At 43.8% G+C, this 288,358-nt stretch overlaps 4 protein-coding genes and 2 non-coding genes across 6 annotated transcripts in view; 4 read left to right on the top strand and 2 right to left on the bottom strand.

Annotated features, from left to right (window-relative positions):
* Positions 1 to 84,694, top strand: part of PIK3AP1 (phosphoinositide-3-kinase adaptor protein 1) — a 97,125-nt gene extending 12,431 nt beyond the window's left edge. The window contains exons 3-17 of the mRNA XM_054581295.1: positions 37,489 to 37,625; positions 40,063 to 40,207; positions 41,898 to 42,040; positions 42,159 to 42,291; positions 44,281 to 44,477; positions 47,193 to 47,382; positions 57,508 to 57,603; positions 59,742 to 59,936; positions 62,471 to 62,536; positions 64,513 to 64,718; positions 66,072 to 66,144; positions 71,460 to 71,615; positions 75,849 to 75,919; positions 77,471 to 77,589; positions 83,168 to 84,694. Of these exons, the coding sequence (XP_054437270.1) occupies positions 37,489 to 37,625; positions 40,063 to 40,207; positions 41,898 to 42,040; positions 42,159 to 42,291; positions 44,281 to 44,477; positions 47,193 to 47,382; positions 57,508 to 57,603; positions 59,742 to 59,936; positions 62,471 to 62,536; positions 64,513 to 64,718; positions 66,072 to 66,144; positions 71,460 to 71,615; positions 75,849 to 75,919; positions 77,471 to 77,589; positions 83,168 to 83,225 (1,985 nt within the window). The 3' untranslated portion in view covers positions 83,226 to 84,694. The remainder of the gene's footprint in view (positions 1 to 37,488; positions 37,626 to 40,062; positions 40,208 to 41,897; positions 42,041 to 42,158; positions 42,292 to 44,280; positions 44,478 to 47,192; positions 47,383 to 57,507; positions 57,604 to 59,741; positions 59,937 to 62,470; positions 62,537 to 64,512; positions 64,719 to 66,071; positions 66,145 to 71,459; positions 71,616 to 75,848; positions 75,920 to 77,470; positions 77,590 to 83,167) is intronic.
* Positions 9,122 to 9,226, bottom strand: LOC129077385 (small nucleolar RNA SNORA65). Its single transcript, XR_008529842.1, has one exon. It is a non-coding gene; the product is annotated as a small nucleolar RNA SNORA65 (small nucleolar RNA).
* A 5,836-nt stretch (positions 84,695 to 90,530) lies between the features above and the next one.
* On the top strand, positions 90,531 to 156,485 carry TM9SF3 (transmembrane 9 superfamily member 3). Its single transcript, XM_054581294.1, has 15 exons — positions 90,531 to 90,798; positions 100,345 to 100,540; positions 109,790 to 109,912; positions 113,501 to 113,661; positions 115,409 to 115,486; positions 120,070 to 120,201; positions 121,475 to 121,641; positions 124,753 to 124,847; positions 127,873 to 128,003; positions 138,053 to 138,192; positions 141,048 to 141,116; positions 144,055 to 144,201; positions 144,741 to 144,824; positions 144,952 to 145,028; positions 152,378 to 156,485. The coding sequence occupies exons 1-15, from the start codon at positions 90,703 to 90,705 to the stop codon at positions 152,443 to 152,445; spliced, it is 1,764 nt and encodes a 587-aa protein (XP_054437269.1). The 5' UTR covers positions 90,531 to 90,702; the 3' UTR covers positions 152,446 to 156,485.
* Positions 156,486 to 161,080: 4,595 nt separating this feature from the next.
* TLL2 (tolloid like 2) lies at positions 161,081 to 280,525 on the top strand. Its single transcript, XM_054581704.1, has 21 exons — positions 161,081 to 161,258; positions 189,083 to 189,193; positions 216,153 to 216,230; positions 230,714 to 230,869; positions 232,805 to 232,922; positions 235,435 to 235,613; positions 236,572 to 236,677; positions 244,411 to 244,535; positions 246,905 to 247,020; positions 252,146 to 252,248; positions 258,980 to 259,096; positions 260,121 to 260,266; positions 260,757 to 260,952; positions 267,610 to 267,735; positions 268,447 to 268,607; positions 269,221 to 269,401; positions 270,718 to 270,843; positions 272,894 to 273,021; positions 276,108 to 276,321; positions 278,589 to 278,839; positions 280,391 to 280,525. Exons 1-21 carry the CDS (start codon positions 161,081 to 161,083, stop codon positions 280,523 to 280,525), a joined length of 3,051 nt encoding a protein of 1,016 aa, XP_054437679.1.
* LOC129077384 (small nucleolar RNA SNORA65) lies at positions 172,917 to 173,046 on the bottom strand. Its single transcript, XR_008529841.1, has one exon. It is a non-coding gene; the product is annotated as a small nucleolar RNA SNORA65 (small nucleolar RNA).
* Positions 280,526 to 288,079: 7,554 nt separating the features above from the next.
* OPALIN (oligodendrocytic myelin paranodal and inner loop protein) overlaps positions 288,080 to 288,358 on the top strand; it is a 12,554-nt gene continuing 12,275 nt past the window's right edge. Inside the window, exon 1 of the mRNA XM_054581703.1 lies at positions 288,080 to 288,196. Within this exon, the coding sequence (XP_054437678.1) occupies positions 288,194 to 288,196 (3 nt within the window). The 5' untranslated portion in view covers positions 288,080 to 288,193. The remainder of the gene's footprint in view (positions 288,197 to 288,358) is intronic.

The following is a 288,358-nucleotide window of genomic DNA, read 5'->3' as shown; positions in this document are numbered from 1 at the left end:
GTTCCATGCCTGCTGCCCTGTCCTGGTGTTCTGGTTGGATGAGCCAGCAGCAGCTCGGGCCCTATGGGCTGTTACGATGCAGGTCACGGGGCACCGGTCCCATGGGTTCAGAGCTTGCCCATGGCACAACTCGCTTCCACGTCACAGGCAGCAGCCTTCAGAGAGGGGAAGAGAGTCAGAGCCTCACAGCAAAGGGGAAGTCACTGCACCCTCCTTGCTGTCCTTGGTGAGGTGGCCTTGCTGATGGTAAGCCATTGACTTCTGGGGCTTCTGTGGGGCCTTGCAAAGAGTAACGAAAGAATCTGACTGTGGGCTGCTTGAAATGGACTATTTTTGTCCTACTGTCCCCTTGCCTCATGGCTGTGGGTGGTTGGGTCTGCTTTTTCTCTCCTGTGGGTTAGCCAGCAGTCGGCTCCTCAAGGCTCCTCCTTAAGCACACCCTGCTGAAGGATGCTTTCTTTCTGCAGCCTTCTCTTTCGAAGTGATCTTTAACTTGGGGAAGGAGATGCTCAACTGAGATGGTGAGATCTACCTTGGTGTCACTAAAAAGCTACAGCCCTATTCAAGTCTGTCCAAGTGTCCCTTGGATTTCCCTTGCCAGGTACCCTGAGTGCCTTGTAGAATAAGATACCTCCATTCTCCTAGCTGTGCCTGGAACAGTTAAGGACAAGTGCCCATGGTAGACTTTTGTGCCCATGGAACTTTTCCACTGAAGCCTGAGGGTCCCCTGGGATTATCCGTTTTCCATAAGGCTGTGAGCCCCAGGTGGTGTAGTGAAACTGGCCACCCTGCCGCTTCGTCAGCCTTCTCCTTTCAGGTTGTTAGTTTTTCTGAGGCCCCTCAAAGAAAGTATCTGCAATGCAGTGAAAAGGGTGTGATGAATGCTGAAGTTTCCCCGAGTGTGAGAATCTCAGGTTTGCACCTGTCCTGATCTAAACTTTCTAACATGTGCCAGAATGGAAATATCAGCTATTGGAATTTAATTGGTTAGTTTCTTACTCTGTTGTTTCAGTATTTTCTGCATCTTGCAGAACCTGAGGTACTGGTTCAGTAGGTCTCCTGGTTGCTAGAAGAGAATACTTTAGAACTTTGAAGGGACTGGACATCTGTTTTCCCATTTCAGAGCCCTTTTATGAACGTTATTTCATTTGGTCCATGCAGTTTTTCTAAAATGCAGAAATTATCTCCAATTTAAAGATGAGGAAAGCAAGGCTTAGCCAGATTCAATGGCTTGTCCAAGGTCACACAGCTGTGTTTATGTTAGAGCTAGAATCAGGGTCAGGGCCTCCTGCCTTGCGGCCTGAAGCTGAGTTATTGCCTTATCTAGATACCACAGACAGCCTTTAGTCTGGTACATATTTACTGGGCATTGACTATTCTCAAGGGCTTGTACTAGGTGCTGGGATAGGTCAGGGAAAGACAGATAGTCACTGCCATAATAATATCTACAGTTCAGACCACTGCTATTCCAAAAATGTGTAATGTGAGTTATAGATGAAATTTAAAGTTTTCTGGTAGCTGTAGTAAAAAGAGAGAGAGAGAGAAGAAAGAAACAGATGCATTAATTTTAAAAATATGGTTTACTTAACCCAATATATCTAAAATATTCTCATATCAACATCTAATCAATAAAAATTATTAATGAGATATTTTACATCCTTTAAAAAATACTAAGTCTTTGAAATCTGATGTATATTGTACCCTTAGAAAACACGTTTCAAATGTTCAGTAGTCACGTGTGGCCATGTTAGTGTAGATCAAGAAGGATGCTTACTTTTCAGAGAATTGGGGCCATACCAGTTAGTATATTAAATGCCATATGTAAAAATATGCCTATCCTGGTTTCTCCATTCATTCATTTGAATGGTCAGTCAGTCATTCAGAAAGTACTGAATGAGCTTCTGCCAGGTGCTGGTCGGTAGGTAACACCTCTTTTTCTTTCCTTTTCTCACTCATCTCTCCTCTTTCCTGTTTTTCATCTTTATTCTTCCCCTTCCTTTGCTCCTCTCAATATTTTGTCAGCTGTTTAGCTGTCTTCCCAAGCTCCATGAATACTGGGTCAGTTAAGACAATATTAGCTTTGATTAACAACAGGGTTTCTTTCTGTCCTTGAAATGACCAGTGTATCATCTAAACTAGCGAGTGAGCTCCTTGCAACCTATGTGAAGACAGAATCTAATCAGGATGCTCATCACACACACACACACACACACACACACACACACACACACACACACACAGAGCTTTTTAAAATTATGTGTGTAACTTTTTTCCTGAAAGAATACACAAGAAATTGCTGGTAGTGGTTGCTTTTGGAGGAATGAAGGACATTTTAAACTTTTTGTTTTAGACATTTCTCCGTTGTTTTAATTTTTCTACTGTGTTCATGCTTTACTTTCAGTTAGGAATTTTAAAAGAGAAAGATGATAGGGTTGTGGGGATTTTATGGATCTAGAGGAAGGAGTTGGGCTTGTACCCAGCTAATCCGAATAGGCCAGGCTTCTCTGTGTAAGGCTCCTTGGCCTCTTTCTCAGCCTCATGAGGCTGCTCTTCTGGGTAAGGGGAAGCGGCGTGATGTTGGTATGTGTTATTGCTGTGCTGTCTGTACCGTCACCAACTGGTGTGGGCTAGTGACTCCAAGGAAGGGATAGCTATTGATGTTTGAGTCATATTTTTACTCTTGTTAGATCAAATTTGGATTGATGTCTTCTTGGGTTACTATAATCTTTATGATAAAAAGTAAGAGAATGTGGGTGTGTATTTCATGGGCTCTGACACTGACTGGTTTCGCCACCTTGGGCAAGTCGTGGAGCCACCCTCACTCTGTTCTTCTCCTTTTTAAAATGTTGGGAGGAGTACGAGTTAACATCTCAAACCTCTACAGCTGTGAAATTTCATGATTTTAATTACGTGTGATTTTTTTATCTCTTTGCATTGCTGGGTTTCAATCTGATAGCTTTCAAAATCCCATCAAGATATAGTGTATTATTTCAGCTAATGAGTTATCTTTACACAGAAAAATTTTAAGCAGGACCTTAAATGACACAATAATAGTTTTCTGTTTATGTACATTAGCCCGAAATCAGTCTTAGGAGAATATAACATGTTGCCACTATCTGTATGAGAATGAAAGAATGTGTGTATTTAACATTTTTCCTATACTGTTCGTTATGGTCTACATGTAGATTTATGGGTTCATAGGAAGGTATCAGGGACAGGGGAAATGGGGGCAAATATGCATGACAAAATGGGTCTGTTAATTTTCCCATGTTACAGGATGTTTTGACAGCTTTTTCAGTTTGTTTCCAGTGCCATTCACATGACTGAGAGTATGTCTGAAATGGCCAAGGAAATAGGATGATTTATGCTGTGAATGACTTTTTGTTGGCCAATTGGACAAACTACTGAAACCACAGAAGACTTGTCATATGGACTTCTGCTCATATGGATATGAGCAGAATACTTCCTAATTTAGACAAATTTGGTAAAATTGAAACAGAAACAGTGGTCAGCTGTTTTTCTAAGACAGAAAATGGACAAAATCAAAAATTGAAAAACTGTCTTTTCTGTGGGGAAAAAACTTTTGGGGACTATTTCATTTTCACTGTGTTTATGTTTTTAAAGAAAGTGCTGGTCTCTACTGACAATAATTACGTGTGGTAGGTGCCTAGTAAATGGCAGATGGGTGGATGAATTTATGGGTAGGTGTACCCATGGATTGTTGTCCATTTTCCTTACACTTGAGCTTATTTTGAATGTCCCAGTTGGAGAAAGATAAATTTTTCCCATGAGCATCCTCCTTAGGGACCTGTGCTGCAGGTGCCATTTGGATCCTCGCCTGTTTCCATGGAGCAGGTTTGTCTTGTGGTCACATAGTCAAGATATGACTAAACAGAAACTCTTCAAGGTAGTTCAGAGCAAGACAGGGTCTATAGGGTGCACCTTTTTTTACTGTCTCCATACATAAAATATACCAGATAGGACTGCCTGTCCCACAAAAGAATCAGTTATGCCATTATCGAAGGTAGTTAAGAGTCAGACTTGTTAGCTTCATGGGATAGGGGGTTGAGGGGGCAGGGGGGCATGCATGTGAGTCTATTAGGAGCCAAGGCTAGACTGGGTGTGTCCTATTTGAAGGAGAGCATTGAACTGAAGAAATCTGTAGAGTTCAAAGGAGACCTCTAGAATTGGCTTAGTCAGTTCAGGAATTCCTTGGTACCTTTTTGTTCTGGGTTTATGCTTTCTGCATATGTGCTTCTTCCCTATGACTCTTATAAGGTTAGATCCATACTAAGTTCTTATTGAAAAGAATGCTGGTTGAACATACATGTTTTGTCTGCCAAGTTGCCAGTTTCACAAACAGACCGCTGGCTCTCTCTCCAACATCTGATAACACAGGAAACAGAGGGGAGGCTGATGATGAAATGAAAATGCTCTACTTCTAAATTGGACGAAAATAGGTTTCCTATTACATATACAGCTAATGTTTGAAGCTGTAGCTATAGTTAAAGCTTGCAAATAGAATACTAGCATTAGCTGTTGACTCATTTTTTTTTTTCTGAAGCATGGAAAATGTGGGAAGCCATTTCTGTGGCAGGATGTGGCATTTAGCATTCCAAACAGAGTCAACCTGTTACTCATTCTGAAACAGATTCCCCCTTTCATTTTATAAAACCTTCTCAATATGATTTCTCAAAGGCTTGCTCTGTTGCCAGAGATGGTCTCTGACTGTGACTATGGATTTGTGTGTCAAACATTTTCCAGGAAGATGTAATGCTGAGATAATCATATGGTGATTTCGCAGCCTAAATGTTTATTTTTATTTTGTAGTCACTTAGAATTCAGAGTCCCATAGGTTATAAAAGTCCTTCAACACCCCTCCTTTCCATGGTCCGGGGCGTTCATGTGAATAAAATTTGGGAGTGCTCTGGAAACCATCTAGTTTTAGAGCCTCTAATGGGAGAACAGAGACAGGAGCCAACAACAAGGTAGAAATACAGAATATTAACATTTGAAAAGAAACCTCAGGATCATCTAGCCCAACCCCTTTAGTTTGAAATGAACAAAGTAGGACCCAGATGGGTTAGAGGATCTGCCCAATGTTACACAGTTAGTGGCTGAGATGAAACTGTTAATTTATATTTATATTTAACAAATATTTATTGAGCTTATAGAGTGCCTATCACAGGAGTGGCACTCTACAAGGTCCTGGGAAGACTTGATGAAAAAGTCACACTCAGGTCCTGCTCTTGGCAAGTTTATGTGTCCTGGAGGGAGGGGGCCAATAAATAGCCAGTTGTCCTATTAATCATTTAACGAGTTCCTAGTGCTCTGAAACAGAAGTTAGGGGCCTTTCTTTGAATAATAAAAGGAACCTGAGATAGCCTGAGGGCCCCTCACATAGTTCCTTACAGCGTCCATTAAGGAAAGAATGAGTCTCCTGAGCACCCATCTTGGGAAAGAGAAGAATAGGCATGGTGTGTAGTTATGGCAGATGTTATGCACACGATTGTCCAATGGTAACATGGAACCCAGGTTAACCATGGCTTTCAGGCAGGTCAGCCATTTTCTCAAAGTAGTAATTTGGACTGTCTAAAATTTTAGAGTACTTTTATTTAAGCATTCAATTTTAAAATGAACATTATTCTTCTTCCCTGAAGTTTGTAGACAGCAGTGCTATAGAAGTGTGTATATTATTAATACAGTCCCACAGTTTGAAAGTTTTGCTTTCTAGTTCATCTAAGTGTAAGGTGGTTAGAACGATGGGCTAAAGATAAGTTAAAATTAATAAGGATTAATAAAAATCCTGCTCAGGATCCAAAAAAAAAAAAAATTATCAAACTGTAGTACAAGAACAGGATAAAGGGATATATAGTTTAAGAGCAGCATTTGTAAGAAGGTCAGGTAGGTTTTGTTGAAGGCAGTTAAACGTGGTCAACAGAGCAAAGTCACCTCCAAAAAAAGCAAATGCCCCATCAAGGTTTATGAACAGAAGTACTGGTGTCAGAGAAGAGGGTCCCCCTATACCCTGCTTTGGTCAGCTCACATGAAGTGTTCACTATTTCAGTGGGAGCCACATATAGATATCCATCCATCCATCCATCCATCCATCCACTCATTCATTCATCTACTCATCCACTGAGTTACTTATTTTTATTTATTGTCCCTTCAAAAGAATATAAGCCTCAGGAGAGTGGTGGTTTTTTTTCCTGCTGTGTCCCCATTGCCTGGGACAGAGCGTCACACACAGTGGCCGTCAGTAAAGTACTGAATGGCTGAAATGAATGTGGGAATTTTAAATTCTGTCAGATGATAAATGTTTGAAGGAAATAAGCCTTGTTGTGGGAAAAGAAGTTCGACTGGAATCATGGAAACTGTCTTCCATGTGTCAAAGGCCTGTCACGTGGCAAAGCAGAGGGGTCGGGCTTTTCTGAGGGAAAAGATCGATGGACAAAAGTTGCAACAATGGCAACAACTCAGGTTTAGGATGCCCTCCTAATCCAAAGACATACAGATCCTGGGAAACAATTTATTGGGGCTTTATTTTGAAAAATAAAACTAAAAATTAAAAAAGTAAATTTATTTGATCATATTAACAGTTTTGATCATAATTTAAGCTGTATGCTATTTTTTAAAGGATTTTATTTATTTATATTTAGAGAGAGAGGAAGGGAGGGAGAAAGAAAGAAAGAGAAACATCGATGTGAGAGACATCCTCTGACATGCACTCTGATTAGGGACCAAATCCACAACCCAGGCGTGTGCCCTGACTGGGAATCAAACGGGCGAAATTTCGTTTTGCAGAACAATGCCCAACCCGCTGAGCCACACTGGCCAGGGCTGTACGCTATTTCTTAAATCTCACAGAAACTGAACCAACTGTTGCTTGATTTTATGCAAAAAAGGTTGAGTCCATTTTTTAACACAATTTTACGATTGCACAAGATAACAGTCCTTAGCTCACATTTGACTTTTAAAAAATGGCTGTGCCCTGACTGGTGTGACTCAGTGGGTTGGGCATTATCCCACAAACCAAAACATTGCTGGTCTGATTCCCAGTCAGGGCATATGCCTGGGTTGTAGGTCAGGCCCCCAGCTCGGGGCGTGTGAGAGGCAACCCATCAATGTGTCTCTTGCACTTCGATGTTTCTCTCTCTCTTTCACTTCTTCTCTCTTTAAAAATAAATAAATGCAACTTTAAAAATGGCTGTATTGAAATATATTTCACAATGCATTTGACTTTTACAGTTTTCAAGGCCGCCTCTCAATCATTATGCATTCCTATCAGTGGCTTCTGACTTTTGGGTAGCATCTCTTTGAACGCTTTCCTGTTTGGTTGGTAACCTTTCCCCAGACTGGCTTAACTTGTGAGTCAAACATTTTCCAACATCATTTTCATCAACTTCATAAAATCGTGCTTCTTTTGCAAAATCTGGAATTACACTGCATTTATAAATTGCATTAAATTGCATTGCATTTATAGTTTATTGTGGAGAAATCCTAAATCTGGGAGAGAACAAGCAATAAAAATGTGACTTGATGGATGAGAATATAGACTAAGATTAAGCAAGCAGAGATATTTAAGTGGGGACCAATTTTGAAAATGAGCATTTTGTTAGTAAATACTTGGATGTTATAAAAAATTTAACTTCCTTATGTTACCATAACTATGGAGACCTCAAATAGAAGTACTCAGAAAATGACAAGGCTGCCAGAGTTGGAAGCTGCTGACGTGGGTTCAGAGCCCCAAATTTCCCTCCCTGAAGCCAAGAACTGAGGCAGTGAATACCGAGCACACCTGTAACGCGGTGCACTTGGTAGACTCGTTGGGAGGCTTTGTCACTGATGATGGGATCTTGAGTCAAAACCATCTCAGGAGACTGGAACACTGACACAGCCCAACATATAACATTTAACAAGGCTAAGTGTTTATTTGCAAGTAGGATCCAAACCTCATTCCCCCCACTCCCCTCACCCCCCTCCACTGCAGAACAAAACAAACTGAACTATACAATCATGGGACAGCAAAGGCAAAGTCCTGGCTTCCAACGTTTGTGAGAAAAAGAGCTGGGAGTGTGAGGTGACCACGTGCTCAATGTGAATCAGCAAACTGGCACGACTGCTCTAAGGTGAAGCCTTGAAATGCCTTTCTGAACAATGGCTAGACTGGAAGAAGTAACAGCCCTTTTTGTGTTATACATGGACTCCAGTTACCCATCTGGAGTAGCTGTTGGCAGGAGATCAGGGGAGCGGAGAGTTAGGTGGAGAAGTTGGGGGTAGGGATGGATAAGTCAGAACTATCTTCATTTGAGACCTGCTTAGAAAGGTGAGTGTATTACCCTAGACTTGTTTGTTTGTAAGGAGAGAACCCCAGCTTGGGCAAAAGGGGGATTAACCAAACTCTGGGAAGGGCAGGAGTGTAGTTGGTCCTCAGAGATAATCTGGAACCAAGGACTTGAACTTCACAAGATTACCTCCCCACATGTCTCTTTTGTGTTTCTCTGCATGTGGGTGTCATTCTCTTGTAAGTCATCTCCAGGAAAGAGAATTACAGCCCCTAGGAGCTTTACCTCCTTCCAAGTCCAGCTCCCGAGAGGAACTAATACTTGTACCCTCTGGTCTACTTAGTTAAACGTGGGTAAGCTGCCTAACTCTGGGCTAGTTGACTGCGGCCAGGGGATGCAGGGACTATGAATGGCCCGTGGTGATGGCCTCAGGTGTGAGATTTCTAAAAACTGGGCATCGTCCACTCAAACCACTTGGTGAGAGTGAGAATCAAGAACTTTCCCAAAGGGGGACTGCGGTTCTGTTCTTGTCAAAGAGCTGCCACAGTGAGGGGCCTGGAAACATGTCTGTGCCTGAGGAAGAGAAAAGTAGAAGAAATCGTAGAATCATGGAATTTTGGGCTAGAGTGAAACTGAGGCTCAGCCTTGTCAAGTGATGTGCCCAAGGATACCCAGCTGGTTTGAGACAAAAGCTCAGGCCTCTGACTCTGAATTCAGTTTTATCCCCTGTACTTTTGTCTTCCTAAAGAAGAAAACGCCAAGGAAAGCCACGATAATTACCTTCAAACATTTGAAGGGCGCTTTTTGGTTTTTTTTGTTTTGTTTTTTTCTTGTTAAGCTGTTCCCACGCTTTCGGCACAGAGTTATCCCCAGGAAGAACAACCCTGTTTCCTAAGCTGGGGTTTAGTATCGGCTCACCACTGGGTTGCACGAGTGAGGGGCTCTTATGGAAAAAAGAATAGTGTTGTTTGGCAATGCTCCAGAGGGCAGATTCGGATTCATGGACAGTGGCAACTGACAAACATAATTCTACTAGTTTTAAGGAGGAAGTTAACATAACAACTGGAATGGCTTAACAGTGGAAAGGCTGCCTCAGCAGCTGGTGGCCAGAGTCTGGGTCAGTGAAAGCCTTCAGTTAAAGTTGGATAAACATCAAGAAGGGATCCCTAAAATCTCTTCCCGCTCAGAGGCACTGCAGCATAAAAACCTGAATGTTGTTGCTTTTCACTGTTTGCCTTCAATCTCTACCAGTTGTAGGATGTTTGCAGAGCTAAACGCTGTGCTAACCGTTTTATAATGAACGCCTCATTTAATCTTAACCTGTAAGATGAATACTGTTATTATCTCTGTTTTGCAGAGGAGACACAGACTCAGTAAGTTACCTTCCCAATGGCTCATGGGAACTTCAGGTTTGCTCCCAAGCCTCTAATCTTAACTACTGCCTTCACTGGCTTCTCAAAAATTATTTTTCCAGTCCTGAGATAAAAGGGCCAAATATCTCTATCAGGTGTTCTCAAAGTATGAGCCTCACAATGTCTCTCTCAAAACCACATATTTTTGGTTTTGATGAAGAACCAAATATGGGGACCTCATATTTTTGTAAATATTCATGTTTCCCATGACTATATAAATGCTACCTTTTCTTTTGTTCCCCTGTAGTCATGTTCCTGGGCTCTCCCAGGTGCTTAGTGAACCAGACTTCTCTGTGGCGTGGACGGGGTACACGTATTTTTTAACAAGGAGCCTGGGCGATTCCGATGGACACTAAGGTTTTAGAGCTGGTCGAGTGCTTTCATGGGAGGATTAGAGGGAAGATCAGATCCTAAAAAGCCTCTTATTTATCTGAGCGGTTTATACTGTTCTGAAGGCCATGGGGAGATACGAAAGAGCAGAAAGTCAGGGTTGACATGATCAGAATTGATTTTCAGTAAGTCCAGCCTGGTTGCTATGTAGGCAGGGCTGGACAGCGGAGATGCAGGAGGCTACTGCATCTCCCAGGGGAGAGGTGAGGGGGGCCTGAGCTCAACAGAGGCCGTGAAAATGGAGAGGAGGAGACACTTAGGAGAGATGAAGGGCCAGCAGAACCAGCAGGACTTGGTGCTAGACTGTGGGGTGGAGAAAGAGGAAGTAGCCTAGTGGGTGAGTTCAGACCCTAAGAGTAAGAGACGCCTCCCGTGGGACTGGCATGCATATAGAATTCAGAAAACAAGAAGGCACCTTCAACAGGGTGGGCAGTTGAAAACTTCATGGAGGAGACAGCACTGAAGTCGAGGGTTGGATTTAAGAGGCATTGGTGCAAAGGGGCAGGGATGATGTCCCAGGATGAGGGAGCTCCATGGACTAGGCAGAGGAATAGGAAAGCACAGGATGCATTTGAATTGGGGCTAAGAAGTGGTTGGGGAGGGACAATGAGGAAAAAAATTATAAAGATCAGCTCGAGTCAGGGGGAGAAGGACCTTCATCAGGATAAAGAGCTTTTCCCCAGTGAGTACTAGATTTAGCAGAGTGATGACTTCGTAAGTTATATAAATGCCTAAACTCTATGTTGTGCACCTGAAATGAAGATAATATTGGATATCAACTGTAACTGAGAAATTGAAAAAAAAATTTAAAGTGCTCTGGCCCTCTTATCTCAGAGGGCTTTTTGTTGGCTGGTGCAGGATTATGACTAAAATGACTTCTGGAGAGATTGTTTCAGCCCAGCAAGAGGGCTGACCCTAGTTTGTGAGGCAGCCTTTCCCCTAAAGCCAGTTGGACATAGAGCGAAGTACATATATAGATCCTACTTATATGAGAAATAGAACTCATTGCGCACAGATTTGCTGATCAAATGTTGTAGTAAATTTCCACAGGCTAGTGTATTTTGTGGAGATAGCATCAAGTGCTAAGTTCCTCCGACATATCATTGCCCTTTGATTCTTATCTCCAACACCCCTTTACTCTCGGTCCTTATTTACCATAGAGATCTTCGGCAGTGTGTTTGCACAAGGCTTCCTCCTATCTGCTCTGTGGTGTGTGTGGGAAATGGTTGACTGGAATGACAGAATTCTGACGTCCAGTGTTGCCTATTGAATAAACAGTGGAAATTCCAAGGGGTGTTTGGGTGGCTTGGGGTTGGTTGCTTGTTCCTAGATCTGCAATAGCCTGTTGGCACATGAACATATAGAGTGCTGGTCAGGGCATTAAATAGTTCTGGCCAAGCAGCCATGCCGTGCTGGGGGGGCAGAGGGGGCATAGCCTGAAAGCTATTGGCGCTTTTCTGGACACTTGTGAAATGCCTTTATGGTCCTAAGAAGCTGGGGAGAAGCCCTGTCTTTTTTGTCTTTATTCTTGACCCCACTGCCCAAGTCCCTCTTCTTTAGAGGGTTTCCCCTCTCTCTGGAGTCCTATGGAATTCATTTGCTGGACATCCAGAAGTAACAGGCATTTATCTAATCACTTTCTGAATTTGGCGTTGGTTCCCCCTAGAGTGGAAATTCCTTAGGAAGAGGGCCCTTGTGTTATTATTATTCCGTAGGGTTCTCCATTGTGCCTAGGATGGTGTGGGCACACACAGATTTTAGTAAATGCTATTTGCTTGGTTGGCTGTTTGACTGAAGTCTTGGAGCACAGATATCATTGCTACTTTTCTACCGAAGCAGCTTTATAACAGAGTGGTTAAATTACTCTCTCGGTAGGATCACAGCCATTATCTGTCACAATCGTGCATTGACTACCTACATCCTGAATTGTTGAGGAAAAAAAATGCTCTCAGAACACTCCTGATCTAAATAAGGAATCAAATGCAATTTCATATTTGCTTCAGGTGATCCTGCTGCCCTCCCGTTAACATATATTTATTAAACACCCACTCAGTGAATTTAGTGAGGACTTGGTGCTATATTGGATGCTGCAGAGGCATTACTGATTCTGTAGAAACAAGCACTTAAGAATCTTCAGGCGCTAAGCTGGCATGTGGGTATTGGTCTGTTAATGGCCGTTTTTAGCAGCTGGGACTTACCACCCACCGGGGAGATGGGAGCATGTTTCAGCCTTACCATTTTCCCCAGGGCCTGCTCTGTGTTGTCAGAACTAGCTCCCCAGCTTCCTACTGCTGCATCAGCTCAGCCCTTGAGCACAGAAAAGGAAGTTAAAAGCGCCCTGGATATGAAGGAAATCAGCTGGCCAAGGCAGGAAGTCTAAGATTTGGAGTCAAGTGGGCCAAAGTTCTAGTCTGGCTTGGTAACCAGTTCTGGGCTTTGGGGCAAGACTCTCCAACACTCCATTCCATTTTCTGTAAAGTGAGGTGAAAATGCCCACCTCGTGGGGCCGCCAGAAGTGTAACTGACTCCAGCCTCCCCCGGACTCGTCTCTGCTCTTTTGTCAGCGTCTGTCTGCTGGGTTTACTCTCCCCTTTCTATTCTCATGGCTACTGCTTTGGTGTTAAGCCCTGATAGTTTCTTGCTACAGAAACTGTATCTTTTATGGTAATCTTTTATTTTTTAAGTTTTAGAAATCTCTTAAAATTATAAAAGCAATAAATGCTCATTATAAAATTTTTCTAACCATTGGAAATGTATAGAGGAAAGAGGAAAAATATTCATCCACTTCCCCAAATCTATATTCTCTCCTGTAGTGGTAAACTACCATTAACAGCTTGGTGTGTATCTTTCCAGACCATTTTAATGAAATATAAAAACATGCACATGGGCGTTTTTCACTATAAACAGAGTCATTGTGTACCTGTTATTCTGCAACTTCATTTTTTTAAAAATTAATTGATCTTTTTCTGTGAATTTATAACATATACATATATGGGGACTTTTTAAATAGACTATTGCATACCTTTTATTATGCAGCTTGCTTTTTATCTTAGCTCATCGACATCTGCCTTCTAATTAGTCTTCTCATCTCATGCCTCTCCAGCCCTTCCTTCACCAAACAGCTGGAATGATTTTCCTAAAACCCAAATGGGGAACCATAGACCATAGGATAGTTCAAAGCTCTCTACCATCTGGGGCCTGCTCACTTTGGCAATTTTATTGGAATATTTATATATATATTTTTTAGCAGCAGAAGCTTTTTGTCTTCTGCACAAAACCTGTGTACACCCCCAATGTATTAAACAGGTCACCATGGAGCTCCTGGGGTTTGCGTGTACATATGTGGGGCCTCTAGACCTCAGCCAGCTCAGGTACCCTCTGCTGTCACCGAAGCCCAATTCTCTATCTTGTTGCATTTTTCTGCCTTAGGGCATATTGGTCCTTCTTGAGATCTGCCTCAAAAAGTCAGAGATACAACAAACCTTCTCAATTTCCCTTTATTCATTATGGGACTGCAACCCAGTGCTTTGAAAAAAAACCCATTGGAAACTTTTTGTTAGCCCTCTTTCCTGGAAGAAAATGAATTTCAGAAGTTTTTGTTGGCAGTCCTCTCTCAGACACGGAGATTTGGAGAGCTTTTTCTTGTCCCTTCTCTGTCTTTTTTCATGGTGAACATATTAAGCATTCTCCTATTTTTGACCCTTTCTCTTTGCTTTGGAGTTTTTATGTTTAGATCTCCTGACCCAGAGACAGTGAGGTCCTTGAGAACTGAAGCAGGAAGACCAATAAGAAGATAGCCGTCCATGAACTAAGATAAAAAGCAAGCTGCAAAACAAAACATATCCAGCTGGGTTGTCCATGTATCTAGCTCACTGCCTGGTACATAGTAAATGCTCAATAAAATTTTCATTCCTGGAATGTGCGTCAATATGACACTTCTCTGTGAGACGAGTGCAAGGAGACGCAGTTACTCCCATTGTAGGAGATATGAATTGAAGCACATCATTTTTTCCAAATCTAGCTTTGGAAGGCACACCAGGGACCAGAGGCGGGTAAGGATGGTCAGCATCCTTTCTCGCTGAACTACATACAACCTTGCCGCCTCTACTCTGACCTTCATGGACCTGAACAGAATTGGGGGGTGCTCCCTCTTTGCTTAATTCACACCGGTAATAGGTTTGTGCATCTTGAGCTTGATGAACCCTGGAATGACCACCCAAAAACCATGGGGGATCATTTTAGATTCTGTATCAGCCATCTAAGAAACTCTGAAAAAAACCGAGACCTCAATAATTCACAAGCTGAATTGTGTGGCTTTGTAGATGTACTTATTTATATTTTTCAAAAGCAGTAACCTTAGAGTCCTAAGACAATAAAAATAACATTCTTTGCTTCCTTTGATCACAAAAGGCCACACATCTGCATCATTAACCAGGAGGCTGTGTTTGGGAGATTGCACCCTTCCTACTAATCTTTAAAAAAGAAAAAACAAATGAAAAGCCAAGAACTCCAGTGTTGGTTGCATGCATTGATTGGTGAGACTTTATCTCTTATAAAAGGACTTGAATCTTATCCTCAGCTTGTCTTCTTAATTGGCAACATCACATATTTGTCGGGGGTGTCACCTCAAATGCTCCAATCTCTGATTTCTGTCATATTTAGGTTTTCTATTTTGTTACGCTTCTCAGTGCATTTTTTTTTTCTAATATGGAATGTGTTTGGTTGTCTCTTTTTCAGACAGTTGGAAGTTACCCATTCCGCCTTAAATTCTGCCAGTTGTGCCTTTCAAAAGTTTTTCTTAAGATTGCTGACATAGGCTCATTGGTCTTTGAATGTATTGGGATTTTCTTTTTCATTATCACTGCACACTTTCTCCCCAGTAACTCAGTGGCATGTGTTTCCCCACCCCTCTCCGGCAGGGCCCGGGCTCCTCCTTCTATGGTCTGAGGTAGTGGGACACATTGTAGAGTGCAGCTGGCCTGCTCTCATGTCAAACTACATCGATGGATCGACGCATCTGTTTGCGTTGAGCTGGGATTGGGCCTCAGCAATGGTCTCACTTAGGGTTCTAGGCATCCACCCCATTCCACTGGTGTTGGCGCTTGACATAAAACCAGTACTCTCTTTCTGGTCTAACACTTTCCCCACATATGTTATTTCACTTGATATGTAAAATTTCTAGGCATATAAGATATTTTGGCAACTATTTGGAAATACACCCCTGTCCACTGCCCCCCTCCCTACCCCATCTTGCCTACTAGTCACGTTAATGGTCTTGAATGGAAAAGAATGACTGAGAACCTTACAAATCTCTTTTTCATTGCCTTTTGCAACACCTGATTGTTAGGAGAATTTAGGGGAGTCTTCTTTACCATTTGGGATGAAGTGTAGCCATAAGTCCTAAGTGGCAGAGTTACACTAGGAGCAAATCAGGACATTTTCAGAAATCTCGAAGTGAGTGTCCTCTGGTGAGGTCTACAGGGTCTCGGTGATAAAAGTGAACTATGAGCCATCAGTCTAGTTTCTGATGTTCAGATCAAGGTGTGCTTTATCATACACACACACACACACACACACACACACACACACACACACACACATACATATATACATACACACACGCAAACCTGAGTGTTCATTCAGGGAAAATGTGTTAGGGTTTCTGTGGCATTTTGGTATAAAACACCTGCCATACAATGGAATTGGGAAGCTAAAGATCTTGAGGTCTTGAGAGTCTCCCTCATCTTTATGAGATGCAGCTCTCAGCATATGGTAGCACCCAATGCTCAGTAAATATTTGACAAATGAATAAATGAATGATTAGAGTATTGCTACATTATTATTTGACTTTAAATAAACAAGATCAAATTGTTTGGCTTATGAAAAGTGACTTCATTTCATTATCTCAATTTTCACTACAACGGAATTGCCCAATTTTTGGGACTAAGTAGCAAGGGCCTGAGATATATGAAAGTAATGAGATGGCTGCAAATGTCCTTTTTGGAATTAAAATTTTCTGCCTGGGTCAGGGTCATCATTTTGGGGCATCTTTCAAGAGATCGTCGTCAGACTTAGGAGCAAGGCCTTGTTTTGAGTTTAACAATTTCTAGCATAAGAACCAACCCTTGAGATTTCAGCAGTGTCTGACCACCCACTCAGTGGAGGGAGAAACTGTACAGTACTAAGTGTATAGAAACCATTTCAAATGTCTGTTTTTAGAACCTTGTTACATTCTGTTTAAATGTAGATTTTCAAAATGGATTTTTAATGGTTATCTTCTGAATAGCTAGGATTTTCAACTGAAGAAAAAGGCTGCTCTTTTAAAAAAATAGATTATGTCAGAGGGGAAGAAGTTGTATCTAATTCTGTGTGATGGTTGCTATGGCAAAGATTGAATGTAAATTTTAGTTTATATAAAATCCTGCTAAGCGTTTGATTAGAGACCAGAGGCAAAGCTTGGCGTCAGTTGTTAAAATGGCTAAAAAGCATCTGTTAATGAGCCACCCCCCAAAAAGAATGGGGTCACAGAGCTCTCTCTCCACCCAGGTATCATGTTATCACAGACTAATTTCATAATGGTGACCAAGGCAACACAAAGCAGAGCAGGGAGTGAAAAATGGTGCTTCTCTTCTCCCTTGAAAATTGTTTATTTGAGGAAATTGAAGATGACAAAGCTTCCTCCAGAGGAGGCAGGCCTTGCCCAGGTGAACCCCAGGTGCTGTATCATCAGCTTTAAGTAAGCATTTGGTGTGAGAAAGGAGATTTCAGGCATCTGGTATAGGAGCTGGGCTGAATGGCCTTTAAAGACCCTCCAGCGGCGATTTCCCATCTTCTGAGCACTTTCTCAGGCCAGCAGGAAGGAAAAACAAACCAACCAACCCTGGCAGAGGGGATAACATCAAGTTACCCTAAAGCTTCAGGTATCAGAATTGTAAATCCACCTGGAGAGCAGGCTTTTTACCTCTTTAACGAATCCATTTAATCTAAGAAGGAACAGTTAAGGATCAGTGAGTAACTGAGCTAACTGTGAAAGAACAGGTGTTTATCTCAATCCTACTCTTCAGTGCTGCCTACCTAAATCATATTTTATATGATATGATATGATATGATAAATCATATATATATATATATATATATAGTGAGTGTGTGTGTGTTTTTAAAAGAGGATAAGATTGAGACAGCATACCAATTGCTTTCTATTCATCATGTCTACAAGAATATGGGTCTTCAAGTCCAGGCAAAATGCCAAGCCATCAGTGCCCACCTGGCTAATTGCAGACCAAAGTAATGAAGACGGGCACAGTCAATCAATGCAGTGAACACTCAGAGTATTTATCAGTGTCTCAATTCCAGTTGTCACTACCAGTGTCCTAAGTGAAATTGGGAAGTAACTGAATTTGGTAACCTTTGAGCTCTTTTTCATTCAACCTTTTCCATTATGATTCACTGCTCAGCAGTCTCCTGATTCAGCACCTTCATGTCCAAAGTCAACCACTCTGACTATGGAAACACCCAGTAGAACCCTCTTTTTGCTCCATTAGATTTGCCCCAGTTCCCAGAATGATTTTTCTCTTCAATACTCTCCCAAACTTAGTCAAAATCCCGTCTCCAGAGAGGATGATCTCAGCATAACACAAAAAGGTAATTGGATTAATCATTATTCCTTAATGGTTGTCCTTAAAGGATTGCTTAGTGGAGTGCAAGAGGCTCATCAGATTTCCTGTCCAGTTTTTCCTGACTTTGAGGCAAATACAAAAGTCAGATTTTGAATTAGTTTGGGACAGATTATGTTGAAATCCTAATCCCTAGTACCTCAGAATATGAGTGTATTTGGAGATAAGGTCTTTTAAGAGGTAACTAAGGTTAAATTGAGGTCATTAGGACAAGCCCGAATCCAATATGACTGGTGTCCTTATAAGAAGAGATTATGACCTAGACGTGTGTGTGCACAGGGGAAAGACCATTTCAAGATACAGCAAGAAGGCAGCCAGACATCTGCAAACCAAGGAAAGACACCTAAGAAGAGACCAAACTTGCCAACATGTTGATCTTGGACTTCTAGTCTCCAGAACTATGATAAAATAGATTTCTGTTGTTTAAGCCATCGAGTCTGTGTTTTTTAGTTTTGGCAGCCCTGGCAAACTAATACAGATTTATAAGTGGACAACATTTGTAGGTAGCTGGGCAGTTATTACACTGAGTGGCAGAAGCATTATTTACAATTATCTTGATCTAGTTCAGTTTGGATGACCCTAAGTTCTGCTTCTAGGTTCATAAAATCAATTTAACTAGAACAGCATGGCAGAAATCCCCCGTGGTGTTAACTTGTGAAAATAAATGGCAGGTTATAGGTGACTACTTGATCGGTAAGGAACCAACAGGATGATGTTGCCACTGAAAGCATTACAATATTAAGCTACATTAATAAAAGTACAGCTCTCCAGTCTCGGGATATTGTAATTTCACTGCATTCTACCAATTAATGGTGTTTCATTTTGGGTACCACCCTTTTAGTAGAAAACTGACCAACTAGCATATGTCCACAGAAGGACAACTGGGATGTTTGGAAACATGGTGTATGAGCTGTTCTGTGGGAAGGGTGGTGGCTGTGTTCTGAGCGGCGGGGTTAGGGAGAACTGCGTTTCAGGTGGAGCTTCCTGGGAGGCAGGCATGCTGGACATTGCGGTGGAAGTTCCAACATTCTTCCCACGCTGGATGGATAACAGAGCCAATGAATGCATGATCCCCCTGGTGACAGGCATTGTGCACATAACATAAGTGGGGACAGTCAGAGTGAAGGGAAGAGTTTATATTCCATGATTGGGGGATATCTTTTGTTTTTTACCCTAGACCTTGTTTTGTGTCTAAAGCGAACCTGCAGGTTGCTACGACTGATCTGAGAATGAAACTCATGCTGAAAATGATTGAATAGGGCAGCGGTTTTCAGCCTTTTCATCTCAGGGCTCCCATAAACTAATTACTACAATTCTGCAGCACACTAAAAAATGGTTTTTGCTGATCTAACCAAAAAAAAGGTATAATTTTGATTGATTTACCAAAAAATAATAATAATAGTAATTATCTATCCTTTTTGCTCCAAAGTGACTTTAAAAAATTAGGTGCCTGTACATATATATAAGGATTTCCGATACCAAGAATTAACCAATCAGACACAACCGTATTATGTGATGTGACCACTGAGATGTCCTTCTATTATTATGACCTATATATTTATGGTTCAATGTAGGGCATTCACACCAGATAGCCATTGTGTTGGCTGTTGTCTTTTTGTTTTTTTTTAACAATATAAGGGAAAAGAGGTCAGTGCCCCTGAGTATACAGTCAGGTACTGCATGTTTTAAAAATTCTTATAGCACACAGGTTGAAAATCACGGGAATAGAGAAATGGAAAGAACCTGGGGCCTTGATGATGTCATTGAACTCTTATATTAGCCAACCCCCAAATCTACCAAACTGTTGTACTTTCTGTTCTGAGGGACAAATGTCTTTATTGTTAGGTTGGGACTTCCTCTACTTGCAGAAGAACCATGTGAACAGACTCTACTGGGTTGGGCAGAAGATAAACATGCACTTTCACAGAGAATTCCAAACGTCCATCAGTGGGGCAGACCCTTTCAGGAAGGGAGCTTTGGTTACTCTAAGTGTTCGAATAGAGGTTGACTATGATTTTTAAAAATCCCGTCGTGAGTGGAATTTTGGTCTAAATGATTAAGTGTCTTTCAAGCCCTGATGACCTAACAGTCAAAAATAATTTCTTCTTAGGTGTAAGTGACCATGAAGCTGAACCTTTCTCCAGGACATTTGCATTATCCCCTGTGTGATAACTCAGCTGAAGCTTTTATTAGTAGAATGTGGAGGTGGGGGAGGTTTCTGTGCCTGAGAGCCTTCCAGGTGCTCTTGCCCACTTCATACCAGTGAGCCGCTCTGCTCTCCCCACACAGGGGTCCGTGCCCAGCACTCCCACATTTGGAAGGTTGCTGAACCCTGACCAAAGGGGAACTCAACCATGTTGTGACTGTTGGATTTGAAAAACACAACAAAGGGACTGCAATATCACAGCGAGGAAAAGTGCAAAAGAGCAGGGTCCTGTGGACTGTGGGTGTTCACAGGAGGAGCACAGGTGCCGAGGGGGGTGGCAGACAGGTTGAAAGGTTGCAAGGATGACGGGGAAGCGGTTTCCCACCTGTGCGAACTCATGCTCCCTTTTGACAAATGTCCGCATCCATGGTTCATTTTATAAAAATAATAGTTTAAAAAATTTCAAAACACAAAATTATATCAGAATATTGACTAAGCTTTAAAAGCTACACAATTTCTCCAGTCTAATTTATCACTCTGGCAGGGTGTTCGCAAGCATTCCCACCTCCCCCTCTGAGACGATGTGAATCACTGGAATAGATTTTTTTCTTGATTATTCTGATCCCAGTGTTGATTAGGCTTCTAGTGGTTCCTGTAATTAATATAAAATAACAGTGAAGACAATATTTTGCCCTTGTGCTCTGGACTCTGAACCAGAAAGTATGTTCTCACACTGCGTATCTCCTGCTTCTAGCAGCCAAACGGGGCTTGTTGGGGGAGAAACGTTTTCAGAAGGTCAAAGGCCTCCATTTTTGTGTTTAGTGGTGTGTCACTCATGGAGTGGCAGTGCTAGACAGGGTCTATAAAATCAAATACTATACACAGAGGAAGACAACTGGGAACAGAGAAGTGACTCACCTGGGGTCCAGTGGTTAATGGATCGTTGACCTGTGTAGGTAGGAGTATGACAATCAGTGCTCAGTTTAATCTCAGGGTATCATTTTTTGTAAGAATTTGGATTTTCAAGGAAACAACATCTCACCGATTATTTTTAATTAATGAGAAGGATAAGTGCAAATAAGACGCAAAGGTGGTGTCAAGAGGCTGATTACTTTTAAATATTTTGTATGTGTGTAAGTGGGGCAGGTGACCCAACCAGCATTTGTCTCTGGTGATGAGAATTCTCTGTTGCAGACACTGGGCATGTCTGGTGTCAGGTTAGCCCAGTACTTCCCTGCTTCTGGCTGGGAGGACTGATGGGAAAAAACAAGCCGTATTCAGGGATGGGCTCAGTGTTCATGTTGGAGGCCGATAAGCAAGTGGCCAGCCTGTTCTGCTTTGTGGATTTACTTCCACTTCAGAGAGTGACCCTCTTGTCCCTCAGATGGGAAAGCCTGGTTCAGCTTAGTTGGGAGGGTTCAACTAGTTCCTGTATTTTCTGCCTTCTGCTTTCCAACTTCAGGCTGAAACAAAGCAGCTCAAGGGTTGGATTCCGGTGCCAACATGGAAACTTAAAACTCTCTGGAAAAGTCCCTATAAAGTGGAGAATGTCATTCTAGAAGTATAGTTTGATCAGCTTTCTTAAGCTGTTAATTATTAAACAAAATCAATATTTTTAGTTTAATTTTTACTCTTTTCAGTTAGAAAAACTGAAGGTCATTTCTTCAAAGACATCAACAACAACAACAAAAAACCCCACCGGAAATTCTAATGCGTATTTTTGGTGACTCTCTGGGAAGTGGAGGTTCCAGAAATGGCCTCTGAGGTGACAGAGGAAGAGGTAACAGTGTGGCTTCCAGTTTGTCAGGGGGTTCCTTTCCTTTCCTTGTAGGTTCTCAGTTGTTACTGTAACCAAGGCACGAGAGCCAGCAAGGTGGGGAGAGGCCTGAGCCAGCTGACCTGAGGCCATGAAAGCTGTAGTTTCCTCAGGTCACAGCCAGGCTAACAAGAGGACAACTCTGTGACTCCAGTCAGATATACTGGTCAGAAGCCAGCAATAGCCAGGCAATGGCCACTACCAGAACATTGGCCAAGGTTTTAAAAAAAAAAAATTAAAGTCGCAGAGACAAAGCAAGCAAAATTCCAAAACAGGTGCTCAGAACGTGTGCAGTGTAGCAAAGAGCCCGGCAATGAGCCTCTTTTGGGGGAAGGGTTTCCTGACCACACTCTCCTTGGAAGGCAGGCTGCTGCCAGTGGGCAGACTGAGGGCATGGCAGACACAGCGCCGCAAATGGAAGAAAGGAGAGCGGTTTGTGGCTGTAGATGGATTCTGACACAGCACAACCCACCTTGGCCTCCCCTCCAGGAAACAGGCAAACTAGGAAAGCCCCCGTGCCCTTGTATTTGTAGACAAACTGGTTTGGTTGTTTGAATTGTGATACTGCCAAACCATGGGTCCAGGTTTATGATCCATGCCCTTGGGGTGGACTTACAAAACTCAAATACCCGTTTGCAACAGCTGAGGCTGCTCCCATGTCCTGATCGCTAACAGAAGCACTTTGTTATTCATCATAATGGTCAGGGATATGGCAACTGCCTTTTAGAAAGCACTTATAATGTGTTAGAGAGTGTTTGACAATAACAGTTCTGAGAGGTTGGAATTATAATATCCACTTCACAAATAAGGAAAATGAAGCTTTGAGAGGTTGAGTAACTTGGCTAAGGTAACCAGCTAGTAAGAGCCAAGATCCAACCTCCATTGCCTGTACCCCGAATCCCTTGCTGTTAAGGATAACCCTGTAGGATGCAGCCATGAGAATGTGGCTGGCAGACCCCTGGCTGCTGGGAGTGGAGCTGTCCCAGAGCCCCAGGGCTGTGCTCTGAAACCATCACAGCATTTGACTGAGGCCAGCTTCCCACAGGCTGCTCCCATCCGATGGCTGAACACAGCAGGGGCACTGGAACAGCCTGGTTCCTGGAAGACACTGGTCTCCCAAGTGTCAGCTTCAGCTCAAGGATTCTCTGACAGACTTACAGAACTTATCCGAGACAGCTCAGTGCTCTGGGCCCCTACCACCCACCTTTCCTCCCCACCTTCTTCATTTGGACCCAGACCATTTGATGGGTCTCCCAGCCTCCCTCCCCATTTCTGCCTCACACAGTTTTCCTAATAAAAACCTTGCACGTTTAATCCCATTTTAATGTTTGCTACTCAGAAGAATTGGACGAACGCAGTGTGCCATGGCAAGTTTTCAGGGCGGCTGAGTTCAGCCTGCTAGTGTGAATTGGGAAGTTACTTTCCAGTTTCTCTCCAGATTCCACACTAAAATCTTCCAGGCGTGAAGCCTTGCTGTGGTCCTCCCTTGTGTTGTACCTTCTCCTATTACTAAGTTAGCGGGCTGGTCTTATCTCATCCATCATTCATCTATTCATGCAAGAAGCATTTATTGACTTCTCACTATGTTCTAGGCCCTGGGGATCCAAAGATGAATGTGAGGGAATCTGCCCTCAGGGAAATCACAGTCTGGTGAAAGAACAATTTGGTCAAGAGATAAATAACACTAATTGCTAATGACTCTTCAATGGTCATTATGACTTCCTCTCTGCCTGGTACTCTTTTAAAAAAGCGTTTTACAAGAAATCAACTCATTTTATACTTATAACTACCGTATGAGGTAGGTGCTATTCTAGAACAGGCCAGGCTGCCGGTTCTAAGAGGATACGACCATGCCCAGGGACTGCAGGCTTCCACTGTAAACTCTGAGACCAAAGCCGCTTCGTACCCACTTTAAAAATCCCCATTGGCTACCACAGTGAGAACAATCTCGCTGGGTCACCTGGTGGGTACAGAACACCCATTATATTGTGGGGAATCACAGCTCACTGCTCCTACATGGAGGTGGCTGGATCTCAGCTATTTCCTGTCTCCTTGGCCACCTGGAACATCCCTGAACCACCTTTGATGGTCTAGCTCTGGAATGCCGGTGCAGAGGTGCGCACCTGCCCCTTTCTATGTGGAGGGTCATTTTGTAGAACTGTCCATTTGGTAAATGAATAATAAAAATAACTAATACTTAATTTTGTCTAATACTTTTCAGTTTTCAAAGGGCTTCTATGCATTTAACAATTATTTCCAACAAGCTTGTAGCAGGCCAGGCAGGAATAAATATTCTCATTTTATTTATGAAAAAAAATTTTTTATCCTCACCCGAGGATGTGCTTATTGATTTTTAGAGAGAGAGGGAGAGAAACATCAATGTGAGTGAGAAACACCAGTTGGCTGCCTCCTGCATGCGCAGCCCAGGTATGTACCCTGACTGGGAATCAGACCTGTGACCTTTCGGTTAATGGGATGATGCCCCAACGAACTCAGCCACACTGGTCAGGGTAATATTCTCATTTTAAAGGAGAGAGCACTGAAGCTTAGAAGTCATGATTACTGAGTAAATGGTAGATGTGGGTCTTAAGTTCATGCCTTTTGTAACTTTGTTGAGTGCATTGTTCCAGAACCTCTCAGGAGCTGCATTTCTGTTGCTAGGAAATATTATACAATATCTTCAGAGCCTTGCCTTTAGTGTCAATAACTCAGTTTTTAATTACTGGGGGTAATCGGCATCCCAGGGTTAAAGGAGTTTTTATTTTGGCCCTTAATCGTTTAAGCAGAATTTGGAGTGCCATCTTATTGTTTTGTATTTCTTTAAGCCCATTACCTAGGAGGATCATACCCCTACCCCATCTTGGCCATACTGTGAAGTCAGATACAGCCTTAGGGGGGAGGAGTGAGAGAAAGTTACCCTTCCTATAATAAAAATGGAAAGTGAAACTGACCAGTCCAATTTCGTAGTTTCAGCTGGTAGAAGGCTAACGGCCAGCTGAGCAAGAAAATACCCACTCAGCCTTTCCTGGAAGTTTGAGGGTTGAGTGGTAGAGACAAAAGAAGGGAGATTTCTTCACAGTATCCGAAGCTCGGTTCTATTATCAGTAGTTACCTTTGACCTCTCAGCCCTTGGCTGTGTGAAAATGAACCGCATTTTCGTGGCCTTCGCTACACAAAGCCCATTTGTCTGTCCTGACAGAAGTAAATCCAGATGCCAGTGTCTGTTTAGATTAGAATTGATTCCTGAACCAGGAAACTAAGGAGAGGCTGTTTAAAGACTTGTTATTAATGGCCTCATTACAAGTCTGTGCCACGCCATTTGAACGAAATTTACATAGAGAGAGGAAACACATTTATAAGTGTCGGAAAGAGATGAAGAAAGAGGAAGCCTTCACCGGCGCTGTGGTATCTACAGCTTTATTAGCAACACTGGGGTTTCCTGATCGATGAAACAGGGGCCTGTGGGCCTCCAGCCCCGAGAGTCCTAGTTCCTCCCCAGTGGTGGCCTTTGGAATGCAGGTATGGATAGTGCTTCTTAAGGGTCTTGACAGCCTTGGCCAGTGAAGCTGTGCTCGGTTAGAGCGGTCCCGGAGATGCTGGGCCCCGGAGAGAGATGGGTTTCTGTGGAACCCATGTCCCATGGTGGGGCCGCAGACTTTTCCTGCACTCCTCCCCAGATTTATCTCAGAGGCTGGTTGAGGGAACTTCCGTCTGTGGCCAGGAAGCTGCCCACCCAGGAGAATTATTTCTCCACAGGGGTCATGTTTCCTGAGATCAGCTCTTCCTTCAGTCTGGGAACAGGTGAGAAGATAGGAACTTTGAGATCTAAATGTGGTTCTATCATTAAATCGGCAGGTAATGACGTAGGGCTCATCAGTTTGCGTTCTGAGCTTCCAGTTTTCCCCATAAAAAGGATAGTCATGCCTGTCCCATTTGCCTGGGGACACTGAAAGGAACAGATGAGAACAAATTAAAAAATTCTGAGACAGTGGGTGGTGTGAGAACTCCCCATAGCCCTTAGCTTCTTGAAAGAAGATGGCTCTAGAACTCAGGAGAGGGTTGGGGCTCTGCGGCCACGGCTGGGAGGGTACGAGGGCTGAAGGCAGATTTTATCACTGGTGGACAACCGCACATTGGCGGTCATAGCCGCCTCAGCCGTGGGACTATTTTTATTCAAGCTGAAGAGCAAGTAGGGTGAGTTGGGGAGGGGAAGGGAAGAACAGTCATCCTTTGCTTTAAAACAAAACTAACACTTTGACTAGTTCATTTACAGCAACTAGGCAGTAGCTGGATAAAGGTCTTAGAGGCCCGAGGTCTGCTCTCCTCCTGCCTTGCTCCCTTATCTTGAGCTTTAAGTGTCTTGAGGAAGGTCATGGGAATTACCTGGCGAATAAGGAAAAATAGCTCCTTGCATACATGAGCAGGGCAAGGCGGGTAGATTCTTGATCCAGAATCCTCTACCCAGCACTGCAAACCCACTGATGTGTGGTACAGCTGGGAAGCCTCAGGAATCTGCAGCTGGCATGGACCATCCAGATGGCAAAGCAGGTTGGATGTGACAGGTGAGCCAGCCTGTATTAGGAAGGGAAGTCGGCATGGCCTTGTGGGAGCAGTGGATTCAGTTTTCCTCCTCCTTTCTATTCCTTTCTTCTTGTTTCTAGGAAGGCAGAGTGGCCACCATGAGTTTATCTAAAGTCTGAGTTGGGGATATGTTCACAGGACTCTCTCTGCCTTACCTTTCTGGCATCATGAGGATGATGATGATGAAGGTGACAAGGACAATGATCAACGTCACTTTAATGAACTCACACTAATGCAACTAAATAATCGCCACCTCCTTCCTCCCCTGGCTTTAATGCCTGTAAGAGTGTGGTGGGTAAGCTGCTGGCATTCTATTGGCCCTATTAACATCGTTCGGAGTGGTGACTGTATGTGACTTTGGGGGTAGCTGGTGGCTTGCAGGTTGGGTATACTTGTCATTGTGTTGGGAGCTTTTTAAATGAAAGGAGTAAGTTGCGAGGGAAATTCAACACCCATTAACCAAGGTGAGTGAACAAAGAAGAAGAAAGACCTATGGGTGATGACTAAAATGAGAAAGCAGTCTTGATGTTTGCCAGGAAACTGGCAGGAGGGGGTGGTTATTGAAACTCAAGATCTGAGTCCCACCATTGCAAGCCTCTTGCCTCCCGGCCTCGGTCCTACATGCATTTGTAATAGAGCAAATGCCCCTTCATTGGAATCTGCACTTTGGATGTGTGGGGACAAGGTCAGGTCTGAGGTCTCCCTTTGTGCTTCTAAAGACACAGCAATAGCCATGAGACTGATTTTCTTAGCTACAAGCTGGTGTAGACAAGATATATAGAAGGAGAAATGTTTAATCTACTTCAGCATTTTGTGGACCATGCTCGTGATACACTTTTGGACGTCAGGTTGGTTATAGCTTCGTGTTTGCTCATGAGAGCGGATAGAGCAGGATGTTGGCTTGGTAACACTTTGTTAGCCACTAGCTTACATTACTTTAGATATTCAAAGACACTGCTTGCCCAGAGTGTGATGGCTGGTCAGCTGCTCCCCTTCTCAATTCTGACCCAGATTTATAAAAGAGCTGATGTGTTTTCTGTTTGTCTGGAATTATTTCAAAAACAAGCAAAGAAAATTCTTCAACCTTTAAAAAATAAAACTACCTTTGAATCTATATTTTATAGAATTTCCTGTCCTCATGAATACTCTTTGCTGACAGGTCTTCAATAAAAAGTCCAAACTCCCTGAATGGTATTCAGGGTTCTCTCTGATACCGAGGCTCCCCTGCCTGTCTTAACCGCCACCCCAATATAGAAGGCGCCCCCACGTTGCCTCCGCCAGCCCAAGCCTATCATTTGCTCTCATGTCCCTGTGCCTTAATCATGCCTTTACCTCCACCAGCAAAGCTTCCTGACCCCCTGTCAGCATTCTCTGTGCCGTTCAAGATCCTACTTGTCACTTTTGTGGGTATGTCCTTCTTTCTTTGATTTCCTAGTGGCCATAAACTGTGTTTTATAAATCTCTGCTTATTTCCCATAATGTTGTATTTTAAAGTTATTTCTGTCCTTACTTGTTTCTGGAAGTTGGAAAGAAGTTATTTCTCTCTTGTGTGGTCCCCCCAAGTTAGGGAGACCAGAAATTTCCTTACCCTAACATCACTCAGGGGGCCTAGGCTATTTGTTACTTATTGATAGGCAATAAATATTTGTTGAAGAAATATAAAGAAATATACAAGAAATAAAGAAATAAATCTAAAGAAGTAGGTTGGGTGGAGGTGGAAGAGTGCATGGGGGAGGTAAATGGTGAAGGAAAAAAAGAATAAAACAAGAAAAGAAATGAATTATGAATTATTTTATTAATTTGAATGAAAAATATACCTTTTTCACAAAAGGGTAACCTCATCACCCAAATGCTGTTTGACTTAATTAAAGTAAGTTAACTTGCCTTCCTGGTCCTTGAGGAAGTCTTTCTTGGTTTCTCAAAACTTCTATGCCAGTACTTTCTAAACACTTAAAATATAACTCACTTCATAATAGTGATATTTATGGTCTCACCATACAGGTTAGTGCTTGCAGGGAAGGTATCACATAGTTCTCAGTTTTTAAATTTATTTTATTTTTCTTATCCTCCCCCAAGGACATTTTCATTTGTTTTTTAAGAGAGAGAGGAAGGGAGAAAGAAAAACATTGATGCCAGAGAAGCATCAATTGGTTGCCTTCGCACACACCTAGACTGGGAATCCACGCTGGGACCACAACCTAGGTATGTGCCCTAACTGGGAATCGAACCTGCAACCTTTCGGTTATAGCACAACGCTCCAGCGACTGAGACGCTCTGGACAGGGTTATAGCTCTCAGTTTTTTTAAGTGGAGCCTCATCTTCCTAGTTCATTTGTAAGCTCCATAAGGCCAAGTCTGAAGTGGACACACTCTTGGGATCCCTGGTGGATCCATTTCATTCAGTAGACACTTGCTAGGTGATAAGGAAGCTCAGGTTTCAGCACTTTGTATGTTGGGCTTTGAGAAAGTTGTTTTGTGATTTCATCCTTGTAGCTCAGGTAAATAGTGAGAACCAATAGATGAGAAAGTTTATCCTGAGCAGATCAGCCTTTGAAAGTTCCTCAGACCTCAGACCTCTCTATATTCCTGTCCCATCTGTTAAATGTTAAATTTGGGTCCCGGACCCAGGATGCAAATGAAGAGGGAACACAGCCCCTCTCTTCTGTGGACCCCGCTGCCTAGGTTGCTTGTCAGCTCATTTCTAAATTCTGCCAATACACCTTGAGTCTTCTTTACTCTCTCTATTGTCAGCCGCACTGGAAATCCTGGACACAAATTGATGATCCCCTCCTGCTTCATTCCAGCCCAGAGACTCGCATGTTTTCCTGTCTGGTCCCAATGACTGTTTCTGTTTCATGCCATTTTTGGTTCAGTTGGTGAAAAATTCTTAGTTCTCAGTTGAAATTTATCTCCTTAATTTTCTTTGTTCATTTTCTTCTTCCTTGGCATCCAAAACTCAGAGAATATAAATCAACATGTTTATGATACAGGCCTTCTTCCCCCTTTCCACCTTCACTTTACCTCATTTCTAAAAATCTAATCAATGTAGCTTATCAAAATGAAGCAGTATTGCATAAGTCAGCTTTTCTCAAACTTTAGTCATATGAAAATCATCGACATGGTTTTTGGCTTATTTTTTTAAACAGCTTTATTGAAATACAATTTATATGCCATGCAATTTACCTGTTTAAAGTATACAGTTCAATGGATTTGGGGCGGAGTGTATTACATTATCAATTTTTTTAATTGTGGGAAAAATATACATAATATTTGCTATTTCATCCAATTTTCAGTATACTACTCAGTGACATTAATTACATTCACACTGTTGCGCAGCCGTCACCACTATCTATTTTTAGATTTTTTCCATTATACTATTTATAATATTTCCTTTAAGTCAACTCATTTTTTATTGAAATAAATTTATTTTAAAAGGAAACTTTGCCACTATAAATGAAAGACCAGCATCTCCTGACATAAAAAGAAGGTAGCTATAAAAATAAAACAACAAAAACCAAACAGCGTTACTGTAATTTGTATTAGATACTCAGGCCTGCAGAAGCCTGTGGGCTTGCTGGCCTCATTCTCTCTGTGGGGCAGAGGGAGGTACGCATGTTAAAGAGGTGTTAAAGGCACCCTCCTCAAATGGAGCCTTTTTCTTGATATAAGTGGGATTAAAAGAAACGAAAGGGGACTGCTTTCTCACATTGTGGCTCAGTGTCACTGAATGTTTGCTGTACACTTTCGAATCATTTCCTGTACCACGAGGGTACATGGCTCACGGTGTGGGAAACGCTGTCAGAGTGCATGAGAGCATGGATTTGGGGATGAAATTTCTATGCAGCATGTACTGTATGACTTGGATAACTTACCTAAATTTCTGTGCCATAGTTTTCTCATATGTGAAATGGGCAGAATTACTAGTCTCTTAGTTGTAATTACATGGAATCATATATGTTAAGGATTTTGCGTTGGCTAAACAAAGGGCAATTATGGTTGTTTTTAAGAAGGTTGTTTTTACTCTTCCCAAAGCTTAACATTACCTTAAAAGAGAAGTTAGCTTGTGTGCCCTGGAAAAAACTCTCCAAAATCAGCACACGTCATTCTCTTGTTCTCCTTACCCTACGCCTCCCACAGGCTGTCAAAATACCATAGTCTCGACTGTGGGTCCGAGACAGGAAGCACTGTAGTCTGACAAGTGAATTGAAAAGTAAGAGATTGCAGCCTTGGGTCAGAGGCCCCTCCAGCATTCAGGACTCTGGCTGGACCAGCTGGCATTCAGTGTCTCTTGACTTAAACTGTGTTGTTGGAATGTGCCTGCTGCCCTGGCGGCGGGTCGCAGTATTCCTAACCAAGGTAGCATTGCTTAGAATGAGGCAGCACCACCAGGCGTTGGTAAGTGAAACCCACATGTCTCAAGAGCTGCCGTCATAACCCCAGATCAGGAATAGCAAGTGACGCTGCTTCCTGCCCTGGACCACAGACACCAAGGGGACTGATCACAGACATGTGGGGCAAGTTCCTGCTCTGCCCCTTGCATGCTTGGTACATAACCTCAGCCAGGCTACTTCAATCCTCTGTTTCCACCTATGAAGTGGGAATAGGATGTTGATTTCTATATCACAGGGATAGATAGGGATAGTTGTGTGGATTAAATGAGATTAAGACCATTAAGCAGTCATCACAATATTCAATAAATGGTAGCTTTTATTGTTATCATTATTAGTAATAATAAGGAGTTTGTCAGCAGCCCTCTTATCTAGTATTCTGGCTTCATGTGGCTTGTTGCGAATGCAAGTGCATACATATACTCATTTTCTTTAAAATTCATAGTTTTTTTAGACCCAAATAATGTGGACTGCGGTGTAGGTGAATAGAAAATATCTTTTAGTTGTTGACAGATTATTATGATGTTGTTTAATATGTATAAACATATTCAACTTCTTATGCTTATTGTTCTTTCCCAACTCTGAAAGCAAAACAAACAAGATACAAATACAGGTATAAAATAAAAGGCAAACTGGTTACGTTCGTGTCATAGACAATGCTGGCTTATTGAAGCAGCATCGTGAACGTGGCACAAGGCTGTAGTGCTCACACATTTGGTTGGGTGGAGGGCTTGTGTTTTGGGGACTTGACTCTCCCCTGCAACATTGCTCCATGTGAAGTAGTGTGCGGGGAAAGCCTAATTCACTTGTCACAAATGCCTTATCCAGATACCCTGCTGCCCGCCTCTTCTTTCCTCATTAGCCCCTGACACTCAGCGTCGCATGGCCTTAGCTGCAAAATGGTTGCAAACACACACAGGCACCTCAGTCCTGGGGCAGGACCCAATTGTAACAGAATATCTTTCCATTTGCATCCCATTTTACAGGTATTCTTATCGAAACGAAAAACCCAAGCACAGATTCTCATAAGGGCTCTATCTGAGGACTTTCAGCCAGTTTGAGAAACATTGACTCACATCCTGCCTGGATCCCCCAAGTATCTGCACCAGGCTCCAATGTTAAACACAATATGAAAAAAAGAAATAGGCAAGAGCAAGGACCTGGATGAGAGCACAATAGCAGTTAAGAACTAAAATTGTCACTAAGGGGCTTGACAGCAAGGGCAAAAGGTGAAACACACCATGTGAGCTTGTTCTTATTGTGAAGAGAAAGCAGGCACGTTCTCTGAAGAGACAAACTTTTCCTGCCATTGAATTTTGGGGTCCTCTATAGATAAGACTTTGGAGAGCCAAATGCACAAAGAAAGTCTTTTTCTATAATTCCTCCACGATATCTCTAGATCTCATTAAAGCCAAGGATATATTGTTAAATTTAAAGCAGTGAGGATAGTATTGGTGTCTTAATAATACTTGATATTGGGGAGAATCCTTGGGGTTTTCAGAGGGCCTTCACTCAAACATTTACTTTTTGAGTCTCAGGAGAGCAAAGGTGACATTATCTTCAAGGGGCCTAGGGGCCGAAAGGGGTCTCCATGTTTGCGTAAGAAAGTTTGGGGCCACCTCACTCTGTCAGGTGGGTTTCACTAGTGCTTATGTCTGGGCTGGCATTTCCTTTGGAGGAAACTTTGAATCCCCTGAAGTGGTTGGACCCTGGCCGAGTGTGCAGTGCGCTGTGGAAGAGGCCAAGGTGGCGGGGAGGAGCAGAAGTTATGGTGTTGTCAATCAGCGCCACCAGAATCACCCCGCAGGGTTGGAGTGGCATTCTGCCTGGCTTCCTGAAATGAATGAGCTGCTGGTTACTATCTAAGGGGACTTAAAGAATAGACCTGCTGCAAGGAAGTGTTTATAGGGCCCATCTGAGCTCTGGGGACTATCTGCCAAGGGCTGCACTACTAGGAGCAATCTCATTCATGCCAGGCTGGTGAAATAATTAGCCAACATTCAGTTAGTACTTTTCTCCTCACCCCACCCTCATTATCAAAGTGCTTTCTCACTGGGGGAAATATGAAAATGCATGAAAGTTTGGAAGGAAGGAAGAAGAGAGTGAGGGCCGGAAGGGCCATGCACAATCCAACCGCACATTTTCTTCTGACCTTTTAAAATGCAAGTTTTCTTCATATGATTGAGATCCTACACTCTAAGATGTATGATTTTATATCCTGGTTTTTTGCTTCACATTAATGTCATAAGCTTTTACCTAAACCTCTTGGAAAATAATATTTTTAATATTTTTTCATCAGGTTATTTTCTGATTTTCATTGATGCAAAAAATGAGTTAGCAGACATCTTGGTTCATTATCTTTATCTATATTTTGAACATTTATTCTCCTCCTTAAGAGAGATTTTTAGAAGTAGAATTATCTAGCCAAAACTATGAACATTTTATAAACTTTCTCTTTCTCAGTATATGGACACATGGCGTTCCAGAATGGTCGTACGAGTTTACACTTTCCTCAGCATCAAATGAGAGTATCTGTCCTACCTCACCTTCAAACATTTACTTATTTGGAAAGGTTAAATGACAATGTTATTTACTTGTAATTCCATGGTGATTGGTGATAATGAATGATATATGTATATTTTCTTTGATGGGGAGGTATTTGTATTTCTTCCTTTGTGAATTATCTACTTACGGGCTTTGGGTGTTTTTAAAGAGATTTTTATGACCCCTTAATATATAGAAAGGAGATTAGCCCCTTGGCATATTTATTTCAAATTTTATCCCGTTTCTGATTTGCCATTGGATTTTCTGGTAACAATTTTACTGAGATATAATTTATATAACATAGAATTTACCCTTTTAAAGTATACAGTTCAATGATTTCTCTTTTTTGTATAGTCACAGGCTTGTGCAACTATTGCCACAATTATGTGTAGAATATTTTCATCACCTCAAAAAGAAACTCCATATCCTTTAGCTTTCATTCCCGGACCTTGCCCCACCCCACTCAAGTTCCTCAGTCCTGACAACCACTAATCTACTTTCTGTCTCTATAGATTTGCCTGTTCTAGACGTATCATATATTTGGGATCACATAATGTGTGTTTTTTGTGGTTGGCTTCCTTCACTCAGCATAGTGTTTACAGTGTTCACCTATGTTATTGCATGTATCAATATTTTGTAGCATGTATCAAAGTTCCTTTTTATGGCTGAATAGTAAATTTCATCAGTTGATGGACATTTGGGTTGTGTCCACCTTTTTGCTACTATGTTTAATGTTTCTATAAGCACTACAATTTAGTTTCTATGTTAAGTTTTTGTTTATTGAAATTTTAAATTCATGTCATCAACTCTATTGCTTGTTTGGATTATATTTCTTCCTTTGTTTAAGATTAACAAATCTTTCCCCAAACCAATGATAAAAGTTTCATCTACATTTTCATCTTTTTAATTTTTAAAATGCTTTATTTTATTTTTATTTTAATCTATAATTCACCTCAATTTAATTTTGGAGTTTGTGAGATTTACAAAGGATCTAAATAGTCCCCCCACCTCCTCCACCCCCAGCCCATGTAGCTAAATTTCTCCAGCACCGTCTGCTGAGTCATCCTTCTCAGCAAACATTTCCTTTATTCTGTGCTAATTTTTAACACTTTCTTTATCACATACTGTTTTTATGAGAATGAAGCTTAGTTTGTGGGCTATCCATTATATTTAACTGCTCTATTTAACTTTTTATGACTTTCATATATAATAGGACTACCTTTGATTGTTTTTTAAACTTTAGTTGGAGACATAATACCTATATAAATAGAATTTCCTTGGGTAGCAAAATTGAATATTATAAAGAAGAACATGGTTGCAATGACAATTTAAAAAGCAACGGAAGGAAGATTGTGTAGCTCTATTTGAAAATTGAAGAAGGTTTTTTTATATGATTATGGATTTAGTCAGGTTTTCTATGTATTTTGAAACAATTTTGGTAATTTATATTTATCTATAAAAATTGTATTGAAATCTTCAAAATTCTTAGCATAGAGTTTTCACATCAGTATGTTCCTAAAAATTCTTCATATCTGCCATTATCATCTTTTTCTCATTTGGCTTATTGATGTTTTCTCTATTCTTTAATTAATTTTATTTACTAGAGCTTTGACTCTTTGGTCAGCAGAAAAATGGGTCAGCAATTTGGAAGAAATGAAGAGGTTTTTCTTTTTTGAAGCAATGGTAGATTGTACTGTGGGTCTATCCCAAGGAAATTATGCCTGTATAATGAATTATAATATGTAGATCAAAACTATGAACACTAAAATGACAACAAACTCACAGCTATCAATAACTGAACCTAAAAAACAAAAACAAAAACAAACTGAGCCAACAACTAGAACAGAATCAGAATCATAGAGATGGAGACCACATGGAAGGTCATCAGCGGGGAGGAGCAGGGGTAAGAATGGGGGGAAAGGTACAGGGAATAAGAAGCATGATTGTTAGGCACAAAATAGACAGGGGGAGGTTAAGAATAGTACAGGAAATGGAGAAGCCAAAGAACTTATATGTGCAACCCATGGACAGGAACTAAGGGGGTTGGGGGATGCTGGGAGGGTGCAGGGCAGAGGGGGATAAAGGGGAGAGAAAAGTGGGACAACTGGAATAGCATAATCAATAAAATATACTTAAAAGTAAATAATAAATTAGAACATGTAATTGACAAGAGAATGTGTTAATGATTCTGGACCAATAAATAGTTTTGGGCAGCTGTTTTACAGTTTTAGAGTAACTTATTGAATGCTTTAAGTCAATGGGGTTATTTTCTCATTCAGGAAGAATCTCAGAAATGAAAAGTGGGAAGTTCAGGCATCTAATAATAAAAAATTGAAGCTTGATGTAATGGTATGTAATTATTAAGAAGGAGGATATTCATTATCCCTGATCTTTTGGCTCTTTCATTCATAGGCTCCATGGTAGGTGGGAGTCACTTGTGTAGCATGTATAGCTCAGTCCTTGGGGATGGACCCTAAGTGTTTTCAAAGTAACCGATCAAAAAGAGAAGGGTGTGGGAAAGAGCAGATCCAGCAGAGAAAATGGCAGCCCTCAGTTACCTTGGCTTGGAGAACAGGGAGGTGGGAGAGGACTGCATTTAACCTTTGCAGGGAGCCGTTAGCACTGAGTGAGGGGAGTCAGTAGGAATGGAAAGGAAAGGACAGATGTAGGAGAACAATGGCTCTGATGTCTAGAGTAAAAACAACACTACCCTCCTTGGAACTCCCAGAGTCCTTTGCCCCGTCTGTTAGCACTAAATTCTGCCTGGATCCTTGTTGCACAAATAAGATCAGAGTCCTGGATTCGCTCAGCCTGGCCTCCTGGAATAATGCATCTTGGGGGAAAACACAGAGGGGGAGGAGCAGCAGGACTGCGTGTCTCAGTGCCCATCACACTCTGGGGTCGTGAGTAGACATCTGTCAACACAGATGTCAACTCTAGGACAGGAATTGGAAGCCTCAGCCCCTCCCCCAGCCTAAGCAGGTCTTGCGGGTCCTTGCCTAGGACCTTGTCCCTAGCTCTCCTCCCTGCCACCTCAGCCTGAATTCAAGATTGTGGGAGCACAGCCTCTCTGCTGGCATGAACTGGAGTCTGGGGTGTAAGCCTGTGGTTACACCTTTCTGTGGTGACATATCGGTGGCCTGATGCACCAGCCATTCTAGCATTCTACGAGGACTGCTCACCATGAGCTCTGTGGAAGCCAGCTCCTTTCCTGGGAGGCCACCGTGTAGGAATCAGCCAAAGGAACCCTGACCTCTCACCCAGCCACCGTTTTAGAGTGTGGGTGCTATGAAAGCAGGATTCATGTCTGATTCATCCTTAGATCCTCTCAGTACCTAACATACTTGGCTGGCTCTATAAGTGGTTTAGGAATGCAGAAGAGCAAGGCCAAGAAAGAGTAGTGAACCTTCCCTCTCCTCTTAACAATTCTTGACCATTTGTCTCTCTTTGAGGATCTGATTAAATCTTTGAACTACCTCCAGAAAAGTATAGGCAAACACACACACACGCACACACAGAATCTTGCACACAGGTAGCCTGTCAATGGATGGATCCTGGCTAAGAGCCCCCAGCCTTACAGTTCTGGCAGGTTCCACTTACACCCTCTCAGCATCATCTCCTGTGTGCCATGACCCACGCACTCTGCTCACCTGGTCTGAATCTGTGCATGCTCTAATCTTTCCACAATAGAGGTGTTGGCTGTGGTACTGATCTGGAACCTGGTTACACTGACCTAAGATTTGTTGAAAATGATTGCTTTTCACTGTTGCTCTGGAGGGGGTACATTGGCTGGCCATGACCTTGAGGAATCATGGCTCCCAGGACAGCGCAGGTTTAACTTGATGTTCGAAAGATGACTTTTAAGTGGACAGACCATTCTTGACACTACCTAAAAAGAAGGCACCTCCTTTCCTCACAACCACCAAAGCCAGCCTGGCAGGAAGGCCAGAGGTAAGGCTTCCAGAAGCCTGTTGGCTGAGACTAGACATGCCCACCTCAGACAGCAGCCTGCCTCAGCCTTTCCTCTCCACCCTCACCCTTTTACTGTCACCCTACCCTGTGGCCTACGTGGTGGATGACTCTCCTCCCATTAGGTCCTCTTTCATGATTTCCTGAGTCACTCCCGTCAGTTTGTATTTGTTTAACATTCAGAGCCATTTCCGATTTGGTAATATTTGGGGTTTTCATGGTGTGGAACGTACCCATCAGTTCTCCTTCCTTCTGTCCCATTCAACAGTGTTTTCTGTTTCATAGATTCTGGCTGCGACTCAGTCACTGACACTGAGACTGAGGACGAGAAGGTCCTGCCCTCCTCGAAGCAGCAGAGCCTGCCGCTGGAGACTTCACCTGGGAACCTGATGGTGGTGCAGCCAGACCGCATTCGCTGTGGGGTAGGCCCTTCGGGGGCGGGTGGATGGATGCCAGAGCACGGGCTCTCAGGCTTCTCAGGAGATGCGTTTGTCGGGGCGAAGGGAGTCGGGTTCTCCAGTTGCGCCTCAGTGTAATCCCAGCCTTCCTGTGGCGTCTCCCCTGTCTAGGAGCTGCCCTGGGAACCCCAGCGTCTGGGTCTTGGGCACACCTCACTTCTTTTAGTCAAAGAGAGACGAGCCCAGGAATGTGTGCCATCCATGTAAGACTTTTCATTGGATCCAAAACTTAGAACATGTGGGAGATCAGCAGACACGAGCATTACTGTTCACTTGTGCCTCCCATGGAGTTAGAGGCACAGCTCGGTTCCTGCCGGCATCAACACTGTGCTGGGAGGAAGGAGACGTGAGGCGTTATGAAAGCTTGCTTTTCTGTCCACTGGCCACCGGCATGGCCCAATGAGTGCTATGGAGCTTGATGGCTTAAACTTGCGGGCCAGTATTGCTTGCTAAAGGGGTAAGAGTAATGCCTAAGCATAATAATAGTATCATTTTTCAGTGGTGAGACTTAAGTTAACAGGCAACTTGCATAAGAGGGCTTCTGTCATTTGAATTCTACCATAGTATTCATAGTTTCCCGTAATCTCTCCTTTCCTAATGAACAATGGGAGATATTAGTTCAGAGCAGCAAAATGCTTCCGTGTGGATACAAGCCCTTGGGTAAGTTCGCCACTCCGGGCTCCTTGAGACAAGAGGGCGGGAGAGCTGTGACAATGGGAATCACTAGTTTCTTTGACCTTGTGAGTGGTTTTCCGTGCAGCCTGAGGCCACAAGGCAAGGACTGTCTCCATGAGGGTTACACACTGCTGATTGGGGTTGGAGTGAACCCAAACGTGTTTGTTTTGGACGGCTCAGTGTTTTAAAAATTAGGCATGAGGATCTGTGTTTCCAACTCTCTTTGAATCAGAATCTGGTAATGCCAAGCCTGAGATGGTGGCTGGGCTGAGCAGCCTTTTAGAGGGAGCATGCATCTCCCAGTTCACTCCATACGCCTTCCTGCTTCTCATCCTGAGATCAGGCTGAGGGGGTGCCTTTCGGTGGCAGGGTTGGAACTAATGAACGATGCCCTTCACGGGCCTCGCTGATTCTCCAGGCTTTTGTTCCTTTTCCCATCCTGGATCCCATTAACCCAGGCTACTCCGCGTCATCTCCTTTAGATCTCTGGGTCCTGGGGCAGCTGGGCTGGGATTGGGTCCTGACTGCCAATAGAGGAGACACACTCATTCTGTCTGGCTCCCCATGCTCCCTGCTGGAAGGAGCAGGCCGGACAGGACTCGGCCTGCAGCACGAGTCAGGTTAACCACAAACACATTGACATTCAGCCTCAGCAGCCCCCAGGAGCCAGGACCTCGCCCCTCCCTCACCTGTTGTGAAATCACAGCCCTTGTCCTGAAGGGCGCTACGAGGACTTTATAGCACAATCTTAGGATGAACATGTGGGGATTAGCTTTGGCCAGATATATCACCTTTTCTTGTTTTTTGAGGAGGCCTATATCCTTACCAGTTCAGTGCCTTGGAGGAGCATTCCCCAGCCCAGTAACACAAGACATTTCCATTTGGCTGGCTTGGCAAGAGATCTTAAAGCAAGACAAAATAGCTACATAGGTTGCTTGGTGCCTTTGTAAAGTTAACCCTCCAGAAAGTTATTTTTGTCCTTCTGAGAATAGCATTCAGCTACAGAACAAGAGGGCTTCTCTAGGCTGGTGCCTCTTACACTGTAAGGTGTGTGGGTCGCCCTGGGCCTTGGTAAAATGCAGATTCTGGTTCAGTGGGTCCCGGTAAGGCCTGAGTGTCTGCAGTTCTAACAAGCTTCCAGGGGTGTGGTGATTGCTGGGGGGAGGGGGTATAAGGGGACTAAATGGTAATGGAAAAGAATACACTAAAGATTAAATTTAAAACAAACAAACAAACAAGCTTTCAGGGGAAGCCGATGCTGCTGGTCCCTTGGCCTCACTCTGGGTAGCAGGACTAGTCCAGAACTGTGCTTCTCCAAATATCTGTGGCAAAGAGCTTTTTAAAATTTTATTTTTTACTTTCCAATTCTGCCATGGACTGATGCTTTTATCAAATACAATAAAAAAGAAATGCTATAAAAGTGAAATAAGACATAAAATATAAGACCTAGTTTTAAAAATTATTACCATTAGGTTCAACATATATAAGATTATTCCATCAAATTATTATAAAGGTTTATTAAATGTTTACTCTTGGTTTTTGTAACTTGTATCATTGGGACCTGCAGCAAAGAGTGGCTGCCCCTCCCTGGACTGCAGACCCCACCCTGTTCTAGAACAGCTTCCCTAAATAAGGCTGGGGCTAAGGGAGCCGGAGACCCTCTGGCTCAGCACCCTAGGAGGGGACCCAGGAGGAGGAGGGGATGATGACTGGTCTCCCATTCCAGGTAGAAACCACGGTCTACGTCATTGTAAGATGTAAGCTGGATGAGAGGGTCACGACAGAAGCAGAATTTTTTCCAGAGGATTCTCCCTCAATAAGGGTGGAAGCCAAGCTGGAGAATGAGTACACCGTGTCCGTGAAGGCTCCCAGTAAGTAGCCCCAGGTACCTCCAGAAGTTAGGCGGCATGTTAAGGAAGAGGCCCCCTCTTGCTTTCGTTTACTTGTCCTGCCTTTACGCAGCAATGAGCAAAGTGACAGCCATGATCTGCATTTGGAAAAGGAATGGCGGAAACATCTCTGCGTGATGGGGGACAATGGCTATATTAAAATTTTTATCATTATAAAGTTAATATATTAAAAAAATTTTGGAAAATAGAGAAAAGTCAACAGACTACCATTCAATTTTTGGGGACTTTGTTCACAATTTTTTAAAACATAGTTGTTTCAATATTCTCTATTACCTGATATTCTGTTTCTCTTTATGTAATCTAATATTTATTCTCTCTCCATACCTATACCTCCATGCTATTACATGGGCTTTGTAACTTTTCATTTTATAACACATCTTTTTTTTTCTTTTTTTATAACACATTTTTTCTGTTACAAAAGTAATGTATGTTCAGTACAGAAAACTTAATGAATAGAATAACCATAGAGGAAAGTAAGTAGAAAATTACTGATGTGCCCACCCCACGGGAAATCACTAAGTTTCTGTATTTTTCCACATCTGTGTACATGGCTTTGTACTGTCTCATAGCCCACTTTCATTGCCTAGAAAATACCTGGGAGTGTTTTCTCACATTAATAAATATTCTTTTACAACATTATGCTTAAAGGTTGCAAGGCAATCCATTGTGTAGATGTGCCATAGTTCATAAAACCAGTTCCTTGTGCTGGACTTGTATCTTATGACTATAATTTTTAAAGTTGCATCATACCCAGTTGAAAAGAAGTCTCATCTTTTAATATTTCATTTCCTTGTTGCATACTTATGTAATTTCTGATTTCTTATTGTCTTCTTATTTTAAATCATAATATATTGAACATCCTTATGCTAGCAGGGTATTTTTTTCCTTTTGTATTTAGGATTATTTCTTCAAGATGGAATCCCTGAAACAATGGGTATTTTTCAGGATCCTGGAAAATAATGCCTAATTGCTGTCTGAAATATTGCTATTGTCAAGTTTATTTGCTATTCCATCACCAACACTAGGTGTTAGCATTTTAAATATTTTTGCAAATGTGATGTTTTAAAAAGTAACCCATTGTTTAATTTGCATTTCTTTGATTACTAGTGAGGTTGAATGTTTTTCCATGTTCTCTACTTGTCGCATTTCCTCTTTTGTGAATCGAATCTTTGTGGTTGGTGTATTTTTAATTTTTTCTTTTCCCCTCAAAACCCCTTCCTGTGGTGCAGAAGAGAGCATGCAGGGAGAGCTCATAGTAATAACAGCAGAGCAGTGAATCAATTCTACTGGCCAGATGTGGTGGAAGTATGGAGTTCCACCTGCCAGGATCCCTCCCACCTTCTGGCAACCACTGGCCTGTAAAAAGTGTTTTAAATTCAACTCTCCTTCCTGTTTATGGCAGCCCTGGGCCTAGAGTCCCAAATAAAACATGAAAATTATTCAAAAATTAAATTTCAGACCCAATGAGAACAACTGCTGTGACTCAGAGCTCTGCCATATCCTGCTTAGTCTGCTCGTCTTCTGCTTTCGCCCTTTCCCTCACTTCCCCATCCCCAACGCACTTCCAAGATCTTTCTTCCAGCCCTCAATTAATTTCTTCACCCTTAAGATGAACCTATAAGCACTTTTCTCTGGACACTTGTTCTTCCAGACCTTTCCTCTGGGAATGTTTTTCTGAAGATATATTCTGGGGATTTAGTGGTGTGCGAAACCGTTGTCAGCTATTACACCGACATGGAAGAAATTGGGAATTTATTGTCCAATGCTGCGAATCCTGTGGAGTTCATGTGTCAGGTAAGGATGTTGAAAGGAAACCTGCTTTTTCTGGGTGTGTCATTTCTGCTCATGGTTGATCTGCTGAGTGGGAGATAGCTTGGTTTTAAAGCCTGACTGTCTTCACTTTTGTCTTCAGGCCTTTAAAATTGTGCCCTACAACACAGAGACCCTTGATAAACTGCTAACTGAGTCCCTGAAGAACAACATCCCTGCAAGTGGACTGCACCTCTTTGGAATCAACCAGCTGGAAGAAGAAGACATGATGACAAGTAAGTCAGCCGTGCAACCTCAGGAAACCATCCGGGGGTTGATTCCAGGTTCCTGCTTCAGCGTCCACTCAACCTGGTCACCCTGCTCCTGGTTCCTGTTCTACAGCCCTTCCTTTGAGGAAGATTCATTCTTCACGGGCTGGCCAGCGATTTTTCTCAATTGTCAATCTGAATATCTCACCCATTACTAAAAACCCTTTGTAAAGTCCAAACTCCTTAATCTGTTTGCAGAGCTCTTCCCAAAGGCCCCTGCAGTGTTTCAGCTCTCATCTCTCTCCACTCTCTCCCTTGGCTTTTGTGCTTTGCTCTGCAGAAGGTATGAACTCCTTTCATCTAATGAAAATTCCAGCCTACCTCTTGCCACCTTGACTCTTGGGAGTCCGGTTTTGCCTGCCTTTCTTGGTTGCCATTTGCCTGGCTAACTCCTCTTTGCCCCTCTGCGGCACTTCCCCTGGAAGACCTTCTCAACCTTCAGTAGGTTCCACCTGAGTGCTGTGGGCTCCCCTAACATGTTGGGGATCCGCTGCCCTTGGGCTCCTCAGCCTTGTCTGTCTTCCTTGCTAGCTCAGTGACGGCTGAGACTGTAGCTGCGTGGTCACTGTAGGTTTGAAACAGATATTTGTTTGATGAGAGGGGAGCAGACCTGTGTGTACATGCAACATGGCTGGAACTGGGAGAACCACTTGCGTGGGGATGGTGCCAGGCATGCTGGACAGGATGCCTGTTATGGTGCTTCCGTGGACACAACTCTTCCTTTGTGCTGTAGTTGCACTGCATGGTGGGACCCGCTTCCCTATCCCCTCTGCCTGTGTTCCAGCCTCCATAGCCTAAGAGAACCATAGGGTGAGGTTATATTAATTCATGTCCTTCTCCTGGGGCCAGTCGCCTGTTGCCTCTCCCCATTTTCCTGCCATGGAATGTTCTTGTGTCACTTCTTGCAGGTGTTATTATTCCTTATTCTTAAACTTGGGGCTCAGGAGGGAGTATGTCATAGCCTTACAATGTGGGATCCTAGGGATATTTTCAGACCCTTATTCCCAAGGAGCTAGGTTTGTCTTATTAAAAAGCGTGGGGTGTGTGTGTGTGTGTGTGTGTGTGTGTGTGTGTACATATATATATAATGTTTACATAGAAACATATACATACATGTATTTATTTTTCTATATTATATATATCACTGTTGAGTTTAGAAATCAACTTTTAGGAAAACAAGACAAAAAATATTTATTGCCCAACAGTACAACAACCACGTCTATTTCCTTGGTCGAATTTAACTTGCTGTATTCAGATGTTAGTAGGTAGAGGAGGTCATGGGGATCCAGTGATTCTCAAGGGTACTTTGTCTTTCGCGAATTAGAGGTTAATGTACCTCCTAGGGTTCACATACATTAATAAAAACATTAAAGCCTGTTTTAAACAAGGAACTTGCTGAATACCATCATATTAATCCTCCCAGATCCCTTTGAGATTGTCTAAAAACACTTTCTGGTTCAAAACTAAGACCTGGGGAAAGGCTAAGTAACATACTCAGGATTACCTGACATACTTTATGAAATTGGGAATAAGAGTTATGAAGATGGACTTCTTTCTTTTAATTAGCACAAAGCAATTGCTTTAAAGGGCATTGAAATTTGCAGAGAAGGTCAGAACATGTTGTACTTCGTGGTTGCTATTTAAGTCTTTAGAAAACCAGCACATTTTTGAATTAGTGTTATTTCTCAGGAATCTCTGGTCCTTTTAGAGAAAGAAGGTAGGATATTAATGATTAGATTTTCTAATTATTTAACATATCCTTTCTTCTGTCACCGGAGGGCATCATTTTCACTGATGCCCTGAAGGAAGCTGGCAGAGGCTGGGGCAGCTGACCGAGAGGTGGTGATTGAGTGCCTGCTGGATGCCGTGCGAGGCTTGCAGCTTCGTCTTCCTGGACAAGGCTGCCCTCTGCCTTCACTGTTATCTGTCCATTAAGTTTTCCTTGCAATTTTTCAGATCAGAGAAGTGAAGAGCTGCCCACCTTGTTGCATTTTGCTGCAAAGTATGGACTGAAGAACCTTACTGCCTTGCTGCTTACCTGCCCGGGAGCCCTACAGGCATACAGCGTGGCCAACAAGCACGGCCACTACCCCAACACCATCGCCGAGAAGCATGGCTTCAGGGACCTGCGGCAGTTCATCGATGAGTATGTGGTAAGGCCAAGGTGGGAGAGGCCCCAGGGCTGGAAATGAACTTTGTGGTCCTAGGGTGGGTTTTTCACCAAAGACGTGGGCGGATTTCATCTCTAGCACATCCTTGTTTGCCTCTTCCAGAGGAGCCTGTATGTGTGTGCTAGGGAAATGAGCCCTGGAGTCACATGTACCTAGATCCCAGTTCCTGTACTAACACTTGTCAACCACATGACTTTGAATAGATCGTGTATCCTCTCTCTCAGTTTCCTAATATACAGAAGGCAGATAATAAGTTCTTTTAGGACTATCCCACCTTTTAGGACTATCAAAAGATCCATAGGTTCTTCTGAGGATAAAAGGAAACAATGTAGGTAACACACTGAGGTCCATCTGCAAAGAATTTAAGGAGGTGTTTCTGGAAGGAATCTGCTGCAGGTTTGATGCTGATCCCCTGCACACCGCGCTCCACCCCCTCCTCCCCCACCATCACCTCCCCACCTACTTCCAATACTTCCAAGGTACCTCAGCGGGATGCTCCCAGCTGCCTCGCCGGCCATCAGGCCCAGGTGAACCATGTTAGGATTGGTTCCTCCCTTAGCAGAGAACGCCAGAAAGCTCTGCACCTGAGGTTTCAGGGAGCCCAACTGTGAAGTCCTACCTGTGGACATCCTGTCCCTTTAAGAGACTGCCTGTCTTAAGGTAGATATCACCTGCGCATCTATAGATATGCCCAGTTTATCGGCTCATCTGGTTTTGGACCCCACACCTTGTTTCATCACAACTTCTGATCCTTCTTTGGGTGCGCTCTCACCCCCGGCTAGGCTTTATTTCATGCCCCAGTATTGCTTCCATTGCCTGAGAGGCAGCTATTCTTCCGGGCTCTACCCATTTCTGGTTTTCCTCCATCTTCACGATTTACAGGGGGGACATGGGAATAGCTCGGCATCTGGAATGGGGCAGTGACCTCAAAAGGAGCAATAAATGCAATCCTGTCTGCTCTCCACCTCCAGACAGGAGTGAGCCTCACACTGGCCCAGCAACTTAACTCTCTGCTCCATGTTTGACCCACGGTTGCATATAGAGGGGGCCTTCCCAAAGTTCAGGGGTGGTTAAGGATATTGAATGAGTAAAATAGTTTGAGTGCCTGTTTTGGGCATCGCTGACATAAATGAGGCAAAAGGTACTCACAGTCTGGGAGTATTTACTCAGCTTTACTTTGAAGTCACAAATGTATAAAATACAATGTTTCAATTCCATGGCAGTAGTTTTTATTAAGGACAATATTGTGTTCATAGCAACCACTACTATCTATTGAATTTATTTGCCTGGCAAATGCATGATCTCATTTAATCCTCACCACAATCCTTTGAAGTTGATGGCATTGTTTTTTCCCTTTAACAAATGAGGAGAAAGGCTTAGAAAGGCAGAGTAACTGTGCCTTGAGTCTCATGCTAGTAAGGGTGGACATGGGATTTGAATCTAGTTTGCTGCTAAAGCCAGGGCTTGTTATCCTACTCACTGTATGTAACTGGGAGGTTTAAAGATGCACTTCCAGCTTGCTCTGAAGTTAATTTGGCTCACATTTCTCATACCATCTTTGTTCCCTGACTGTAATCCCCTTCCACCAGTGCATCTTTAGCACTGTCCCTACGTGTTGTTGAGGACCTCTGATCCCATCTCCTCTTTCCACCACATCAAAACCAAATGCCAGACCTCCCGTCTCCAACACGTCACCACCACCTGGTCTGCTCCTTGGGTCTCATAAGGAAACCAGCATGAGTGTCGATAGCAGATTAGCTCTCTTGGGGAACTGATGGTGAAAATGAGTATTTTGTGTGGGTTGATGATGAAATAAGGATTTTGAAACACCAAAGTGTCTTACCAGGAAAGTTGTGCAGAGGTTTCAGAGAAGCCAGCTCTCTGGCTTCACAATCACCAGGATAAAGAGTGGCAGAGGGCAGCTGGCCTGACTTCAGGGCACTTCATCCAAGGTGGTCTCCCTTCTTGGGCACACAGGCTACAAAGCTGGGGGGGCACTCTGGAGAAGCATACCGCCAGGACTCTGCAGCAGCTCGCTGTAAGGGACAGGGACTCGCGAATGAGATTCCTAGGGACCTCTGGCTACGCGCAAGTGCAAGCACACCTTAGCCACAGCCCCGTTGACCCTATTTGAATTTCCATGTGGCTAGTCCTAAGGGTTACGCCCTTGTGTGTCATTTGTTCATTTGAGGGTCTACTAGTGTGGAGTGGAATGGTCAGAAGCCAGGTTTCCAGGCCCTTTGTATGAGGGAAGGTGTTGGATTTTTCTGAGCTTTGGCTTTCTCATCTGTGAACTAGGGGGATAGTGTATCTTTCTCAAGCAGCGGTAAAAAGAATGACGTATAATGTATAGTCAAATACCTAGCGTTGTACCTGACACATAATAGGTGCTCATGAGAAAGTTGTAAATTTGTATCACCTGGTCATTGGACATTTAAGAAGTGTCTCCTGGGTGCGTGACTCTGTGCTTAGTACTGGAGGAAGAAACAAAGATTAAAACACAAAACACGAAACAAGCAAAAAAAAAAAAAAATAGAGTTGCAGCCTGGCCTCAAGGAGCTTTCAGTCTAGTGGGAGACAGAGAGGTGCATATACAGTGGCCACCCTGACCCATGACCTGTGGGAACCTTTCCTTTGCGGGTCACCAGCCCACTCAAGGTGTCTCAGCGTGCCTATGGGTCCCATGCTCTCTTTCAGGAAACTGTGGACATGCTGAAGAGTCACATTAAAGAGGAACTGATGCAAGGGGAGGAGGCTGACGCTGTGTATGAGTCCATGGCCCACCTTTCCACAGACCTGCTCATGAAATGCTCGCTTAACCCCGGCTGCGACGAGGATCTGTACGAGTCCATGGCTGCCTTCGTCCCGGCTGCTACTGAAGACCTCTGTAAGTAGCACAGCCCACTTCTGCTCCCATTGTTCTGCTGACAAACAGCTTTCTTCATCCCGATGGTGGGGGGTGGAGGGGGAAGTCCCTGCCTACCACCATATTACCCCAGAGAGATGAAGATCCTGTTTTACACAAAGTTAGAGTTGTCATCGTGTTGAGACAAGCAGAATTCTTCTCCAGACTTCCTCTGCTGTGACTGCTGTGTGACTGGAAGTTTAAGCAAGGGCCTGGAAGTCAGAGCTAATGCAGGCATTGCCTTGTGATCCAAGAAGTGGGGTCAGTGGTTTTCACCCCTGTCAGTGCCCACGGGTCCTTTTTATAGCAAACAATTTGCAATGAACGCCCCCGTTACTGCCCTGACGTGAGCTTCCTCTAGAATGTAACCTACATACATGTGAAATTTTTAGAAATCAAATGTACACCTTAATTGAAATATAAAAGAGAACTATAAATATAAAATAGAACTAATGTAAAAAAGGAGAGGAAATTTCAGCCATACCTGCACATGAGGATGTAATGAAATAGATACAGACACCTGTGCTTAGAATCACTGCCAATGTCACGGCCTCAAATGCCGACCAACACGTCTCTTGTATCGGGGCCTCCGGTGCTGCCAGCAGCGTTGGCCTTAGAACCTGAATTTTCCTAAATGGTGAATGATTCTTCACATTCTTCTCTCCATTGTCATAATAATTAAACTCCTAGAAAATTCAGTGTGTATTAATACCATCAAAAACACAAGTCGTATTTATATATACAGTAGTTTGGTTTCAGGACTTAGAAAATTATAAGCAGGTTTTTTAGGGTAACCTTTTATTCGCTTAATATAGAATAAACTTATTTTCAAAATATGTCTCCAGGACATGATTTTTTTGGTAAACTGCTTAACAAATTTGGCCCATTTTTTGGTTATATGATTTGTTTTCCTCCCATAGTAAAAGTAATACACCCTTTCAAAAACTGGAAACAAAATAGAAATATATAAATGAGTTGTTACTAAAAGTCCATATGACTTCAGCCAACCAACCAGTATAGCACGCATAATAGTTTGGTGTATATTTGGTGTATATTTGTCCATCTTTTTCCATATTTTCCCTTGTGCCTTCTAATATTAAACAAAAATACACACACACACACACACACACATACACAAACACACATATGTATAAATATGTATCATAAACAGCTTTTAACCTATCCGTATGTCTGGGGAAATTTTAAAAGCCATGAGAAACATGAAACACTTCCTTGTGTGGGGCTGTCCCGCACATTGCAAGGTGTCTAGTATCTTTCTTCCTTGCTCTGCTAAATGCCAGTAGTATCCCTCCTCTTAGGTGACAACCCGCAACACTCTCAGGGATTTTTCCAAACCCCCTCTAGAGGGCAGTGCCGCTCCCCTTGAGAACCGCTGGTCTAAGTCCTGTAGATTCCAGCGCACATGCCAGGGTTGAAGCAGGAGGACCCGGCTGCCAGCACGCTCGGGGCCCTCTTGGTTCGTTACCACTGTGTGCTCTCCAGTGCTAAGCACTCCGAAACACTGCCTAAGATTTAGCTCTCCCTCCCTGTGGTCTATTTAATAGATTTAACTAAGATAAGACCAAATACCCGTCAATGTAAGAACTTTATTGATCACACATTTTCTGAATGGGCTAGATTGAGTACTACCAGCCTGCAGCCTGGGAAGAAGAAAAGAGGATCAGGGGCCCCACAGGGAGGTGGGCCTGGTTTTCCTATGCGTCACCGGGAAAGCAAGCACCAAGAGGGAGCCTTGGAACAGGAGGGTGGGTGGTAAGGGGGCCAGAGGCAGACTGTAACACTGGGAAACCTTTGGCCCTGCCAACCCAGCCCCTGGAAGGTGTGGTTCACTGGTTGTTAGGTGCTTGCGAGTCAGATACTGGCTGCTCCTCTGAGGGAGCGGGAGAAAGAGGGAAAGGGCGGTAGAAGCTTCCTCCCAGCACCTCCCTGGGAGGACTGGCAAGCGCTCTTCCCAAAATAGCTGTGACCTGGCAGGGAGGTGAGGAGAGAGAGTGTCATCCCCACTGTCCAAACCCTCTCTCCCACCAAATCCTTAAAGCAACGGTGCAAAGATGCTTTTATTAACCTGTAGCTTACAAACGAGGGAACTGATGCACTGGAGGTTACACACATTTCCCAAAGTCTCACAGTTAGTAGGTGATACAGCTCAGATTTGAACCCAGGTCTCTCTGTCTCTAGGACCATATTCTTTATTCTGTGCTAGAAATTTCCATATAACACCACGAATTTTAGTGGTTTCTCTCAGAAAACCCATCTAGTTGCTGCCGCCCTGCTTGCTCTTTCTGCGGTCCAGACCTTAGCTCACGTAACAGCCTCTGGCGCCCCTGCCCATGCACATCCAACCAGCTCTGTTACCCAGCGAGCATTTCTGGAGCAGCTATTTCTATCTCCAGGGCAGTGGGGAGACAAGGAGGGGCCAAGGCACAGTCTTTTCCAATCTGGGACAGAGACTGCCTCACCAAAGAGCATTTGGGGAACAAGTGCTACCCACTTGGGAAGCCAGAGACCATGCACCATCACGCTGCCCTGTGTCCTTACTGTGAGACACTTGAGCAACGAGAGAATCCCCCACTTCACTGGCGGTTTAGTGTGGACGGAAACACTTCACACCTGTTAGCCCCCAGAGCTCCGCCATGGGAAATCCCCCCACCACATGAGTCGGAGCTATGGGGATGCTAAGGGCAGCCACCCCGTTACTCCTCGCTGCGGGAACAGTGAGTCTCTCCAGCGCTTCCCAAGGTGGCAGAGTGCCACGCAGCCAGCCTGGTTTGTGCCCTGTTGGCAATCTGTACAGTTACCTAGGGTCAGGGTGATTCTGGTTGCCATAGAACTAGAAGGAGGCCACTAATGGGCAGGCTGTAGAATTAGGTGGCTTTGGGGATGGGGACAGGAAACGCACTGCAGTTTTTATTTGCCTGATCATATAAACTCTGGATTTTATGATTCTCGACGTGATTTGGTTTGTGTTCTGTCTCTGCGGTTTAATCTTCAGAATGACCACTTACCCACCGGCCCACAGGAAGTAGCAACTTATAGCCTGGAGAGGAACCATTCATTTCACGACCAGTGACTCTCTAGGGGAGAAGGTAGTTTAGTTCATAAACAAGGAGGACAAGCTGATAAATATAAGATCCACATTTTCCGTATGATCAAACACGTTTAATAACTCAAAACATCTGTTAGCTGTCAAGTCCACAGTTTTCGTCTCAGTTGTCTCACCTGACTGTCCTTGGGCTTGGTGAGTAGACTTATCTTCATTTTACTGGGGAGAAAATGAAGGCTCCGAGATTTAGTAACTTACTTATGTCCCATTGAAGGAGAACTGGGTCAGGAATCTGGGTCTGCAGACTCCCAGGGGACAAATCTGTCTGTTCCCCTTCTGGGATAGAGGACCCTTCTGGCCTGTCCTCCTGGGGTCTGCATTTGCCAGCTCCGGCGCAGACACTTAGACAGCAGCTATTTCTAAATGTCGAAATAGTCGAGTTTTATCAGTGCCACCTTTGTTAGCATTCAGCCCCAGGGACTGAAAATAACATAGTACGGAATATAGTGTTCACTTGCTCATTCATTCACTTGCTCTCAGGGCAAACAGGGAGTGCAGGCTTCAGGCCAGCTCCTTACCACTCACTGCTTAAATCTGCCTCTTCTGGCGTGAGTTTTGGAAAACAGTGAAAAGGCCCTCCTCTCCAAGGGGAATCCAAAACAGCCACTAAGTAGGAAGGTTGTCAGGGAAACTCACACTGTTGAACGAAGGGGGGCTGAGGAGCAAGGCTGGATTCTGACCCTGAGACTTTATGATTTCACGCCAGTCTTTCCTTCCCCCTAAACATGTGTCGCTGCATGCCCGCGCCCACGCACAAACACACGCGCACACATGCGCACACAAAAGCATATGCACACACAAGCATACACACATCCCCTTCCCACTCAGGGTCTTTGGTTTAGATATGCTGCCACCAGGTGGCAACTACATGTCTCTGTTATTAAACCTTTAACTTTGCTCCCAGGTCCCTCCAGAATCTTTTGTTCAAGATCCCACAGATTTAAATCATCAATGTCCTCAACTTACTCTATAAGAAATAAATGTCTTTATTAAGGTCAAGCTTATGAAAACCCTAAACAGAAATCAAGGCATACATCTCTTTGGGTGTTTCTACTATCTCTTGATTTTTTTTTTTTTAAACATTTAGTTCTTTTGCTTCTGTCCTTGCCTTCAGAGGGTGATAACGTGGTCCTGGTGACCCTTTGACTTAGGTAACATGTTTTGTGTAGAAAGTCTCACCCAATGGCTACTTCCCTGAGGCTCTGCCTCGCGAGTCATTTCTGGAAGGTCCGTGTCCCAGAAATTTACTTGTGGTAATTTGCTTGTGGATTCAGCTTTGCTTAAATATATCAGAGGCTTGTCTTCCTTCCAAAGGAGAAAGGAGCAAAGGGTGAAACATGTAAGATCTCCCTGCTAGAAGCTGTCAACGCACAGAAGCCAGTCTAACCCATCCCCGAGGCTGTTCTGCTTCATGTGACTCCTGCCTTGAACTAACTTTCTTCCTCCCTCCCTCCCTCCCTTCCTTCCTTTCACCTTGAACTTTTCTTTTGCACCCTTGCTCCCTCCACCCAGTTCTGTGGCTCAAATTTGTGTGTGGCAGAGAGCTGACTTAGCCCTTAACAACCTCCTTGGTAACCAGCACCTTTGTAACAGATCATCTCCAGCAGTATTTTCTTTACCTGAGCTCTCTGATTACAGCCCCACTCTGTGAGCTGGGGCCCCTCGGCGCTGGCAGCAGAGTTGAGCACAGTAAAGGACTTCGCAGCCCAGCCATGTCAGGTCTGAGCCCAGCTGAAGGAGCATTTATAAGCAAAATTATTAAGTGACTGATGTGCTTCTGGAACATGCCGCCTTCTCTGTCTGCACCCTTTTATCTCAGGAGCCTTCTTTCCTGCAGCCACCGAGGCTCTGTCATCCTCCTGCTTCCCATCTTGGGAAGACTCTGGCTAGTAGGCCAAGGAACGCTTTATGGGCAGTGGGGTTGGGTGCAAGGCATGAAGTTTTACCAGCAAGGAACCCACTCTGTTCCTGTCCCTGTCCAGGGTTGAAACTGACCCAGGGGGGCAACGCGAGGCTCAGGACACTCCCTGACTTCTATTGCTTTTTGAGCCCCCAAATGTACAAAGAATTGTGTTGGGGACATAGGCACCTGGAAGCAACTGGATTGAATGTTTTAAAGTTAATATGATAAAATCTCCACCACCAGCAGTGAACTTGCTCCCCTCTGGACCTGCATAGCTATGGGTCTTGCTTCCTCGGGGCGCTGCATGCAAATCACTGTGCGCTCAGCTTGTGTGCACGCTTCCCCGGTCATCTGCTCCTACCTCGTGAGGAAGCAGGTATTATCCACAGTGCCATACACAATGGGTGCTCAGTTGTTTCTTAAATTTGAGAGTACCAGAAAATAAGAAGTAATCCTAGACTTTGTGGTGTGGAATAGTTTGTAGATGTTCCGGTGCAAAGACTTCACTTTCCTGATGGGTGGTGGTGAGACATCTGTGAGATGTCCCCGAGTGTGGGACATCTCAGGGTGGTACCACCTCCTCCGCCGCTCCAGGGGGCCTTCTCTTTCATGTCTGTGTATTCGCTTGTGCTGTTCCTGCTGTCTGAGTTGCCCTTCTCTTTTCTCAGCTTGGGAGGTGCCCAGATTCCTTCACAAAACCCAAACACCTCCATATGTGTGTATTCGTCTGTTTACTCCTCACTAGTTCATGCATTCACACATTCATTCGTTCCACAGCATTTATCAAACCCCTCCTGTGTGTAAGTCCCCGGCCAGGTGATGAGGAGTCAGGGTACAAGTCACATGACCCCTGCCTTCTAGAGCTTCCCTTGCAAGGGGAGAGCTGGATATGAAACAAAAATACCACATAACTAAATCTATAACTACAAACCATGACCGTGCCCTGGAGAAAAAGGACACAGCTCCCCAAGAGGCTCGCTGTGGAGGTAGAGAATGAGGGTGTGACTTCACAAGTCAGAGCGCCCACTGTACCCCACCATGAACTCGCTCCCTAGGCTATCCTGTGCAGCAGAGTCTATGCGCTTGCCAGGAGTGCTCTATTGAAGCGCTTGTCTGCTTAGAAGTCCATAAAACTTAACTTGTTGCTTCTCGTAAGCCTCTCATTCTTAGCCCCTTCTTTTTCATTGCCAATCACTCCTCGGCCCCTCTAATTTCAGACTGCCATTCTTCTCCCTCTCTTTGTCTCTGTTTCTCTCCTACTCCACCGCCGCCCCCTTTTTCTTTCTGTATGTGTGTGACTCTCTCCCTCCCTGTCTGTCTCCTTCCCATTACTTCTCCACTCGGGTATGGGAAGGTTGTTGGATTTTCTCACGGATGTGGTCAATCAAAGCATCTATTCCACCTCGGTGCACGTGGAACCAATCAGGTTTCAGGTTACCTTCAAAGGTGTGATCATGCTGCTCCTGGCTCTGAGGCTCTCTTTTGGCCACTAAAATACTTAGTGGGGGAAAAAAATTCTTTTGGCCTGCTTTCAGGGTTTGAGAATGTTTCTAGAAGAATAGTCTCTCAGTATCCGGCATTTTACTGTATTATGTACTCAGATTAGGTTTTATATTAAATTAACAACACGTAATCTGGATGGAGTTTCTACTTCAGCTAAGTAATCTAGATTTATGTCCCATGAGGAGTATCATATGGACTTCTTTGCAAATTCATTATTGCTCTTGACTGATCCCCTAAGTGCGTGCCTGCCCACACTTAGTGCCCGCTGCTTCTCCTCTGTTCAAGCTTTTTTCTTCCCAGGAAAGGGTTATTTCTGATTGACCCCCTAAATAGAGTATAGTATAACTCTGCAGCTGCCTCTTCCCAGAGGAGACTGTGCCCCTGGAGTCTCTTTGTATTTTTTTCCCCTCTGCTGAAATAAAAGAACTTTGCACTTTCTCCTTAGGCCAGTAGTGGGTTTCAGTGCATTTCAGTTTATTTTTAATGGACAAGTGGTGAGGTTAGGTACTTGGAATCTGAAGTACAAACCCTGAACATCCAGGAACACAGGAATTTATTGTTCTGCTTTCCTTTACAAAATGTCCTTTGTCCCTTCACCTCTGGAACTTTCTGTGTTTTGGTCACTCATGTGTTACTCACTGTGTGCCTGGGTCGTACGTGCATGTGGGGTTGTCAAATTTAGAGTTTGAGAAGGTCTTATCGTTCATTCACTCCAACAACTGGGTGTTTTTAGTTTTATTATTATACAAATGTAGTATCTGCTACTACTAGGACTTACTGGCTGAGATAGGTGCAGCAACAGTGTTTTAAAAATAATTTCAGCCCTGGCTGGGTGGCTCGATTTGTTGGAGCGTCATCCTGTGCACCAAAAGGTCGCAGGTTCGACCCTCGGGTGATGTGCATACGGGAAACAACTGATTGATGTTTTTCTCTCACATCAATATTAGTCTCTCTTGCTCTCTTTCTCTGTCTCTCCCACCCTCCCTTCCTTCCTCTCCCTCTCAAATCAATAAACATATCTTTGGGTGAAGATTTTAAAAATTTTTTAAAAATACTTTCATGTCAGTTAGCTAGTATCCAGTGCCTGGAGAGCTGTGCTGAGGAGAATTCTGAGGCCAGAAACAATGCTGTGATTGATTAGTAATGTTTACCTTGAGTATTGAATAGGGACAAGGAGGCCAATGTACATGTTTGCTGTTCTTGGTCTACTTCAAATGTATTTGTGTTCAGTTCGGTATAAAAACAGTCATTTTGTTTAAAATATAAATGGGAATAAAATCACTTTTAGGTAACTCCATTTAAGGCAGCGCACACCGAGGGACTCAGCAGAGGCCAGCGTCTACATCAGGCCAGGGCCGCTGAGTCCTGTGTGAACACAGCGGTCTTGCTTGCATTGCGTATGCCCCAGTCCCTGAGTCCTACTCCCAGGCTGACCGTGCCAATATTTGGTCCCATGTGTGGCAAGTAGAATAACGTCCCTGAATCTGTGAACATGCTAGATTAGATGGCAAGAGGGAATTAAAGTTACATGTGGAGCCCTGGCTGGTGCGGCTCACTTGATGGGAGCATCATCCGGTAAACTAAAAGGTTGCTGGTTCGATACTCACTCAGGGCAAATACTGAGGTTGTGGGTTCAGTCTGTGGTCGGGGAGTGTACGGGAGGCAACCAATCGATGCTTCTCTCTCACATTGATGTGTCTCTCCCCCCTACCCTTTATCTCCCTCTAAAAGCAATGAAAAAATGTCCCTGGGTGAGGATAAAAATAAAAAATGAAATTGCAGGTGGAACTGAGTTTGCTAATCAGCTGGCCTTAAGATAAAGGGAATATCCTGGATATTCCCCTTGGGCCCAGTGTAATGACAAGGGTCTTTAAAAGTAAAAGAAATGAGAGATGGCACTATGAGAGAGACTTGGATCAGCTAAGCTTTCCGCCCAGCACTGCTGGCTTTAAAGATGGAGGAAGAAGGTCTGGTGCCAAGGAAGGAAGGCAGCTTCTAGAAGCTGGAAAGGCCAAGGAGACAGATGCTAGCATTCCTAGAAAAAAAGTGTAGCCTGGCCAAAACCTTGATTTTAGCCCAGTGAGTCTCATTTCAGACTTCTGAACTACAGAACTGTAAAATAACATATATATGATGTTGTTTTAAGCAACTGTGTTTGTAGTAATTTGTTAAAGCAGCAAGAAACCAATATACTATCTAGGTCATCTCAATATAACGATCATGATAACCACGAATATTTAGTGCGTAGCGCTGTTGCTCAGCATTTTATAGGCATTGTCTCAATTGGCACATGTAGCCTTCCTATGAGGTAGGTACTATTATTTATCCCCACTTTACAGATGGAGACATAGAAGCTCAGTGGTATCAAGTAACTTGCCCAGGGACGCAGAGGAATAAGAGTCAGAGCTGGGGCTTGAACCTAGGTCTCTAGGACACTGAATCTTCCTCATTCACAATCTTCAGGCCCTTTCCTGGACCACAGGACTCAAAAGGCATTTGCACTTGAAAGAATGGGCTTAATTGTAAAATACATAACCATGGCATTGTTTTAATAATAAAAAAATAAAATAAAAATGAAATCAGGACCAACAAAGAGTAGATAAATTGTGGTTTATTTAAACAATGGAACATTATGCAACAGTTGGAAAGAATGTATTAGAGCCACTTCTATCAACATAGTACCACCTCAAAATCATAATAATACCATCTTAAAAACATAACAAAAACTTGATTTTTAGGTCAGGCATGTAATTGGTTATTTATAAGACAGAAGCACATTGACCTTTGGCTTTTACTGGTAAGTATAAACCCATGGAGACCAAAACTGTGCATGAAAACCATTCAATTCCCACAGCAGATTCGACTCCAACCCAAGTAACCAATGGTGCCCTGTTACTTTATGACTCTTAAGTATGTGTTTTTTTTTTTTTTATGACATTGAAATACGTGTTTTGGGAGCAAAATTTCAGCCTTGTGTTAAAAGTAGAGCTTTGATATTATCAAGAGATTGTACTCACTCTGTCATATCCCACAATTACTGGGGACTTCACTTGCTCAATCAAAATATGTAGTTTGAAGTTGAATAGTATACTTAAAGAAAAAAATGTTTTGAATTTAATTATTATACACTTACTTACTACTTTTTCCTTACTACTTTGTTTCCTTACTACTTTGCTCTTTGGGGACCAGTTAAATACAATCTAGTGAATTTGTATGAGGAATTCTTTTCAACTCTTTATATCACATTTCCCAAGAATACAAATTCATCAGATTGTATACTCTCCAACTTCAAACTACTTTCATACCTTTTGATTCCTGAAGTTCAGGAAAGGGCCTGAAGGTTGTGAATGTTGCTTTCCCTTATACTCCACACTTACTTTATGTTCTTAGTGAATGGGTAGATGGGTGGACAAACAGATAGATGGATAGGTGGATGGGTGGTTGAATGGATGGATGAATTCTTGAATTGCCTGGTTTAAGATCTCTTGATTTGCTAAACTTTATTTAGCCCCCTGAAAAATCTCCCTGCTTGTATGGAAAAACAACTTTTAACCTCTTAGTCTCCTTTTCCTTCTAGATGTCGAAATGCTTCAGGCCAGTACATCTAACCCAATGTCTGGACAAGGTTTCTCTCAGGCCACTAAGGACTCTATGATCCGCAAGTTTTTAGAAGGTAAGTTACAGCTGTGAAGCAAAAGAGAGAAACAGAAACTAATGTAAGACATTGCCTGGTTCCATCTGAAGGCTGCTTTGCTCAGGGAGAGGGCTGCCACGTACATGACGTTTGGGTGACTGAAGGCACTCATTCCCACGAGCTCCCCCAGCAGCCTGTTACAGGGGGGCCAGAAGCTCCCACCACTGCAGCCATTCATTTGGGTAAACAAGTTGCCTTTGGCAAGGCCTTTTTTTAAATGCACATGTTAATTTTTACTTAACCAAAATTCATGGGGTATCTACTATGAGCAAAGCACTATTGTGGATGTTGGACTGGGAGACATAAAGAAAAATAAAACCTGCCTTGGCTGGTGTGGCTCAATGGATTGAGCTTCGGCCTGCGAACCAAAGGGTTGCTGGTTCAATTCCCAGTCAGAGCACGTGCCTGGGTTGTGGGCCAGGTCTCCAGTAGGGAGTGTGCAAAAGGCAACTACACATTGCTGTTTCTCTCCCTCTCCTTCTCCCTCCCTTTCCCTCTCTCTCAAAAGAAATAAATACAATCTTTTAAAAAAAATAAGATCTGATTAGTGCTTCAAGAAACTTTACTTTCTGGTGAAGGAGGAGACTATAGGGGAATATACACCACTATTATTAAGTCAAGGCTGTGTTGCATAGTGGCTAAGGATACAGACTCAATTCCTCCTTCAGTTACCTGAAAAACCTTGGGCAAGTTACTTAACTCCTCTGGGTCTCTTCTCCCAGTTATAAACTGAGATGAATGTTGTGAGAATTAAATGAGTTATTGTACATTAGGCCGCAGAGCAGGGCCAGGCATAGAACAAGTAATAAAGGTTTATAATTATTGATGTTGTTCTTCTCATCATTACTGGAAGTGTCAAAGGTAGAAGGCATTAAATTATATGAATAATTCTTTAACTCTATTCAACCATTTTATAACTTATGGTGGAGTCTATTGAGCAAAGAGGTACAGAAAGGGGGATGCTGCAGAGATACAGAAAGAGGATAGGACTAAGGATGTGAAAAGTAGTTTTGATAGTAAAGAGCAGAGAAAAGGCGTAAGCAGTAGTAGACAAATCACAGGGAAACCAAGAGCAGTCTCCCTGCAGCACAGAGGATGCAATGAAAAACTCCTAGTAAATACTGGCTTAGAAATCCCATAGAAAGAAGATCCAAGCTTTATTCTTCCCTGTATCTCAGGCAGGAATTTAATAAAGATTTGTTGGCTGAATGGTGCTAGGGAGAAGCAGGACGGTAGAGGAAAACACCTACTAGGTGTATGCACTGAGCTGGGCGCCTTCCCTTGGCTTCCTCATTTTTGCCCTCACAGTGCTCCTGTGAGCTCTCCGAGGGGAATCAGGCTCGCAGAGGTTGCATAACATGTTCAAGACCCCACAGCTCTCCTGCCTAAAAGGTGGGTCTTCTGAGATTCCCAAAGCCAAGAAAACATTGTGTTTGGATCCCAGCACAGAGCACTTCAGCATGTCACCAGGAAGGAAACAGAGAAAATCTGAGGGCTGCGGGAGTCCAGGGACAGAGGGTGGGAGGCAAGCCTCAGCCCTCAATCTTTTGGTCAGTGGGGCACAGAGTGGTGGCAAAGCTTGCAAGGGAAGCAGTTGAGCGTGTTGGTTAGGAATACAAGCTCTGGAACCAGCTTTCCTGGGCCCCAGTCTGGCTCTGAGTGACTCCTAGAAAGTTATATAAGTCCTCAAGGCCCTAGTTTCTTTATTTGCAAAAGGAGAAAAATGATTGTAGTTACTCCACAGCATTGTTATGCAATCAAAGGAAGTAATGTGGGTAATACACTTGGAACAGCACTGGGCACAGAGGAAGCCCTCAGGAAGGGTTTGCTGTAGTCCTTTTGATGCTGAAGACGAGGGTGCTGCTGTTGGTGGTGGTGAGGACTCCAGGCCGCTCTCACAGGGCTGCCCAGGCTCAGGGGTTGGTTCCAAGTGTCCCTGGGCTTTCTAATAGGATGAATAACTGAATCTCAGCCGTAAAATTGAGATGATAGAGCCTAACAGTCACTTCCTTTTGCTGCATTGATGGGGGCAAATGAAGGTGACCTCCATGTTTTCTCAGTTGCTTTGCATGGGGTTCTCAGCCACTGCTTTCAGTCACCTTTTACCATGTTTCTAGGCAACAGCACGGGAATGGCCGGTTTGGAGAGGGAGCCGTACCATCATGATCCGGAAGATGTTTATCATACAGTGGATGATGATGAGGGCTTTTCCATGGACCTGGCCAACAGGCCCCCCGTCCCAGTGCCCAGGCCAGAGGCCAGTGCTTCTGGCGCTCACCAGTTGCCCGACAATGAACCGTACATTTCCAAAGGCAAGTGTGGCAGGGAATGATGCCTGTGGGGTACTCAGGGCTTCTCAGCGGGAATTCCCTGGTTCCTTCAGCTTCTGAAGCATCATCACTGAGAATGGTCTCAGTGGTCTCCAGCCAGCCCCAAGGGACAGGATCAGAGGTTGGGGCAGATTCAGGAACTAGACAAGGGGCAATGATTAAACCCAGCTGTCACCTTCCTGAAGGCATTCATATACAGTATGAAGGTGGGGGCATGCAAGATTTCCCTCTACTCCACATTACAAGAATCCTGCTAAATTTTTATCTCCTGAAACTTTTCTTCCTGTTATTTTTATTAATTTTTAATAGCTAACACACATTGAAATACGCCAAGTGCTCTATCCAGAACATGTTGTTTAATCTTTACAATAATCTATTAGGTAAGGACCATTACCATCCCCATTTTACAGATGAGGAAAATGGAGGCTCATAGAGGTCTCTTGATTACCATTGGCAGAGCCAGGGTTTGCACACAGAGAGACTGTCTTCACAGATTTTCAGCCATAATGTTAGGCTGTCTACCTATCTACATTAATAAAAATTGCTGAGGATTGAATTTTGACTTCTTCATAATGGTCCCTGTAACATCAGATATTGATAGCATTGTCAGTTTCACTGACTTGATTGTATTAATGTGATTACAAGTACAAGAATGACCAGATCTATGCACCTGATCTTCTGTTTTTAATAGAGTAAGCAGAATGTGGAAGGTGTGGTGAAAGGACATCATATAGTGGAGGAGGTAGCCCCCCACCAGAGGTCATTGTGCTGGGTTAGTCAGATAAAGTACAGGATGCCCAGTTAAGTATGAATTTTAGACAAGCAGCAAATAATTTTCATTGTAAGAATGTCCCAAGTACTGCACTCTTTTTTTTGTCTTTGGTTTTGGTTTGTTAATCTGGCCACCCTAAACTGGGTAGAAATGCCGCTGAGAGATACTCGGCATTGCCAAGCTCTGTCAGTGCTTCTGGTTTGCCATCCCATTGGGAAACACCATCTTTGGCATGTACAGTGGTACCCTTCCCACATCCTCCTAGCTCTTTACGTTTCTGTGCCCACTGGCTGGACCCTGCCTGTTAGGACCTGTGGCTCTTCGCTTGAGGGCTTTCTTTGGCAGCCACAGCCTCCTTTGACCCCGTGCAGGACAGGCTGGAAGGGTTGGGAGGTTACCACCCCTAGACATATCCCTCAACCAATGACTGATGGGGGTTGGTGGATGAGTACCCCAGTTTACTCGCTTCTCTCCTGGGAGAACTCCAAGATGCGTCCTCAACATTGTTTTCCAGACCCGTCCCCTGCCCCTGCCAGCTTACACACCATGGTAAGGCAGTTGGGACAGGTGATTCCTAAAGAGCCCTGATGGACTTGCTGAGAAACTGTGGGGATGCAAAGGAAAGGTGAGAGGCAGGAGATGACAAAAAGGACCGTGGCTTGGAAGCCCCAAAAGCTGGGTTCATGTCCTAGCTTTTGCATTTTCTAGCTATGCAGCATAGAACATTGGGTAAGTCATTGCATCTTCTTTAGGTTTCTCATCTATAAAATGGGAATCATAATAATATATGTGTGCTTTGATACTGGTATCATAGTAATATATAATAATACTCTCCCATAGCCTTATTGTGACAGTCCGCTGAAATACATGGAGAACTACTTTATAAACTCTAAAGCACTGTACTGACAAAACTGGTGTTAACTAGCATGCCAAGGTATTGCTGTCCTATTGGCTTAGGTATGAATAATGATAGTCAAAGCTACAATCAAGAGCTTACACATGCCAGACCCTTTTCTAGGTAACTTCCGCTTATTAACTCATGTTATCCCCACAACAACTCAATGAGGAAGCAACTATTCTCAGCCTCATTATACAGTTAGGAAAACTGAGCCCAGGAGAGGCCACACCTCTTGCTCATATGTGGCAGAGCTGGAGTTGGAATCCAGGGAGCCTTGTGCGGATCCCAGGGAGCTTTAACCACTCTTCAGTCCTGCTGCTCACTGGGCATTTGTCACTTCTCAATTTTCCCTGTTAGCCTTTATGTGTCTGCCACTCACGAGTGACTTTATTTAAATTCCTTTGGAGCTGTGCACACATTGTACCTGTTCCACCACTCTGAGTTCTGTCTTCTGGCACTTGTTAACATGTTAAGTGGCACTTCCTTTGATTTTCAAGCTCTAAGGTGCTCCACAGATAGCTTCAGGCATTCGGGGACCCAGGACACATCATTGTTCACGTCACCCTTCTGTTTAATGGTCTAAAAAATGCCCATCCCATCCTCTAGCTGGCTTTGTCTTTCTGGGTTTGAGACCTTGTCTGTCTGTCCTCGTCTTATGATCCCTGGAGCTTCTACTCATTAGTTGCTCCTATGAGAGGTTGCATACAGTGGTCTAAAGTGTGACGTCATTATGATTATTATTTTTGTTTAAGGTTTTGGTAATTTGGGGTATATGTATAGGATATTTTAAAAATTATCAGAAAGCTATCTGATTTGGCTTTTACCTAAAATACTCTTATCTCACAGTTTTTGCAGAAAAAAGCCAAGAGCGGCCTGAGAATTTCTACGTTTCCTCTGATAGCTTCAAGAAAGGTAAACCCCATGTCCTTGGCTTCCTTTTGTGTGACCTGAACGTCCAGGTAGTAGAAGTGTTCCTGTTTCAGTGATTTCCAGGTGTCACAACAACTCCTTAGTTAGCATCGAACAGCAGAGAGGTCCAAGAGATTCCTTGGGTGGAGCCGTCCGAGACCCCTGTCCTGACAGGAAAGGAAAAGGAGACGAGATTGGGGTGCTCACAGATATTGTACAAATTGATCATACCAAGGATATTAATACCCTAGAAAATGTCTGTAACCACAGACAGAAGTGCAGTCTGAACACTGAGCAGGATGAAGTGGGTGGCCCAGCACCCAGCCTTTCCCCAGTGACGCAGTTCCACAAGGCTACCTACGTCCCCTCGCTTTTCTTCCTAAACTGTATGTTAATTCAACTCTTATTTAAAAGACACTTTGCTTGCCTTTGGATAACATTTTTCTTTTATTTCCAAAAGACTTTTTAAGGCAGTTTGAGGAGATAAGTGCCCTTTTCTTCTTGATTAATTTCCTTGTGCTAAACAGAGGCATTCAGTATCATCCCACCGATGATTCTTTTGGAAAAAAAGAGTAATAACATCATCTAAGGATTGGAAGGCCTCCCTAAAGACTTTGGTTGTAGACTGCAGTTGTTTGGCTTTTACATCTTGTTTTCACCCTGCACTTCATCTCCCAATACACTCCAAGATGGCAGACCTGGGGGGGAAGCATGCATGTGTGTGCAGACAGAGTGAATAGTTGGGAAAACTGGTAGATAAACTTCTCTGAGGCTTTTTCAATACCCAGTGGGCAAGCCACCTCTCTTTTTCCTCCTTTCCACCTCCCTGAATTGTAATGCCCAGATCGGGTCCTCTTGGCGAAGCATAGAATCAAGGAGAGCCCTGCATGATTTTGAGCAGTAAAATGTCAAGTTGCCTTCCTGTGCTTCAGGGTCCCATCAGCCCTGCAAGTAGCTTGTTCCCCACAGAATTTAGTGGAGTCACAGCCTAGGGAGAGGGAAGGCTTGGCTTCCTAATTCCCTCAAATCTTCAAAGCAGAGAACTATGAATTTATAATGTGGAGGAGAGCTTGGCACAACCCAAGGAGAGGCAGTTGGAACCCAGCACGTAATTTATACCTGGTGACATTGGACCTGGGTCATAATTCCATGGGCATTCTAGTCTCCTTGGGCATTTCATGTTGCTCTCTTGAGATAATTCTCAAAATTTCATATTGCTGGGTCTCAACATGAAATGCCCAAGGAAACCAGAATGTCCGTGGAATTATGACCTAGACCCAAGGTCACCAGGTATAAATTAGGTGCTGGGTCCCCACTGGCTCTCCTTGGGTCATGCCAAGCTCTCCATCATTGTGCTCCATGCTGTTCGGAGGCAGGGAGGGTGGGGAGAGCTGGGAGTGTGGGAGAAGCACCCTGGTGAGACTTTCCTGTATAGTCTCTTCTGGGGGTGGATTTCAGTCAAAAGCAGGGGTTCTCAACTGGGGGTGATTTCTCACCTCCCCCAAAACCCGATCATTTGGCAATGTCTCAGACCTCTTTGGTTATCACAACTGAGGAAGGGGGTGTTATTGGCATCTAGTGGGCAGGAGCCAGGGACGATGCTAAATATCCTGTAGTGCACAAAGCAGTCCCCCAAGAGCAAAGAATTATCCAGACATAAATGTCAATAGTCCCAGGTTGAGAGATGCTGGCCTAAAGACCTCTCTATTGTTCAGGCTTGAGGGATTTTACTTACTCATCAGCAGATTTCAGACCTCCCTAAAATGTTGTCGCCTTGTCTATTGTAATGTAATAGGCTTTGAGATTATTAGCTGTTTCCCTCTCTCTGATTCCATATCATCTGCCCCTGTCCTTGGTTCCCGTGTAATTGTTCTTTTGAGACACGTCCTCTTGAGCCCACGACCAGCCTTGTTAACCCCACTCATCCAGTCGGCTCCCCGTGGAGGAGCTGTCAAGATGAGTTTTGCCATTTTTTCCAGGGCCTCCCGTCAGACCGTGGAGAGACAGGCCCCAGTCAAGTATATATGACCCTTTTGCTGGGATGAAAACGCCAGGCCAGAGGCAGCTTATTACTCTCCAGGAGCAGGTGAAGCTGGGCATTGTCAACGTGGACGAAGCCGTGCTCCACTTCAAAGAGTGGCAGCTCAACCAGAAGAAGCGGTCTGAATCTTTTCGCTTTCAGCAGGTAACTGGCTTGGGATGGATTTGTTCCATGTCTGTTTCTTCTAGACTGGAGGGGAGAGCTGGGTCCACAGCTGTTTTCTGTATGGCCGTAACTGAGCACCTGTGGCTGGGACTGTGACCATTTATTTGAATGTCATTGTGAGTAAGTGTGCATGTGTATCTGTCACCTGTAGTCTGTAACCACCATGGCTCCCTGGCTGAGAACTGGATGACTTTTCTGGTTGTCACGAGGCTGGAGATCAAGAACAAAGACTCAACTGTAAACCCAAATTCTGCGGCTGTAAACCTTTGCTTTCTAGCTCTTTTCTTTTCAGAGTCCCTCTCTGTGCTCCTAATGGCAAGACTCCCACAGAACTATCACACTTCAGAACTCAGAGAGAACTTGGAAAACTCCCAACAAATATGATTAAATGAACAAACCAAGTCACTGATATAAAACCACCCAACTTCAAAAACATACTCATACACACACACTGCTTCCAGTGTTTCCCCACTGCTTCCTGGACCAGGCTCAGTCTCTTGGCTACAGTCACAACCCAACCAACCTTTCCGGTCTGGGTTCTCTCATGTGAACTTTCTGCATGTCTGGATGTGAGTTCCTGGGGCATTTTCCCTAGAACGCACAGACACTTCACTTCTAGGTGGTTGTTGTTTATTGATTAAAATAGCAACAAAGGTCAACCCTCACATGTCTACTCAACATTTATCAAATGACTATAATAGACCAGACTCCAGGATTATGGGCAGATATAGGACCTGGTCTCTTGCCCTTCAGGGGTTCAGAGTACCTCTGAAGGTCACACACACTTACACGCGCGCACATACACACAGAGAGAGAGAGAGAGAGAGCATAGCCCAGTGCCAGATGGCATGGGCAGTCACTAAGGGCTGGAGCAGTGTGGGGAGGCTTTAGGGAGAAGGTGAGCCTTAACCCAGGCCTGCAACAGACTTATGGACTGCAATCAATGTCCTTCAAGATCAGGGAAATCGTGAGAGAACAGTCTCAGAGGCAGGAAAGTGCAAGGAGTGTTTTGTGAGCAGGTAACAGACTAGCTTGGTTAAGGAGCATACAAGGAGAGGGGCAGTAGGTTATGAGGCTGGGAAGGAACTGGGAATGAGTGGGGAGGGGAGACACTTGGTTGTGGACAAGGCATCTCTCTCCTCTTCAGGCACAACTTCCAAAAATGCTTAGATTTCCCTGGGAGTCAAATGCACTCAGCCTCGTTTGCATGTTGGAGATGTTATTGCATTTTGATGTGCCTCACAAACAGCATAAAAAACAGAAAAAGAAACTCTAATGCCCGGAGGGTATAATTCTTATGCATACTTTAAAAACAAACTAATTTCTTTCCAGGAAAATCTTAAACGGCTAAGAGATAGCATCACCCGAAGACAGAGAGAGAAGCAAAAAACAGGAAAGCAGACAGGTATGTGGCTTCCTGGGGGTGCTGCATTGTGAAGGACTTGGCTGTAATCTGGTGCCCTTGACTCTCCTTTCTGCTGGGGCCTGAGTGTGCAGACGGCTTGTCTAGCACCTGTCGCCTTGTTTACATATCTGGGTCCCCCACTAGACTGTGAGTTCCTTTTGGGCCACAGCTCTGTCTTGTTAATTCTGCGTGTCTTGTACCTGGAGCATAAGACATGTCAGCAAGTGAGTGAATGAATGGCTTGAACTCTGCATCCCCCTACTCTCCCACTCAAAGAGGATGGCAATGCTTTTCCCCCAGGCACTAACTCTCCCCTGGGCATTTAGGAAGACAGGTTTTTTGAGAGAGAAAGGAGAAAATCCTCTGTGCCGAGTATCTGTTTTGATTCAAGCAGAGAATTGTGCCATCGGCATCCACGCCACACACTGCTTCAGAAGCCTAGGACCTAGGCCTAGCAGGGCTCCTGCCATGAGTCATGGGGGTTCAATAGCAGGGCCATGAATTCCAGTTGTACCCCTCTGTCTCCCTTGACCCATCCACTCTCAGCTGCTACCCACGTGGCACCATCACCCCTAAGCAAGGAGTGGGCGTTTGCTCACACTGCATTTTCCCAATAAGAAGCTGTGGCATAGTGGGTCTCTATGGTTTACACTGGCCAGCCTTACACCAAGAGAAGCTGGCAAAAAAAAAAAAAAAAAGGCTTTCTGATCTGGAATGGAACATCACTACATAAAGAGTTAAGTCTGCGTATAAGTTCCGTAGTCTGTCTTCAGCTTCTGTCAACAGCCCAACTTCCCATGAACTTGGTCAGGCTGGTAACACCCCGCTCTGCAAACAGGGCATCTTCCTGCCACGCGTCCCTTGCTCATGCCCCTCCCTTCTCACCTGTATGAAAACGGCTGGACTACAAGACCCAGCCTGGCAGCCTGTTCCCAGTGGAGCCTTCCCGGACTACTCCAGGCCATTGTATCCCTCCCTCATTTGAGCATCTGTACAACTGTTATCTTTCCATTCATCTGATACTTCTTTCTTTTTTGCTGCCTCTGATCGCTGGTACTTCATTCCTTCATTCAAACCATCAGCTATTCCCACACACCGCTTAAGCCTGCTCATTTCCGACACCCTCCCACACCGCATCTGCGGCCAGCCTGCCGTCACCTTTTCCTGGATTGATGCAGGAGCCTCTTCAATCATCTCCTCATGTCTACAAACTAAAATCTCCAAACTACAGTCACAGACCTTTAAAAAATAAACAGTCAGATCATGCCACTCCCTTGCCCAAAACCCTCCAGGGGCTCTTGTCCCACTCAGAGGAAAATCATACTCCTCACTGCGGCCTACGAGGTCCTACCTGGTCTGACCTCTGAGCTCATCCCCCACTTTTCCCTTCACCCTGTGCTCTCTCGTCATAATGGACTCTTTTTGTTGCTCTATCAAGCCAAGAGCATTCTCCCCAGGGCCTTTGCACTTGCGGCCCCCACTCTGCCTCTTTTCCCACATCTTTACTGGCTGGCTCCTTTCACCCTTCAGTGCTTGGCTGTAAGTTCCCCCCTTCTTCAGAGAAGCCTCCTCCAGAGTAGCCTTCTATGCCACTGCTCACTCTCTCTTTTCACACATCACAGACTGGAATTATCCCATGTTCCTGTTCTCATGATTATTCCCGCCCCCTCCCCAGCGCCACCTCCTCACCTATTGAAAGCTCTGTAAGGGTTAGAACTTGTCTGTTTTGTCTCAGCTGAATCCCATGCGTGTAGCACAGTACATTGATGGGGCTCAAGAAATCTTTGTGGGAATGGTTGATGTCGGTAAAATGTTTGATGGCATCATTTATTCATTCCACAAATGTTTATTAAGCACCAGGCACTCTGCCAAATACAGAGATCCCTAAGATGCAATCTTCGCCATCTGGTTGTTTATGAGTTAGTCTTTTATTTGTGAAGGTCCAGTTTCCCCAACTAGAGCCTGTCCCACAATACCTAGCACAGTGCTTTGTGTATAGTAATAGCCTAGTGAATATTAATGATTTCAATTGTGTGGGAGAAGAGGGTAAAGAGGCAGCAGGTCAGAGAGAGCATCCTTAGATGTTTGCTTCAGTGACTAGATTTTAAATGTAGGCCATTAGTCAAGATCACACCTGTCTGCCCTCTTGGTTGAGAGGAAGAGAAAAAAGAAAAAATGGAAAATCAGGTTCAAGATCTGCAAGTCATCCTTGGATTGGACGATAAAGCTGTAGGTAGTAAAAGGACGGAGGTGCTCTTTAAAACTGGAGCACATGGACCTAAAGAAAGAAGCCTTAATTAAATAAAACATTCAAGCTTTTAAATATAGGCAGCTTCCCGAAAGCTGCAATTTGGTGAGGCACGTGGTGATGCAGGAGGGATAAGAGGGCTGGGCATTTAGACACCAGCTCCCGGGTCTTTGGTTGAGCCTGCTGGGGAGGGGTGCATGCTGGCTTGCAGACAAGACCTCAGCAGTTCAGGAGGGTCTGGACCCTGTACCAGACGTCATGGCCCAAGGGATTCAGAGCATCTGCCAAAGAGAAGGCATTATATATCGTTGAGTAAATATGATCTATTAGTAAGCTCCATAAAACTTAATTTTATATATATATAATATATATATATGTATGTATGTATGTATTTAGTGACATACTAACTTGTAATTGCCTAGTCTGGGCGCTTTCACGCTGGGGTGCAGCAGAGCTGCTGTGCGTATACTTGTGGGAGTAGGGGGTGGGAACGGGGGATGAGATGGGGCATGGGGGAGCAGATCAGGATTGGGACAGGGTTTGAGGCCATTTATTGAGTGCCAACCATCACAGCTCCTTTAAAAGAATCTGCTTTCTACACTGAGCTTCTGTTTTCACTAGAGGAAAGAATTCTGCTTCACAAAAAAAAAAAAAAACAATTGAAAACCGTTGGCACAGGATAACATTGATCTATAGGAAAATTAGAGTTGACGGATGACATTTCTGTTTAAAGGACATTTTCAAGAAATGGAACTCACTGTGACACAAGGACTGCCTCTGTTCATTCAGAAACCTCCTTTGCCTTAAAAAGAAAAACAATGATTCTGTAATTTGGGCTAGCACACTGAGGATAATTAAAAAATAAGACTCTGTTCATAGTGACTTGCCTGTCTTTCTTCAGGGGCAGGGAGCCGCTGTGCTCTCACTGGGACGGCGCAGAGTGGCGAAGGTGTAGGAGCTCGGAGGGGGGCTGGCGGGGCTCCTGCCTTGCTGGACATGTCGGCCCCACAGAGGAGACAATCAACATTTGTGTTCTGGGTGTGTCTGTGGCCGGTCTGAGGCAGGGCAAAGAGCGGCAGGCTGGGCCCCAGGAAACCTCATTCCTGATCCCCCGCTTTGTCACTGAATAACTTTATAATCCAGGACACTTCCCTGAGCCACTCTGTGCCTCAGTTTCCTCATCCATGGTTACACCTGACTTAGCTTACTTAATGGAAAAATAGTGAACTTCAAAGGAGACATAACAACACATATGAACACACTTTGGGAAAAGCCCTATACAACCCAATAACAATAACTATTATTCCTGGAATTGTTCCTTTATTGAAAGACTATCAAGCTTTTGTAGACATTAAGACGGGCTCTACTTGATTTTTTTGAACGTCTAACTCCCTTCATACTTTACTTTTATTCCTCCTAGAACAGGTTGAGAGTAGAATATTGCCTCACTGAAGTGAATGAAACAGACAGGAACCTCTCTTTACAAAGCTGTTATTTAAAAAAACGTGCTAGGTCAAAGCTGAGGGATAAAAAGGTATAGCAGCCTCTGGGGCTCTAAGAACCTATGGGCTCACACCCATGTGTGGGTCCACCCTGCCTGTGTAGTTCCAAGAATGGGTGGATACGTCCGCCCCTCCGTTGTGACCGAGAGAGCCCAAGGACATGAAAAACACCAGTGTTACACAGGGACCTGGAGAGCTGGTTTAGTACTAGGACCCTATGCTGCACTCGGAACCAGAGTCTCTGGAATGAGGAGAGCTTGTGCCTGCACAAGCCAGCGATGTGCCCTTTTATTATTCTCTGGGCAGAATGTTTACCATATGCCAGGTCTACCTGTTTTCACCCCTGCTTTTTCCCACTCTTCTAGCTTTTATGTCTACCCTTATTGGCAGACTTCTGTCTTCCATTAGCAGACCTACCTCTGCCCCTGGCCTCCCTGAACTTCCTGCAATGCCCATTTCATAGAGGAGGGGGTGGGGGAGGAAGTGGTACCTCGGAGATAAGGGCCACAGATACCAGAGCTCACACTCTTCCCAGAGGCCCTGCCTCGGGGCAGCTGCGGGGAGCTCACCTGGCTTGCGCACTTTCCTGGGGAGGAAGCTGGTATGCCACCCACAGATGCTTTATTCTGCTCTTGTGGCAGGATTTTTCAGGGCATAGAACCCAGGGGTGGAAATCTAGGAAGGAACAAAGAACAACTGCTGGGCAAGGCTAAGTCAACAAAGAGATTGACTTAGTGCTTTGCAGGGCAAAGAGATAACCTATCTTTCTGAATCTGTGGGGTCTAAATCCACCCATCAGTTTCGCTCATCAGAAAATCTTTCACAGGCCCCATAGACCTCCTTTCATGACTCTGTGGGTCATTGTTGTCAGTCGTGGCCCACCCACCCCCCATCTATCATTTATTAAGGGACTGAGAGGGAGTGTGAGTGGTGGTGAAGAGCCTGGACTTCGAAGCCTGGTTTGAATCCCAGCTGTGCCACTTATCAGCTATACGATGAAGGCGTGCTACGGCACTTCTCTGTGCCTTAGTTTCTGCTGGGAACAGTGACAGTAGTATTTCTTTCACGATGTTGGGTGGTTTCAGGGAGGTAAAAATATGGCTGCTCTTAGCATTCTGCCTGATTCTCCAGATAACCTGTGATGAGGATCAATGATGCTCACATCCCCTCCTCAGAAAGAGAAGTAATTCAGAGAGGTTGCCTGAATGCCTCCCGTCCCACAGCTGGGGTGTGGCAGCTGGAGCCCCAAACCTTTCCCACCCCTACATTCTGTCCACTCCCTGGTAGGGAAGCATTTCTCTGCTCTTTCTGACATCCTCCATCCCTCCCCTTTGTCCCTCAACAATTGTGCCACAGGATTCTGTGGCGTTTCGGTGCTGAATGGTTAGGGCCCCCTTCCTTTTCCCCCTCCTCTTTCCCTCCTCTTTTCCCTATCCCCACCCCTCTGCTGCCCTCGCCCTCCTCCAGGTTCAGGTGAAGGAGGCAGGCGGAGAGGGAGCAGCGAAGCAGTTTAGTAAATGGCAGTCTAGTGCCTTGAAGCTTATCCCTTTTTCCTCTAATTCCAGCCCTGGAGATCACCGTCCCCATTCGGCACTCACAGCACCTGCCTGGGAAAGTAGAGTTTGGAGTCTATGAGAGCGGCCCCAGGAAAAGCGTCTTCCCCCCAAGGACTGAGCTAAGACGAGGAGACTGGAAGACAGACAGTACCTCCAGCACAGCAAGTGAGCAGGCTGACGGGGGTGGGGTCTGCGGCGCGGTCATAGCGGGACTCCAGCTGGCTGGAGCCTTTGGGCCTTGGAAACACGCTGTTGGGAGTCCAGCACATCTCAGTTGGAGCCTGATTTGGGTTTGGGAGGTGTTAGAAATGGGGAACATCTAACCTGTGAGTTTTGCCTTACTTCAGAGACCAAAGATCCATTACACAAATATCCCCTGAAGCCAGATCACGTGATAATTACTATTCTATCCCCTTAATAAGTAGAAAAACCTAGTAACAATACTGGTTAACATTTATTGAGCATTTACTACATGCTAAGTGTCTCCTATGGATCCTCTGCTTTAATTATCACAGTGACTCTATGGGAGGAGACTGGAGACTTAAGTGCCTTGCCCTCGTTAAATGGCCCATGAGTGGTAGAGCTGGGCTTTGAACTCAGGCAGACTGGATCCAGGGCCAAGACTTTAACGATTATTCTTTTTGCTTCCTCAGCTGTGTTAAGGAGAGGGAAAGGGCACAAAGTCAGAAACCTTAGAAAACAATGGACTCAAATTTGAGAATTTCAACAATATAGGTTGAGGATTTAATTAGGAAATGTCTTCCTTTTGGCTTGAAAGCTTGAATGGGAGTCTGATTGCAACAGACAATACACGCTGATGTGCCGGCAGGAGCTGGGGACTTTGTTTCCGCATCCAAGGCGGTGTTAGCTGACTCCACCACTCAAGGAGGCTGAGTTTCCTCTCTTTCATACATTTTAGTGTTATCAGAACAGCTCAGAGTGCTGTAAAAGAGCAAGAGACAAGCTGTATTTCAGGGCTTGTCTCCTTAAATGTCAGGCTTTGGATGTTGGAACAGGATTGTCAGACAATGGATGTTGGAACAGGGAGGGCATCAAACCCCAGGATTCTTAGTCTTGTCTGCATCACAAACCCCTCTGAGAATCCGATACATGCTCTGGATGAAAAAATGCTCATACGCATGTGTGGATACAGGTGCGCACACACACACTTTCGCCCATCCATGGGCTTAGGCCAAGAACCTCTGATCTAGTTTCCCTCCTCACTTTACAGGTAGAGTATTTGTAACCCAGAAAGGGAAAGAGTTTTTGCCTAAGGTCACACAGCCAGTGACTGGCAAAATGGGAGTAGAATTCAGCTGCTCTCAGGTTAATATTCCAGCCACTATTACCTGCTAAAACAGACCCAAAACATGTGACATGACCAGATGGAAGTCTAGACGGGACAGGAGAAAGCCTCCCCTCACATTATGGGGGTGACAATGTATATCTTAAAATTGCCTTGAGGCCATTTAGAGAGTTCTGATATGTTCAAAAATGGAAGAGATTTTTCCAGGGATCCCGAGTGACGGAGGAGGCAAGGGACGCGTGGCCCATCTCTCAGACACTTTGGTGGAGGAGAGGAGTGGCATGCACCCTCTCAGGGTGTGGGCAGTGCGTTCCAGAGGGGTCAGGGAGCAGAAACTTAAGGCAAAGGCAAAGTCCTCATTTTAGATCCGGATTGATTTCAAAGGCTTTATGCCTTTGAGTTAGCTTGGGGTGAACACTGAATGGAAAACGTAAACTGTGTTTCTCACCTTGTGCAGTAATTTGTTGCCTAGGAATGCCTAGCTCATCTGGTTAGATAATGTTATTAAATGACAGACCAATGGATTTTACCCCGCCCTGTGGCTGTAGACTGCATCTGTTATACAGTTTTAGTTATCAGTTGCTGTCCAAGAAACCACCCCAAACGTAGAAGCTTGAAGCCACCATTCATTTATGCCTGATTGTTAACTAATTGGGGATTGTTCTTTTTCGCTCCCTGTGGGTTAGCTGGAGTCACTCAAGATACCGTGTTCAGCAATAAGCTTGGCTTGAGCTGGAATATCTGAGGCGGCCTCACATACTTTAGGGCCCCTCCACATATGGCCTCTATCAGTAGCCTAAACTTCTTATATAGCAACCAGATCCATAAATGGAACATTCAAGGACAAGCCCCAATGTACAAGTGCTTATCGAGCAAGGAGGGAGAGTCAGGATGGCCCAGCTCTGATACGCCGCTGCCTTTGTACCCTCAAAGTCACGCCCTGTAAACAGCACTATTTCTATTATAATGTAGCTATCATCTCTGGGGAACCACAGAAAAACAGTTGTAAGGTTAAATCTGGTTATAACTAAAATTTTAAGCTCCAGACTATTAATGTTATTTGAGAGAACAGAAGTTTTATTACAGAAAGACTTGACTTTTTCCTAGATTGTGTGATCCAGGTTTCTTAAGGATCATATATTTGGTCATTTTCTTTTGTCATTCATTCTTCCACCAAATGTTGAGGACCACCCTGTGCATACTAAGCTAGACTGTATACTGGAGACATAATGATGAAGAAGAAATGAGTCCTGTCTTCCGCATGATAGCAATGGAGGAGAGAAAGTACAAGAACAGCACGAGTTAGATGCTTGTCTGATCCTTCTTCCCGGGTGACAGAAGCCTGATAAGGGTTGGGCATTGCCCTTTTCCCCACTGGCAAGGGTGAAGATGAGCGAGGCTCAGGTCTCCAGCAGCTGTGCAGCCCGGAAGGGATGCAAGTGGTCAGCCGGCAGAGGGGAGAGGGCCAGGGCAGCTGGTCCAGGGAGCCAAGGTTCAATGCTAAACACCGAGGGGGTAAAGATTTAAGAACACCAACGGTAGGGACAATAAGAGCTGGGGGTGTGAATTTCCAGGGCCCTGGAGCCAGTGCCTGGACAGCTTTTTGCTCCCTCCTAGTGGGTAACCTCCAGCAAAAGGCTGGTTCATTGTGAGGAAGTGGGATGAACAACGACCAATGGCATGGGAGGCTTGGTCCCACAGAGGGGCAGCCCATGGGCGGGACGGCTTATTTCCACCTGGAGGAACCCAGAAAGGTTTCGATAGCATTTGACATGAGGATTGGAGACTGAGGAGGTTTTAGACTTGTGGATAGGGGTGGGCTGGGGGACATTCTGGCACAGTGAACAGTATTCTATGCAGGTAACTGAATAGGAAGGGACAGGATCACATGCTTCTAATAAACAAACTCTGAATCAATCCCCTGGTTTCTAGAAATATTTTGACATATTATTTTAACTTTTAAAATCTGCCCTGAGAAATAATCCAGAATTAAAATCTTCATGTTCTCTATTTAAGTGAACATCTAAATTAATTAAGTCAAAGTTGATACCATATTGAAATCAAAACTAAGACTCTACCTATCAACTAATTTGATGAGGAGCTGTTTACGTGGAAATTTAGCAAACCTGAGACTTGGCATAGTGTTAGTGGCAATATTGGTGAATTGAAGTTAAAATAAAATGTCCTTGTGTTGTTTGATTAACTGCTATCCCTTCCTCTTCTTGCTAGATCACCGTGTGCTGGAGCTTGTGCTAATACTGCATATGCTGTCCAGTGTGGTAGTCACTGGCCACACATGGCTGTTTAAATTTAAGTTAATTAAAAATAAGGAAAAGGGAAAATTTAGTTCCTCGGTTGCACTAGCCATATTTCATACTAGCTCCCATATTGGACAGCATACAATAGAACATTTCCAGAAAGTTCCATTGGATAGTGCTTCTTTAATGATATAAGTGATAAATCCCCAATTCAAAAGCCTTGAGCACCTAAACACACAAATACAGTTTGTACCGTGAACATAAATTATACTTTTAAATTTGTGCTTTGTATTTTGTTTTGTGTTGAACTGGCCCCTTATTAGAAGGTGTATGTATATGTATGATACATGCACATATTTGATATAATTTCTAAATAAGTAAAAAACTTCAGCCTCAAAATTTGTTTGCAGCTTTTACAAGACTGACGGACTCCCTACTGTGTTAATGAGGCACCTTGTTTGCAGCTCTTAGAAATAGCCCCTGAACAAGTGAAAAATAGAGTGTCTCCTCTTACTTGTCAAATCAGAGCACTAATGGCAGATAGAATTTTCATAGGGGTTGAAAGATCATGTTTTTAAAGCACACACTGTGTTGGATGTCCTCAGTAAACAGTAGCTGTAAAGCAACATGTATAATAAAAAGGTGAACCATTTTGTTTTATACTAAAAGAAAAACTGATCTCTAATAAAATGGTGTAAGATGGCAGCATTTTGAAGACTCCCAGATTCACAGCTTATGAGTTGTTTCTATTGGTAAAAATAAGCGCTAGAGTTGTGCATTGTATTTTGGCCTGAGAGCATCTATGGCCTTGCTGATTTTGTTTGTACCCTTCAGGCAGCACGAGTAACCGGTCCAGCACCCGGAGCCTCCTCAGTGTGAGCAGCGGGATGGAGGGGGACAATGAGGTGAGAGCTGGGACCCTGGCCCCATCTGTCTTGTCCTAGAGGTCATTTCATTGCTTGAAACAGAAATCTGGGTGAAAGAAGCCAAGCACAAAGGGTCAGATATTGTAGGATTCCATTTATATGAAGTGTCCAGAATCGCCCTGGCTGGTGTAGCTAATTGGATTGAGTGCTGGCCTATGAACTGAAAGGTCGCCGGTTCCATTCCCAGTCAGGGCACATGCCTGGGTTGCAGGCTGGTTCCCCACTTGGGGGCGTGCAAGAGGCAACTGATCGATGTATCTCTCGTACATCAATGTTTCTCTCCCTCTAAAAATAAATAAGTAAAATTTAAAAAGAAAAGAAATGTCCAGAATAGGCAGATCCATGGAGACAGAAAGCAAATTGGTGGTTGCCAGGGGCAGGGTAGGGAGAAGAAGAAATAAGGAGAACTGGCTCAATGGGCACAGTATTTTGTTTTGGGGTGATGAAAATGACTTGGAAATAGAGGAAGTTGGTGGTTGCACAATATTGTGAATGTACTAAGTGCCACTGAGCTGTCAGCTTTATAATGGTTAAATTTATATTATATCAATTTCATCTCAATAAAAAGAGGAAGGGAGAGAGGGAGGAAAGAAATGTAGGAGGGAGGAATAGAAATTCACTCAGGCTAGTTAAGCCAAAGGGGTCTCTATGAGAAGGAGCTGGATGAGTCTCAGGGAATCTGGGGACAGTGATCACAGTTTGGGGCCTGGATCAGGAGCGGCAAAACATGCCAGAGCCGATGCCCCTGGTCTGTGTTTCTTGGGGCCACAGGCTCTTTCGTCTGTGCTTCTCTGTGCATATCTGCTCTCTGTTCTCAAAGTTCCCTGGCCTTTTCTGCTTCTCCATATGTATCATGTCCCCCGAGAGCCACAAGGCCTCCCAGTAGAGAGTAGCAGGCTGCCTTGGGCTGAGGCCCAATTTGGGTTATGGTTCTATCCTGACCCGGGAACCAGGGGCGGGGAGGAATGGGAGGAGTCACATGGGCGGGGATCACCCAGGAGACTCTCTGAGAAAGCGACCTAGGGGTGGGCTGCCCCTTCAGTGCACACCTTGTATTGCCCTATGACTGACGACTACTCAAGGTTCTGTTGTCCCCAAAAGGTACTTCTGTTTAAAAATAAAATTTCCCCAGCTCTATCTGGTTATATAGAGCAGTGCTTCTCAAATCTGAATATGCATCAGAATTACCTCAGATCCTGTTAAAATGCAGGTTCCGATTGAGCAGGCATGAGGAGGAACCTGAGACCCTGTATTTTTCACAAGCTCCCAAGTGACACTGACCTTGATCGCCCACAGACCATGCTTTGAGTAGCAAGGACCATGAATGGTAACGTGGGCCTGACTGTCTCCTTCGCAGCTGTGGGAGCCGATGGAAGGCTGCCCTGGTTTTGCTTGGCTGATGATCAGTTTGTGAATAAAACCTTCAGGCACAGCCTGAGGAGGTTCAAGGGGCTTTTGGGACGGTGGTACCTGTCTGTGCTGGTTGCTCAATGTAATTTGCACCTTTCCTTCTCATGTGTTTTGCTGTAGGATAATGAAGTCCCTGAGGTTACCAGAAGTCGGAGTCCAGGCCCCCTGCAAGTGGACGCAGCACCACCCCCGCCCACTGAGAGGCCCCCCAGGGTGCCTCCCCGAGCTGCCTCACAAAGGTAATGTTGCAGCTGATAGGAAAGTTTTTCCTTCCTCTTTAAATTTCAGCCGAGAGTAGGATTTGGGGACATCTAAGATGACGTAAGAATGAGTGCAGCGCTAACTGGAATACCTGCTTTTGACATACTTTGGTGTGGACTCTTAATTCATTTAAGTGACGCTTTATTCAGTTGCACACCCTTTTAATGGCAAATGAAATATTTCATCAGCTCCACCCCTTCCAACGATTTCCAAGGCATGCCAAGACAAAGACATACGGCCCAAATGAAAGAACAGATCAAAGCTCCAAAAATAGAACTAAGAGATGAGCAGATAGCCAGTGTATCAGATGCACAGTTCAGAACTCTGGTCATCTGGATGCTCACTGAATTGGTTGAGTATGATTGCAAAATGGAGGGAAAAGCAAAGGCTATGCAAAGTAAAATAAATAAAAATATACAGGGAATCTACAGTAAAGGGAAGGAAACCGGGACTCAAATCAATGATTTGGAACGGAAGGAAGAGATAAACATTCAACCAGAACAGAATGAAGAAACAGAATTCAAAAGAAATGAGGAGAGGCTTAGGAACCTCTGGGACAACTTTAAATGCTCCAACCTCCAAATCACAGGCAAGCCAGAAGGAGGAGAGGAAGAGTAAGAAATTGAAAACTTATTTGAAAAAATAATGAAGGAGAACCTCCCCAATCTGGCCAAAGAAATAGACTTCCAGGAGATGCAGGAAGCCTGAGAGTCCCAAAGAGGTTGGACCCAAGGAAGCACACACCAAGGCACAGTGTAATTAAGTTACCTAAGATTAAAGATAAGGAGAGAATCTTAAAAGCAACAAGAGAAAAAGAGACAGCTTCCTACAAAGGAGTTCCCATATGACTAGCAGCTTATTTCTCCAAAGAAACCTGGCAGGCAAGAAGGGGCTGGCAAGAAGTTGTCGAAGTCATGAAAAACAAGGACCTACATCCAAGATCACTCTATCCAGCAAAGCTGTCATTTAGAATGGAAGGGCAGATAAAGTGCTTCCCAGATAAGGTCAAGTTAAAGGAGTTCATCACCGAGCCCTTGTTATATGCAAGTGTTAAAGGGACTTACCTAAGAAAAAGAAGATCAAAAACTATGGACAGTAAAACAGAGGGGAGAGGGAGGGAAAAGAATAGGGGAAAAGGTACAGGGAATAAGCAGCATAAATAGTTGGTACAAAATAGACAGGGGGAGGTTAAGAATAGTATAGGGGGAAAAAGAAAAAATATTTCATCAACGAAATCCATTGACAAACATCAACTTTTCGGAATAATTTTTATCTATATGGTTAAAATCTGGATCCCTACTAATTCCCGTGGCTGTATTATGGGGACAATGCCTTGGGAACCAGGAGACAAGAGGGAATTGGGAATGAAAAATAAGGTGAGAGGCAGCATGGTACGGTGGTGAGTGAGGAACATGGCTCTGGACCCACCCTGCCTGGGGACAAGTCTCTGGCAGGCACTTGTGAACTTGGATATTTAACATTCACACTTAACTCCGCTCAGCTGAGTTTAACTCCACTCCAGCCTTCCTCGCAGCCCCCACATCCAGCGTGTCTCCAGGCCCCGTTCATTCGGCTGCCCTTTCAGCTCTCGCGGGCACCCCTCCTCGCCATCTGCCAGTACCCAAGTTCACCCGCACAGGCCCACGGTCCCTCCTCCACGCCGCAACGAGAGTGCACTTTCTAGAACAGAAATATCTGCTGATGTCACTTCCTGAAATAAAAGCTTTCAAATTTAATTTGGTATTTTGTAGCATGCTCTGGCTCCAACTAGCCTCAGGTCCTATACCTCCCCTGTCTGTACCAGTGCTCCGCCCCTTAAGAATTCCCGGGGAGCTGTGCCAGCTTATACTGTGTCTTTGCTCAATCTGTTCCTTTTGCCTGATATACTGTCTTCCGACTCCCTTCCAACTCCCTCTCTTTCGAAAACTCCTACTCAACCTTTAGGACTCAGTCCAAATATCACCTTCTCTGTGAAGCCTTCCCTAATGTTCTTAGATGAAACTTTTGATTCCCCAGACACCTTGATTATAATCCATTCCACATTGCAGTCCTTGCTTACATATCTGTCTCCTCAAGTGGATGGTGTACCTCAAAAGAATAGAAACTGTTTTTGATTAAAAAAAAAAATGTTTTTTTTGCTACTATCCCCCGTGCTTAGCACAGTAACTGGACCCTATTAGAAATTTAACAAATATTTCTATTTACCATGTAAATGCATGAATGGCTGGATTGATACTGCTTGGTTTGGACTCCCTACCTACTAAACAGTTAGCTATCAAGTCATCTACCAAGTGCAGGTGGGTTATAGTTTAGGAAAGAAGCTTCGCTCTCCCTCCTGTTGTAAGTTCCCAGGGAAGGCGTGTGATAGCAAAAACAGGAGCAGATGCACTCTGTCTTTGCATAGCATTCCTATTCCTCCTAGTCTCTGAGGGTGGGCCCCTAGCAATGCCACCCTCTTCATAGGTAAGGCCCTGCCAGTTTAGAAAAAAAGCCAATTCTTGCCAAGCCATTGCTTCTTTGTTTTTGAACTTATTTTACCACTTACTAGTGATTTGCCTATCCCTTTAACAATCTATGTGCTCCCCTTTAAGGCGAAGCCTATGTGTCAGATAATCAGAACAGGCTTCTGGAAGCCTCCTGCAGTACCAGGGTCAACCCTTCAGCTGCTGACTGATAAAAGAGGTCTGTGTGTTTCTAGGAGGGGCTGGAGTGGTCAGGAGTGAGAGGACTCGGGACTGAGGCTATTTACTAATTAATAGAGAAGCTTAATAAGACTTTTTTTTTTTTTAACCAATGTTACGACCATGCAAAAGCATACCAGCTAAAAAACAGTTCTGTTTAAAAAGACTTAACCAACAGCAGATTGCTGGGTCCTTGAACTAAACTTATCATTAGCAAGACGTCACACTCAGCAGGGAGGAGAAAGCAACCAGGATGCAGGTGTCTCTGAACAATTGTGTCTCCAGCTCCTGCTCCCCAGCACCCTGCAGAGGTTATCTCCCCTCAGGTTGCCCTTTGGTTCTGTTATATTACCCTTTACTCCCGTGGTTCTGAGATGTCTATAATCACAAATCCATGTCCCTGAGATGGGACTTCCAATCCTTAGCTGGGGTTGTTCATTAGAGTGAAATTTAGAGACGGTGTGTTTGTAGACCCACCTCAGCTGCAGCGTGGGGCAGCAGAGGGAGGAAGAGGGGCCAGGAGGGGATCATCATGATCTTTGTGGTGGAAGACAAAATGTATGGCTCGTGGGGCATATGTAGGAAAAAGATCTAAGAATAGATCTTTAAGTATATTGATGAAATCACTAGCTTTACTTCTTGAGTGCCTGCTCTGAGCCAGAAACTGTGCTGTCTGCTTCCCAACAGTCATCTTCAAGCCTCACAAAATGTAGGTGTCATTGCCTCCATTTGGTGGGTTCAGAGAAGTGGAACTTGTCCTTCAGACATGTGCATAAATGTCTCTACTGAATATTCCCATAGGTTATGACTTCCCTGGCCAAAACACCGGTACAGTTTGCCGATATTCTCTATTGTCTGTCTCATCCATTATATTCTCAGTATTCTGAGGGTGGCATCTATGCCCATTTTACTTGCTGTTATTTCATCCCACATCCAGGAGTAGCCGGATAGTAGATAAATGTTTGTTTTTTTATTATAGGAAGGAAGGGAGGAAGGGAGGGAGGGAGGGAGGGAGGGAGGGAGGAAGGAAGGAAGGAAGGAAGGAAGGAAGGAAGGAAGGAAGGAAGGAAGGAAGTTGTATCATCTGACTGACCTCTGACTTTCTCCTATAAGGCTACAGGGCAGACTGGGGAGATGGAAGGAGACTGTCCATTTGTTTTCTCTGGATAAGGAGACAGCCACATAAAGCCATATCTTCCCAGGGGCCACAGCAGGACCTCCTGAGGATTCTTGTGGTTATTCTTTTCTACTTCTTCCTCCCTCTCTTTTCCTGAGACAGCCCTTCTTTTCCCATTTTTGTCATTTCCTTGACCTATACAAAACTTGCATTCAAAAGACATTTAGTAAATATTTACTCATCGATTCGTGTAATCCTCAAGTACGCAAATCCAGGGTAACACAGTTTGATTACAGCACCTGACAAAGCTCTCTTTCTTGACTTATTGACTTGCTTCCAAGAGAATTAATATTGGTTTTACAGCACACATGTGGGAATACAACCTGCAATCGTTGAACCTGCCTATAAATAGACTTGCCCAAGTCTATCTGGAATGTCAGTTAGGACAACTCAAAAACCATCCAGAGTAACACGGAGCAGGGATTCTAGAAAAGCAAACGTGCAGTTGGGAATAACACACTTGGTGATCCCATGAGGAAGTAGTTGTCAGAAGGAGACCAGAAATTCTCAATTCATCTCTCAAGGAAACTTCCTACTACAGTGTGTCTGTCTTCTGCCTGGCTGTACAGTTGAATCACTGGTGTTTTAAAATGTAGGCTTTTTCACTATTCGGGTATGTCAAGGTCCACAGATCAGGAGATGATTGCCACTGAAAAGACAGTTTTTTATATTCTTAGATCCCAAGAGGAAGGGGCACTCAGGTTTAGTCAGGAGAAAGTGGAGGAGAAAACGTGGGCAAGAGCCTCTGTTGTGGTTTCCACAGGAAGGAACAAGTGAGGCAGGTTTAGCATACTTAGAATTGACTATTTTGAATAATTTCAGCAGGCCTGGAGCAAGGGGGCTGGCTCTAGTTGTTTAGTACCTGGCCCTGAGGTGATTAGAGCAGGTGGATAGTCACCCGCATCGTGTGTGTGTGTGTGTGTGTGTGTGTGTTTGTGTGTATGCATGCGTGTGTGACAGCCCCATAAAGGAGGTGGTTGGGATGTAGGCTCTGGGTTGGTTCATTTGCCTGTGGAAGGTGTGCTCACAGGCAAGTGGTTTGCTATCTCTAGGAATTAGCTTCCTGTGGGAGGGGCAGCCTCTCCAGGCCAGGATCAGCAAGGCTCCAGATGTCAAAGCATCAGGAAAGAAAACACTTGGTTAATACAACTGGTTGGAGGAGAGATGCTGTTAAAAAATTTGTGATGCATAAACCCAATCTTCTAGAAATTATGATGGAATGCGTCTGGGATAGAGCCTAGGGATTGGTATTTTTCAAAGCTCGATTGGTGATTCTAATGTTCAGTGAGGATTGTGAGCTAGCATGTACGTCACTCAGAGGTCCCTATGTGTCGCCAGTTTCATTAAGTGAGGAATGTAGCCTTTGTATAGTAGACCAGATTTGCAACAAATCGTGGATGACTGAGAACTAGTTAATCAAATTCATTTTAAAGTAGTTGCTTTATATTTCTTTTTAAAACATTTATTATGCACTAATTACAAAGGTTAAAGACTCCACTATCTCAAATAAAAATACCTGTTATAATTATACACATAACACAGTACCATGTATGAATGATGCCAATAAATATCACAGGAAATACAGTGCATTTTCAAATAGGGAAGACAAATACTTTCTCATTCACAGTATCTGACATAGGAAAGCTTGTTCACATAATGATATGTAAGATCATGTTCTTGCTTTATCTTTCATTTCAGGCCTCCGACCAGGGAGACCTTTCCTCCTCCTCCTCCGGTTCCACGCAGAGGACGCTGATTCCACCTCCTAAAACCTGTCTACTTCAGGACTTAGAGACTAGCAATTTTCAGCCTGTTAATGATGTCTTCATGGTGCGTTTTATGGTGTAAATGCTGGCATTAAGACCACTCTTATTGCTGATATTGTTGTGGCCCTGCTGGTTTGGGCTTTCCTTGAAGAAGATATTACTAAGGCATGAAGAAGTGAAAAACTGAGGACTTTATTCACCATTGCCAAATATATTGATCCATATCCTTGTTGCCAAAAAGGTGACGACTTAATTGGAATAACTTACCTCTAATTTGATATGTCAGAAGCCTGAAAGATTGATTAGAAATGTACTTTACAAGTGATTTTACTAAAATGTACTTATATTAGGGCTCACTTATGTGTTGATCCAGACTAATTTCTACAAGTTGTTATGATTTAGTACTTATAGTATTCAAATAAGAAGACACATCCTCATTTTTAAATGATTCTTCAACTTTTCTGTTGAACAGGCCAACACTGTTCCTTCATCTTATATTAAAACCTGTGAGCAGGTAACACAAATATGTAAGTAACAAACTATGAAGACTGAGAAACAATGAACAGGAGGTTAGTGTTGCAATCAAATTTAGGAGGTTGTTTAAATGCCAAGGCTGGTCACATACAACAATCTGAAAAAGTCTTTGAAAGAGGGATTAGTCCTAGCTCCCCTTAGATGGAAGTCATATCTGAGGTTCTACCAAAGTCTGGAACTGAGAGTATTCAGTTGGTTAGAGGAAGAGGTGGGTTTGGAATCTGGGTCTTTCCATCTGCAAATAGCCAAGCTCGCCCTTCAAGAAGTGCCCAGATGTAGAAATTCGGACAGCAAGTGACCATCGGCCTTCCAGAAATTTCTTTCTTCCATTATCTCCCAGATATGGAATTACAGTACCATGTATTTTTTTTCCCACTTTGGGCATTAATACTAAGAGTGCTTTCAAAACAGTGACGCTGCCAAAGAACATCTATAAATGGTTGGCACCAGAAGCTTGGGATGCCAGGGACCCTATTTATTACTCTGCAGTCCTCATAGATCTTAGTTCTGGCTATAAAAAGAGAGGAGGGCCCTTGACATTTTCTCTGCTAAGAGGTCAGGAAAGGAAGAAAAAACCTAAAATAGAAATATTTATCTATTTCCTTATATATCTATTATTACCACTGAGCTTCAGAAATCTGTGCAGAGAACATAGAGCCTAAAGTATGTCACTAATTTTGAGTCCCTGGCACATAAGTCTACCTTCAAAACACAAGTCCTTAATTTGATGTTTAAACATATAATAAGCTTTGGCCAGCATGGCTCAGTTGGTTGGGCTTTGTCCCATGAAGCAAAAGGTCGCTGGTTCGATTCCCGATCAGGGCACATGCCTAGGCTGTGGGCCTAGTCCCCAGTTAGGACATGTGTGAGAAGCAATGAATCTATGTTTCTCTCTCACATTGATGTTTCTCTCCCTCTCTTTCTCCCTACCTTCTCCTCTAAATAAATAAATAATTTAAAAATAAACACATAATAAAATTAGTATTGGACCTATTTCTTTATAAAACATCAGAAATCTTGTGGTTTTCCAGGAAATTATTCTCCATCCCACACAGATATATAAAAGCCACACTATTAATGATCATTTAAGTATAGTTTTATTGGGTCTTTTCCTAATGATTAAAAGTTCTTTTGTAATCTCATTCCTCAGTCCTGTGAACCAGGACTCTTACTGAAGTTAATAGCTTCTGAGATGTTGGGGGTTTTTTCTGACATAAAATATACTATTGGCCATGGCCATCAAGAGAGTGTTTGTGCAAATTACCTACCATAGTGCCTGGCACATAGAAGCCATTTTGCAATGGCCCCTTTATGCTTCTTGTCACTTACTTGGAAGAAATGGAGCAATGTAAAATGAAAGGAGGACAAGAAATTAAAATGTTGATATGGCTGTCCTTCCTGTTATTTATAGACAGTCTCCATATTCAGCACACTTGATTTCGATAAAAGCTACATTTTAAAAATATTCAACACCCCTAATCCCTGTTTTGGATGCCAGATTTATATTTTTGTACATTCTCTGATTGACAAACATTTAGATCAATAACACGGTATAACTTACCACCAGTCAATAGTGTTAGCATCTTTGTATGAGTGTCAATATTTGTGCAATATTGGAATATTTTACTGCATTTTATTCATATGTGAAAATAAGTGAAAGACATAAAATTGAAAGTGCTGATGAAAAACCTGGGACTCATTAATGTGGTCCACTTGAGGCATCGATGGAGCTGATCCAGACTGTCAAGTCAAAAGTGACAAGTCTCAAACCCTCACTAGGTATTCACTGAACATCCAAAATGGTTGCATGTGAAAAAGCAAAAGAATAAAATGAAAAAAATTAGATGAAACACTGGTACTGTGTTATCAAATGTCTCTAATGATGAGGTAAAAACAAATTTCATTTTGTAGATACAGAACCAGCCATTATAACAAATTTATTCAACTTCCACATACCCAATGTTTGTATGAATTTTAAGGAATACGTAATGAACAAAACCATGGATGAGGCAATGAGGCTCAGAAACTAAGTTGTAACAAGGTGTCCAAAGAGACTACTAAAAAGTTCTCTATATGATGCTTTGGAAGACAGTTCTGCTGTCACCGTCTTTCTCCAAGATGGCTCAATAGAAAGTGAAATTATTAGTCATATTCACTGCCATTGCCTTTGTCTCTAACTGTATGAGGTGCATTGTCCTCCAGTTTCTAGATGAGCACTGTTCCTTGATTTCCTTTATCTTATATTAAAACCTGTGAGCACATAACCCAACTATATAAGCAACAAAGCATGAAGACTGAGAGACTATGAACAGGAGGTTGGTGTTGCAACCAAATAATTTAACTTGACATTATTTAATGATATGAGTAATCCCCACTACTTTGCCATAATTAGGCAAAGTGATACTATGTAAATGACATCAATAAGTATTTTTCCAAGTCAATTGATATTATCTACCCTTGCCTGGACTCCTTTGTCTTGCTTTGTTATTAAAAATGAGAGGTCCTGGTCTGTCCTGGATAGCTGGGATTTTTTAGATCCCTTTCCTGTAGCCCTGGGAAGTGAGTTGGTTTTCTGTGCTCTTATTTCAAAGAATAATGTGTGGTTTTGCAGCTGGTTGGTTGAGGAAGCATTAAAATTAACAGATTTATCTCTAGGAAAGACAAGTGGCTAATTTGGATAACTCTAAAAGATTCACACTAACAATCAATCAATCCTCAATTCTGAGGAATCTGCCTGTGTAAATATTTGCTTCAGTTTTATAACTAAATTGTGTTCTATTTATTTCCAACTGAGTTGTTAAGACTTTAACATGACCTTCCGTCATTCATTCCTAACGGCCAGATACTGCACTCACCAGGGTGGTGAAAAAAAAAGTAGGAGGTTGAAAGAGGTGTTCTGAATTCTGAGGCACAATTCAGAATTTGTTTTCTCAGAGAAACTGTAATAAATAGTAGGTTCCCAGGCTAGCCCGCCAAAGCCCATTTAACCCACACACATGTGCACACACACAAAATGTAGGAGAAAATGTCTTAGCTAGCTATGCAGTAAGAGTTAGTATGGTGTAACAAGGAAACATTGGCTTGGAAGTCAGGAAACCTGGAGTTCACATAGCTTGACCACCCTGGCCTGCTACCACATCTATGGAGGGTTTTGAGTTTTGTAATACTCCAGGTCCCTTCAACTCTGCAAGTCTAAGCCTAAGGCAAGGTGTGGGGAATCCCTCATCCTGAGGAAGCAGGGAGGCAACCTTACTGGGGTCAGCACCTAATTCACAAAGAAATCTTATTATGTGGCAGGCAGCGGCTGTTCCTTGCCCTGTATAATTGTTAGAAGACATCAGTTTTTAAAAATATATGAGAAAACAGTGAAATAAGAACTGTACAAAAAAAAAGTCATAGCCTTAGTTGCTCTTCAGTCAAAGAAACCAATGTTTTAAGTGGTTGCTTCCTAAAGAAAAGAACTCAGACCGATGATAATGTTCTTTGGTATACAGGGCATTTCAGCTAGAGCAGAAAAGGTAAAGGTGAAAGGTGATAATAGCAATAGAAGGACTGCTCACTCCAGAGGTAAATAACCAGCAAGATGAACATAACAAAGTAAAAAGAAGGAATAGAATTTCCAAGAAAAGGTATCTGAGGATGGAAATCAGAAGATATGTTGTCATCTACAGGCCAAGATTTTGATGACCATGTTTATCAAGAATGAGAGGAAAAGATTAAAATTGTGGGTTTTTAGATCATTTGCTGGTCATAGGCTCTATATCATAACTACCATAAAAAAGAGGCTGGACAGCTGGGGTGTGGGTTCCTTTCATTGGCATTTCCCCCACCCGTTTTGGTATTAGGGAATTAGGTCATTAGAGATGACCTCATTAGATGAAGAAACTGGTGAGGTAAGATATACCAATGTTTTTCACTCCCCAGTTTGAAGGAACAGTTCTTATTTTGATGGTGCTACTGAGTCCTGTGTTTTGAGCCATGAGGTCATCAGATACCAAGGATCTTTGAAGCTAATACTCCTTTTCCTCTCATCAATTACTTTATCTTACAGTCCCTTTTTCCATACCTATTGTTAACAGATTTTTATCATTTAAATCCATGATCACTTCCTAGTACCTACCAAAGTTCCTGGCAATAGTAGATGCTTATTAAATAGTAATTGAATTAATGGCCCTACACATGCTCCTTCCCATCTGTAAACTTTCCAAATATTCCACCAAAACAGGGTTTCCTCTTCTCTCCTTGCCCATTGCTTTTTTCCTAGTGGAACGTTTGCACAGTTGGTCACATTTTGTGCTGTTCTTTTCTTTTGGTATACTGCTACACCTGTTCCGTGTTGTATATGTAATGTTTCCTGGTTTTAAGTTAAATGAACCTATCTTCTCGTGTGTCCTCCCCATCCCCAAGCAATCACCAATCCAGTGCTTCTCACACCTAGCAAAGCTTACTTACTCGAATATGTGGTGCTGGTGATGGATGTTTAAGCAAGAAAAAACTCATCCATCTTAATTCAGCACTTACATTGCTTGTTCTTCAAATGCCCATCATCACTTGATTCAAACGCAGTGATTATTCATTCACAGAGCATTTACTGAACTTCCACCATGAGCAAGTTACCATGTGAGGTGCTCAGGGGGATATACAAATACAAAGATGTATAAGAAGCCTCTTCTGATTTCTATAGCAATTACTGGTGTATGATTCATTCAGCAATTGTCATGTATTGCCTTGTAATAATCTCTTAGACTAGCTAGAAAGTGTTCTTTAAATCCTTGTATGCTATTTGACTTTCACTTACTAATGTCTTCATTCATTCTTCAAATAGTTATGGAATGTTTATGATGTGACAAGCACTATCCCTGCAGCTGGGACAGATACAAACAAATGATGGTACATGCATGCCCTAAAAAAAGGTCAGGATGTAGTACAGAAGAAGAAATGGGACTAGATGGTAATTATGATGTAACATTTCAAATGCTATTGGAATCCTGAAGAAGAGATGCTCAACTTCCTGAGGATGTCATGCAAGGTTTCACTGAAGAGGTGATAATTCAGTTAGGCCTGGAAAGAGACTGTCTAATGGTGGTCCATTTGTTTGCATTCTAGGCAGAGGGAACATTGAGCACAAAGGCACAGAGGTATAAAAGAACGTGGGGTATCTGGAGAATATAGGACGGAAAACAGTGGGATGTAAAGTTGGGGAGATAAATCAGGATCCGATTGTGCAGCTGCATGCTAACGGGACTATCCTTTAACAAGAATTTTTTTTCACATTACATATGCAGCACATGCTTATTGTAAAAAAACAAACACCCAAATATTCATAAGCATATATAAAGTTGAGAGTTGAGAAATAATCTTTCAGATTGTTTTCTGTGGGTAGACTAAAATTGAGTTATGCTCTATTTTTTCAACTTTTTTTCATTTAAAACTGTCAGGTATCATTCCATGCCAGGAAAACACAGGGCTATTTCATTTTTTAAAACAGCTGTATGGATAGTAATCCTTTAATAGTAAGAAAAACAGATTCTGGACCCTGACTGCTTGGGTTTGGTCTTTCAGCAAGCCACTTAACCACTCTGTGATTCACTTATCATATCTGAAAAATGAACATTCTAATAGTGCTGTCCCCTAAGGTTTTTGTGAGGATTAAATGAGTCAATACATGTAAAGGGCTCAGAGTAGTGCCTGGAAGATGAAAATCTTAGTTGCGATTCCATGACATTTAAACAATATTCAAGGGGTGGTTTAAGCAAGAGAATGTTATCATAGGGTTTCTTTTTAGAAAACCACTCTGGCATGTGCTGGAGAGAATAAACAGGGAGAGAAGTTTGGTGTCAGGGATCTTGCTGGAGACTGTTACAACATACAGGGAGGTAGAGACTGGCTGTTCTTGGCAGAAGAAAGAGAAGAAAAATAAACTCTTGAATCGTTTCTAAGAGACCTAGTGCTGGAACTGTTGACTGCCCATGGCTGAGGTACTGGCAATCCGTCAAGTTTCGGGTTTTTGGCGTAGAGGATGGTGTAGATGGAGGTGCCATATTAATATATTTATTTGACATAGTTTTTAAGTTCCTAGCCTGAGGCTGGCACTGCCCTCGGCACAGGAAATATGGCAGAGGACAGGATCTCTCTTAGGGGAGCTTAGATTCCAGGAGGTATTTATGTCTGTGGACAGAAGACCAGCACAAACTAAAGAAATAAATGAACAAGAATTTCAACAAGATTGAATAGTAGTGGTCCAATAAATAGCTGGTTATTTTAAAACACTTATTCAACCCTGTGCAAATTTAAGTCTTCCATAACGATGATTATATGATCTTGTGATACAGTCACAGCGACAGTGCCTGGGAAGGGTTATTTGGTTTCATCTCCCAAGCTCGAGAGGCAGCAGGTCAGACCCCATTTCATAGCTTAGGAAAACGAGGCTGAGAAAAGTTAAGCGTTTTGGCCAAGGTCACAAAACTCCGAGCTCTGCCAGGAACGCGGCCGGTAGGCGACTTCGGCCTTGAGGTTCTGGATGTCACCCACGCTGTGGCCGAGCCGGTCTGCGTGCCAGAGCCTCCGGGAACCAGAGGTGGCCGGCGGGGGTTGCCAAGGGGTCCTGCGAAGCGTGGCTGCCAGAGCTCGGCCCTCGGCAGCGTGGACTCACGCGTCCCGGGCGGGGCGCCCGGCGGCGGTTGCGGCCCCGCGTCGCGAGGCACTTCCGGCGTGTGCCGGGGTGGTCGGATGACGTGGCTGAGTCAGAGGAAGAGGCCGAGGAGGTGCCGGGGGGCGGGGGAGGCTACGGAGCGGGCGGTGTCGGCGGCGGCGCCGAGGAGCCAGCGGCTGGGCCCGGGCTCCGTGCGTCTGTCCGCGCCCGGTGGATGCGAATCGGCTGCGGCGGCGGCGGAGGCGGAGGCGGAGGAGGAGGAGTTGGTGGGAGCGCGGAGGATGAGGCCGCTGCCGGGCGCTCCCGGCGTAGCGGCGGCCGCCGCGCTGTTGCTGCTACTGCTGCCCCGGGCCCGGGCTGACGAGCACGAGCACACGGTGAGAGGCGTTCCCGACCGTCACGGTCGTCCCAGGCCCGCTTCCCGGCTCACTGCCCCAGCAGGCCCGGCGCGGCCTGTAAAGCTCGGCGGCCCTGTTGAGCCGCGCGGCCATCCGAGGCGCCTTCCGGTTGGGCCTGGCGGAGCAGGAACCCCGGGAACTGGGAGCAGGCATTTCCTTGCGCTCCTGGGACAGGACTCCGCACCCCGTGCCTGGGCCTCTTTCCTCAGCCCGGACTTAAATGGCGCCGCACACCCTGGGTCTAGGGGCTCTCGAGTCCGGGGAAGACGCGTGGTTTAGGTCGGGGCTCACTTCGCTGTGGGGGTTGGGGCTGCAGGCAAGCCAGGTTCGGGGCTGGTGGCCCCTGGGAAAGGAGCTGGGCTTTGGCTACCGGGGGATACGACGCAGCGGAAGATGGATGCAGCACGATTACCCGTCATACCCAACCAGGAAATATCCACCACTTTACGATCCTCACCGGCCTTTATGTCCCCTCCCTGCCCAAACCGGACGAAACGCTGGCGTGGCAAAGCGTGGCGACAGCATTGATGAACTTGGGGTGCAGGCAGTTTACACGTGTGCATGCCCTTAGCCTGCACGCACTCATTTCCGAGCCTGTTTGGTAACTTTCTCCCTACCCTTTCCATCCAGCCCCTGGATGAAGCGCCCGTACCAGTGGTCTCTAACTAGGGCAGCTTTTGACTGACTGTAAGGGATCTTGAGTTTCCCAGGCTTTTTGTGTGTTCAGAGCAGTTCCTTTTGCATTTATCCTGAAGTTCATTGGCTCTTTAGTTGTCATAGAGCTTAACGACTCTTCAAGAGACTCACTTTGGGCTGTAACTCGGAGGTTTCAGGGTGGTAGAGGTGAGCAAGGCAGGAAAGTCATATAAGTGGACAGGTTGCTTGGCGAACAATTGTTTTTTATATCTTAATTCATTACTGAAACGATTTTACATGAAAGGTTGTATACGTACTAAATCTTAAAGATGTGGCTGAGTCTTCTGCCATTCCTGATAAGTGAGGTATGAAGCAATCGTCCTTACTTATTCGATGCATCGTACTTTAGGTTTTATTTATAATAAATCAGATTTCGTTTGTCCACTCCCTGGGTTAGCTGGGTTCTTATTTTAGCTAGTAAAAGCTCTGAACTTTTGGCTACTTACTTTCGATCACAGTCAAAAACTTTTTACCTCTATTTTTTAGAGACAAATCACCTATCAGTGACATGGTTTTGTGCTATATTTGTGACTTTTCACCTTAGGATAATTTTGTTCAGAGGTTAAACAGTTAAGTTAAAAAACGATTTCCTATTGTTCTGTCAGGTAACTTGTTTCAAAGTATAAGAACTGTTCCTTTCCAATGGCCATCCTTTTAGTCAATGGTATGGTTATTAATATTTTTCCATTTTTTTGAACACTTAAGGAAAGTTACCTTGTAAAACTCAGAACTCTCTGTTTAGTTCCATGATACAGCCATATAAGCCTAAGTGTAGTAGTATGCTCTTTTATCTGTGTCTTATAATGAAGTGCTATAAACAGGGAAAACTATTAAATAAAATTTCAAAAACTGGAGGTATATAAAATGGCCTTAGATTAATTTACGTAGTTAAAATGTAAGTGCTAATTTTACTGAAATTTTATTGCCAGGAACATATTTAATTTTTTTGTATCAGTAATTGAATATAAAATATTTCAAAAAAGATTTTTCCCGCCAGAGATTTTATTTATTTATTTTTAGAGAGAGGGGAAGGGAGGGAGAAAGAGGGAAAAAAACATCAATGTGTGGTTGCCTCTTGGGGGCCCCCAACTGGAGACCTGGCCCACAATCCAGGCATGTGCCCTGACTGGGAATCGAACTGGCGACCCTTTGGTTTTGAGGCTGGTGTGTAATCCACTGAGCCATACCAGCTAGGGCTAATAAAAGGTTTTTGAGAGAATATATGTATGAGGTAATTGCTGGATGAAAAATTTGGAATACATTTCATTCATGTCTACAATGGACTGCTCTCATTTGGTTACCTATTATTAAAAAAAGCAAAAAAAGTTATAGGAAGAATAGCATTAAGATATAAGTATAAAATGTGTCATTCAGATTTTTATTTTGTCTAACAGCCAAAATAGTTTACTTCTTCCAAATTTCTTGAAAATATTTTCTGAAAACTAGGCATTCATCTTAGCCAGATCATAGTGCTGAAAGGGCTATGGTCAAGTGAATTTTTTTCCCCACCAGGAAGGCAGATGTAGCCATTGAATAAAGAATGAGACTGAAGGAGGAGAAAAATTGCCAAGGGAAGGTTGCTGAGTAGGTGGCTAATAAATTCTTGTGGAATTGAATTATTAATAAAGAACAATTTTCAAAAGTTTAAGTTTACCCTTTAGATTGACTTTCTGTTAAGACAGTTTCCAGTTAGAATAGTAACTAAAAGGGCTTTTGTAGCAATATGTACTAGGCATTGTTTTAAGTACTTTATATATATTAATTCATATCATTTTAAGCATATATTAATAACCTTGTGAGGTGGGTGATATGCCCTTTTTATAGATGAGGAAACCAGTGCAAGAGAGGTTGTTATTTGCCCAAAGCCACACAGACAGTAGGGATAGAGGGTAGGATTTGAACTCAGGCAATTTGAACTAATAGTCTTCTACACTCTCAAAGGATGTGCTTCTGCAGTCCTTTATGCTAAAAACAGGACAGTAAAACACTTGGTATTAAATTAAGTAGTTCTCTGAACTGATAGTATTTTTAAGTGCTTAAAGAAATGTTTGGATAATTCTAGATCCATAACGGGTTGTTACTGAGAAAATGTTTGGATTAGCTTTAGAGAAGGATAGGGCCCAACCTAATGGGCATGTCACTTGGGCAGTCATAAGATATGTGCAAGCACGTAAGGATTGAGTGGTTTAATGCTGTGCTGTCCCTGTGTTGGAGTTCATAATAATTTTTGAGCAAAGAGTCCTGCATTTCTATTTGTATTGACCTCCACAAATTACGTAACTTTCTAAGAAGGAACACCTATTTTATTCAGTTTCACAAAGCCCTTATTTCTCTTACTTTACCTACTGAATGAGGATTTGACTTATTGACCATTTAGACTTATGTGGTATTTTTATGTGCTTATTTATCCAGAGCCCTTTTAATAGTCTTATAAGAATAATGAGAAGAAAATGTGTGTGGACCTCTAGAGTATACATACGTCTAGAATCTATAAAGGTGTATTCCCTTCAGTTTTTTGAAGTTGAGTCACATGAATTGCAGGACATTGTTTCAAATAAAAATTAAAGAATACTTTGATGTCTTAATACATGATTGAAGTGTCATGAAAAGGACTCTCTTAAATGAGTGAAAAAGCTGTATAGGATGTGGTTTATGCTTATTTGGTTTTCTGAAACTTGGGGCACTTGGAGACATGTAGAGTTAGATTATCCTATCTCCTAAGATTCCAGAGGACTCCCGTTAAAAATATTTTAAATTGAGAATCATCAAATTTTAGAACTGGAAAGGCTTGAGACCACTGTCTGTACCTAACATACTCATTTTCCTAATGGCTTGAAGAGGCCCAGTGAGTGGGCTAAGGCCACAAAGAATCTGAGCTTCCTGATCTCTGTTGTCCTTGCTTTTTCTACTTGTCCATGTAATTTTCATAGGAATGCTATGTAAAGGTGAGCACCAAATAAGTAAGTAAATACATAAATAAATAATCAAGGGCACAGAAATGTTAAAGCATTTTATGATTTGTACTGTAGTCCTGAGTTTTTATGGGTTCTGTTTCCTCAAGATCATCAAGTAATTTTTTTAACATTTTTGTCTCTTACAAATCAAGGCTCTGTACTTGCCACAAGAAATGGTATTTAATTAGTGCTTGTTGAGTGACCTAAGTAATTAAGGAGTCACTAGGGACAAGAATATGCAGTGTTAGAAGCATGAAATCCTGTTGCTTAAAGCACAGTGAACAAACGTAGACCATTGTTCACTTAAGATGCATAATCTCGAGGACGCCTGTTGTGCTTTAGGGGCCTTAACTAGGCTAAACATGCCATTTCTTCGTGGCCCCTTATACTTCTGGTAGGTGATGTTGGGAAGACCTGGTCTGTGTCTAGAATAGCCTGTTCTTAGCCCCTGCCATAAACACTGATTATACCATCAAGTGTTTTCGGAAATGATTTGTTTGCTTTACTTTGGCAAGTGGCAGCCTTTTGTTTTTGTCTCCTTTGGGAGTATGGGAACTCTTAAAACTTATATGAAGATTTATAAAGAGAATAAACTGTTTACTACAAGAGAATTTGTGGTTATTCTAATATAGATCTAATTTTAGGAAATGCCATAACTCGTCCTATTCTCAGCTGTGCTCTCTGATAGACTAAAAGTTTATTTAGGTACAAAGCTGTTGGAGAGAGAGAGCAGTTATCTCGAGACTATCTAAAAATACCCTTCTGATTTATTTGTATTTGAATTCTGATGTATGTATTTTAAATAAAAAATTAAAGCATTGAAATTATGGTTTCTGAAGCATTTTCAGAACTGGGTTTTGCTTCCTCAGATACCTACTTTAAAGCAAACACTCATCCCATGAAAATGATGGCATTTGGTTACTTATTCTGAGCCCTCAGTTCTTTGCTGTCTATATACACTCTGACATCATTTTTCAGATTTTACATAAGTACATCAGTAACATCTCCTGAAGTGTTCTTTCTGGGAAAAATTAATTTGTGATCTCTTTCAAATAGGGAAACTTCAATATCTCCTTTTTCCCAGCACATAAACAGTATTTAAAGAAGAGAGGCCAAACATTGGCGACATCTCGAGAATAAAGTTACTACTTTGGAGACTAAAGCACAAGTACCTTCTTAGGAAGGTTTTCTTTTTGTTTTTTTTTCTTTAGGGCAGATTAAAGGCTCAGTTAAAAATGGTGTTCAGTATTTAGTGTGGGCTTTAGTTGTTTTATACAACGGTACATTTTTCATATTTTCTTCCTTTAGTTTTTGCTCTTTAGTTAATGCAACTGACTAGGGATTGGCAAAAGTATAGTCCTAAAGTTATAAACTGGGTACTAGTTACATGATCTTGGACAAATTACTTAACGTCTCTGTTCTTTGATTTGTTTTCCTCTATAAAATGGGGAAAAATAATAGGACCTATCTTAAAGTTTTGAGAGGATTAAATGTTAATGTAAAACCTTAGAACTATGTCTAGCACATGGTACGTACTTATTATTAGCTTATGAAACTATCAGAAAAGATGATGAGATCATGCAAATTAGGGATTGGCCTGAAGATTGGAGGATTTGCGAAAGGATTTGAACAATTCTGAAGGATAAGTAGAAGTTGGCTAGGTGGAGAGAATGAGGGTATTATAGATTTGAGGGAACAGTAAGTATAATAAAAAAGATAGAGCAGGAAGGAGGACGAGATAGTATTAGAGCCCCTTGTGGCTGGAGTGGACAGCTCAGAAGTTGTGTGTAACAGTGAAGCTGTTCTGAGAGATGGGAAATGAATACAGTGGTGAGTTGAAGAATGCAGGTAGTCTGAACTGGCCTCTTACGGCTACTCCCAGGGAGGCCTCTTAGAATTACAGCCATGCTCAGGGATACCCTGATCCACCGCTGTGCTTCCTTGACTTTTTTCTTCCCCTTCTCCTGGTTAGACTCCGCAGGGTGGAGGGAAGAGTCTTACCTGTGGCTTTCAGCTTTCTTCCCATGGAATTGCGGAGCAAAGTCTTCCTTTTGGTATTTTCTTTTTAAAAAAAAATTTTTTTTAAAGATTTTATTCATTTATTTTTAGAGACAGGGGAAGTGAGGGGAAAAAACATTGATGTGAGAGAGAAACATGGGTCAGTTGCCTCTCATTCATGCCTTGATGAGGGACCGAACCTGCAACCCAGGCATGTGCCCTGACAGAGATTCGAATTGGCTACTTTTCGCTTTGAGCAATGATGTCTGACCAACGGAGCCTCACCACTCAGGGTGGTATTTTCTAATTTCAAGATATTTTAAAGACACATTTTCTCTCTTGAAAAAGAACTCTTTTTGACCTTGTCTTGAGAGTGCTTATTCTTAGGGACGATAAAGAACTGCAAAGAAAACATTTTAAATTCATTTCTAATCATGGTCTGCATAAGGAACAATGTAAAAGAGACACGTTTGCTTTAATATTCACTCTAACCTTTGTGTGTGTACGTGTATGTATATGTGTATTATGTGTGTATGAATGTGTGAATATATTACATATATGAGGAGGGATCCCACCCCCCAAACCCAGAATTATCTTATGGAGGGCAGACCCTTCGTACTACAGGCTTCCCCTGCTAGGTGAGTGCTCTAGGAACCCATCTGTATCTGTACCAGCTGGAGTTGTGAGAGGCTGTGCTTGGCTTCCGTGACTTTGTTTTGAAGACTCTTTTTAATGCATATGTCCATTTCATGATGGGTGATTTATAAGCACTGAGTGTTCAGCAGTTTTTGACCCAAAAATGGCATGACAACCCCCGCCCTCCTGCTCCACCCTCCCTAATCACCTGCACCCAGATGACTTTTTTGTTTTGTTTTGTTTTCCTGGATGAAAAAAGTCCTCAAAGGGAAACGCTTTACTGATGTGGAAGAGGTGAAACAAAAAATGGCAGAAACACTGAAAGGCATCAAAATTGATGAGTTCAAAAACTTAGGAGCAGTGGAAAAAACATCCTGTTAGGTGTATTGCATCAAATGGAGAATACTTTAAAAGTGACTGAAGTTTAAATGTGTAAAAATAAATACACAATTTTTTATAAATAAGCTCCCATTTTATTAGGGTCCCCGTTGTTTATATACTGTATGCATATTTTAAATGACTGTTTGCAGTCCTCTTCCCAGAAGGAAACCTAGACTACAAAATGGTATATATTTTCTTATAGTTTGCATCATGTCATCACAGCTCTACTCTCTTAATAGGTTTTATGAATGTTTAAAATGAGTGCTCTCAGAATGTGTAGTTAAACATACACTCTGACCCTTAAATTATTTTAGTCCTATGTTTCAGTTTGTATAAAATAATTAGATACTCTGTTTTAGCAATCATTTCTTTATTCAAGTATTTGTCTTTATAAAGAATATGAGCATTAGGATTTATATGGAAGGTGTTTTTGTGCTGATTTTTATGAGTTACATTTAAACCTTTTTGCAGACTCTCAGCAGGATTAATGGCAGGTCCTCATTAATAGGTCCTCTCGTTTAGCATTCTAATCTTAAATGGATGTATTTTGTTACCTCCCCTTTGTTATTTCTCTAAAAGGGTACTATTGCAGCCATTTTATATGTCAGTCAGTGCATGTTCTCCAAACTTCTTTTACTAAGTTGTTAAGGAACTTTACATTTCAGCATTTTTCCATTATGTTTATTAAATACTTTTTGTATACGTTATATTTGGAGAGACTGTCCTGCCTACTGAACAGGTTTCAGTTCTAATATCAACTCAGTTGATAGCGATTGGTTTAGAGCACTGAATGGGAATTTTTACACTCTATCCTTACAGTGTCTATGTCTGTGTTTAGCAGAAAGGATCGCCTTGGTTGATTAATGCTGTGTAACCATAAGCACTGGATGAAGGAGTGGTGGCATACATATATATTTGTCAGCTGAATGGGGGTTCATTTATTCATACATGAAGACTATCAGCTGTTTCTGAATTCACTTGAAACGGTTTATGATTTTCTATACTGTTATTCATCCTGACCCTTCTCTGTCACAGAAGAATTAATCATTCCTTTATTGTTGCTACAATATCCCTTTATTATCTTCATTATAGCACTTATTTTTTCATTGTTAATCATTCACTTCTCTGGCTTCTCTATGGATTGCGAACTTTTAAAAAAAAGATTATTTATTTATTTATTTATTTTTAGAGAGAAGGGAAGGGAGAGAAACATCAATGTGTGGTTGCCTCCTGCACGTGCCCCACTGGGGACTTAACTGGCAACCCAGGCATGTGCCCCAACTGGGAATTGAACCAGCAACTGTTTAGTTCGCAGGCTGGCACTCAGTCCACTGAGTGGCACCAGCCAGGGCAGATTACAAACTTCTTGAAGGAAAGGACAGTGTTTAATTTATCTGTATATTTTTAACACCTAACACTGTGTTGGTACATGTAGCCAAAAAGTGAGATAGCTCGTTATTTCCTTGCTGATCTGGATGATGTTCTACATGAGCAATGAAACATTCATTATTTTTGAAGATGAGGGGATTAGATCTAAGTTCTAGGATGATGGTGCTGTAAATTAAAAGGAAGAGGCAAATGCTTTGGACTTAAGAGTAGACAAGTCAGTGGAAAGCAGAGAGACTTGGTGTTTGAGCTCCATGTCTGAGCTGATGGTGGTACCATTAGAAAAACAAAGTTGGGGTGTGGATTTGGGTGGGATGAGTTTAGTTTTGGAGATATTGGAGTTTGGTTGAAAATGTTTATTAGTTTTGGATGGAGGATTGGTGCTGAGGATTTGGTAGTTGGGCTAGTTGGATAGCTTTCCCTGTTAATATGGGTTACAGCACCCTATATGACTATAATTGCTTGTTCACTGTCCATCCTTCCCTTTAGACTCTAAGCTCCAATAGGGCAGGGAACATGTCTTGTTCAAAGCTGTATCCTCACTTAAAAACACCGTTACTGTTTGGCCCATGGTAGGCACTTGGTAAATAATTGTTCAGTGATTTAACTTCTGCACTATTAGTTGACTTAAATTGTATCCTATATTTTCTTTATATTGCTAATTAGGGTTACTAGTTTTTAAATTACTTGGTTAATTGTTTTTCATAGAATAATTGGACATTTAAACTGGAGATCTTAGAAATCTTTAGCAAATCCCCCAGTTGAACCCTGGAAAGGTGAAGTTATCTACCCAGAGCTATTGGGCCGCGCTCCAGTAAGGTATTCACTGATGGGTAGGGCCATAGTTATTTAATCAAAGAAATATAATGCAGGTCTTTCAGGCTGATAAAGAGGAAGACGGAATGATGGTTTGAATAGACTGGTGATTTCACAGTTTGGTTCTCTCTCTTGTTGAGTCATTTCTCTCCTCTCTAGTACTTTGACCAGTGGCATAGAAAAGATTAGAAAAGAGATGAAGCTTTATTTGTGCTTGCTGGCAACAGATTTTTGGAGTTTCTAATGATTAACATGAGGTTTGGATAAGCTGTTGATTTTGTTCCCTCCTTCCTTGTCAGTGTTAGCATGGTGAATCATTTTGGTCGTAGGTTTTCTATAGTTTGAAAGTGTAAGAAATAATTATAAACATATTTGTATGAGTTAGTGGACTCGGTTGAAACAGTACCATCTGCAAAACAAAGTATGGAAAAGGTGGATCTGCCTGAGACCACAATCAAAGGAAAGAATTTTAAAATTTACCAAGTTTCATTTTTAAGGTAAGGTTTCATTTCTTCAGATTAAAAGAAACTTCCAGTGTTTTATTTTATAGCTTCCCAAACAAAGATGGTACACTTTTGTTTAGAACAAATAACAAATACTCTCTTATTTTGAAGTATGTTTAAAAAAATATATTTTTTTTTTGCTTTTTTTGTTTCAGTATCAAGATAAAGAGGAAGTTGTTTTATGGATGAATACTGTTGGGCCCTACCATAATCGCCAAGAGACATATAAATACTTTTCACTTCCATTTTGTGTGGGGTCAAAAAAAAGTATCAGTCATTACCATGAAACTCTGGGAGAAGCACTTCAAGGAGTTGAATTGGAATTTAGTGGTCTGGATATTAAATTCAAAGGTAAGTGAACCTTAATAGTCCTTCTTATACAAGTTAGATAGTAGGCCAGGGTTTCTCAACTTCTGGAACTATTCACATTGGGGCTAGATAATTCTTTTTGTAGGGGCTGTTCTGTACATTGTGGAATGTCATCAGAGTCCCTGGTTTCCTCTACTTACTAGATGACAGGAGCACTATCCAGTTGTGACAACCAAAAAAATCTTCACATGTTGCTGATCGCCCTTCATTGAGTACCACTGCTCTAGACCCTATGAAATGGTTTAACCTAAAACTTAAGTGTATTGCATTTAGAAAAGTATATTAGTAACAAAGATTTGTTTTGAATAGTTATAAAACAATAAAGTAAATAATTGTTAATAAAATAATATTTTCCTAGAATATTTCTTTCTCAAACGTATTTTTTTCATTAACCTTCCAGGGATTGGACATAGGTAGTTGGAGAAGACCTTCATAGATTCATGATGGAGTAATTTTTGGAGGGGCAGGGATGTAATGGGGTGTATGGATACTTAAATATTTGTGTAAATCCTCAATTTCAAACTTGAACCTTTGGCTTAGAATGTATTTAAACGTGTATAAATTTACTCTCTCAATACTTATAGGATAGTGCATTTTTAAAAAATTTATTGATTTGAGAGGGATGGGGAGAGGGAAACATCAGTTTGTTATTCCACTTATTTATGTACTCATTGGTTGATTCTTGTATATGCACTGACCGGGGTTCGAACCCTAAACCTTGTTGTATTGGTACAATGCCCTAACCAACTGAGCTGCTTGGCCAGGGCCTAGAATACTGTGGTTTAAGTAAGTCAAAGACATATCAAAATTGAAAAAGATCTTCCTTTATTTATTATGCAGGTATCTATTTTATCAGGTTCTTTGAGTGTGTTTTTATACTTTTTTTTCTGTGAAGTTTGTCAGTGTATTTTCAGCACAGACATTTTTAATCTGGTGAGCAGAAGCTTGAATAATTGAATTTTTGCAGGATATTTGATTAGGTGTCTTAATTTTTGAATAGAGCATAGATCTTGTAATCAGGAGCTTTGGATTTTAATCCTGTTTCTTTTACTGTATTGGTTTCAGTAAAATTGTCCTCCAATTTTGACTTTATTGCCTACATGTGTAAAATCAACACTGACTGACTTCTGGTATTTTTAGCACTTTTAGGAGGATGGTGTGAAATGAGATATATTTTACAGATAATTTAAAGATAATGTTTAACTTTGACTTGTTAAATTTTATTTTTTGTTATTATTAATTTCCCCCAAGTATATTCCTTGGGACTTAATTATAAAATTATTTTGTAAATCTGAACCGCAGTCACCTAGCCTCTAGCCTATAACTTCATGAATTACTGTGATGTCCACAGAGACTTACATTTTAATTTAATCAAATAACTTAAATATTTGATCATAAAGAAGAGAAAACAGACTAGAATGTATGATCTTTGAGAAATTCAATACTACACATATTCACATACTTTCTCCGTTTCCATATTTGGCACACATTTCTAGTTCATTAAAGAGGAACAGAGAGAGAATATGTAAAACCCCCGAGTCCCGCTTTGCTGTGATTGACAGATTTCTTCACTTTTTGATACCCTAACCCTTATTTACTAAAGAAGAGTACTCATTCAGCATTTTAACCTTTCTTGTTTCATTAGTTTCTTGAGTCTGAGATGGAAAGATTATTTAGATAGACAGGGACAGTTTTCATGGGCTATCAAATTGGGATTTATTTTCCTTTCAGACTAAGCACCTTTAGATTAAAAGAGCAGGAATTGGCTAGGTATTGTTATTCCTTCAGAGCTGGTGGTTCCTTGGAGTCTTGTCAATTCTGCACCTCCACCATGGATATACAGTCCAGGAACTGCTAAATTAAGTGGTCCAGCTGAAGTAGTAAATGTTAATTAGGTTTCTCTTTCTACTGTAGTCCTTTGCTTGCATCATTCAAAGGTAAAGTTAATCATTCTTTGAAAAATGTTTTACAAGGTTTCCTGATTATTTAAGGCTACACTGTAGAGATTGTGTCATCTGATTTTCTCTTAGGGAGGCCCAGAGATGAAATGACTTGTCCAAGGTATATCAGAGCATACCAATAAAGTCATCGAAACACGAACCCTCAGTTCCTGTGTGAACTGTAGAAATATTTATACTATTGTTGATCCTCTGTCTCTCAAGTATTTGATTCTTAAAGGTTCTTCTAAAAGTATTTTCAGATAAAAAATTTTGGAAATATTGAGAAACTAGCAAAAGCTGTACACACACACACACACACACACACACACACAGTATGTGTACATACTTCAGTGTGCATACACACATATATACCCACACTTTTTTGAACCTAGTAGATTTTGTCAGGCTAAGTGGATTGGTATTTCATAAAATTATATTAACTAAGTAGACTATTTTAAGGACTTAATGATAGTCTTAAATGTAATGTAGGAGGCCTCTCGCTTGAAATTTTATGCACAACTTTGTTTTTTTCAAATAGTCTCATATACTATTATTAGACAAAATGTTATATTGAGACCTGTTAGAAAAAATAAAAAATAAAAAGGCAGACTTAAATTCCGTATCTTTGAACCAGGCCTGGATTCATTATCCCATTTTTGGAGGGTACCTGTTGGAACTTTGCCATTGTGGAGTGGAAAGATTGTGTGCTTTAGAGTCAGAGAGACTTAATACATCTAAGCTGCCTTCCTGTGTAGTCATAAGCAAATTATTCAACTCTTTGATGTCATTTTTCCCATCTGTGAAATGAGGGAAATAATATCCACATGATAGAACCATCATATTTACATGAGGTAATGTATGTAGAACATTTATGAAAGTTCTTGGCACATAATTTACGTTAAAAAAGTGGTCATTGATATGAATACTAATGGCACATAGTGTGGGTCTGTAGTTCCAACTTGATTTTGTATTAGCAATTGTGGAATGTTAAATTAGTTGATTGATTATAGGATTTGATGTACCCTTAAGCTACTGCAGTAGCTCTCTGGGTGGGTTAGTTAGTTCTGCTAGAGCAGGGACAGTAGCGTTCACTGTGGCATCCTTAGCTATTTGTACATAGTAGGCTCCCAGTAAATTGTCTAGCACCTAGACAGTTTGTGCGTACTTGTTTTCTATGATAATTGATTCACTATAATTTTTAGATTATCTGAAATAACTGATTTATTCCAAGGGAGATCACTACCCACTTCCCATTTTCCTCATTTGAGAATTCTTGCCGTGTAATGAACTGATGACTTCTAGAGGATTCCTTCTTCCCATTTTTTTTTTATTGATCGTCCCTTGAACTTTCCCTTCTGTGAATAACCTAACTTAACAGAAGGATGAAATTATTTTACAAGTATTCTGTTTCTCTAGAGTGGAATGGTAAGTTGAGAGTACTGCAGATACAGGGTATGTCAAGGGCTGCTTAGAGTCTTACATGTTTCTAGTTCAGTGGTTCTCAATCTTGACTATTTTCATTCTCAAAATAAGTGTATGAGGTATTTTATCCCTATTTTTTAGATGAGGAAGTTGAGGCCTAGAGGTGTAGTAATATGTCCAAGGATTCTCAGAAGGGAGAAGTGGCAGAGTGCGGATTTGAACCCAGGCAGCTCAGTATTAGAGTTTGAGCTTTTAATCGCAGTGTGGTATTTCCCTCCAGCTATCTGCCTGGGTGGGAAGGCCTGGTTACCAAGGGGTGGGGAAGGGCTTGGGGGGTGGCTGGTCCTTTCATTCAGCGTGAAGATTTTTATTTAAGGTAATCCCCCACCCTGCTTTCAGTCCCTAGATTCTACTGCCCCTGATTCTGGAGCCACTCTGATGAAGCTCTCTAGAAAGTGCCTCTGGTCTACCACTGCCTATATTATTCATTTAGCTGTGTGATGGCAGAGAAGGGGACCCGGACATCCAGTCCCACTGTAAACATATATTCATACAATTCCCCTATGTATACATCTGTCTTCTACTTTTGACATCTGTGGTGCCTCCAAGTGCTGAATGTCTCTTGTGTTTTGTGACACCAATTTTCTCCCTTCTGTTATGGTTTATTATCTGCTTTATTAATCATGTTCTATCTTTTGTTTGTATTCCATTTTTCCAAAAGTTGTCGAAATCTTTTCTCACTGTCTTCTATTCTTTTTATTTCTTTATTAACGTTTTAATGGAATTTCAGGATAGAAAAAACATATTTGTGGTTAATATGCCTTGTTTAATTGGAAGTCTGGGAACTTAAAGCAATATTTTGTCCTGTTGGTTTCAACCAAAGTGTTTTAGCCACATCATATAATTTGAATATTGTATCAAATCTTGAATCTGGGTATTTTGAATTTTTGGTATTAGCAGTTCCTTAAACCTTGTGCTAACTGTAAATTTATATAGCACGGGCTTTTTACAAATTCTTATTTAAACCATCAATAACATTATTCTCTTCCACACTGAGATCAGTCTTTTTTGTTTGTTGTTTTCAAAGGAATGTATGTGTATATATTTATGCTTATTTTAACAGTGATATAGGGACCAGTGTACAAAATTTTGACATTACAGAGAAATATAAAGAAGAAAATAAGAGTCACCTGGATGTAATTACCATTAACATTTCTTTCATCCTTCTTTCTTTATAGTCATCCACAGTATTTAAAATCTTTACAAATTGAGTTTATGTTCTATATATGGTTTCTTAAAATTTTATTAAGCACATATGTAGTGTTTATTGTGTGATTATATATTGATCTAAGCACTTAAGTTCTGTATAAATTGGCTTCTACTTTTCTTAACATCTTATGAGCTGGTCCTCATATTGTTAATTACTCTTTTAAAAATGTGTTTATGTAGTATTCTGTAACTAGGATATTGTAATTTTCCTCATTTTCTGATTACAAGATATTCTGATTTATTTCTATCCTTCCTTGCTTTTCTTGTTTCTTTTTTGCTATTAGAAATAACAGTGCTTTCGGCTGTCCTAGCATATAAGTATTTTAATGCATCTCTGAATCTTTTATTAGGACGAATTCTTAGAAGTAGAATTTAATGAATCAAAGGGTAATAGTGGTGCCCAGCCTTTTGGCATCTCTGGGCCACACCAGAAGATGAGTTGTCTTGGGCCGTATGATTTGTTTTGGGCCGCATTCATAGCCATCCTGGGCCATATGCGGCCTGTGGGCCATGGGTTGGACACCCTTGGAAGGCAGTTGTTGGTACATATTGCCAAATAACCATCTAGAAAAAAGTTGTACAGTTAATAATGCCATTCAGGTTGGTCAGTTACCTCATTAATACTCTATATATGATTGGTTAATTGAGAATATAACAGTTATGTTCGTCACTCCCCATCTTTTTTTTTTTTTTTTTTTATCCTCATTTGAGGATATGTTCACTGATTTTTTTTAGAGAGGGAGAGAGAGAAACATTGATGTGAGAGAGAAGCATTGACTGATCCTTCAGTAAGTGCCCCAACTGAGGATCGAACCTGCAACCTAAGTGTGTGCCCCTGACCAGGAATCCAACTTGTAACCTTTTTGGTATGTGGGACTATGATGTATCCAGCCATCTGAGTTCCTGGTCAGGGCCCCTCCCCACCTTTAAAAAAATTTCATTCAGCAATTTTTGAGTTGTTACTACATTTCAGCACCATGAAAGGCTCTGTGTATACAAAGTTGAACCAGAAGCTCTGGCTTCAGGGTCACGGGCCCTTTGACATTGTACACATAGTTTTGTGTGAATTTTGCAGGGAGGCAAGGGAAACACTACTTTCATTGGATTCTTAAAGAAATGTGTGCCCCAAGGAAACTTAACACTGTGAATATATTGGTACTTTCAATTCTTAGTACGACTGTGGGAAAGAGAGAGATATATACATATCATAGATGTTACCTCTGATTTTGAGGTTAAAGGACTTGTTTTTAATCACATCGCTAGTAAATTATGGATCCCAGACTGAAGGTCAGATTTCTGTCCATTTTCTGTGAATTTTTCTATAGTGACTTCATGAGAAACTTCGCTGAATTTGAGGTAGAATATTTGTGGTTTTCCAATTTAGTAATGAAGTAGTTTAGTAATCAAGAGAGAAAACAAAGTAAGGCATGGTGTGTTCTTGGAGAACTCATAAATAATTATTACATTCTTTTCTCAATGTTTCCATTATCAATTCAACTATTAGTCTGGAATGTTGTTGGGAACTGATGACAGACTTATTGGTATGTAGCTTCCAGAATCTACCCATACTCTCTGTTTGAAAAATCAGTATTAACATTTGCCACTTTATAACTTTGGTTTTGTTTTTTCCCCCATAAAAAGTGTTTACTTTGGTAAAATCTTAATTGCATCCTCTTCAAAATTCGTAGGTATGTATTTCATCTGAGAAAGGTACAGCCTGTTATAATGCTAAAGCACTGACTTATGGTTGATAGATGTTTCAGATTGGTTTTCAGTGATATAGAATGCTGGGTAATGATTTGGCATATTCAGATGCATAACATTCCGTATCTTTAAAGAGACACCCTCCTGAGAGAAGTGCTGTTTCCCCTGAGCAGACAGCCTCTTCAGTTATTTCTCGTGTTTATATCTGCCTACATGCCTGTAAGAGAAATTTCAGTGAAATGTGACTAACCAAGGCTCTTTTTACAGCCTGGCATCATGATAGTTTTTTCCTTTCACCACATTTCTGGGTTTTACATCAGTGAGAGATACTCTTCAACACTTCTTTGTCCGTCCTTTTGAGATACTCTATTCATTTTTTCCTTACACTCCAGCCACCATTTACACACACAAATGTATGTTTATGTGCATGCTTTAATATACTTAGTGATTTCCTTTGCCAAATAAATAGAAAATCATGTTCTTAAAATTTGTTAATATTTTTTGTTTTAGTACCTGCTTTGTGAAGGGTACTGAAACAGGCATAGCTGGGGGTGAAAAGTATATAGTCAGTTGTAAACATAGTTCCCAATACCTGATGGTCATTTTGAAGAGCAAAGATACGGGAACAGGGGGGTAAGTGCTGCAGGCCTAGTTGCCTTAGGGAGGTATGGAGAGAGAGCCGTGAGATTTTAGAGGAAGGGGCAGTCTGTAGGGTTTGAGAGGGGTGAGGGGTGGGGAGTCAGGGATAACTCCGTGGAGGGGAGAGTGTAGGCAGTGGGAAAGGTCTTCAGGTTGGACATTTGAGGTGGAGTTTACAGCATATGGAAAAAAGGCCAGAGGACGAGAGAGCACAAGGCACGTGAACACTGGAGGTAGTTGAGTTTGGCTAGAGTGCATGGGAAGGGGGGATGATAAAAATCTGGGAAAAGAGAGAGTTGAATTTAAGTTCAGACTGCGAGGGAGGAATCTTTTAAAGGCTTTATAGGTAAATGTCATATTTGTATATCTCAGAATTTCATATATAAAACTACACATTGTCATTGTTAATGACAGTTATCAGTGAATGTCTGATTGTAGCTGCAGGGAATTCGGTGGCTTTGCAGGCAGGTAGTTGTGAGGTTTCCCACAGCCTTGTGGGTATTTGTTACTGCTTACCTTGGACCTTCCTTTGGTTTTCACTCTCCCCCTTGTAGCTGTTGTTGTCTGCTTCCTTTTGTGCATTTTCATAGTCCATGGAAATCCTATTGGGGCTCCTCTTGCTGCCAGTTCTCCCAGCTCCTGCTGTAGGGACCCTCTGTAGCAGTCTCTGTCCCATCCTTCCATTGTTGTTGGAGACGAAGCAATTTTCTTCCCGCAGTTTGAGAATGAGAGTATTTTCATGTTTGTTTTTCATGGGACTTCAGTGTTTCCTGCCATCTTTTGTATTGTAGTCTTGGGGTACCCCCTCTGGGCTGAGCTATAATAAGGTGGAGCTCTTCTCTTTTGAGGATCTGGAAGACATGTTGCTGGTGTCTGGAGTTATAATGCAGATTGCTATTTCTTGTAGAAATAATATTATAGATGGCTATAGATGGCTGGTGTCTGGAGTTATAATGCAGATTGCTATTTCTTGTAGAAATAATATTATAGATGGCTATTAGAAATAATAATATAGATGGCACTTTATGTTTAAGAAGTTTTAATCAGCATTTAAGAAATTTAACCGTAGCCCTGGCTGGTGTCGCTCAGTGGACTGAGTGCTGGCCTGTGAACTGAAAGGTCACTTGTTCAACTCTCTGTCAGGGCACATGCCTGGGTTGTGGGGCCGGTCCCCAGATGGGGGTGTGCAGGAGGCAGCTGACTGATCGATGTTTCTCTTGCACGTTGATGTTTCTCTCCCTCTTTTTCTCCCTCCTTTTCTCTCTCTCTGAAAATAAATAAATTAATTAAAAGAAATTTAACTGTGTTTCTTGTGGGAAATTGCATTTCAAGTTCTGAATAACCAATGTTACAGTACAGGAAAACTTAACAAACAGCTGTGCTTTTTTGTTGTTGTTAAGACTGATTCCTTTTTTTCCCTAATTGCTTAAGTAATATAAAAAAAACAATTTAATTGTTTTGATGAACATCTAGGGTATTTGAGGTTTTCTCAGGTTTTGTTTCATTTAGAAACTAAGAATCATAAGCACATTTTTAAAGGTTTATGTTAGAGACCATCTAAGCAGTATTATGGTAGCAGTATTTTTTAAAGCATTCGGGAGTGGAAGTGACTCATCTCCAGGGAACTTTTGGGTAACTTATAAACAGTGTTGCCTGGTAGACAGAGGTTTGCCTTTTAATCTTGCTAATTATGAAGAATCACTGAGATTCCTCATAGAATTTGTGGTTTCTAGTGACTTTCATTTCCAAGAATGTTCAAACGAATATTTATCTCAGAACTCTTAATAGCTAGAAATTGTTAGCTCTGTATAAGATCATGTTCTTAGGTTTTTGTATATGTAAATGAAGATTTTATGCATTTAAGCATTTAAATTTTCTTTTAAATCTATTTATTCATTCTAAAGTTGCTTTGTAAATGTTTGTGTATAATTTTCTTTATGTAAGGAATGATTTCTTCACTCAGTAAGATAATCTTTGAAAGTAAAAATGATTAAAATTTATTTTATTGTAGAAAGTCTTTTTTTAAATTTTGATTATGCTATTACAGTTGTCCCAGTTTTTCCCCCTTTGCTCCTCCTTAAAGTCTTAAACATACACACCTAAAAGAAAAACCATGTACTGAATCCCCATTATTTATCACCGATATTCAACTATTATGAATAGAAATTTTAACTTCAGAAATGTTGACTTTTTTCTTATTTTTCCTATAACTGTTTTGCAAACCAATGTGTTAATTTGCAATTTTTATTTTATGCAGATGATGTGATGCCAGCCACTTACTGTGAAATTGATTTAGATAAAGAAAAGAGAGATGCATTTGTATATGCCATCAAAAATCACTACTGGTACCAGATGTACATAGATGACTTACCAATATGGGGTAAGTATTGTATGTTGTATTTCAGGTTTGGGAATGTTTGCGTAATAAACGAGATTTATGTAATGACTCTGTTATGGTGATTGTATACTGAATCAGTGAATATGTTTTCATTACTTTCCATGGAATGATTTTAATACCAATTTTATGGTCCTGTTCCATGAAAGGTTTTTGACATTGCCAAACATTACATGAAACTCCCTCAAAATATAACTTTTATGTAGTATAATTTTTCATATTTAAGGGATTAAGAGGTGCTTTGAAATATTCCCCCTTCCCTCCTTTTTCTCATATCTTACTTTGACTTGTATTATCAAATGCAATCAAAGGAACTAAAATAGGACTTTGAAGTTTCGTTATGGTTTTCTCTCATGTGGAACTGCGGTAGTGCTATGGGTTTTAGATAGGGTAGGTTCCTGAATAACTTGTTTTGCTAGTTTCTATGTTATTTTACAAAGCTCTCTATGTTTAAAATAGTTTTTTAATGTTTAGCTTTTTAGTTTTTTTGTTTAGTTTGTTTATCCTGTTTAACGGAGAAGAGCTATGGCATAGTTAATACAATCTTATGCATAATCCAAACTTTGTTTGTGTTAGACTTCAATTATTTAAAGTGCCAAGCACAGCCAGCTATCATACCTAGCATGTTTGATCACATTTTTTTAGTGGTTTCTCTGTTAGTTAGCTCTTTTTTGTGGGGGCGGGGGGGTGTGAAGGGAGGGTTGGACACCTTAATGTAAAAATCAATATTGTGATCCTTAAAATTGTTAGCAGACTACTATATTCATAAGCAGCAAACTGAAAGACTGAACATACAGGGTCAGAATTTAGTGTGGTGCTAAGATGAAATTTACAAGAAAGTTTATCTCAAGATATAATTGTATGCATCATTGTTACTGTGTTGAATGTTAATTAGGTATAAATAGTACGCATTTCATATAAATTACTATAAGTAGTATACATTAACAGACATACAGATTATATATTTCTGTGATCATCTCTGAGGGTGACAGCAGTATGTGGTGAACATTTGCTGATGATTTCTGAGCACATAGGTCAAGAGAACCCATTAGTTTGGGTTTCTGTTTTTTGGGGGCTTTTATTACTGTCGTCGTTTTTGATGAGAGAAGAGGCTCCTCTCCTGGTGTTTTCAGTTGCTTATGGGTTACTTGTCTGGGGCCTTAGGTTTCTGGGACTTTTGGGCCTCCTTAAAATATGGTAGCTGTGCTTCCTTGTTTTAAATATTTTTTAGCCCTGGGATTACAGGGTCTGCCATGTTTAGGGGAGATTCTTTTGGGTGTTCTAGAATGCCTGAACCATAGGAACGCTTGTCAGAAAAAAAAATTTTACTTGTTTTTTCTTGGGGTAAAGGTTTGAGAGTCTTTTATTTTACATTCTATTTTTATTAACTTTTTAAAGTGTGCCTTTAAAATTAAAAAAAAATTACTGATTTGAGAGAGAGAGAAACATTGATTTGTTGTTCCACTTATTTATGCTTTCATTGGTCACTTCTTGTATGTGCCTTGACTGGGGATCAAACCCACAACCTTGGCATAGCAGGGTGATGCTCTGGAGCAACTGAGCTACTTGGCCAGGGCTTGAGAACCCCTTTGAGACTAGGTTCTTGCTTGGTGTGGTTCCACCCCCTGAATTTTCAGAATAGGTAGATAAATCTTGATGAAATTAATTACTAGAAGGATTTTATTATTTCTCTACAACCCTAAATTAAACAAAACTATATTGCTTGAACTTGTACAAATTAGAACAAGTTTAGTTACTAAACAATTCTTAATAAGAAATAATCTTTCTTTTTTTCCTGTAATACTTTTTTTTATTTAAGTATAATTGACTTACAATATTATATTCATTTCAGGTGTACAATGTAGTGATTCAATATTTATATACATTATGCAGTGATCACCATGATAAGTCTGGTTATCTGCTGTCACCATGTGGGGTTTTTACAGTATTATTGACTATATCTCTGTGCTATGTGTTTCTTTCCCATGACTTACTATTTTATAACTGGAAGAAGTTGGTACTCCTTAATTTCCATCCTCTATTTTTCCCATGTTTCCACCCCTTGTCCCTCTGGCAACTACCAGTTTGTTCTGTGTATCTTTGAGTCTGTTTCAGTTTTGTTTGTTCATTTGTCTTGTTTTTTTAGATTCCACAAATCTTTTTCTGTCTGACTTATTTCACTTAGCATAATACTCTCCAGGTCCATTTATATTGTTGCAAATGGCAAGATTTCATTCTTTTATATGGCTGAGTAATATTCCACTGTATATACGTACCACGTCTTCTTTATCCATTCATCCATCAGTGGATGTTTACATATCTTGGCTATTGCAAATAATGCTGCAATGAACATAGGAGTGCATGTCTTTGAATTAGTGTTTTTATTTTCTTTGAAAAAATACCAGAAGTAGAAATGCTGGGTTTTGTGGTAGTTCTATTTTTAATTTTTTGAGGACCCTTCATGCTGTTTTTTTATAGTGGTTGCACCAGTTTGCATTCCCTTCAACAGTGTATGAGGGTTCCTTTTTGTCTACGTCCTCACCAACACTTATTAGTTTTCTATCTTTTTGATTATAGTCATTCTGACAGGTATAGGGTGGTATCTCATGGTTTTGATTTGCATTTCTCTGATACTCCATGACATTGAGCACTTTTTCATGTGCCTGTTGGTGATCTGTATGTCTTTGGAAAAATGTCTATTCAGGTCCTCTGCCCCTTTTTTAATTGGATTGTGTGTGTTTTACTATCTGGTTATATGAGTTCTTTATGTACTTTGGATATTAGCCCCTTATTGGATAAATCATTTGCACATACCTTCTTCAGGTTAGTAGGTTGCCTTTTCATTTTGTTGATGGTTTCCTTTGCTCTTCATAAGCTTTTTAATTTGATATATTACCAATTGTTTATTTTTGCTTTTGTTGCCCTTGCCTGAGGAGACATTTCCAAAAAAATATTGCTAAGAGTGATGTCAAAAAAGTTTACTGTCTATATGTTTTCTTCTAGGATTTTATGATTTCAGGTCTCCTTTCATTTTATGACTTTCCAGGGATAGGTCCAGACTTGAGGTATAAAGAAGGAGGCAGTTTACATTTTTATACTCACACGCACGTATGTGCAGCTCACCAGGACTGGATCAACCATAGGCTATCAGAGAAAGTCCCGGAGTGGGCCTCCAGAGACCTTAGTTTTAATTTTAGTTTGACCACTGCTAAATGAATAGATAACCTTGCCAGATGGTGATACAGCACTTCCCTGAAATTTTGAATTATTAGGAAGTATACACAGATAAGGGGATAAATGAATGGTAAAGCATGAACTTCGAGGATCAAATTAGGTTATGCTGAACTGTTCATCACCCTTTTTTTTTTTTTTAATACCATGGTGTGACCCTGGTTTGTGTTTGCCAAGTAGTTAAGAAAGAATAGAAGTCCAGCCTGCACTATATCCTTATTCTAACCATGTGGAATAATGGTAATAATATTTTTTTATAAAAACATTTCATGACTTGTTGGTTTTAATGTATTTTAAACATTAAGTGAAATTACCTTGTATAAAGCATTATTTCTTTTTTAGGTATTGTTGGTGAAGCAGATGAAAATGGAGAAGATTACTATCTTTGGACCTACAAAAAACTTGAAATAGGGTTCAATGGAAATCGAATTGTTGATGTTAACCTAACTAGTGAAGGAAAGGTGAAATTGGTTCCCAATACTAAAATCCAGATGTCATATTCAGTAAGTATTAAAATAATTGTATAAAGGGAGAAGTGTTTGTGACCTAATATCAAAAATTAATTGGGTTTTACAACTTTAGTAAATGAAAATACTGTTTGAAATGGGATGACAAGTAGTATTATTAAAACGGTATTTCCTCAGTGTATGTAGGTCTCTTAAAAACAGGGAAAAGATTTACTTCCAGTCTGTAGTATTAGATAGAAGTTACGCATGTGCAGGACCTTCCATTAGCTACAGCAGAGTGTACTATATACTGCTATAACTGGGTAGCTAGGTAACCTGGCCATGTATTTTCATGGTGGTTTTTTTTTAAAGAAATACTACCCCAGTGAGTATCTTTATTAAAATAGTTTACAATATTTAAAAGCCTCTTTTAAAATTTATCACAGAAACTGCCTATACCTCTTCTTGTCTTGGAGTAACTCCTGAATTCACAGTCACTTCTTGATGAAAAGAGCTTTTGTTACATTGGTAAACGTGAACAGTTCAACTGACCATTTTTAAGAATGTTGGTAGGACTATGGGACCAGGATTGTGTGGTTGTCAGGCAATAAATGCCAAAAAACTAGGTTGTGTTCTGCATAGGACAGAATGACAGAGCCACTAGACACAGAGATGACTCATACTCCCTACCCAAGCACCTGGGCCTGATACTTACTCCCATTGGGCGTCACTGTTTGCTATCACTGACACCGTCTCCTAGGCATCATCCTGATGTGGCAGAGTGATCTCTCTGTGGGAGACGGGACCCTGTGTGTTCCTGATACCACCCTTGATAAGTTTTATGATATGGGCATTAGTTTTCATTTCTGCCTACCCATTAGAATCACTTGGGGAGCTTTTAAAAACTACCAGTGCCTAGTGGACTCCAGCCTCATCGCTTCTGATCTAATAGTCTGGGTTAAAACCCAGATGGTAATACAGTTTTTAATAGTTTATTTTTTATTGTATTTTTTCCATTACCTTTTATCCCCCTATACCCTCTTCCACCTCCACCCCTCCCCCGCCGAACATGATTACACTTTTAGATTGCAGTGTTCTTTGTTGTTCTCTTTCCTTTTTACTATTGCAGATAGAGATGATGTTGTATTGAAAAGTACTGGATGGGTATAGTTTACCATATTTTGCTTTATCAGTTGGAATAAGATACTTCTGCAGAGTAAGAGCTTGTCAGAGACCTTTGCAACTGTCAAGTTAATTCTGTTCCATTAAGATTAAAAATAGTGGAAAGAGGAGAAATCCAATGTAGGTAGCTTCTCTCTTTGCCTGTTTTCCCCCCAGTACCTGGAATGAGTCAGTTGCTAGTAGACAATTTTGAGTTTGTCAAGCTTTGTATGTATGTACCAAGTGCAAATAATATTGGCACAACTGAACTAATGAAGAAATTTGATAATTGTAATAAACTATAAAACTATTGTAATCTGAAGATAAAGATGTACAGATTCTTAATTTAATTGGTCTAATTGAGTTCTTATCACATTGATCAAATGTTTAAGTTAGCAATAGTTAATAATTCTTGAAAACTGAAATGATCCTTCTAAGTAAAGTTGTAAGTTTTGTTACTACACAGAGAGGAAAGTTGGTTAGTTTATCATACATGTTTCAACTTCTGAAGTTTGTAGTAATTTTCCACCATTTCTCTATTTTCTTATTCTGTGTTTAAATCTTCAGATTTTGCTCAGAATTTTGTTACAAGATTGTTAATGTGATTACTGGCCTTGATTTTCAAATGAAAACTTTTTTTCAGGTAAAATGGAAAAAGTCAGATGTAAAATTTGAAGATCGATTCGACAAATATCTTGATCCATCCTTTTTTCAACATAGGGTAGGTAGATTATGTATTTTAAGATGTTCAGTATGTGCTCCAATCAGTTTAACAAACATTAATGAGCTTCTGCCATAGGTAGGGCACTGTGTTAGGGCTGTGGATTTCAAAGATGTAACTAATGACCTCAGTCACATGAGGTTTGGAGGGGAAGATCAGAACACAGTTTAGGACATGTTAGTTTTGCAGTGTCTATAAGACATCCAAATAGTGTTACTGACTAGCTAGTTGGACATAATCATTCTGGAGTTCAGGAGAGAGATCTGGGCTAGAGATACGAATTTGGCAGCCATTGGCATGCAGATAGTATTTAAAGCTATGAGACTGGATGCAGTTTCCAGGGGAGAGTATGTAGAAATAGAAGAGGACCAAGGAGTGAGCCCGGGGGGCAGTAATAATAAAAGTTTGGGGAACACAGGGGAAAGAGTTATCAGCTAGGGGCTCTGAGAAGATACCAGTAAAGTAGGGGGAAAAGATATGGTTCTGGAAATCAAGAGAATAAAGTATATAATAAAGGAGAGAGAGATTTGTTCTGAATTACTGCTGATGGGTCAAGTGAGATGAGTTCTGAAAATAATTATTGAATTCATCTAGAATCATTGGTGAACTTGACAAAGTGCTTTTGGGGAGGTGGTGGAGCAAAATCTGAACAGAGCCAATGTAAGAGACAATGGGAAAAGAGGAATTGGGGACGGGAAGTTTGGCTGCTAAAGGGAGCAAAGGAATGGTTTAATAGGCGATTTTTTTTTTTTTTCCAAAAGGTAAGAAAAACATGTTTATATGTTGCATGGAGTTCAGTAGAGGGTGCAAAAATGGACAATATGAGAAACCAGGGGCAGAATTACTACACATTTTCCTTAAGCAGGCAGGAGGGGACGAGATCTACTGCACAAGTGCAGGGATTATTTCTAATACAATAATTGCAGGTACAGGTTTAGGAGCTCTAGCTGAATACAGTGTGTCCCTGCCAGGTACTATAACCTTGGCCAAATTACTCAGTTCTTCAGCATCTGTCTCCTTACTAGTGAAGCGAGGAGTATAGTACCGTGCAGAGTTGCTGTGAAATTCCACTTGATAGTGTATATAAAGCACCTAGTTCAGCATTTGACACATAGCAGGTGCTCAGTAAGAGGCGGCACTGGTGCTGTAGTTAGTTAGCTATCTTCAGTGTTCTAAAATTCATGACAGACCTGAGGTGCTGCTTTAGGATTAGCCAGTTTGTAAGGTTAGTAACCTCTTTGTGACATCTGATTTCTTTATTATTTTTAAGAAATATTTTCCTTGGCCCTGGGCTGCTGTGGCTCAATGGATTGGGTACCAACTTATAAACTGAAGGGTTGCCGGTATGATTCCCAACCAGGGCACATGCCTGGGTAGTGGGCCTGGTCCCCAGTTGGGGGTATGCGAGAGGCAAGATGTATCTTATACATCGATGTTTCTCTCCCTCTCTCTGCCCCTCCCCTCTTTCTAAAAATAAATAAAATTTTACAAGAAAAATTTTTTTTCCCTTGGTATAATAATTTAAAAAATTATACAGTTTATGATTTTTTTAATAAAGGGATGTAATAAAATGTCAGGTTATTAGTAGTACATTATAATAGTTTTTGGTCTAAAGTTCATATCTTTAATTAGAAAGGAGCAGAAGGCTTTGTTAAAAATTTTAACAGTAATAAAATCTTATTACTAAATAGTAGCTATATAGAATGTTTTTTCTCTTCAAACATTTGATAAACTGACTGAAAGCAGATGTGAGTCACATATAATTTTTTTCTCTTCTGTCCTGTTGTGGGCCATTAATTTCCCAAGATGGGAACAAAATCAAATCTTGGGAAAAACCTGTAATTAGAGACTGCTTTTATAAATTTTGAATGATATTTTAGTGATAAACTTAAATATATGTCACTTTTTTAAAATATTTCAAGATATAATGCATTTATTATTTTCTTTTAATATCAGTAGGTATTCAGTAAATCAACAAACAAAGAAAGAAATGATCTTATGAAGAGGCAGAGGCAATAGGCTGTCTCCTGTTTTTCAGGGAGAACCATAAATTTTGTCACTTGCCTGAATCCTTAGAATGGGTAACAGCCAGGACTATCCTTCACCCTAGTGCAACACTCAGCATGTTAGCCCAAGTTAAACTCTATCCTGATTGTGCAAGACATCCTTCATGTTAAAAATTCTGTGTATGTATTTATAGAACTTTAGAGCAGGATTATATCTATGAATAACTGAAATATGACAATGAGAGGTTTTATGGAAGAGAGGGTTTTTGAGTTGGGTTTTTAACAGTAGATAGAATGGGCAAAGGTGGAGAGAAGTAGGTGCCACATGAGAAGGAATCACAAGGACGCATAGGTGGAGGTGAGTATGCTGTACTTGTGGGTCACTGAGGAAGAACAGGCCTGAGTGGAATACAGGACACAGAGGAAAGGAGGGTTGGCTAGAAGAAGTGAGATGGCCGTATTACAAAGGGTACCGAATATTAGGGGGAAAACTTTAGATTCGATATGTGAGAAAATAGGGAATGTAAGTTCTAGAGTCATGACATATGAACATGATGTTTTAGAAAGATTTGCTGGGTAATGTTTTATAGGACAGATGGAAAGGAAGGGGAGATACCAAAAATAAAAAAGGCCAACTAGGAGGCCATTAGAATCATCAGGGTGTGAGGTGATAGCAAGGGGTTGGAAGGGAAGGGATAATAGACATTTCAAGGGAAAATAAAAAGCTTAATAATTATTACCAAGGAAGGGTTAAGGAGACTAAAGGACCAGAGATAATTTCAGATTTTCAAAACCAAGTCTTAATACCATTAGCAGGAGTTAGAAACCAGACCTGAGTTATATGTGAGGCAGAAGATTAATAGTTTACTTTAGGACAGTCTGAAATTCCGGAAAGATATTCAAGTGGCAGTGATCATGGTTAGCGAAAGGCTGACACCTGAATGAGAAAAAGGGCTAGAGATTTGGGGCTGGGTGAGCATAGGCATCATCACTGGAACGCTAGTTAAAAGTTGTGAGAGCCAGAGGAAGTCTCTGCCAGCAAGTACCAAGGCTGAAGCTTTTGGAAAAGTTCACGAAAGGTGGGAGGAGCAGGCAGCGAGGATGAAAGAGGAACAGCAGCAGGCGGTGAAGTGGGATGGCATAGTGCCAGCAAAAGTCAAATGTGACAGGGAGAGCAGAGAGCGAGGGCAGCTAATTGACCTCTCAGTCAGTTTAGAAGTTCATTGCAGACCTTGGGGAGAAATTTTGTGGGCAAGGTGAGATGGTATTGTGTTTTGGGATAAATGAGGGAGGTAGAACCTGTAGTCTCCTCATTTGGAAAATGTTGGCATTGAAAGGAGGGAGGTAAAAAGAAAAGTGAAAGAGGAAGTAGACAAAAGATCAAGCAAACACTCCAAAAACTAATAACTTTTATTTATTTATTTATTTTTTAGTGTTCCATAATGTGTCAGACACTGCTATATGCTTTGCATTCATTATCTTGCTCATACCATATAACAACCCCAGGGAGTAGGTACTATTTAGGTGGGGACCTTTGGAGAGTGCTGATGCTGGAGAAGAGTGTAAGTTTAGGGTGTAAAATGAGGGGGAAGACACCTCGAGGAGTGGAAGAGATTAGAGGTCAGTAGGAGGATTGATTTAAGAAGGAAAACAACTCCTAGGAGATGGACAGAAGAAATAAAAAGGCTAGGAGGATAAATACAGAAAGATGAGTGAGTGTGGGGCCTTGAAGAGGGAAGAGACTTTTAGACCTATTCTTAGGGAACTTTTGGTAATTAAACACAAAAGGAATTACTGGACAGTGCTGCAGACTTAGTTGAAGCCAGGTACACTCAGTTCGGAGATGCACTCAGAGGTACAGTAGTACATTGTGATTATATGAACCAGGATCTGGACATTATTTAGTGACATGCATGGGTGAAATCAAAGTTAAGAGCCTTGGGAACATTACAAAACTATGGGGTACCTCAGTGTTTTCTGCACATGGATAGCTAGTTTGGAATGGAGTGATGGCAACAGAGTGGAGAGGATGGACTGGAAGTGAAGCAGATCATTCAGAAAGGTGGCCTATGTCCATGGCAGCCAACTATGATGGTTTAGTCTAAGGAGATTTTCAGGTTGTTGCTCAGTTAGAGGGAAAGGAACTAACACTTTATTATGTGCTGCTCTGTGCCAAACATGGTGCTGTACTTTTTATGTATGTTATTAAACCATACAAGTCAAGAGATAGTATTATTTTCTTTATCTTTGATGTAGGAAATTTGGAATTACATAGCTAGAAATTGTCAGAAACTGGGCTACCCCGGCCTGTTTGACTTTAAAGCACCCTGTTCTTTTCTCTGTAATGTGTATAAACAAAATGTTTTTCAGTGCATCTGAAGCTTACTGTAAACAAAGTCAATCCCTTTGTATAGTGGATACCCCTCCCCAGTGTGTCTAAGGTTTGGGTTTTTATGTAAAATTTTTTAAAGTTTTGTTTGGTTTTTTTTTGCATTAATATCCTGTGGTTATCATAGAGCCTGTGAATTTTGTGACTGATATTTTATGTAGATAATATTTTATTTTTTGTTATTTTAGATTCATTGGTTTTCAATTTTCAACTCCTTCATGATGGTTATCTTTTTGGTGGGCTTAGTTTCAATGATTTTAATGAGAACTTTAAGAAAAGATTACGCCCGGTACAGTAAAGAAGAAGAAATGGATGACATGGTGAGCGAACATTACACTGTATTTATAAAAACAATTTAAGTCAGTATTATTTTGAATGCTGGAATATAGGTCTACAACCTTGCGGTCACATGAGTTTCAGGATTCAGAATTTTCAGGTTTTAAAAAGTTGTAAAACTCTCAGAGGGTCACTAATCAAATTTTAATAATTTTTTCAGGAAAACATATGAATATTCACCCCAAGTGGGATAAACAGTATAAATAACCTGTTAGTTCAGTCCAAGTTTTGCCACAAGATGAGGATATGCCAAACTTACAAACAAACTAAGTTTTCAGAGCTCTTGATTTCAGAATTTCAGCTGGGAGGTTGTAGACCTGTGTTGTCATCTTTCTAGTATTGTTAAATACTGCAGTAAATTCAGGGAGTGGGCAGAAGGGTTATTTTACATTTAGTTTAATAGGTTGGAGATGGGGGCTTGTTTTTTAAATTCTTTTACAAAGTTATAGAACAATGTTGTGAGAAAAAGTATTCTGTAGAATGTAAATGGCTATTCTATGTAGCTATGCTCCATCATTAAATAAGTTGGGAAACAGTTAAACAGATTTAAGTTTTAATATGCTAATGTGCATTGTGAAGTATTAGGGGGTAGATAAACTGGTGCTTCTCAAGCATATATGACCAGGATCTCCCCCCCAAAAATACACTATCCCAAGGGACTGATACTTCTTTAAAAACACTGTTTTAGGTACTTGCTTACCCATGTTGAAAAGGAAAAACTTGAGTCCTTTTTAAAAAAATGTCATTTATTTAAAAATACTATTATTTAATTGTCCTATGTTTTCCCCATATGTTTTCTTAGGTTCTAGGTTCTAAAGGACATGTGTGTCTTGTTAGGGCATCTAGTACTGGTGTTGATTCCCATTTTCTTTTCCATATGGCCCCTGGTCATATACAAGCCACAATCATGATGTATTTAAATGGCAAGAATAGTGTCTGAAAGTAATGTTAGGAGTGTCAGTGTGCTCTTCTCCCATTTTGACCATTTCTTTTTGTTCGTAGACCATTTCCTTTTTTCATTCTTTGAGATTTTCTTAGTATAGCTGGGAACCAACTTCCTGGACCTTAGTAAAAGTACTAAGGCAATGATTATTTTAAATTTGAAATTCCTTTTCTCAACATTTTGAACCCTTTTAAATAGCTATAAGTTTGGAGAGAAGAAACTTAAAATTGTAATTATAAATTTTCACCTATTTTCTGTACTTTAATTTTATTCTGAATGATTTTTTTCTTCTTCCTACATATTTACATATATAGGATAGAGATCTAGGAGATGAGTATGGATGGAAGCAGGTGCATGGAGATGTATTTAGACCATCAAGTCACCCACTGATATTTTCTTCTCTCATTGGTTCTGGATGTCAGATATTTGCTGTGTCTCTCATTGTTATTGTTGTTGCAATGATAGAAGACTTATATACAGAGTAAGTGCTTGGTACTTTATCATGTTTTTGTTTTTCAATAGTTTAAATCATTTTAATCTTTCGAGTCAATCATAATTAAATATTTGCTTATTCCAGTTGTTAGAATCTAAATAGCATAAATGTCATTATGGCAGACAAATAATGAGCAATAATCTTCAGGTATAAGTATATTTTTGTTACGTGCTAAAACTTAGTAGCCTTACTGAACATTTTGGTTGGTTACAAAGGTTGTGTCCCATTAGAGGTATGAGCAGAGTTACTTATAGTCCAGAACTGATTGACAAAGTGAATAGGCATTTTTTTGAAAGCTGAAGATCCAGTTAGATCTTCCTAAGAAGTGCAAGGCTTTCACAGTTAACTGAATTACTTCTTCACATTTACCTCCAAAACTGGGAGACACTATAGACCAGAAGAAAGCATCGTAAGTAATAGAAGAGTGCTTGAGAAGGTACGTGATGTTAAAAAAATAATTGGATAATTTCTTATCCTATCTTTACATGGTTCCTGGTACATTTTTCTTTTGTGAACAAAACCAATTGCCAGAAACTCTTGACTTGAGGTTTTTGATTATGAGAAAAAGTACATTTACAAAGATCTCCAGTCTCTATTTAGTGGTCCTATAACGTTGTGCTCAGAGAGCCACGACCTCAATGAAGCAGACATGCTCTGAGCCAGGGTGGCAGAAGTTATTACAATTCAGGCACTTTGGGTACTGCCCCATGAAGTCCTCAATCAGAATGACATTTTATACCTCTGTTTCAGTTCGTAATGCATTCTTTCTTATTTATGCCTGGAATTTGGTGGACAAATAATAAATTGTTATCTAAAGAATGGCTCTTTGGTTGTATATTATTTAACTAAATAGACATTTTTTCCACTAGACAATAAGCTCTCTGAGAATAATGGCTAGGTTTTAACTTATCTTTGAATTCTCAAAGAACCTGCTTGAAGAACTTCGTGCATGGAAAGTACTCAATCAGTGCTTAGTGAACTAAAGTGAATGTGTATTAATCAACAAAACTATTTCTCTGTAGTAGTTGCTCTTGTATTTCTTTAATGTAACCTTTGTAGTTTATTTACCATATAAGCTTAAAATAACTGACCAAAACCTAAACTTCAGTGTTCTAGTTAGTCCATATTTTAGAATATATTTCAGATAAACTGAATCCCAAATACAAGAAAAACATTTCAAATCTACCAAGAAGTCATGCTTTACATTAACTACTGTATTAATTAAATTCATCACTTCCAAATTGACACTGACTGTACAGTCACAATCTTAGGACCTACTAGTGGGTAACCTCTCCAAGAAACCAAGTTTTTGCTTTGTTCTCAAATGTTAGTGTTACAATTTTGGCAATTCATTTTTTAAAACAGCAGCTTTTCTGCTTATAGAGAAATAAGAAACTGCTTCTAATAGATGGTATTAGCAGAAAAGACATGCATCGTTATTTTATTCTGTTATTATTATTGATGGTTGTTCTGTGTTGTGCTTGTTTGACATGAACATACTCAATTACTTACATGATAAGTACTAAAGCTATGAATATTACTATGCTGCCAAAGTAACTACCATTATTGAGGTTCCATGTCCAGTGCTTTATGCACATAAGCTCCTTTATTCTTCACATGAGCCCTGTGAAGAAACTATTATCTATCCTGCAGATGAGAAAAGTAAGTAGCATAAAGGTTAAATAATCTGACTGTCGTTCCACAGCTATTTGTAAGGGGTGTTCAACTTAAGGTATTCTTACTCTAGAATTTGTCTCTTAATTTGCTATGCATGGAAATGAAAATAGAGATACAGTAAGAAGAATACAGAGTGGTGAGAACATGAAAAACTTGCATATAAAATGTGTAAGAATTACTCTAAAGATTGATTCAAAAGTATTAAATGCAGATTATGTAACATGTGAAAATTACTTTGCCTCAGTGATGACCATAGCAATCAGAGAAGAAAAAAATATTAGATAGAGGAACAGCATCAGTGTAATGCCGATTTAGTGTGATAGGAACTCTCGAGAAGTCATAGTGTGTGAGGAGGCGTGGGTAATTCATTAAAGTTCCACCACTTCCACTGTTCTGCAAGTTTCTGTGGTGTGGTGAGATGGCAAGTGGAGGTAAAGCACCTCCTCATACGTTTCTCCTTTTAGTCTTGGAGAGATGAACAAGGAGGACAGTGTCCTACCTTAGCAGATTTTTCAGTGTAGATGAAAATGGTCTGTTTTGAGTAGGAAATGCCCATAGAATGTTTATGAATGAAGAGGTTGAGGGTATGTCTGATTTTTTTTAAAACTGTGACCTATTGTGACTGATATACTTCCATTGAGTGAAAATGTCTCTGGGGACTGCAAACTTCAATTCCTGGTCGTCATTTGGGACTCTCAGTCACACGAACAGCCTTTCTGAACCCTCTCTCCTAATACCAAGACTTCTTGCTGGTATTTGCCTGGCCTTAGACTGAAGCAGCCTTTCGGTTTTCATCATTGTTAGGCCTATGTCAGCCTCACACACCCAGTTATAAACAGAAAATGGGTTGAAATTCTTAACGATAGTCTGGAAGGAATAAGTGAACACTTGGCATTGTTTAATTGAGTTTTTGGAAAAAAACCCCAACAAATTTGGTTTTAAACTGACTCTAAGACCCATGATCTTTTAAACATGGGAATGACACATTCTTATTTACTACCACATTTATATTTAGCTATGTATTGATGGAAATTAAATGTTGCAATGCTTTAACTATTACATATCTACTTTAAAGAAATTGAGTATAGGTTTTTGGGCAGAGGAGTGCTACATGTTTCAAGTCTACATGGTGTCTTTGTATTCTCCATAGGTGGACAGTGGAATATAATAATAATTATTACCCAGAAGGTGGTTAATTTATAAAAATTATATATCTTCCCAGTGCACACATTAGGGTGATATTCTTGTAAATTCTCTTTAAAAGAATATTGTGTGCGTGTGTGTGTTCCTGTTAAATTTGTCTTTGAAGTTAAACTAATGTTAATGTGATAGGCTATATGATATGTTCATATAAATAACATATGATATGTTCTTTAATTTGTTGGTTTTACTTTATCTTACACATCTTTTTGCCTTTTTTAGGAGAGGATCAATGCTCAGTACGGCCATATTTGTCTATGCTGCTACGTCTCCAGTGAATGGTTACTTTGGAGGAAGTCTGTATGCTAGACAAGGAGGTAACTTATGAGTTATCACTTTGTATTTTTAGTTATAGATGCTAATATTTTGCGGTGAGGTATTTGGAATTTAAAATGGGTGGTACAGGCATTGTAAAATCCTTTGCCATCTCAGTTCACATAATCACCACCAGGTCTGTTGCGTGTTTTATCTTGCTTTTATGGAACCCTTGCATTCTGTTTCCTAAAATTCTAAACAATTACTAGATTATCTCCATTGTCCACGGTGCAGTTAGGCCTGAGGAACATGTAGGAGAGAATATATTTAAGTCGTTGATACTATTTTGCTTTGAGGTACCTAGCTCTCTACCTGTGCTCCATGGGAGACCTCCTCATAGAGTATATAGCTTTATAGCTGAATGTAAAGGCATGTTTATGGTTTATGGTTAAAGTGTCTGAATAGTGGTGGAAGAATAGGAAGAAAAGCTCTTTATTTCTGATGACGCTTAAATATTTATCAAAGGACCCTGCAGAAAGATTTCTTTTATTCTGTTTAACGATTTTTTGCGAAGACCATTTAGTCTTGAATACTCCCTTGCTATTGGGACCTGGAATGATGGAGGATACATGGATGATACCAGGGTACTCATTTCATGCTGTTTCTTTTTGTGATGGATGGCATTGAAGGGTTCTGTTCTAAAGTTCTTTGTTTTCCTTGTAATTGTCCAGGGTCAGAAAAGTGCTGAAAGTAGTAGATATGTGTATTTCAGGTTATGAATGAAAAGTTGTTGTAAGACCTTAAAATCACATTCCTAAGTATAAGGACTTCCTAATGTGATTTTCCTGGCCCATTCTAAGCAATGTCAGCGTTAGGGGATCCTGTCTTTTAGTACACCAGACTTACAGGTTATAGGAGCTCAGAGCATAGGATCATTTAAAATTCCTCTAGGGTATCCTGGTTTACCATTTCTTTTTATTGGTCCTACCAGACTTAATGGGGTCTGTACCTTCAGTATAGGTAATTCTTCGGCTTGCCTCAGGCAGTATCATTATGAATTCTTGAGTATTTTAGTGAGGCATTTGGTCTCTACATTCTACCTTCAGATACAGATAAACGAGAGAGAGATTTATCCTACAGGACTACCATCCTAAGGAAATAAGGATGCCTAAGGCAACTTCTCCTTCGAATTTGACGTAAGAACTAGTTAGGCTGAGAATTTTACAGTTTATGAGCCCCAGAAAAGTCCCCACAGCAGAAACAGGTCTCTTTAAAACAGGAAATTGATTCCTACTTGGACATAAATTTTCGTTTAATCTGATCGCAAATTAAGAACGCCCAGCCAAACTTGACTATACTTATGCTTAAAAGCTGGCAGAGTTCAGATGAAAGCCCTAGGAGAATCGCATCTTACCAAGAATAATCTGAAGGTTCTTGTCTGATTAACAGTGCCCTCAGGAGGTCTGATCATGTCCTGATATTTGATCTGAACTATCTGCAACTATCCCTAGTTAGTTGATCTGAACTAACCAGGTTAATGTAGAGGTCAGCCCAGAGCAGCAAGAATTTTCAGAATTATCTCAGGATTAGAACTACAGCGGGGCCCAGGGTCTTCTCACTGTCCTCAGTCACCAGATAATGCTCTAGACCACATTTGAAGCCCAGGTAGCGTGGAACTTGAGCAGAGTCTCCAAAGGTGTGGGGAGTAGTAAGAAGCACTGCAGTGCAGCTTCCTGGGCTACTGATTATACCCAGTGGAATGTAGATGGGATTCTTTTTGACTCTTGGAAAGAGAGAGAGAGTTGAATATGGAAATTATGAATACTTGCTTGAATCTGAGAAAATAATGGAACGTGCAGGAGAAGAGAATACTAGGAAAGACTTGGAATTAAATAGGAGAAATAATACACAACATTAATTAGTTGCTACCCTTTTTGTGTTGTTCAAATTCTGGGTATTAGTTTGGAAAGGAGGGTTCTTGAAACTTACCTGAGAAAAAAATTAAAAAAGGAGAAAGTTCAGAAACAAGGAGTTTTTCTGGAGTAATGTCAACATTTGGGGCAGTAACTCTATGAGACAAATATTTAAAAAGCTTTATATAGAAAAAACAAAAATTAGGTTATTGCTTGTTTTTCCTATAGCATTTTCTGTTTGGGTCCTTATTTCTTATGGTTGTGGGACTGACTTTGAGTAGTGACCCAGTGTTCAGTCTTCACCATTGGTTCCTAAGGGGCATGAAAATGCTTCCACAGCAGTGCACTTGCTTGCGCACTCTGCTGTATTAGAAGGAGCTCCTTGGTGCTTTGCTGGTCACTGAACATGGTTTAAAATTTTTGATTATGTAGTTTAAAAATGCCTCCCCTTTGTTATCTAAATAATAGGTGCTCACCACATAGAATTTTGGCAATACAAAGAGGTGTAAAGAAATAAAACTTATAAATCTATAGTTCTTGTTGCTAAGAGAGCTCAGGAAACACATGCCATTGCCTTTTCCCTTTAGGCATAGAAAAATTTAAACATTTATTTATAATCATAAACAGAGAGCAAACAGTAAATTTAGGGACCATTTCACCCTGGGGTTTTTAAACTTTTTTTTTTAAGTGGGGGAACCTCTCTTCCAATGAAGCTTCCCTGAAACCTCAATGTATAAAACTGTTGAAAATAGACTTGTTCTGGTTGCAGCAGGGCTTCGGGACCTGGGCTGTTCCCTCACCAGTGACTCCATGAGCACCTGCAAGAAGCTGCAGAACTCCAAGCAACTTGTAGTCTAGTAAGATTGAGAGGCTTACCAAAGTTCACAGCCGTTTAGTGGCAGAATTAGGACAAATCATTAGAATATTTTACTATAGTTCATTGCTCTTTTTTAGCACACCCACGTCAAAAACTATGTTTCCATTAGATATACTTTACAAGCTGGACTTGTCTTGACTAGCTATCGTTTTGAGATAGTTATTAGGATGTCAGATTTCAAGATTTTTACATTAAAATTTTAAATAAATAATTTGGAATTAAATAATCAGCCTTCAAACATAAATATATGCCTATCTGTCAATCTCTCTGAGTTTCATAGATTTCCTTCTTTTCCAGGAAGGAGATGGATAAAGCAGATGTTTATTGGGGCATTCCTTATCCCAGCGATGGTTTGTGGCACTGCCTTCTTCATCAATTTTATAGCCATTTATTACCATGCCTCAAGAGCCATTCCTTTTGGTACAATGGTAAGTTGCTCAGGTCATACTTTTAAACTGAAAAAGTACAAGAATTCTAATATGAGTCCTGCTGTCTTTCCAAACTACTTCTTACTGAGTTTTGACAGTTGCAGCCAGACATTACCCAGCACTGGAAAGGTAGGTGAAGAAGAAAGTTGTTAGTCTTCACAACTCTACAGTTACCCTTTTTTTCCTTGACTCTGTGAGCCAGTAAAGTGAAAAAAAGTCCATATTTTAAGTATAACAGAAGAGAATGCTACAATTTTTTAAAGAGATGAGTGAAATTCATGAATGTATTTTAGAGAATAATGACACATCAGGAAACGTGGATGTTTTAAAGTCATAGGTGAGTGTAGTGGTAGGAAGTGAAGTTTCTCTATTAACACTTTTTCAGGAACAGGGTATTATTTTTAGAACCTCATTAAGCATTTATATATTAATATTGGAAATATATGTTGCTATAGATATTAAAATCTTACCACATATCTTACCTTAACACAGACTTTGAAATTTTTTGAATTATTTAAATATATTAAAGCTAAAACACAGATGTACTGGTGCTTTGCAGAGTTAAGCCATAGTCCCCAGATTCTTCTTCTTTTTATCCTTTTTACTAGAAACAGGCCTGAAGTAGACTTTAGCCTTAATGAACACGTGTGCACATGTGCTTACGTCCCACACATATACAGGTTGCAGGGGAGTTACTGCTTCTCAGACAGGCTAAAGAATTTGGTCAAAGTTAGACAGATAGTTAATGGCAGAACTGCAACTGGAACCCATATTTCTGTCTGAATTTTAATTTTGGTTTTCTTTCTAGTATGTGGGAGTTACCAAATAGTTTTACAGAAATTCCAGATGATTTTGGTGGTTTTATATAAAAGTGCAGGCCAGGTTTTTCAGAGACATTTGCGTATACATTTTTACTGAGTCTTTAATAACTTATAGTAAGGACTGTTTTTGAAAATTACTGTATTTTGCTGTGTATAGTGCATACCCATACTTTTGGCCTAAACTTTCAGGGAAAAAATCTTTCATTTTAATTTTTTAACTCAGTTTTATATTTATTTATATTTAAATGCTTTTTTTTGTATTACAAAGGAATTTTAGCATTTATTTTTGAACATATTATAAGAAGTTTTATATAACAGAATATTACAAATCAAACAGATACAAGGTATTTTGGGTAATGCCCATATATAATACACATCCCTCAAAAATATGGACAAAAGATGTGCACTTATATATGGCAACAATATGGGGTACTGCAAAATTTAAGAAGAAAAATTTTTTTCAAGCCAGAGTAAGCAATAAAGGTTTGGAAAGGTTAATGCAATTAATTATATTCAGAACTGGAAAAGAATTTGCTTCATTAGTAGTACTAGACTATCAGAAAGTACATATAGGGAGTCAGGATACTCCTTAAAGATGACCTACTAAACTATATTCTTAATGCTTTAAAAATTAAAATTCTGGCCCTGGCTGGTGTGGCTTAGTGGATTGAGTGCTGACCTGTGAACTAAAGGGTCACTGGTTAGATTACCAGTCAAGGCACATCCCTGGGTTGCAGGGCAAGTCCCCAGTTGGGGGTGTGTGAGAAGCAACTGATCAATACATCTCTTGCACATCGATGTTTCTCTTCCTCTCTTTCTCCTTCTCTTTGCCTCTCTCTAAAAATATATAAATAAGGTATTTAAAAAATTAAAATTCAGATTCAGTTACAATTTTCCTTATAAAGTTTTAAAAAAATTCTTAATAACTTTATTTTTTGGGAGCTATAAATCAGACATAAGCATTTCCTTGAAAAGCTTCTAGATAAATATGCATGTATATGTGAACAAATATGCTTTTACATGTTACAAAAAACCTATATGGAATTTTTTTCACTACTATAGAGATAAAAGCATCATTCCCCATAAAGTTTTGATTTTAATGTAGTGAAAATTATATTTCAAAATTTCTTTGTTTCACTAAAATTATAAGTTTTACCACTTTGTAAATGAGGTTTGACATGTTAATATTCAATGTAACTTTCCTTTAGATATTTTAATAATTACTAATTATCAAAAATATAATGTCAAACTGTGCTGAGCTAGAGGTTTATAAAATTGATCTTTGGTGTATGAAAAACTGGCTGTTGAACCTTAGTAGGCTCCTGCGATATCATGTTCTTAATTTGCATTCTAATTTGGAATGAAGGAATACTGAGCTAAGGATACTCCATTGGCCTCAAGTTTTAATCAGGTGTGTGGTATATAACACTTTTTTCTCTTTTTAAGAGTATCAAAACTTGTCTAGAACATGAAATTTAAGGACTTGAGATGAATGTTTGACCTAGCTGTTCATTAAATGTTTTAAACCACTTAAATTTGTGTTTTTAATTGTTTTACTTGTTGGCATTGTGAAGGAAATGGTTATATATTTTCATAAACAGCATAGTTCTCAATCCTTTGTACACATTAGAGTCACTTGGGAATTAAGAATATTTCAATGTCCAGGCTTTATCCCAATCCAGTTTATCTGTCCTGCTTTAAACTTAATCTCTAGTATTTACCTTATTGTACTGCTAGTTCCCAGCATGGGTATGAATCTGTCCCCTGAAAGGCTCTCAAACCACATGTGTCTGAGAAGCCAGTGTCTCTATTTCACTGAATACCCTAGTTTGAAAGTCAGTGTCTTCACATTCTTTCATGTGCTCTTCTCCAGGCCTTAGCTCTTTCTGTTCCCCATTCCTTTGATCTCTTGGATATTGAGCCCTTTTTCTGGGTGATCTTGGTTCTAGAGTCCTGTTTTCTTATAATTCCACAATTGAGGGTATAATCTAACCTTAGTAAAAGTGACTTCAGCCTTATGCCTTGCCTACAGAGGCACCAGAACAGTAGGGATTTTGCCTACTTAGGATCTGGAGTTCTGTCAGAGTACTGCTGTTACCACTAGGAATAAACTGAGATAAGACCGAAAGTGGGTGGAGTTTGTCTTTGGATTCCCCCACTTTTCTGCTTATGTGTAACCTAATTACACATGAAAGCCATTAAATTCATGTTAAATTAAACCTGTTGAACAATAGTCGATTTTAGCTGCTTAATAAGGATAAATGAAACAAATAGAATGTGGTGGTGATAATCTGAGATGGTATCTAGCGTCCCAGGTTTAAGGCATGGTGCCTAGAGTCAAGATGGTATTACAAAAAGATGTAAGAAAGCATTTGCATGAAACTTTAGGCCAACGGCTATCCAAAAATGAACATATCTGTGGTTCTGGTAGTTGGAGTGTTCTGGCAGAGGTACTTCAGAGAATGGGAGAGAGTGTGCTTGAAATTAGGTTGATTCAGGGAAGGTAAAACCTTTTTCTTTTGGGAATTCGTTTAAGAATGATTTAGGTATTACTGTACCCAGAGTGTTTGGTCCTGTGAGAGTTTTTTGGGAATGAAGATGGGCTTGCTAAGATGTTTTGAAAAAAGTGTTTTATGCGTGAAGTCTTTTGTGGGCTGGAAATCTCAGATCCTAAATTTGATGTTATTGTAGGCTTTCAAGGGACAAGGAACCAAGTTGTAGGATTTCAAAAGTTACAGAAACAAGGCAACATAAGAGTAAATGACCTTTCTACTCTAATGTCATTTAGTTCAGCATGCACTGGTAGATCCTTCAATTATGGTTGTGTCTCAGTGGATAGAATAGTTGATGGAGAAGTAACGGGTCATGGTCATGGGCGAGCCATGTTATACAAGTTATTTGTTGTTGTAAGGTTTGTTTTAGCTTGGGAGGGGAATCTTGAACATCATCAGAAATATGCCCTTGGTTTTAGGAAATCAGATTTCACAAATATTTAAGGAAATACTCTCCTATGTCTCAAGTTTTGGGATATAACGGAAGATGGCTTGAGAATTGAATGGTCTCAAAAATGAAATTAATGATGTAGAGTTACCAGAATGAGGAAAAACCAAGACCAAGATTAATGTATAGACACTGTTTGGGGATCTGAAAGGTGGTGAGAAGAGTATGCTCTACTCAAGTGTAAAAAAATAATAAAAATCTATAAAAATAGTGTTAGAAAAACTCCACTACCTAACCTGAACTGTTGACAAATGCTAAGGCAAGCACAAGGATTTTGTGGAGATATTTTCATAGCAAACTAAAAGGCTCATTACATCAATGATGTAAAAGTAAAAAGAATGAAAGAAGAATGGCTCCATCACATTCTTACTCTTTATTTTTCATCAAATAAAATAAACTTCAAACAAGAACAAGAAGAGATAAGAGGAAAATAATCCCTGGTAAGGGGAAAGTGAGGCCTAAGGTAGGTAAGGGGATTGATTGAACAAGAATAATCCAGCCAGCCTAGCTGAAAGTTTTGTTGCTCATATAAATTATCTTTTAGAAGTACTGAGAAATTATGCTGGTAAGTAATGCTGAATAACTGTAAGAAAGCAGAAGTGTTGTGAAACTTGAAATAGGCAAATTTGCTTTTCCTGAAGGAAAGGAAGGAAGTGGAGTCGACCTTATAAAATGTGAATTGGATGTTGGTGAGGTACAAGACTTTACAATGTGTTACTAAAATGTACTTTTAAAAAAAAAGATTTTATTTATTTATTTCTGGAGAGAAGGGAAGGGAGTGGGAGAGAGGGAGAGAAACATCAGTGTCTGGTTGCCTCTTGTGCACCCCCCACTAGGGACCCAGCCCACAACCCAGGCATGTGCCCCAACTGAGATTTGAACCAACAACTCTTTGACTCGCAGTCTGGCACTCAATCCACTGAGCCACACCAGCCAGGGCTAATATGTACTTTTTTAATTAAAGGAATTAATGAACATTAGGGGCCAATACAGATTTGGCAAGAAAAAAAAAAAAATGACAGAACTACTTAATTCCCCCTTTTTGATAGATTTTGGTAGGCTGGAAGGAAAAAGGAGTATAGATACAGTATTATATCTTCTTGGACAACAGGGACATGTAACTAAATAATTACAGAATTAAAATATTGGGATGATGTTACCCATATGTCACATAACTATTTTTTTAGTAGGATGGAACAGATATTCTTGACTTTGACCTATTGAAATAATTGTTAATGCCTAAAGGCGTAATGAACTGATGATCAAATTGAAAGAACAGGGGACCGGGAAGGAAACTTGTAATATGGAATGATGAAGACAGCACTTAAAACAATCTTAGCTGACTGAAGTGGTGTGCCAGATCTAACAAGATGAATTATAAGGACAGATACATTTGCATAGCACTTTGCAATTTGCAAAACCCAAAGAAATAGGCAGAGCCAGTGATAAATGCATCATCCTTGTTTTACAGAGAAAAAAACAGGACTCGGTAGTAATTGACTAAAAAAAAAAATAGCATTTTCTTTGTTGTTGAGCTAGTGGTGGTGGTGATGGACTTTTTTAAAAAAATCTTTTTTCTTGCTTTCCCTTCAGCCAAAAGGAATTCTAGCTTTATTCTGAGAGTGATGGCAGACTTAGAAGAATGTTTTATGACTTTTTTTTCCTGTATGTTTTGCTTGTATGTATTGAGGTTTGCAGTATAATTAACATGCGGTAAATTATTTAAAGTATACAATTTGATGAGTTTTTACATATGTATATATTTGGGAAACCATCATCGCAATCAAAAAAAGAGATATTTATCAAATCCAGAAGTTTCATTGTATTTTGCAATGAAATCATCCCTGTTTTCCTCCTCTGGCCTTCCCTCCTCCATTCTCCGGTAACCACCAACCTGCTCTCTGTCTTTATAGATAGTTTGCATTACCTAGAATTTCATATAAGTAGAATCACACATTATATTCTTTTTTGTCTTTTTTCACTCAAAGTTATTTTAAGATTTATTGAGGATGTTGCATGCATTAATAGTTTGTTCCTTTGTATTGCTCATTAGTATTCTGTTTATGGCTATAACACAGTAATGCATCTTTGGGGTGTTTCCAGTTTTTGGCTATTACATCAGCCTGCTATGAGTATTCATGTACAGGTCTTTGTTGTGAACATATATTTGAGTTCTCTTGGATAAATAACTACAGTGGAATAACTGAATCATATGATAGTTTAACTTTTCAAGAAACTGCCATATTTTTCTAAAGGGGTTTTGTTATTTTACATTTCCACTAGCACTGTATAAGAGTTCCAGTTGCTCCACATTACCTCTAGCACTTGCTATGGTCAGTCTTTTTAATATGAGTCACTCCAGTAGATATGTAGTGGTGTCTCATTGTGGTTTTAATTTGCATTTCTCTTATGACCAGTCATGTTGAAGATATTTTTGTGTTCTTATTTGCCATGCATATATTTATTGAATGTTCAAACTTTTGCCAATATTTTAATAGGTTGTCTTGTTGAGTAATGAGTTTTTTATATATTGTAGATGTAAGTCCTTTGTCTTATACATATTTTGCAAGTATATTCTCCCATTTTGTGGCTTGTCCTTTTATTCTCTTGAGTGTCCTTTGAAGAACAAATGGTTAATTTTGAGGTCTGATTTATTGATTCTTTTATAGTTTGTACTTTTCTGTCCTATTTAAGAAATCTTTTGCTAAACCAAAGATCAGTAAGCTTTCTTTGTGTGTTTTCTCTTAGAAATTTGATGGTTGTAGGTCTCTGATCCATTTTTGGTTAATTTTGTATATAGTGTGAATTAAGGGTCAAGGGTTTTATTTTGTTTATGGCTATTCAGTTGTTCCAGCACCATTTGTTAAAAAGATTACCTTTTCTCCACTGAATTGCCTTAGCACTTTTGTTGAAAATCAGTTGACCATATGTATGAATCTATTTCTGGATTCTGTTCTGTTTCATTGATTGATTTGTTCTGTTTTTATGCCAGTATCCCACTGTCCTGATTACTGTAGCTTTACAGTTGTAAGTCTTGAACTCAGTTCTTATTTTGCAGAGTTGTTTTAATTTTTTTTTAGGTTCTTTGCATTTCCATATTGAGTTTAGAATCGACTTGTTAATTTTCACAAAAAGCCTGCTGGGATTTTGATTGGGATTGTATTGAATCTGTTGGCTAATTTGGGAAGAATTGACATCTTAATAATACTGAAAGTCTTTTTTTGACTCAAAGAATTTCATATTTTTATGCTTTTTGTAAATGGTATTTTTTTAAATTTCAAATTCTGATTGTTTGTTGCTAATGTATAAAAAACAATTGATTTTTATATATTGGCTTTGCATTCTACAACTTTGCTAAACTCATTCTAATTTTTTTGTAGATTCATGATATTTTATATGAATTATGTTTGTGAATAAAAACACTTTTACTTCTTCTGCCTTTTTAACCTGTGTATGCCTTTTGCTTCTTTTTCTTGCTTTATTGCACTGGCTAGAACCTCCCTCCATACAGTGTTGAACAGAAGCAGTGAGAGCTTGCATCCTTGACTTAGCCCCGATCTTAAGGGGAACAGTATTCAGTCTTGTGTCCTCAAGTAAAAGGTTGGATGTAGTTCAGTTTTTTAGATGCTGTTCGTGAAAGTTCCTTTTTAATCCTAGTTTGCTGAGATTTTTAAAATTGTGAATGGCTTTTTGGCATGTTTTGAGGTGATCTAGGATTGGGAGTCAGGGGTCTGGTAATGTGGTAAAATGCATTGATTGATTTTTGAATTTTAACCCAATCTTGGCATTCCTTTGATAATCCTCAATTTGTTATTATATGTTATCATTTTATATATTATTGGATTTTATTTGTTAAAATTTGTTGTTTTTTGCATCTGTATTTATGAGAAACAGTGGCTTATAGTTTTCTTCTAATATCTTTTTTGCTGAGTTTGATATCAGGATAATGCTAGTAGTTTCACCCACTGTGGAAAACAGTATGGAGGTTCCTCAAGAAATGAAAATAGGACTACCATATGACCTAGCAATTCCACTACTGGGTATTTTTTCAAAGAAAATGAAAAAATAAGTTTTTAACTTCAAATCCACTGTTTCTTCTATTACAGTACTGAAGTGGGCCAAGAAACAGAATGAGAGTTATTTATTAGTGTGTTGAAACTATCTGATAAAGTAGGCTTCTTACAGGTATTTGTGTTTGAGCTGGCAGTGCCATGATTATTAGATACTATTGTCAATTAAATTGAAGCTAAATCATTTTTATATAAAGTCATAAAAATATATGAACTAGAAAAGGATGATAACATTGTTTATTCTGAGCAGGTGTTGAAGAAATGTCTAAGCATAATGGCTGACAAGACTATATATTTCCTGAGAATCACCTTACCGTATAAGCAATTACTGTCTAGAACCCTAAATAAAATTTATATCCTTTAGCATTCTAAAATAGCCCATTTAAGGCTGCTTTTCCCATTTCCATCCTATTCACACTACAGATCTCCCAAAAAGCCAGTCTGGAAGTAAAGCTAGAATAAGTAGCAACCATACTGTCGGTTGGTGACTGAGGTTGAAATGAATTGACCAGTGGTACATCTGTAGGGTATTAAGTACTAATAGACAGTACTTGTTTTTAACTGGTTCTTATTGTAGATATGGGAGGCCTTCGACCTGAAGTAAATCTTTCCTCTCCCCACTGTCTGTTTTCACTCTCCATTGGTCCATGAATGGGGACTACCAGGCTAGGGAAGGACCCTGTATTGGTTTGAGTTCCAGGGTTTTCACCAGTATATTAGACTAATGGTTTTTTAACTTTTAGCAGCTAAATTTAATTTTAAAATAAAATCTTAATATGGGAGCAAAACATAGAAAACAGAAGCATGATTCTATTAGTATAAATAAATTTTGTAAATTGAATATTTTAATATTTTAAATTTATGAAAGCAGTAAAGTTGTGATGAATACAGATCTAATCTCAAGGGGTGTAATAGTCCTATCTTCTCCAGTAACCAATTTATTTGGTTGAATATCAGTATTGAGAAAAATTCTGGCTTCACGGATGATTTAGTTCCCTGTGACTTTTTTTTAAAACAGCTTCCCTTGCAATTTCAGAGTATTCTTCAAGTAAACTCAACCAGAACTTGAGCATAAAGAAGTAGAAAATTGGTTTCATAATTTAATCACTGACAGTTTCTAATAAATGCTCACATTTTCTTATCCTATATTTAAAAAGTCAGATAAGAAAAGGGGGGAAAAAACTAATGTTTTTTAAGTTAATAATGTCTTGATGAGACATTATAGGCTCCTTTATTGACTGTTCTTCATTTCTCTTCAGTTTTCATTCAATTTTTTTCTCACTTTTACTTTCTATTTATTAGAATCCCAAAATGTATAATTGAAAGAGATCTTAGAGGTGATTGAGTCCTACTTCATTTTTCAGAAGTTCAGAGTGAAGTGACCTTAATCAGGTGCCAGCTAGCAAAGACTTTGAGTTTGTGTCCTCTTATACCCAGACTTATATAAAGAAAAAAAACCCCACAAAAATAAGTATTTTTCTACAGACTACTTTGGTTCTAGAATCTTGAGATGGCCTTCCCTATAACTTTAGACTTGGAATTACTAATAGCAGAAAAATACTCATATTGTTTTAGTAATGACGCACATAAGAAATAGAGCTACACTTCTGTCGTTAAGAATCTAAGGCAGTATGGAATAGAAATGAGCATGATTTTTGAGACAGGCAGATCTGAATTGGAATTTTAGTCTGGCTGTCTGCCAGCTGTGTGATCATGGATATTACTTAGCCTAAGTCTCATTTTCTTCATTTGTAAAATAGTGAAATAACATATATAAAGCTCCGTGTGCATATTAGAAGCTCAGTAAAGTGTAGCCAAGTAAATAAGTTGATTATAATGAGGAAAGATGAAGGATATGTTACAAGAATGACACCTGAAAAGTAAAAGAGAGAAAAGGACTATAGCAGAGATGGTATGGAAGAATAGGGAAAATGGGGAAGTAAGGAGAAACACTTCAACTTATATTTAATTCAATGCTAATATTTTAAAACACATTCTTTTCCTATTTTTATGAATGTATATCTTGCACAATTTTAACCCATATTGAACCTAAACATTTTCTTTTGTGATCAAATTGTGTTTAAGTTTTTAAGTGTCTTTTTTAATTTTTATTAATGTTATCGTTCTGAGTAATCACACATTTTAATTTAATTTACAGGTGGCCGTTTGTTGCATCTGTTTTTTTGTTATTCTTCCTCTAAATCTTGTTGGTACAATACTTGGCCGAAATCTGTCAGGTCAGCCCAACTTTCCTTGTCGTGTCAATGCTGTGCCTCGTCCCATACCGGAGAAAAAATGGTAAAGAGAATGCTAATCTTACCTGATTGTTTCTCACAATGTAGAATTTCTTAAGGCTGTTACATATATGGAACTTTAGAATTGTCATGTATTTATAAGAATGACTATCTCAAGTTAAACTTAAGAATTTATCCTTCTGGTTTTTTCAACCTGTATTGTTGGAAGTAGTAATAAATTTTATCCTTACTTCATTTTCTGAATATTGGTGCCATTTGCAGATAAGTCAGATGTTTTGATAAGTATACTTTAGTGTAGAGGTGGGTAAGAACTAAAGCTGCATCCATTTTATAACTGCAGCCTATAGGCCAAATTTGACCTGCTCTGTTTTTATTGTTAAAAAAAATGTTTTGTTGGACCGTGCCTGTTTGTTCACGTATTTTTCATGATTGCCTCTACAATGCAGTATTAGAATTAAGTAGTTATATCTGAGATATCAGTTGCAAAATCTCAAGTATTTACTGTCTGAACCTGTATAGAAAACATTCTCCAGTTCAAATTTATAATTTGATTTTCCTTTCCAGGTATTTTATTAGTCTAAACAATACTGATACACATTTATAGCCATATATATCCTACCATTTGAGAGATTAAGTAGGGTTGAGACTAATTGTCATTTACTAACTTGGCATCTTTATCTTCACTTCTGGGATAGAATAGAATAAATACATTGCCACATTGTATGCACCAAATATGTTCTTCAGAACCTCCTGTAACTAAGATTAATCCTGACAAAGGATGGCAAGTATTTGTTTAACAGATGAAGAGACTCTTCTATTGCAACCATGTAAACATAGTTTACAGTTTACTTGACCATTTATTTATTTTCAGAAAGAGGGGAAGGGAGGGAGAAAGAGAGGGAGAGAAACATTAATTAGCTGGCTCTCACATGTCCCCAGCTGGGAGCCTGGCCCACAACCCAGGCATGTACCCTGACCAGGAATCGAACCAGTGACCTTTCGTTCCACTGGCTGGGGCTCAGTCCACTGAGCCACACCACCCAGGGCTGATTCTTGATAGATTTTTAATTTGAGGTGATTTGTATTTTTTCAAATTTTAGAAATAAAATGAGATGTCATTTATAGGTTTATATTTCTAATTCCTGTAATTCAAATTTCATCAGAATGTGAACTCAATGTATATGTATTTTGCTTCTTAAAATTAGTAAGTTGAATATTATATTTAATATATTAAATTTAGTATTTATTAAATTGATTTATTCTAGTCTTCATCCTTTGTTTTCCTAATCCTTACTTGCAGACAAAAATAGAACAATCTTACTGTACATTTCTTACATTCCACATCTCATAAGAATAGCTGTACAGTAGATTCTACATGTTCATAATAAGAGATATTTATTGAAGTCTCCATTCCTAGATATTTACCCACATTATAAATGTAACTTATGTTCAGATACTTATACAGTCTTTTGTAGACTTGGAGTTATGCAGACACTTAAAGAAATTGAGGCTGAATAAAATACCCCATATAGTTGAAAGGAGAGTGATCTGTTGTTCTGCTCTTAGAAATTGTCCATATTCTTTTCTTAGGTTGGTCTTGTGAGAATTTCCTAGTCTTGTTTAAATTCAACTGTATTTTCCAAATTTGATTGTCAAGGCCTATTGATATCCTGATCACCTATTACTGAGGAGAATAAGTTGAAAGGAAAAGCATAGTCAGAAATAACAAAAGCTCCTCTAGGTCACCAGGGCTAGTGAAGGAGAGGAAGGAACAACACATGACCTTGCCAACCATGTGTCACACTGAAGTGTAGGAAGACGTGTGTATCTTCATTTGCTGTATACAGACGCATGGGAACCGGCATCAGAATACTGCATCTGGCTGTCACTGTGTCATGTTGGGCGGATCATTTTTACCCTCTGTAGGTCTTGACTTTCTATAAAATGAGGAAAGAAGACTAAAATGATTTTTAAGGTTTTTTTTCCAGCTCTTAAATTCTTTGATTTTTCTCTCAGATCTTTAGTTTGTTCATTCCAGATAGTAGTTCCGCACACCTGTTATGTGTCAGACACTGTGCTGGGTCCTGGACGTACCTAGATGAATAGCTTCTGCCTGCCAGGGTTTATGACCCAGGAGAGTGTGATATGTATGTAATTAGACAGTTACAGTGTAGTGTGGTAGGTGTCGTGATGGAGTAATGTTCAAAGGGTGGTGGAAGAATGGGGGAGGGACCCACTGTGCCCTGGGAGACTTAGAGAAGGCTTTATAGGGAGACACTTGAGCTGGCACTTGCAAAGTATGAGGCAAGATAAGGCATTCCAGGTAGAGAATTACCAGTTGCAATTAGTACATGTTTGCTGAGTGAATGAATGAGGTTTGAAATGTATTTTTTTCATTCTTTGGCTCCATTTTAACTCAGAACTCACAATGTCTTCATTATATTATTCATAGCAAAAGGAATTGCTGAACCAGTGAGAGAGTAAGCGAAGAAATGGCAAGGCTGCAGTTTGGGAAACATTCAGATAGGGGTCTCGAGGCTTTTATTTTCTTTCTCTGTGGCTTTCTATAAGTAAATGCCTGTAAAGTTCTTAGAAGTTACTGAGAGATGTAGAAAGGAGCAGGCACTTAGAGTCTCTCTCGAGTTCTGCCACTGGCAAGAGTTTGTGTTCCCCAAATTCTTATATCAGCCTTTAATGCTGGAAAGAATTTTGACTATATTCCAGGACTAATTTGAGGTCCCACCTCTGTGTTGTGCCTCCTTGGATTTTAATTTTTCTTTTACTGATTTGTGTCTATCCTTTAGACTGTTTTTAAGTACCAAGCATCTGCTCTCTACTTAGGATTTTTATGATATAAAATCGTGCTAGAACTTTACTGTTAATTTTAATATTTTCCAGGTTTATGGAGCCTGCAGTTATTGTTTGCCTGGGAGGAATTTTACCTTTTGGCTCAATCTTCATTGAAATGTAAGTTTTGGCAATGTATTTATGCTTTGAGGGATCTAATTGTAATTAGAGAATTTAGGAGTTAGCGTTGGATAGGAAAGCATCTAACAGAGTTAGCCTACTAATTCCATGGCTTCCAGAAAGGGAAGCCATGTCCTTCCCTTTAGAAGTATATGTCCTTCTAAAAGTAGTTTTCTGCTCTGTTCTCAAATAGTCAGGTGAATTTTATACTTCTTTGCATTATGTTCTAGAACTCTCATTTTACAGAAAATCTTAGAAATCAAAGTATGGATGTTAGACCACCCCTTGATCACATGCATGATATAAGGAATTACTGGTTTTTATTGTAGTTTTAAAATTTTCTGAGAGTCCAGAGAACTAGGTAAACCATTACCTACCAGTCAGACTATCCTGATGTGTTTTTGGTTGCGTAGTCATTCCTAGTTTCCTTCCACAGAGATGTGCAGGAGTACTGGGGGATGTGTATGTGTTTGGGGGTGGGAGGTATGCCACCTTGTGCCCAGGTACCATGCTTCACAACTGCATCCTTGGTTACCACTGCAAAATGTAAGCCTTTCTTTTCTCAGCCTGTGTTCCAGTGTTTCTTGATGGGAATTCTCTGACATCTTAGGCAAGGCAGTTCTTTGTACGGGACTTTCTCAAGAACTACAGTCATACATCTCTGGCCCCTGCCCACGAACTGCCAGTCATTGTAACTGCTCAAAATTCCTCTACACGTTTCCTTCCAGGTGCCCCACTGCTGATTCCCTCCTGTACAGTGGATGCCTCCTTAACAGACATGATTGGATGATAGTTGGTTAATTGAAAAAGTTGGCTCGTGTAAGGCAATTATTAAAAAAGATACATATATAACATTTTATTTTAACTTTAAACAACTAAAGGTACATTCTTCACTGATTTTTTTTAAAAAATTTAAAGCCAAGGTCTTTGATTTGTCTCTAGTTGGTGTTTCCTTCCTTTTTCCCTTGACATTCATAATACACCTTTTGTGTTTTCTAGTCTTTTAAAGTGGAGTAGGAACATAAAGACCTGTCTCTAGTCATTCTAGATTTGAACATTTGTCCCTCAGTCTTGTATAGCCATCTCACCCACACCTAATTTTATAACTTTTTTTTTAGCATTTCACTTTATTGAAATTTTCCAAAGCTTGCAAAAAAATTTTTATAGAAATCCCACATCCTTTTTGCGCTTATGTTTCTTGTTTTCTATGGAATTTAATTGTCTAATTACACTAACAAGTACAATCGACATAGATTTGGGCAAACTGCTGGTGGTCACCTACCAGCTGTGGGTAGTTAGTACCTTGGAGAGGGATTGGATTGGAGTGTGTGTCACTTTAGCTCCTGGTTTAATAAAGCCAGTTCAGGAACTTCTTTTGTCCTTTTAGTCTGATATTGCTCTGTGTCCTCACCCTGACTTGCCCCCAACTGTTTTTTTCGTTCTACTCCCATCTTCTGTTCCCTCTGATTCACATCTCTTCCTGCCTCCTCATGTCCTCTGTTCCATTAGACAGCCTTTCTGCTGTATCTTTAATTTCTCCTGTCTTGGCCTCCTTCACACCCATTCTCCTTTTGGTAGCCAGTGATCTTTTTAAGGTATCAGTCCGATCATGTCACTTCTTTGCTAAAGACTTCTCGTTTTCATTGAGGTAGGTCCAAACTCCGTAACATGGCCCTGTTCACATGTCCAAACTCATTTCTTGGCTCTCACCCCTTCATTTAAAGTTCTGACCATACTGACCTTTGAGTTTTTCAAAATACAATAAATTCCCTTATTTGTGAACCTTTGCCTTTGCTGTCTCTATGCCTGGAACATCGCTTCTAGCTCCTTCTATCCCCCGTCCCTCACACTGTGTCCCCCACATGCCTTATCTGATTCTTCTCATCCTCCGCCCCACCAAACCTGACCCAGCCAAACCCGTAAGTCGCCCTCTTAGGTGCATTTGTAGAGCACATGTCACGGTACATCATGATTGCGGCTTTACTGCTGTTCCCCACGAAACAGTAACCTTCTTGAGGGTGGGAGACCGTGTCACCTTCACAGTTGTATTCTCACTGCTCCCCGCATCTGTGGCAGGGACTCTGTAGTGTCCTGAAAGAATGATTGATGAACAGATCGACTAACAAACTAGAGAACAAGGAAAAGAAGCTAGAAGACCCTTTATATTTGAATGATGATTTGGGTAATAGAATTAGAATGAAGGGTCTTTTTCTTAGTGTAAATTTTTTTAAAAATTTTTATTGTGATACCTTTAATGTAAATACAAAACACAGAATTATACTGTAGTGTTGAGGGCTGTAGGCTTAGGTGGCAAAGTGGGGACTGCTCAGGGTAAAGATGGAGGTCGTTACAGAGGCAGAGGGGAGCTGCTGGGTGTGACAGCATTCTCTGCTCACTCCAGGTCCTCATGTGAAATCTTAGTGCCTTTTCTCTTACTACTGCCCTCTGGAGATAGCATGAAGCTTCTGTAGGCTTTTCCTAGTTTTGTCACCCCTAATTGTATATACATTATTACTCTATCTAACCTAGTTTTAATTTAATAGGGTATTTTATAAAATACAAAATACATTGCTTGAGTAGTGTTGTATCTAGAAGAAAATGAAGAAAAAAGGACAATGACTTTGTTTTACAAATATGAAATTTTTAGCTATCTTAATTTGTTGTTTCCGCATTTTATTTCTTTAAGCTTCTAATTTATTCAGTGTCCTTAGACATAAATACCCCATGAAAGAAATTGTTCTTGAAAGTTTACCCAAGAATATTTTTTAGAGCATTTTAGAATATTTAATAGATGGAAAAAGATAAGGGAAATTGTTGGAAGTTATGTGGAAGAAAAATACTGAAATTTAAGTGAGAACTAAGATGTGAAATTTAGCAAAAGTAGGGTAAGCTTCAAGGTAGAGACTAGAAAACTTTGTCTTTTTTGCATTTTATTTAGGTATTTCATCTTCACATCTTTCTGGGCATATAAGATCTATTATGTCTATGGCTTCATGATGCTGGTGCTGGTCATCCTGTGCATTGTGACCGTCTGTGTGACCATTGTGTGCACATACTTTCTACTAAATGCAGAGGATTATAGGTGGTGAGTACTTATATTTCTGAGAAGAACCTCTGAGGACCATAATATTTTAAAATAAGTTTCCTTTTGGAGTATATAGAGTGAAGGAAGAGATATATAAAAAAGTTCTGCCACTTAAGATAGAATAGGGAATTTTTTCAGTTATAAAAATGACGCTAAAGATGATTTTCTGTTATAAAAATAATGAAAAATAGTGTCAAGTTTTTTTGTATGAATGCAGGTCACTATTTAGAAGTATTTTTACAAAGTGCTTGATGTGGGAAGAGCTTTATGAGGAAGCATTGCTCTATGTTAAATATAAGGAGACAGGTCTGAAAAAGGAAATGGTTATTTAAAGTCACTTATAACAGGGAATCTGACAGAATTCAGGATCTCTTCTTACAGTTCTTAGGCTCCCTCCTTGTTGATATATTTAAATGCAAAGTACATGCATTTGTTTTTAAATATATAAATTTAAAGGATTTTTAAAAATAAAATTCTTTGCTTTTTAAAACCCTCATTTCAGTGCCATTCATTCAAAAGAACTATATTTCTTCCCCCAGGCAATGGACAAGTTTTCTCTCTGCTGCATCAACTGCAATCTATGTTTACATGTATTCCTTTTACTACTATTTTTTCAAAACAAAGTAAGTCCACACATTTTCTTGTTTTGTATTTAGGAAACTACACTTGTTATTTAAATGCTAGAATTTAAGGCCTTATGTTGAAAGTAAAAATCAATATACTATATGTAGTTATTTTGTTTTATTTCAGGATGTATGGCTTATTTCAAACATCATTTTACTTTGGATATATGGCGGTATTTAGCACAGCCTTGGGGATAATGTGTGGTAAGTTCTGAAATTCTTAGAATATCATGAATAAATATTTGTTTCAGAATCAGAAAAATACAGTAATGGGGAATTAAGAAATTACAGTAGATTGTTTGATCGGAACACCAGAATAAACTCAAGAGTCTGAGTGACCTTTTTTTCTTTTTCTTTCTTTTTTTTTTTTTTTTTTGACAGTTCTACCTTTAGCTACAGGGTGGGCAATAGAATAAGGCAGGTGTGATAATCTTATTAAAAGCTAGGTCCTGGTACGACATTTGTGGACCCTTTTAGGGTACTTGGGTTACTTTTTTCCCTTCATCGGAAGAATCTCTTCCGTAGATTGGTAGTTGTCAGAGATGTGAAGTGTGGCTGTGGGCAAAGTGGGTGAAGGTGGTCTAAAGGTACAAACTTTCAGTTATATGATGGATTCAAGTCCTGGGAATGTAAGGTACAGCATGATGACTATAGTTAATAACACTGTATTGTGTATTTGAAATGTGCTAAGAGATTAGATCTTAAAAGTTCTCATAAGAAAAACAAATTTGTAACTTTATGGTGATGGATAGTAACTTGACTACTTGAATTACTGTGGTAGTTATTTCACAGTATATACATATATCAAATAATAGTCGCACACCTGAAACCAATATGATTTGTGTCAGTTAACAAAAATAATCTGTTCCTCCCTGGCTTGTGTGGCTCAGTTGACTGGAGCGTCATCCTGTACATCGAAAAGTGGGTGGTTCCATCCCCAGTGAGGGCACACATCTTGGTTGCAGGTTTGATCCCCTCCCTGTCAGGGTGCGTATGGGAGGCAACCAATCAATGTTTCTCTCTCCCTTCCTCTCTCTAAAATCAATGAACTTTTTTTTTAAAGAATCTGTTCCATTCATATATATCATGTATATGATGTGTGCTTTCCTGTCAAGTAGTACAACTCATTCCATACATAGGCTACAAGGGAAGATAGCTCTCTATCTTATAATCACGTTTTATTTATAGCTGTTTTGATATCCTTTTTTTGGTGATAATTAGTTAACCAACTTTGGGGGAAAGATGAATAGGACTTGAAGATTAAAAGTAGATTTGGGTCATGTGGGAACATCCTGGTGTATTTTTAGGCAGTCAGAAGGTTCCTTTATATTATTGGCCATCCCTCCTTCAGAATACTGCTCATTGAATCATAGATGTTTCTTCATTATCACCATCGTTCATTGAGGCGTAGAATTACGGGATTAGGCAGAGGATTAAATTTTTTTCTTGACTTGATATGTGTTCTTTGACCTAGAGAAGTAATATCTTGACATTTACAAATAAAATGGAGTGAATTTAGCAAAAATTTTTAGTGCTTTTCCTATTGAAATTTTAAGAAAATCTTGAAAATCTTGGCACATTTGCAGGTCCCTATTGTTCTGCTCAATATGGCAGTGTCTCTAAATTTATTCTTTAATGGGTTTATATGCTTTCAGTGCTACTCAGTTTTAGGGGTAGAGGAGGTGCAGCTCAGGCTCTAACTGGTTGTCATCACAACACAGTATTATACATACCCATCAGGTTATGTATCAGTAATCGAAAGAAAAATATTTGGTTTTTTTTTTTAATGTAGGCAAAGGAAACAGATGTGTTAAGGTGGGAAATGCATTGTTACAGTCTTTATATTTTGAGCATAGCATTTTAGTTTTAAAGAAATTAACTTTAAATGTGTATCTCTGTTATTCCCAAGACATTTACTTTTCTAGAGAGCATATTCAGTATCCTTTTCTTATAAAGTCATATTTTTTCCTTCTTTTATAAAAAATTTTTATTTATTTATTTTCTGAGAAAGGAGGAGGGAGGGAGAAAGAAATGGAGAGAAATATTGATTGGGTTGCCTGTTGCATCCCCAACCAGAGCCTGGCCCACAACCCAGGAATGTGCCACAGCGGGGAATAGAGTCAGTGACCTTTCACTTTGCAGGCTCAATCCACTGAGCCACAACTAGCCAGGGCCAAAGACATATTTTTATAAGCTTATTTTTGAAGTACTCCCATAAGATTAAGAAAAGTGATTCTCTAGTTTGACACTGTTTTGCTTTTAAGCATATCTGCTCAAAGGGGAAGAATGTTTTATAAATCTGGGAAATAAGATTTGATTATTGTGCTAGTGTTATATGAAGCCAGTTAAGTTTTTGATTCAAGTTAAAATTTTATAGATATTTTTATATTCTAAGAATTCATATTCATTATTATCAAAATTGGGAGACTTTTTCTTAACTTTGTAATGGTTTATGTCATATAACTTTCAAAATGAATTATCAGTATTTTAAAGTGTAATATAATTAACTCATATTAAATAAATGTCTATTCATTGTAAACATAATTGGAAGTAGGTTTGCTTTGTTTTGGTGAGGGTTTTTAAAATAATTTTAATATTTAATTATGAGAAATTTTGAAATAGGGTTTTTAAAAAAATTTAATATTTAATTATGAGAAATTTTCAAATATATATATAAAAAGAGGGACAATTTATCTGTTTATATATCTGTATATCTATCTATAGTGAGTCAGTGTATACCTAACACACCTAATATCAGTAATGCCTTCTCACAGCCCATCTTGTCTTGTTTATATTCCCACATTACCCCCTCTTTTATTCTGACATGGATCTTGAATATCATGTCATTTAGATTGTAAGCATTTCTATGTATAAGAATACATTATATATAATTCTATAAGTATATAATTGCATTATGATATATATAAAATATACTTGAAAAAATATATATAATAATATTTCAGTATATACATATATAAATATAATTCCTTAATATGCTCAAATATTCAGTATTCAAATTTCCAAGCCTATCCCCATTTATTTCTCTTTTAATACAGTTTACAGCTAGTTGTGATCAAGATCAAATTAAGGCCCATGCATTGCTTGGTTAAAATGTCCTTCAAAGCTCTTTTAATCTATTGATGTTCCCTCTCTTTTCCCATCCAATTTATTTAAAAAACTTGGGTTTTGTTTGTTTGCTTTAATTCCCGTAGGGTTTTCACACTCTGGATTTTGCTGGTGATATCCCTGAGGTGTCATGTAATGTTTCTCCATGTGATTCCCATCATATTTCCTTTAAAGAGATAGTTAGAGCTGTTGGCTTGATCATACGAAAGAATACATACCTAAGAATATTTCACAGGCGGTTTTTAAACTTTTATTAAGAGAGGCACTTAATGTCTGGCTGTCTCTCTTTGTGAGGTTAGCAGCATTGATAACTAGTGCCCAGCTCAAGTAACTCATTAGGGATTATAATACTCCAATTTTGTTCTTTTTATATTTATTATCTGGGATAATTCTTTGAGGATAAACTTCTTTCATCAACTGTTTGGTTACCATGAGGTCCAGTTATATATAGGAAAGGCAGAATAGACTTGCTTCTTTCCTTGCGTACCCATATGCCTAAATGGCTGTGTGTGCATCATTGTTAACTCATGGAAGACTGTTTTGTTTTTTTTTTAAATGCAGATTGATTTTATTTATCTTTTTAAATGTCAAAGTTAATTATAAAATATTAAAAAAATTTAAAACCATTATAAAATCTCAGCAATTAAACCAACATAATACCTGTACAGAGATAATCAAGTAGATCAATGAAATATAATGAGCATTCTAGAGATAAATGTATATATCTGTCTGACAATGTAATATATGATTAAGTTGATATTTCAAATCAATGGGTAAAATAAGAGTTACTCAACAAATAAGGTGCATGGACCACTATTGAAATAAAACAAACGTAGAGCCCTATTTCACACACTATACAAGAAATATTCAGATGAGTTAAAAATCAATATGTAGAATCTAAAGAGTTTTAGAAGAAAATAGAACTAATATTTTTCATGACTTGAAGTAAAATATTCAAACCCAGAAGCTATAAAGTAAATATTGACAATATGACTATATTAAACATTTAACTATGTAGTAATATATATATAAAAAAAGTTAAAAGACAAGGAATAGAATAGAAAAGTATTTGCAAAACATCTAAAACATGGTTAATAGGTTATTTTTCTTTTTTTTTTTTTGTTTTTTTGAGGGGAAAAAGTTGTACAAACCTATAATTAATAAATGGATAAAGAATACCAAAGTCATTTAAAGCTTTTTTAAAAAAAGAAATTAATAGAAATAGGCAAGAAATATACTAAAACAAGTTTAGTTTCAACAAATAGTAAAGGAACAAAACAACATCATGTCACAATCAGATTAATGAGTATTAAAAATATTGGTAATATGAAGTATTGGCAACTCTGAAAGGAACTGGGTATTCATAGAAACTTTTTCTTCATCTTAAAGCAGTCCCTTTAGCATATTTTGCAGTGCTGGTTTGCTGGAAGTATATTCTTTTAGCCTTCTTTTGTCTGGGAAACTCCTTATTTTGCCTTCCATTTTCATTGAGAGCCTTCCTGGGTAGAGAAGTCTTGGTTGCAGGCCTTTGCTTTTCATCACTTGGAATATTTCTTGCCATTCCCTTCTGGCTTGCAGTGTTTCTGTGGAGAAGTCAGCTGCTAGCCATATTGGTGCTCCCTTGTATGTTACTACTTCTTTCTCCCTTGCTTGTTTTAGGATTCTCTGTTTGTTTTTGATATTTGCCATTTTAATGATGATGTGTCTTGGAGTGGGCCTCATTGGGTTCCTCTTGAATGGGACCCTCTGTGCTTCCTGGACTTGTGTGACTTTTTCTCTCCTCAAATTAGGGAAGTTTTCCATCATGACTTTTTCAAACAGGTTCTCTGTCCCTTCCTCACCCTCTTCTCCTTCTGGTATGCCTATTATCCGGATATTATTACGTTTCAAGTTGTCCTGCATTTCCCTCAATGCCTCTTCATTCTTTTTGAGTCTTTTTTCATTTTCTTGCTCTTTCTGGGAGCTTTTTTCTACCTTGTCCTCCAGCTCACTGATTCGTTCCTCTGCTTCATCTAGCCTGCTTTTGATTCCTTCTACTGTGTTCTTCAATTCAGAAATTGTATTCTTCATTTCCTCTTGTCTCTTATTGATAGTTTCTATGTCCTTTTTCATGCTGATCTAGTTTGCAGTAAGTTCCTCATAGTTTCCCTGTAGTATTTGGTAATTCTCTCTGAGCTGACTGAGCTCATTGAGCTTCCTTAGAACTGTTGTTTGGAACTCAGTATCAGATAGTTTACTTGCCTCTATTTCATTTAGTTCTCTTTCTGGGGATTCCTCCTTTCCCTTCAAGTGGGACATGTTTGTCTTCCTATTATCTGCGAGACTCTTCTCTTTTGCTTCTGCTTCTTAACAACTTAAGATCTGTCTTGATTTACTTAACAACTTAAAATCTGTCTTAATTTACTGACTTTGTGGTGTGAACTTCTATGGTCGGAGACCACTGTTTTTACTTTCTGGATCTGCCTCTGATAATGTCAGATGTCATCCCTGTCTGACCTTAGGCAGTCTGTTTGAGACTTTGATTAATCTACTGTTTGTGGCTGTCTCCTTCAGCTGTTAATGTATTCACTCTGCACTCAGCAGGGTGTTTTAGACAGCTCAGGGCCAGGCGGAGTCCCTCCTATGGGTGGGGTTATTGTGTCCTCTCTAGCTGCAGCCGTATGGGGGAGGAATCAGCACTGGGATCCCTCCAGCTACTCCCCCCGTTCTCTTCCCAAAGCTGTCTCCAGTCTCTCCTCAAGTGTCTCCAGACCTCTGTGCACCCCCTTTAGTGAGGGATCTACTTTCTGTGGCTGCCACTCTGCACTCAGCAGGCAGCTTAGACAGCACAGGGCGGGGTGGAATCCCACCTGGGGGTGAGGCTATTGGGTCCTTTGATGCTGATGCAGCTCAGGGGGCATGGTCTCTGCCTGAGCAAGATGGCTGCTGCCGCATGGGGGATGAGTCAGCACCGAGATCCTGCCAGCTACTCTCTCAGTTCTCTCCCCAAAGCCTCCTTCCCTAGTCTCTCTTCAGATGTCTCTAGCCCACTCTGCCCCTGCCTTTGCCGGAGACCAGGGTAAGTGACTGCAAGTAAAAATTTATGTGTTGGCCCTTTAAACAGTTCTTTGCGTCTCCAGCTGCCTGTCTCTGGCAGAAAGCAACCCTGCAGCTTTTTACAGCTGGTTGTTTTCTGTGTACTTTTGGGGCTCTGGTGCTGTGGGCTAGAGATCCCTGCTTTTGGTTTAGACCCTGCTCTTCTCAGGGGGATCCAACTGGCCGTTTCAGTATCCTTCTGGTGCTGCCGCCCGTGGGTGCCCCATCTGCCTTCTCAGGACTCTGTTGCACTCCTTACCGGTTATATTGCGTTAAAGCCAATTCTTCTGTCTCTGAAATTACAAGGCTCCCCTCTCGCTATTGTTTAGTTGTTTGTTCCAGGTGATTTCTCCACAATTTAGTTGTAAATCCAGGTTGGTCCTGGGAGGAGGCCAGTGTGACTTCCACTCACTCCTCTGCCATCTTGATTCTCCCGAAGACTTACTTTTAAACTTTCAATAATATTGGACTAGATGCTAAATTCCTAAATCCAATGAAGAATCTTCTCTATGACTTAAATAACCAGCTGTCTTGTACTAAAGATAAAGATCCTTTAGTATTTGCAGTAAAGAACTATTCAGTTCATCTGTTCATTCAAATATTTTTGGGATACTCTATCATATGCCAAGCACTGCAGCATTGGAAGTATGTACTTAACAAAACAGAGAAGCGCCTCTGCTTTCTGGTGTTTTGAGCCCCAGACTGAGGCTAATTACTCAAAAACAACGTTTCAAAACTTGCCACCTACTTACATGTCTCTCTTGTCCATTTGCTCAAATATGTCTTCCATTCTACACAGCTTCTACAACTTAAAGTACACAGCTTCTACAATTAAACATAGAAAAGAAACCCTCAGAATATGCTTCTTCTCTAGAGCTACAAATGCCATTGAGCCCATGGTCTTCAGTCCTTCCCCAAGAGAATTTGCAGTCACTTCCTAGCCGTAAAGTTTCATATGGTTTAGGGAACATGTTAATACTGGTTAAATGACCTAGAATAATATATGCTCAAATTTTAAAAAAAGACATTTTTTTAATTAACAGATGTTTGTCATTATCAAATTATCCTTGTTTTATTAGAGATGTAATTTAATTCATATATTTATTGATTACATATGTAATAATTGATACTTAATTCTAAAAATATATCAGGTCAAACTTGGTGTTATGACATTAACAGGTGATTCCAAAACAAATGATACAATTTTAATAAGTTCAGAGAGAATACTTACCTGGAGACATTATCTTGAAAAAAATTAATAACTTTCCAGAGCTGAGGAATTATAGTGTTTGTAAATGATGGATACTGGTCTGTATATATTTATTTAAAAACATCTTATTTTATCTTTACAGGAGCAATTGGTTACATGGGAACAAGTGCCTTTGTCCGAAAAATCTATACTAATGTGAAAATTGACTAGCGACCCAAGAAAACCTGGAACTTTGGATCAGTTTTCTCTTTCGCAGGGGTGGAACTTGCACAGCAAAAAAAGCGCAAGAAGAGATTTGGGCGAAACACTGGGTACTTTGTGGGTCTGTCTTTCATGGATGGCGTAAAGTAACATCTATTTTCATTGATCCTAGGTTCTTACTGACTGCTTTCTCCAACTGTTCACAGCAAATGCTTGGATTTTATGCAGTAGGCATTACTACAGTACATGGCTAATCTTCCCAAAAACTAGCTCATTAAAGATGATAGACCAGCTCTCTTCAGTGAAGAGGACAAATAGTTTATTTAAAGCATTTGTTCCAATAAAATAAATAGAGGGAAACTTGGATGCTAAAATTACATGAGTAGAAATCTTCCTGGTACTTAGTGTTTCTACGTTATTGAAAAATGATGTTCCAGAAAGATTACCTTTTTCTCTTATTTTTACTGCTATCATCAATCTATTGTGGGACATTTTTATATATTGAATCTGGGTTCTTTTTTGACTTTTTTTTTCAATTCAACTGCATCCTTTTTTTAAAAAGAGAATTAAAAATATTAAATTCTGCATGTAATATATCTGCTGTCACCTTAGTTGGACCACTTCCCATTTATTTATCTTAAAACTAACCAGTTACATCTTAATTCCATCCAAAGAAGATACAGTCTGAAGATAGAGGTGTACTCTCTACAATGCAATTTACTGTACAGTTAGAAAGCAAAGTGTTAAATGGAGAAGATATTTGTTTTTATTAAACATTTTGAGATTTAGATAAACTACATTTTAACTGAATGTCTAAAATGATTATTTTTTTTTCTCCCTCCCCCCCAAGTTAGTCTTACATCTTTTTTGGGTTTGAATGAAGGTTTTACATAAGAAATTATTAAAAACAAGGGGGTTGGTTAATAAATGTATATAACATTAAATAATGTAATGTAGGTATAGATTCCCAAATGCATTTGGATGTACAGATTGACTACGGAGTACTTTTTTCTGATGATGATTGGTGTAGAAATTTGTGAATTTGGGTGGCTTTTTACATCTTGCCTACCACTGCATGAAACATTGGGGTTTATTCAAAATGTGTGTGTCTTCTTTTGGGAGGGGGGATTGTTTTCTTCTGTTTCTTTTCTGAGACTCCTACAGGAGCTAAATTTGTAATTTAGAAACATTTAATTTTGTTAATTCTGTCTGGGGCACTTAAGTAACATCTAAAGCATTATTGCTTTAGAGTGTTAAAATAAAATTTCCTGACCAAATTGTTTTGTGAAAATAGATGTGTTTGCAATTTAAAGTTATCTTTTCAAAAGGCAATATTACTGAATACATTTTTAAAATATATTATAAATTATGCTTTTCTAATACAGGGAACCTACACTAAAATCCTCAAACTTGCTTACACCTGTTAATACATTATCCAGTGCAGTCACAAACTGAATGACAGGCCCTTTCAATGAAGTTGTGGCACAAAAACCTGTTCAGGTTGGTGTACCATGCAAAGTGGGAAGGGGATGAAAGGGATTAGCTTGCTATTGGATGAGCAAATAAAAGCTGCAGTTTTCTGAGGAGTGATTTTGATTTTGAATGCATCTTTCTGGAACTATTCATAATGTGAAGTTTTCCTAGAACTGTTGAGTTTCTAGTTTAATAGTTTGCTATGCAAATGACCACCTAAAATAATACTGTATATTGGTCTTTTTAGACAGAGTCAAACAGCTATATTTAAACCTTATTGTGAAACTCATGCCATTAATAGTTATGTAAGATCTTTTCATTCCAAAATATGTTTATAAATTAATAGACTCTGCATCCTATCATGTTACCAGTATGTAAGGACTACAGAGAGTGAAAAATTTGATTTCTTAACCACTTTTGTGTGGCTGACAGATTTGATCAGAAGCTGTAGGTAAATCTTCATGCCAAAATGTTATATCAAACGTAATACACTGGTTATTCCATTTTCTCTTCCTTCTTACCTGCCTTTAAAGTCGTACAAGAAAAACTTAAAAGTCAATATTTAATGGCTTATATTTCTAACTACATATAAAGTATATATAATAGTACACAGTCTATCTGATCGAGTTTAAGTTGGATAGCAAACTTTTGTTGTAATAAAATGAAATTTGTTTCTCATGAGTCTTGCAGGTAAGATGTAGGGTTTTTAAAGGAGTGGTTTAGCTGCTTTCAGGTACACCAGTTTTTTCTATTAAATTGAGCTCTGTTTGAAATCCTTTGGAATCTTCAGTGAAAAATAATTTTCTAACTTCCATATAAAAAGCTCCATTAAAAGGAATATAAGTCAGTTTGAAAAGTCCTTTAGAAAATATTTATTGATTTATGGTTTCATAGAGAGTCTGGATGTGGTCTTGAAGAAGATGTAATCCACAAATGGTTTAGCTCCCTAGCTCTCAGTTGTAGACTAGAAAAATGAAATATTATTTAAAGTTAATTAAAGAGTGGGAGTTTTCCACTCCGTTAATGCTACATACCTGTCTTTCACCTGTTAACATTATTTGCTCAACTTCCCAACTGGTACTTTGAACATTATCAAAAACTAAAAATAAACTTTCCTCTTGTACCTATAAGCATATTTCTCCTAAAGTTTAGTTACATTAGTAATTGACATGGTTATATATATTTATGTCCTTGTACAGGAGTAGGATAAGGTAGAAATGTAATGGCTAGAGGGATAGTAAAGTATTCTTTAGTAGATCATGTTGGACTCCTAGATTGTACTGGGTTTGCCCATAAATCAAGCCCCATACTCTTAGAACTCATTATTCTGTGGTGATACCTGAATGGTGAATGGTTTATTCACCTAGGGAATGGTATGTTTGGGTGTTTTCCATTGGGAATGGATGGACCTCTTTATAAAGATGGTTGCTGCAAATTCTAGTTCTTCCAAAAGCCACTTTATTTAGGGTTTATTCACAAATTGTACTCACTTTGATAAAGCTTTTATTTCTTAAGTGTGTACTATCTACCTTATGCCATATGTCTTGCAAATAAATGTTATTTTAAAATTTCCTGAATTTTTACAAATGTAAAAAAGAAAACTGTATTAATGTAATTTGTTCAGGAAAAGCTACACATTTAAGGGCTTCTTTCTGTATATGAAGTCTGGGAAAGAAAAGCCTTCTGTAATCTATACACTGTAGTTCCATCTGGGTATTAAGTTTAGATTTTAGTGTGTCTTGCTTCATTTTATTGATTTATTAGAACACATAATAAATAGGAATAGTGACATGAAAACAGAAGTATTAATGTTTTATATTTTCATAAAAATTTCAGTTATGAAGCTATATTTTAGCAATTGAGATGTTAAAGAGATAAGAGAAGTGACAATTTTGAGATTGTTTGGAAGTGTATGCAGAAGTAGACTAGATTGAGAGGTAGGGTAGATCAGAAAGTTAACATACAGCTGCAGAAATTTTCTAAGATTTAAATTCAGTGTGAGGAATGCCTAGTCCCTCCTGTGAACATTTTCTAAAAGCTATCTGATTTGACATTCTTATGGGAGCTGTAGGTAGAAATGGTGCAAAGACAAAAGTAAAAGTTAAGTTATTTCACTGTGGTAAGGGATGGAATAAAGAACTTTTGTGAAAGCTGCTCATATTGAAGTATTGGTGAACTAGTATTGCTAATGATTACTGATAAAGCAGTATTCTGTGTGTTTACCTAAATATCAGTTTAGGTCATTTGAAAATCTTAAAATGTTTTAGGTGAGAGCTTAAGAAAGAAATAACATGGAATTCTGTTTGAAAGGCAGCAGCGTACTTGGAAAAGACAGTTTCACTTGGGCTTTTCAGCTCTGTCAAACTTGAATCTATAAATCCCCACAGAGCACAGATAATTGATGACAGGGTTGGAAGGAAAGAGTTTTTGGTGGTAATTACTTCCATTTTGTACACACCCTGGGTTTGTGTAGGCCACATTCCAGCTGCCTTTTTAGTAATAGAAGTCCAGTATATAATATGTCACATACATGTGAGGTTCTAATCTAGCCTGTTTAACTGAACTTGGATTTTTAAAAAGTAATAAAGAGTTAAATGTACTTCCTTTGAATCCTTTATTTCTTTTCTTTTGGAAACAGTGAACCAAGAGTAAGGGATAATCCATTACTACTGACATGCATATGAAGAGGTTACTGATAGCGTTCCACAATTTAATAAAGCAGGGGTCAGCAAACTTTTTCTGTAAAGGGCCAAGTAGGAAATATTTGCGGCTTGAAAACCAAGTAGCGTCTGCCGCAACTGTTTGACTATTGTAGCACTCAGTAGACAGTTGGTAAATGAGTAAGTATGGATGTATGGATGTGTTCCAATGTAACAACAATGGTCAGTGGGCCATAGTTCGTTGATCCCTGAAAGGAGGAATTTAAGATTTTATTCCCCCCACAACTTTGTATTTTGAAAAAAAAGTTGTGTATAAAAAGTTGAAAGAGCCCTGGCTGATGTGGCTCAGTGGATTGAGTTCAGGCCTGTGAACCAAAGGGTTGTTGGTTCAATTCCCAGTCAGGGCACATGTGTGGGTTGCAGGCCAGGTCCCCAATTGGGGGTGCAAGAGGCAACCACACATTGGTGTTTCTCTCCCTCTCTTTCTCCCTTCCTTCCCTACTCTAGAAATAAATAAATACAAATCTTTAAAAAAAAAAAAGTTGGAAAAATGTTACAACAAGTAAGGGTTGTCTCTTTTTTTTTTAAAAAATGACTTTTCTCTTTTATCATTTTTTTGGACGTTTTCCCATACAAGCTCTGACTCCTACACTCAACCCCTACACTGTCCCATGCCTGTCATTCTCCTGATTGATAATAGGTTGTTTTTGTGTAGTACTTTTTCAAAGGAGTTTCAGGTATGTTTTTAAACCATCCAGTGAGGATGATAGGGTTGACCTACATTTTATAGAAGCCATGAAAGGGCTTCTTATTTTTAGCCCTGGAGCCATCAGGATTAGGGTCCTGTTGCTGTCACTGTAAAGGGGGTATGTCATCTCTCCAGCCTGTAGAGCAGATAGTACATTTGGGGATCCCACTGGAAACGGCTGTTCTTTACTGATGGAAGGGATTCTTGTTACTGTCCTACATCACAATCGGTGGTTAATGTCTCCTGATGTGTTTGCACTTTTTTTTTTTTCATTTCCAGTTTTAACTGCTTATTTAAATCCTTGTCAGCCTCTTTGGTTCTTTTCTCTCCCTGATTTCATTAGCTGCCCCAGCCAACATCTGTACTTGACAATTCCTATTGCTAAAGAGTTTGTTGGTATAAATTCAGATTACTTTTGATCTCTTTAATTAACAGTTTTTGTCTGGTTGGAAAACTAAGGGAATCTGTTATTATAGCCAGATCCTAGGTTTAAATGTGAGAATGTTTATTAAACTGGTAATCTAGTTTAACCGGAATAAAGGGGAATAAGTCTACATTGGGATATGTGGTATCAATAATAATGTAGTCTATACATGTATTTAAAGTTATTTTCAAAGGTTTGAATTGTTATGGTGATAGGAGTTTCTAAACAGAAAAAAAAACAACAATGGAGATGGCTCTAGGGAGAAGTTGATGTAATTCATTTTACCTGGCCAATGTTATGGTTATGCTTAGTGGTTCAATCTAAGCCACTAAGATAATGGGACTTAACCTTGAAGGTTATTGAAGGGAATGAAGGGTCTAGAAAGTGATACATGAAAGATCTGCTGTAGGTTACATGCCAGTAGAGTAGGACAGACATAAATAGTTAAGTGTCGTAAGCGTGGTCGCTGCTATAATAGATGCTGGCATGAGGATGCAAGCTGTGTGATTATCAACTTGTCCCCAGCAAAGAAATGGAGATGCAAAGCAGCAAGGCCTTACTAGGATAACTGCAAGGTGCTTAATGCAACAAGAGCGGAGAGACAGGTGGCAAGAGCCAAGGCTGGGATCAGGAAAGGAAGACCTGATGCTGGATGGAGGGCCTGATGTGCCACCCTGAGGAGCTTGGGCAAAGGCTTCGGAGAGCCACAAAAGGTTTTAAACAGCTGTTAAAAACTTTTTATTAAAAATTAAATATTTCTCATCTCCAAAGAACTCAAAGTACTTTCCCAGTGGTCAGTAATGCCAACTAAGAAAGGAGCCAGCAGATGAGTACCCACTTTATTCTGGAGGTTCTGCTCCCTGCCTTGCAGGAGGGGGTGATATGTAGTGGCCTGGAAAGGCAAAATGAGAAGGTGACCTACATGGAATAGTGTGTGGGGCCAAAACTGGATAGATGTGGAGGGGTTTGAGAGCTCCTGCAAGAGAAATGGGTCACTCGGTGCAGGGGTGTAGATGGAGTGAGTTGGGTGGAGGACAGGTGTCTGACTAAAAAGGGGGGAAAATCTTATGTCCACTTGCAAGTTTTCCACATGAACCATGATTTATGGGGAAGGAAGCCTACAAATAGTATGAATTTAATAATGGAATGAAGTTGAGCATCTTTAGATCATGAAGCACTTAAATCTACCTCTAGTTTTTTCATGGGGTTTAAGTTAAAAATGTTTTTAAAAATATGTATAAAGCAGTGAGTGAAGGTACTAATTATTCCTTTTCCTATCCTGTGATCCAAATATTTTGTTGATGTTGGTTGATAGCAAAAGTAGCATCGAAACAGGGCTTCTGACATAAAACTGCAGCCAGCTTATCCAGGAGCACCACTTGTCTTCAAAAATACTTGGACAGAGTGCTGGTGAGAAGACCTGGGAGCTACTCACGAGGTGGGGATCAGAGGCAATAAAAGCTCACGACCCCAGTGCTTGCACAACAGGTCTCCTGTAATGTCTATTTTCCAGAGGAATTCCCTGTTAATGAAGCCAGTTGGCTGTTTGCCTAGTGTCATCTGGACACTGGGAAGTGTCACAGAAGTTTGTTAGGCCTTTTCGATGTTGACTTTGTGGACTTGTCTACTGACAGGTGGTGACCTTCAATGGGTTGAAGGCAGAGAGCTATGGCGTGTGGTTTGACTCCTTCCAGCATTTAGGCAGAAATTCCATTCAGTCCCCCTCCCACACCTATTGGCCGTTAATGGCCACTTGGCCTTCCCTGCCATTTGGTAGCATCCATTCCCCCCAAATTCCTTCTGCCTGTCAGTTCCTAATCGGATCTTGCCCAGTCTAACTCCATCCGGTATGTGCTTATTTGTTGAAAACTGATAGCATGAAGCAGGGCCACTTGCATTTCTAAGGGCCAGGACAAAATACCCAGTAGCACCCTTCCAGTGGTTAGCTTAAAACTTGACTTTCTGAGGACTTGTCCTAGTTATTAGAGGAGAAGACATGATCATAATGCAGGAATTTTGGAGTCCTGTATAAAACCCAGCTCTGGGCTCCCTGGGGACTATCGTCATCAAAGGCTGTGGACCCATGTGGAAACCCAAAAGGGAAGTTCAGTCCATTTTTCTACTTGCAGTTGAAATGAGAAAAGATTATTCTGGACATGATGCTGAAAATCTCTACACATCGGTGTGTTTTACTTCTTGATTAGGGCAATTTTGCTGCATAAAAGGTCTTTGAAAAACCTCATGGTAATACTTTTTATGTCTAAAAATGGCTCAGTTCTGACAATTTTTACATTTAAGGGATAACATAGGAGAGGGTTTCAAATATCTCTTGATTATTCTAAATTATTTGGGTATATGTTACTAATTGGTTAATAAAAAACAACCCAGACTTCAGAAATTGGTCATTTTTATTCCATCAAGTTAATGGTGAATGGCTTATTTAATAAAACGTCTGTAACAACACAAATAGCACCATACAACTGTTCATTTGTCAATCTTTTTGCCTGTATGAAGCATCTTAGACTTTTATTAAAGGATAGAGTCACTTAGAGGGGAAATCCGTCATTTAAAATCTTCCTGAGCCACTAGGTTAGGTGGGTGCTGTAAGAAGCACTCTGCATGGCTGGGAATCGAAATCCTCGATTTCTTTCTATTTTTTCTGCGCTGAAAGCGACCGGAGAGAAGATTGAGACTTCATCCCGGCAGAGACACGATTGCCCGAAAGCACAGAGCGAGTTGGTAGGGAAGCGGACCGTGCTTGTAGGACTCCTGGTCCTGCGCTCCAGCTTTAACCACTGCTGCCTGCCTTCGCTCACGTGTGCAGTGGGGAGTTGTAAAGTGAGTTATGAAAATAAAAAGGCGGGAAGTCCAGCCTCGATCTTCAGGAGCAGCGTTCTCCGGTGGTTGCTCCGCGGGCCCAGGGTCCGTGCCTTCAGCATCTTAACCCCGCTCCCCTTCCTCCGAAGTTGCGGAGGTGCCGGGAAGAGGAGGGGCTTCGCCTCGGGCGCCCGAGTGATTGGCTGCCCGGGGCCCCTGGCGAGGGCTGTGTGGTCCAGCCGGGGTGGAGAGGGGCGGAGCGGCCAGTGCTCCAACCACCGCCACCACCGCCACAGTCGCAGCCTTGGCCGCTGGGCAAGTAGCTCCTAGTGGCGGCTTCCTTGGAACCCCGACGAGGACGGGGGCGCTACGCTCTGCTCGCTGCGCGAGGAGCCATGCTGGCCACCTGCGCGTAACCGCCGCGCCCGGGCAGTCGCGGACCGGACCCTGTATACCGTCCCTCGCCCAAGCCCAGTGTTCCGCGCACGCAGCTCCCTCTGTCTGTGCTCGTCCCTCGCAACCATGCCCCGGGCGACTGCACTCGGGGCCCTTGGGCCGCTGCTGCTGCTGCTGCTGCCGCTGCCCCGCCACGCCGATGGCCTCGGGGAGCGCTTGGACGCCGCCTCGGACTACTCGGCGCTGGAAGGCGAGGAGAGCGCGGAGCAGCAGCTGGAGCATTACCACGACCCGTGCAAAGCCGGTAGGTGCCGCCGCCACAAGTCCGGCAGAAGTTTGCCTTTGAAATGCAAATGAGGTGGTGGGCAAGCCTGCGCTGCTGTCTGTGGGGCGGGTCTCTCCTCCCCTCCTTCGAGGTCCCCGGGGCTCCCCGGGAAAACAATGCCCCAGAGGGACGGCTGAAATGCCCCTCGGGCTGGGATGTCCGGGTCCCAGGTTTGCGCACCGCTCGGGGTGGCGGCCGCGGGAGCGTTCCCAAAGCGAATCGGGGGGGTGCCCGAGGCCGAGAGGGCTCTCAAGGCTGGGGCGGGCGCCCAGGCCGCCTGACAGCCAGGTGGTCAGCGCGGCTGCCGCGGGACGCGCTGAGCTGGAGCGGAGCGGCGGGGCTGGGCGCGGCGTTCCCAGGCTCAGATGCAGTCGCTGGCTCCGATTTCACAGCATTTGTAAGTTTCGCGCAAAGTTTCCCAACATCTTGTGGTTACTCGTGGGAAGAAAATGTTTAAAAACCGAAAAGCTTCACAGCAGACAAAAGGAACGGGGGGAAATGTGCATGACTCAAGTTGCTGCACACCACTCTGTGGCCCCTCAGCGTGGTCCTGGCCCGGGGGTCGCCCCCGGCGGACGGAGATGGAAGCCGGCAGGTGCCGTAATCCCGCCAGGAAGCGGCGCCCCGGGGCGCACAAATCTTACTGGCGCAAATCGCGGTCCGGGCGCTGCAGCTCCCGCTTCCCGTGAGCCGCCAACCGGCTCGTGTGTCTTGAGGGAAGCGGCTTCCAAGCCAGAATAATTAGTTGAGACGTCAGCCCCAGAAGGGCTCAAGCACAAGTTCCAAAGAGAACCTATGGATCTGAGGCAATTTCCAGCTGGGACAGAGGAATATTCACCCTCCGGATAGAGGATGGTCTCAGAGGCCCGCCCACCGGTTCCTGGCGGGTGGCCAGGGGTGCTGAGTAGTGGTGTTTACCTCGAGGCATGGTCTGGCCTTTTCACTTGGCGGCCTGCAGAAATGCGCAGAGGGAAGAGGCTCCCTCCATTCGCAAAAGGGCAGGAGCTTCTCTTAGGTGTTGGGCCAGATCTGTGGGGGTGCCGTGGGTCGGTGGCCCAATTCCTCACTCCCTGGAGACTTCTTGTAGATTCAGTTCCCTCATCTCTAAACTGGGGACAGTAATTATAGGAGGACTCAGATGATTTATGGGGAAATGTTCTGCAAATGGAATATTAAGGAAGGCCTGTAATTATTTGTATTGCTACTGCAGCGGTTATGATCTGGGCTGGGCATAGGGCAGGTCAGAATTGGGTGAGATCTGGGAAAGATAAGGTTATTAGGAGGCCGGAGGATCTAGGAGGTTGTGAGACCTGAGAATCTTCTGGAAGTTGAAGATCAAACCAGGCTTTGAGAGGCTTGGTCTTATGGTGGAGGAAGATTCCTCCAGAATACCCATCTATTGCTGTCCCTTGTGGGACTTTTGAATGGGGAAGGTGGGCAGAAGAGTTGGTTCCTGGGTAGTGTGAGAGAATATCGCCCCGCAGCGTGCCCCGACTGAGGTATCTCAGTTCATCACAGGACCTCCCTAGCTCATGACCAGGGAGAAGAGTCTTTGGAGCACTGTAGGAGTGGTGGTCTTGACTTGAGAAGATGGACACTGAGCCGGCAACAGTGGGATGGGGGCTAAAGAGGGTGGCTGAGTCATCACCTGCGCCTGTCAGATTCTTGACTTTACTGAATGTGAGCTGGGGGCTGTAGGAGGCGTCTGGGCAGCTGGGGTCTGGACTGGGGAAGTGATCAACTCGCCCAGGAATGTGTTAAGCGCCCCTGTTATGCTGGGTGCTGCAAATCCAGGTGAAAGAGGCATAGGTCTGTCTGGAGAGCTCACAGCTCCTGGTCTCAGCCTTCAGGAATAACCTTGAGGTAGGTTGTCGGTTGGGGCCTCATTTTTCTCCAGTAATTTTGGAGAAAACGATGGATAACCAGGGCATGCGGGCTTTGTGACTCTTCACAAATAGGATGGTATTGGTGGGCAGGGCTGGAAAGTAGAGCATCCTGGGAGTGTGGTTCCGCAGCTCCCTGCATCCTCCACTGGCAGCCTTGATCCTCTCAACCCTTTGGCCTCTCCCTGATCCATGCTGATGCTGAGAGTGGCCAGAAGAGGGCGATAGCCAGGGGGAAAAGATCACATCTCAATCTGTCCGTGGTTCTGGAAATTCCCTGATCTAGGGAACAGTCTTCTGTAAGGACAGCAGCAGTTCACCAGTGCACTGAGGTCTCAGTGAAAGGAAATGCCTCTCAGTTCAGGGGAACACTGCATTTCCTGGTGACATATTTAAATGAAATCTTTAGGGCCACCGTCTCATCCTATGCCAGTCAAATCTTAACTCCCTGACTCCTCTGGCCAGGAGCTCCCTGCAGAGGACCTGCCTTAGGGCTTTAAATCAGAAACACTTCCCACCTGCTCCTTCTCAGCTGGAGAGGGGCGGGGCTCGCCATTCTGCTACAGGTGCTGAGTGTAAAGATGAGAGTCTGCTCCTGGGCTCCCCTCGGGGCCTCAGTTGCTCAGCTGTGTAGGGAAGATACTGGACCTGGGGATTGCAAACTGACAGGTCCAGGGTGCTGGTTCTCTTGGTCCACATCTGCTGTCTTGCCCTGCTCCTACTTCATACCTCGTGGGCACTGGAGTTGTGCCCCTGCTGTTTTCCTACTTAGTATTCTGTGACTTTTGCTTCCATCTCAGTCACTCAGAGGCTGACGAAATTGGTTACTGTTTTACTGTTCACAATTTTGTCATTTACAAATTTTACTCTTTACTCTGCCATTTATAAGCTGTGTGACCTTGGTCAAGTCAGCTAATTTCTCTGTGCCTTTGTTTCCTCATGTTCAAATTAGGATGATTCCTACTAGATTAAAGTGCTTAAAACAGTGCTTGACATATAGTTAGGTACTTTATAAATGAATTTTCTAGAAATTTCTTGAACGACTATCTCCATGCTGACCTTCAAAGCATGATTTAAACTGTAAAATTTAAATTTATTAATAAACAATGTATTTGGTGTGGTACTAAGGTATGGTTTTAAAATCCGGTGATTGCAGCCCTGACCGGTGTGGCTCAGTTCATTGTGTGTCATCCCTCAAAGCAAGAGGTCGCTGGTTTGATGGTCCCTGGTCAGGGCACATGTGTGGGTTGCAGGTTTAGCCCAGCTGGGGATATGGACAAGAGGCCGCCAACTGATGTTTCTCTCATACAGTGATGTTTCTCTCCCTCTCTCCCTCCCTTCTCCTCTCTCTAAAAGTAAATAAATAAATAAACTCTATTTTAAAAAAAATCAGGTGATCACAGAATAGGAGTAAATCTGTGAAGTCTTCCTGACCTGGGGCTGGTAAGGTATATGCGGCTTTCTGGGCATGATCTCCGACTAGTGGCTCTGCTGTTTTTTCAATCTCCCCATCACCATGCTCCTGAGAGCAACCTTTGCAACCTTTGCTTCTCCTGCCTGCTTGTCCTCATCTATAATTCTTTAGCTGGATTCAGAGCCAGAAGTTCTGGATCCGTATCCCTCTCACTGTCGATGTGGCATTGAGTAAGTCACTTTACCTTTGTATGTCTCAGTCTCATCTGCAAAATGAAAAAAACCGCTTGTCCTGTAGGGCAGACACGAGGCTCGTTTTAGCTGGATTTCCCAGAGAGCAGAGCCTGAGACAAGGACTTGTGTGCAGGCAGTTTGGGAGTTGATCCCAAGAAGCAGGGTGAGGGAGAGGGAGAGGGAGATAGGAAAGGAGAAAATCCAACGAAGGGAGTGGAATTGAGGTAGCTGCTTTAGTTGAGGGGGGTCTTGTCCCCACTAGGCCTCTGCCAAGTCTCCTTATTGGGGGTCTCAGAGCCCTCTGGGATGGCTTTATCCAAGGAAGCTCTTGCCAGCAGCCCTCACATGACTGAGGCAAGGCTGGAATGTCAAACTTTGTGGGGTCAGCGGTTCTTGTCTGCTTTGGCCATTGCTCTAAGCCCAGTGCCTAGAGCAGTGCCTGGCACACTGTAGGCACCGTCAATATTTGCTGAACCAGGGAGTGATGATTTTGGCCCTCTGTGGGCCCATGGCTGAGGGAACCGCTAAACACTCTCAGCCTGGAAAGTGAAGCAGCCCTGGCCCAGGGGGCTGCAGCCTTCGAGAGTTCTCAGGGTGGAGCTGAGGGGGATCGTGGGGTCCTGGGGGTGCCCCAGGGGCTTCCATCCTTCATGCAGGGGCAGGCATCCTGGATTCTTAAGCACAGATAAGAGGCTCCCATGGTGCCTCCCAAAGTCTGTTTCTTGGCACCTCTTCTCTCCCTCCTCCCATGGGCCGCACCCAGGTGAGGGAGACTGGCATTTTTACAAGTTTATTCTCATCTCTCCTTGTTATGGTGTTCTTGCTGAAGGGCAGATGCCGATTTGATGGAGTTAAAATATTTCAGAGTTGTATTGAGACAAAATGTTTATCGTTCCTGTTTCTCTAGGCAGGAGTACACCATCTAGTCCACCTCTGTCTCTGGCATTTCACCCTGAAGTGCACTGGGGCAGGGCATGAGGTGGTTGAGAGTACAGGCTTTTTTTTTTTTTTTAAGATATTGTTTATTTATTTTTAGAGAGAAGGGAAGGGAGAGAGAAAGAGAGGGAGAGAAACATCAATGTGCAAGAGATACATTGATTGGTTGCCTCTCATACGCACCCAGCCGGGGACCTGGCCAGCAACCCAGGCATGTGCCCAGACTGGGAATCAAACCAGCGACCTTTTGGTTCACAGGCGGGAACTCAGTCTGCTGAGCCACACCAGCCAGGGCAAGAACACAGACTTTGACACCTGATAGACCTGGATTCAAACTCTACCACCTGTGCAAGGCTTTGTGACCTTGAGCAAGTTACTTAACCTCTCTGAGCCTCAGTTTCCTCACTTGAAAAATACTATGAATATTCACTCTTCAGGGTTGTTTTCAGGATTAAATGATACCGTGTTTTTCAAGTGCCTAGTGCAGATTCTGGCTCAAGGCAAGTGTTCTGTGATTAATATGTAAATTATGAGAACACAGAGCAGGTGTTCACCTGTCCTTCTTGAACTCTTGTTGAAATGCTACAGAGGAATTTGAATTTTTGTAATAAAACAATTGATTTCATGTAGTGTAGTTCATTAGGGATTCTTGAATTCAGACTTGATAATCATTGGTAAAGAGGGTCACAAAAGTAAGTGAAGGTGAATTTTATGGTGTGTGAGTTATAGCCCCATAAAGATTTTTAAAAAATAAATGAAGATGAGGACAGGCCAGGGCAGTGTTGGGGGAGGAAATGCACAGAACCTAGAGGTCCCAACGCTGGCCAAGACTCACACTGCGGTGGGTAGTATTTGGGATAGGGGAGGCCATGAAGGGAAACACCGTGGCCCCTTTTGGATTAGGGGCTGCGTGATAGCAAGGGCAGTACTCCATTGACCTTTGACCTAGTCCTGGGGGTAGAGAAGCAGCCGTGATGGTTCCATTTGCATGTGGAGAATGTGAGCTTCGTGCCAAGACCTGCCTGACATTCATGCTCCTTTGACTTCTGATGCCACTTCTTAGACTGAGCTCAAGTTCTACAGACAGAAAAGTCCTCAGGGGTTTCATCCAAGGTAGGTCCCCACTCTGACATCACTGGAACCCGTTTTTTTCTTCTTTCTCCTGCCAGTCGTGCGGCCGTGTTTCACACCCCCTCCTGTGTGATGGGAGAGCGTCCTTTAATCAATCCTCTGTCCAGCACAGTGAGAGGAGAGGCAGGATGGAGCTGGAGCTGTACAACCGAGCCATCCACAGCAGCCCTGGACATGCCGGCTCCAAAGATGCGCAGGGTTGTGCCCTGGGTGCTGGGGATCTAAGTGCCAACCAGACCTCAGCCCTGTCCCTGGGAGATCCCAGCTCAGGGCACGGCCTCTTCAGCAGGAAGATGCTCCTGATGGCCGCTGAGTGTAGACAGGTCATCATTGAGCATCTCCTGGGGTCAGTTCTGGACCTTCCACTTATCGCTGCTTCCGGCCACTTTTATGGAACTCACTGTCCAGGGCTATGGTTGCTGTTTGAGCCCCTGGCTTCTCCCCAGCCCGTTTGTTTGGGATCCACTCTTTGGACTCAGGCTGACTTGGGTTTTCCTTCTCGGCTCTGTCACTTACTGTCACCTTGTGTAATCCTTTATTCTTAAAGCTTCAGTTTCCTGGTCTATATAATACAGTTAATAGAAACTCCTATTTCACAGGCTTATTGTTCTATGAAAGGCACTTGATACCGTTCTAAATGCTCAATAAATGTGAAATATTGCTATAATTTTGTGGCCCCTGAAGAACCTGTCATGTGCAAAAAGTGTGTGGATTAAACTGAATCGTGTTCACAGCACCATTTTCCACTCCTGTGAGCAAGCCTAGGGGCTAAACGGACCAACTCTGCAGGCAGATGGCCCAGGTCTGTATCCTGGCAGTGGGACCTACTTAAGCTTTGTGGATCTCAGTTTCCTCACCTATAAAATGGGGCTACTAATATCCCCACCACAAAGGGTTATTATGAGGATTAAATGAATGAATACAGACAAAACACTTAGAATAGTACCTGGAACATGGTAAAAAGTCAGTAAATAATACCGTTGTTTTTTTTTCTTTATTATCATCCCATACAAATCCAACAAGGTTTCTAAGTGGCAGGAAACCAAGTAACTGAACAGCTGAAGCCCTATGATATATTCAGAGTTTTGTGTTTCCTAATGATGCCAATGCAGATAGCTCCTCTGTATCCAGAGACTCCGGTTTCTGAGTCAGCCAGGAATCTCATTGGCTTTCTTGGGATTAGGCGGGGTAGGAAGTTCCATGCCCTGCATGCCAACCAAGAGTTGCCCGAGAAGCCAGCCCCTGACTATAGCAGGCCCTCAAATAACATTGTTCTGTTCAACGTTGTTTTGTTTTAATGTTGCTGAGGTGCTATAGGAACTTAACTCTTACTTATATCAGTTAGCCTAGGGTAAAATTGGTTCCATTATACATAGTTCCATCACAGTTCCAAAACCCTATCGATGACGTGAAGTGATAAGTTACACTATGTGTGAATGGTATTGGGCCCGAGCCTCCCTTCAGCCAATGGCTCCTCCTAGCTGCCCCTCTTTCCTATGGCTTCCCCATTCCAAACAGCTGAGATGTGAGCAGGATCGGGGGCCACTTCACATTTGATAGTGGCACCCATTCTTTTGCCATGGAGACCTAGCCAAGCAACCTGAATAGAAGCTGTAACTTCATTGGTCTCCAAAACTTTCCCTATCAACCCTCAACATATTTTTCAAGAGGAAGAACAATGATATGAATCCTCACAGTGGTTACAGCTTTGCCTTAGAGCTTTGGGTGACACCTGATGGTTTACAAAACCCTTTTTCTTCTGTTCCCTCCATTGGTCGCTCAGCCAGGAGATGGTCTGGGCTCCTATGATTTTGAGGACGTTGCAGGGTGTGGTCTGCGTGCTTGCACAGGGCAGAGGCTGGCCTGGGACCCAGGCAGGACACGGAGCTTGTGAGAGGTGGAACAAACTCCTCAAATCTCTGTTCTCGCCCCTAAGCACGTGGCTCCTTCAGCCCTGGAACCACTTCTCTTCCTGGCTCCGCCCACGCACAGTCGCCGTCAGTCCGCATGCTGCCCTGTCTGATGGTCTCATCTGTGCACGTCTTCCCCGGAGCACCATCACCCAACCTTCTCCCTGCCTTTGTCTTTATCCTTGGCTTGGACTCCAACAACAGGGAGACAATTCTGGCCTTCAAAGTACTCCTGGTCCCAATGCATAGGAAAGAATAAATGAATAGTTCAACGTGTTGAAACACACCTGTCCCCCTCTCTGTTTCTCCATCCCTTTTTCAGAAGGCCTGGAGCAGTGTATGGATGTCAGGTCACTTAGGACGGTGGCTCCAGCTACCTCCCAGAGGAAGAGGACTTAGAAGGCCAGTGTTTCCTTGGGGTCTCCGGGTGGATGCAGCCTGGGTGATAGAACAGACGCAATGAAACATCCTGCTTACGAGACTGTTTTTGGCATCAGGCAGCCTGTGGCGTGAAGCCTGCCTGCCCTCACCTGTGTGGTTTTGATTAAGTTCTTAACCTCTTTGCCTCAGTTTCCTCATCTGGAATATGGGAATAAACAGGTTTGTTTGAGGATGAATTGGGGCAGTGAACATGAAGTGTTTAGCAAGCAGTCATTCATTCTTCTTCTTGCTCACATTATTATTACTCCTATTAGTGTTCCCCATTTAGGAACTTCCCTGTAAGTGACCATCTCTCAGGGGCCTGTGTGTGCTTCTCTCTCCCTCAGGGCTGCAGAGAGTTCTCTTGGGATTCATTGCTTGTGGCAAGCGATAATTTATTGCTTCACTGCTCATTTGCTCTCATCCATGAAGCAGGGAGAGGATGAGAGAGAAACCAAATGCATATAAGCAGGGTTCTCATGGTATCCTCTTAGCCCGTCCATAATACAGTTCTGCCTGGATGCAAACACAGCCACAGGAGCTGAGCTTTCCTTGCTGATTGGTTGCAGACATATCTGTGATCATACCATCCCCTAACTACTTCTGTCAATTACCAGTAAATATTCCCAAGCTCGCCTGCACCAGCACTTGAGTGTTGACGTTCACCCCCAAGTCTTTGCCTGCTCTGCCAGCTGGGCCACTTATCTCCCTGCTCATCCTGCAATTTGCACCAAGCTTCCTCCCCTTCCTCCCACCTGGGTTACTGGCCTTGAATTGATGTGAGCCTTGTATGAGCCAGTTTCCCACAGGAGTAGGCTGCCTTCCTCCTTCATTCTTTTTTGTGTCCCTGGATCAGTTCTCCTTCCCGCTGAACTGGCACTAGTTTCCCCTGCTCTTCCCCTGGGCTCAGAGTCTGTGGTGGTTTACTGAGGGCTGGGCCCCATGGTGGCAGGTATCAGGTGGTACCAGAGTCTACCTACATGCTTAGAACAGAAACCCAGGGTCTCTAGTTTGATTCCCAGTCAGGGCATATGCCTGGGTTTCTCACCATGTCCCCAGTAGGGGGCGCATGAGAGGCAACCACACATTGATGTTTCTCTCCCTCTCTTTCTCCCTCCCTTCCCCTCTCTCTGTAAATAAATAAATATATAATAAATAAATAAGTAAATAAATAAATCTTAAAAAACAAAAGCAGAAACCCAAAGCACCATCCCGGACACCTGTCTCTTCCTTCCTGTCTCATGCAGTCCAATCCAAGTCCTGTCAATTCTGCTTCCAAAATTGGGTCCGTCCACTTCTCTCTGTCTTTGCTGCCATTATTTGGTCCCAGCCCCCATCAGCTCTTCTGTGAGCTACTGCAACAGTGTCTGACCTCTCTTGCCTCCTGTAGTCTATTTTCTATGTTGCAGACAGACTGACTGATCTTTTTGAGACTTACATCCGATCATGTTTGCAAAATCCAACCCACTTACGACCCATTAGTGACTTCCCATTGCACTTGGGATGAGAGCAGCCAGCAGGCCCCTCCCACCTTCTCATCCAGCCTCCTCCCCTGAGCTGCCGTCCTCCGCCTCCCACAGGTCCTTCCTCCTGCCTGGAAAGGCCTCTGGGCCGTCCACCTGGTCAACTCCAGATCGTCCTCCAGGACTTGACTTTCATGTCCTTTTCCCCGAGGCCTGCCCACGCTCTGATTTCAATGAGTCCCATCTCAAGTCTCTCATCACCTTTGTCTCCCATGTGGAATTTAAAAAAAAATTTTTTTTATCCTCACCTGAGGACACGCCTATTGATATTACAGAGAGGGGAAAGGAGGGAGAGAGAGAAGGAGAGAAATATTGATGTGAGAGAGAAACACCCGTTGGTTGCTTCTCATATGTGCTCCCTACCAGGGACTGAACCTGCAACCCAGACACGTGCCACAACCAGGAATCAAACCCGAGACCTTTGGGTTTATGGGACAGTGCTCCAGCCAACTGGCCAGAGTCCTGCATGGCATGTTTTACAGTCCATAACTGGGTAAAGTCACTGCTGTGATTACTTGTTCAGTGTCTGTCACCACATTAGACAACAAGCTCCAAGGGGCAGAAACTAGGCTCACTTGGCTTCCCAGTCACCAGTACTGGGTGTGACACACGGTGGGTGCTCGGCTGATATTTGCCAAGTGAAGAACTGAGAGAATGAGATCTCATAGGGATTCAGAAAAGGTAACAACCACTGGGGCAATCAAAGAAGGCTTCCTGGTGCGGGGGCTGGTAGACCCTGAGCTTGTCCCGGAAGGATGGATGGGAGGGAAAGAAGATAGGACACAGGGAAAGGCATTTCAGGTAGAAGAAACAGTGTGAGTCAGAGTGAGGCAGCAGGACTACTTGTGATGTGTCTGGAGCTGGCGGGTTACTTTGGTTTACTCTGCAGAGTAGTATTGACAAGATTGAAAGAGGCTCGGAACAGTGCATGTCAAACTTGGATTTGAAACGTCTCTTAAGAAATGGGGGACTATTGATGTTTTTTGAGCAGAGGACTGTTGTAATGAAGACTTACGATGCTTTGGATTTGTAGAGGCAAGAAGCAGGAGGACGACCAGGAGGTCTAGGCCTGGGAGCATGAGGACCAGGCTTGGGAGCATGAGGACCAGGCTTGGGCTATGGCCTTGGGAACAGAAAGGAAGGGGAGATGGCAGAGAGATCCTTCCCGAGCTGAGCTGTGTCGCAGAGTCATCTCTGAAACACAGCTAAGTTCATCAAGACATGCTCAGCAAACACTGGGGTGTCCTTGAGATGGGCAGAAAAAGGGGTTATTATTTTTTGACTTTTTAATAGTTTATTTTTATTGTATTTTATCCATTACCATTAGCAATAGATTATTTTAACGTAAAACAGTTTTGAAAGAATTTATTTATTTTTAGAGAGAGGTGGAAGGAGGGAAGGAAACATCGATGTGCAAGAGATACATTGATTTGTTGCCCAACCCTAGCCGGGAACCTGGCCCACAACTGAGGCATGTGTCCTGACTAGGAATCGAACTAGCACCCTTTGGTTCACAGTCCAGCACTCAGTCCACTGAGCCACACCAACTAGGGCCTTAAAACAGTTTTTTAAAATTATACAGCTAAGGCACACCCACTAGAGGACAGTTAGCAAGTATAGAGAGGAAGAGTAAAAATTTCTAAAAATTCCATTATCCAGAAGTAATTGTTAACATTTTGTTGCGGATTCGTCTCAATTTTTTCTATGTGTGTTTATATTTTTTCAAGCCATATGCACCACTTTGAACCTGCTGGTATTTCGCTTTCACTGAGTACCATAAACCTCTTTTCTATGAAAATAAAGATGCTTTTGTAATAAATGTATAACATCAGTTTTAGTTGTTTTGTGTACCATTGTATAGATGCACCAAAATTTATTTAGCCAGTCCCCTGTTGTTAGACTTAAAAGTTTTTTTCCCAATCTTTTTCTTTTTTAAAAAAATATTTATTTTTAGAGAGAGGGAAAGGGAGAGAGAAAGAGAGGGAGAGAAACATCGATGTGCGAGAGGAACGTTGATTGATTGCCTCTCGTATGTCCTCAGCTGGGCACCTGGCCCACAACCCAGGCATGTGCCCTGACTGGGAATCGAACCGACGACCTTTCAGTCTGCAGGCCAGTACTCAATCCACTGAGCCACACCAGCCAGGGCCGAATCTTTTTTTTTTTTTTTTTTTTTTTTTTTTTTTAGGCTGTTCCCACGTTTTTGGCACAGAGTTATCCACATGAAGAACAACCCTGTTTCCTAAGCTGGGGTTTAGTATCAGCTCACCACTGGATTGCACCAGCCAACCAAGAACTGGTCAGGTGCAGTGGCGGGTGGCTGACGAATCTTTTTATTTTATAAACAATGATGGTATAGTTATCCTTGTCGCTAGATTTTAGTGTATATTTTAAATTATTTCTTTAGAAAATTTTCCTACATGCAGAATTGCTGGCTCAAAAGTATAGATGCTTTTAGGGTTCTGATTCTTCTTTTTAAAGTGCCCTTAAAAATTGCTTTATTCTTTTGCCCTCCCGTTAAGATTAACAGTTTGCATTCTAGTTTTGAAAGTCTTAGCTGGTTTGATAAGAGAAAAATATTTTGCTATTTCTTTAATTAGCATTTACATTGTAATTGTATTTCTTTTTAAAATGATTTTGACCTTTTAAAAATGTTTTAACCATTTGTATTTCTTCTGATGTGCTCATTATATGATATATACATACATATATGCCGCCCCCCCACCCCCGATCCCCAGTTCTGTTCATGCTTTTTTTTTTTCCTATTTGGATGTTTATTTTTCAACGTTTTTGTAGGTACTCTTAAATGTTTAAGGACTTCACCTTTTTTACTTGTCATGTTTATCATGTTGTCACAAATGAATTTTGGAGACATCTTTAAAAAGCAGGAAGCTTCTTCCGTACCCCTATTCACCTTTTTCCGTGGACATGATTGCATGGTTGTAGCGGTTAAACTTAGGTTAAATTGCTAGTCATGGACCCAGGCTAATTTGCTGTGCCCATTAGAGTCCAGTTGGGAGACTGAAACCACACCAGTAATTTGAAATTTTAATATAAAGGATTATTAACTAGCAAAAAGGGATATAGTACTAAAGGAGGCAGGAGGACTCTAAAGACAACAGAAATAGCAGACATGGGAGCAATTACTAGGGAAGGAATAAACGTGGAAAAGGGCACCCACCCCGCGACCGGGCTGAAATTCTAACTTCCCAGGAGGTGTGGCTGCAGCCCAGCGCAGGTCAGAGAAGTCGGCGGAGATGCTGCAGGAAAAGGCTGATGAGCCAGGAATTGACCATTGGAGTATTGGCAAAACTTCGTAGGGTGGGCACCAGTGGGTTTCCTGAATACTCCATGGGAATAAGAAAGATGAGACACTCCCACCACCACCCCTTGGAACCAGTAAGAAAGTCCCTTCGCCTTGCAGTATCCCTCTCTCTAGTGCCCTCTACTGACAAAGTCTAGTGTACCAGCCGGCAATGAAGAGACGTTTCTAGGGTCCAGCTCCAGCATCACAAGGCATGGCTAAGAAGGGTAGATTTAGAGTGGGGAAGCCATAGACAGAACATGGCTTAACCAAGCTAGAAGTTTCTTTCTCACATTGAAGTCTGGAGGTCTGCAGTGGAGGGCAAGTAAGGAGGTTCTGCTCCTGAAGATCCTCCAGAAAGACCTAGTCTCCTTCCAGGGGCTTTGGGTTGAGGCCCTTGTCCTCATGGTCCAAGATGGTAACCAGAGCTTAAACCATCCCAAACACAGGCGAGGCATGGAAGGCATGGGAAAGAAAAGAGGCCCAAGAATATGCAAGAAGTTACCCAAGAAATACCATTTGTCACTTCAGCTTTCATCTCATTGGCCAGAACTTAGTCACATCGCCACAGATAGTTATATGGGAGTCTGGGAAGTCTTTCTTCTGGAAGTCCTGTAACAGAGGTCCTGTTATATGGAAGAAGGGAGAGAAGGTATTGGTGGACAATATGCAGCCTATGCCACAATGGGCTAAACTTGCTGAACCTTTGTGAAGAAAATTTAGTCAAAATGATAATAGGCCCATTATCATTATCGTTAACTGAACATTAACCAGATACACTAAGATCTTAGAGTAAAATATTGTAGAATGTTAGAGCTGGAAGAAACCCTTAGGAAGGGCAGTTACTTACCCAAGGTCACGTGGATAGCGGCTGGCCCGGCCAGAGGTAGATCCCAGGTCTCCTTTGCTCTCCACCTACTATATCTTCCCACTCTCTGCACTACTTAGGGTCTTCAGGGGGCCTTAGTCTTCAGAATGAGTCACACACGGTTGCACTGGTAACTTACAGCTCTGAGAGAGGTCATTTCACAGAGGAAATATTAGGGCTTATGAGGTATGGCTGGGACTGGAACCAGGCATATAAGATGCAAAATTAGAGCCCAAGAAGCTTCTGGCTTTTAGGACCTGAACTACACCCTTCTCTCCATTACTGAGTGGAGGCCATGTGAGCTCAGGCTGTGGGAATGCAGCAGGTGTGAGACAGCAGTGAGTCATATTCTGCAGGAATGGAGCAGTGAAAAGTGTCATCTTAGGCCAAAGTAACCCTTCACTTTACCCGTTACAACCCCATCTTTCTATTTAGCTATGAAAATAATGGAAGGATTTTCTTAGAACAGCCATTTGAGCCAGGGTCCCAGCAGGAAACAGACTTTACCCCAGATGTTTCAGATGAAGAGATCTTAAGGGCCTACTTACAGAGACAGGGTTATGGGAGACTAGCAAGCCCTCTTGTGGCTGAAGGAACAGGGGACCGAGCAGTGTCGTAGGAGTCGGAGCCATGCAGGAGGGGCAGTGGCAGAGGGGTGTGACTGCTGCCAGAGACACAGCACCAAAGCAGGGAGGACATGCCTGCCTCTCTTACTCCTCTCCTGTCGGCCCTGCCAGAGTCTACTCCAGATTGAGCGTAACCAGAAGCCAGGGGGAAGGGGAATGTACAGTCACAGGATCAGCCTTCCTGGGCACAGAGTGGAACAGAGAGTGGACAGTAAGTTAGCCCTGGCCAGGTGGCTTAGTTGGTTGGAGCAAAAAGTTGCGAATTCAATTCCTGGTCAGGGCACATACCTAGGTTGCAGGTTCAATCCCCAGCCAGGGTGTATATGGGAGGCAACTAATCGAATGTTTCTCTCTCATATCAACATTTCTCCTCTCTCTCTCTCTCCCTCCTTCCCCACCTTTCCTTTCTCTGTAAAACCAACAAATATATCTTCAGGTGAGAAGTCAAAAAAATTAAGAGGAATAACTTTAATCATAGCATAGACCTTGCCACAGATACTCATTTACATGGGTGAAAACATTTTTAGTATCTCCACAACATGCACTAGTAAATGGCCAAAGTGTGGCACCTTCGATGCCACTCCTCTTCTGTGCCAATGGCAGACATGGCTAATTCATCGTGGCTCGCTTTCCTATGGGTCCAAGAAGTGCTCACAGAAACGTCACCAATTCAGTGGGACTGGCACATGAGTTGAAACTTATTTGGAGCTATCAAACTTAAGTAGGCTTGCAGGTGTGGCCTACTGCTCATGCCAGTCTGGTGGGTAATCTTTTTTTCTGGGAAGTTATTTGAGTAGGCACTTCTTAAGCCAAGGGAGTCCTGCTTGGAAAGCCAAGCAGTGACATGGCTCTGAAATATACTGGCGCAACCACATTGTGATATAGATGAAGAGTCAAGGGAGGAGGCCCTATCTGCCTTGAGCAAGGTGGCCACCTGCCCAGGCACCAGCCAGGCCCTCTTGGCTCGTCTGTAAAATAGGATGCTGACAGCCAAGATGGAAGGCAGGGTTGGGGGTTCTCTTGGGGTGGAATCAGCTTTCAGAGCTGAGTTGCAAGTCATACCCGCTGTGCATGGCGCTCTCCTAGGTGCTGATTGACCTACAGCTTCTCAGGTTCTGTTCTGTTTCTGGTGTGGCCTCGTAGGCCTGAGTTCAGGCTTCAGGTGGTTTTCAGTAGGAAATCCTTAGCTGGAACAAATAGGCCATGGGTTATGGGTGTTGCCTGCAGGGTGTGGGCCACAGATGGTAAATAGGTCCCAACTCATTTGCCATTCCTATCAATTTGTGCTGGCCCTTTGTGGCACTGTGTTGAGATGGATTTGAAGGCTGTGTCCAGGTTCAGTGGACAGGAAGACCGTGCTCCATTAGTGACATCTGCCCTGGGGGACAAGAGCAGGGGGGCACATGATTTTCTCATATTTGCCATCCGTGCTGTAGGGGAAGAGCCAATGGTTTTAGAGTCAGCAGACATGGCTTCTTGGTGCAATATTTTGAGCAAGTCCTTTATCTTTCTTGGATTTCCGTTTCCTCATATGAAAAATAAGGACATCGCTTAGATGACTTTTAAACTCTCTACATCTTAGAAATCCCATGATTCAAATTAGTTTCTTAAAGTCTTCAAGGTAAAACATGCAACAAATCTGTTTGGTCCAATTAAAATATTTTCAAACTGCGCCCCCCCCCGCCCCCCCGCCAGCCTGCCACAGGCTTGCGTAAGGAAGCTATCTGTCCTGTGTGAAGGCCATTTCCCAGGCTGGAGCAGCTGGAGACCTTGGAGACAGGAGGCCTCCCATACTAAACAGATCCTACTCTTTAATCTCAACCAAAAGATCCAGGAGGCATGATTCACATCTCGCCCCGTTCGTTTCCTCTCCTCTGTCCTCCACCGGCCTGAGCCTCTCCCCTCCTGCTCTGCAAATGCGCCTGAATGCAGAGTTCTGAAATTTAGGTTCATGGTTTCAAAGTTCATGGTCCTGAGAATAAACAAAAAAACTATTGTGGTTGCATAGAGCTGTGGACCCCATTAACACCACCCCATGAATATTTATAGCATGAAACTACAAAAGAACATAGAGGCCATATTGTATTTCCTAGAACTTTCTTTCCATGGGGTCCTTTCTCTGTGGGTCACTTTAATGTAAGCTTTGCTTATTTAGTTGCACACTTTAAGCCGATTAACTTTTTCCTAAAAAAAAAACAAAAAAAAAACCCCTCCCTGTTTGTTTGTACATACACTCCCTGGACAAAGATTCACAGAAAACTGCTTTAAACCTGTTAAATCCCTCTGCTGGAAACTTGAAGTGAACAAAATGTGTCTCTGGGTAGGATTTCCCTGTAGCTCGCCCTGCCTCTGGCCCCTCCGCCCCACCTCGGCCTTTTTCCTGAGAGGAATTCCAATGGTTCGGATGCTCCATATTTAGTTCCTCTAATAATCTCGGCTTATCTCTAGGTGACCCTCTCGTGGAACATTAGCGAGGTCCTTCCTGAGTGGCGTGTTATTGGGGTGGACAAATAGCAGGCCCTGGGTGGGTGCGCTACACTCCGCTAACAGGACTTGTTGGGAAATCAGATGGTGGAGCTGGAGACACCTCAGAGACCATGGACTCCATGGGTCTCCAAACTTCAGTGTCTATGAGTCGCCCGGGCAGGGGGCTGGGCACGAATTTAACATGCATATTTCTGGGCCCTGTTCCCGGAGAGTCTAATTTCATAAATCTGTTTTGGGGCCTGGGGATCTTCATCTCAACGCTCTCCTTAGACGTGTCTAACACAGGTGGTTTGTGGACCATGCATGAGAAACACTGCACTGGTTCCCCCATGGGGTGGGTAAAGAAAAGGCCACTGAAGGGAAAAGCACTTGCCCAGTGTCACACCTGACATCCAAGCCCCCTCCTCCCCAGTAGAGACTATACCTGTGGTTCCACCTTGCTTTTATTGGGGCCTTTTGTGTTCCGGAAGCCGCTCTTCTGTGAACATTTGTGATGAGGTCCATCAGTGGGAAGCTGATTGAAAAATAAAGCACCTGCAAACCCAAGCTCTAAGTGTCGACATGGAAATCAGGAAATGGGCCAACTGGTGGAGGTGAGATGAGGTCAGGTGACTATCTGCTGGACGTCACTTCCACGGGATAGATCCAGGTCTCTGCTCGCTTTGCAGTGAGCCCTGGGGTAGGGCAGGGACTGTGGCCAAGAAGGGTTGGGGAGGCCAGAAGCGTCTCCTCAAGTTCTTGATCTTGATCAATCTCTGGGTGCCGGGAAACAGTATTGCGGGGAGGGCGGGTTCGGTGACAAGGCAGCAGAGTCGAATGGGGTCTCCCTCTGGCTGGCTGGGCTTCTTCCTGGCTTACACCCTCTCCAGCTCTGCAGGCCCCAAGCCAGGGGCCACTTACCCAAGATCCCCTCAGTGTCTCGGGTGGGGAGAGGGGTGCGAAGGACCCTCTTGGCCAATGCCTCCTGGACTCTGTCCCCTCCAAGCACTTCTGCTGGGCTGTCCAGCCTTTGTCAGGCCAGTGGCTCATCTTGTAACAGGGCTCTCCCCCCTGACCATGGGATCGGCCCCACCTTGAATCCCAATTCTAGAAACTGGGTCCAGTGCAAGGCAGTGAACCAAGCTCCAAATTTAGATCCCACAGGTCTGCGTTCCAGCCCTGCCCCCTTCTCGCTGGTTGTAAACTTGAACTAGTTGTTAACTGCCCCCCATGGCTTTCCCCATGGAATGGGGCTAATAGGTTTTCCTCCCCTAGAACTTCAGCAAGGAACGTTCTTTCATTTACTCGTTCCTTTATGAAAATACCCTGAAGGTCCCAGCAACTCCTTGTGACCAGTTCTGCCTTGGGTTCCTTAATGGCCCCAGAATTCTGTTTTCTGTGTCTGGGCCTTTCCTTTGCCCCTGCTCAGCCTCTCAGTTCCTGTGAGTCTCAAGTCCTGCCTTGCCATCACTGTCATCCACGTGGCCAGTCCCCCACTTCAGCCAGGCCCCCCTCACTGAGCCCCTTCTGTTCCAGCGCTGACAGTGCCTCCCGGTTTCTCCCCTCGGGACCTTTGCACGTGCTGTTTCCTTGGCCAGCATGCCCTTCCCCCTTGTTACCCACTTGCCAGACCTCTGCTTATACGCCATCCTCTTCCTCGAGTGTCACGCCGCTGAGAAGCCTGTTCTGAATCCACCCACAGCTGAGTCAGTCATTCCTCCTCACCAAGCTCCTGTCCCTTCCTGAGCAGCATGGGTCACCTGGAGGCAAAGGTGCGTGGCAGCTGGGAGTTAGAATTGAGACGCGGCCTAGAGCAAGTTGCCTGATCTCTGAAAAATGAGCATGATGGTGCGTGTCCCACAGAGCCGCTGCTGTGAGAGTTGGGGGCGCGGGGCAGCCTGGCCTGCGGCTGGTGCACAGCAGCGATCAGCCCCTTTCATTTCGGTGCCTGCGGCCTGAGAGAAGAACGAAAACACCTGATTTGGACGAAGAGAGGCAGCCGTTCCATGATAAATGGGGGTGTGTTGGAGGGGCATGAGCTCCCTGTCCCTAGAGGTGTGTAAGAGGCCACTCAGCCATCAAGTAGTGGGCTGGACCCAATGACCATGAAGGTCCCTTCTAGGCCTAGGAGTCCGTAACTCCTGGAAGATGGCCTAGTAGTGCGGCGGTCCCCAACAGGTGTTCCTCGGGACAGGAGAGGCCGTGGAAAGATCCCAGGGCAACCGCATTGTGCGTTCTCTGTCTTTCCCTTGGCAAGTCATGATGTTTGTTAGGATTGTAAAGGCTCTGAGAAATCCTGCACTAAAGCAAGAGGTTTAACACACATTTCTTATTAACTTCCCAGGCCATGACACTTGGGGAAGAGCTGGGGGAGAGCCCTACTCTGGGAATCAGCGAGCCCCTCTGTTGACTTAAAACACCTGTGAAACCTCTTGCTGCCTGCGTGACCTTGGCCAAGTTGTACCTCCTCTCTGGGCCTTGAGGTTAATAGAAAGAAGGCATTTGGCCTGGTCCCCAGGACAGAGTGCTGTATGCTCCCGCACTGGGGAGAAGATAGGGCGAGGTGCTGTGGGGATGCTGCGATGGGAGCCGCAGCGATGGGCCTTTCCCTGCAAGGCTGGGCCATGACCATCTTCTGCAGCCTTGAGTCAGCCACATGCACACAGAATCAGAGGGGAACATAACAGACCTTGGGAGACTGTGAGGTGCTCTTTGTTGTTCTTACCCGAGTGTGCTGAAGCCAGCTCTTACCTGATTGTCAGAGCTCATTGGACTTACCGCTTCCCAACTCCTTGATCTGTGGCCTTGAAGTCAGCCACGGTGGGAGAGTAGGTTCACCAGGGAAAGCTGCAAACCAAGGCTCTCCCCTCTCCCGGCCCATTGTTAAGGATCGGCGTATTGCTGAATATGTATTATTAGAAAGTGTGTCTAAAATGAGCTCCTTTTATATTTTCAAATAAATAAATTTTTATTGTTCAAATGTATCATATCATAGCTTTAAAATTGGCCCCCTTTAAAGATTGTTATTTATAATGTCTGAAAAGCATTTTTCCCGTGGTATTTCATCATCTCTTCCTGAAATATTTACTAGCCAGAGCTTCATAGCAAAACACTACCACCTGGTCACAGCTCTGTAAACTGCAGGTCGGAGTTCCAGCCGAGTCAGCCAAGGCTGGGCCAGATGGCGTTTTCACTGAGGTGCATTTTAGTTGCCCTCTGTGGCCTGTCCATCCATTCGAGACCTACATTTCTGAGAAGAACGACCCTGCTTACAGCCATAACAGGCATAAAAGAGGTACAGGGAGCCCATGAAACCAGGATCACAGTTGATAGAGGCAAAGTGTCTGGTGCTTTGAGTCAGTGCTTCTCAAACGTTAGTTGTATACAGCCTCCCTGGGGTCTTGTTCACATGTAGCTACTGGTTCAGCAGGCCCGGGGGCCCCCTGTGATTTTGAATTTGTATTAAGCTCCAAGAGGACGTTGATGCTGCTCATCTGTAGATTACACTTCTAGTAGGCAGCGGTCAGTGGTGGAAGAAGAGTTATCCAGGTTGTGGGAATCATAAGAGCTTTCTCTATGGAGGCTGCCCCAAGCCGTGTTTTGCCTTTTGGTAAGAATTCATTAGCTGTGTGTTTTGAATATATAGACTTAGCTCACTCAGTTCTAAATATTGTTCAATCAATTTGTCGATTTAACTTTTAACTTTTTATATTTTTTATTTATTTGAAATTTATTGCGGTATATGGTGTGCATCCTGTTTCGAGGCGCTCTGTTGATGCCCCATGTGGGCAGTCTCAAGGCCTGAGATGAGGGGGTGGTCCCCAGATTCAAGTTAAAAACTATCTGATTCTTTTCTTCTGTCCAGCACCCGCCTGGGCTGCAAATGTACTTGATCCAGTTTTGCATTTCTCTTGCTTTTAAAGTTTTAAATGCCTTCCCAGCTAGCTCCATGGATATTTAAATGTGAAGAAAGGTTGAATTATTTTCATTTTGTAGATAGGGCCACAGTTCTTTTCAATATTAATGACATCTGACTTTTAGAGTTCTCTCATAATTTTGTCTGACTGCGTGATCAAAATGACCAAAGACAATCTACTGGTGACCGCCGCTCCACATTTACTGCGTGGTGCAAATGACTAAACTCTATGGCCCTCAGTTTATGGGACTAAAGATACTTACCTGCTTGGGTCTGTGAGAATTACATGAGGTAATATATGTGAGGTTTTAGCCAATCCCTGGACTTAATACACACCTGAAGAACATTTGCTATTATTATTGTTATTACCACTCTGGAGTTGAATAGTATCCATCCATGAATACAGTTATGCGTTTATTTGTTCAGCCATTCACTTGACAAATATTTTTGGAGCTACCGTCAGGGAATTAGGGTGGAGGAAGGCAGGCACAAGGATGAATAAGACTTCATTCTGCCCTTTCCCTGGTAGGGTAGGGGAGATGGACACATAAATAAGTGATATCAGCAGACTGAGACCAGAGCTGTCACTCAGGTTTGGCCAAAGGACCAAGGGCGTCCGGAATAAATAGGCCTTACTAAGCACCGGAACATCCCAACCACCGAGCAGCCCACATTGGGGCCATGACTTAACTAAGCACCAAAGGCAGCAGCCCCACACTCAGATTGACCTCGTGTGATTAAAAAAGTCGTCCAAAGGATCTGGACACCCGCATGTCCATGCCTCAGCCTCCCGATGAGATGCCCTCTTCCTGGGGCCCCGGGGTGGGGAGCCACGCTGCTCATACGCTTCCCGTTCTCCTCTAGATCAGTGTTCCTCAAAATGGGGCGCAGGAAATGTCTGGTTCAGATTCACTAAAGATGCTTGTTTAAAACCTCAGCTCCCCACCTCTACTGCAGACCTATTGAGTGGCAGGGGAGTGGGGGTATTGGGTTTGAACACTAACGTGTGGGGACCACTGCTGTGAACTCACAAACACTGTGGTATTAACAGGTTAAAATCATAGGAAGGTAAAACATTACCTGGTTAGTGCTCTCATAGGAAAGAAAATATAGCTTCTTTATTTTCTTTAGCTAAATTGAATTTTCTCTAATAAGCACTCAAAGAACATTTGCTACTATTATTGTTATTACGATTCTGGAGCTCAAGAGCATCCAGCCGTCCAGCCATCCCCTCAATAGGCGTCTTACACAGGGTGGAAGAAGGGGCCAAGATTAGATGTATCAAGGTACAAAATTTCAGTATCTTCCTATTTAAATGATGTATTTGGAATAGTTCATAACCTGGAATAAATTTTCAAGTTTTTCTGTTGTCTCCCCTTTTCCCTGCACTTTCCTGGGACGGAGTCTGAGTATGAGGAGTGTGTTGGGGTTGGGAGGGCACGGAGAGTGGAAAGGGAGCTTATGTGACCTCTTGGCAGCCAGGAGAGGGGACTGTCATCTGAGTCCATCCTGGTCCATATTGGGAAGTGGTGGGTCCGTCTGGCCCTTGGGTTCCTGGGCCCGAGAGGTGCCCACTGAGGGACGTCTGGTCATCTCTGTGTTCCAGCGTGCAGTGCTGGTACCTGCTGGTGAACCCGTGCTCTCGAGCATTTGGCTCTGGGTATAAGTCCTACCCTGTGGCCTTTTCACCCTGACCTCAGGTCTCTGCTGGTTCTCTGGCCCCCTCAGCACCTCGGCATCCCCCCTGGGCATGTGGGGGTACCTGGAGCCCTAGCACGCCAGCCTGGGAACACCCTCGGGGCCTTATCTCTGGACATCGCCCTCTGCCCCCACTGTCTGGTTCCCCTGTGTGCGGCAGGTGAGGCAGCTCCTTGCAGACATGCTGCCTCCCTCAGCTGGGCTCGGGGAGTTGGCTCAGACCCTGACGTGCCCGGGTGCCCTCACACCACAGCTCCTCCCCTGTCCTCTAACAGGAGGGCTTCCTTCTACTTCCCCATCTGTCTGAGGGGGGGGACCCCGCCCCCTGGCCGCCAGGTCATAGCCATTCACCTTTCTTCCTTCTCTTGGGCCACAATGCCAGATGGACTGAAAATTCACCAGTTTAATGTTTTCAGATAGTCCCATCGTTTCCAGAGGAAGAAGACATGGTTAGTGGGCCGATGGTTGGGAAGTACTTTAACCTTGCTTTGGGCATTGAACTTACATAAATAGAATTTGGAATTCATTCTCCTTTCATTAATTTATCGATAAATATTACCTGATCATATTCTAGATGCCAGACACTGTTCTGGGCCCTAGAGTTACACTAGTGAACAAAGATGACGAAAATCTTTGCCCACATCAACAGGCCTTCTAGTAGTGTCTTGGGACCTCATTTTGTGGTGGCCTCCCAGCCAGGGCAGCCATTCAACTTGACTTTTGTGAGCAATACGTTTTCGCCCTTGTTTTGAGAGTAACATGGTGACTGTCTCCCACAGGGTTCAGCGCTAAAGGCCTGTCCTCATTCCCTGACATGACCTCAGTCTGTTGGACAGAGCGACCGTCCCTGCAGGATCACGTACACTCCTTTCTGCTCGGGGTGTAAATAACCCTTAAAGAAGGGCTGAGCTCTGCCAGTTCTCACATTGCACCCTGGCACGGACAGACCAGGGCAAAGGCAGTCCTCTGTGGCCTCCAGCACTTCCTCAGGCATTTACTCAACAAATATTTCCTGTCCTTCTTCAGTGTGCCATGTGCTGGGGCAGGACAGTAATAGGCCAGGTAGATGCAGTGCTTGCCTTCATAAACTGCAAAGATAGAAGTTAACCTTGGATATTAATTATCTTCCATTGTGATGATACCACAGAGACCTTGGAGTAGAATGGCTGGTTTCTTAGAGCCTCAGGGCTCAGGATGGCTCAGGTGTGACAGAAGTTCCCGTGGACCCTCTGAAAGCCCCTCTGAAACCTCTGAAACAAGGGACCCGCCAGGCCATCCAGGAGACACCAGAAAAGAACTGTCTTTCAATAGACGGGAGACAAGTAGGTTTTCTCTGGTGGAGAGGGGGCTGTTTCAGAAATGGGTTTTCTCCCTAACCCCACGGATGCAGCCTTCGAGACCCCTACAGTGCAGGCGGAGCCCGCCATCACAGGGTGTGAGCCTGCCCAGAGGGAGGCTCTGGTGGCACCTCTGCCATCGCTTAGGCTGCAGACAGAGCCCTTTGTGCGTGCTTGGCTCAAGAAATGCTTCTTCCTTCCTGCCCTCTTTCCTTCCGTAGCTGGCCATTTACTGTGCCTTTTTCCCAGAGGAGGAGCCATAAAGCCACAGTAGACATTGAGTTGACATGAAGTTGTGACCTCGTGGAAATCCCAGGATGACACCACCTGGGTGTGTCACTCCAAGCAGGCTCCTGGGCTTTCTTGAATTTCCCTACAGTGCGTTGGTTGAGATCCTTGGAGGAATTTGTCAGGAAGAGCACGTTGTGGCAGGAGTCTGGGGTGCTGGCTCCCCTCCCTCGCCTCAGCCTTCTTCAGAATGTCCAAAGCCAGTTTCTATCCCCTTTAGTATCGTTTTCTCCCCCGCCTCCTAGATGCATGTGCTAAACTCTGCTCTGGTAGTTCAGACCGGCTCAGGAGGAGCATTATCTGGGACCTGAGCCTTGGCTCTGCTAAATTACTTGCTAATTGGCATGGGACAAATCACTCAGCCTCCCTACACAATATACTGCTATCTATGCAATGGGGTAGGGGTGGGACTCTAGATGACAGCCTGATTCTGGGGGGGGGGACCTCTATCCTTGGGCACCTGTCACTCTGGTTCGAAGCCCGAAGCTCTGACGCTGGGGAGCTCCCAGGGCCCAGGGCAGTGCTGAGGGATCATTTTATGGGAGGTATCGTCTCCAGGTGACGGCAGGCAGCCTTCTTGGACTGTGTCCTTGAGAGATACCCACAGGACCTATCATTGGATCCTGAGGCAGGATCTGTGGGACAGAAGGGCGGAGTGTGGGAGCCTCCGGAGCCACAGGTTAGGAGACTAAATTGGATGTGGGAGGGTGCTCTCTGGGTCCTGAGATGGGATGGAGTCCAGTGGCAGGCCATGTGGTCTCTTCCCGTGAGTGCTCCTTAAGGAGGGCAGGCCAGCGCCCTCCTCTGGCTGCTGTGCGTAAGGGCTGCCTTGGGTTGGGTGCTACATAAGTCAGTGAGCCCCACGGGAATCATAAGAGTCAGAACGTCTCTGGGCTCCCTGCACAGCACCGTTACCGTAGGCCGCTGTCAAGCATCTCCACGTCTGGAAGAAGCCGCGCAGCTGAATGGTGCCAGGTGCCAGCCTCGTGCTAATAAGCACTTACTCGTATTATTGCACTTGATGCTCACAGTACCTTTGTGAGGAAGATATTTATTGTTTATTCCCATTTGAAGGAAGAGGGAACTGAGGCACAGAGAGGTTAAGTTTCATTGTCCAAGTGAACACGGGCACAACTTAAGCCCCGGCGTGTGTAATCCAGTACTTCACCACGAAGCATACACAGCATCTTACGTGACAACTTCCCTTGGGGTGTATTAAATGGATTTCCTGTATGAAATATGTGTGTATATAACTGGACCCTGTCCCTGAGGCACTTAGAATCTGGCAGAATTTGGGAAGCGAAGGAAGGCAGCTTGGGGGACTGGAAAGAGCCCCGGCTGGGGACTCCGCCTCTGCCACTTGCTGGCTCTGTGACCTGAGCAAGTCATTCCCTTCTCTGAGTCTCAGTTTCTTCATCTGTAAAACAGGAATGAGAAAAGTAAAAGAAGCGATGCGGATGGGAAAGCCATGATTAATTGTATAGTGTTGCAGAAAACATTGTCCCTCCCATACCTGCCGCTTTGTGTTGTCCTCTTCCCCGCCCTGGCATTAGTGGCGTCAGGACACACTTATTAGGTGAATATATGGACGCTGTTTAACCCCATTGTTTGGTTGATATTGTCTGATAGAGATTGTTTGTCCTAACGAAAGGCAGAGAAAAGAAGAAGTGTTTCAGGGCCGGGAGGGAGAGCTTCACGGGGGAGATGGGAGCCCTCCCATCTCCTGTCTCCATATGATCCAGAAGTTCTGGTGATGGCGACGGTGGTGGAGCTGAGCCGAGCGTCACAGGGGCAGGGTCCCCTGGATGCAGAGAGAGTAGAGTAGGGGGAGACAGGGGCCAAGAGGAACCTAGTGAAGATGAGAGTGGCGCCACCGTTCACTGAATGCTTACTGTGGGTCAGGCCCTGTCCCAAATGTTTCACCCACTTACCTTGTTTAATTCTCACCAGTTCTGCAAGGCAGGCACTTCTGTTTCCAGATGGAGAAACTGAGGCTCAGAGAGATCAAGTGATTTGCCCAAGGTCATGCAGCTACTAAATGGCAACAATGGGATTCAAACTGGGGATATCTCTGGCTAAAAAGCACATGCTTGTAATCAACTTACCTCCCCCTGGTGAACAATGCAAAGCTTGCAGGCAGGAAGAGCCTGCAAGGGGATAATTAGCGCGGGACTCCTGCCCTTTGAGGTCACAGGGACCCCTGAGGGCTGGGCACCAAATGACTCAACAGCAGGTGGAGATGAGGGGCGCTGAGCAAGCCCTTGGGGCGGTGCAAAGGGGTTTCTCAGCAGCCCCTTGACTTAGGAAGCGGCTGCTGAAGAGAAGTCCCATGCCGCTTTGCCCCGACCTCTGTCACGCCCTGGTTTTCAAACTGGTGTGTGCAGGAGCACCGGCCACTTACCAAGGGGCGCACTTTTCAGAGTTTAAGGGAATGAAGTTCCAGATGCCTAAGCTTCTGTATAAAATTCTGGAATAAAAATAATCTATTAAATTGCTGGAGGATGCCCTGGTCCTGGTGGCCCTTCCCCCATGTCACGGAAGAGAGGCCCTCCTGTCGCCCATGCTGAATCCCACTGAGCACATCACCCTGGGTGTGTTGAAACCCTCTGAGCACCAAAGGGAAAATGAGAAACAGTTGGTTACAGAACAACAATTCAGTTACTCAGAAAAATTGAAGTAGGGTAAGTTAATGACAGTGATTCTTTTAAGTGTAATTGGAATTTTATCAGACTGTTTTATCATACTGTTTTAATTACTATAGCTTTGTAATATAATCTGCAATCAGTGCATGTGATGCCTGCATGCCCAATTCTTTTTAAAAACCTTATCTTTCTTATAGTACCTTTTCAAACACAGCTAATGGTGACTAAGGCATTCAATTAACATTCTGGCTTCCAGTCTCTTCACTTAAAGCCATAAGCTCATTTAGTTCATCATCTACCTTCCAAGTTAATTCAGGTAGTATTGTAGTATTACCAAAGACTTTATCAGTGCATAATATAGGTCACCTTCTTCTAGCCTTTAGTAAAAGTATCCTTGACACCCACCGGGTGGCCCAAAGACAATGTATTTATGCTACAGTGGTATACCACTTTTGATAGCAATTTCTGTATTAGTCAGGAGGTTATGCCCCAGTCACAAATAGCCCCAACTCGCAGACACTTATAATAAATAACAGTTTTTATTTTCCTCATTCATGCTACATATCTGTCCTAATCAGCCATCTCACTGCTTCACATCATCTCTACTGCAGAACCCAGCGGGGCAGAGTCATCCCCATCTGGGACATTGCTTGTCCTCTGGAAAGGGGCGAAGAGGACCTGGAGATTCATGCACTGGCTCTTAAAGCTTCTCCCCGTGCTTACTTAGTCAGAGCAGGAAAGTGGCTCGTCCTGACCTCAGTGGGGCAGGGAAATATGACCTTCCCCCAGGGAAGGACAGCAAAGGTTATAAACAGGAGTGTCATTTATTACATTATGATTTTTCATTTATATTCTGAGGATTCTCAAAAAGAGAGAAACAGCTGGTTTTATTGTAGTGGTTTTGCCCAGAGCGGCCTATAGCTGGAGAAAGACAGGGTGACCTTTCAAAGACAGGGCAACCTTTAAAATACCTTACAGACCTAGGCCTTTGATCTTTATGACGGTTGGCCCCAGCCCTGTAGCTTTAATGCACAGAATTATCATCTTTGTTTCCTTTTTCTCTACCAGCCCTATGTGAGTTGACATTTGATTGGATGGGCTGTCTTTTCTAGAGTTTGCTACTCAGCACCCAGTGCCCTCTGGGGCATTAGTAAAGCCATTTCTTGACCTCCAGGTTAAATTGGTCCATTTTTGTTTTTTCTTCCCAGCTGTCTTTTGGGGAGACATTGCCCTAGATGAAGAAGACCTGAAGTTATTTCATATCGACAAGACACAAGACTGGATCAAGCAGTCAGTGGCAGAAACGGGGCATCACACAGGCAAGTATGGCATCCCCCCCGCGCCGGCCCCAGATGGAGGGGCCGGGGGCTCCAGCAGGGGTAGACGTGGACCACGAGTCATCGGAGTGTGCCCTGTCAGTCCCGTGCCCGCCTGTCTATGGAAAACCAGAGGCTGTGGAGCTGGAGCCTCCAAGTGCGCTGATCCTTCTAAGAAAATCTTGTTTGCCTGTTTACCTGCGGGTTTAGGTTTGACCTCAGCGGGTTCAGACTTGAGCTTGGCAAGGTTCTCAGTGCTCTGGACTCGGGGTGCAGCACTTCCCACCTGGAGAGGGTTCTGGATGGGATGCATTGAGGGCATGTCTGACAATGATGCTCATCACGATTAGCACTGGCGATGTTTGCTTTTGGGGTGTCCTGCACTTGTCTGGCTAACAGCCCAGGTGAAAGTCCCCTGGGGCCAGGAAACACGGGCGGGCCTTCCCGCTTTGATTACTATTGCCCACTCTCCTTCCTTGCCTCCCGCCCCGGGGTGAAGAGTAATGGGACTGACTCTCTGAGTGCTCCCCACCTCCCTGCCCATGGAGCTCGGACACCCCAGCGCTGGGGAATGGCCTTCTCAGGCGCAGCCTGTGGGGCTGAGTTGTGGGGCTGACAATGGCTGGTTATTTGGTGACTAAAGCTCACGTGCGCCTGATGGTACACTGTCTCTGCTGCCTGAAACCCTCCTTCCACCCTCTTTTCCTTTCTCTCAGGGCTTTTAAAATTTTTTTTGTGGTAAGAATATCATGTGAGATTTACCCTCTTGGCAAATTTTTAAGTGTACGAAAAGTATTAGAAACTGCAGACCCAGCGTGCTACAGCAGACCTCCAGGACTTACTCCTCTCATGTAACTGAAGCTTTATACCCTTTTCTTGAGCACCTACTGTGGGCCAAGTGCAGTGCTGGAGAAAAAGGAGTAAGGTGTGACCTCTGCTTTCAAAGCGACCTTTCACACCAGGCAGGCAGAGTGGAGACCTGGACAAGTTCTCTAACATCTAGAAGGGTCAGTTTACCTGTATCTGTAAAGTGGACAGGAAACTGACACTCACTCCCTAAGGGGTTGGTAGGGTCAACTCCAAGGGTGGTGGTGCCTGGCACATCACACATTCTCGGGCAGTGGCAGACATTGTCGCCGCCGCGCTCCCAGCCTAGTGGAGCGAGGGGAAAATGTAAACACATAAGCTGTGATTCCACCTGGCAAGTGCTGCGATGAACCAAGAGCAGCGGGAAGGCAGGGGAGTGAGTGGAGGAGCCAACCTAGGTGAGCCAAGAAAGGCATCATGGGAATGGGCACTCTTGGATTGCGTCTTGGAGGATAAGTAGGGATTCCTTTGGTGCACAATCAAGAAAAGGCATTTCAGGCAGAGGGGAAGCTACGTGTAAAGTCAGAGTGTGAATGGGCTGTCTTTATTCGGGGAGCGGAGGAGAGGCATGGTCCTGGAGGGTGGCTCTTTGGAGGGAGTTGTGGTAGAGACATGTACCTGGAAAGGCTGGCTGGGGTAGACGGTGAAGGGGCCTGTTGGAGGGGTAGGTGGGAATGTGCCTGTAGTGGGGGTAACTCCCAGGAAGATCGATGCCTATTAAGTTAATGAGCCAGGGCTCTCCCCTGTGGGCTGGAAGGGTCCTGCCTAAGGCCTCTGAACTGGGGTGTGGTGTGACCTGCTCAGCTTTTGCTTGAGGTGACTCTGGTGTAGTCCTCTCTCCCACTGCTCTCCACAGCCGCCTGCTGCCCTGAGAATGCTCCTGGGTCCTGGCTGGCAGTTCGGGCTGTCTCACCACGCTGCTTGCTTGGGACGAGGGTGGGGGAGGGTTGTCGGGTAACCCCTACCCCGCCGCTGATGCACTTGGTGGCATCCAGCATATTCCTCATGCCTTGGGTGCCTTGCAAGGCTCTGAGATTCCACTAAAGCTGATTCACCAATTCTTCATTCCAACATTTCCTGGCACAAAAGGCCCTGAATCTGTTATGCACTTGGGAGGGAAGAGAAGAATATACTGTATTCAGGTTTTTGGGTGTGGTCTTCATTCATTCATTGAAATCTCTACTGAGTACTTGGTGCCAGGTCTTGTGTTAAATCCTGAGAAGGTATAAAATGAGGTCTTTCTTCTCAAGGATTCACCAACTAGGGGAGGAAATAGGTGCAGAAACCAAAAACAGTGCTGAAACCAAAAAGAGGCGGTGCGGGGGAGGGGCCCCACGAAGCGCAGGGGCAGGGGGCGCCCAGGACTGGGGCCGTTACTCAGGCAGCGAGGGCCAGGCAGGCTTCCCAGAGAAGCGGGTGCTGGGGAGGATGAGGGGTTTGCCAGGCTAGGGACTGAGGAGTCAGAGCACAGAGAAGGACATTCCAGACAGAGTGGGGGCTCCTTCGTGGGGCAGGAGGGGGATGCCGGGACATGGGACAGCAGGTCACCATTGAGGAGGTTATGTGGCCTCCTTCTTGTCCAGTGGCTGGTTCCCTCTTTCTTTGGAGGGGGGGTGGTGGGAATGTAGCCAGAGTAGGGGGGCTACTTTCATGGCCCAAGAGGATCGAGAGCAGCTCCAGGGACAAGGCCAAGTCCTGGGCTCCAGCTGGGCTCGCCGCAGGGTGGGCGGGATGGGGAAGAGCACGAGGACAAAGGTTGTCGCGAGGTCAGGGCAACCCCACTAACAGTGGCTGGGAGGAGGGAGGACCAGTTAGGCACTTTGGAGCTTATTTTTGGTGTCTGTTTCTGTGACTATCATTTCTTAGGATTTTGGGCACCTCTTATGTATGGTTTGAAAAGTTTACCCAAATTGTAAGTGGGATTCAAGAAACCAAATTAGTTTTTTACACCAATATACACAACCTTAATTGAACTCTAACAAAGGAAGCATCTTTTCCTAACTCCACTCCGCCAGCGAGTCCCAGACCTACCCAGCTTCTTGCCAGAGGCCGAGAGACATTAATCTGATTGTAATCTTTTGGGTCTTGGTCTTTCTGGCTTGGGGACCCGCTGCACACTCTCTGGACCAGCACAGCAGTCAGTTGACACCCATCCAGCATGACAGAATGCTCAGGGTTGCCCCTGTCCGCGATCCTTGTGCTGCCCTTGGGACCTGCCATGGTACAGCATAGGGGCGCAGGCTTGGCAAACGTGACGTACCCCAGAGAGGGGCCAGGGGTGGTACCAGCTATATTCCCAGCTGCTGGGGAGCTCCCTGTGCGGAAGACTGCCCGAGGACGCCGCAGTGAAGGGAGGCCTCGCAACCCTGCCTTCATCTCCTTCGTAGCACTACCCCAGCGCCCAGGTGGCCAGCTTTCTGTCTAAGGACTTGAGAACCTGTCTTCCCTTTTCTTCTCCCCTGTGAGCTGAAAGAGAGCAGAGTCTGTAAGCTCTGGACCCCCCAGAGGTGGCCCAGTTCCTTGTACTTGAAAGCCCTGGCCAATGTTGGTGGAGAAGGGAGAAGGAGCAGGTAGACGGAGACTTGGCAGACCCTGGAGCCCTCTCCCTGTGAAGATGCTCCAACAGGGCTTTACTTCCAGAAGGAACACTGGTCACAGTCACAGGCTTTTGGGTCAGACCAGCTGGGCTTGAATCCTTGAGCTGGGCTGCAGTTTCTTCATCTGTCAAATGGGAATAGTAATGTTCTGAGGACAAAAAGAATATGTGTGAAAGGCTTAGTAGAGTGGCACATAATAAATGCTCAATAATATCAACTCTGCCCTTATTAAATATCCTCCTCCTCATTATTATTAGTAGTAGTAATAGTAGTAGTAGTAGTATTTGCAGGAAGACCCCTGACCTGGGAGGGTTTAAGGTTAAGTGGAGAATGGGAACATTGGTGGCTTGGGCCTGAGGCCTTTGAGACATGTACCTACCTGGTGTTCCTTCCTTCCCAAGTTTGATATTATTTATTTTCCCAGTGTGTCTTTCTGGCAAGGCAGTTTTCGTCCTGATTACTTTTCTCTGAGGGCCATGAGTACTTCGCATCTATCTAGAATAGTTATTTTATCTTCAGAGTGGGAGTATTTTTATTGTTTTTGCTGATTGAACTAATACTGCCAGTTGTTATAAAAAAAAAAATCCAGCAGTTTAAAATTGTAGAAAGTAAAAAGCCCCTATTTTCCTAGCCCCAGGGATCCCCGTTATTATGTGTTTGCTGTATTCCTTCCAGCCTTATTGCCTTTGGGCAATGTGCATACAGATATTTTTAAAATATAAAAGGGATTTTTTTATTGTGTAACCTGCATCTTTCACCTAACACACCTGATGGACATCTTGTGCAGTATATTGGGGTGTATTGCATCTAATGTACAACTCAAACTAATCCCTTACAGATGGGCATGAAGGTTGCTTCCCTTTTTTTCCGCAATGTTTTTTTTCTATTAGAAACATTACTACTGTGAACAATGCTGTGCATAAAATCTTTAAACATTTGCTTTGATTTAAAATAAAGTAAAAAGGAAACACAAGTTTATCCCCACTTTCTAATTCCAAATGTTTGAAAGGCTGTGCTGTGGGTACAGGTTATCTCATTTCCAAGCCTGAGTAGGCCCCGCTATTGGCGGGGGTGGGGAGGCAGCTCAAAGGTGAATCCTTGGAGGGGGATGGGCTCTGTGCAGCGCCAGAGAACTCCTTCCCCTGGTTCCTCCTGTGAACTTGGAGCTGCTTTCCTGGCTGCAGAGTGAAATGATGTCATTGGCTTCATTTCCTAGAAGTGCCCAACATCCCAAACTCAGTGGCAGAACCCAGGCTTCCCATCTCCCAGCCCGTGTGCCCTCCCCTGCACCAGTCTGGCTGCCATGCTGCCAGTTAGGAAGGATGGAGAAAAACAGAGGAGCGTGTACGCATTCCTTTGCCATCATGGAGAGTAGGCTGGGCTCTTTCTGGGCCAAGGGGTGAGCAAAGACCTTGTACCTGGGTTGGTTTAAGAGCCTACCCAGGGTGCTCACTGGGCACAAAAAAGGCACTGAGGGCGCTGGGACCCCCAGGAGGGAGCACTCTCATGGTTCGCTTTGGGCCCCGGGCTCCTGGATTAGTTCTGATCAGTCTCCCTGCCTCCAGTCTCTTTCCCCACCCTGCTTCCAGGCGATCTTCCTTCCTGGCCCCGACCTTGCAGCTACTGTTCTAGATTGAAGAGTGTCCCCTGCCCCCCCACTACCCAAAATTCATGCCCGTCTGGAACCATGTGGCCTTGTTTGGAAATAGAGGGAGGAGAGCACGTGAAGAGGGAGGCAGCGGTCGGAGTGACGCCGCTGCAAGCCAAGGGACACCAGGGACTGGTGGCCGCCGCCGCGGCCCAGAAGAGGCAAGGACGCATTCTTCCATAGAGCCTTCAGGGGCAGCATGGCCTTGCCGACACCTCGATTTCAGACTTGCAGCCTCCGGAACTGTGAGAGAACAGATTTCTGTTGTTTTAAACCATGCACTTTGTGGTAATTTGTTCAGGCAGGCCAGGAAACAAATACAGGCATGCTCCTAAAACCCTTCCATGGCTCCCGGTCACTTCTCACAAACATTCCTTAGTCTGATGCCCAAGGCCCTCCACGCTTTGTCCACAACCTACAGTTCCAGCTCCCTTCTCTCTCCTCATCCAGTCAAACACAGTGACACTCTGTATAAGCCCCAAATGACCTTCCTTCCAGCCTCTGTTCCACCTTTGCCCTCTGCTCCGAGTCCCCATTCTGCAGAAAAAGAAATGAAGGCCCAGAGAAAGCCAGTGATTCATTCAGGGCCCTCCAGCTGCTATGTGTAGGACACACCTGCCGGCTTGGGGTTTGCCTAGGTTGACACTGCTGTTAAAAGTTAGCCTCATTTTGTGCTTGGAATTTCCCCAGTTTTCAGACAGGCCTGTTGCCCTGCCTGGGAGACACAGGAGTATGGAGCAGCAGTGGTTTGGATGTGTGTCGGGGCAAGGAGGCAAGAGCACATTCTCGAGGGAACATCCTCTGTGCATTTTATTTGCAGTGAGAAGAATGGAATTCTGGGCAGGCATGGGCCAAGCTGCTCTATGAATGGGGCCCTTGAATTAACATTGCAGTTTCCTAAAGCTGCTAATCGGATTAGCTGTGTAGTGAAGGAAGTACTTAGCGGGACACACACACCCTCTTGCATCCTCTTCACATGCACACACACCCTCTTGCATCCTCTTCGATGGTGCAGGTCCTTACCCCACACTGCTGAGTCCTGAGACCTCTCCTCTAACCACACAAGATGTGGAGGAAAGGCCTCTGCGGTTGATGTTTGGGACTTTCTGTATGGTCATTTCTTCCCTAAATAGTCCAGGAAGACCACGTTGAACACTGCCATCTTTGCAAATGTCTACAAACCTGGAGAGGAAATTTCATCCTGAATGGATCTGGTTTCTTGACCTTTGGAACAAGGACCCTGAAAGGGGAAATGGTGTTAATTACTTATTGGCTCTGATGGAAGCTGAAGTTTCTCACCGTCTATTCTGAGCCGCTGGGTCATGTCCATCTCTATTAAAGAAACCAACCTTGCTTTAAATCCTTGTCTCCTAAACTCCTGCCATCTGGGTTGGGTGTCCACACAAGCCCAACACTTTGGGCATCCAAGTTCAAAATAATACATTATGGGGAGAGAGTCATAGATACAAGTTTGGATAACTTGCCTCCCCCTCTGGGCCTCTTCTCTGAATGATGAGGCGCCTTCCATCTGGCAGACCCTTTTGGCTCCTAGGGTTCCTTTTCCTATGCTGGCCATGACTTGGAGTGGCACGTGTTACCTTCACTTGGTCTTAGAGCTCCTGCCTGAATACAGGGCTGCATGAAACCACACCCTCATCTCTTTCAAGCCAGTCCGAACTCTGGATTTGAGCTCTGGTGTTTCAGGTTAGGAAAAAAAAGGGAAGCAAACACCATAGAGCTTTGAGGGGTTAAATTTGGACACAAAAAGCTAATGCATCCCCATGCAATATGCACATGTACTACATGGGTTCCTGGGCTCTGCCTTTTGAGGTTTGAGGGTCTAAAAAAGACCCAGTATGTCTCTGCTCTCAACACATTATTTTAAAATTAAATTTATTGGGGTGACATGGGTTAATAAAATTATATAGGTTTTAAGTGTACAGTTCTATGATACATCATCTGTATATTGCATTGTGTGCCCACCACCCAAAGTCAAATCTTCCACCATGTATTTGACCCCCTTTACCCTTAACTGTCCCCCCTTAACTCCCTTCCTTCTGGTAACCACCACACTATTGCCTGTGTCTATGAGTTATTGTTTGTTTTTCTTTTTGTTCATTTGTTGCTTTCAGTGTTATATCCCACATGAGTGAAATCATATGGTTCTTGATTTTTTTCTGTGTGACTTATTTCCCTTAGCGTGATACTCTCAAGATCCATCCATGTTGTTGCACATGGCAGTGTTTTATCTTTTCTTATGGCTAAGTAGTAGCACCACATCCTCTTTAGCCTATCATCTATCGAAGGACACTTTGGTGGTTTCCATGTCTTGGCCACTGTCCTTTTTACAAGATGTCACAGGGAGCCACCGCTGCCCCCATTCTTACCTGAACACTTATCAGTTAGGAGCACTCCCACCCCCAACAAAGAAAATTGAAGAAAAGATGAAGCCATGTCTGCAAATCTTAGGGAATGCCTGGAGGAGAGGCTGGAAACTACAGTCTGTCAATGGGACCGCTGAAAACAGTCTTACCCAAGAGCCCAGCCTGATGCTGGAACAACAGAGGGAACGCCAACACCAAACAAGGACAAATCACAGCCGTTGACTGTCAGGTGGACACAGCAAGGCACACACTGAATGGCCACCTGAGATGACAGAGGTCAGGAAAAGGCGCAGCCTCATCAGTACGTGGAACTCATCCTTGTCTTTGACCATCACCTCTCAAAGGTTGGGGTGGGGAGACCAAGTCTTCACAGCTCAAAGGGCAGGGTTAGTGGTGATGCCAGCAGCTGTTTCTAGAAGCAATAGAGTGTAGAAGCCAAAAGCAGGCCTTTGACAATAGACACAGTTAAGTCCAAGAGTTGGAAACACATTTTTAGCTTTGAGGCTCTTGCGTGGGATTGTTTTCAGCAGCCCCATCCACAGACTGTAGTTTTTCAGCCCCTCCTTCCATGGAGACATTCCCTAAACAGGTGGTTCTCTGTGCCATCTTGTGACAATGCCCCAAGCTTATGAATGAATGCCAGGTTAAACTCTTGCTGGGCAGCTGCTTCGGTTGAAGTCTGTCTCTCTCATCATGCAATGCCAAGGGAACTTGAGTGGCCTCTGCTGCTGGGGCCACTGGTTTGGAAAGCTGGAGATGGACAAGAGGCTGTCAGGGAGCAATCTTTCTCATCTCTTCCACTGTCTTCTCAAGAGCTTCGGAGAAGGGGGTGCCCAGAGAATAAGGTCTTAGTGACTTTTTTTCTATTAAATTTATAGTACTTGACATTTTGTGGTTCACAGGCCCCTTTGGGGGTCTGATGAGTATTTTGAGCACTTCTCTGAGAAAAAGGCACACACATACACACAAAATTTTGCTTTCAAATTTGAAGGCATTGAACTGCTCCATGGATCCTAAGTTATGAAACTCTGGTCCACACTTTCCCTTTCCTGTCTGTTTCCACACTGCGGGAGATGTGCTTCCCGGACTGGGTAGAAATGCAGGGTGGTGGGCGTGGCTGTTGGAGTCAGGCAGGCCTGGGTTTGCCTCTCTGGCTCTGCCTTGATTAGCTGTGGGACTTACAGTGACTCATTCCTGATTTATGAAGTGAGATGTTAACACCTGTCTTGCAGGGGATGTTGAAAAAGTGTGACAGGTAAAGCACTTATCCCAGAGCCTGACACGTGGTAGGCACTCTATAAATAATAGCCACTGTGGCTGTCCCTGGGCCAGCTCTTCTGTGAGTTCTCTCTGGCCCACCTCTATGTCCTCGACTCCACACTCTCTAAATGCCTTGGGATTCTTTTCCTTTGCAGTGCTCGGCCAGCACCCCCTCGGGGGTCTCTAGAGCTGGGCCTGCAACCACGTGATCTGATCAGATCCTTGGATTTAGACTCCACCAGCACATGGGAAGTCCCTATCGAGCCCCAATGTGAAGACTTTCCTAGTCCTCCTGAGTCAAACTCCGGGTCACAAAGCTGGCTAAACAGAGATCTGAAAAATAGATTCAATGATAGTTCTTCAGTAGCAATAACAAAAAGAAAAATAGTATCTACCGTGTGGTGTGTTGCATCTTCATACATCAGCTCTGTGTGGTAGGTGCTGTTAGTATCTGTAGAGGTGAAAGCTAATGTTTAGAGGCATATAACCTGTCTTTGGTCACACAACCAATTATTGGCAGAGCCAAGATTAGGACTTAACTGTGTCTAACGTCAAAGGCCTGCTTTTAGGCTCTGCACTCCACTGCTTCTAGAAGCAGCTGCTGGCATCACTGCTAACCCTGTCCCCCTGAACTGTGAAGACTTGGTCTCCCCACCCCAACCTTTGAGAGGTGATGGTCAAAGACAAGGATGAGTTCCACGTACTGATGAGGCTGGACCTCCTCCTGGCCTCTGTCATCTCAGGTGGCCATTCAGTGTGTGCCTTGCTGTGTCCACCTGACAGTCAATGGCTGTGACTTGTCCTTGCTTGGTCTTGGTCCTCTCTCTGTAATTCCGGCATCAGACTGGGCACATGAATGTTGCCAGACAAACACTTGGGAATTGTGGATGGGAGCATAAGCCTCAGAAGTGCATGGTGGCCTCCTCACTTCCCAGCTCTTCTGTGTCCCCAAGAAGCCAGCTGGGATTAGGACAGTTTGTCTGAATGTGTGATGCCTCAGACCCCAGCTTGGAGTGGGTTCTGGCAACGAACGAACGGCTCATGCTCAGGCTAGGCAAGCCCAGATCACCTTGTAGGGAGTGTCTAAAAAAGTGTGTCCTTTTGCCACGTGGTCAATAGCTTACTGTTACTGGGCCCTTTATATAGATCCCCAGATGGAAATGTGGTCCTTAGGTCTTTCCCATTTTTCCAAGCCAGAGAGGGAGTGGCGGCATTCCTGCTCAGTCCTCCAGGGCTCCCTTCACCCCATCTCTTAAAAGACCTATGGAGGGGCCCCCCAGCTCGGTTTTACCCCTGCCCCACCCATGTTGCCTTGGTTCCCAGAGTTTAGAACTTGATCTCATGCTGAGCTCTGACTCGGGACCACCCTGCACTCTCCCCTTGTGTCTACCCCACAGGTCTGCTGACCCCTCTGACACCAACTTTGTGATTAGAGTCCCTTTCCCCCCCTCTTTCCTTCCTTCAAGTAACAGATGCTAACTGGGGACGTTTCCTGTGCTCAGCACCAAGGATACAGCAGTATCCAGGTTTCCTCCTCCAATAAGGAGATGGAGTTTTAATGACGGCAGGGATTGTGGTCATGCTTTGGGAATACCAGAGGAACGGGGCAGGCTAGAGGGACGTGGCCTGGGATCAAAGGCCCCACTGGCTGGGGGGACCAGCAACCTTCCAGAGGAGGTATGGACCAGAAGGTGGAACTCAGTCCTGGAGGGAAGTCCCCAACTGACAGCCGTCATCCAGGCAGGGGTTGGTGTTGGGGGCCAGCCCGGGGCACAGGGCCTGATGGAAGGCAGCGCAGGGCCGTGAGGAGGCAGTAATGTTCACGTGAGGGCAGAGACCCTGGCAAAGAGCACCAGAGAGGCCTTTCCTAGAACTCACAGAGAGTTCCACCTCTGCGTTAGGAGCTCAGAAGAGCAGGCATGGACCCCTGGTTCTCCTGGGAAATGGGTATGAGAGAGGACAACCTGCCAGAAAGTTGGCCTGGGAGAATGAGGTAGGGACAGGGGTTAGCAATTGAGCAGAATCCCACAGATCAAAATCAGGGCGAAAGATGAGCCGCTGAAACCCTCAAGTGTTGCTCCCAAACATCTTATATCCCCCCAGCCGAGGACAGGGCTGGCTGAGCCCACAGCAGCAGTTGGCAGCTGGGACAGGAGGGAGAAGGCCTGGCAGTCATTCCGCCCATAAAGTTTTCAATTTAGTCAGATGATTTGAGATGATAAAGAGGCATCTGATAAACTGCACATCTGTTCCTTGGGAAGGAAAAAAGAATGCAACATAAGGATTCTATCATCTCGTTCCCTGCGGCCTCATTCAGAGGCTGACTTATACCTTGGATTGAAGCCAGAGTTCACTGTGAACTTGAAGTGTTGGGGGAAAAAAATTCACCTTTTGGTTGATTTTTATTTTGACTACATTGATCAGAATTTGGAGAAACTGGGCCGGGAATCCACTTGGAGCCACAGCGGGGGTCAGAGCCAGGTGGGGAAGGGGCGGTGACCACCCATGGCCATCCATCTGTCCAGGGAACCCTTATCTCAGACCTCCTCCTGGGCCATGTTCTGGGATTCTGAGTCAAAATTGGGAGATCAACTTGAGAGACCAGGACAAGCAAGAGCTTAGGACCTGACATTCTAGACAAGTTTCTTTCAGTTTCAAGATACAGAATCCCACCATAATAGCTCAAGTAAGATAATTTATTGAAGAATATATTCCCATGGCCATGTAAGACAGAAGCAGAAGAGCTGGCCTCTTAGGGATTGGACTAGAAATTGGAGAGAAAGGAACAAGGATGCCTTCTCGGGCCACAAAGTGTCTCATTTTTGCTTTTGCCTCTCCTTTTTGCACCTGATCCATCATGGCCTCCAAGCCCAAGTCTATATCATGATCCCTCAGCTTGAGGGACCCCACTGAATGCCTATGGTACCTACTAATGTCAGGGTACCATGGAAGTCCTCAGAGAGGAAGGGATCTCCAAGGAAAGAAATATAAAGTAACCTGATCAGAGGGCTGACAACAGAGCTACCACGAGGTAGGAGGAGGAATCAAAGTGGTAATGGGAGCAGGTGATGGGTCCGTGTCTTTGGGTCCAGAGAAGAATGAGTGCTGGAGCGGCCTCTGGTTTGCAGAGGTGAGGGGTTAGCGAACTGACCTCCGTCCGCTGCATGCGTGGAGGTGAGGAGGCAGCTTCCTTTTGGGAGAACCTGGTCTTGGGGCCAAGCCTGGTACTGTCATACCCACTTTGTCATTTACATTATTTTCATGGGAAAACATGTTGAGTTCCCATCAGCCATCTGAATACGTGGAATGTGGGGACACAGCCTCCTGAGAGCTGGGCACGGGCACGACTGAGGACCCGCTCTTCACCTCTCCGTTTTGGCCAGTGGAAAGATCTGATTCTGTTTTTGCTCTCCTTTAACTGTGTGTGTTTTTGTGTGTGTTCATTGAATGATATTCTGTTTTCTGTTCTTAATTTAAATAGTAGTTGATTTCTAAAGCAGAATGAAGTGAAATAAACCACACTTAAAGTCTTTTTATTTAGGCAGCCCTCCAATCAATTGTTCTAGCGGTAGTGACCTAGATATAAGAAATATTTCCCACCCTGACTAAAGGGAACTGGTGGTGGATCTTTTTTTTGACAAAATAAAGGATGATGTATTCAGCAAGTAATCGCCCCCTAAAATTTTTGAACTTAGCATTTGGAGTTTTCTTAAACCTATGCACCTTTGCTCTGTACTTTTTGGCCCCTTTTAGAAGTGTGTATCTTCTTACATTTGGGAATTGACCTTTGTTTCAAATGCATTTACTACTCAAGTATTTTCTTATTGAGCACAATAATGAACCAAATCATTTTTGGACAAAACTAGTGCCACAGCCCTTCAGAGTTACCCCCGTATGGCAGACCTTGGCCATGTCACTTTACCCTGTGGGACCTCAGTTTCCTTGTCTCTAAAATGGAGGGTTGGACTCCAAGCTTCCTGAGGGTCAGGAATGAATCTCTCTGTTCTTTTGTGAAAGATAATCCATGAGAGGATGGGGACTCACTGTGCAGGGTCTGCTGCAAGCGTGTCTGATTGGACCGCAGCTGTGTCTTTGGCTCCTCCTTCATCGAGCCTTGTGGACCTTTAGAACAGTCTGCTCAAATTGCACCTAACCCGAGACCTTCCAGAGACCCTCCAGTGGGCTCCCATAGGTGTTGGCCGAAATGTGGCTGTGTCCTCCCTTTGTCCTGTCTTAGCAAACAACAACAAACAACACTGGGCAGGAGAGAGGACCTTAACAAAGGTCAGCCTGCCTCCCACAGCAGAGCCACGTGAGGGATGGAGTCACCACACACCAGTGACAAGTGAGCTGGATTGGGAAAGCCAGAGACACAGCTTGAGGGGCGGTAGGCAGCCCTGCTGGTGTGAGTTTGGGATGAGCCCCCGACCCCCGGCCCCATCATACTAACCTGTGGCTGATGTATGGGACAGTCACATGTCTTCTGGGGCCGTTTACACAACATCCTTAGGTTGTTATTTCTGTGGTTTCCAAGGAAGACCAGAGAGACAAGGCGATGATGGTGGTCGAGTTGCCAGTGGAATCTCGTGCTGTGTTCTGGTCACCTGATTTCTCTCCGGTGTCCTTCAGTAAGCCTGCATGCCTAGAACGGTGCGAGAAAAGCCCTGGCTCGCCTGGACACTGGGCTTCTGATGCTTATCCAGCCCCCATCCTGCTCCTACTGCTTCTCGCCCTCTGTTTCCCAGGTTCTCCATTACCCTCTAGCCTCCCATGGGAGTCCTGTCCTCCTGGACACTGGCGCCCCTGGAGGCATGATTTTCCACTCACGCTGCAGCCCAGAGGTACTAAGGGGTCAGTCCATGAGCCAAATCTGGTCTGCAGATGGGTTTTGTTTGTTTCGTAGTCATTAAACATTTTTAATTCACTGACGACATTTAAAAATCAAGCTTCTCATAAATACTCAGAATTCTGACTTCTCTTGAAAAGTTGGGAGATCTGGCCATGCTGGCCCAGCAACCCCATGTGGCAATAATCAACAGAGTTGCGTAATGATGGGTCGCAATGGGGAGGAACAGGTGCTCTGTGGTTTGCCACAGACCCCACTACTCTCTGTCCGTCTTTTCCACCCGACCTCTTTCACTCTGATGCGTTCCTTGCCTGGCCCCCCAACCCTAGGCATTTGAGTTTGCATTTTGGGCCACTGGGTAGGAGACACCAACTTGGGCCTTCATTCAGGTCGCCGTGACACTGGCCAGGACCACTTTTTTCTTCTCCATTGAGGCAGGAGGATCCTAGAGCTTCAGCTGTTGCCTGGTACACTGGAAAAAGATCCTTCCTTTGGAACCTTTTGTCTTCTTTTCCATGAACTTTCAGTCTCTGGCACCTATTTGCAGTATCATGTCCTGGGCTCCTGATGGCACAGGGAAAAAAAAATACAGTAAAGTCAAACAGGACATTTGGTGTGTTACAGGGGCTGGTTAATGGCCCAGCACATGCGTTGGCATCAGAACAGGTTCTTTCTGCCCCAGTGAATCAGTGGGACAGAACTGTTAATAGGTATTAACCTCTCTGAAGCAAAGGGCCCATGATGCTTCACTGACATATGCCATCACCCCCAAAACATTAGTTCCCTTAGCCTGCCTTTACCTGGATTATCTCTTAAAGGCGAAGCCATTGCTGTGTACTTCTCCTTGAACCAAGCTGAATTCTGTCCTGAAAGGTCAAAGGCGGGTCGTGAAGCCCCATGCAGTTCTTTCTGCATCTCTCCTCTAGTTCTCTGGAGAGGGCTTCGGTTAGCCTTTGCCTTTCTTTGATTTACTGAATTCCTTGCTTCTATTTCTGTGATCCAAGTTATGGGGTTTTCCTTTTGAGACATTTGTACATCTTTATTGATCATTTAGTCATCTGTGTAAAGGCTGTGTGATTAAGTCCTTCTAGGATTTTTCTATGGAGACAAACATGTGCTTTACCTCATTAAGCCTCAGTTTCCTCCTCTGTATAATGGAGATAACAATGATACTACCTTACCCCACACAGGTGCAGTGAGAATTAGCTGAGCCAACGTATGTAAGCATTAGCCGATCAAATGGATGTATTTGTTAGCAGCTACTATGAACACCACACAGTAGAGATAGAGAGGTGTTGTCTCAGTCCTCAGGGAGTTGTCTTGTAGGGACAACAGTCTGGTTCACAAATAATGATACTATGGGCATGGTATGATCAGGGCTGGGAGCTCCTGGAGAGCAGGAACTGTGTCTGATCTGCTTTTCTGTCCCTGGCACCTGGTATAGTGCCTCGCACAGGGAGCTGCCCCATGGAAGCTTGTCGAATAAAGGAATAAGTGAGTGAATGAATGAATGAATGAGTAAAGGACCATGAGGGAGAGGTAAATGAAGCAAGAAGAGAGGGATGGCTTCATGCAAGAGGCTGAGCTTAGAATGTGAGCCATGATTGCACTAAACCCATAATTTCATTTGGGGAAACATGCATTTATACCCAATTTATCCAGGAACATGAAGTGTCTTTACTTACTGCTATTTTATACATTTAAATAAAAATACATAATTCTCCTCTTGTAGCTATACACATTTCCTATTAATGTTATTGCAAGTCTCCCATGATGACTATTTTGAATGGCCCTTCTGAGAGTGTCTATTGGCATATTTCAGCACGAAGAATGGGCAAGTGGGTGCCTTTGTCACATCTCAGAGCTGAGGAAGGTTTTTCTTCCATCTCCTTTCTCCCATACAGCTGCGTACTGAGTTATGTTTGTCCCATCACCTAAAGAGCTCCCCTAAGCACCCTCCCCTCTGTCCCTCCAGTCCTGCCAATCTCCAGGGGGACATCACATCTTGCCTGGAGAAAGGCATGAACATCTGCTGTGGCCTCACATCCTGCAGCCCCCCTTCCCCAGGTCTCCCTCCCGCCAGGAGCCGCCTCCCATGTGCCTCAGGGAAGAAGATAGAGCTGCTTTTTAGAGGGTGTCAGGCAGGCAATAGACACATAGGCAAATCAAGGAGGCCATTGCTGGTAAGGAAAGCAATGGGGACTCCCAGGCTGCTGTCTTCCTGCCTCTCTGTCCGCCGTAGACGCTGCGTATCTGAATTTCTCCCCACCATGCCCCTCTGCTGCTCCACTATAGTCACACCCGGCTTTAGAAGCATGCCCCCTCCCAAAGCTTCTGGAAGCCTGTGAGAAGGAGAGGCCCCAAAGAATCCCCCGAGGGCCTCTAAGGGCCAGCAGTTCTCCTCTACAGCTTTGCAGAACCAAAAAGGAGGGAACCCCATGGGAAGGTCTGGTGACAGTCATTGCTATGAGGCAGCTGCTACCTTGTTCTTATCTGTGTTCTCCTTCCTTTCTCCTTTTCCTTCTTCTAAATGAAACTGGGATGTGCTCTCAGACCCTGCTAAAGCTTTGGCCATGGGGTAGACAGACATAAGCTGTCATCTGTCAGGTCAATTCAGGCATGTTTTGAATTGGTAGGGAGGGTCTGGGGTCTGGGCAGAGGTCCACTCAGGGGGACAGGGAGGGTTAGGACAGCTGTGCTCCTGGCCAGAGCTTAGGCCACAGGGTGGTCATCAAGATAAAAGAGGCTGAGGCCTCCTCAGATGACTTGAAAAACAAACATTAGTAAGATTATGGCTGCAATGTGCCAGGCTCTGTATTAGGTGTGCTGACAACCTGAAAAGTTAGATCCTGTTAAGTCTGTATTTATGTACAAGGAAACTAGGGCTCACAGAAATTAAATATCTTGCCAAAGACCACTTAAGTCAAAAAGCTGTGCTACCGTGTCCTGGCTGGTGTGGCTCAGTGGACTGAGTGCCAGCCTGCGAACCAAAGGGTGGCTGGTTTGATTCCTAGCCTAGGGCACATGCCTGGGTTGCAGGCCAGGTCCCCAGGAGGGGGTGCCCAAGAGGCAACCACACCGGATGTTTCTCTTCCTCTCTTTCTCCCTCCCTTCCCCTCTCTCTGAAAATAAATAAATAAAATCTGTATTTTTAAAAAAAAAAAAGCTGTGCTACCAAGGCGGGCAAGTTGTTTCCTTTCTATGTTCTATTCCCCCCTGAAGTCTTCCCTTCTCCACTTGTTATAACCCTTCATGTCCTTCAGTGCCACCTCCAGGAAGCCTCCTGCACTTCTGGGTTGGGAATGGGATCCCCTTCATCTGATTGTTCTCACTGCTCTTTGAGCCTCATGGCTGCTGTGGGTGGGCCAGTGTCTGGTTCATGGCTGCCCAGCATATTGTAGAACTAACTTGATTCAAGGCAGCTGCTAAGCCCTGGCCAGAAGTGGGTACCTTAGATGGTTCCAAGGGACTCTAGTAGTTCTGAGCTCAGCAGGAGTGAAGGGGCTCTCCTTTGTGCCTGTAGGGGACCACTTTCTATTCCTGAGGAAGAACCTGCTCAGTCTTCAAGGGCACCTGGCCTGATCCCTGGCTTAGCGGCTGTTTAACGGTCAGCACTCATCGAGGGCAGCCCCTGGTGTGGAGGGGTTTCCCTGGGAAGGTGGAGAGTGGTTTGCCTGGGCAGCCTCCTTGAGGGTTCATGCGCCCATTCATCATCTGCCTTTTCCTCTTCCCCTCCTCTTCCTCAGAGGCCCTGCCCCATCCTCGGGGCACTACACACATCAGAATACAAGCAGGTCTCTCTGAGTCTTCAGCACCATCCCTAAGATGTGGACCCAGAAAGATCTCCCTGTGAACCTGCCTCTTTTTGGTCCAGCTGCCCAGAGAATAGGGAGCCAGGGCTTCCCCAACCTTATCTATTGGGACATTTGCTCTGAACTCTTTAGGTTGAAGTCCCCTAGCCCTGTATTATAAAGGCCACCAGTGGAGTCAGGTGGGCCTGGGATTGCATCTGGGTGTTGCTTCTTACTAGCTAGCTGTGTGATGACTGTGGTTGAGTTATATCAAGTTTCCCAAGCCTCTGTTCTCTCATCTGTAACTGAAGCTTGGAATAGTCCCTACCTCACAGGACTGTGCTGAGAATTAAATGAGAAAATACACATAAGGCAGGAAACAGTCCTTAGCACATACCAGGTCCCTGGTAAGCATATTGGTCCCCTCAGCGAAGCTCTAGCCTTCAGTTTGGAACCGACACCCTGTAGACGGCACTTACCTATCTTGTCCAATCAGCTCCACTCTCCCAGGGATGAGGATGACTGCACGTAACCTGGTCACTTGAGTCTTCAAGTATATCTTTAGTTAACTTTTTATAGTTATTTGATATCTCAAATTGCTATGGGTGAGCACCATTTGGAACAAGGTTTAAACACATACCATACCTGGGTACAGTGGGCGCCTTTCATTCACTAACTGCCATCGACTTTCAGTGGATTCTCGGCCTAAATTTGATTTTGTTAAGTCTACTTTAAGGAGAACTTGAACTTTTCACTTGAATCGTAATGCTTCAGGTATAAAATATCTCTCCTCCATGGCTTGTGTTTTGTCCTATTCCACTCCCTCTGACTTCAGAACAGTTTTAGAGTCAATAGTAATAATAATAATAATAATAATAATAATAGGAATAATAGGTAACTCAATGAGGGCCGATTATGGGCCAGACATTTTTCTATGCCTTCCATGTATTATATCTCTTAATTGTCATAAGAACCCCATGAGGCAAACACCCTTCTCCCCATTTTATGGATGAGACAGCTGAAAACACACAGAGCGGGTAATTTGTTTCAGATCACACAGCCAGGAATGGTTTAACCCTAAGCAGTCTGACTCTGGCTGAAGCTTACTCTCTAGGTCCATCTTGCAAACCACCTACTTACTAGAGCCATCTGGCAAGTTGTAGGCTGTTAGACTCGTGGTCCCTGACAAACCACACCTAGCATAGTCATTCCTTGTACAGTCCTTTACCTCGGTGACTCTGGCTTGGTGATGTGGCTTGCTTTGGCCAATAGAACGCTAGTGAGCAGAAGCTGAAAAACATCAGGGCTCATCCATTTGGGACGCTGCCTCCTGGAACCCTGAGACCATCCTGCTGGTGTGATGAAGCCCAAGGAAGCCATGTGGAGAAGCCACATGGAACGGAACTGAGTTCCAGACATGTGGCTCCAGGTGAGCTGTCTCAGCCATCCCCCGGCCACTCTGAGCCGTCCTAGCTCAGGCTCCAGACACTGCAGCAGCGACAAGCCAGTCCCCTTTGTTCCTTGCCCCAATTCCTGGCCCTCGGAAGCAGAAGCAAGCACACAATAGTTGTTATTTTAAGCCACTTTGTTTAGTTTGTATGCAGCAATGAATGATGAAAACAACTAAGACGCCACAGCCAGACTGAGTATGAAAGATGTGGGCCAGGCAGGCAAAAATAAAAATACCTGGAGTCCAGCGCTCAGGAGAGCCAGGAGAACAACAGGTACTCCGAGAGTGTACCTCAGCAGGTCTGGTGTAGTTCAACCCGGAAAAATGGCGACGCGGGAATTCCGGGTGGGTGGATGGTCCAGCACCATGCAACGTGTATACCCGACTGGAGGCTCTGGGAGGAGAGAGCTTAAATTTGCATGATTAAGGAGGCTGCCATGAGCTTCTGCCTGGGCAGGAGCAAATTCTGAGGCCTCATCAGCCAGTGCAAGACACAGGTGGGAGCCAGCTAGCTGCCTGGAGGCAGGATATCGGAAGAGCCCACCCAACACTGTCTGTGAGAAATGAGAGGAGGTTCTTACAGACCCTCTTGAGTTCCATCTTGCCAGGGTGTGGACTCCTGATTTTTTTCTTTCCACGGTCAGAACAGAAAATCAGGGAAAAAAAACAATTGGACCACAACTTTATATCTGTGTAAACACAATCATGTTTCTCTGCCATTGGAAAAAGGTTTTCCCATCAACCGTGCGCACGCGCGTGCGTGTGTGTACGTGCGCGCACACGCACTGCGAACTGCAGACCCCGTATTTTTAGGCAAAGTGTATGCTGTAACCTGGTTCTTCTTTTTGAAAATCTTTTTATTTCCTGATTTAAAAAGTAATGTATTGAATAAAATGAGGAAATTACAGAAGGTATATAAGAAAATAAAATTCATCCAAAAGTCAACAACCAGAGATAATCGCCATGGACATTGTGGGTATTTCCAGCCAATGTTTTTCCTTTTTTTTGTTTTTGTTTTTGTATATGCTTCTTTAAAAAGATGGAATCATACTAGATTCTACTGGAATCATGCTGGATACTACTTTCTAACCTGTTTTTTGACATATAATAGGAACATGTTTCCCATTTTAGCAAAGTTCTAAAACAGTTTAAAAGGTTACAGTGTTCCAATATATCGGAATTTATTTTATCACTTATAGTGTGTAGTTGTTACATCTTTATTATAAAAAATGTTGAGATGAACATCCATTGTCTTAATTGCTAATTGATTCCTTAGTACCAAAATCTAGGAGTCATATTCTTGGGTCATAATCATATTACCTGTTTTAAAAGACTTTGATACATTTTGCTAAATTTCCTTATAAAATGTCATTAATTTATATCACTCCTCCATCAGCAGTGTACAAGAATTCCCTTTTTGTTATACTCTTGCCAATATTAAATCACTTCATTAATAAAACCTGGCAATCATCTTTTGACTCATTTTCTTTTTCTTTCTGTATCATTTGAAATTTGGCATAGATATAAAAATCACTTGGCACCAACATACTTAGGACTGCACATTGATTACCATGGTGGTTGCCTGATTCATTCCTGAATAATCTGTTTAAGAGACTTTGTCATATTTTTTTCCCTAATGAATAGTTAAAACCTCCACTAAGCCAAGTGTGTTCTGCAGGTAGCCTTCTGAGACAGGTGTACAGACGTTTCGTTCATTGGCCTCGCCTGGAATGCTTGCTCAGACCCTACCCGCACCGGCACGGGGTCGAGGAGCAGGGGTGATGAGCAGGGATTCTGGAGTGAGGAGGGCCCACCTTGGAAGGCAAGTTGAGTCACTTTCCAAGCTGGATGACCTTGGACAACTTATTCATGAACCTCAGTTTTATCTTCTGTAAAAGAGGAATAATATTATGTATTCATGGGATTGCTGTGCATTTACATATGACCAAAGGGCGTGGCAGATTAAGTCAGCTTCAGCTGCGGTGTGAGGGGAAGACTGCAGGAGCTGGTGCGGCTCCCTCAGCCCTGGTCCTGCCACATCAGGCCCTTATTTTCCTTCGTCAGGACTTTTCTACTTGCTTCATGCCCCCCTTCCACCGCCTTTTTTATCTGCTAGAATACTCTCCCCCTTTCATCATTTAGGCCTCTGTTCAAATGTCATCTACTCAGAGAGAACTTCCCTGGGCTCACATCTGCCATTGCTCTTTCAAAAGCTCTGTTTTAATTTCTCCGAAGTGCTCAGTGCATCCGTGGAATGCTCTGTTATTTATTGTTGATTTTCATCCCCTCCACGGGAACCGTGAAGGCACCGTGAGGGAAGCCCTGTCTGTCCCTGCTTTCAGGAACCCAGCGCAGTGCGGCCCAAAGCAGGCCGCTGGACCAGTATTTACTGACTGAATGGACTGCCAATAAAGGAAATTTTAGGATCTTTACTGGAGATTACTTTTTCTTTTTCACAGAGCAAAACAAAGCAGTTTCATGCTAGATTTACCTCCGGTGGGTCAGAACTGTATTACCTGTATTAAAATACCTGTATTAAAAAGTCAGTGTTAACCTAAAAATGAAAATGTCAAAATGAGAAGCAACAAGTGTTCATTTGAGATCAAAGAATTGCAATTTGGGAAGAACGGATTGAGGCAGAAACCCAAATTTTCCCCAATAGAGGAAAGGGGCCCAGGGTTTCTCTGGGAAAAGGAAGGAAGGTGAGGTAACTTGTATTAAAGAAGAGTTTATTGGTGTTGGATGAGGTGAGGTTAGAGTTTTACTTCATGGACTGGCTTGAGATTCAGTCATAAGGCAAAAGGCTAGATCTGTACTTCATTAATTGGTCAGAACGTCTGTCATTGGCGAAGTCATGATGGACCAATTCCATCAGTCCTTACAAATGGGATATTCTTGTCCTTACTGACTTCTTGAATGTTGGCAATTTGGTCCCGTTTGGAAGGTAAAGAAAAGCAAGGTCTGCAGAGCAGTTCCCCTGAAACAGCTACTGCGGCCCTGTTTTAATATGGCTCCACTCATGTCACCTTCCATGCCAGTGACCGGGAGAGCGAAGGTCATCCTGGCAGGGTTCTGTAGCATGTGACGTGTATCAAAGGCTTTGACACCAGCCTGATCTGGAAAGAATCTAACCTCTCCACCCGGTGGCTGTGTGTCTGCAGTGATACCTTAACTGCTGTAAGCCTCAGTTATGCTGTATGTAAAATGGGAAGATACCTGCCTGAGAGGGGTGGTTTGAGGATTAGATAGATAGCAAATGTGTAGTACCTGCAAATAATCAGCACTTAATATGGTAGTTATTCTTGTGTGTAAGAAAACCAAAACCCAAGTAATGTTTGGCTCTAAGAATGAGGGATGGAGGGAATAATTGATATGAAGTTCTGTTTACTAATTACTAAATTTAGAACATGAATTCATAGTTACTCTTGCTCAAATGAAAATATTGATCTATGGAACTAGGCTCTGCCCTCTTGGGCCTTGGAAATCTTTGGATGTACATAGTTAATATTTCATTAATTGTGGTGGAGGGGCGTTGTGTGTACATCAATGTCTCATATGATGCATATAATTAAGCCACTTTTGTGTTGCGAGCGGAAGAAAATTGGGCTTTCCCAAAGAAAAGCAGCTTGCTCCCAAAGTTGCTAACAGATTGCTTCTTAATTGAACTTGGGAGGTGAATTATATGGTGAATTAGAAAAAAAGAACAACTCTGAATTTAGTGAATTGTTCCATAAAGGAAACTGTGGGATTGAATTGCAAATGCTGGATAGAAACATTTCAGCCTGGCCCCCATGCGTCACGGGCCGCTGACCTCCGCTGTGCTTCAGTGAGAGGGCGAGCGGGCGGGAGCTTGCTTTTCAAGGCCCGAGGGCATTCTTTCCCAGAGCCCAGCTGTAAGCCTGGGTTTCTTATGCAAAGGAGACGTTTGAATAAACCCCTGTGACTAATGAAATCTACAAGATTTTTGCATATCCTCTCACTGAAGAGGTAATTAACCAAAGATCAAATATAAGGATATATACACACGCGCGCACACACATATGTAAAAATATTTTTGTCTTGAAATCACACCCAAGGAAAAACATGTCCCCACACCCTGAGTCCCTCCCCCACAGCCCTGAACCTTTGCCTGCCTCAGGCTGTATTTGTCCCTTTCTTGTTCTCTGTGCCTGTTCCTGCAGTGTTAGCCAGTCACACCTGTCTTACTCATTTGCTAGTTTTTACTGAAGCAGAGCAGCTTTCCACCAATGGAGATGTGAGAAATGGCTTTTCTTGGTGTTTGGTGTCTGTCTCCAGCGCCACATCTTCCATTCCTGGAACGAGAGAAGTCAGTTGTAGGAAAGTATCACGAAATGGGGCCTCCTCTTACCGGGTTCTCTGAACACTGAATCCCAGCCTTGGCTGTATTTCAGAATCCCCTGGGGAGCTGGGATAAATCCCAAGGCCCAGGCCCTGCCCCAGGCCAGTTAAATTAAGAGCCTCTGGGGGTGGGACCCAGGCATCAGTATTTTTCTAAAAAGCATCCCAGGTGATCCCAAAGTGCTGCCATGGGTGAGAACCATTGTTAGAAGAATATCTGCTTTCCTCCCTCCAAAGCTGATAAAGGCAAATTTTTCCATCACTTAGGCTGAGATAGAAATGATTGAATCCTCTTTTCAAGCACCATCTACCTGACTCAGCCAGCTGGCCAGCCAGCCATCCTTCTGTCTCTCTGCCCATCCATCCATCCATTCATTCACCCACCCATCCACCTACCCACCCACCCATCCATCCATCCATCCATCCATCCATCCATCCATCCATCCATCCATCCATTGGCGCAGTGTTGGCTGTTCATTGTGGGACAAGACCAAGTCCCTTTCTTCAAAATGCTAAAAACTAGAAACCAGAGTAGGGGATTGGATGAGTGAACAGGAAATCAAATATCTCGTGATGGGAGATGTAAGTCCAGGGGACTGAGCTCCTGTAACCCGAGAGGAGCAACGGGTCAGCTTCCCCGAGGATGTGGTATCCAGGCTGACGCTTGAAGGACTAGTGGATTTTGGCCAGGTGGAGAGGTGGGTGTGGCTATGGCAGGTGCACCAGTAAAAGGGAAGCGATCATCCAAGGTGCTGAACACAGGATGGGAGTGGGGAAAGTAGTAGGAAGCCCTGAAGCACCAGGAGGAGGAGGCCAGTGGGGCCATATCACATGGGCCTCATGGGTTCTGTTAGGAGTTGGAACTCATCCCAAGAGTTTTCCTCAGGGAAGTGGCCAAACCACATTAACCCCAGGTAGATCCCAGGTTCCTCTGTCCTGGAAGCATGAGATTTGAGGTTCTGAGAAAGCCTTTGTTAGAAAAGGCAGAGCCTTATGTCTCTTGCTGGTCAGGAGGACAGAGGAGGGATCTGTGTTATTAACTGCTCATGGCCCCAACCTCATCACTGACTTTGGATGTCCTTCCACAGACCTGGAAAACGCCCCAGGCCCCTTGGGCATAACCAGCCTCTCCAGGCCCCCCTTGTTCTCCTTGTTCTTCCTGGGTCTGAGGCTGAGGGGAAGGAGCGCAGGTTTGGGGGTCAGACAGGACCCACCTCCAGTTGTCACCACTCCCAACAATCTCTGTACTCTCAATACAGGTGAGTCACTTTACCTATTGGAGCCTTGTTTCTTCATATGTAAAGTAGGAATATTTATGGCCCTTTTATCATTGAGTTTTTATTACAAATTTAACAATGCAGAATTACAAAATTCAAGGCCAGGAAAGCATTTAGCAGTGTCCTTCATACATGGTCAGCACCACAATTGGCGCTTGGTGAACACTTAAAACCAACTTAGATATTCAGTTGCCTATTTGTTTATCGTTTTCTCTTTTACCCTCCATCAGAATATAATTTCCATGAGGTCAGGGTAGAGTTTGTTCAGTGTCATATCCTGCACAACAGAAACAGCATCTGGCATGTAGCAGGTGGCTGGATAAATATTTGTTGAATGAGTGAGTTCCTAAACAAACCCATGACCTCATTTGGTCCTCGCTACAGCCCATTTGACAGATGAAAAATACTAACGCCCAAGGTCTCCTCCATAGTTACACAGCAGAGAAAAGACTAAGCTAGTCCCAGAGCCTCGGCCTCGGGCTCTCCTTCCCTCCACACATGGCACATTCCTCGGCTGGCCAGCGATTTTCATACCATCAGGATTTCCCCTGACCTTTAGCCCGAGAGGAAATGATACCGCAACTGGAAGAATACCCAGAGGGCTGGGAGCTGGCAGCGGACGCCCCGGCAGCTGCAGGGAGTGTGTGAGTGGATTCCGAGTTGGCCAGAAAGGCATCGGAATGAGCAGGATGAAGGCATACAAAAATGTCAGCATGCGCCTGGTCCCCAGCCAGTGTCAGAGTCACAGGAGGGGAAGAAGCGTCTGCATGTCAGGAGCCGGGATGTAGGACCGCGGGGCTGGCTCTGGGGGTTGTGTGGGGCCAGACCATGGGGTTCTGTGTTTGGGCCCCTTACTAGCCGTGGGGCAGGGGGAAGACTGTTGGGCTCTAACCAGGAGACTGTCCCGAACCCTCAGGTTCCCTGATGGGCTGGGCGACCTTGGGAAATCATTTCGTGTCTCAGTTTTCTCCGCTGTAAAATGGGATGACACTCTGTCTGCCACTGAGTATTCTACTTGGGGGTCAAAGGGGATGTGGGGAAACTGCTGTGTAAGCTGCAAATTTCTAAACAAAGGCAAGAAATAATTTTGCATTAGCAAATAAGTGGTTCTGTGGTTGCTTTGGTGTGGACCCATATGTACCATAGTCTCTCAGGGACACAGGCTTTGATCGCCAATCTGCTTCCTGATGTCACTATCCAGCCAGTTGCTCATACCTCACATGTAGGAGTCCTTGGTAGCTCTTCCCAGACCCATCAGCCTCTCTTGTTGCTCCGTCTCCAGCTCTGTCTCTAATATGACAGGTCTCCCACGTCGCCATCACACCGTCCAGCCCGCCCCACTGCTCTGTCTCCTCTGGACCTTCACAAGGCCCCTAACTGATTGCCCAGCTTTCTCTGTTGCCTGCTAGAGAGATCTTGGTAAAACAGATTAAAACAAACCCCTGTGTCTCTCTCCTGCTTTGAACCTTGTCCACTTCGGCCACCATGGTCGGTGCCTCCATGGGGCAAGCCTGTCCCTGGTCTAGGTTCCTTCCCCATCCTGCCTTCTGCTGGGTGGCATTGACTCACATGTCACCTCCCTGGAAGGGCCCTTTTCCACCTTCTAAGCAGCTGCTCTGATCACACTGTGCCACATACTGAATTTGCCCTTCAGAGCATTTCCTGAACGTGCAATGATCTCCTCTCTTCATTTTCTTACTTACTGTTTATTGCCCACCCATTTAGGATGTACACACCCATGTGCCATGTTCATTGCTGGGTCCCTAGTGCTGGAATGGCACTAGACTCACGGTGGGTCTGATAATAATTTGTCATTGACCATGTTCCTGGTGGGGGTGGATGTGAACTGGCTTATAGATCATGGCTCCTAGCAAGCAAATACAAGCATCATGTCCTTGCGTGAGGTGGTGTCTACAGAGTCTGATTTACAAAGTAAACAAGCAATTTCTAAAAAGAAACTCACCCCAAAGAGGAAAGCAGAATGCCTGTTTAAGCCCAGGCGGCGGCAGCAGCAATATAGAATGTGTTCAGAAGCAGCACTGTGGGCATCTGTGTGCATTCTACGGCAGGGGCAGTGTGTTCTGTTTGCATATGGGTCTCTTACGGAGGTAGGGGTTCAGAGGCTGACTTTTGGGAACTTGTCTATTTGTATATTTGACTTCAAGTGCCCTTACGTGGATCAAGGAGAATAATATTTTTATAATTTGTGAATTATGTACATGGTTATAAAAAAAAACCCAACAGGTTCTTTTTTGGCCTAGTGTCTAGAACAGGTCCCAGCATATGGTAGGCACTCAGTAAACCTTTGCTGAACATTGTGAACCTTTGTATGAACGTTTGTGGAAGATGATGGGAAATCCTGACGGCTCCATCGGAGCCGGCGGTCCTGCCCCTCCCCCAGGGGACCAGGTCCTCTCCCTCATCTCTCGGTGCTGGTGCAAAGAAAGCTGGTGCATCCTCACGTTTCTTCTTCCTTCCTTCAGGTGGACTTGAGGAACAATCATTCGAGAGCTGGTCGAATGCTACAGCCACAAATACCAGCAGCAAGGAAGCTGGAAAGGGTAATGTGAGGCCCCCCCAGGCCTCCGGGTGCTTTTATTTTTTTAAATTTTAATGTGTACAATTTAGTGGCATTACGTGCATTCACAGTGTTATGCAGCCATCACCCCTGTCTGGATCCAGGTTGTTTTCAACCCACAAAGGAGACTCCATACCCAGTAAGCAGTCACGCATTTCCCCTCCCCACACCCTTGGCTGGGGGAACCTCTTATACCTTTTATCTTAGTGGACTAAGAAGTACTGAAGTCTGGGCATGAGGGAGTGTGTCCTTTTGTTGAATGGGCTGGGCTGGCTGCCAGAGAAAGGGACAGAGGGTGGTATTTGGTCGCTCAGAGATTTTATGGTCTTCAGTGAAACCCTGCAATCTGTACTTGACCTTTCTCTCTAGAGCCTGGCTTGTGAGCTGAAGCCCCTGAGGGGTGAGAGGAGGGATGCTGAAGCTGGGGGAACTAGAGGTCTGACAGAGCAAGTGGGCGTGGGAAGCAAGGAAGGAAAACCAGGCTGGATTGCCAGCTAGGGAGGAGGGCGTGGCCCAGAGAAGCCTTGGGCTATTGGGGGCGGGGGCAGGTGAGGTTATGGCTGTCCCTGGGCAAGGCCGCCTATCAGCAGGCACCTGCCTGGAAGTACCGCCACCTCCCATCTGTGCAACAGTGCTCAGATGAAGGGGTGCTCTCTCCCTGTTCTGAGATTCTAGCCTGGAGGTCATGGGAAGGTGTCTCGCGTCTGGAGAAGCTTTTCCTGCTCAGAAGCTGCGCTGGAGGAGAGAGGCTGCTGGCCTCCAGTCCAGCCTGCGTTCTGTGGGAATCAGGGCTTGCTGCAGCAGCAGCGTTTCTCCTACGGAAAATTAACACAGAGCAAAAGGTTTCAAAATGCCCGAATCCTGTGTTGCTGTATGACTATATAGGGATGAAATAGAAATCCTTATTTACTTTATTTTATGTTTTTGCTTTAATGTTTTTATATTTCACACATACACATGCATATACAACATAATTTTACAGAAATGTTTAATGTGATGATATAATCACATACTTTATTGTCTTTTCTTTGTTTCTTCTCCCTTTAATTTGGCTACCTTCTTCACTTTTTTCCTACTATTACCCCTCTACCCTGTCTTAGGTAATACATACAAATGACCATGTATGCACTCTTTTATAGTTTTCTCCATGTACATATATTCACATATACATTTATGTAGAGATATACATATATATACATATAAACACATAATAGCTATAAGCTTTGTCATTTTCTAAAAAAATAAGATCATATTTGATACATGTTTTTTACATATCATAAATTTCTCACTCATCAATACCTATGGTAAACCCCTCTAAGACACTTGTTATAACTTCAATTTATTCTTTTGAATAGTTGCAAAAATATGCCTGGTATGAATGGACTGTAATTTATTCAATCATTATTTTATCAGTTAATATTCACTTCAATTTTTTGCCATCATGAACAATGTTGCTAGAATGCATTTCAAAGGTGGAATCATTCATGTTTCTATAGCAGCTTAAAACTGTACCCCTCTCCCCATATCCTTTCTAACTCCACATATTATCAGCATTTTCAATAATGTAAATGGTAGCTTATTATTACTTACTTTGTATTTCTCTCACTGCTGGTGACCTGGAGCATCATTCCCTACCTTTGCTAGCGATTTGGGTGTACATTTCTGTGGCTCACCTTTTCCTGGTTTTTGCCCATTTTTTTACTGGGTTTCTGACCCCTCTCATCAATTTGACCTTTTTTAGAGAGAAGCAGTATCTTTAGTTCCCACGCCCCACCACCACCATGGGACAAACATGCGTTTATTTCTCAGTCACAGTGTGTTCTGGGACCTTTTAAAAGCCCCCTTTAAAATCTGTATGTATCTGCCTCGATATTCAAAGCACTTTGACTCATGGGTCCGCAGCCTCCCCAGACATCTGGCAAACTCAGTGGCACTTCATTTGGCCACAGATGACAGGCGTGTAGTGGTGAAAATGGGGCAAAGGTGTAGGAATGAAACCAGAGGGGTTTGTCATCTTACTGCAGTGATGTAGGTGCCAAACCTATTTTTTCCTCCCTGATTTAAGTAATTTGCTGTTGCATAGAAACTACCCCCAATCTTTGTGAGTTCGAACAGTGATTTGTTATCCTTCATGATTGTGTGGGTTGATGGGGCTCCATGAGGTGGTTCTCCGGCTGATGTTGGCTGAAGTCACCCGTGTGACTACATTCGGCTAGAAGCTGGGCTGAGCTAGGAGGTCCAAAAAAGCTTTAGTCGCTGCCCTGGTGCTTAGGTGTCCTGCACGTGGCTCCTCTCTCCACATAGGCTTTCACCACTTAGTCGTCTAACCTGAGACTTTTTTTATAGCCCAGCAGCTGGCTTCCCAAAGGGAGGAAGCAGAAGCCGTCAGTTGACTTAGGGCCTGGGCTCAGAACTCCCCAAATGCTACTTCTGCCACATCCTATTGGTCACAACAAGCCAAAGTCTAGCCCAGGTTCAAGGAGAAGAAAATAGATTCCACCCCTAATGTGAGAAGTGGCAGGAGCGCACAGAGATGACGGGACTTGGTGGTCATATTTGGAGACCACCTGCCACCTTCCCTCATTGTCTCTCGCCAGCTCACCAGCACTAGACATTGTCAGGGTTTTTAATATTTACTAGTTTATTGGGTGTAATGACCCAATAAACTTGGATAGTGAAACACATTTTGGTTTGCATCCCAGTTCAGCTATTTAGTAGCTATGACCTTGGATACGTTATCTAACTCTTCCTAGGAGATTTGGAGAGAATTAGAAATGATGTTTATGCAAACTGCATAGCCGAGTGTCTGTTAAAGATACTTCATGAACATAGCACCTCCACTTCTTCTCACCCTCCACCTCCAAGAATTATATTATCCGGCGCTGAAAGTGCATTGTCCACCTCTGGACTAGGATCCCGCAGCTGTTCAACAGCTGCACAGAAACATAATTAAGAGGGACAGGAAGGAATAAGGCTGCTGCAGCCCATTAAAATTCTGCCTCTGGTGGGGTTGTGCACAGTACAAAACCCACCCTGAAACTTCTTGGGTTTTAGGGGACGATGACAGCGTTCCCCCCGTCCGCCATGTCCCACATCCCTACAAGCTGGCTAAGTCCATAGTCTGCAGCCCCTCACATGCCCTTGGTTTGTTTGAAGAGGACAATGTCAAGGTTAGGCCAATCCTGCACTCTGTGTTACAGCCGCAGATGAGCAGGTCCTTAAGCATCCAGGGCAGTCCTGAGGGAGGAGACCCCAAAGGGGAGGTGAGGGCAGGCTGCTCAAGCCTGTCCCCTCAGCCTTCTCTTTCGATCGTCCCTCCAGGACACTGTCAGGCCCCGGCTTGGGGGCTTCTCATTTGAATTAAAGATAAGGCAAGTTGTGTCAGTCTCAGATTCTCCTTTAATCACAATCCAACCCCTTCTGCCACCCCTAGAAAAAGAGACCGCCCAAGCAGGAGAAAGGATCTGAGGGAAGCCCCAGCCCTCTGGCTTTGCAGCCTGTTTATTTCCTGCCATTATGTGGCTCCCGTCAGCCCTGACGGTGGGATTTGTACCTCCAGCTCTGGGTGGAGGCTGAGGGGCTCGGTGAATTGCACACTCATCATCCCCTGGGCAGACCGTTTGGTCTCAGGAGCGTCCCTCCCCTGGAGATGGGAGCTCAGCCTGCATTTTGGGGCTCATAATGGGATTAATGAAATGGAGTGTGGAACTCCTCCACCAGTGAAGCTGTGACTGTTTTGCTAGAGCCAGATTTCCAGAACCATATTCACCGTGGAGAGTGGACCTTTCATTTTCAGTAACAGTCCCTAGCAGCTTTGTGCTGAAACAAATGGTAGTGGGATCTGGTTGCACCAGAAAACAGAGAATCCCGCAAACATGGGCTCAAAGCACCACATACTACCAAACCTCTGAATGTCACTTGCATCGGTGTGTCTGGGTGTAACTGCTGAGCCTAACTTTAGGCATTCTTTCTAGCTTGTCCCCAAATGCAGACCTTGGTAGTCCTGCAGCTCGCCCTGAGCCCTCACCACGGTGGGTGTTTGGCATTCATTACCTGGTTCGTTGCTCACGACACCGCCGTGCCACAGGAAGGCAGGCTCAGGGGAGGGTGGCTCATCCAAGGCCACAGAGGCAGCGAATGGCAGTGTTTACCTTGAGCCTAAGTCCCCATGATGCCAGACCCCTTGCTCTTAACCTCTGGGCTATATCCGTGGTTCTCAAATTAACTTGCACTTTCAAATCACCTGGGGAGCTTTAAAAACTACAGATGTCTTGACTCCACTCTAGGCCCACTGAGTCGCAATCTGAGCCGGGGGCAGACACCAGAATTTTTTTTAAAGCCCTCAGGTGACTCAAATGGGCATCTAGGTTTGAGAACCACTTCGGCAGAGCAACCCACAGCCTCCGCTTTCGGGGGCGCTGCGCTTTAAGTTTTCAGGACTTGCCACAGCTCGGGCCAGGTGCGAATTTGCCCGTCATCTGTGGGATGAGGGCTATGCAGATGGCTGGATTGTCAGGGCGTTTACTTCCAGTGTGGGAGCAATCCGTTGACTTACTGAAAATCCGCAGTTCCTCGCTTGAGAAGGCTGGGTCAGGCCTGGTTCTGTTTTTGACACGGCTGTGCCTGCAGCTGGAAACGGAACATGGAAGAGTTACGGCCGCTCTGCTCTTTCAGAGAGGACAGGGCCCACTCCCAGGGTCAGAGAATTTCAATGGTCTTTATCCCCCAGCCCGCCCCACCCCTAGCGTGTTAAATCCTTTCAGCGGCCCCTGAGCTCCTTTTCAAATGCAGGACTCTTGGCCATAATAAATAATTACATCCTTCTATTTGGACTCGGATTCCAGATAGTAGTAATCCAAGAAAATCCAATAATGACAGTTGCATTAAGATCCTTCTTCCAGGCTAAGCGGAACATCTGTTTAGACATATTTTTAATCGGCAAATGCTTCCTGTGTTGAGTCCTTGGCAAATTAAATTACTCACTGGACCGAGGGGGAAGCTGTCATTCAATAACCCATCTCTGGAAATTACACCCCAGTCTCTTTCCAGGTGCACTTAAGATTTTCCCATGCTGACTCGGCTACATACTGGCCCCGACAGTACTGGGTCACATGTATGTACAACACTGCTTGTCTGAGAAACATGGTATGTCTTGGTGTTACTGCCTCCAAGAGAGAAGTTTTTTTTTGTTTTGTTTTGTTTTGTTTTTTTTGTTCATTCTCCAAAGGAGAGTTGGAGGCAGAGGAAAATTAAGACACTTGTTGAAAACCATATGGGAAATGAATAACAAACTTCCACTTGCTACATCGCTGCCTGTGATTACTTAAGACGTGATGATTCTCAGGATTTAAACATTAGGAGTTTCAGGACTGCCAATATTTTGAGGAGGTTTCCACCACAGAGTTGTTTGGACTGCTGGGCTGTTTATTTTTAGCATCACTCAGCCATTCTTTAATTAATTCATTCAAAATATAAGAGCCCTGAATGCTTACCAGGCAATGTACTGGGTGTGAACAGTGCGAACAAGCCCGTGACAGAGCCTGACCCCATGGAACGTCCAGTCTGCTGGAGCAATGCATACTTGAAATCTGGGTGCAATTTGCAGTCTAGGACTGGGATAGCCAATAAGAATATATGTAGAAGCCACGCAGGTAATGTCAATGGGTGAAGCTGGCTGGATGGGACAGTGTGAAGTGAGAGAATAATTCCAGCAACCGGGAACACATGTGCTCTAAGGGGAGCAGATGCTACTAAACTCCAGTGGGTTGTAAATGACAGAAGATGGGATCGCTGTTGCCAGATCATTCCATTTTTAAAGAAAAACTAGAAAATCTGCATTCTTGTGTGAAATCTTTTGATTTTAAAAAGTTGGCTTCTAAAGTGAGATTTTTTAAAAAATACACAATGTGGGCCAAAAGCGTCCAGGCCAAACAAAACACATCTGTGGGTTGGGTTTAGCCCAAGAGCTGCAAGTGTATGACTTCTGATCTAGAAATTCTAGCAGTAAAACAATTATTTTCAGGTTTAAAAATGAATTACATGCCAACTTTCCGGTTCTGGCAACGTGACCAGTTGACAAGTAGGGATCCCTTACATAAACATAGAATTGTTGAAAAAATATATATAACCTTTTCTTCACCTGAAATTAAAAATACAGAGTTCATCTCAAAGGAAGGAAAGGGAAATTGCCATGATCAGAAGAGAAGAGGGAACATCAGCGCGTGGGACTCACCTTCGGAGAGTGGCGAGATCGAAGAGGGCACTGAACCTGCGAGGAGCCGCGAGAAATCTTGCTGTCTTTCCTGGGCTCCACGGGGGGGAAAATGTCCTCTGTGAGAAACTGAACCCCAAAGCCTAAACTTAGAAATTAACATAAAAATTGATCTAGGATTCATGGGATCCCAAGAACCCTGAAAAAATGATAAACAGGGTTACACTCATGATTAAGGGCCTATGGGACTCCTGTAGAAAGGAATAACCTCTCCTAAAGATCAGCTTTAAATAAAAACATTGGAAACACAAAAAGTTAATCCATGAAGGAAAATCAGCAGACAATAAATTGGAGAATTAATACCCCAAGATATAGAAATAATAGAACAATCTGAAGGAGATTAAACAAGTATACGTAAAATAACTAAAGAGCCAATGGAAGAATTTGAACTACAGTGGGAGAAAAACAAAAGAATAGGCAGATTTAGAAGCCATAAGTAGGACTTTTAGAATGATAATTATATTTATTGAAACTGGAATGAGATAAATGTTATATCGAATGCAGTTGAAAAGAGAAGGAGTGAAGTAGAAAATAGATCTAAGGAGAACATACAAATTTTATCACTGAGATAAGGGAACAGAAAATGTCGGGGGAGAGGGAAGTAAAGCAAATGGAGGATAAAAGGAGATCTTTTAATGTGCATTCAATGGGAATTCTAGAAAATGAGAGAACTCCCATCAAGAGTCTGGGAAAGAGGACACAACGATCAAACAGATAAAGAAATAGCATTTTCCAAAATTAAAGGAAGATGTGAAATTTCAAGACTTGTACTGAGCCTCAAGTAGAGAAGTCAAATGAATTCACATATAGGCAATTATAATGGTGCTGAGGAACAGCAAAGACAAAGAACAAAAGAAGGACAACAGAGCAAAGGATAAGACAGATAATGGGTGAAGGAATGACCATAAAACAAACGATATCTCCCACTGGCAACAACAAAGACCAAAAGAGACTAAAATACTATCTTTGAAGTGCTTAGAGAAAAAGATTGTTCAATTTAGAATTGTATACTTGTCAACTAAACTTTGTTTCCAGAGTGAGGATAAAATAAACTGAGAGAGCTTATTTTCATCATGAAAGGATAATAAAAGATGCATCTCTAGGGAGTTTTGGGATGCAAGAAGTAGCAGTGAGCAAAGGAAACAGTGAATATGAAGGTAGATACAAATCTGTATTGCAAACCAAAAAAATCATCAATAATAATGACTAATTTGGTGTCTTAAAAACAAGTAAACAGTAATATGAAAAACTTTAGGGTCTGTTTACAAATTAAAATATTTTAAGATCCTTGTATTTTCAAAATGAGAAAATAGAGATTCTGATTTCTTCAGGTCTATCCTCTGGTTCACTAATTCTTTATACTCTGTTAAGTCAAGTGTGAATGTTAAAAATTAAAGGCAATACTCAAGACTAGAAAGGAGATAGTGGAAATGAAAAGTAAATACAGATAAATAACTTAAGTCAACAGAAAGCAATAAAACAGAAAAAAACAAAGAAAAATATCAAATAGAAAGAAACAAGGAAGGAAATAAGCCAGGTATATCAGTTATTAAATAAGTGTCATTCATTTGTTAAAAGAGAAATTCTCAAGTTGAACAACAAGAAAAAAACTAGCTATTTGCCATTATATCATACACACTTAAACCCTAATTATACTTACATGCAACAATCCTCAACAAAATTAAAACCAACAAAAAAAATAATTATACAGCATAATCAAACAGAATTTATTCCAGGTATGTAAGGCCAGTTCAGCATTTGAAAGTCAAGTGAAATTACCATATCAACAAACTAAAAGAAAAATCTTATGAGCACATCAGTTGATGCAGAAAAAGCATTTTACAAAATCTAACATCTATTTATGATAAAAATTCAGCAAATTAGGAAGAGAGAAATCAAAATCTTAACTTGATAATCAGCATCTATCAAAAACACCTTCAGTTTACTTCACATTCAATGGTGAAGGACTGAATACTTTCCCCCTAAGATTAGGAACAATGCGAGGATGTCTGTTCTCATGCTTTTATTCAGCACAGTTCTGGAAGACACTGCAATAAGGCAAGAACAAGAAATTAAAGGCAGAAAAATTGGAAAGGAAGAAATAAAACTGTTCTTATTTCAAAATGGCAAGTTTGTCTTTGCAGAAGATTAGAAGGAATCTGCAACAAACAAAACAAACATGAAACACCTAGAAAATGTGAGTTTAGCAAGATGGCAGATTACAAGATCAAAACACAAAAATTGCTCATATTTCTATACAGTAGTAATGAACATGCAGAAACCAAAATTAAAATAGACATGTGAAAAAATGTGTAATGTCACTAATCATCAGAGAAATGCAGATTAAAGCCACAATGAGATATCATCTCGCACCTGTCAAAATGGCTGTCATCAATATATCAACAAACAACAAGTAACTGGCAAGGATGTGGAGAAAGGGGAACCCTTTTGCACTGTTGGTGTGAATGCAGACTGGTGCAGACACTGTGGAAAGCAGTATGGAGATACCTCAAAAAGTTAAAAATCAATCTGCCTTTCGACCCAGCTATCCCACTTTTGGGAATTTATGAAGGAACCCAAAACACTAATTCCAAAGAACATAGGCACCCCTGTGTTCATTGCAGCATTATTTACAATCGCCAAGATATGGAAGCAGCCCAAGTGTCCATCAGTAGATGAGTGGATAAAACAACTATGGGACATTTACACAATAGAGTACTACTTGGCCATAAAAAAGAAGAAAATTTTACCCTTTGCAACAATATGGATGGACCTGGAGAACATTATCCTAAGTGAAATAAGCCAGTAGAGAAAGACAAATACCATATGATTCTACTCATGTGTGGAATGTAATGAACAAACTGAACTAACAAGAAAAGTGGGGATAGACTCATAGATGGAGAGCAAGATGACAACTGGGAGAGTGGAGGTTAGGGGGTGGAAGAATTGAGCAACAAGGAAAAAGGACTCATGGACATGGACAACAGTGTGGTGACTGCTGGGAGGAAGAGATATAAGGGGGTTAAATGGTAATGGAAAAAATGCAATAAAGATTAAATTTAAAAAACATGATACCATTTATAATAAAAGAAAATGAAACCACTTAGGTGTACACTGAAAAACATGTACAATATTTATACACAGTCATGTTCCTCCTAACAATGTTTTGGTCAACGACGGGCCACACATATGTGTACGCAGTAGGCTATACCATCTAGGTTTGTTTACATCTACTCTATAATGTTCACACAGTGATGAAATCACCTAACAAAGCTTTTCTTAGAATGTAGCCTCTTCATTAAGTGGTATGTGACTGCACTGAATATTATACAATGCTGGTGAAAAGAGGTAAGAGAGACCTACATGAAAGGAGAGACACCCATGCCCATGATTGGAAGACTCGATATTTCGTAAAGATGCCAGTTCTCTCCAAATTGATCTATAGGTTTAGTGTAATTCCTATCAAAATCCCAGCTTTGGCCCTGGCTGGTGTGGCTCAGTGGATTGAGTGCCAGCCTGCAAACCAAAGGGTCGCCAGTTCGATTCCCAGTCAGAGCACATGCCTGGGTTGCAGGCCAGGTCCCTGGCAAAGGAAACATGAGAGACAACCATCCATTGATGTTTCTCTCCCTCTCTTTCCCCTCTCTCTAAAAATAAATAAATGAAATCTTTAAAAAATATTTAAAAAAAAATCCCAGCATAGTTTTATTGTTGGCATATGGAAGCTTATTCTAAAGTTTACATGGTAACATATAGCTAAAACAATCATGGAAAAGAAATCTAAAGTAAGAGTAGTCACTCTACCTGGTATTATATTACTATATAACTGCAATAGTCAAGATGGTGTCATATTAGCAGAGGGATAAATATGTAGATCAATGGAACAGAATAGAGGACCCATAAATAAACATATACTATATGACCCAGTAACTCCACTCTTGGGTATTTATCTCAGAGAAATAAAAACTTCTTCACACAAACTTTTCTACATTAATGTTCATAACAGCTTTATTTGTAAGAGTAGGAAACAACCCAGAAGTCCCTTAACAGATGATGCTTAAACAAACTAGTACATACATATTAGGAAATACTCCTCAGCAATAAAGAGAAACTATTGGTAACATGCAACAACTTGGATGAATCTCTAGGGAATTGCACTGAGTGAGAAAAGCCAATTCCCAAAGGTTATATACTATAGGATTCCATTTTTATAAAACACTTCAAGTGGAGACCAAATTGTGGTTGGGAATTTAGGGATGGGGTTGGGGAAAGGGAAAAGGAGGTGGATATGTTTATAGCAACATGAAGGATCCTTATGGTGATGGAATGGTTCAGTATCTAGAATGTGGTGGTTGATACACAGACCTATATATGTGGTAAAACTGTGTGTGTCAAACTACACACACACACACACGAATATATGATACTAGGGGAACCTTAATGAGACCAGTTGATTGTATTAATGCCCATAACTCAGTTGTGATATTGTTCTATAGCTTTATAAAACATTACTATCGAGAAAAACTGAGTACAATGTACACAAAATATCTCTGTATTATTTCTCACAACTGCTTATGAATCTACAATTGTGTCAATATGAATTTCAATTTACATAACTAATATACAGTAAAAAAATTGAACTTCAGCATTATTATCATTGTGAAGCTTGTTTTATTGTTTGTTGTGGGAGATGTAATTTACTCAAAGAATAACACCCATTGAATGACTTGAAAACATAATTACACAAAAACATTGAAAAGAAATGGATGCAATAAAGCTATATGAGACAAACACTAATCAGAATAAAACTGACATAGCAATATTAATATCAGCCAAAATAATCTTTGTTATAGATGAACATGATTACAGATAGAGAAAAAAAATTGCCTGGAACATGTAACAATCTTTAACTTGTATTACTTAACCAACATAGCCTTGAATGATATAAAGCAAAAATTAAGAATAAAGGAGGAAGTGACAATTCACAATCTTAGTTCTCAAGGTTGTTTAAAGCACTTTTTCTCAGTAACTGATACAACAAGGAGCCAAGAATATCTGTAAATAGAGTATTTGAACAACATATAGCACACTTCAACCATCAATTATGGAAATTGATATATATTATTTCAAGGACACATGGAACATTTATAAAAACCAATCATGTATGGGGCTACAAAGGAAGGGTCAAAATATAGTACCAAAGAATTGATCTTTTGGAGCGTGGGTGAGCCATCTATGGCCAGATGGCCAAATTCAGCCAGCCATCTGTTTTTGCAAATAAAGCGTTATTGGAACAGAGCCATACCCATTCACTTATACCTTGTCAGTGGCTGCTTTCATACTACAATGGGAGAGTTGGGTAGCTTGAACAGAGAATATATTAAGCACAAAACTTAAAATATTTAACTCTGACCAGTGTAGCTCAGCAGGTTGGGCATTGTCCCACAAAGTGAAAGGTCACTGGTTCAATTCCCAGTCAGGGCACATGCCTTGGTTGTGGGCCCAGTACCCCCAGTCAGGGACATGTGTGAGAGGCAAACCAATTGATGTTTCTCTCACACATTGATGTTTTACTTCCTTTCTTTCTCCCTTCCTTCCCTCTAAGAATAAATAAATAAATATTTTTTTAAACACTTAAAATATTTACTATCTGACCTTTTGCAGAAAAGGTTTGCTGACCCATGCCTTGGAGAATAGGTCCATGGAACACCAAACAATGTCAGATATCAATAACACACAGAGAGACAAATGTTTAGAAATTAAAAATCACACTTTCAAATAATTCAAGGACCAAAGAAGAAAGTCTAAATCGAACTTACAGAATGTATCAATATCTAACATTAAAATGTACATGTCAAAGGATGGGATGAAGGTAAAGAAGAACTCAAGAAATTTTAGCCTTATAATGTTTATGTTGGAATACAAGAAAGATTGAAAATTAATGTACCAAACAATCAGCTCAAGAAGCTAGAAAGGATGGCCAATTGATTTGTTACAAGGTACCAAGACAATTTCATGGGGGAAGAACTAGTCTTTTCAACAAATGATTCAAGGACAACTGGATATCCACATGCAAAAGAATGAAATTGGATCCCTACCTCACACTATATACAAAAATTAGCTCAGAATGATCAAAGACTTAAATATAAGAACTAAAACTATAGAACTATAGAAGAAGACATAGATATAAATCTTTGTGAGATGGGATTAGGCTATACTTTCTTAGATCTGAAACAAAAACACAAGTAACAAAAAAATGAATACATTGGCTCAAAAAACTTTTGCACTTCAAAAAACACTATCATAAGCATGAAAAGACAACGTATAAAATAGGAGAAACTATTTGTAAATCATATGCCTAATAAGGGTCTTGTCTCCATAATATATAAAGAGTAATTATAACAATAATAAAAATGAATAACCCAATTAATAAATGGACAAAGAATTTGAATAGACATTTCTTCAAAGATGTACAAATGACTATTGAGCACATGAAGAGATGCCCAGTATCACTAGTCTTTAGGGAAATGCAAATCAAAACCACCATGAGATGCCACTTCACACCCATTAGGCTGGCTATAATCCAAAAGTGTGGCAATAACAAGTGTTGATGAGGATAGGGAGATGTTAGAACTCTGATGCATAGCTGGTGGGAATGTAAATGGCGTCGTTACTTTGGAAAATAGTCTGGTAGTTTTTCAAAAGGTTAATCATAGAGTAACTACATGACCCAAAACAATTCCACTTTTTGCCATATATCCAAGATAACTGAAAACATACATCCACACAAAAACATGTACATTAATGTTCATGACAGCCTTATTTATGATAACCAAAAAGTGGAAACACCCCAGTTGTCCACCAACTGAGGAATGAGTAGACAAAATGTGTATAGCCATACAATGGAATATTATTCAGCCATAAAATATAATGGAGCACTGGTATGTGCTAAGTGAAAGAAGGCAGACATGAAAGGCTGCATGTTGCATGATTCCTTTTATATGAAATATCCAGAATAGGCAAATCTATAGAGATATACAGTAGATTTCTGGTTGCAAAGAACTGGGGGGTGGGAGTTGGGGAGAAATGGGGAGTTACTGCTAATAAATACAAGGTTTCTTTTCTTTTTGAGATGATGAAAATGTGGAATTCTATGGTGGTGATGGTTACACAACTTTGTGAATATACCAAAAACCACTAACTTGTACACTTAAAAAGGCTGATTATTTTGGTGTGTAAATTATATCTCAATTTTTTTTTAAAGGGAGAAAAGGAGCTAGAAAGGAAACATCAGAATAAAACAAATCAAAGGAGGAAATAATAAAATTAATGAAATAAAGAAAAACAAAAAGAATCAACAAAACAAAAGTTGATTTTTAGGAGAAAAATATGAATCTACAGGAAAAAAAATGCTCTCAGTGAGAATAATGAGAGATTCTAGGCAAGCAGACTGAAAACAAAATCTTAAATCGTCTGAATGATGAATAAAATGAACATGGATTCAACTATTTGCTTGTCACAGGTTTCAGCGGTTCTACCCCCCACCCCCACCCCATCTCTCTGCTGTTGCTAGGGCCATACCTCGGGCCCACAACCTTAACTAGAGCCTTCACTTCTTTCCCACATTCTTCGCTAAGGCACCCGGATGTACTGAGGGACTGGGAAGGGCCGGGAGGTTTTATGAGGCTCTGCTTTTCCTAGGGGCTTATCTAACAAAGAGGTTTTTTTTTCCCCAGCATCATAGACTAGTTCACTTTATTTGTCAAACTGGCCAAATTCTTTTCAAAATTTGCAACATCGATGGAATTTGGTCAAGGCAAGGGATAAACTCTGTTTCCTCAAATGTGGGTGGCTCTTAGAAGAGTGCACACCCCTCACTTGGCTCCATCCCAAAGGGCTGTGCCTTGTCTGTGCCCACTTAATTCTGTGGCCCACAGGCCGCCTTTGAGCCCCATGGGGGCTCCTCATTCAAGGCCTCCAGCAAGTCAGATCCGCTCTTCTCATAGGCCTGGTACACTTACTATACTTACTCTTGCCCTGTCTGGAAAATTACCTCCTAGGGGTTCAGAACCCTGACCAGACTAAATGCCCCCTTTCAGAACATATGTTTGGTGGATTCATAGATACTATAATATTAACCATAATACACAGGAGGAATTAAAGGCAAAATAAATGTCCATGTGACTTTCTTGCAGATGGCACGGAGAACGTCATGCTTCCGCAGAACCCTGGGACCTCGAATGCTGGAGCTGAGACCTTCTCTTCCCGGGTCCGAAGAGCCACAACCTCAAGGACAGAGAGGATATGGCCCGGAGGGGTCATCCCATATGTCATTGGAGGGAACTTCACTGGTCAGTAGCCCCAGATGAGGCCTGCTTTGGGGTTTGGTGTTTTGTCTATGTAGGTTAACATTAAGTCCTTCCAGGAAGAACTCAGGAGGGGCTGAGCAGATGTGGGGTCACAGCAGCCCTACCTGCTAACGCTCTCTCATGCATATGGGGCCTCGTACACTAGGCATGGGGATACTGCAGTCTCTGCTGGGGCTACGTCCACAAAGGTGGTCGCCTCACCCCCAAGGCTCCATGTCGGGGTGATATATGACCCAGGTCTTAAAGGCTAGAAAGGGTTTGCACAATCAATGCGTGAGCAAAGCCCTCTAGGCAAAAGGAAGAGTGTGATCAGCTGCACGTGGTGGCTCACTTGGCCTTTGCCTGGATGAGCACCCCAGCCCACCCCCCACCCCGGAGCGGCAGTATAGTCAGCAGAATGGCCAATAGGTATGGTCAGACCACCTGGGTCCAATCTGGCTTCAGGACTTACTAGCCCTACACCCGGGCAAGTTACTTAATTAACTTCTCTGAATCTCAGTTCCCTCTTCTGTAAATGGGATCGTATTTTCCATTCTGTAGGGTTGTTTTGAGAATTAAGTGAGTTCATTTAGATAAAGCACTTAGAAGAGCACCTAGCACATAGTAACTAGTAATTATTTGCTATTGGTATTATTATCTTTAAAATATGTAAGCCGTTCAGTGGCTTCTCATCACCACCGACGCAGCAGAGGCTTTCAGCCACGGCCTCCAAAGCCCTCCTCCAGGCAGCCCGTGCGCCCTCCTTTCAGACCTGGTGTGCTTTTATAGAAACGTCATCAAAATGAACTAATTTTATATAGAGAACTTCATTTACACAGAAATTTTTGTTGTTCTGCAGTGAGTAGGGCAGCTATTTCTGTGAGTGATTGAGCTATAAACAGTTTGAACCAAAAGTATCAAAAAGTCCAAAAAAAATTGGATAGCTAAGTTCCTCTTTATTCTATATGAATGTTTTTAGGGACAACAGTATGACACCACACCCCCAACTTTTAGACTGGCAGCCTCCCCAGTGGTTGGTTGGTTGGTTGATTGGTTGATTGGTTTTTTGTGACAAAGTCACTATAGAATTCAGACCCTAGGCTCAACCAACCCCTGCACTTCCCAAACTATTTTTCTAGCCCCTCATTACCTCTTGCAAAATCAAAATAATCTTCTTTATCTCAGATTGGTAGATTTTGAAAAGAACACTTATTTCCTATTCATAACTAGCAGCCTGGAGTTTGCAACTACTTTATTTTTGCTCCCAGATAATTTACTTATTGTTTTATGTTTCAACACATTTCTAATCAAGAAAATATGAAGGCAGGTTCAGAGAAAGACTCACTTATTTTTAAAGGCATTTTAGAAAATCAGGTTCAAGGTTACTCCAGAAAATACTGAACTCCCATGCAAAGGTAGCATGGATGTAAATGCAAATAGAGGTTTTAGAGTGTATGGGAACATCCTCCTATGGCTATAAAATAAAATGAGGGTGTGGAATGACATGCTGGTGAGCTGCTTCAGAAGCCTAAAATTTCCAAATTGGACAACCTGGGTAAAATTCTTTTTTTTCCTTTCCTCTTTTTTTTTTTTTTTTTTTTTTTACCTTTAGGAAAGTACTTTCAATACAAAGGAAGAGCTGACAAAGCCAGACAGCTTGAAAAATCTATTTTTTTCCCCTCTCTACCAATTCACAAACTCCTACAGTCTGTGTTTTGATAATTCAGGAAAGGTGTATTGTGTTCTTAGCAAGGTAAATCCTTATTCCTAGTACATTTCTACTCTCAGTCACCCGAATGAGTGTTTTTGTTTGTTTTTTGGGGTTTTTTAAAAATCATTGAAACAAGCTCCATTGTAAGCTGATATGCCTTAAAGCGTCTCAGGAAAGCGTGGGCCCATGAGTGAGGTGATGAGCATTTACCTGCCTTGTCCTTACAGGAAGCCAGAGGGCCATTTTTAAGCAGGCTATGAGACACTGGGAGAAGCACACCTGTGTGACCTTCATAGAGAGGACGGATGAAGAAAGCTTTATTGTGTTCAGTTACAGAACCTGTGGGTAAGCAAGCAAGAGCTGGGCCACCTCAGTGGACTCAGACGCAGACAAAGATAATGGCTCATGACTCTTGAATTTTCTCTATGAAACCAAGCATTTCCAAGGAGCTAGAAGACATAGAGGAGCTCAGGGTTTGTCAGAAACGCCCCTTGCCCTCAGTGATCTCACAACTCAGTGATAAAATAGGTGGGTCAAGAGGGAGACTCCAGGAAGACAAGAGGTCTGGGTGTCCTCTCCTGGGAGTGGCAAAAGGATTTGGGGGTGTTTCGTATGGAGAACTGGTTTTCGACCAGTTTTCAACCAAAGAATCTGACGGGCTCCTTATAAATGCAAAATTCTGCTTGTAATTTTATGAGCTTATGGATTTCCTCAGGAAAACATAACAAAAGATAACCGGATTATACCTAAATTTATCTGTTATGCCAATAAATGTCAGTGTGATATACTCTGGTACCGACAGAAGTTTCCTATAGTGGTTCAAAAACTTAAACCTAACCACATGCTGTATAAATTAGATAACTACTGCAGAAAATGACACAGAAAGGTACAAAAGTAAAAGCAAAGAAGGCATACAGGCAAATGCTAACAAAAAAGAAAGCTAGGATCACAATTTTTGTTATAGACAAAGCATTTTTTGTCTTGTTTTTAAAATGTTTTAAAAAAAACTGTGAGACACTTTGTAATGAGAAAGGGCACAAGCTCCAGTGAGAATATAACTGTCATAAATCTTTATGTACCAAATAACAGAGCATTAAGAGTCATAAAATAAGCCCCAGGGAGTTCAAGGGGAAATTGACAGAAACACCAGCAACGGGAGACTTTATTTCATTTCTGTCAACGCACATAGATCACTGTCAAGTTGACCAAAAAATAAGTAGAGAATTAGAAAAATATAATTAATAGAGTTGATCCTTTGGGTCTATCAGGTTCTATAACTGGATAATACATCTTTTTTTTTAAGTGGCTATTGAACTTTTATTGACGTTGTCCATCTATTTAGCATTAAGGACACCTCAGTGAATTCTAAAAGGCAGAGCGAGCATTAAAATATTCCCTAATCACAAAGCAATGAAACTAGACATAGTAACATAATAAATGTTTAATATTTAATAAAAATAAATAATGTTATTAAGAATGACAATGAGATATTTAATTCAAAGAAGTTAGCAAAAGTAAGTACACAAAGTCTACTTCACAAAATTATTATTATAAAATAAACTGAATGAGAGCACAAGAAAATAGACAAGGTAACACATTATAGGACTAATAAGTTGAAGAGTGAACTTTTGAACAAAATAAAAAAAAAAACCCAGAGTTAATCTACTTCTTAGACTAAGACAAAAAACAGGACAATGCAGAAATACTTAAAATCAGAAGTGAAAAAGGATTCAGAAGAATCATAAAAGAATACTCTGCAAAACTCCAGGACAAGAATTGTGGAAATCTGGATAATGTAAATGACTTCAAGATAAATATAAAGTGCTGGCACAGACCAGTAACTTTGAAAAAATATTGAAAAATTGAGGGAAAACACTCTCTCCCTCAAAGCACCAAATCTAGAGTTTCACAGATGAGTTCTTTGAAACCTTCAAAAACCAGATTATTCTGATAACTTTAAGATTTTTAAAGCATAGAAAAATAACACTTCCTTCCCAATTACGTTTCAGGAACTATCATGGCATTGCTACCACAAAATGACAAAGATGGCACCAAAAAAGACAAAATTATAGACTGATCCAACATGAATCGTCATGCCAAGTCCTGACTAAAGTGTCAGCACAAAGTGTAAAGCAGTGTGAGAACAGAGGAGTAGGCTGCCATGAAGGCACAGCTGAGGAGTGCAAGACTAGCTCAACATCAGGGAGTCTATTTTCTTGATTCACCATATTGATAGATCAAAGGAAAGAAGCCACATTCATATCTCAATAGATGCTAAAGAGGCATTTGTACAATTTAACATGATTTTTAAAAAAGTAGCCAAAATAACACAAGAATAGATGTCAAGGATAGATCCTTGGCTTCCTATGTATAAAATTTGCATGATGGGATTATGGTCATTTTAATTTCTTGTTTTATACCTTTCTATGTTAGGAATAATGAATAAATATTCTTTGAAAAAAATAATTGTGACCAGAAGGCAAGCCATCCCCAAGGCTTCTCTGATAATAGTATCAAGATGTATCTTTACAGAAACTCAGCCACTTCCATCCCTATCTCTTCTCCTTGTCATCAGCGATGGTTCAGCAGACGCAGTGATGGTTCAGGGTGGAAGGGTGGGCTATGTGCTTTATTCCAGGAAGAGAGGCCACATCTTTCTTCTGATTCTGAAGTGGGTCTTGACTACCAGAAAGGTTAAGAACCTTAGGAGATTATTCCTGTATTGGGAGGAAAGTTGGATAACGAGAGAACATTCAGCTTTAAAATTGTGTTTCTTTTACACACGCACACGCACACACACACGCATGACTCTTGCTATTCCCTGACCTGCTGACCTGGATATTTCCGCATTGTCTAGCTGTTGCTCCTATGTTGGGCGCCGAGGAGGAGGCCCACAGGCCATATCCATTGGGAAAAACTGTGACAAGTTTGGCATTGTGGCTCACGAGCTGGGCCACGTGGTTGGATTCTGGCATGAACACACCCGGCCAGACAGAGATCAGCATGTCACCATCATCAGAGAAAATATCCAGCCAGGTAAGGAGCCTGAGTGGAGTCTAGAAGTTAAAGGCCAGGGAGGTGGTATCCACGGGGGGTGGGGTGTGGGGGCTGAGGGTGGGGTCAGGCAGGACTGAAGGAGAGGGGCTGCTGGGAGCTGACCAAGGCCCATTTGTAAGTGTTGAGGTAGTGACGACCATGCAGGGGTTTGTCCCCAGCCTGTCCCTGTCCATCTGCCATAGCTGGTAGTTTAGAGCAAAAGCAATATGACTTTCTGTGTTGTAGAGGACAATGAAATCCAACTCCATTTCCTAAGAGGAACAGCATCGACCAGAACACAGTTGCAGCATCACAGCTGATAAGCCAAAAAAAGAGCTCTCCTGGTTGCTTTTATAAAGTCACTTTTGCTGACTTAGGCAACATGTCTTTTTGAAGCTGAAATACAATTAGGACATGAGTACATATAAAAATAATATCTCTCTCTAGAAGCATTCTGCCCCAAGGCAGATAAATTGCCCAGATTTGAAGAAATACCTTCTCATGTTAAATGATTTTATATAGCAGTTCATACTGACTATGAAAGTATCTGGTGGAACAATGGCTGCCTTAAAAATGCTTTCAAGAGTCTGAATTGTGAATTATTTGGGAATGAACTTATTTCTGACTTGTTTTCTTTTGTTCTTTTAGTAGCAAGAACAGAGTTGTTGTTTTTTTCCATTCAAATTGAAAGATAACTAACCTGTCTGCACACTTGAAGAGTTTGGAGTGGCATTTGGGGAGGGGCGTTGGGTAGTGGGGTTGGGAGAACACAGGGCTTATTCTGTCTCAAATTTCCAATCTTAAGAACAGCAACCACAACCCCCACCGACCTGGCTGTGTGACTGATGGAGCTACCAGAGCTCTCGGAAGTTGCTATGGGCCCTCCTTCTCCCCGCTCTGCCTCCTTTCAGGTGCCTGCCTTGGTTTTCAAAGGCCTTAACAGAGTGTTGTGTCACAGGTCAGGAGTATAATTTCTTAAAAATGGAAGCTGGGGAAGTGAGCTCTCTGGGAGAGACGTACGACTTTGACAGCATCATGCACTACGCCCGGAACACCTTCTCAAGGTCGGAATCTTTGCTTATGCCTCCTCTGTGTTTCACTGTGCCTGCCGCAGGCTTGGGTCGGATTCCTGGAGGTCTGCAGAGAGGGGGTCTCTGCATGCTCCTAGCGCAGTTGGCGTGTCTGTCCTTGAAATACACTGGCCTCTGGGCTGCAGTGAAATATAATCTAATCAGGTCCCCGCTAATAAGATTGAATCCCATTGTGAAGCTGGTGTTCCATCATGCCTTAGCGTCACAAGCAGCAAACTGGAAAAGGGACATTATCGAGAGGTTGGCTGCAATAATAACTTAGAGGTGCTGTGTCAAATTTCCAGGGGGTGGCGGATCTTCCAAAGCACGTCCTTGAAGTGGGCATGGTGGTGCTTACCAGTTCTCCTGGAGGAGGTTTGGCTTATTGGAAGCTAGGCCGTGTCAGAGCTGGGAGGGTGCCATGTCATGGGTTCATTTGAGAGGTGAAAAATTGAGGCTCCAGCCAGCTTGAGGGCACACAGGTAGCTGGAGTTGGAGTAAGAACAAAGATCCAGGTCTCCTGCCTGCTGCTCACACATGCTGGTAGCTGGAACCCCAAGTATTGCCGGACCCACTATTTATGGCTGATGTCAGCAGAATCTGTTTTGATGAGTTAATGTGGTGCTGGACCAGGTATTAAATAGTTTCGGTACTGCCCTTGCTTCTAGATCATCCAAGTGTTTTGTATAAAGAACTTTTCCTCCGCTAGTCTCAGTTTTGTAGGTCTTTCCAACCTTGAGTCAAAGGAGACACCATGCAAATATTTTTTTCTCCTGGTACTTTTTACAGTCTCTTCTTAAAACTAGCTTGTTTGCTACTTACTTATTTATGTAATCATTAAAAAAAGATTTGAGGTGATTCCCAATATATACATAGGACAAAAAGAAAAAAAAAAGCGAGGAAATTTGAGCATGGGGGAGAGAGAAAATAAGGGTAGATAGCTAGGTTGAAGTTTGGAATCCATTTGATATTCAGAAGACACAGCCATAAAGTCATGGCTGCAAATCCTGCCCTGTGCTTCCTAACAGTCACAGCAAAGAGGGAAAGGGTTCACTTCCTGAGTCAGCATGACCGTAGAGATAAAAAAAAAATCATCCATGACCGAGACACGCAGTTCTTGGGAGTGAGAGGGAAGCTGTTTACCCCAGGGCTCCAGAGCCTTGGGTAAGGTTGCTGAAAGCATTCTGCTGATGGCTTCACAGGTGTGTGGGAGAGATCCTCCAAACCTCCGCAGCCCACGTTCTCAGGGGGCACTGTTCCTCTGGCCACACAGCTAATTGAGTAGGGTCTCCATCCTGCACCCCGGCAGGAGCTCGAATGGGCAGTTTGGTGTAACTTGGCATCTTTGAACAGGTGGCTTAGGAGTGAGCTACTCTGTTCTCTTTACTCTTGTCTGGGCTCTTTATCAGAAGATACAACAGACAACGTGGTGTAATGAAGAGATTGCTGAACTGAGAGTCGGAAGACTGGGCTCTACTTCTGGTTCTTCCAGGGAACTTGGGATCGAGGGAGGTGTAGACCGTAATCAGCGGCAGCTATGTGCTGGGTCAAATCTCTACCTTCCTGGTCCTCAGTTTCCTTCTGAGAGGGTTGGACTGCATGTTCTCTGAGCCCCTTCCAGCTCAGAAATTTCGTTTTATAACTCCTTAATCTGGTGCAGATGGGTGAAGGATTGACAGATATGATCGCATATGTTGCCAGATGGAAACCTGCCTCCTCCAGGTGGGGAAACAGGAGTTTGAGGGACCTACTGTGGGGACAAGGAGGATCTCAGGAAGCCAGTGAGGGAGGCAGGATGAGAGATGTCCTGCGGAGGTCAAAGTCCATGGGGGATACTTGGGTGTTGGGAAATAGTGCAGGGGACAGTTGGGTCACACCATGTCAGCACCAGGGGCTACCGGCTGCTAAGTGGAGGCAAAACATCAATGTCATGAGGGAACCAGCATCAAGTTGGTCCAAGTGAGAAGGTAGTAACTTGGGTCTTGTTTCTGTAGCTGTCATAACTTTGTATTGCTTTATAATTTATCTATTAATTATTATTATAAATTTATCTATTAATATTTATCCATTGCATTTCCCTCTCCCTCACTAGACTGAGATCTTTGAGGACAGGGACTATCTCATTCTCTTCTAATCCCCAGCACCCAACATGGTGCCTGGCACAGAGTAGGTTTTCAATAAATTTTTTTAAATTTTTTAATCCTTGCCTGAGAATACATTTATTGATTTTAGAGAGAGAGGAAGGAAGGGAGAGAGAGAGAAACATCAGTCATTTGCCTTCCCCCTAACTGGGGATCGAATCTGCAGCCTAGGTATATGCCTTGACCGAGGATCTAACCCATGACTTTTCAGTGCACAGGACGATGCTCCATCCAGCCGAGCCACACCGGCCAGGGCAGTGTTCAATAAATATTTTTAATGAATAAATTAATGAATGAATCCAAGGAGACAGGGAGATCTGCCAAGCTTGGGATGAGATGAGGGAAGAAATTTCCATTACCCTCATTGCAATCCCTCCTCCTTACTCACAAATGCACTGCTCACTTCATTAAGGAAAATCTGTAAGTTTCTACTGTGTAGGGTACTTTGGATAAATTACTAACCATGGGTTATGGGAACTACACCCCCTTCTCCATGTCTGCTGAGTGCCAGTTACTATGCAAAGCTTTGAAGCCAGAGGCCAAGGCAAAAAGGCAGACAGAGTATCTTCTGGCACCGGCATTTCTTTTCTGTCTTTTTTTTTTTAATCTCCCTCTTCCCGCACCTCTCCCCCACCGCCCCCCGCCCCCCACCCCACCCGTGATCTCTGGCTTATAGTGCCAGCCCTTTTGCCCTTCAGGAGATAAACATTATTAAGTGTTATCTATTTGAAAGCATTTTATCAGCATAGGTCAGTGGAAGCCCACGGACTAAACCCAGGAAAGTACAGTTCCTCTTCACAAGTGCCCAGGACCCCTGGGAGGGACACTGGCAAGGAGGCAGCACAGGGTGGACGGGCGGGGGTGCAGGAGCAGAGCAGCTTCCCTGCAGGTGCCGGAGGGAGGAAGCTTCCCTTCTGCTACCATGCTGTTATCTATTGCTGCAGAACAATCTACCCCCCAAATGTAGCGCCTTATAACTTTTTTTTAATGATATTGTGGGTCATTCTGGCTTGTTCTTCTCTGGTCATTCCTGCAGCAGTAATCACTTGACAGCATGATTGGGCTGGGTGCTGGCCAGCGCCGTGCCTGGTCATTGTGTTGCCCGCCCACTGGTGTCCCTTGGCTTGCCTCCGCGTGGCCTCCCAGCCTCCAGTGGGCTCGACTGGGCTTTCCACTCCATGGGAGCTTAGAGTTCCAGTGGAGGACAAGCTGGCAGGCCGCAAGACTCTTTGGACCAAGGCTCTAGAACTTGTATGGCATGACTTCTGTCACATTTTATTGCCCAGGGCAAATCACAAAGCCAGCCCAGATTCAAGTTATGGAGAAATAGATTCTGCCTCTTATTGTAGGGAGTGGCAGCTTCACATTGCTAAGGGATGACAGTATTAGGAGGCCTAATTCATTGTTTTAGCAATCTACCACAACTACCTTCTCACCTCTGCCTGAGTTCGGAATGGTTCTGGCAAATCTGTTTCATAGCAAGTAGACACCAGCCTTGTCCCATCTGCAGTTGTCTGCATGGATTTCAGAAAACTGCTTTGTTCAGTGGGATGTTTATCCATGGCCTCCTGCCTGGTGGGCTTTCCTGGCCCACTTTTTATCAGAAGTTTCTCACTCCTTAATTTCATACCATTGCTTCTGCTCACATGTCCCCTGCAGCTGGCCTGCACGTGGTCTGTGATTCTGTAGAAAATGGCCCATAGAACATATACTCCTCTGGAGGCAAATGCTATTCCTGCTGATGGGAAACCCAATCTTCGTGTGTCTTTACGACAGAGCTGTCTCTTTCCAACTTTATTCCCTCCAGTTTACTGCAGCTCCTCCCCCTCCCCTTGGTTGGACCTGGGCTGAGGGTCATGGTGTCTTTGAGAGATTCATCGGGCAAGGGTCCAGGAGATGAGGAGACTGCTCTCTGGTACAGTGTCGTCTTTGTTTGGAGAACTTGGAGCTGACAGTTTTATTCCCTAAGGCATCTGCCAAACCCTTTCTTAGGTTAGCAGAATGTCAATTCTAAGTTGTCCTACATAAAAGGAGGGACATTACTACAGTGGTTTGCACAAGGGACGTCTCTTGTAGTAAACATCTTCCAGAACCCACCGCCTTGCTGGAGGCTCAGGATGTGCTGGGTTGGGGGAGGGAGCCCCAGCCCCGAAGAGCTGTATGAGCGTGATCCCATGTTGTTCCTGCTGCTTTGAAGTCACCAATGTGACTTCCTTACTCTATGGTCTGTCTCATCCACATGAAGGCGCCCTGTTCCCTGGGCGGTGGGAAGCGCTGGTTGGAAGATGCCAGGAGGCAGGCTCCAGGCTGGCCTGGGTTCCAGGCCTGGCTCTCCATTACTCGTTCTGTGCTCAGGGTGAGTCACTTAAGCTCTGCAGCTTGCTTTTCTCACCTGTAGCGAGGAACCCTACCCGTAATGGTGCTTGCTCCCAAGAGTATCATGAGGATGAAATGAGGTTGTGCATGTCAAGTGTCCAGCCAGGGCCCAGCTCACAGGAAGGTGGCTTATATAGTGGGGTCATCGGCAGGGCCAGCTAATCCAGACTGCGAAGAGATTGTGGTGAGCCTTGCATTTTGTGCAGCTAAATTGCTTTCTTCAGGGGAATCAAGAAAATAAGAGTGAATGAGCACATTTTATATTAGAGCAGAAGTACCCATTTTTTGATTAGTAGGTGATTGAATTTGGAATTTTATTTAGCGTTGTCACTCGTGATTTAAAATTTGGTGAAGTCAGTGAGGGAGATCAAAGATTCCGATACAGTGTCTCTAGAGGACTCCGGACCTAGAGATGAGGTGATGGGAGTTAGGGACATTAGGACAGATGGTTCATGGTGCGGGCAGGGGTACTAAAAGGGATATCAGCAGATGATCTAGGCTTCTGTATGCTAATGTTGGAAAGAAGGTGAGCTTGAAGTCTAATTTAGAAAAAATATATATAAAATATATAAAACATATATATAAATATTATATATTATTTATATGTAAATATATATTTATTTAAATATATAAACTATTATATATTTATTTATATATTTAATATATGAATAAATATATATTTTTAAATTTATATTTCTATATTTATATATTTAATAAATATAAATAAATATATATTTTATATATAAAATATGTAATAAATAAAAATATATATTTATTAAATTATTTATATTTACATATGTAAATTATATATAATATATAAAATATATATATATAAACAAAAAAGAGAAATCGGGATAATATATATTTTCCAAGCTAGTGCCGAATTTAGGGAAAAGTAAATGTTTGAAAGAGAGAGAAAAGAGAGAGTGCAGCTAATAACTAAGTTATGAGAATTTTTGCATTTCGTTTTGGGTATAAATAACTATTTTGCAAAATCTTTCAAAGACTGTCCTATCTTGGCTGTGTAGTTCTAGAAGCATTTCTCAAGGCCTGCTACATTCCAGTCCATGAGGACATAGACATGAAGGACCAAGTCTCTCTGCTGCAGGAACTTAGTATTTAGCGGAGAAAACAATTGCTATCACCCCTCAGAAAGAGACAATACAGTATAATAAGAAGCGGCAAGACAAAGAAGGCCCAGGGCACAATTAACTCAGGATAGAAAGGGCTCGGAAGACTTTTACGAGGGAAGGCCATCTGATGGGTTTTGGGGACAAGAGGATGGGTGGTGGACAGCTTTAGCAGAAGACAGCATGTGGAGGGGCACATTGGGGGTTAGCAGGAGTTCACTGTTGCTTAAGATAGTGAGTGAGGTGGAGGCGTCAGGGGATGTGGCTGACGAGGAAGGCGGGAGCAGCGACCCCAGCGCCTGGAGATGCAGGTGGTGATCAGCAGGTGGAGTCAGGGAAGGAGTCTGAGCAGGGAGGGCACACTCCTGACCCGGCATTTCGGCATTTCGATAGGATCACATTGCAGCGGTATGAGGGCTAGATTAAAGGTGGCTGAGTCTACAGGGAGGGAGACCCGTTAAGGAGCTACTGGGAAGGGCTTGGGAAGGGGATGCTGGTTGTCCAAGCTAAGGCAGTGGTCTGGAACGAGAAGGAAGGCACGGATTCAGGGCATGTGTAGAAGGTGCCATGGACAGGACCTGTTTCCTGATTTTTGACAAGGGAGTGTGAGAGAATGGGCTTCAGTCCCAGGAGAGAAGGTTCGTGGAAGGAGAAGAGTGGGACACGTTTGGTTTTGAATGTGTCAGACGTGAGAGGCCCATAGGACAGCCTAGTGGAAAGCTCACCAGGGCATTTGGCTTGCAGGTGGCTCTGGGTCTGTGAGTCTGTAGTTGGTGGTTCATGGCCAGAGGAGCAGGTAAAGTGAGAGCAAAGAGCAAAGAGGGAAGAGAGGGGACAGAAACCTGAGAGACAGCAGTCCCAGGGGAAGCAGGAGAGGAGGAGCCTAACTTCCTGCTCAGAGAGAGCAGTTCCCTGGGAACCAGGGAGAAGAATCCGAGGAAGGAGGGGATGGCAGAGGCGTGGGTTCTGCAGAGAGGGCAGGTGATGATTGACAGGTGTCTATCAAATTGACAGTTGGTCAGCAACTGGTGATTGTTGCTGTATGGTCAGATCAAAATCAGGTTAAGGTGAGCAGGCAGACAGAAAATGGAGACAATTCTTTCCAGAAACTTGGTTAAGAAGGTAAGGAAAGACACAGGGTGTTAACTGGAGGAGCCCATTCAAGAGAAGGTTCTCGCTCCAGGAGATGCCCGAAGTCAGGGGTCTGGAAACAGAGGGGGTAGGCTCAGGCAAAGGGTACACCACGCCCACAACTCGGAGCTGTGAACAGGGCTCATACTCAGCTGGGCCTCCTGGTATCCACTTGTCTGTTTTGGTCATTTTAGACTTTATTTGCATGGAGTAGAAGACATTAATGTTAAAAGGGACTGACTGCCACAACCATAAGGCCAGTCTCTTATTGGTCAGGGAAGTAATCTGAGGCCCAGAGACAGGAAGGGACTTGTCCGAGCTCACTCAAGTGGCAGAGCCAGGCTTTACGTAGAAATCTCTAGGTCAGGGCTCTTTTGACTACCCCTAGTTCTCTGCTTTCATCTCATTTTCCATCTGAGCATTCCTCTTGCCAGCCAGGCCCCCAAACTCCAATCTCCATTATTCGGCAACCCATCCAGCACTTCCTGACCAGCCTCTCACAGTCTCACATTGTCGTGGTTCCCGTGGTCCCCTGGAGCTTCTCCAAGACCTACCCATGCTCAGTATTGCCTGTTGCACAACTCCAGGGGGCGCCACTCACATCATAGTAGTCTCTCTGAAGGGTGCTCCCTGCAGTTTTTCAGCACAGTGGCCCTGGGGCCTGATCCTGTGAAGGGCTTTGTGGAAATGCTCCATAGACATCAGTGAGGAAGCCCTTAGGCCACTGGGCCAGGGCATATTTTTAAACTTGGCAGAATCATTTTCGCATTGGAAAGTGAGCAGGCAGCTGATGAAATGGAATGCTCAAATGCCAGCACGAGAACAGGCCGGGGGTAGGAATGTTGATGGGGTTATGGGCAAGGAAATGAAGACTGTAAATTCCAGCATGGACGGCCTGACAGCCTTGACTTTTCTTTCTCCTTTCTCTCACTCTCTTTTCTTTCTATAGAGGAGTTTTCTTAGACACCATCCTCCCCCGTCGAGACGACAATGGCGTCAGACCAACCATTGGCCAGCGTGTGCGGCTCAGTCAAGGAGACATAGCTCAAGCCAGGAAGCTGTACAAATGCCCAGGTAACTGAACCCTGGGGAGTCCCAGGGCCCCCAGTGCACCCCTGGAACATGACTCAACTGCCCTTCACAAATGTTCCCTTTGGCTGGGAAAACAACTTGGAGAACCTGAAGAGACTACCCCCTGGCAACTGTGACTTCTGATGTGCTGCTGTTAGGAGGTGTCAGATAGTATAGAAAGCCCAAATGGTGAAGTGACTGCCAGCAGCGAAGCGAATGGTAGGTTTTGGAGCCCACAGCTTAACTTGTGGGGAGCTGCAGAGCTCTCTGGCGAAGCTCTGATGTTCAGAAGAGGAAGAAGTCGTAGCAAAACAACAGTGTGCCCCGTAATGGCAAAAGCACCTCTCCTTTCTGTGGGAGTAAGGGATGGGCTTTGGCAAAACAAGAGGCAGGGGGTTTGCGGGAGGACAAAGACTGAAGGTGAATGCTTTTAGAGGGATTGGAGTCAGCTTCCCCAACAGTGGAAAGTGGAAGGAGCCTCAGGATTGTGAATGAGGTCCTTCCTATGGTCTTGGGGCTCTTCTAGCCATCCAAGGGGCTGGTCAGTGGCCACCAGCCTGCCATTGAAGTCTGGACAGTGTTCTGGGGGACTGAGCAGATGCCCGCTTCTCAGACAGTTCAGAAGCCTGCTTCCCTTGAAGCTGCCCTCTTTTTTGCCTTTTGTCCCCTTGACTTCAGCATTATCACACCCCTGCTACGCTGGGGTTGAGCTCTTGTTGACCCATTTAAGCTGCTTAACTTTAATGCAAAACATTGGTTACAGCAACCAAGTTTTTACCACTGATGGGACAGAATGTTTTTCAGCATTTGGGGTGGAAAAAAGAAACTCCATTACCAACAGGTCCAGTGCCTTTTTAAACCCCTAGACCAGGTGCATGGTTGGATCACGGGACAGAATATTTGAAATAGGGGTCATCTTAGAATACCTGGGCTATCACACCGCCCTGCTCAGCGGGCTCACGCAGCCTGCAAAGGGCCATGTGAGGCTCTCCTCCGTCATGAACCTCTAGGAAATACGTTCATACAGCTATTAGTCATCTGGGGGCGCATTAGGGCTGCAATAACAGGACACACATATCATATGACCTTGCTGAATTGAAAGAGAAACCTTATAGCATTCCCTGGGAAATGCCATAGTATTTATTTAGTTAAAATGTATATGGCTCTTACTTCCCAAAAGGATTCAAGGCAGCTGGTAAATACCACAGAGCCATACAGTAACGTATCTGTTCCTGCAGAATGTTGATGATTATTCTGAAATAATTTCCATGGAACCCTTGGGGGTGTTGACTGCCAGGCATAATCCTCATGATGCCTGGCAGTTGTTCGGTAACATGATATTGAAGCACCGATATCCAGGATTTCCTGAGGCCAAGGATGGGCCACTCTCCAGCCCTCCCTTCCTGCATCTCCGAAGACAGCAGCTCCCAGGGGTTTGAAGTAGTAGCCGAAAGCAAAGGTAGTTGCTGTGAAGAGTTTGAATTGCACTCAGGAAAAAAGTGCGAAAGGAGGATGCTTTCCCGCATTTTGGGGGGTGGCCCTGTAAAAGAAGGGCCCCCAGCAACCCAGTGTCTTTTTCTTTGGGGCCCGAGTCCCGGGGAGTCAGGGGAATATGAAACCTGCGGCTTCCAAGCTTCCTCCTGCAGGTATGAGGACAAATTAGGGAAATATTTTTCATATACATATGGTCTAGGTTTTAGTCACATGACCCAGCAACCCTCAGACATTCATGGCCAGGATAGATTTGTGGAGAGCATCCTAGCTTCCTGTGTCTCCGGTCATTTTTCTCTGTTACCTTGGCTATGTGGTAGCTCATTCAGAGGTGGGTAGCAGAAAAAGAAGAGGCAAGATTCAAACTAACGGCTGATACTGAGTTTCAAAGCATTTTTCCTCTTTGCACTATCTACTTGGGCTTCCATGTTCTCTCTGCCACAGATATTACTATTGGTAATTATAAGGCTGCTCTATGTGGAGCACTTATCATGTGCCAAGCACGGAGCTGTTTCATTCCATTTAGTGCAGGTGATTTAATTAACCTTCTGGGCAGGCCCGACCCATTTAACAGATAAGAAAACTAAGGTGACCACCACACACGCAGCTGGAGAGCTGAGATTCAAACCTGGCTCTAGATCCTGCTCAATCCTGAGAGCCTCAGAAGAACCTCTGGGGTGTTTGTTCCTTTTTGGTGCTCAGACGTTATTTTCACTTTTATAAGCCAGGAAAATATCAGCCAGCCTGGCACACTTCTTGCCATACCTTCTAAAGGCTGCGGCTATTACAGGCGTGTGTTTGCTCAGCAGCCCTGTAGAAGGCTCTCTCGGGCGGGAGTGCATGCATGTGCCTGAATCATGATTGTCATTTTGCTCGTGCAGCATGTGGGGAGACTCTGCAGGACACAACGGGAAACTTTTCTGCACCTGGTTTTCCAAACGGCTATCCTTCTTATTCCCATTGCGTCTGGAGGATATCGGTCACTCCAGGGGAAAAGGTAGGTGTGCGACCACCTCCGGAAATGACGTAACAGTCTTTGATTGGGAGTGATTGACGTGTGAGGTGTTATTTTTAATACGAGTAATAACAGCTGTTATGTTGTGGGCACCTACTATGCGCCAGTCACTGTGCTAGCTTGCTTAATGGTATTTCCTTCTGGATTTTTCAGCCAGTCTCCCTCATGCAGATGGAAGCCTTTGTACTAAATGTCCACATGAATTACACATCCAGCTCACAGTTTGTAAGCAAAGTAGGTGTTATCCTTCTACCTCGATAAACACACCGTCAGAGTGCCCTGGAAGGCAGGGATCCGATTTAGAAATTCTGGGCACCTCAGAGTGCGGCTCTGGCAGGTGACGATGTGGGGAGAGCTAGCTACCAGTGCACAGCGGGCCCCTCCCTCTCCCTCTCCTCCCAGGCCCAGTTCCGCCTCAGGAGCACCCATGGTGACACCCCAGCCCACGCTCCTGAACACCCTCTACTCCTGCCTCGCAAACAGCCATTGCCTGGCTGCCCCTCCAGTGGAAGTGGGCTGCCCAGTGTGCTCTCTGCTCCCGGGAGGGTGGACCCGGTGCAGAGGGCCTTGCGTGTCCTGGAAGTGGGCTCAGGGACTGTTGGGACAGGGAATGCCAGGGCTCCAGGCTCCTAGTGTGAGGTCTAGACGTTGGGCAAGCTCTGGGTGGGCTTGTTCCTTTGGCTCTGAAGATTCAAAGACTCTCAAGAGCCAAGCCCAGGGCAGGGGCCCCTCTTGCTCTTGTCCAAGGGGAATATGTTCCTGATCCTACTGCAATGCACATTTCCTTATACCCATTATGTGAATGAGGAGTCTGAGGCTCAGGCATTTTATAAATTGCCCAAATACACAGTAAGATAGAGAACTGAGAACTGGGGCTTCTGCCGTTCGAGACCTTTGTTTTCTTCACCACACCTCTCTACAGATCCAGCAGATCATCAGGTTGTCTCAAAATAATTCAGCTGTCTTTGAAATGTTTACTCTAGCTCCCTACAATTGTACCTGTTGTAGTTTGTCTCAGAAATCATGACGCTGTTTTATTTGGCTGTCCCTCTTCTAGACTCATTGAGGACATAGTCTATGGCACAGAGCCACACAATAAGTATTTATTGCATGAACATGTGGATGGACGAGTGGCAGAGTGAAAAACATGCAGCTGGGGTGCAGTGAGAGGTGCTGGAATTTTTCAGGTGCCTAGTCAACTTACAGGTTTCCACATAAATGTCAATTTAAACATAGTGTGATCACTACAGAGAAATAATGACATTGGGAGCATTTTTTATGGGCTGGGTACTGTTTTTAGCATATTATGTGGATTCTCTTATTTAATTCTCACAACAGCTTCGTGTGATAGGTGCTATTACCACACTCATTTTGCAGGTAAGGAAATGGATTTGTCCAAGGCTACTCAGTTTGTTGAAGAGTTGGGATCTGAGCCCAGGAAATTTGACTCTGACAGCCTGGATGTGTAACCATCATCCTATATTATTCCACAAAAGGGACAGGCAAATAGACATTTGAACATGCATCCCCACATACACACGCGCGTGCGCGCTCACACATGCACACACGAACAGCACCCGTAGGCACACACCCTTCCTCTGGCTGAAAGCAGTTATGACAGTGTGGTTGTCATCTTGAGCCTGAGAGGCTCTAGGTTTGTGCGCCTCGGGTGGATGTGCCACCCCTGTGCCCACAGGAGGTGGCAGTGGGAGGGAGGCAGCAGGTGGAGGAGAAAGGAGAAGGACTCTGCTAATCCCTAAATTGTTGACTTGCCCTGCGTAGCAGAGGCTCTGTGAGATGTTGGAACTGTATAAGACTTCACCCAGCCTTAATTATTATTGCTAACTGGGGGCAGGGAGAATACATATCATTGAAATTCCTGCACCAATTATTTCAATTTCTGCTTCACCCAGCCTTCCCCAGAGCTGCTAGTAATTAGCAAACTTGATTGATTTGCATTATCACCTCCCGTTCATCACCTCTCCCCCTATGATCTTTATGGCTCACTAACATATTTAAAGTAATTAGCCTGAATAATTATCCCATTCATTCAGATCATGAATGTGTTACCAAGGAACTTGTAATAACATTGCCTTTCTGAAATTTTAAAAAGCAAAGGCTAAAGAACTGTATTGCAACTGGCTAGCAAGCATTCCTGAACCAGTCCACATGAGTGTGAGCACTGAAGGGGATTTGAAGGTACAGTGTCTGTATTTAGGAGACTTAGAGTTTAGTTAGGGTCCCCCCTCACCCCTGGAGAGTCTGATTTAATTGAAGGAGGAGCATTTGTTTGACACCAATATTTTTTTTAGGTTTCTGAGGTGATTCTAATGTGCAAGTAGCGTTGATAACTACTCAAAGCATTTTGATGAGCGACATTATCACACACTCACACTCTACAACATGGGAGATGAGCTGGCCTATTATTTTCTGGTACTGACTCTTCATTTCCTAGAAGATCTTAGGGCTTTGTGGAGATAGGTGCTCCTTGTCCTGAAACCTGAACACTGAGTGGCATTGTCCCAAGGGAAGGGGTGGGCACTCTCAGTCAAGACAGGCAGCCTGCGAAGAGCACTTAGTATGTCTAGTTTGTGGTACACTAAACGTACACTCGGTGTGGCTTGGTTTTTAAAATTGCCCTTTATTGAGTGGCTGTTACGTGCCAGGCAGAGCACTGTACATTCTATACAGTTTCTTGCGCAGTCCCCTCCACAGCCCAGTGGTGGGTGTGTTGTTTTAGAGATGAGGAAACTAACGGTCCAAAGCACGCCAGTATTTTCCCAAGATCCCAAAGCTAGTGAGTGGTGAGAGCCATAAGAAGAAAGCCCTATCTGCCTGACTAAAAACACCTGCCCTGGACTCACTATAAGAAAGAGAGGGAGGAATTCCAAAGAGGGAAGGATCGTATACATCTGGGCAATCAGAGAAGGACCTGGGGAGGCGGGAGGGGCCCATTGAGTTGGCCTGGGGAGGGTTCCATTTGCGTGAATATATTAGGGTGCGCTTGGAGATAAAGCCACCTATTAGGGTGGGCAGTGGGGGCTCCAGAAGGTAGGCAGTGAGTTTAATTTATGAGACTGGGGCAAAGGGAGCCACTGAAATGTTTTGAACAGAAGAGGGCTCTAGCAAACATGAGATAAAATGCAAGATTGATCTGGAAGCCCTAGTGTGCAGAGTGCACATGGTGCAGCAGGGCGGAGTTCAGGAGCCATCTCAGCAGGAGCGATGCAGGAAGGGCTGTTGACTGGAGCAGGGGGCACAGGCATCTTAAAGGAAGAGAGCCTGTCAGCACTGAGATAAACAACAGGGGCAGCAGTGTTGCACCTGAGTGATTGGGACCGCGTGTCAACTCCAGACAGGGATGTTGGGAGGGAAGTGCTTTGTTTTGAGGTGACCTCACAGTTCCTGGGGAGTGGAGAGGACAAGAGCCAGCAGAGAAGAGAGACAGTGGAGAAAGGACAGGCTAGTGTAGCAAGACCAAAGGGGAGAGGTTCAAAGTAGAGGGGCCACAGAGAACAAGGACAAATACTTAACAGTCTTTTCTGTTTGGCCAGCAGGGACCCGGGACCTCTGACCTGCAGCCCTTGGGCCCAAGGGTTTACTTGGAGACCAGGGACCCGGCTGGGGCTGTTAGGATTTAAATGAAAGCAGGAGAGTGAAGGCGCCAGAGAGAGTTGAACTGACTGAGATAAAGGTCCCCGCAGGTGGGAAGAGGAATAGACTCAGGGGTGCAGGGGCTGGTGCAGGGCTGCCCTCAGCAGGACCCTGCAGAGCAAGAAGACCTGAGAAATGAGGGAGCGGGGACATGCTGAGCAGAGGCAGGGAGACAGCCTGAGAGCTGCGGGGAGAGGAGCCACGGCTGCTCAGGGCAGGAGAAGGCATGGGCACCTTGCACGGGGGGCGGGGGGCTGAATGGGGCTCAAGGGAGAGGGGAGAATCTGAACTCTGTCTCGGTCATCTGCCGGGGAGCCCCGAGCTGGAAGAGTTGCCATGGGGACCGGGGCCAGCTCATGGGTGCAGTGCCTGTGTGGCGACTCTGCAGGTCCTCCTCCCCCGGGTGGGACAGGCGCATCCACCGAGTGGCCTCAGGATGTCCAGAGAACTGAAACCTTCCTTCCCAGTCCAGCTGAACTCCCACCTCCCCAGTGCTTGCTCCTTCTCCTCTCCCCTCCTGGCTCTTCATTCCAGAAACACACACAGTGGACTAGGCTGGGGGACAGTACAGTTTCCCAAACATGTCCTCGCCTGTGTTCATGTCAGTCCCTCTCACCAAAATGCTTCCATCCTACTTCTCTGCCCCCTGGACCCTTGTTCCCCTTGGGTTAAATGCCACCTCCCCCGAGACCTTCCGCAGTATCACCGGGCAGAATTCAGTTCTCTCTCCTTGGGGCTCCTCAACACCCTTTCTGTCTGTTCCTCTCTTTTCAGCATTTATACCATACTGTTCTAATTGGCTCGGCACATCTGCCCTTCCCTCTTTGTCTGAGCTCCCTAAAGGCAAGAACCCTGTCTTTCTGACCTTTCTATCTTGATAGGCCAGTACAGACTGGCGCACAATAGGTGGTCAGCACACAATGGTAGAACGAATGAATGAATGAATGCACGAACGAACTGTAGGGAGGCTCTTAGACACACCACACCTCAGAAGAGTGAGGTCATGGCCGAGGGAACATTGATCACGGAGGTGCTCAGATGCACTCAGGCTAACCCCGGGCCCTTTAGGATGATTGATGATGTTATAAGATCTTTTCGTATCTCTGAACTTCACTGACCCCTTACCTCCTTCCAGATCCCCAGGCTCAATGCATCCTGGCTCGTCTTTAATGCATCTTGCTTTCTGTAAACCACCTAGTGACTTCAAAAGCTCAAGTTATTCCCCAGGCAGAACCAAAGGACCCATCTCCTCTGTTTACCCCCCATCCTGCTTAAGGTTTATTATTTAATGTCACGAGGTTTCCTGTGAGTGTGTTTTTGAGAGGACACTCCTACTGTGGTCTGAGAGCTCTGTATGCTAAAGAGTAACGTGAGAACCCCGGTATGAGAGATGTATCTCTCAAAACTCCTCAGGCTTTGTTGCCAAAACTTACTTTATGGTAACTCTTTGCAGATCATCTTAAACTTCACATCCATGGATTTGTTTAAAAGCCGCCTGTGCTGGTACGACTACGTGGAGGTCCGGGATGGGTATTGGAGAAAAGCCCCCCTGTTGGGTGAGTTGACTTAAGAAAGCCTTGAGGGGGGAGTGATTGGCTGGTCTGCGTGATGCCGTTAATGGTCGGAGGACCCATCCAGGCGGCAGTCACAGGAAGCTCTCAAGGGTCTGTGTCATTGTAAAACTCTGAACATTCCATTTGGCCACACATGTTAAAAGCTTTTAAAACTGTGAATACCCTTTGACCCAGCAATTCCACTTCTTGGAATTTATCCTGGAGAACTAATTAAGGAAGTGTGCAAAGCTCTAGCCACAGGGATGTTCACTGAAGCAGGGAGAATTGAAAACAATTTAAATGTTCAACAGTAGGGGTTAGCTGAATAAATTATGATACGTCTTTTCAATGGAAAACTATCCAGCCATTAACAATAAAGTTGGAGGTGACTCTTTATTGATACAGAAAGGTGTTCACTGTACATTGTTACACCAAAAAAAGGTGTGACAAAATAGAATATGCAGTAGGATTCCATTCTAACAAAAATACACTTCTACGTCTATTGTGCACACACTACTCAGATGAAGCTCAGATGCCTTCAGAGATAAGGTGTAAATGAATGAGATGGGGTTGGTGTGATAAAACAAGGAGTGGAGGGGAGTGTGGCAAACTGACCAGTGAGTTTCCTGACCAAAATTACTTAAATCATTGTGTGTGCTGAACTCAACCAGAAGAAACCATTCTGTGATCTATGCTATGAATATGAAGTAGAATTATAAATATAAATAAATTATACACAGTGGTTATTTCAAGATGACGGAGTATTTTTAAAATGTATTCTATTGTTGTTCCTAGTTTAGCTCTATTTTCTAATTTTTTTTTTTTGGTGAGCATGCATTATTTTGGGTTGATGAACACGAATTCATACATGAAAAGGCAGCGCCAGACCTTTGAGTGAGAGACGGTGGGCAGGCGGCATAAAAGAAAGGTCAGTTCACTCAGGATTGGTGACCAGAAGAAAGCTCTCTCACAGGTGACCCAGGATGATCCCTGTCCTAAGGAGGACCAATGGCTTCGGTGCCCAGGGAGCGGGCATGAGGACTCTCCCGGGAGTGACAGCCGTGGTGGAGACAGAGAGGCAGGCTTACCAGGAGCCAGGTGGAGGGGTCTTGGCTGAGAGGCGGCCATCCTTATTTTTTGAGTGGTCTGTAGAGTGAGCTTCCAGTCTAAGCTTTCAGTGAGAATTTGGTCCTTGCCATATGTTCACGTGGACAGAAAGCCACCTTGTTATGCTGTGAATGGCCCAAGTGTGAGCTGCTGCTGGGAAGCAGAGAACCAAGTTGGGGAGTTTCACGGCCAGACCACGCCCGATTTCATACCAGATTTTGGGGTAGGTCAGAAGAGACTGAGCCGAGGCTCTGGCTGGAGCTGAGAGGACCTGGCAGGCATTAGGCTTCCATACAACCAAGAGCTCTCAGCCAGGTCAGCTGCCATCTGGAACGGCACGTAAGCCCCCTCTGTCCAGCAGGGCATGGGTTTAAACTCTTAGAGGTACAAACAGGTATGAATTTGTATCCATGGGCTCTCTAGATAGAAGCCACAGCAGGCTCTGAGTGGGGGTCCCAGGTTACTACCACAGGGAGGAATCCGTTAGTTAGCAGTCCAGGTAAACAAGCCAAGAAAGGGATCCCTGGACCAAGCGTAGGCAGAGTGTTGCACTGCAGGACAAATCGTGTGTGCCCCCTGATGGCAGGTTGGAGGCTGTCTGCCCTGGATTCCTGCTTCCAGCCTCACGCGAGCAGATGTGATGGGTGTGAGCAGCCAGAGGGAGGCATGGCTTTACAGGTAGCACTGACTCGGTACAGCAAAATGACAGAGGGCTGTGTTCCTGGTAGCAGACGTTCCTAAATCACGCTGAACACCAGCATCACCTGGGAAGATTTCTGAGCGGCTACTGAATCGGAATCCCTATGAGCTGGGTCAGGGAATGATCCCACTTACCTACAAATGTACATACACGTGAACTTCCCCAGTACCAAGGACACAGAAGGGGGACTGCAGGTGCTCATCTGACTCCAGAAGGTGGTTACCTCTGAGGAAGGAAGCCCAGCTGTGATGGGCCGCTTCATAGGTGGGTCTGTATACTTCTGGATCATTTGACTCTTTTACAAGGATGCATTTGGTATTATTTTATACTTAAAACAGTAGAAGAAGTTACATGAGAACATGGCATCACAGACCCCTCAGCCTGGCAGGGACCTTAGAGACACCTATCCTGCACCTTCACGGGGAAAACCACGCTCCCCGAGTGTGGACCAACCCACCCGGGCCGGCTTCACAGCCTGCTCGTGGCAGAGGTCAGATCAGAAAGTAGAATTCCTGGTGATGGGGAGAGGATGAATAGGAGATGAGTCTCCCCTAGGATTGCTAGATAAAATGCATGATTCATTGTTTATCTGAAATTCAAATTGACCCGGGCTTCCTGTATTTTTGTTTGCTAAATCTGGCAACCCTATACTCCCCCAGGAATGTGATAGACTTAAAGGACTCAGGAGGAGGAAGCGCTCTGATACGGGAGCTCCCGGGAGAGGGCGGAGGCACGCTCCTGAGGACGGCGGGGCAGGGGCATTGCCAGTCCCTCCCTGGTCTTGAAGCAGGAGTTTTCTCACTCCAGGTCCTGGTCTCTCTGGCTGCACTTTCATAGATTAGATGGGGCTTTGCTGTTCATTGTAGTTGGCAGTTTGTTTTCTTTGGGGTTTTTTTGGTTTGTGGTTTTTCTTTTTTTTCTTTTTGGCTTATATTTTACACACTTTTGCAGCGTGTGTGTGTGTGTGTGTGTGTGTGTGTGTGTGTGTGTGTATCTCGCAGCCAAGACATGGCCTGGCGCCTGCAACCATTCTTCATTCGCGGGAATCTCCTTTGCCAACTATTTGGCCCGCTCTGATGTTTCCAAATGCAGTTGTTAGTGAACTTTTGTGCTTGGAACAAGTGCATTGTGTGGGCTGAGCTGGTCCCTGGGAGGGGTCAGTGCCGTGAAATCTGCCGGGAGGAGGCAGGTCAATGCCCCTTTGGCAGGAGGGAGAGCGGATTAGGGCGAATTGTGAAAGTATGCATCTTGCTCTGAAAAACTGTGCATTGCATATTTTCCCAGGGCAGTGTGTGAAAATCCAGGCATAATGGGCGCATAACTTTTTATGAATGAACCCTTTATGACTCCCCATGGAGCCTGCTTGTTGTGCCCTCATCTGCATTTCCTCTCTTGATATCCTTATTAAACTCCTCCTCCGAAGCCAGGAACCAGATTTCAATTTAGGAATTTGACACCTTTTCTCTAGTCCAGTTTCCCTCCAGCCTGTTAGATCTCCTTGGTAGGAGGCTGTTTGAGACCTGGGTTTTCACAGCATGATTAAAGGGAATGTAAGTAGATTGAGAACATTTCACGGCTGGTTAAAGATATCAAATTGGTTTTTCAGTTTCAGGGGTCACTTACGAGATTGCGCCTAAAGGGGGGAGGAAGATGGCTGCACAGTGAACTCGTCCAGTAATCTGAAATACCGGTCTGTTAATTGGATTCCCCTCCCTTATTTCTGCAGAGGAGTGACTCTAACAATGCACTTTTGTATGCAGAACTGTCCTTGGGTATTCTCTACCGCCACAATGCACACAAAAGCCCTTTCTCCCCCTTTCCCTGAAGCGGGGAGGGAAGTTCAGAGAGGCCAGGCCGGCCAATCAGTGTCGCGTGGCCCCACTGCTGGGGCTCCCTGGGCAGGGGCAGCCTCCCAAACAAGCAGAAACGAGCCAAACAGCCAAGCCTGGCATGGCCGCGGACTTGCTTTATGGTTGAGGCTTTGATCTTCATTCCTATGAGTATTTCCAAATTGGGAAGTGGAAATGATGTTTACATTCTCAGAGCAGATTTGATGTCCGTTAATTCAAAAACATCCAGTTTTCAGAATTGCACCTTAAACCGCGAAGTTCCTTTTGATGGTGCTGGCGGTGATGGTGATGATGGTGAAGAAGGTAAGACTGACGGTGAAGGTCAAGATCTCAGACTGCCGAGGTTCAAATCCTGCTTTCACTTACAACTTTGAGTGTAACTCAACTCGAACTCTCTGATCCTCAGATTTATCATAAATGAAATTAATGGTAATGCCTACGTCAGGGGGCAGAGGGGATGTAATTAGGAAATCCACCTAAAGTGCTTAGGACAGTGTCTGGTATCAACATCTCAATAAAAAAACAGATTTTGTTACTACCATTATGGTGAAGATCAGAATGTGGAGACATTAGTCCGGGGACAACGTAGAGGATTCTAGTTTAGAATTACAAAGTGGTTTGGGGAGAGGTCCTATTTAGAAATTATTTGTAATTTGTTCTACCAAGTCTAGCTCTGCCAAGGCATTAAATATACCTTAGCCTGTAACTCCGACTTCCGCCGGAATACTGAGCAGAGATGGCTTGTATATGGCCCTGGAGTGGATGGTTTATCACTTCCAGTTAGGTTCTTAGGCAGCAAGACAGTGGCAGTCTCTCTCTCTTTTGATAGCCGTCCCCAGTGGCTGTGACAGCTGGGGTTTTAAATAAGAATTTGGACTTGATGCTCGGGCTAGGCTAAGAAGGAATTTCTTGTGAATCGGCATTGCTCTGAGGTTCAGCAGCTTCCTCTCCTCACTGGTAAGCTACGCTTCCCCATGCTTATGTGTTGTTTTCCAAGAACTAATTGACACTAATTGGCCATGCCAGACGAACCATTATCGAAAATTTATAGGCTTCTCATGGATTTTTCCTTGCTGAATTCTTGGCAGCAGTTTCAGCTCATTTCACTTAATATTAAGCTCACCAAATCCAAAAGGCTGCAGGTGGCCAGAGTCGGAAGGAAGCAAAGGGGGATTAGCGGCCTCTACCCACCATGTCTCCCCAAGGCATGTACACCGCAGTTGGCCGTTAGGAAATGATGCCTCCCCCCACCTTGTACTCCCCCATTTCTCAGAAAGGCAAAGCACAGTTATAGCTTCAAGGGGTTGATTCAGTACTTAACGTGGTGCTGTAGATAAGAGAGAGTGTTCACTAAATGTGGGCTTTAAAAAATATATATTGAGATATAATTCACATGCCATATAATTGGCCGTATGATTTAAAGTGTACACATCAATGGCTTTCAGCATGTCCACAGAGCTGTACAGCCATTACCACAATCCATTTTAGAACACCTTCATCACCTCCAAAATAAAGCCACACACATTAATGGTCACTCCCCATGTCCCTCCATGTTAAATGGATTTTCTGAGTGACCCACACAGTCTGATGACCCATCAGAACCATGACTCCCAGTCCAAATAGGCCTTGACTGGTCTGTACCGAAGACTGGTCAGTACAACACAGCTGTCTTCCACCTGCCACATCCCTCTCCTTGCCCGGCTACCCATCCTTCGTGGCATGACAAATAACATGGACAAGGATGACCAATTACCAGACAGGCATGGCCTTTCCCCTTTGCCTCTGTAGAGGATCCAAATTTTAGACTCATACTTTAGTGTTTAAGAAATACACATTTATTTAAAATTTCTAGTAACAAAAGTTCAATAACAATTATGAGCCCCTTTCCATCAGGTAGTGGGGACTTAATTGCAGTCCTTTTGTGTTTTCTTCCCCAGGATAGAGGTGCTGGTGGGGGGCAGGCCTTGTGTCAGGGTGCGGTGCCAGGGGAGGCCTCCAGAGCGCCGTGCCACACTGGCTGGCATTGCTGGGATGTCCTCATTCCTCTCTGGCCTCCAGCCATCTGTCCACCTAAGTGGCTGCTGTGCCTCCTCTTTGTCTCAACTCAAGGCAAGCTCAGATTGGTGCCAAGTCGATGTCTCCCTGGAAGATGTTCTGTGGCTCCCCAGTTCCTCTGGAGTATGGGAAAGTCACTTCCACATCCTTCCCAGGAGCCTGGAATGCAGTTGCTCCCATCACGCCATGGCTTGCCTGAAGAATTCTGCGTGTGTATGTCCTGGCCTCATGTCCGGGCAAACCATGCAGACACTTCTAATCTGACCTCCGGTGGGACATGGGGATCTAGAGTTTTGAGGGCTCTGCCCAGGACTGGGGGCGTGGTTCTCTGCTTCTTCCAGATCCTCAAACCTACTTAGTGTCTCTGTCATCCTTTCCCCACAGGGTCTCAGCTTGGGGTGGGACAGGGCACAGAGTCCTTTTAGAGGCTCCATGGTGCCCTCTCCAATCCCCTCTCTCCCCGGTCCCCTCACTTCTCCATCCTGGGAAACTTTCTAAGACTACAAGGATGGGAAAACGGGCTCTTACTCATTGTGTATTCTTCTAAATCTTTGGTGTTGTGGCTAGGCTCGTGATATTCAAAAGCCAAGAAGATTTCATTTCTTTGTCGTGTGATCTCTGGCGTTCTTTTCTCTGGGGCAAAGAAGGCAGGTTGTCTTCCCACGGGCACGCCCCCGACGAGAAGGGCGTAATGCAATGGGAACACCAGGGGGCGCGCAGTCATCGCCGCCTCAGACCAACACGGCACCACGCCTTCAGCACCTCAGCGAGACCCGTTCGGCAGGAGAGAGGGGTGCTTGGGCTGGACTCTGGCACTTGGACTGACTGGCGTCTGAAGAAGACACATAGGCCGGGTGACTGTTTCCACCCCATGTGCTAATCCTGTACGTGCCACAGGAGGAGTCGACCCAGCGGGGGTTACTGATCACCTCGAACCACGTTTGGAACCCTGCTTTCTCTGCCTGCAGCGAGCCCCTCCTTACTGCCCACCGGCAGCCTCACCGTTCTTTTCTACTTCCCAGGTAGGTTTTGTGGCGATAAAGCCCCAGAGCCCCTTGTCTCCACCGACAGCCGACTCTGGGTGGAGTTCCGGAGCAGCAGCAACATCCTGGGCAAGGGTTTCTTCGCGGTGTATGAAGGTTTGTTCATGAGGGAACCTGGTAGCTCCTGACATGCAGCCCGCTGTGTCCCAGGCGTGCGTGGCAGCTGCCCGAGCCCCGACGGTGGGGCGCCACAGCCGGGGCCGGGCTGAGTGTTTCACTGGCCCTTTCCTCCACATTCCGGAAGCAAGGGGCCAGCTGTGCTCACTTCAGGGCAGACATCATCTACCTGTCACCACCCTGCTGAACCCTCACTCCAGTCCCATGGGGGTGGTTTGGGGGATACAGAACCCTGTGGGAGTGAAACCAGCCTCTGAATAACTGTGTGAGCCTGAGGGAAAAAAAAATCTAACCTCTCAAAGCCTCTGTGCTTCATTTGTGGAAAGAGGACTTTGGAAAATATCAGGGAATTTTCAAATAGATTTCTTGGAAAGGCCACTGAGACCACCATGATGTTTGAGTTGAGAGAACCAACAGATCTGGGCTCTAGGCAGCTGCCACCAGGACAGTTCTGCTCCTATTTGTTCCACATATTAGTTACCCCACCCCCAACAGGAAAACACTAGATAGTTATTAAAGCCCCCTTTGGTCATAAATTTTAATTTTGGAGGTCAATGTTTCATGTTTATGAAAGAAGGAATGTGCACACACACGCCCATGTCCCTGCACCAGCAGCCCTGTACCCTGTGCCCTCTACATTGCTGTCACCTGGGGAGCTCCAATATCACTGCTGCTCTGAGCTCCCCCGCACCCGTTTCAGTCAGAACCTATGGGGATGTGGCTGCAGCTTCTATAGCTCAAAAATCTCCCAGGTGATTTTGATGCACAGCAAAGGTAGAGGCCCACTGCTCTACCTGGTTATTTTCTGCATATGACAGGAAAATTCTCAGTTGCCTACATGAAATTATGTCTTTCTGTAGGCATAGCTTTGGTTGGATGGACATGAAAATTTGGCAAGTGGAGTCACCTAGTGGTGACAAGTGGCCAACTTCCTCTGTAAGTTCCAACCAGGGACCCCCCTTTCCTTCTCTTTCTAAAGCTGGTTCTGTTTCTCTTTCGAAAGCTACCTGCGGGGGAGACATTAACAAAGACGCTGGCCAGATTCAATCTCCCAACTACCCCGATGACTACAGACCTTCCAAGGAGTGTGTTTGGAGGATTACGGTTTCAGAGGGGTTTCATGTGGGGCTCACCTTCCAAGTTTTTGAGGTAAGTACTGCTCAGGTAGCCTCTCCAAGAATGAATTAAATGTCAACTTTCGCTAGACACACTCTGCTCTATGAAGATGGGTTTCCACTTTTTGGTTGAAAATAGGAACCTAGGAGGCAATTCCAGGCCCATGATATGTTGTACCCAGACATGCGCTATCAAAAGCTTTGCAACTTTGAAATCATGTCTGCCTCCTTTCCAAAGGCTACTGGAGAGGCAAGGGAGTAATCTAAGTTGAAGTCTAGGATGGGATCCCAGAAAGTGTTGTGGAATCGTTTTGCCCCACTTATTACCTCTTAGTCTGCTTGCAGCTTCATTCACCCTTGACTTCTGCAAGTAGGAGGCAGCTTGGAGAAGCCCAGGACACACTAGGGTCCTATGGTCTCTTGGTTAGATTTTTCAGAGTGATATTGAGGTTCCCTCCTTAAATCAAAAACCTTAAGACCAAGCCATTCGTAGTCTTCCATGTTGCCTCTGTTTCTTTATTTAGATCGAAAGGCATGACAGCTGTGCATATGACTACCTGGAAATCCGCGATGGCCCCACAGAAGAGAGCGCCCTGATTGGCCACTTTTGTGGCTATGAGAAACCAGAGGATGTGAAGTCGAGCTCTAACAGAATGTGGATGAAGTTTGTGTCCGATGGCTCCATCAATAAAGCAGGCTTTGCAGCCAATTTTTTCAAGGGTATGAATAGCAGTTATTTCCATTTTTAGTCACAGGTAGAGCACCTACCGTGTGCCAGGAACTGTATAAGGTACTTGATTTACATGATGTAATTTAATATTCAAAATAGCCCCTTGAGTTGGATTTGGATTATGTTTGATCAGCGTTGAAAAAGGCTACTCGAGGTCATTCAGATAGTTAAGTGGCGGGTCAAAACTCCAAACACAGCAAGTGTGACATTACATTGCATTACCTAGTGTGGGCCGGAGAGGCAGCCCAGGTTGTCCGCTCCTGAAGCATCAGCCCCCGGCCTACAAGTTGGTGGGGGAGGGATGGAGAGTGAGGGGGTGGTGCTCAGGGAACACACTTCCATGTCACATTAGAGACCAACTGCTCTGCAGGGTCTTGATGAAACCAGACCCAGAGTGGTGTGGGAAGACCCGCATTCCTGGCCCCAGCACAGCAGGCTTCCCAGGATTCCTTTAATGGGTAGGTCTTCCTTCTCTGTTCTCAGGGCCCTGCAAGACCCTCAGACCACACCCCATAAGGGAATACTGGACATGCCCCACTACATTGTGATTGGGCACTAATAGCACACCTGCAGCCACTGAGTGGAGACATCCAGTCTGCAACTGATCAGCAACATGACTCACACCCAGGAGAAGGCTGTTTTTCCCTTCTTCCCTCCTCTCCCAGGACTCCTGGCTGTGCCAACCCAGAAATCCTGGTCCCTCCCTTACTCCCAGTCTCCTCATCTGCCCCTCTTAGTCCCTTCTCCCAGGTGCATAAGCAGATGGGTGTCAGAAGAACCCAGTTCAAGCCATGTGACCCTGACCAGGGACTAAGCCATAGACATTTTTGGGAGGCCTTCTTTTGTTTACCACATGCTATGAATGATTATGAGGTTTTTTTCTAATTCTGTTTATTTTAATTTTGTCCTCCACCTCCCCTGACTTCCATCCCAAGGTCTATACATTAGGTATCGGGGCTTCTTTCCAGTGAGATAACGTAACCAGCTGGCACTGGCCCACCACCCTCATTCCTGGTTCTGCTGATAATCAGTGATGCACTTTCTGAGCGGTCTGGCTAAAGCTGGATATTAGGATTGCCAGATTTAGAGGGGGAAAGAAACAGGATGCCCAGTTAAATTTGAATTTCAGATGAAGCATGATCTTTCAGTTTAAGTATGTCCCAATTCAAATTTAATTGAGCTTCCTGCATTTTGTGTGGTAACCCTACTGGAGATGCCAGTCAGAGCAGTAGAAAGGAATATTTCTCTCTATGATGCTGAACTGGTTTCTAAGGGAGTGAGATGAGAGCCTGGGCCTGCTTAGGTAGCCATGATAACCAGCTCAGTTCGCTGATGAGAAGATCTCATCTTTTCCCTCTTCCCCATTTAATGTGCACTCAGCAGTCATCAAATAAAGTGTTGGGCACTGTGCTGGAGGCTGGGGACAAAAAGGGACACACAGCCTTTGCTCTCAAGGGTTTAAGGTGGTGAAAAAGACCTGCAAACAAATGGGTGATGATACGAGGTCTGTCTGGAAAAAGTCCAGCCATTGTTAACAAAACAAGAATGGTTTGTGTGACACCAATGTAACCTGGCAGCCAAGGAGAGTGGACTGGAATGAGCATGCGTGAACAATGATGACTTCACTGTATTAGTCTGTAGAGGTGATAGACGCCGTTGAATGAGCATGTGTGCTGTGTGGCCGTCGCATTCAAAATGACTGAGTGAGTAGAGCAACGAATCTGCATCAAATTCTGTGTTAAGCTTGAACATTCCGCCATGGAAACTATTCAGATGATTTGGAAGGCCTCAGCTATGGGCAACTGGTGACTGGTAGCTTCATCACGACAAGCATCACATCTCATGCAGAGATTTTTTATGAAACGTCAAATCACCCAGGTGACTCAGCCCCCACTACAGCCCAGATTTGGCGCCCTGTGACTTCTGGCTTTTCCCAAAACTAAAATCACCTAAAATCACCTTTGAAAGGGAAGAGATTTCAGGCCGTTGATGATAGTCAGGAAAATATGATGGAGCAGCTGATAGCAACTGAGAGATCTGTGTGAGGTCTCAAGGGGCCTACTTTGAAGGGGACTGAAGCATCATTGTTCTATATACAATGTTTCTTATATTTTGTGTCTTCTTCAATAAATGTCTCTATTTTTAACATTACATGGCTGGATACCTTCTGGATGGACCTCGTATTGCCACCGAAGTGTGAACCTGGGAGGAGACCAGAAAACCTTTAGACTCGGCCTGGGGGTGGTGGCAGGTTCCCCAGGCTGCCACTTCAAGGGCATTTCAATTGCAAATGTCTTTAAAGATGCCCACGAAGGTGTTCATTGAGGCCCATCTATACCGACTTAGTGCATGGGCCTAGTCTGACATCTTTTCAATACCAAGGAGAATGACCTTGGCCCTGAACCAGGGTTGTTGGAAACTAAGTGGAACCTATTAAAGGGCAAAGAAAAGACATCTGTTGAATGTGCTAGGAGTGACATTAGTTATCTCACTTTATCTTCAGAATGAACCCTAGCTAGGCATTATGATTACTGCCATTTTCAAACTGAGGAAACAAGTTCTCAGGTGGCGGAGCTAGAACTAGACCTGGGACCGGCAGGGTTCCGTAGTGCACTCTCTTTCTGTGATGGAGACCTAAAGGCACAGGCAAGTCAAGTGAAGGGGTGTAAATTTTTAATTCATGTTTGTGATTGGATTCTGACACTTGGTCACCTGTCTTGATACTGTGGGGGTGTAGCAAAAGGGCCCCGGGTTCCGCGCCTGAAATTTGGTTCTAGTGCTGCCCTCATTGCTAACTAGCTGTCCACTCCCAGGCAGCTAGATTTCCTCTCCAAGATTGGACCATACCTGCTCTGTTCTCCAGTCTATTCCCAGTGCCTGGCTCGCATGGGTTCCGTAAATACTCACTGGGCAATGGACGGACGGATGGACGGACGATGGATGGATGGATGGATGAGGTTCAGGCTCCTCATTTGTGGACTGGGCATCCCGCTACCTGTGCTGCCAACCGTTTGGGGTTCCCGTGAAGATGAATGAGATGGAGACCGCAGTCTAGGTCACAGCTGTCCAACAGATACAAAAGGGCAGTCACAAATGCCAGCCACGTATGGAATTTTAAACTTTTTAGCTATTTTATCAAAACAAACCAAATGAAATTAATTTTAACATTTTATTTTACCCAATATATGAAAAAACACTATCACTTTAATAAGTAATCAATACACACAATATTAATGAGATGTTTTATGGGTTTTTGTTTTTTTTTTACATAGTAAGTCTTGTCCGTCCAGTGTTTTTTCCGCACAGCACATCCCAGTTTTGACGAGCTGCATTTCAGGTGTTTAAGAATGGCATGCGACTGGTGGCTCCCGTATTGGTCACCACAGGCCTGGAGACTGGGCACAGTCGGTTTCTTTGAGCAGCCTTTTCCCAAGAGGCCCTAAGCAGAATGTCCTGTGAACATGGTGCCCAGTGCGTGTGTCAGGACTTGTCCAGTGAAAAAAGCTGGAAGAGTAATTACAAAGGCCGTGGAGAAGATCTGGACCAAGTCAAAGAAGCCCTGGCCTTGGTGCCAGCTGGCAAGAGGCTCTGCTCAGGGCCCAGCTGGCACATGACACTGACCGAGGGGCCAGTTGGCCTCTGCATCCCTCCCCTGGTGCCAGATGGCAGCCGGCAGAGCACCGCGCGTTTCTGGTTACTCCCGGAGATGGCAGCAGCATTCGCGGATTGGCAGGGCCATTGTGGTCACACACTCCCCGCAAAAGTCTGTGAGGATTCCCACCTCGGTCCCCACACTCCACTGTCCCATTGCTGATGACCCCTGCGGGGTGTTGGATGAGGGGGACTGGCATCTTTCCGAGTACTGCTTCAAAATCTCAAGAGACGTGCCCTGCCTTCTCTTTTCCTAACCCTCTTTGAAACAAGTTTTGGGATCTTAACCTGAGTCATCTCATTATCTAACCACGGAATGGTTCCCTCCTTCACCTACACCACATGGAGAAGGCAGAGAAGCCAGAGCTCCCGCTATGCAAAGCTGATTCCTGGTTCGGCTTCTTCTCCCTCCCTCACACTCCCCCAGATTTCTCTGGCAGGCTTAACCTTGGCCACTGCAGCCCAGAACAAGCGCAAACCCATGGGCTTGGAGCAGACGCTACTTCGCCGCAGGGTGGGTGGAGGTGATACAGAGGACCCCAGGGCTCCCACTGAAAGCAGGGCCCCTTGTGTGCCATCCACCCAGACTGAGCAGAGTTGGAAATGAGCAAATGCCCCACTGCTTTTGCTGGAGAGAGCTCAGGTGTGAATGCATACCTTTTACCCGCCTCTGTCAAACAGCCTGCTCTTCTGCTCTGTGGAGGAACTATATTCCTTTTGCTTTAGGTCCAAATCCATTCTCCCAGCCTCCCTCCCTCTACATAGCTAAGATGGTACCAGGAAGCTCAGCCATCTGTGATCCTCCCTTTCTTGCCTATGACACAGGCGTGTCCTACCCACAACCATAGAGTCAGAGTCTCCTCCCTCAGCCTGGCCTTGGCCCTTTGTTTATCTTAGTCTGTTTTGATGGCCTTTCCCTGTGGTCCATTCTGCCTTTTCCCTATGCCCACCAGTCAGTTTCTTGACTCTTCTGTGCTGCCCATCTAGTCTTCATGGGCCCATCCTTTCCTTCTTTCTGTTCCTGCCTTGTCTCCCTCCCCTCCTCAGGCCTGCACTCCTCCACTCTCACCTGATTCAGGTATGGCCAGGTACCCTTATTCTTTTCACTATCCCCATCATTGTGGCTCTGCGCCCACTGGAATGTCCAAGGCAACCCCGCTGCTGTCTATAGTGATAACCACCGTACACTAACTCTATGTCTATAGGTTGGTTACTTCACATGTATCATTTTCAATCACCACAACTCTAAAATCAGTTGTTACTATTATGCTTCTCATTATAAATAAACAGAAGGAAGGATCAGAGGGGTTGAATCACCAGTTTACTGGAAGAAGATCCACTGGTGGACCCCACCCAGGTCTGTCTGGTTCACTGTAAAGCCTGGACTCTCCTTTTCTTCTTATCACCGATTCCCCTCCTTTTATACGTTCTAGCAAACCTTGGAGAAAGTGGTTTTTATGTTGTAAAGTGATAGGTAATTTCAGGGTTGTTACTATTTTAGCACATTTATTTGAGGCCAAGGACAACTTTACCCCCCTGCCTAGAATATGTCTCCCCTACTGACCAACTTTCTTGAGCCCAGGAACACATAACTCCTAGAGTTAGTTACGATTGCTGTCTAATATATGAAATGATGGGCTATTTACAAACTGTCTTATACCGAGTGAAGAGCAGCCTGGTTGATGAGGATTTTGTGCGTCATAAACAAGGAAGGTTGGAAGGAAATGGGTTTATTTGAGCTGGACAAGGACAGAGTGGAGGGAGGCATTATGGTTAAAGGGTTTGCGTTTTCTGGAGGGCCAATGGGTAGAAGTTGCTAGGAATCTGAACTTAGACAATTCAAACTGCAAGGGATGAGAAATACTTTGAAAAGCAGTGAGAGCCTTATTTCTGGGTGTTTTCAACCTGGATCTGAAAAAGACCATCTATCAGAAATGTTATCAAAAGAATCCCTACTGAGGTGTGAGGATTGAGAATCTTTTCAGGTCTTTACCAACTAACTCATTTCTTTTACTTTACTTTTACTTTCTGTGTAATGTGGTCGTTTGAGAGTTGGTGGACACCTCCGTGCTTGCTCTCTTCCTGCCTTCCATGGTGTGATGAACCACCAACACTTTCCTTCCTGGCCCACCCCTTTCTTCTTGGTTTTTCATTTGTTTGTTTTTTAATTAAGATGTCTAAGTGGTCAGATTTCCCTTCGCTAGGCTACCACAAATCGGCAACAGGAAATAATTGATCTTTCGTTTTATTCCTGATATTCTTGGAGATGCCCACTGCCTGGGGGGTTTGTGTGTTTGTGTTTGTTTGTTTGTTTTTTGTTTTGGTTGGTCTTCAGCGGTTCCCCGGGCTGATGTGTCCGGGAGTCTCCAATGACTCCCTCGATCGGTCTCCTGGGTGGCCCTCCTGCTGTCCCCTGTGCCCCAAGCATGTCACTAGACTCTCAGTGCTGAATCCCATCCGACTCCCTGCTGGCTGTGCCGCTGTGGCTGCTTCCTGAGCGCGGGCCAGCAGAAGGGCCCGGCGAGGTTTGTGACCTTGAAGATCTCCCTGTGTGCACCTCTTCAGATTAATTATCGATATGTGAAATCACAGGTTTTTGTTCTATCTCTAGAGAATACTTATACATCTTCATCTAGAAATGTGTCCCTTTGTCCTTACCCTTTATTGAATGTCCCTGAGAAATTCCATATTTGGGGCTGAGGGGAATTCGTGGTGTTGAAATTGGTTCAGTCCTTGGTATGGAATCCTTGAGGTTTTAAAAAAAACCACAAGAGATTTTTGCAGCTGACTGAACCCTTCAAAGAATGAAAGTATCCAGGCCTGATCTGTCCCCAGCAGAGCCTTGCTTCTGGCTAATATGTTACTTTTGTCGTGTCCCCAGGAGCCATTCTTGTTCTTGGGGGACACTTGCTGGGGACCCTGGGATGTGGACTGTGGCGGGAAACAGACCAGGCAGCCCTGCGGTGATTTAACCGGAGTCGCCTTTTCCCGTGCAGAGGTGGATGAGTGCTCCTGGCCAGACCGCGGCGGGTGTGAGCAGCGCTGCGTGAACACTCTGGGCAGCTACAAGTGTGCGTGCGACCCTGGCTACGAGCTGGCTGCCGATAAGAAGACTTGTGAAGGTTGGTGCGGGACCTGCCAAGCTGGAGTGACGGGGTATCGGGGACAAGACTTAGGGGAAGTGGGCAGAGAGGGGCGCTGGCTGACTGAAGTAACACGGACACCACGGACGTGGTGGCGGATGATCCACCTCCTTCTGAGAGGGAAAAACGACTCAGTCAAGTCACAAATGTGTGAGGACTGTCCAAATCACACGTCCATCCTGTAAGTGCAGCCTTGGTTTATTTTCTTCTCTGACCACGTAAAATTCGCATGCATGATTATTAAGGTCGAAAATAAAAGCAAAGATGCGTCCTTTGGTGTGACTCAGCAATTGGCGTGTTGTACTCACTCCCCTTCCAGCTGGCCGGTGCCCTGTCTTCCTTGCCCACCTGCACGACTCTGCTTATTGATGAAAGCCAGGGACACAGCATAGCTTGGTGCAAACATTTCTAATTTCCCTTTGGTCCATGTCGTGTGGAGTCCCCAACGACCCCACCAGGTGACACATCAGCACAAATGCATTGTCATTATGTTTAAAAGCAGTAAAGACCTGTCCTCAACTTTATCCCTCCAAATCCTCTGTTGAAACAGAATTCATCAGTTCAGATTGTGTTAACTCTTTTTTTTTTCTTTTTTGTTATTAAAGAACAACAGGGCTTACTGCTGCTTTGGGGAAATCACAGTCACTTGGAACTAACGCCAAACAAATCTTGCTCTGTTCCCCCGAGCAGTGGCCTGTGGCGGCTTCATTACCAAGCTGAACGGAACCATCACCAGCCCCGGGTGGCCGAAGGACTACCCTCCCAACAAAAACTGTGTCTGGCAGGTGGTGGCCCCTGCTCAGTACCAGATCTCCTTTCAGTTTGAAGTGTTTGAACTGGAAGGCAATGATGTATGTCTCTGCGCTCGAACTGAGTGGGATTGTGTTGGGAGGCGGCTCAGGGCTGGGACCCGGTAAGGGGTCAGCCAGCAGAGAGGTGGCTTCCTAGGCACCTTCGCTGGGCAGAATCCAGGGACTGTTTGTGCGGCAGTTTCAGCTGCACCTCGTCTGCAGACAGAGTGCTTGGGTCCTCTCGTCACTGATAAATCCAAGGAGAATCAGGACAGGAGTGGAGGAGGCAGTCTTGGGTGAGGGGGAGGGGAGGTGGTCCGGACAGGTATGTCCCCTGGGGGAGGAACCGGGGGGTTTAGTGTCCGTCCGAGGGGAATGGAGAGGGCGAGGTGCAGCTGGAGACCAGGATGGTGTAAGCAGCCTGCCCCCTCCCTTGGGCAGTGGTCACAGGTGACCCAGTCAGCCAAGGCCAAGCAGAGCCCCACAGCCCGAGTATGGTCAGGCGTGCTGGAGGGCCCCCAGTGGCAATCTAGAGGACCCTCTTGCTGGACCTGGCTGAGCCGGTCTGGCCAGCGGGCAGGGAGCACATCTCAGGCAGGGGGTCCTGCGGTACCCGGGGTCAGGGGCAGGGACGTAGGGGCACTGGGCAGCTCCCCATGGTGCTCCCTTGCAGGTCTGTAAGTACGACTTCGTGGAGGTGCGCAGTGGCCTGTCCCCCGACGCCAGGCTGCACGGCAGGTTTTGCGGCGCTGAGACACCCGAGGTCATTACCTCGCAGAGCAACAACATGCGCGTGGAGTTCAAGTCAGACAACACGGTCTCCAAACGTGGCTTCCGGGCCCACTTCTTCTCAGGTGTGGCGGTTTGAGGCGAGGTCACAGTGCTGAGGGCCACATGGCTGTGCCAGCTCCTGGCCTCCGGGGTCCTGGGCCACCCCTCTCTGCCCAGTGCCCCTGCCTCACAGCATTTCCAAAACACATGACTACCAACTGGGTGGCTTAGAACAGAAGAAATATATTCTCCCATTTCTGGAAGCCAGAAGTTGAATCAAGGCGGGGGCAGGGCTGTGTCCTCTGCGGGCTCTAGGTGAGGCGCCTTCTTGCCTCTCCCTGGCTGTAGCTCCCGTGCTTAAGTGTTCGGTGGTCTTCGTCTATTCTTTAAGCGTTGCCCAAAGATTCTTAGCTGTCCTTGTGAAGCAAGAGGGTGTAAGTGAAACATCAAGTGTCGTGGCCTGCGGTGGGCAGACGGCGCAGAGAGGGGGAACCGCCTTGACCCCTGCGGCTACCCTGGTGCGGGGGCGGCAGGCCGCTGGGGAGGGAGGCTGGCCCTCTGTTGTTACAGGAAGGGGGTGGCTCAGGAGAGGGCTGCACATGGCCCTGGCTTGGGCTGCAAGAACCATAACAATAACACCTGCTACCACTTGAGTTCATACATAATAAAAAATAAGAGCTAACACTTATTCCAAGCTGGACGCCACTCTACGGGCTTTCCCTGTACTAATTCGTTTCCTCTTCTCAACAGCCCTACGAGGTAAGGAACCATGATTGACTCCACTTTAAAGATGAGGCAATTGAGGCACAGAGGTCAAGGACTGCCCAAGGTCACAACAGCTGGAACTGGTGGAGCAGGCTGGCACTTGGCCCTCTGGCCCGTGGCCCCACACTTACTTACTCCACAGGCAGGAGGTAGTGTGAGGTCATGGACTATGAGCCACTTGCTCAGTGAGTGACCTTGGGGTACACTGGCATCCTCAGCCTCGGTTTCCTTACCTGTACAATGAGGGTGCAGGCGCCTTCCTCCTAAGGGTGTGTGAGAATTAACTTAGATATGTTATTAGATCAGATGGAAGGTGCTTGGGCCGTGCCCATTACATAGGAAATACTCAATACATGATAGTGAGTTTTATTATTGTTACTGTTATTATCAGTATTAGCCTATCCTTTAAGGAGCTCCTTGTATTTGGTGGGGAACAAGGGGGGAGAACATGTATATACTGAAGTGCTTTAGGAGCATGGAGGATTCGCTATGTACTGGGGCCATGTAACACGCACCAATGCAGGGATAATCGGCACCAGAGCGATCGGGGAGGCTCCTTTTGGCTTGAGTTCTGAGATGAGAGGGTCCACCCAAGCTGGCGGCTCCCCTCAGGAGAGTCTGTTGATCTCCCCAGACAAGGATGAGTGTGCCAAGGACAACGGCTGGTGCCAGCACGAGTGCGTCAACACGTTCGGGAGCTACCTGTGCCGGTGCAGGAACGGCTACCGGCTCCACGAGAACGGACACGATTGTAAAGAGGGTGAGGCTGGAGCATGGCTGGGGCGGGCGGAGGCGGGGGGCTGCCAGGGGTGTACCGGCTGTCGGAGTGAGAGCGACAGCGAGGGGCCCTTCCCTGGGCCCCACCGAGGCTCCGCATCTGACCTCCCTCCTCCCGCCCTCTTGCTGCTGAAGAGTCATTTCCCCAGGGCAGCTCACTCCTTCAGAGGGCATGTTGTTATTATGGCCAAGTGGCTAAACTTTCAGGCTCCAGGATCGGACTACCTAGGTTTAAACCCTGGCTCTCCTACTTACTAGCTGTGTGACCTCAGACAAGTGACTTAACCTCTCTGAGCCTCAGTTTCCTCTTCTGTTTAAAGGGGACTAAGCATACCCCTTTCGTAAAGTTTTTCTGAGGATTAAATGAGAGAATGCCTAGAAAGTATTTCAGACAGTCTGGCACATAATAAGTACTTGAAATTTTAATAAATATCAACCACCTATGTCATAATATTATTTACCATATTCAGATCCAATAGTAAAATAGAATTGGGAAAACTTTGCTCCCTGCTCTGTTCACTACTGGGAGTTCTTCAGGGCCAGATGGCGTTCGCTCTCCAGTCATTCTGGGAAAGGCCTTCCTCTGTTCTTACTCCACCCTGCAAAGGGAGTTTGAACATGTCTGATAAACACACAGGCCTCCAGGCCTTGGCCCCAACCACAAAGGCCTGCAAAGGACATCGAGGGTGAGGGATAAACATTTGAGAGTCAGGAGACTTGGCTAGGCTCACAGTCTGGTCAGAGCCTTCCTAGACTGTCAGGGGATGAGCTAAGATGTCCTTAGAAGCAGGATGCAGCGCCCCTTCCAAGCCCAGCCTGTGACGCAGACAAGGGCGGTCACAGATTGGGGGGTTGGGAGGCGGGTGGGAGGAACTAGGAAGAAACTGTCAATCTGGGATTTAAAAACTCGTTGTCAAACCCCTGCGAGGCGGGCCTGGGCCAGAACAGTGCTTGCCTTGTGTGCTGTTGGGGAGGCCGCAAGGGCTATAAACTCCACGAAGGTTCTGCCCGCTGAGCAGCTGCTGCCTTCTTATGGGTTCCCAGGTGGTGCAGGGGGTGCCCGAGTACATGTCCTGGGAGCTGAGCCCCTGCCCCTGTGGTCACCTGTTGCCAGGGCGGAGGATCAGTGAGCAGCAGAGCCTCCTTGCAGCCACTTCACCCGCCCCCCCCATCCTCCCCGCCCCCAAGCTACCTCAGCCTGAAACCACGGTGGTACAAGGCCCACCTCCTCTGCTCCCTCTATTTCCTAGTCACAGCGAAGCAAACCCAGGTTCAAGTCCTGACTCCACACATTCCTAGCAGGTCACTTACCTGCTCTGAACTTTTATTTTTCTCATTTGGAAAGTGGGGAAGATAAAATGAGAGGACGCGTTCTGAATGCATAGCACAGTGCCCAGCGCAGAGGGAGACAGATTCTACCTATTGGCCAAAATGCTCCTCGTTGAGCTGGCCATGGGGCCGCTCTTTGCTAACAGCACTGTAACCAGGGCAACAGCTGCCGCCTCCAAACGAAGCTGCTCTGAAAAACTGCAGAAGTCGTGTAGAGGTGAAGGCATAGCGATGAAGACCTTTGTTAGCACTTACTTGCTAAGCCATTTACAAGCATTGTCTCATTTACGCCACATCACCTCCCTGTGAGGCTGGCACCCCTTTTACAAACAAGGACATCAAGATTCAGATAAGTGCCCAACGTCCCACAACGTGAAGGGGGCGGAACCAGGGTCCATTGGATCCCAGGGCCTAGGCTCCTCACCACCATTCACTCCACCGTATTCCCGGTAATAACCATGACGTGGATGGTAATAGTAAGGAAGATGACCCGGCTCCTGAGCCACTGCGAGAAAGGCGGCAAAGCCAAGTAAATCAACACATCTCTAAGACAGGCGACACTTGATTCAGGCTGACCCCTGCTCCCACGTTTCCTAATGACCATGTGACCAACAGAGCGAGGGGCAGATGGCTTCTTAGAAAGCCTCCTGTGACACCTCCAAGTGAACTCCTTCTCTCTCTGCCTGCACCCCGATCGCCCCCAGCTGGCTGTGTGCACAAGATCAGCAGTGCGGAGGGGACCCTGGCAAGCCCCAACTGGCCTGACAAGTACCCCAGCCGGCGGGAGTGCACCTGGAACATCTCTTCAACCGCAGGCCACAGGGTGAAACTTGTGAGTCATTTGCGTAGTTAGTGGACAACCGGGACAGAGAGACATGGGTGTGAGTCTCTGCTCTTCCACTTCCCGGCTCTGAAACTGGGGGAAGTTACTCGACATTTCTCGGTCTCGGTTTCCTGATCTGGAAAACGGAGGTGCTAGTGAAACCTACCCCCTGGGGGGCGGTGTGCCGGTGAAAAGAGGATTCGAGGAAGCCCTCAGCACGGGGCGCGGGGGAGACGGCTCTGTAGGCGGCGCCTGTTCTCTGTGGCGCCGCGCTGAGGCAGGACCTGCCACACGGCGCTATTTGAGATTTCATTGTTCCCTGTTTTAATTATTTTTACAGATCGGTACATTCTCAAGGTTTAAAAAAGTAATCAGCACAGAGGGCTGGAAAGCGAAAAATCAAAAATTTCCAGGTCCCTTGTGCCACTCTAGAATTGACCTCTCTGAACATGTTTGGGTGGATCCCCCAGACATTTTCTGTGCACATACAATCCCATGTGTACATTCCTGGGAAAATGAATATATGTATATTCTTCTTGCCCAAACTTCTCAAATGGACCCTTATTATTCATACTCTTCTACGACTTCCAGGTTTTTAATTAAAGACAGCAAATTAAGTTACTTATGTGAATTCGCTCTTGAATTTAAAAAATATGTCTTCCAAGCCTTTCTTTAAATTCCCATCCAAACACAGGTCTGTGGTCTGCACACCGCGCTCGGTTGTTTCAAAGATGAACGAGTCTTTTCCACAAGCCTCTTTCTCAGCCCCCAGGGACTCCCAGGTCCTGGAGTGTAAAACAAACTCTCTTGCCAGCTGAGAGGTCGCTGTACTTGAGACAAACAGTTTTTGAATGGGTTGTTCAGACTCTGGGGATGAGTGAGCTCTTCAAAAGGCATGTGGATGTCATTCTGAATTATGGACAGTGATGCAGGGAGAATGGGAAGGAACAAACGACAACATGATGATAAAGAGGCATGGCCCGGGGCTTGCTGGGGTGTTGATTGGCAAGGGCAGTGAAGACAGGTGGCTGAAGGGGCTCCCCGGCTGGAGCGTGGGTGCTGGTGTCTCTCTGCGCCAGGTCTGGGGCATCAAGGGGTGGAGAAAGCAGGGCCCCTGACCACAGGGTGCGCCCAGTGGGCACCTTATATGCACGGGTGCCTTGTGGGAAATGCTTTCGGGTGCTGCTGTCCTGAGTGGTTCAGAACAGCCTTGAATCTGGGTGAGGGTGAATGACAGAGGGCCCCTTAGAGAAAGGCACTTCTTCCCCAAGACCGCCATCTGCTGGAAAATGGTCACAATGGCAACAACGACCTGATCGCAGTGATGGGGGTGGGAGGTGGGATGGGTCACGGTGTCCCCCTGGGGTTAGGAGCTCAAAACCTACACAACCGGACGCCGAGCTTCTTGTCTTGTCGAGGGGCCACAAGATTATAGTTGTCGCAAACACCTTTTCCTGTTCCTTAAGTTACTAAGGAACTGAACTAACTGACCATAGTGGTCTCAGTTAGGCCACACCTCAAATTTATCTGAGGTTCATACATATATATGTACTAGTTTGAAAAACAAAACAAAACAAAAAAACTTCCTTGGAGAGTGGATGGTGGCTTTATTGATCATGTTCCTTTTTTGTTTGTTTGTTTGTTTGTTTGTTTCCCCTACCGTAGAATGTGAGTTGGACACTTTCGAGTAGCTGGTGTTACACTGCACTGGGACAGCAGCAGGGTGTCCCGTGGACCTTTGGGGAGCCCCCCCTCTCTGGCTCACGGCCTCCCTTCCGGGGCATCACCCCCTGGTGCCGCTAGTTTCCCCTTCCTGCTCCTGCCCATGGTACCTACCCCTCTCTCTGGCCCCCATTCCCTTTCTATACGATGTGAAGAGCTTTGCTCACTTTAAGTGTTTTGTCATTCCTGTGAAAGCCCACACTGCTAATGGCCCCTCTCTCCCACCATCCCCGCCCTGCCACCCGGCCCCCTTCTTGTGAATCGAGACCCCCTCGCCAACTAATGTCTTCTCTACCTACCCTGGCTTTTGCTCCAAGTCTTTGTTAAACACTGTATCCTCTCACCTGTCCCATGTCCCTCATCAGTTGGTCATCTGCCGAACACCGAAGTCCTACTCTTTGAGCTACAAAGCTTGGTATATGACCTGGAATTGGGCTCCCCTGGCTGCTTCAGGGGACAGTCTTGGAGGGGGACAGGGAGAAGGGAGGCAGTATAGCCTGGTGATGGTTAGAAGTGTAGGCTGGAGTTGGGCTAGTAGAAGGTCAACTCCAATGCCATCCTCTAGCTGTGTAAGCCTGGTCAAGCCACTTAACTTCTCTAAGACTCAGTGCCCCTTTCTACACACTGGGAGTAATAATAGCCCTTCCCTCCTAGCATCATCAGAATTAAGTGAGAAAATTCATGGCTCTGCATGGGAAAAAAACTTAAAACATTCAACTGATGTCATCCATCATGAGGATGACAACTCGGGGCAGAGTGTACTTCATAAAGCCTCATCCACATCATTTACACTGAAGGATTGCACAGTACAGGGCAGAGGTTAAGGACACGGGCTCTGGGGCCAGACCTCCTGGTCATGACCCAACTCTGCTATTCGGGGCCTTGAGCAAGTCACCTGACAACTCTGTGCCTTGGTTTCCCTGTCCATAAAGTGGGGTTTCCAAAGGTAGGCACGTCACAGAGTCGCAAGGATTAACACTTGTAAAGCATTTACAGCTGCTCCTGGCCGCTGTGAGCACCTGGTCACTGCTGATCTGATTAAGTGATGGAGAAGCTTTGTGATGCGGTGGAAGGAGCACAGATGTCGGCAAGCGTATAAACCATCCGAACCCGCCGTCTCATCCACAAAGTGGTCACAGTAGCAATAGCTCATGTAATTACTTCCTAGGGTTGTTTTGGAGACTAAAGGAGGAGCCAAGTCCAGGCCCTCTCTACAGATGTCACCATGGCCACCATGGCTCTGCGCCCCCTGTGCAGCTGGCTGGGCGGACATGTGTCCTGCCTCACCCCATCCTCTCCCACCCCTGGGGAAGCAGCCCCCACCCTGGCTGGACGCCAGGCCCTTGCCTCACTTTGTGCTTTTCCATCTCCAGACGTTTAATGAGTTTGAGATCGAGCAGCACCAGGAATGTGCCTACGACCACCTGGAAGTGTACGACGGACCCGACAGCCTGGCCCCCATCCTTGGCCGCTTCTGTGGCAGCAAGAAGCCAGACCCCGTGGTGGCTTCGGGCAGCAGCTTGTTTCTGAGGTTTTATTCAGATGCCTCGGTGCAGAGGAGAGGCTTCCAGGCCGAGCACAGCACAGGTGCGCGGGCCCCCGGCCCTGTGGCTGGAGGTGGGTGGGGGATAAAGGCTGGGAAAGGACCGCCTTTTATTCTGACTGGGGAGGAAGCTGTGATGGCATGTCCCTTTTAAAATGAAACATGGGCAACAACAGGGGAAAGGGTTGTTTTCTTTTAATGTCTTTAACAACGTTTAAAGTGGGCAACATCTTGTTGGTGCCATATTTCCTCCCCTCCTTCTTTCCCCCTAACCCCATCCTCTTTTTTAAAAATGTATTTGAAATTTGCTGGTCTGTGAAATCCAAAAGTCTGGGAGCTGAGTGCTGGAGAGCAGCCCTTTCTAAGGACGAGTTCTGGGAAATGAAAAATATTTCTGTTCCCCATTATTTATCCTTCACTTAAATCATAAGTAGCTTTATTCGGTCCTTTGGAGGAAATATATATGCTTACTAACTGACGTATCTGCTTTGTTCAATAGAAAAATGTCAATAAGAATATTGGCTCTGCTCTTTAGCCATTAAAATGTTACCACCTGGGACTAGAGTCCATGTTTGCAACTTCGACTCTTTGATTCTGGCCTTAGGCTGTGGCTCTCCGGCCAGGTGGTGGCTGCCCATGGCCCACTCAGAGTCTGAGAGCATGATCAGGGACACTGTGAGGTTCTCTGATCCCTTTAACAGCGTTTCCCCCAGCTTCCTCCCTGCCCCCAAGCCAGAAAATATGAATCAGGTAAAACAAAATGACAACCAGCGCCCACAGGCGGCTTAGCTGTTCTTGCCTAGCAGAAAACATTTCATGGTCTGCACCCTGTCATCTCCTGAGTGGGTTCTGCTTCCCAGAGGGAAATTTAAAAGCCATTGACTAGTGACTTTACCCTCTTGTACCTACAAAGAGAGCACAGGTGCTTGAGGGGGGTCAGGGTCCTGGTAGGAAATGAGGGTGTTCTCAGAGAGAGTTGTTATTTGAGGAGAATTTAATAAGGGACTGTTGACAAAGAGGTGGGCAGGGTGTGGGGACCCCCACAAAGGATAGTGCGGCAACCAGGACTAGGAACTGTAGGGCTGTTACTGCCCCCAGGCCTGGGTGAGGGAATAGAGTCTGGAGCCTGGAGACAGAGAGGGACAAGCAAAGGACCCGTGGACAGGAGCAGTGACCTTTAGTTGGAGAACATAGCCTTGGTGACCAGGCAGGGAAGGAGGCTGGGACTAAAGACCCTGGCCTCTCTCTGCTCCCTCCCCTGGGCTGCGGGTGCTCCCTGTGGCTGGACCCAACGGGAGGCAGAGGGCCAGGCGCCCACCCATGGCGACCTAGAGGCCTGTGTCCTGAGAGTGGAGAGGCGAGCTGGCGGCAGGGAGAGAAGTCACCCTGACCTGCTCTGGGCCGGTGCTGCTGCCATCAGCATCTCAGAGGGCTGAGATTTTTCAAAGGCAGCTCACAACGAGAAGAAATTCTAAGCCAACTGGGCCTGGACAGTGCAGAAGCCACACTCTGGGGAGATCCAGGCCTGTCGGGGGTGTGGAACACCCAAGGACAGACAGTGAGGAATTTGCTCCCAAAGTTTCTGGCGCTTTGTAATCTCTGATCTCTGTCATTTATCCATTTATATTTTGTGGCCTCTAGTAGCCTACGCACAAGATAGCATGGTACCAACCAGAGTTACTGTTCTAGTAAAAAAAAAAAAAACCACCAGAAACCAGGGCTAGAGAATACACAGTATGAGGCACAGCTCAAAAGTGACATGCACAGGCGCTTCAGGGTGGCCTGTGGTCAGCGGGAACCCGCAGGTGTATTCTGAGGTTCCTAGGTATCAGATTTTGCCGGGGGTTCTGATGTGCTTTGGGTGCCCTCTGTTGGCAAAAATCACAAATTACAGTAAGTCGGTTGGGCTGCTGTGAGCCCTTGCAGATGCTTCTAGCATTTCCAGGGAGTTCAGTGGTCAAGATCCAGGCAGCCAGGTTTTTGTTTTTGGATTGTTTTTTAAAAAGCTTTAGCAGTATCCTCAGATATTCCCGGAGGCCTTATTTGGCTCAACCAGGGAACATGGGACCTTGGCTGGTAAGGGCCAATTTGGATCCCGCAGTGAGCCCTGAAGCCCAGAGCCGTGGGCCTCTGTAAAATGGGATGCTGATGGGGCTCGACCAGCTTCTACCACGGGGCACCGGCAGACTTTGCCGAGAGAGCTGGCCTGTGACAAGGGTGTGAGAAAGAAGCCCCAGACTGGGGAGTGGGGGCGGGGCAGCCCACGGGTTCTCTATTCGGAGGGAGCATCGTGGTTCTCTCTCTGCTCCAGAGTGCGGGGGCAGGCTGAAGGCCGAAGTGCAGACCAAAGAGCTCTATTCCCATGCCCAGTTTGGGGACAACAACTACCCGAGTCAGGCCAGCTGTGACTGGGTGATTGTGGCGGAGGACGGCTACGGCGTGGAGCTGATATTCCGGACGTTTGAGGTCGAGGAGGAGGCCGACTGTGGCTACGACTACATGGAGGCCTATGACGGCTACGACAGCACCGCGCCCAGGCTCGGCCGCTTCTGTGGCTCTGGGGTGAGTCCCAGCGTTGCTGGGCCCTGGGGACAAAGCGTGATCGTTCCGAGCCTCAGTGGTGGAGTCAGACCACCTGGGTGTGAGCCCTAGCTCCCCTGCCACTTATGGACACTAGCGGGGAGGCCTGTTCTCCTGGAACAAAGTGGAAAATTGGGAGACTAGTCAGAGAGGGGAATGGGCGGGAAGCAGGGACCAATTCATACGAGGCCTCAGACTGAGGTCAGCAACTAAAGAGCGTTTTCCGTTTAGGACTTGCTTCCTATTTTTGCAAAATGCTCTTCCCTTCCTCCCCATTTTTGTTGGCTTTTTAGGCTTTAAATTTTTTTAAATTATACTTTCTTATATCCCGTATCTGTACAGTTCTCTCCCCAAGCATAACCAGATGCTTATGAAAATTATGCATCACCATCTTATAATAAAGACAACAGTTATGCTGATGCTCATCATCATTTTTCTCACTGTCACCTCCCTCCTGGGCCAGAGCCCTTTTTGTTCCCTGTTTCCGCAGCACCTGACACAGGGCCTGCCAAACAGCTGGTGCTCGGTGAAGGAGCGTGGGCTGGCAGTACGCCTCCCGGTCCCACTCTGGCTGCCCCACGCCAGGCGCTGCCCACGCCAGGCCCGCGCAGCCCTCTCCTTATCTCGCCCCCAGGGCGCCTCACTCAAGCTTCTTTGCTATTGGCTGGATGCACAGCCAATCACTTTGGAGTCACTAGTGCTCCTCGTGCTAATCAGAACCTCAAACTGGCATTTATATGTCTGAATAGTTTCATCTTCCTGCGCCCTCCCCAAAAGAGCGTATGATGTAACCAGCACAGTGCCTTCAACAGACAGCGTCTTTCAGACTGTAGGCCCACACGCCAAGGAAGACCTGGCGGTGTCCTGGGCAGTGAAATCTCTGGGAAGTCCAGTTTGGTTTCACTAGAATCTGGCTGGGAGCAGCCTCGGGGCCCGGCTCCTGTTCATGGACCACCTGGCAGAGCCTTTCTGACAAATGCAGTGGCTCCATCTCACCTTGTGTCCTTGGACAGGACACGGCCTAAAAATGCCTTTTGTTTTAGGTGTCCTGGGAGACACATCACAAGGGTGCCCCCAGAGCAGCGTGATTCTTAGTACACACTTTATCATCAGAAAGCGCCTGAGCTTGGTCCTGCCTATCGTGGGAACTGGAGTCTCAGTTTCCCCAAGCGAAAAATGGAGAGATAGCACCTACTTTGGAGAGTTTAGTAACATTTACATGAGATAAGATCCAAAGGCGTGTAGACCACTGCCTGGCCCTTCTATGCGCTGGATAAATTTTATATGAGCCGTGTGTCTAGGGTTGTCTTTGGAAACCAGGACCCTGGGAGCTCTTTGGAGCAGAATTTGCAATGTTTTCCTTCAAAAATGAGCTTGTTTTGATGCGCTTCAGAGTCCCTGGTGCCAGGGATGCCTCATGGCAGCATCAGCCATCCTGTGTCTTTGTACGAGGTTCTGTCTCATCCTTAATTTAAACTCCAACCACAACCAACCGGCTTAAAGTCCCCTCCTTTTCCTCTCTCCTTCCTTCAGCCATTGGAAGAAATCTACTCCGCAGGGGATTCTCTGATGATTCGGTTCCACACGGACGATACCATCAACAAGAAAGGCTTCCAGGCCCGGTACACCAGCACCAAGTTCCAGGATGCCCTGCACATGAAAAAATAACATTGATGGTCTGAAAAGACAGGGACTGAGAAGGTTTTTAATAAAAATAGCACCTTGTGAATCTGCCCTAAAACAGTGTACAGTATTTTTCTCAAACAAAACCTCAAAATCTAATCTTGGAGGTGTGTATTTGATAATGTTTGGCCAACAAGGAAGAGAGAAGATATTCCTTTGATTCCAGCTGCAATATTATCCATTGTGGACTTTTAAAGAAGATTAAGGTTTGAAGTCACTGATCATTCAAGCTATGCCTGTTATTTCCCATAGTCCTTGTCTCTTGCTCCTTTGGGGCAAAAGGCCAGCCCTTAGGTTGGTCATTCCTCCATTTCTGGACATGCTTCCACAGGTGCCAGTAATGTGACCATGTCCTGGAGACTCGGGCTGTCTTCCGTCCACACTGGGCGACAAGGATGAAAGCTTGGCCACGGCTGGTTTGCTACCCGGAGCGTTGCCTGGAGACACGTTAAGCAGGGAACCTGAGAATATGGACATCAGGGCAGAAACAGGCATCGCAGTACGCAGCACGCAGAGGGAGCCTGAGTAGGAGAACCGTTGTCACAAAGTTAGGAGGCCTCAGGCCTTTGTGTCATCGGCTCTCCCTGCCCCCTGTTTTTCCCCTTATCCCGAACTACATCAGAGGGCTAAGGCATCTGCTGCAAATCCCCTCAGGACATTTGCTGGGGAGGGCCCCTGATTTGCCGAGAAGAAAACGTCCTGGCTCCCTTGGACACTGCTTTGCTCACCGACTTTGAGAAGACTCCCCCTGAGCACTGTGGGCTCCACGGGCTTAGAAGAACCTGCCACCCTCCAGCCGTAGAGAGAACGGTGTGGCTGACCTTGACTCTTTGACAACCAGTTCAAACCACATTTGCAAGATGTGCAAAGACATCTTATGAGGGCCCAGTTTAGGTCCCTTGTGGGATGAACGCTGTTGAAAACTGGTTAATTATAAGTTATGTAAGAATCAACACCTTGTGGAACAAGTTAACCTTGTCAAGCTTCCTGTAACCGATCAGGTTAAAAAGTGCATGGTGACTGTGCTCAGACGAACTGGTATCCATTCACCAGCTTGCAATCGGAATTCACCATACTTGGCACTTGTTCTAGAGAAGTGTAGAGGATGTTGTTTACATACTTTTAGAACCTCCCGGTAAACTTTAAATAGTGAGGTAGTTTTGAATGGCATTTCATTAAGGCATCTATGGGCATTATGAGCTAAAAGCTGTGGTATGTAGCTTTAAAAGAGTATTTATGTCGGGATAATTTTAAGTAATGTTTACATAGCCGCAAGTCCTGTTTGGCTGGTATTGAACACAGGACAGAGCACCAGAGTGTTTTCAGTGAGAGCGTAGACAGCTCCCAAGCACCAGAATTCCTTTGGGCTGAATCAGCATTATTTTAAACAAAGTCTTTGCAAAAGGTTAAAGGTTATATTTTTTAAAGATCAGAATATGCCCCCAGAGGACTGACTGTGTCTAAAATAGTGCTGGGAGTAAAAAGAAAGAAAGAAAGAAAAAGAAAAAGAATAATAGAAACAAAGGTGGAAAATGCATGGAAATATTTTCCCTTATAACAAAAAAATCAAACTATTATTATGAATAATAATATATGTCTGTATATATGTATGTGTGTGAAGGACCAGCTGTCAGAGCCTTAAATCAGTGCAGTGCGACCCCTGCCGACCCACTGCCGGAGCTTTACAGAGCAGGCCCTGCTGGACCAGCCCTGCCATTCACCCGTCTCCTGTTAGGCAGCGCCCTCTGGGCCTCCCTGGACCCGTCTCCTGTTAGGCAGCGCCCTCTGGGCCTCCCTGGACCCTGGAGGGAGGCTCGGCCTCTGTTCTCCTGTTGTGACGCAGACCCTGCCCCGGGGAATCTTTGATTCAGCATTGGAGTAGCTTGGCTCCAGGTCCAAGCCTCACCTCCCTGTGAGGGTGAATTCTGTTTCTCTGATTTTGTATTTTTCTGGGGTTTTATTTTTGTCTCAGCTTATCTGTCCAAGTTAAAATTGAAATCAGGATACGTAAGGGGGCTGTTAAAGGTCTCTCTCCAGAGACATGAAAATTGTGTAGTTTCAACCTGTTGAGGTCTAGAAAAGACTAATGAATTCCCTGGAAATGCGCGAGGGAGTTGGCAACAGTCAGCTTTGCCTTGGTATATGCCCTTCCCTCACTCCCGAGCTGTGAAACAATGGGACTCATTTTTATCTCTTTAGTGTGGGTATTATAAAAAACACACAACTTCAACACTTACCAACCTATGGCCAATTTGAAACAATGGGACTCTTGTGAAAACCTTTAGTGAGGCCTCCTGGGAGTGACATAGTCCCCGCAGAGACAAGCTCTGATTCAGCTGGGGCTGGCCAGATTGCCCCCCCCCGCCCCGCCCCGCCCTGGCCCCGCCGCCCCGGCTGCCCCAGGAGCTCACACGCCACGCTGGGGACTTGGGCATGAAGTACGTTTGGCAAGGCTTTGCACAGCTGGCTTCGTGCAGAAAAGCCCCTTCAGCAGAAAGATCCAGGCCCCCTGCCCTGGTCCTTCCAAATGCTCAGGGACCTTCCTGCACGCACCCCTGGATGGAGAGGAAGGAGCCCGGAGACATTGCTCCAGCCAGCTTTGTCCTTTCATTGGGTGCCATGCCTTGGGGATGTCACAGAGCTCCAAGACGAGCTTCAGTTCAGAGACTTATCTTGACGACCTGATGGAACGTTTAGGGTCAGGGCCTTCAGTCTGGTCCCATGCTAGTGTAACGTGGTCTCACAGAAGCTAGAACCTGGACCACGGGCAGGGTTGGGGTCCGGAATTCACATCAGTCTGCAGAGTTTCTCCCAACAGAGACAATGAGCCTGTGCCGTAACTTTATTTTCTTCTAAAGTGAAGTGTCCTATTACTCATGAAATGTTCAACTTGTTTAAAGCCTTTGTAAAATCTTGTTAACTGGCAAGTTCACATGGGGATTTGCCGTTGATCTGGTCCCTTTGCTAAGTTGCAGATAATTCCCGGGCCTGTCATTGTTCAGTGTGAACAAGTCTTCCCAGGTCTCCAGCAGATGTCTTTCCACTTTCCGCTGTAGGCTGAACTTCGGAAAGATAACCCCACATGCCGAAAAGTTTTCTGTAAAAAAAGAAAAATGGAAAACTGTTTAGAGTGTTATCTATAAATATATTGTATTTTTTATTTTGTGTAATTTTCCATTTCATGAAGTGTTGTCAGTATCAAAAAGAAAGTGGAGAGAAGCTAACGTGTCTCTGTTTAGAAAGAATGGTTTCATTAAAGAATGCGCATTGATTGATGTGTCCTGGGTATATACTACCAGTTCAGACAAGACTGGTCCCCGTGGTGATAATTTTCCCCAACACCACAAGAACTTGGGGAGCATAGAAAAAGGGGGTCTTCCCTATGGCCTTCTACTCTCTGGCAAGCACCCAGTGCCTGACTCCAGGACAGCACTCCCCTTTGGACCCAGGAAGTCCTGAGCAAAGCTGAAGGTGGCTTCAAAGGTGCCCCCTTTCTTGGACCCGAATCGGTTGGAAATTTGACAACATAATTTTTATGGACATGGGTGCTCGTACAAGGGTGTCGATGTGGTCGGCATCTCCCGTTTGTCCCTCAGCAGCGCTCTCCACTCATCTCCACGCAGTTTTGTGCCTGAGGACCACATATGACATTAGAACAGAAGGTCATGGCTCCTCTTAGGTGGCCTTTTCTCTCTGGGCTCTGGCAGTCACTCCTTCCACCTGCCCCCCCACCCCAGGTCTAAGGGTGGTAATGATACTCCATTGGCCTAACCCTGTGGTACTGCATTATTTGTCCCCCATAGGGGATCTTTATAAATAGTCCTTTTTAATAAGCCTCCCACCCCCACTCCCAAATACAGCACATTGAGTATATCATTCATTTTCTGTGGGGACCCTGACAGATAGAAGGTCATTTCTAACTCAAGGACAGAGACTCCATCTAATCGACAACAGTCTTTGTCGGTTGACCAGATGAAGAGAACTTCAGGTATGCTTGGGGTTTTATGGGTCCCATCAGGGAAGGGTAATGAGGGACTAAGAATTAATGTGAAACTAACACCACATGCCAGTTTTGTGCTATCTGTAGCGTGTCGAGGTTTTATGACTTTTCTACCTTTTGTGGTAACTGGTACCTAAAGGACGAGCCCCAGGGCTGCAAGGGTACAACTGCTTGATGCATCAGTCAGGGCAGCTTATGTGGCACTCAAACAACCCCCAAACGTCAGGGGCTTTGCATAAAAAGGTTTATTTCTTGTTTCAACGGCATAGTCATATCTAGTATCTGGCAGCTCTTCCACGTCATCCTCAGTCAGGGCTGGGCTGGGCTGACGGGCCGTTGCTGATTCCTGTGTCAGAGGGAAAGCGGGCGTGAAGAGCCACACGCTGGTTCTCACAATGCCCGCATGTGGCGTATCGCTGCTGCTCGCGTGTCATTGGCCGGCGCAACTCACACGGCTGGTCTTAACTTCAGGTGAAGAGCGACAGGAGCTAGCAATACCTGGTGGACCCCCCCCCCCATGACTCTCCCCTGTGGCATTCAGAGATAGGGAAATGACCAGAATCATCCTGCTGTTTAACATTTTACTTCATCACTACTTCCTTACTGACATTTTAGATAAAGGTTTTAGCAGTTAGAATAAGGTCACCCTATCATTTAGAATGGACTGGCTTTTAATTTTTAGATTTTTATTTGTTTAAATCCTCACCTGAGGACATTTTTTCATTGTTTTGAGAGAGAGAGATAGAGAGAGGAGAAACATTGATGAGAGAGAAGCACCAGTTGGTTGCCTCTCTTACATGCCCCAACCAGGGATCAAACCTGCAACCTGGGTATGTGCCCTGACTGGGAATCAAACTGCAACCTCTCAGTCTATGGGATGATGCTCCATCCAATAGAGCCATACTGGCCAGGGAGGAATGGACCAACATTTTAAACTGACCAGTTTAAACGGACCACCTGGCAAACAAGTCATCAGTACAAATTTAAACGGTGGCAAATAGAAATGATCAGAGAATCTCAGAGTTGGTGGCCTAACCCCTCTCCCCTTCAGGGCATTCCTTCTGCAGTCTCTCAGGAGACAGTCTCTCAGGCCCAGTACTTCCGGAGCAGGACAGCCCGCTCGCTCCCCCCAGGCCCCTTCTTCGAGTGACGGTGCCAAGTTCCTTTTGCAGAGCCACCTCTTCTCCCATTGGGGGGACTTGATTTGGGCAGACCGTCGGTCAGGTGGCAGGTCCTCTTTGGGCACAAGACCCAAGCCAGACCATCAGATCCTCTTCCCGGAATTGGACTTGATCAAGGGGAAAGGGGCTGAAATAGTTTGGAGCTCGTTTCCCTGGGGGGATATCCAGCAAGGGCCGTCTCAGAGTCCCTGCTGCTGAAGCCTCAGGGGCCACCTAGCATTGTCTTCCCAGAGCCTGGTTCCCTGGCCTGAGCTCCACTACACCCACCCATGTAATCCCCTTCCTCTTAAGTTCATCAGAGTCTGTTTTGATGCTTGTGACCAGGGAATCACGACCCACCCAGACACTTAGTCCAGGGCTCCGCTGACTAGAATTCATAGCAATTCTTCTGAAAGAAACTAACATGTTCGTTGGAGGGAGAGTTGGTGATCAGAAGATGCCTAGCCAACAAAAAGAGTCACAAAAGGACCTCACTGGCCTTGCCCATCCACAACAGCCTTGCCAGAGGGCACTGGGGCCATGAACTGAAGTTCCTGCGTCCAGCTCTCTGGGGCAGGCACGGTTCTAGGCCCACCGAGGCAGTTAGGAGCATAATTTGTGCAGCGGTGCTGATATAAGTAGGCCAGTCACTGTCAACAGAATCATCCCCACTTCACAGCTGGGGAGCGAGACTGGAAGGAGGTACCTCACTTGCCTAGGACCGCGCCGCTTCCACAAGGGCGGCTAAGGCTTTCGGTGCAGCTTCTCTGCAGTGTCTCCGTGGCACCCCGGTGCCGAGAGACTCAGTTGAGCCATTGCCCTGGGGACTGGAAACCCCCTGAAGCAGACCGTTGTTCTTGTTCAGGTCAGTATCCCACTGCCTGGATCCCATTCCCCAGGTCTGGCTCGCCAGCCTGGCCAGACTACACAAATGGGGCCTCTGCCGCCTCTGTTAGTCAAGCCCCAAAGCCAGCAGCCGGCTTTACTCTGCTCTTTCCCTCACCTTCTCCCCCTCCCCTGCCCACATTTTTTCCCATCATTAAATCCCGTTGCCTCTGCCTCCACAATAAGTCACAAACCCACAGACTGCTCTCCATGCCCATTGCCCCAACCCCAGGCAGCCGCCCTCACCGCTCACTTGGACTCTGCGAGCCAGTGTCCAGGTTCACACCCGTGTCCCCTGTAATCCAGGCTCCACAGAGAGGCCAGCTGATCTTTGTCAACATCAATTAGTTCAGGCTCCCTTCCCACTTAAAACCCTTGAAAGGCTTCCCATCGCTCCACAATGGAACTCTTACCTGCCCTAGCATGCTCACACCATAGGTCCCTGAGTTACTGTGTCTGTAACTCCTTCCGGGGTCCCTCGAGGTTTCTGTGTCTGCAGGTACGGGGGCCACCTTTCGGTCTGCGAGGGTGCCACACCTGCTTCAGCGCAGGGGTTTTGCCTTTGCTGATCCCTCTGCCTGGGGGGCCCTCTTCTCATCTCTGACACGCAGCTTGAATGCCGTCTCTTGGCCTTTCCAAGGGAACTGCCTCTGGGTCACTGCTCGCTCCTCCCTTCCAGCCCACTTGCTCCTCCACAGTGACTGCTCTCTGCCTGTCCCTGCTGGGACCTACAGTCCCTGCAAGTGGGGGCCGCATTTGTCTTCACCATTTCTGAGAGCAGTGCCCAGAATAATAGAAGGTATTAAAAAGATGTGTTAACTAGATGAAGAAATGTACTCATTTAAATGATCACATTTACTGGTCCGAACTCCATTGTGTTGCTGGCACGTGACTCCAACTCCTTCATTGTTTCAAAAACGCAAACTCCTAGCAGAGAGCTCATAAGAAATAAAAGCAGCCCATGTCCACAGCCTCCCCCAGCTCTAGGAGGGTCCCCGCCAAAGTGTGAGAACAGGAAAGGGTGAGGCCAAACTCCCCAGCAGGCAGCTCACTGACCGGGGAGTATGTTCCCTGTGGCAGCCACAGACCTGCCGCACACACAGAGCGGGTCCCCACCCCGTGCCCCACAGGCGTCCCCTGCAGGGATACCAGTAATGTGCCGACTCCACCATGGCTGGGATGCCGCTGCCCGGCCGCTGGGGCCCACCTCTGCCTGTGCCACCCATTGTTCTAAAGAGCTCCCAGCTGCAGAAGCTTCCGAGCTCTCGGGCCAGCTGTGGGTTCTTTGCTGAGCTGGAGGTGTCATCAAGGAAGGGACCTGACAAGTGAGAAGGATAGGATATAAAGGCAAAGAGGATGGGTAACCCTGGCTGCACACGGTGGCTGTGGGGCAGGAGACCAGCTTCCCTGAGGGATGGGCCGAGGACTTGGCTACTCCCCTGACCATAAATGGCTTGGCCAGGGCTCTCTTAGAGCCACTTCTCGCTCTGTCACCCTTGCTCGCCCAGCTGAATGTCCCTACAAATGCGAGACACAAGCCAATAGCTCCAGAGAGAAAGGAGCTTGCCGAGGACAGCGCGTAGAGAAGGTTCTCGGGAGGCTGTCAGAATGGTAAGTGACGGCAGCATCTTCAGCTCAGCCTAACCTCATTCTCTCTCAATAAAAACAATTCTCAGGCTTTTAAAACTCATGTCTCTAACTCTAATACGCCTTTGTCCTTGGTACAATAAAGCCAAGGGACTTGGTTTTAAATTATTTTCCTATGTGCAAAAT

The sequence above is a fragment of the Pteronotus mesoamericanus genome, unplaced genomic scaffold (genome assembly GCF_021234165.1).
Source record: "Pteronotus mesoamericanus isolate MK-2021 breed Mesoamerican mustached bat unplaced genomic scaffold, CSHL_Meso_final contig_657, whole genome shotgun sequence".
In the NCBI taxonomy this organism is placed as follows: Eukaryota; Metazoa; Chordata; class Mammalia; order Chiroptera; family Mormoopidae; genus Pteronotus; species Pteronotus mesoamericanus.
This window is presented reverse-complemented; position numbering and strand designations above follow the sequence as displayed.

Excerpts from the sequence above, each read along its gene's own strand:
- TM9SF3 (XM_054581294.1), top strand. The coding sequence starts at position 90,703 with ATGAGGCCGCTGCCGGGCGCTCCCGGCGTAGCGGCGGCCGCCGCGCTG. Across the intron at positions 115,487-120,069 it reads CATCCTTTTTTCAACATAGG|ATTCATTGGTTTTCAATTTT; the intron begins GTAGGTAGATTA and ends TTGTTATTTTAG. Across the intron at positions 128,004-138,052 it reads CCATTCCTTTTGGTACAATG|GTGGCCGTTTGTTGCATCTG; the intron begins GTAAGTTGCTCA and ends TTTAATTTACAG.
- TLL2 (XM_054581704.1), top strand. The coding sequence starts at position 161,081 with ATGCCCCGGGCGACTGCACTCGGGGCCCTTGGGCCGCTGCTGCTGCTG. Across the intron at positions 259,097-260,120 it reads TTTCTTCGCGGTGTATGAAG|CTACCTGCGGGGGAGACATT; the intron begins GTTTGTTCATGA and ends CTCTTTCGAAAG. Across the intron at positions 260,267-260,756 it reads TCACCTTCCAAGTTTTTGAG|ATCGAAAGGCATGACAGCTG; the intron begins GTAAGTACTGCT and ends TTCTTTATTTAG.